This window comes from Phyllostomus hastatus, unplaced genomic scaffold, assembly GCF_019186645.2.
Source record: "Phyllostomus hastatus isolate PE091 unplaced genomic scaffold, TTU_PhHast_1.1 phas_scaffold_93, whole genome shotgun sequence".
Taxonomy (NCBI): Eukaryota; Metazoa; Chordata; class Mammalia; order Chiroptera; family Phyllostomidae; genus Phyllostomus; species Phyllostomus hastatus.
In genome coordinates, this window is record NW_025334042.1 from 22,738,365 (window position 1) to 23,021,070 (window position 282,706).

Here is a 282,706-nt window from a genome sequence, read left to right on the forward strand (position 1 = left end):
CAATAAGTGATCCTTTGTGACTGTGATCTTTCCCTTTACCTTAGGATAATGTTTTTAACTTGTTTTAAACACTTTTGGTCTTGATAGGAAGGAACCATCCTGTAAATTTATTAGTGTGTGTACAGATTCTAAAATAAAGACACTTGAAAGATGTTTAAACAGACTTGGGTGAGGAAGTCTAACTGCTAAAAAAAGAAAGGCTAAAAACCCCTTCTCTAGTCCAAATCCTCTGCATTACGTGTATGGAAATGGCTTCCAGAGAAGAGAGTGACTTACCAAACACACAGCCTTTTAAAGGCAGAGCTGGGTCAAGTTGAACATTTAGACCTGCTGACCTTTGGCTCCACCATTTTTTCTTCTTTCTTTCTTTCTTTCTTTCTTTCTTTCTTTCTTTCTTTCTTTCTTTCTTTCTTTCTTTCTTTCTTTCTTTCTTTCGTTTTATTTATTTTTTAGAGAGAGGGGAAGGGAGGGAGAAAGAGAGGGAGAGAAACATTGACTGGTTCCCTCTTGCACACGCCCCCATATGGGGACCTGGTCCGCAACCCAGGCATGTGCCCTGACTGGTAATCAAACTGGTGACCTTTCAGTTCATAAGCCAATACTCAATCTGTTCACTCACTGAGCCACACCAGCCAGGACTCCATCCCCTTTTCATGTTGCCACACTGCCTTCTGACCTAACACAAACCCATACCACTTTTCCCACACAACTCACAAACATGTGACCCACAAAATATCTTCAGAGACACAACTTGAGAATCAGTGGTGATGGGGGCTGCCTTATCCAGAAATGCAGCCACCCAGGGAAGAGCCAGTGCCAGCACCAGCTCCCAGAATTTCCATCTTAGAGGAGCTCAGGAACGGCAATCTTGTTAGAAGCCAGAAGAAGCTGCTTGCATAAAAAGAACAGTTTTTATTTACGCTGAATGGATTTTTAAAAAAATTTTTCGGGGTGGCTGGAGAAGGGCATGTGCGTAGGGGGATGCTGGTAGAGAACATGGGGGAGCCCACTGGGGGGAACCCAGTTCAAGGTTAACAGGATGTATGGGAACCCCAGTGGTGCCTTGAGAACTGAGTCCAGAGGAAACTGAGTCCAGAGGAATGGGAGGAAAGGTCATGCTGAGCGAAAGGACTCAGGATGATGCAGGCTAAGATCTTACAGCTGTTCCTGGAACTCTCCCAAACCATACTTATGGGCAGCTCAGAGAGGCTGTCAGCCTGCTGGAAAAGGGCAAGAAGAGGACAAATTCTATAGATGGAACATTATCTGAGACCTGGGGGGACATAGGGAGGAGAAACTTCCTGAGAGCCTGGGAGGGGACGGTAACCAGCTGATGGCAGCACCTAGATAACTCTCTTTCTACCCAAGAGGCTCTCTTAGCTCATGTCCTGGTCCCTGACAGGCGGGCCTATGGGTAGAGGACAGTGCAGGCCTTGGCTCCAGAGCTCTCAGGCAAACATGGACTGTGAACTTGGATGCCACGGGATTTGACAGGAGACACACTAACTAGGCTGCATTTTCAAAATACTGTCTATTCTCCTGTCTATAGTGGATATTGGAAATCTCACCCTTAGAGGTCTGTTCCTTGGGTCTGGGGAAGGCTTTTAAACATCCTCTATAATGGAAAATATTCCTGGGTGGGACAGCAAGGGTGGTGAGTTAAGACTAAGCTCAGATGGAACAAGACCCAGGGCATGTTCCAGAGGCGCTGGGCTTGCCAAGGTGAAGGGAACTAAGGATGAACTAGGGAATGCTTTCACTTTTGCTTATAGTCAGTCTTACTTTAAATTGTTTTTCTTTTATTGATTCTAACGAGAGAGGGAGGGAGGGAGAAAGAGAGAGAGAGAGTAACATTAATATGAGAGAGAAACATCGTTCAGTTTCCTTTTGCATGCACCAGGGATGGGGACTGAATCTGCTACCTAGACATGTGCCCTGACCAGGAATTGAACCCATAACTTTTCAGTTGGCAGGATGACACCCAACTAAATGAGTCAAATCAGCCAGGGCTGATGACTCTAATCCCCAATCCTTAGAATGCCCTATTTGGGGTGTCTTGGTTCCTGAATAAGCAGCGAGTTATTTTAGCCATGTGCAACCCATGGTTCTGTCTAGTGGCTGGTGCCTTAGGTTGCCAGTGCTGTGAGGGGCAAGTTACGTAGGAGGCAGTTATGTAGCTCACCCCAACCTTAGGTTGCCCGCTAGTTTTCTAATCCTAAGGTCCCAGGCCCTGTCTGAACTTTAATCAGGTGACACACGCAATGTGTCAGCATCAGTAAGTGTCACCTGGAACTGGACCCATGCCTGATTCATCCAGGAAGCTGAACCCAGGCCGCAGAACAAACACCCCTAAGCAGCTCCTGCCAGGCATGGGTGAGAGGTTGTCTGGCCAAACAAACAGACTCTGTGTGCTTTGTTCTCATCTTTTCTCCGGACTCTCTCATTCCTTTCTTTCCGGCCCATCTCTGGGTCAAGGGCTGTGGGAGGTTTTTCTAGATGATGTGAGATATCTATCTATCTATCTATCTATCTATCTATGGAGAAGGTGATTCCTGAGTAACAGACTCAGGAATTGAAAGGGGAACAGCAGGAGATGATAAAGGGGTAGAGCAGAAGCTTCTGGGAGGGGAAACCAAGAGTGGGAACTGGTTTGGATGGGGATTAGAGGGAACAAAGAGGTGAGAAATCTCTGTCCCCACCCTGCCTCCAGGGGTGCCACCTGTCTCTAGTTTAAGCAGGTCCTGCTCTTCTAGGACAACTCCAGCTTGACCTCACTTTCTGCGTGGCTAGTTTATTGTTTTTGACACTAATTGGTGGATATTCAAGATCATTAAATTTTGCCTCAAGTCTCCTCCTCCCTCCCTAATACAAATGCAAAACGTGGGAATCCCCCATTCAGAGGAAGCAAGGGTACCGCTTTAAGAGAAAGGGAAGGGAGGAAGAGGGCGCTGACTCAGATCCTCCTACCATTGGCTGGTGGAGGGGATCCCACCTCAGGCATTGGCCCTGACAGAGGCCGCCTCCTCTTGTGATTGGCTAATCCAGGCTGATATAAAGGGGCTGTGCCGGCCTCCTGATCAGTTGGAGCGAAGCAGGGAATTCGCCTGGGTTTGGGGTTTGAAACGCACCTGGCGCAACCCTCTCGTCTCTGAACTAGAGTCCGAGTCCCGCGGAGGCTGCAGCCATGAAGGAAAGACGGGCCCCCCAGCCAGTCGTGGCCAGATGTAAACTCGTTCTGGTGGGGGACGTGCAATGCGGGAAGACAGCGATGTTACAGGTGTTAGCGAAGGACTGCTATCCCGAGGTGAGCTGCCCGTCGGCCCCCTGGCCAGCGTTTCTCCTTCTACCGCCTGCGCCCGCTGCCCGCGCTGCCCCGCTGTAGATTCCCACCTGCCCAGGGGGGAACGGAGCTGTATCTCCGTTCCCCACCTCACCCCATCCTCAGCCTCTTTCTGGCTGGAGGACCGCCCTGCCTTAGCGTCCCCCTGAGACCTGTTCCACTTCTGCCGCCCCGCTGGCTCCTCCTCACCTCTTCACCCATAGGCCCCGATTAAATCCCCTCCTACCTCCCTTCATCCTGAAGTCAGCTATCTGGAGAGGGACCTGAAGGCATTTGAGAATCTGGGGTTTCTTGACGCAATACCTGCTCACCCCGTCACCCCAACCTCAAAGATTCTGTGAGCATGGCTCCAGGCAGTCTTCCACTGCCCGGCTCTGCTGTTCTGCTGGTCCAGGGGGCTTGCCGGGAGAAGATCAAAGAGCTGGAATTGGTTGTGGCTCTAACATTGGGAGACAGACAAATCAGGAGATGACAGCAATACGTGTGTGAACATCCCTGATCATCTGAAACATGGGGGGCTTGTCCCTTACTGGAAGTCATTCCCGTTTCTTAATTTGGTAGAGCAAAGGACCTGTGCCTCTGCATACCTCTGCCTCTTGCTCCGTATGGTCCTTCCTGCCCGAAGTATCCCCTCCTCGGGCTACTTTAGTATCTCACTAGGGTGTGTAGTTTCTTGTGTAGGCAGTACTAACCAGAGGCCAGGGGGAGCCAGGGTATGAATAGTTCCTTCCTGTTCACAGACCTATGTGCCCACCGTGTTTGAGAATTACACAGCCTGCTTGGAGACAGAGGAACAGAGAGTGGAGCTTAGTCTCTGGGACACCTCAGGTAAGACTGCTGTTCCCAAATGTCCCCTTCCCAGTGCCACTGAGCTGCTGTAGCTGCTATTTTTTTTAGAAATTGCTTTCCTGTTTGATGGGGAGAAACAGGATGCTTGCCAGAAACTGAAAGAAGGGTACCTGAAGATTCCTTGGTTGGGCGTAGGGTGAGGGGCCTGGTCAACGCAGTTGGCTGGCCCAGGGGTGCAGAATGGATGGACCCCAGAAGCCACTCATTTCTCTGGGTCTAGCTCCATCCTTCAGAGGGCTGGATGGTGAGGTGAATGAACCCCTGAATACTTATTGGGGGCAGACAAGGCCCCTCCATTTTCACTCCCTGCCACCACATACACAGCCTTTAGGGCCCCAGAACAAAGCCAAATAAAGCAGAAGGCAGTGCTGCTGGAGGCAGTTGTGTTTGAGGCAGGGAGACAAGCCTGCCTCAGGGGAAATATTGCTCCTGATTCTGTTTTCTCTCCTGCATTCCATCTCGGGGCACTGCTGTCCGCCTGCCGCAGCTCAGCTCAGCTCGGCTCCACTCGTCATATCGCTGCGGCTCAGGGCTGAAGTGATGCATCATCCGTGCTTTGGAGGGTGGGGAAGATGGCTTAATGTGGGGCAGAGGGACGTCGTCGTCTTCGTAGTGGCAGGAAGAGGGGGCGTTGGCTCTGACCATTCCCCCCTGCACGGGTCTGGCGTGGAAGTGCCCTGTCTTTCTGGAACGTAGGAAGCAATATTTTCCCAGCCTCTCAGCCCTAAACCCTCAGCGTTAGGCTGTCCCTTGCTTGCGTTGATTCTGACCTCTTACCATGATCTCTTTCCCCTAGTCCATTTTAAATAGACTGGGTTCAGAGTCGTAATTATTTTCTTTCTTAGGAGAAAGAAAATAAAATCTGCTCTGCTCTGAATATGCATGCATATTCAGGCTGAGTTTAAAGAGGAACTCTATAAATCACTGGAGGTTTCCTGTTACATGCAATGAATATGCTGTCCTACTCTTCCAAAGAGCTGTTGTTCCCATGATCCAATTTTGAAAAGATTTGGGGTAGGGGACAGGACGGATGAATAGAAAATGAGATTCCCCCTTGATCCCGCCTCCCCCAAACAAAACAAAGCAAAACAAAAATCCCTCAACCTGCTATGCTTTCTGGCTGCAGTTCCAAGGGTGGGGAGGCAGGGCTCTCGTTATCCCAGACTCGGCTGTGCTGGCCCGATGCGAATGAACGCAGTTGGCTGCACAATGTATGCTTTTGCGTCTGCTGTACCCTGCCCGCCTTTCAGTCTGCCCAGAATCTTACTGCAGCTCATCCCTTTTCACTACCACCGCCCCAAAGCGCCACTCCCCTACCACCACCACTTCCCGCCGTTTCCCCCTTCCTCCCACAGTCAGGATGGAGCCCTTGAATCCTAATCCAGATAATGGAAAATCAGCAAGGTGCTCTCTTTTTCCCATGTCGCAACCACAGCCCCGCCCCCCCCCAAGGATTTCCAAAAGGATGCAGGCTATCAGTCATCCTCAAACTCCCTCTTTCAAATTCAATGCCCATAAGGAAGGAGCAAGTGGCAGCCAAGTGTGGGATGGGGCTTCCCAACATTGGGGCCAGGATGGAACCTGTTCTCATTATTCACTTGTGAGTCTTAGGGGAGGGGGGTTGCTTGGAGCCAGAATGGTGGCCTCCTCCCCTCCCCCTTCCCAATGCTGCAGTGCCTCCTCTGCTCAGTGCTGCGGCAGCGATGGATGGTAGTGACGAGACCCCACCTGTGAGAGGGGAAGGGGACAGGTTGTTGAAGGAGCACACAGCTATCCCAACTCCCCTTTACTTTTTTTTTAACAACCAACCCCCTCCCCACTTGGATTCCCCCCAGTTTCCATGGCGATTGTGGTTCAGGGAGAGGGGCTGCTTGCTATTCTGAGCACAGATTGTCTGGGTTCCAAATCTGCTACTGTTCCTTCCCAGGGTGGAGGGGGCTAGGCTCAGCCCCTAGCATTCTCCCCTATTAGACCACCTGGGCCTGTGTGGCCTGCTGCCCCCCCAGTGAAGGACCCTTACTGGAGCCCCAAATCCCCCAGCTAGTGGTGCTGCTGCCTTGGAGATGGCCTTCCTGAGAGCTGGGGGCGCAGGGGCTGCAGCTTTCTTCTTGCCCTTTTCTGTATGAGCTGATCTGGGTGGAGGAGGAGCAGGGCGCTGAATCTCCACCAGCCTCTTAGAGTTCTGACCCCATGGCAAAGAAGCAGGGCGGCCAGTTACATAACAGGCAGATTTATTTCTCCATTGGGGAGAACCTTGGAGCAGAGGTTGGGCAGCAGGCAGACTCTAGCGAAGAGGAGACCTTCAACAAGCCTTGGTCTCTGCAGGGGTGTAAGCACGCTCCTCTGGGACTCCAAACTGGCAGATCTTAAATGAAACCCACAGTAGGAGACCAAGACAGGGTCAAATTATGCTCCACCCCTCTTTTATTTTGCCCCCTTTGCCTTTTTCAGGGCTAAGGAAGATGATATTCTGGCAGGTGGTCAGGTCTCATGCTTCCATGATGCAGCAGGTTCCCCTGGGAGATGGGTGGGGCCAACTAACCTAAGGTGCCAAGAATGGTATTCCCAGCGCTGTCTGGGCTCAGGCCTGCTGGACATGGAAAATGCCATGGCCTAGCATCAGCTCTTCCTCCCCTCTAACAGGGTCTCCCTACTATGACAACGTCCGCCCGCTCTGCTACAGCGACTCTGACGCAGTGTTACTCTGCTTCGACATCAGTCGTCCGGAGACAGTGGACAGTGCACTCAAGAAGGTAAGTCTGGGTACACTCTATGATCTCCAGCTCAGTTTGAGAACAGAAAGGAGTCTTGGGGACTTGATCATCTAACCCCCTCTTGTAACAGAAAGTAACAGAGTCCAGGGAAAGGAGACATTTGCCCACGGCCACACCATTAGCTACAGCACTGGGACTAGAACCCAGATCTTCTTCCCCTGTCCCATACTGTTCTTCCAGAGGCCCAGACAGGGAGGGTGGCATTGAAGACTCTGGAAGCAAAGGACTGAGGGTCAGAGAACTTTTTGGTTATCTGGTTTGAAGGTCAGGGATGCGGTCTTTTGGAGGCAGCTTCTACAGACCCCGATTCTAGGCCCACTGGGGCTGGGCAAGGCGGGCAAGCTGGAGCAGAGCCACTGGGAGGGAATGCCTAGGTCCGACTGGCAGGGTCTGACCAGACTGATGCGTCTGCGGATACACTGTGGAACTAGTCTAGTTTCCAAGAAGGCTCTGGGACTATCTCCCTCTCTCAGAAAGAGACTGGTTGGCTTCCTCCTGGCGTTCTAGGCCTGTGGAGCCCTTTGACCGGATGGAGGTGCAGGTCCAGGCCCCATATGTCTGGCAGAGGGTGGGAGGAGATTTACCCCAGTGCTTCCTCTGGTGCCTGGGCTGTTTGTTGAATGAGGGTATGGGCTCTTGGGTCAGCATTCCTGTGACCCCAAAGGCCTCACGGCAGGAAGATGATGTAATTAATGCAGTGGTGATGCTGTGACTCAGAGGGATGGCTGGGCTGGTGACAAGCTGGATGGTGCGTGTGATGTTGCCAGCTGGGCTTCTCTGGGTATCTGTTAGTCACTGACTGTCCTTTGTTCCTCCTTCCTCCAATCTTCTTGCATGGCTCTTCAGTGGAGGACGGAAATCCTAGATTATTGTCCCAGTACCCGTGTTTTGCTTATCGGCTGCAAGACAGACCTGCGAACAGACCTGAGCACCCTGATGGAGCTGTCCCACCAGAAGCAGGCACCCATCTCATACGAGCAGGTGTGTGCACGCCACTGTGTGTACGAGTGGGGTGGAGACGGCTATGGGCAAAAGACGTGGAAGATGGCCCTTATTCAAATTCTCTCACTGCAGCAAGAGACAACTGGTATTCTGCGGGGGCCATCTATAATCAGCAACCAGTTACCTGGATAGAAGTGGTCCCATTTACCCTGATTTATGCTATAGGTTGGCAGGGGCACTATTCCCGGGTGTGCCGGTGTTTCTCAGATAGTTTTTGTGCAGCACCTGCATGAGAATCACCAAAGGTGCTGATTGGGATTCCTCACTCCATGTCTGTAGAGCCACTCTTGGGAGGCAGGTATGGGAGGTGCATTTATAATGAAATTACTGGATAATTTCTTATGCACATGGGAGTAAAGGTTCATTTCTTTTAAACTAGTATTTCATAATAGATTCATTTGGGGAACTTTTAAAAATACTAATGCCCTACTGCCAGAAATTCTCACTGACTTACTCTGGTGTCAAATGTCCCAGGTGATTCTAAGGTGCTGTCAGGCTTCACCTTCAGAATATAATCAGTAGGGGGCAGTGGTGGGAGACTGGCAGGTGGGTCCCATGGAGTAGCCCCAGGAGTACCACCAACTGTAGGAGGTAGTGTTTCAGAGCCATTTCGGACCGTTGCATCAGTGACCTTGCTCCCCTCTCCCCCTGCAGGGCTGTGCAATAGCCAAGCAGCTGGGTGCAGAAATCTACCTGGAAGGTTCAGCTTTCACCTCAGAGAAGAGCATCCATAGCATCTTCCGGACGGCATCCACGGTGTGTCTGAACAAGCCCAGCCCTGTACCCCCGAAGAGCCCTGTCCGAAGCCTCTCCAAGCGACTGCTCCACCTCCCCAGTCGTTCTGAACTCATCTCTTCTACCTTCAAGAAGGAAAAGGCCAAAAGCTGTTCCATTATGTGAAGTGGGGGTTGTAGAGGGGAGATGACCTCCCACTTCCTCCCTTGGGTTGCAGAGGCACGGGGAGAGGGAGGATGAGACAATTTAGGACACTGGACAATGAGTTTTTCAGATGGCCATGGTGGGGGCTTGGAAGGAGACAAGAATGGGACAAGGAAAGAGCCAGGCCCAGCTTGAGGACCTGACACTGAGAAAGAACCATCACACCCTAAGCCAGGCCCTAGGTGGTGGAGGGGCGGCGGCCCCAGTGCCCCCCTCTCCAGAGGGAGGAAAGGTATGGGGGTGTGGGGGGCATGCTGGCCTCATGGGCTCAGGGGCCTATAGGAGCCTCACCTTCAACATCATGCCTCTTCTACCCAGCGTTTCCATGCAGGCCAGGGGGTGGGAGGGGTGTCTGAGCCCTTCCCTTCCCCTCTGAGGAGGCCACCGAGGAGTGGAGAGTGGGGAAGCCATGAGGCAGCTCCCTTGGGAGCTGAGCCCAGGTGCTTCACAACTGAAACCAGAAGGGCAGGAGCTGGTCAGAGCCAATGAGAAGGAAACCTCATCTTTGCATAGCCCATGCCTCACGGAGAGGTGACATCACACATTCACATGCTTCTCGCCTCAGTCCCCAGGGTCCAAGGGAGAAGCCCCAGACCCCCTTCTCTTGCAGTGTGGGGGTGGTGGTGCTGCAGGAGGCAGGGCTGGGTGGGGGTCACCAGACTTTTTCTGCCCTTAGGGCAGTACAGCTGGCATTTGTTTTATAGACTCTTGTCTTTGGAATGGGGGGAGGGGGGAGTGTTTCAATCTGTTACATGTTCTGTGTTTAAAGAAGAAAACCTATTTATTAATGAAAAATATAACATGTATAAAGAAGTTGGCTCTGTTTTCTTATTTTTTCCCCATTTCCTCTAGCCATTGGTAATGAGGAAAAAGCTGCCCCAGGGCCCATTCTGTCGGTTGCAAGATTGGTTGCCCCTACTGTTCCCTGGCCCCTCCAACAAGGGTCTGCTCCCTCTACTCCCAACCCCACCCAAGTCCTACTAAGCCAATGAAGATCTCCTTAGCCCAGGAGCAGGGTTTCTCAAACTTGCAACTAACAGCAAGTTAGACTAGACCATGTTTTGTTGTGGGAGCTGTCCTGTACATTGGAGGTTCACAACACTCCTTTCCTCTACCTCCTAAATGTCAGTAGCTCTACTCACCCCAGTTGTCACAATCAGCATGTTTATAAGTATTGTTAAATGTCCCCTGGGGCAAAACCACTTCTGGTTGAGAACCATTGCCCTAGAAAGTCTAGAGGAGAGAGACAGATTTGGTGAAATCAGAGGATCCAGGCTGCTGAGATCCCAACCCCTGCAGGTCGACAGGCTGAAGCCAAGTTTGGGAGGTTCCTGGAGTTCCAGTCTCTGAGCTCAGAGAGGGATGTCTTCTTTTCTTTTCTTTTCTTTTCATTTCTTTCTTTTTTCTTTTTTTCTTTCGATTTTATTGATTTATTTTTTTAGAGAGGGTAAGGGAAGGAGAAAGAGAGGGAGGAAAACATCAATGTGTGGTCACCTCTCACCCACCCACTACTAGGGACCTGGCCAGCATCCCAGGCGTGTGCCTTGCCTGGGAATTGAATCAATGACCCTTTGGTTTGCAGGCCAGCACTCAACCACTGAGCCACACCAGCCAGAGCTCTTCTGCTTTCTTTTTTTAAAGAAGATTTTTATTTATTCATTTTTAGAGAGGGAAAGAGAAGGAGAAAGAGAGGGAGAGATATATCAATGTGTGGTTGCCTCTCAGTGCCCTGTACTGGGGACCTGGCCAGCGACCCAGGCATATGCCCTGACTAGGAATCAACCTGTCAACCCTTTGGTTCGCAGCCTGTGCTCAGTCCATTGAGCTATATCAGTCAAGGCTCTTCTGCTTTCTTGACCTTCCAATTCCATTGCCTGTTGGTGGCAACTGAGGGGCCTTAAATTCCCTTCTCTTCAGTGACTTATAGCTCTTTTTTCAAAGTTTCATAGTGTGCTGGAAATAGCGACCTACTAGGTATTTAGTATTCACTGTGTGCTCAGCACCATTAGCTTTACCAACACTATTATATTTAACCTCATGAATGATAACAGCTAATGTTTGTTAAATGTTTACTCTGAGGCAGAGATGTTTATGAGTTCTTTATGTTATTTATTCCTATGGAGTAGGAATAATAACTATCTGCCTCATTTTACAGACAAGAAAACTGCGATTCAGAGAGATTAGTTAACGTGCCCAAGGTCACAACCAGAAAGTAGTAGAACCTGAATGGAAATCCAGGCAACCTGGTTCTAGAACATGCACTTTTCACTGCTCTGCTATCCTACCCTGTGAGGCAAGTCACATTATTATCCCTATTTTATAAATGAGGAGATAGAAAAACCAGAGATGCCACATAACTTTGCACTAGATCATACTGCTTGTATATAGTGGAATCAAGATTCAAACTTAGTCTCAAAAACAAATACAAATCTTTAATTAAAAAAAGAAATATTGTCCTGGCTGGTGTGTCTCAGTGGGTTGGGCATCATCCTGCAGACTGAGGTGTCCCTGATTTGATTTCCAGGTGGGGCACATGCCTGGGTTGCAGGCCAGGTCCCTGGTAGGGGGCGTGTGAGAGGCAACCACACTTTGATGTTTCTCTCCCTCTCTTTCTCTCTCCCTCCCCCTCTCTCTATAAGTAAAGATAAACAAATAGATAAAGAAACAAACAAATAAAATCTTTCACAAAATAGACATCAACATTAACTATAATTCCGTGGGTCCATTACTGCTAGTCATGTTGTACCTAAAAAGAAGACTTTACCTCTGGTTCTTACTAGAACATAGTCCCGCTGTCTCCATCTTCAAAGATGCATGTTTGCAAAAAAAAGCCCCCAAAGCCCCCACAAACAAACAAACAAACAAACAAACCCTAGCAGGCTAAGACACACAGTATCTTTTATGTTCAATGCTTTACATGTGTCATTCATGAGAGCGGTGTGTACAAGTACTAGGGGAACTCTGCCATTATGAACTTGAACAAGCTTCACTACTACTTTGGGTTCCAATTTACCCATTCTTAAAGATGATGACGGCGCTGACCCAATAGCTTAGTTGGTAAGAGTGTTGGCCCATGCCAAGGTTGTAGGTGGGATCCCTGGTCAGGCCACATGCAAGTTGTAACCAATGAATGCATACATGGGTGGAAGAAAGAATTGATGTTTCTCCTTCTCTCTCTTTAAAAAACAATCAATAAAAAATTAAAAGATTATGATGAATGGTAATCTGAAAATAGGGAAAGAGCATGGACTCTGAAGTTGAATCCTGGCTTCATTCTTTTAACTCCCGGTATGTGGCCTTTGAGGCATAATCAACTTTTCTGGGACACAATCTTATCAGTATAATGGAGATAATGCCCACCTCATACTGTTATTAGAACCCAGTAAAATAAGTAACGGAAGTTAAGTGTCCATCTCAGAGTTGGGCACTTTGAAGATATTCAGCTCTTAAAGGTTCCAGTCTACAGCTTTGATGTTAGTTGGGGTTCCATTCTGTGAGTGGAGAGCCCTCCAGTGTTCACTGGGTGAATTACACATAGTGGAGCTATGACTACTTTCCCTTCCGTTGTGTCTTTGGGTTAGAAGCGGAGTCAAAGGTTGCAGAATCAGAACAGAAGGGTGGGTACCTCTCCCGGGAGCGCTTTGGGCATAGTACGTGGTGTTCAGGGATTTACGATTATTTGGGTTTATCTGAAGCTCTGAGGGGAACTGAACATATATTCAGAAAAAAAGGCAGACTTACAGCCATATGGGATTGAAATTAAAAAGTTGATCATGGAAAAATGGGAAGGAAGGAGGCATTGCTACTTTCGGGTATCTATTGAAATTCATCCTAGAAGTTGCAACGTTTTTGTTTTGGCGCGGGGTTGAGGGGAGAACTATGAATGATAAGACCAAAGAAAAACAAAGTGAACATACAATTTGGGGTAAAAAAAGAAAAGGCTCAGTGGAGGACTGAAGAGGAGGAAAATATGAGGAAAAAAGAAGCTACTATATGAAGGTAGTCCAATACACACCAGATTCCAAAGGGTAAGAAAATGAGGACGCCAGAGTCCTAACTGGAGTGTTGAGAAAACGGGTGCAACTGCCCAGGAGACACCATCGTTCCTGGAAGCTTTTGGAATCCGTTGTATGGCCTCATTTTGAGTTGTCACAATAACTGGGGATTGTTATCGTGGGTTGCTAGAATGTCCTCCTAAACCTGGGATAGTCCTGCACAATGAATAGTCCCACCTTCATTGTGAAATACTCTGCTACACCTGTAACCACCAATAAAAAAAGGACTAATAATTCATCACCCCCCCAAAAAGTGTTTTTTTGTAAAAACGTTTTTCCAAAAAATGGATGTAAGCCACAAGCCATTACAGTCGTTAATTGCAATTTCTAGGAAGACCATCATATTCCGAGGTGATTGCACCGGGAGAGTACTTTTTGCAGGAAGTCTACCCACGGAAAACGCCTCCTCCGCCAGAGTCAAATGTTTTGCGAACTACATTGCCCAGCAGACCTACCGGCCTGGGGTTGGCGCTTGCACCATGAATTCTGGGATTGGTAGTTCTCAGGTTCTCCTTGTTGGCCAGGGCAGCCCGGCATCAGGAACTCGCTTTCCCAGCTCGCCGCGCGCTCCTGGGGGTTGCATCTCGGCGACCAGGAAAAGGGAAAGATGGCGACTGCTCGGCGACGTTGAGGCCGCGTTGGGCGGTTCAAACTCAGAGTGGTGAGTGATGGGCGACGGAGGCGGTTCCCACAAGTTTGTTCAGAGGGGGAGAGTGTAGGCAGGCGGTGGCCCCTGCCTCCGGGACCAGGCGGGGAAGAATGCCTCCGGGAAGGGGCACGAGCCCGGAAAGCTGTAGCCGTCAGGAGCCAAGGGGAGTGGGCCCCAGCGGGTGGTGTTGGCTCCTGGGAGCACAGGCCAGGTCTCTGGAAGATGTTACAGAGCAGACCTTTCCCTCTGGCACAGCACCTGTGATATCCCCAGTGTGACCTTATTCTTTCTTGTTTTCAGTAGCCCTTGCTCCAGCCAAACTAGAACTCAGGCTTGTCTTCCAGAACCAGTCCTGCTTTCCCGCCTCTGCCCCTCCTCCTCTATTATTTTGCTGGGAATGACTTATTTTCCGCACTCTCAGCTACACATCTTTAAATTCTACTATACTTAAGCGCGCAAGAGCCACTTCCTCTGCAGATCTCACAAATGAAAGGGAACTTCTTTGAACTGATGTAAGAAATACTTCATCTGAGTCTTCATCTTGGTATGCGTGTCATACCCTCTCCTGTTCTGTAAACGTCCTGTGGACAGAGTCTTCCTGACTTCCTTCTGTAACTCACGCAGTACCTAGCACGGTTCCTTGCAAATAGTGGATGTTTGACACAAACTTCAAAACATGAATGTGCCCCTGCCCAACAAGAACTGAGGAGCTCGAAGATCTGGAGTCTTTCAAGGAAGGCTACTGGGAAGCAATGTCTGGGGTGTGCCTGTGATGAGTAGAACTTAAAATAAAAGTTACCTCTGTTTACTATATTCTCATTTCTCATTCTCTTCTCAACTCACTCCACTCAGACTTTAAACAGCTCTTATCAAGGTTACCAACCATCTCCATTGTCCCAAAAGCAAGGATCACTACACCTCTGGCTCCTAGTCTTACTCCATGGACACAGTGAACCACTCCCTCCCTGAAATGCGTTTTGGCTTCTGTGATTTCCAGATCATGGAAATCACATTTTTCCTCCTTTCTTTTACTTTACTTTTTTTCCTTTTTCTTCTTCTTTCTCACTTGGCTTTAGCTTCTTTCCATCTTTCCCTGTGGCTCCTCCTGTGCTTGACCTCTAAATGTCACAACGTTCCAGAGCTCAGTCGTGCATGCTGTTCATTCTTTTCTTGATTGTTTTTCTTTTTTAACCATACTGCCTACCTAAGTAATATAATTTCGTGTCCTATGGCTTTAAAAGCTTTCTCTGTATTGATGACTCAAATTTTTGTCTCTAGGGTCTCTCTTCTGAATTCCAGAATTGCATTTTCAACTGTCTTCCTGCAGTCTCCACTAGGTTTTCTTATTGACATGGCCAAAATGAAACTTGATTTCCTCCCAAATCTCTTTTCCCCCAGTCTTCTTCAGTCACTAATGGCACCATGAACCACTAGGTTGCTCAAACCATAAATTTAGGAGCTGTCTTTGTGTCCCCTCTCCTTTTTTCCTTTTATAGTAAGTTTTGTCAGCCCTGCTTCCAAAGTGTACCCTGAAGCTGTCTACTTCTTTCCATCTCCATTGCTACTTTCTCAGAACAGGCCACTGTCACCTCTTGCCCAGACTACTATAATAGCATTCTCAGTGGCTCTGTTTCCATTCTTGACCTCCTTACTATGGAGTTTCTTGCAAGTCACCAAAGTGATTCTTTAAAAATGTAAAAGTAGATCACATCACTTCCTGTTTAACATTCTAATGTTCCCATGGTGGTTAGATTAAAATCCAAATTCCTTTACCCTGGCCTAAAACATATTTTCACGATTAACTCCTACCTACCTCTTTGAAATCTTGAATCAGTCTTCTCCCCTGGTCACTGCCCCTCAGCCACACAAGCCTGTTTTTAATTGGCAAACACAGTAAGCTAGTTCCTGCCCAGTGCCTTAGTACTTGCTTCTACCTAGTAAGTTCTTTTCCCTGATTTTTGCAGGCTCTCTTTCCCATTCTTCAAATCGCAGCTTATATGTTGTCTAAAAATTTCTTTCCTGAGCTTTCTTGTCTCTTGTTCATACTCCTCTCCATTATATTACTCTTTCTTTTTTATTTTTAAAAAGTTTTTTAAAAATTTTATTTTTAAAGAGAGGGGAAGGGAGAGAGAAAGAAGGGGAAACATCGATGTGCAAGAGAAATCTATTGGTCACCTCTTGCACACCCCCAGCTGGGGACCTGACCTGCACTCAGGCATTGGCCCTGACTGGGAATTAAACCAGAAACCTTTCTGTTTGCAGGCTGGTGCTCAGTCCACTGAGCCACACAGCTAGGGCTCACTCTGTTTTATTCATTAGTTCTAATTACTATTTGAAATTCTCGTCTTACTGCTTAGCTGTTGTCTGCTTCATTGGAATGTAAATGTTGGAGACCTGAGACTTTGTTTTGTTTACAGGTACATCTCCAGTACACAGAACAGTTTCTGGCACCTACCAGGTGCTCAATGAATATTTATTGAAAGAATTCATGATGTCTGGGATGCTTTACAGAGAAAATAGCCTTCCTTCTAGAGTGTTTTCTTTTTTTATATAAGTTTTTAATTTTTATTTTATTTATTTATTTCTAGAGAGAGGGGAAGGGAGGGAGGAAGAGAGAGAGAGAAACATCAATGTGTGAGAGATACCATACACTGATTGGTTTCCTCTCACACGCCCCGCAGCTGGGGACCTGGCCCGCAACCCAGGCATGTGCCCTGACTGGGAATTGAACCACAGACTTTCCGGTTCAAAGACTGGCACCAAATCCACTGAGCCACACCAGCCAGAGCTAGTGTGTTTTCTTAGGGCTGCACACGGAGGAGATATCAGTATAATCTCCATGTGGCAATGCATGATATACTGATACAGAACATTATTCAGTCATTTCTCAGGCAATTGTGAGATAAAATGTGTTGTTTCTCTACCTTTTGAAAGTGCTACTTGTTTCTTTTGATTACAAGTTCTCCTTTCTTAAAGATATATGGCAGGAAATGACATGGGAAAGGGGGATTGCAAAGTAAAGCTTAATGTACTGATATTCTAGCTGAACCACTTGGGGATAAAATAAGTTCTGAAAAATGTATGCCAGGTGATAGGGATGGTGATGACGATGATGATGATGCCAGAGAGGCAGACTCAGACTTGCTGCTGTTTCAGCAAATGAAGCTGAGTAGATTCTGTGGTCTGAAAGATAGCTGACAGTGTGTTCAGTGTTTCCCAGGCAAGAGGGAGCAGGACAAGTTTCTGCTCACACCTTTCATGGAACTGAGTGATGATCAAGACGGTGAAAATCTGAGTGGGGAGTGTTGGTCCGAATGTGTGCACACTGCAGTTGTTGGAATCTACCTTTCTTTTTCTGAAATGATTATAGATTCATAGGGAGTTGCAAAAAAAGAAAAATGTTCACGGAGGTCCTGTGTACCCTTCACCAGTTTTTTCCCGTTGCATGACCAGTGGTGCCTTTCTGCTTGTCCCTTTTAGTTTTTCTTGGAGTGCAGATTATAATACCAAGTCTCAAAGTACTCCCCGCCCCCACCCTTGAGCTTTCTTTATGAGTTTCAGAGACTTTATCTCGCCTCAGTGTGTGCGTGCACCGACTGACCCGGGGGCCGGCAGACCTGGCAGACTCCTCAGATGCGCGGTGCAGGCTGTTTCTAGAGATGGGTAGCGCGCTATTCACTCAGTAACATATCTTTTCATACTTTTGCAGGCTAATTAGAAAAATAAGGAATATTCATTGTATACATTGTAGAACTGAGAATATATAAAAAGTAATCACAGAAGGGCAGTGTTGTATAATGAGTAAGAGTGGGCCTCTGGAGCCAGGCCGCCTGGAGCTCTGCCACTTACCACCGCCATGTCCTTAGGAAGTTACTTTATATACCTGCGCTTCAGTTTCCACATCTATAAAGGAGCCATAGCAAAGTATCTACCTCATAGGGTCGTTTTGAGATTAAGTCCATTATATATGAACAGTTTAGAGTAGCATCTAGTACATAATAATTACTCCTCTTACCCATGGCAGATGGCAGGAGAGCTAGCTGATAAGAAGGACCGTGATGCGTCACCTTCCAAGGAGGAAAGGAAGCGGTCCCGGACACCTGAGAGAGAGCGGGACAGAGACCGGGACCGGAAACCTTCCCCATCCAAAGACAGGAAGCGGCATCGCTCAAGGGATCGGCGTCGAGGCGGCAGCCGATCTCGCTCCCGCTCCCGGTCCAAGTCCACGGAAAGGTGAAGTGACTGCGTGTCTGTTATGCAGGAAGGGGGTGCGTTTCAGACTTCCTCATTCTTGGTTCCTCTCATACCTTCAGGACTAAGACATCGGTGTTCCCCACATATCTCTACACCTAGTGATTTTTAGCTTAAACAGTTAAGAGTGAATTTACAAGATGAAGGTCCAGCAATGGTCGATTATTGCCGTTAATACTTAGCAGTACAACTCTGAGCTGTAAGATCTTAGGATCCCCTCATACTTCCCCCAAGAAACATATTCCACAACTTTAAAATTCATTTTGGGGAGAAAAGGTCAGACCCTGGCTGGGTGGCTCAGTTGGTTAGAGCATCATCCTGATAAGCAGTTCGCTCTCTGGTCAGGGCACATACACACATCAGCCAGTGAGTACATAAGTAAGTGGGACAACAAATTGATGTCTCTTTCTCTATAAAAACCAATAAGTTAAAAAAAAAAGATCATGAGAACCTCCTTAGGGCTGCAGTGAAGTGGGTTACTGTGGAATATCAAGAGATTTCTTAAATCCATTGCCTTCAGAGAACGACGGCACAGAGAACGAGATAAGGAGCGGGATCGGAATAAGAAGGACCGAGATCGGGACAAGGACGGGCACAGGCGGGACAAGGACCGGAAACGATCTAGGTACCTGAGGAAGTGAGGGGGGCTTTGGGGAAGTGCTCCTGTCTCCTCCTCTCTGCACCTGAGCTGGTTCAGCTTTGTAGAAAAGTAGAATTGTCTGGGTGGACCCAAGTGGTAGTTAGCTGTCTTTTTTAGGGGGCATGTGCCTTTAAAAAGTATATTCAGTTAGTGAGGTCATAACCCCTGAGGGCTGGCTTGTTCTTAGAATTTAGAAGTTAATGTGGAAAGGTTGCTAGCCTACACGCCAATCCTTTAGGTCCACTGAACCGTTTAGTTTTCTACCCAGAATACGAAGTGTTTATTTGTTGGGAGAGCTTAATGGCTCAGTATTGGAATGTTTTTCTTCTGGAAATTTTCTATTCAACTTTTTATTTGGCCCTGAGTGTATAGTTGAAATTCAGGACAAAGGGCACAATTCGTATAACAAACACAGGTGGAGTTGTTCAGATCCCTTGGAGGTTAGGCTTACAGCAGGTGTGAAGAGAGGATTGACGGGACTCGCAGGGTGGAGAACGAGGAGGGGACAGACAGCAGTATCTGGGGAGTGGGTGTGTGGGTGGCCGTGCAGGCTAAATTCATCGTGTGTTACAGAGCAGGATTTTTTTACTTCGATGTGCAATTGCTGTCTGGAGAAAATACTTCTGATGTCAATAGTGAAGACTCACTTGCTACGAGAAATTAGTTTTAGAAAAGGAGATTGCGTAGATTGGGACCAAGACAGGGCTGTCGTGAGGTTTCCGAGCAGGCAGAGCGACCCTGCCTGCAAAGGGAGCTCTGGCCCTGACGGGTAACTGTGGGCCAGTCTTGCTGAGTCATGGGGAATCGTCCCTCCTCTTTTTGGGGTCAGCCTGTACCTCATTTAGCGGTTGGGGTAAGACAGTAGCAATATGGACCCTTTCTGTTCCTTTGTCTTAAAGTTTATCTCCTGGACGAGGGAAAGATTTTAAATCCCGAAAAGACAGAGACTCTAAGAAGGATGAAGAGGATGAACATGGTGATAAAAAGCCTAAGGTAAGCAAGAGGAATTGTTTTCTCATCTTACTCTTGAATTCAAGCCCCAGTTTGTGATCTTCAAAGGGTGAGAGCCTTCATGGAATGAAGTCCTGTGTTTGATCTGCAGGCCCAGCCGTTATCCCTGGAGGAACTTCTGGCCAAGAAAAAGGCTGAGGAAGAAGCTGAGGCAAAAGTAAGCATTTGAGGTTCTGTACTAGCCGGCTTGGGCCGCCCTAAGAAAACAGCAGCCTGGGTGACTTAAACAACAGAGATGTAGTTTCTCACCATTCTGGAGGCCTGTTGTCTGAGATCAAGGTGACAGTAGGGTCGTCTCTCCTGAAGCCTCTCTCCTTGGTTTGTAGATGGACGTCTTCTCCATCTTCACATGGTCTTCTCCCTGTGCGTGCGCATCCCCAGTGTGTATCTGTGTCCAAGTTTTTTCTTACAAGGACACCAGTCAGGTTGGATTAGGGCCTGTTCTGAGAATCTCGTTTTACCTTAAATACCTCTTTAAAGGCCCTGTCTCCAAATTCAGTCACATTTTGAGGTACTGGGGGTTAGGGCTTTCATATATGCATTTTTAAGGGGACACAGTTCAGCGCATAACGGGATCCTAGGCCTGTTTGTGTTTTTCTTAGCAGGTTTAATCCCTGAGCAAGTATTTTTGGGCTCCCTGCTGTCTCGCATCAGTGATGTGATTATACCCTGCTTCCAGATCCTCTGTTTACAGTGTCCATCTATTTTGTAGCCCAAGTTCCTCTCTAAAGCAGAGCGAGAGGCTGAGGCCCTGAAGCGACGGCAGCAGGAGGTGGAAGAGCGGCAGAGGATGCTTGAAGAAGAGAGGAAGAAGAGGAAACAGTTTCAGGACTTGGGCAGGAAAATGTTGGGTTCGTTTTCCTACCTGCTATAGCCCTTAGGTGGGATGTGAAAGGGTGGGATGGCATTACAGTGTCACTCAGGAGAGCTAGAAACTGGTTTGTTCTGGAGTTTGGAAAAGGAAAGGATGGGGGAAGTTTATGAGAAAAGCATCTTTCCATTACAATTCCATTTCCCTTGTATCATAAATCTCCCTTTTTTTCTCATTTGGTGCTTATTGTCTGGATCACTCCATGCTCTCTTTTTTCTTCTGCTGAGCTCTTCTGCAGCTTTGTTTTCTTTGGTCTGCAGAAGACCCTCAGGAACGGGAACGTCGGGAACGCAGGGAGAGGATGGAGCGGGAGACCAATGGAAATGAGGATGAGGAAGGGCGGCAGAAGATCCGAGAGGAGAAGGACAAGAGCAAGGAACTGCATGCCATTAAGGTGCAGGCCTTGGCTCTGTCTTCACTTGCCCCACATGCAAAGATGAGGTTCATTACGCTGCCATTCTCATCTCTGCATGCGAGCTTTGGGCCTTGAGCTTGACGTGCCCTGTGTTCTGTCTGTGGACAGGAGCGTTACCTGGGTGGCATTAAGAAGCGTCGCCGAACGAGGCACCTTAATGACCGCAAGTTTGTCTTTGAATGGGATGCCTCTGAGGACACATCCATTGACTACAACCCACTGTGAGTGGCTTCAGGCCTAAACTAGATCTTTTTTTAATTACAGTTGACATTCAATATTATATAATTATCAGGTGTACAGCAAAGTGTTAGCCATTTATATAACTTACGAAGTGATCCCCCAATAAGTCTAGTACCCCGCTGACATCAAACATAGTCGTTACAATAATACTGACTGTGTTCCCGTGCTGTACTGTACGTCCCGTGACTCTCTGGTGACCACCGGTCTGTACTTCTCAGTCCCTTCACCTCCCATACCGTCCCTCCCAACCCCTTCCATCCGGCAGTCATCACCTTGTTCTCTGTGTCTGTGAGTCTGTGGCTGTTTTGTTTTGTTCATTTATTTTGTTTTTTAGATTCCACACGTAAATGAAATCATATGGTATTTGTCTTTCTCTGTCTGACTTACTTTGCTTAGCCTAACACCTCGGTCCATCCATGTTTTGCAAATGGTATGATTTCATTCTTTTTTACGGCTGAGTAATATCCCATTGCATAAATGTCCCCCGTCTTCTTTACACAGTCATCTGTTGGTGGATACTTAGGTTGCTTGCATATGTTGGCTGTTGTAAATAATGCTACAGTGAAGATAGGGTTGTGTGTATCTCTTCCAGTTAGTGTTTTGTATGTCTTTGGATGCATACTCAGAGGTGGGATTGCTGGGTCATATGGTAGTTTTATTTTTAATTTTTTGAGGAACCTTCAAACTGTTTTCCATAGTGGCTACATCAATTTGCAATACCACCAACAGTGCGTGAGGGTTTCCTTTTGTCTACATCTTCCCCGATACTTGTTTATTTTTTGATCATAGCCATCCTGACAGGTGTGAGGTGATAGCTCATTGTGGTTTTGATTTGCATCTCTCTGATGACTAGTGATGTTGAGCATCTTTCTGTATGTCTGTTGGCTGTCTCTATGTCCTCTTTGGAGAAGTCTAGTCAGGTCCTCTGCCCTTTTTTTTACTCACATTGATGGGGTTTTTTGGGTGTTAAGTTATATGAGTTTATTAATATATTTTGGATATTAACCCCTTATTGGATATCTTGTTGGTGAATATCTTCTTCCATTCAGTAGGTTGTCTAAACTAGGTCTTTTAAACTAGGCAGTTCCTAGAGAGAACCAAAGACTACCGAAATAGAAGTAAGATAAGCTGGGATGGGGAAATTGATAAACTGGTAGTCAGCCAGTCCTCTGGGTGGGGGAAACTGATACACATTGGTAGTCTACCCTTCCCTCCTGCTGTAATAGCTCCTTTTTTAAAAAAAGTTTATTTATTTTTAGAGAGAAGGGGAGGGAGGGAGAAACAGGGAAGGAAACATTGATCGGTTGCCTCTCACATGCCTCCAGTGGGGGACCTGGCCTGCAATCCAGGCATGTGCCCTGACCGGGAATTGAACTGGTGGCCTTCAGGTTTGTAGGCTGGCACTGAATCCACTGAGCCACACGAGCCAGGGCTACAGCTCCATTTTTTTTTCCTTCCTTTGTCTCAATTTCAGGTACAAAGAGCGGCACCAGGTACAGTTGCTGGGGCGAGGCTTCATTGCAGGCATTGACTTAAAGCAGCAGAAACGAGAGCAGTCACGTTTCTACGGAGATCTAATGGAGAAGAGGCGGACACTGGAAGAAAAGGAACAGGAGGAGTGAGTGGTCAGGGTCAGGTGGTCGGGCAGAGCCCAGAGTGTGTGGAAAGGAACTGGGGAATTCCTTATTTCTGCGATCCTGCTCCAGGGCAAGACTCCGCAAACTTCGTAAGAAGGAAGCCAAGCAGCGCTGGGATGATCGTCACTGGTCCCAGAAGAAGCTAGATGAGATGACAGATAGGGACTGGCGGATATTCCGGGAGGACTACAGCATCACCACCAAAGGCGGCAAGATCCCTAATCCCATCCGATCCTGGAAAGACTCTTCTCTGCCCCCACATATCTTGGAGGTCATCGATAAATGTGGCTACAAGGTAAGGGGGTTCAGGTTGGTTCACAAGACCAGACTTGGTTCCTTGACTGTTGGTACCTTCTCTGCCAGGGGCACCAAGGTGACATTGTCTATTTCTTTGTGGTGGCAGTATTGGCCTTTAGTGATTGTGTTTCTTCTTATTCCTGTGAACAGTGATTGGGGTCTTCCCATTGTGCTAGCACGTGTACCCACTCCGTCAGTGGTGGCCCGGGTGGTCTATAATTCTGCCTTTACCCATTGCTCTCTCTGGGCCACTGCAGGAGCCAACACCTATCCAGCGTCAGGCAATTCCCATTGGGCTGCAGAATCGTGACATCATTGGCGTGGCTGAGACTGGCAGTGGCAAGACAGCAGCCTTCCTCATCCCGTTGCTCGTCTGGATCACCACTCTTCCCAAAATTGACAGGTGGGGTCACCTGATACAGGTTGGAGTGGGTTTGACTAGGTAGGAGTATTGAAAGTGGCAAATGAGTGTTTGGTTTTCTTTTGAAGTCTGTAATCAGGAGCCCTTCTGTAGTCGGGGTCAGATATTAGAGAATAACTGGATCATAATATCAAAGAAGTGTATGATTTTGTTGCTTGCAGGGACCACTCCCTGGGGAACTTGGCTCTCCTGGAGTCTCTGATTTTTAAGGGAGATCGTTGCACCCTCTTCCCACCACCCTCTGCATTCCCATGGCCGTCCTTAAGTGTGACTTGGTCTTACTCCTGTTTGCGGTCGGATGGGAAGCAAAGCTCATGAAACTGTGGGATGCCCCATTTACCACAGGATCGAAGAGTCAGACCAGGGCCCGTATGCCATCATCCTGGCCCCCACCCGTGAGCTGGCTCAGCAGATTGAGGAAGAGACCATCAAGTTTGGGAAGCCACTAGGCATCCGCACTGTGGCTGTCATTGGCGGCATCTCCAGAGAGGACCAGGGTTTCAGGCTGCGCATGGGTTGTGAGGTTTGTTCACCTGGCCGGCAGCCAGCCCGCCGTTCGGGCTGTTCTGTTTTGGGGCTCTGTTTCTAGTTTCTGCCTCAGACATTCAGTCAGCTGAAGAAAAGGGCTGGTTTATGCAGATGAGCTATTGTTTTTGAGAACTTTTACACCAGGGATTGTACCGTGCACATCATTAGTCCTCACAGTTATATGAGAGTGGACAGGGGACTCTCCACTTTACAGGTGGAGCTGAGGACCAGGTTAATGACTTGTCCAGGGTCAGACACAGCTGGCAGTGGGCAGGACTGAGATCATATTCACACCCTGTGCTCTCCATCGCTCTGCCAGTCCGAATCGTTGACTTTGTGTGTCACTGCCTTTCCAGGGTGGGGGAGGAGAGCTTTGTATAAGAAGTCTGATACAGGGGTTGGGTTTTCTGCAGCCTTCTTAGTGTAATCATTTTACACAGCTCCCTCCACAATATTCCTTCGTCTGTCTTCTAAGAAAGTTCCTTTTGATTTGCCTCCTCCTTTAAGTCCTGTATCATATTCAGAGACCCCGTTTATTCCTGAAAAAAAAATCCAAGATAGCAACAAATGATTTTGTGTCAGTTCTCGAGACCCTTCACTGCCAAACGTAACTAGACGCTGGGATCCGAGCTCCTTAGCATCAGGGTTCTGTTGTCCAAGTGGGTGGATCGTCCACAGAAGAGAGAAGAAGGGGGTACCCGCTGGGGCTACATATGATTCCACTCTACCCCCAGATTGTGATCGCTACCCCAGGACGTCTGATTGATGTGCTGGAGAACCGCTACCTGGTGCTGAGCCGCTGTACCTACGTGGTTCTGGACGAGGCAGATAGAATGATTGACATGGGCTTTGAGCCAGACGTCCAGAAGATCCTGGAGCACATGCCTGTCAGTAACCAGAAGCCGGACACGGATGAGGCTGAGGACCCCGAGAAGATGTTGGCCAACTTTGAGTCAGGAAAACATAAGTACCGCCAAGTAAGGCTGCTTCCCTGGGCCGGGAAGAGTCGGGCAGGCTGGTAAACCTGCTTTAGGGTCCCCCTTGCAGTAGGTGGTCCCAAAGTACGTGTTTGCAGAATAGTGGGGCCTGCCTAGGTGCAATCTTCTGACATTCCTAACAGTGTAACCATTTAGCTTAGCCCTGGAAAAGTGGTCCCAGACAGTCACGGTACTGCCTATCACAGATGCTAATGAGTGCTCAGCCCTTCCTGTTGTCACGAGATGTCAGGTACAGGTACTGAGGAAAGTGGGACAGCAAAGGACACATTCCCAGGTGGTGGCTGTGAGAGTTCACACTGTGGCTCACTGTAGATTCTCAGTTTGGGCTGTGCTGCCTACGGTGGTGGGGGGACGTGTGAGTGTGTCTTCCTGGGCCCGAGGCTGAGCCTCCTGTTTTCACAGACGGTCATGTTCACGGCCACCATGCCCCCCGCCGTGGAGCGCCTGGCCCGGAGCTACCTGCGGCGGCCTGCTGTGGTGTACATTGGCTCTGCGGGCAAGCCCCATGAGCGCGTGGAGCAGAAGGTCTTCCTCATGTCGGAGTCAGAGAAGAGGTACGGGGGCAGCTGAGCTGGGGAGGCGGCGGAGAGGGGGCTTTTTCAGGGTGAGTGGCTGCTGGAGGGCGATTGTTCTGCCTTGTTGAAGAGCTGCTGTTTCCTTTCTCTCCTCTCCCCAGGAAAAAGCTGCTGGCGATCTTGGAGCAAGGCTTTGATCCACCCATCATCATTTTTGTCAACCAGAAGAAGGGTTGTGATGTTTTGGCCAAATCCCTGGAGAAGATGGGGGTGCGTCTGGCAGGGAAGGGCAGAGTCTGTTCTCTTTGGCACTGCTTTCTGAAATTAGAGGGGGCCCTTAGGTCCCTGCTTTAAATTTTCACCCGTTTTTGAACTCCAGTGTTGAACAAGTCAGGGCTAGAGGGAAAGGAGAGATTTGGTGGAGATAAGGAGGACTGGGTTGGTCCCTATGACTATCTGTCCCAGCAGTGGCAGCTGGAGTTCTGCCCTTGGGTCTTCCTCCGAGTGGCCTGGGGCCAGGGAGAGGTTTGAGACGCGCATCCTGGCAGGATCTGAGGATGAGGAATAGAACGGGTTGGAGTTTGTTGTGTTTGTGTATGTTTGGGAGAGGATGTTGTGGTCTGGAGGGAGGTGTGGATCAATATCCTTTACTCCTGACTGGTATTTGAGGGTCCTCTCTACCCAGTGCTTAAACTTCCTTGAACTTCCTGGTCCCTGCTTTCCACCCTCATCCTCTCTGATGACTTCTCATGTGTCTGGCTCCACATGTCACTCCTCATTTACCTTTGACCTTGCCCTGGCTCTCTCTGCCATGCCACATCTGGTCTCCCACCCTTTCTTCAGCTCACCTGTTCTCCCCATACCTTCATTGCACTCATTGTTTCTCCTGCCTCCTGCCCCTTCTTCCCTGTTGCTCTCTGAAACCTGCCCTCTCTGTCCCTGCTTCCTCTTAACTTCTGTGTCTTTCCGCAATCCCATTGCACTTTCTCTGTCTCACCATTCTCCCAACAGTACAACGCTTGTACGCTGCATGGTGGGAAAGGCCAGGAACAGCGAGAGTTCGCGCTGTCCAACCTCAAGGCTGGGGCCAAGGACATCTTGGTGGCTACAGATGTGGCGGGCCGTGGTATCGACATCCAAGATGTGTCTATGGTGGTCAACTATGATATGGCCAAAAACATTGAAGGTAAGTGGAAGGAAAGCTGCTGCAGTCTGGGTGAAGGGAGACTCCCTGTCTCTCTCCACGTGAAGTCAGGGTGCTGGGCCGAGGAGGCTGCCGCCGCCACGGCTCACAGCTCTGAGTCTAGGATCGCTTGTCCCAGTGAGAAGAGCTCCCACTCTGTCTCATAGGGTGTGTTGTCCTGAACCTGGGATAGCTCTCTAGTCTTCAGAGTGTGGGAAAGAATGGAAGTAGGCCCCTCTCGGTCTGTGTGGTAGGGGCACCCCGTTAGTAGTGGTCATGGGGAGAGCACTGTGGGCGCTGCAGGCTCAGGTAGCAGGGGTTCTACCTGCTGCTCATGGAGGGGTGAGGAAGAGGACACCTTCAAAGTAGAGGCTTCAGACACTGCTCACCAAGCCATCTGGCTGGGTGCCCTGAGTGACATCGCTCCCCTACCCTTTGCCCAGATTACATCCACCGCATTGGCCGCACGGGACGAGCTGGCAAGAGTGGTGTGGCTATCACCTTCCTCACCAAAGAGGATTCTGCTGTGTTCTATGAGCTGAAGCAAGCCATCCTGGAGAGCCCAGTGTCCTCCTGCCCCCCAGAGCTAGCCAACCATCCAGATGCCCAGCACAAGCCAGGCACTATCCTCACCAAGAAGCGCCGGGAAGAGACCATCTTTGCCTGACACAGGACTCATTCCACGGGTTTAAGGGCAGGCTCCGAAGCCTGTTCTTTAGGACCCTCACAGTCCTCTTTCCAGGTCCTCACTCTCATGGGGGCTTAGGAAACAGACTTCTTGACCTGGACCCTCCAGTTTGAAGGTGTGAGTGTGGGGCTGCGAGAGGAGGAAAGCCCTGCAGGAGGCAGGGAGAACAAATTACCACGGATTTTGGCCCATCTCTGCCCCTCTGGCAGGCACCGGGATTGCATTGGGTCATTGGCTCTTGCCAGTTACAGGGCAGCCAACTGGCATTGCCCCCTCGGCTGAAGAGAAGCCTGCCACCAGGCGGGCACCGCCGCAGCACAGGCTGGACTGCGTGAGCAGCAGCAGCGCTCTCACCCTGGGTGACCCAGGGGCTCTGGCACTGTGGGGGTCGTGGACCTTGGACCCTTACTGCCATTTTGATAGCATTTGCCTTTTGGGATTATAAGACAAATAGAGAGCCTTGTTTATAGAGCTGTGCACGGCCTCCGTGTCAAGGGGTGCTGTGCACTCCAAGCATCCCTCACCCAGGAGTATTTTTTAGATGTGGGACAGGGGTGAGCTGGCTGTGTCTGTCTTGAAGTCGCTGAGTGAAACTTGTTTTCTATTCTCTGAAAAGATGAGTTTGTATGTTCTGAGAATAAATACATGAATATTAAGGCTGTGTCTAGTTCTAGCTAAATTTATCTCTCGTGTGCTCCCTGGAACCACAGAAAACAGGTTTAGGAATGAAAAACAAAACAAAACAAAACAAACACCCATCCAGAGCAGAGCCTAGGGTCTCAGCTGATGGTCCTAGGAGGCCCTTGGCAGGAGGCAGAAAAACCATGGAGAATAGCACCCTAATGCTTTCTCCCTCCCCTTCTCCAGCCTCATGTAACTGTAGCTCTGACCTGCACACCCTCTGGGGAGCTTTGCATGGGTGAGGAAGGAAAGCAGTTGTGAAACTGGTGGGTGCAGCACCGTTGGGCCACTCTCATGCCCGGTGCTCTGTGCCTGACCCCAATCTCCAGTCCCTTCGCTTCTCGCTCCCCAGTGCAGAGGGTGGAGATGGGGTGCGAGTTGCATCAGGGAGTGGGGAGCTGGGCTGGCCGAGGTAGGTTGTGGGGAGAAGGCTGCAGGCCAGGTCTCCCACGAGCTCCCCTCTTTAGGTTCTTCCTTACCCCGTGATGTGGTGGGCAAGTAGCAATTTGTTGGGCAAGTATGTGGAGTTTAAATTGCAACTAGTAGGGCCTGATGCGGGGACAGTGGAAAGCCAAGGTTAAGCCTCTTCCCCACCTCTTAGAACAAATCTTTTCTGTGTAGCTGAATGTTGCCCTCCAGGCACCTGGGCGTGAGGGGTACTCCTGGGGGTGCCCGGGAGCATGGTTTCTTCCCCAGCTCTCCCGTTGCCCTTTCCACTCAGTGGGTCCTTTGTGAGAGAATGGAGGCCAGGAGACTTCTTGGCCTCCTCCAGACTCGGGCCACACAGTGAGGAACCAGCCACCTGAGCCAGCAGACAGAACAGAAGCCTGAGGGACTGTGCATGGTGTTTATTAGTGATGACAGTGAGTGGGGGCAGGGTCTCGTGGAGCATGCTCTGTAGGTCACACACTAGAGCCATAAGGCAAGGGTAGCTGGGTAGACAGGGCTTCTGAGGGCTGTCCACTGTGTCCTGTCTCTCCCCATCTAACCCTAATGTAACAAGCAGCAATGAATGAGGGAGTAAATCTGGGGCTCATATGCCCCAGGAGGCATGAGGGCCAAGAAATGACAAGATGCAAGAGCAAAAGGATGAGGGGGGCAAAGAGGCCCCAAAGCTGTTCCATACAGTCTTTGCTACACATGCCCTCCCCAAAACCCAACTCAGGTGGGCTGCTGTCCACCATTTGGCTTGACCATGCTCCTGGGGCCCGGTCCTCTGAGATGTTAGGAACATTCCTGGCAGGGTGAGGAGAGCCCTTCCTTTCCAGAGGTTCAGCTGCCAGGCCTTTGGCCCCAGCCCAGCCTGCCTGCTGCTCCAGCCTTGCACGCGGTGCCCCGCCCAGCTGAAGGACAGGTGTGACACGCAGTTGGGCTGTGATTGTCTCTTCTCTGGTGTGTGGCAGTGAGGTGAGCAGAGGCCCTCGGACCCCAAAGCATAACCCCTGAGTCCATTGACTGTTAGGATTTGTGTCTACCTCAGGGGCCTTGTTTCTTCCTCAGGCCCTGTTACCCACACCGCAGCCTCTTCTCACTTGGAGGGGACATCCCTTCCCTGAGTCTGGTGGGAAGGTCCCTGCTAAGGGGATCCTGGCCTGAGGGCACTGCCCAGTGGGGCAGCTTCTTGTGCAGGAGGAGAGGAAGGTGCCAGGGGAGCAGCACACACAGCTAGTACCTGGAATGGGAGCCTAGGGGAGTCACTGCCCAGGAGGTAAGGGGGCCCCCAGCTTTTCCCAGAACCTTGGAACCACAGGCAGCTCTGGGGCTGGGCAGGGGGCTGTGGGGGCTGAGCCTAGTGCCAGCCTAATGCCAGTCTAACGCCAGCCTGCCTGAAGTGGGTGCCCCAGCCAGCTGTGCCTGTGCCTGCCAGGGTAGGGCAGCAGGAGGCGGTCAGTAGCTATCCTTGGCCCAGGGCCGGTTGCGCTGCCAGTTCCGGTCATTGTGGTTGTGCTCCGAGTCCTGGGCGAGGAGCCGGTCTTGGGGGTCATGCCCATTAGCACTAGGCAGCCCAGAGGTGTGTTGGCGGTGAGGCTGGTACAGGTCCTGGTAGGCGTCTGCATAGTCCTCCTCCAGGTGGTGGGAGCTGCGCTGCGAGGATTCTGTCCAGGCTTGGCGGGAGCTCTCGCTGGCCTCGTCGGAGGGCATCAAGCTGTCCCGCTCGAGGGGGGAGTGCTCCTCACCACGCTCCCCCAACAGCTGCTGGTTCTGGGTTAACACAGCAGCTCTCAGTGAGGCAGTATGGACCCCACCTCGGCCTCCCTCCCACCTCTACTAGGATGGGGGATTCTTCTCCTCAACCCTCAGTTCCTGGGTAGAGGAAACAGTGCAAGAAAGGGAAGTATATTGGTATATTCTTCCTCTTAAAATAAAACTATTGCTTTCAACTCCTGCAAAATTCAGGCTCTGCCTTCAAGACCAGAGAAAAGTTTGAGAGTGTGTTTGTTTTCAGCTCTGGAAAAGTAGCCTCTGATAGCCCATCGTAAGGATCTACCCCCTCTCTCATCAGGAAGTTTCTTAGCCCATCTGCCCAGCTCTGTCAAGCAGAGCTGAGTTCTCCGGTCCTCTGGCCTTCAAACTGGAGGCCAAGTACAGCCTTTGGGCAGGGTTAGGGTTAAGCTGGCTTAGCCTAAGCAGCAGTGGCCAGTGGAAATGATTACCTGAAGTCCAGGGATGGCGCTGGGAGGGCCCAGACGCCCAGGGCTGGGGGCCGGGTGGTGTGTGGCCCGCCAGTAAACCTCCAAGTACTCAGCTAGGTGCTCACAGGCATCCTCCAGCTGGTTCTCATCCAGAATCACATCGAATGACTCCTGGGCAGGGAAGGAACGGGGGAATGTGGGCTTCCTCCAAGCAGCAGTAGCCCACACCGTCATTGCCCCAGCACTGGGAAAGCAAGAGCGGGCACAGGAGCACCCAACCCAGGCACTCACCGGCGGGCACTGAACCAGCTTATCATAAGCCATCATCTGCACAGTCAGGTGCTTCATCTGTGATTTTCCTCGGGAGCGGATGAGTCTCTGGAGTACCTGAGGGGGAAGGGCGGGGCGGGGCCTGGAGTCTTGGGGACTCCCGCAGAGCTGAACTTAACAAGAACTGGGCACCAGGAAAAGGGAACACAGGGGCTCTGGGGCAGGGGCCACACTGAGTGGGGCACATTCTGGGAGGGCAGCCCTGGGGACCTCGTCTGCCCACCTTTGGTGAGGATACTTTGACGAACACGATGATGGGGGCCAGCGAGGTCTTGGCCAGCTGTGCCGGGTGGTTGATGGTGTCGGCATCCAACACTACCAGCTGCAGAGATTTGGCCAGCTCGAATATGCGCTCAATCTCGCTCTGTACTTCGGCTAGGGAGGGAGCAAGCGGGCCACAGTGCTCACCAGCGGCTCCACCCACTTCCTCCTCCAATGGGGCTTGGGGGGCTCCCCAATGGTGGAAGGGAAGGAAATAAAAAGAGAGGGTGTTCATCAAGGCCTGGGGAGGCAGGAGAACAGGGAACTGAGGAGACGGGGTGTGTTCCTGCCAATCCTGGGGCGGCAGAGCAGGTCTCGGGGAAGGGGGAGGGAGGACGGAGGTGCTCACGAAGGCCTGGGTGAGCAGAGAAGCAGGAGCTGGGGGCTTCTCACCAATGCTGGAGCGGGCGGAGGAGCGCTCAATGATGGTCCTCTTGCCAGGATTGTTGAGCACAGACCGCTTGGCCAGTGAGAGGTCCGCTGTGACCCGGGTGATGGAGATCCTGGGGTAGTGGCAGAGAATCACAGCTCACTTTCAAATTTCAAGCTCTAGGCCCAGGACTTCCTAAATTCTAACTGTTCCTTTAGAAAAGACCTTGCTACAGGCATCTGGTAGGAGACAGCAATGTTCTCCTTGGTCCTCACACCACCCCGTGCCAATGCAGCTTACCTGCCATCAAACCTATGTTTGAGGAAGTCGAAGAGAGCCTTCTGCATCATGTCTGTGACCTGGGTGGGCGGAAGGGAATGGAACTGACTGAGGGCTCTCTTGGAGAGTGGCAGCATCCCCAGGTACAGCCCCGGAGCCCACCCCCTCCACACACGGGGGTAGTGTGGGGGAGAACAGCCCCTGTCCCTGGGGCCTTCCCATGGCAGGCTTGGTAGATGGGACTCTGAGGTCAAAAACTTCCTCTCACCTCATAACCTTTCAGAGAGGGCCCCACCAGCACCACAGGCCGCATGGAGGGCACCACATCATATGGGGGAATGTGTTCTGCCTGCAAAATGGACCTGAGGTCAGGCAAAGCCATGGCCCTGTGGCTTGCCCGATGCGTGACAGGTGTGGGGCAGGTTCAGAAGTTCTGCGCCCCCTCCCCCGTGCTGCTGCCCCTCCACAATGACTGCCGAGAAGCCTGTTCCCACAGCCATGAGCCGCGAGCCCCCAAGCCCCGGTCCCTTCCTTGACTCACCTGCTTTTGCTTCTGCTTGGCTTTTAGAAAAGGAAATAAAAGATTAAAGTTGGTGAAGGGGGAAGAGGCCCTGTGGGCATGTATTCCCTTCCCTGTGGGGGAGACACTGGGCTTCTCTCCGCTCTTCTGACCCTTCCCTTTCCACCGACCCCTTCCTGCACGGTTCACTTGGGGACACTCTTCCTGCCCCTGTGTCTTAGTGACCCACCTACCCAAGACAGGTGGGTTAGGGGGAGGCTACCTAGAGATGGAGGAGGGGAGCGTCGGTTGCCAATGTCGCTGAGGCTGGAGGGGTTCCCGGATCTCCTGAGAGCAGAAAGGGAGGTCAGTATGTGCCTTTGTGTGTCTGTGTTCTACATGTTACTTAACAGTTGTGTTTTCTTACATTTTAGCAAGTGAGGAAGGTGTGACAAGTGCATTTGTAAATGTGTGTGTGTGCAGTGTAAATGCGTGTACCTGGTATGAGGGTATTTGGGGGGTGGCACATGCGTGCATGCACAGTGAACTATGGGTAAAGTGCCCACGTTTGCGGGGGGGATGTTTATTGAGTCACAGCCCTGCTCTCACCTGGCCTTCTGCTCCTGCTTGACTCGGATGCTCTCCAGGCGCTGGGGGCTGGGGATGAAGGCGATGTCCCCACCCTCCTTCACTAGCCGACCGATCCACCAGTCATTGCTGTACTTCTGTGGGTGGGGAGGAGCAGGAAGGGGCGGTGAGCGGAGGTGGCCCAGGCCTCCGTCCTGGCTCTCCAGTGTGAAAAGGGCCGGGGAGGCAGGCCCAGAGCCGGTCTGACAAAGGCAGCACAAGGGGGCGGGGGGGGGGGAGGCAGGGGCAGGGACCAGAGGGGTGGGCAGCCAGATTTGAGCCACCCCCAAGATTTCCTGGGAGGCATCACAGCTGTCACGGGGGACCTGAGAGGCAGCTAATCTAACTGCTCACTTTACACATATGGAGACTGGGGCCCAAGCCAGGTCTCAGAGGGTGGAGATCCTGGGGACTGGGTTTTGGATATGAGGGGTGTACAGGTGTGTGCTGGGGACAAGAGCTGAGGAGTTCAGGGATTTGTTTATAGACTGAGTACCAAACTAAGAGGTGTGGGAACCAGGGAAAGAGAAGGGAAATTAAATGGCTTCTCTGTGGTGGGGAGGCAGGGAGGGTTGGTCACCTCTTTAATGTGCAGAAAATCTTTGGCCTCAAAGTTGACTCCAGAGCCCTGGACTGGGCACTCCTCATCCAGTACACCACAGTAGCTGACATTGGTCCTCACAGCAAATGCCACAGGTTTGTGCTGGAGAATTTGGCCATCAGCACCAATGAGGGGAGCCTCAAAGCACCCCTTCCAGTTTCACTGCCCCATCGCCCACCCATCACACACACAACCTTTTGCACTCACATATATCCTGCCCATCATCCTCCAGAGACTCAGGACAGAGCACAGGTTTCCGCCCAGCCTGGACTGCCTTGCCCCCAGCCCACAAACAAGAGGATACCTTGGCCCTCTCCAGCTGCTGCTGAGCCTGGCTCTCCACTTCTCGCCGGGCACTCTCCCGGTCCTCCTCCAGGGAGACGTCTGAGTCCAGAGATGGGCGGCTGGTGTAGGAGTCGGCCGAACCCTGGCGTTGGGGAGAGGCTACGATCAGGTAGGGCTCAGGTAGGAAGTAGAGCAGCACCGTCCAAACCCTACAGCAGTGCCTCCACAGACTCCAGCCTCTCCCTGTCCACAGGGGTGGCTGGACTCCAACAGTCCCTCCTCTTTCCCCAGAAGGGCCCTAGTGCCTCTGGGGCTGTAGGAATGCCACCCAACCCACAAGTGCTAAGATCTGGGCCCCTCCCCCCAAGCCTATTAATACTGCAGCTTTGAATAGAGCCTTGGCTTCCCTCCTCCCTTCTCTCCCCTCTACCATATTCTCCTCTGAGGCAGAGGGAAGGGAGATGTACTTGAAGATGATATATTGAAAATGATTGTGAATGCAGGTGACCTAGCCCTCTTGTTCACATCAGCCTGCAAAAGGGCCTAGACATTACCCCTTTAAAATGCCTGGCAGACGTGCAGCCGGCTGGGAATGGCAACAGCTGCCATTTGGCACGGCACTGGTCCTGAGGGTCAGAATACAGCCATGCACCCCTTAGACCTCATCTCCAGCCCCTACCCCTCCGGGATGAAGAGGACACAGACCTGCCAACTCCTGGAAGTTACGTCCTCTCTACTCCCCCACCCCACTTTCCTCTCATAGTGCTGGGGCAACTGGACAGGTGTGGGCAGAAAAAAGACACAGACTGAGGACAACACAAAGCTATTTCCATGGGCCTGTGAGGCCGGGCCATGCCCACCACCTCTCCTCACCCCTTCCCCAAGGGGGTATCAGCTCTGGAGGAAGGCGATAACGGGGCCAGGCAACCCAGCAGCGGAGGAGCAGAACTCTGGGTTTCTAAGGAGGGGGTCTTTGTAACCTGGGCTGGGAGAGTGTCTGTGTTCTGCCCAGAGTGGGGGTCTCTGGGCAACATGGGTGCATTTGGAGGGCTGTGGAGCTCACCTTTCCTGCCTTCAGGAAGATGCCCAGATGAGCAAGGGAAGTTGGGCCTTAGGACAGGACAGAAGTCAGGATGGCTGAGGTCCCCCTCAGTTGAGGGAAAAGGGAATCTTTTGGGGTTTTTTTTTTGCCTCAGTTTCCCGTTTATGATCAGAGGCCTGAACTTCTGCCAGTTCTGAGGTGCAGGTGGCAGAGGTAAGGTAGGAGCCTAGATAAGGAGCCCGTGTGGCAGTGAGTGTGTTGTGTGTCTGCGGAAGGGATTTTAGGATATTCTCGGACTGAGGAAGACTCCCACAAGCCCACAGTGCGCAACCACCTACAGAAGGCAGCAGAGGCCAGACTCTCCATGGGGGCGACAGATTCATACACCTGCTGTCCACCACGCCTTCTGCCCCAGCCCCACCAGGGGCAAGAGGGCTGGTCAGCATGATGTTGGCCCAGGCCCTAGAGCCTGGGCTAAAGTCCTATCTGTGGAAGACGGGAGGCATGAAGACACCACAGGGGGGAAGGTCTTTCATTTTACAGAGGAGTAGTGTCTCATGCTCTTTCTTGTCTCTCTGGAGAACACATGAGGCTGGCTTGGCAGTAGGAGAAAGAGCAGCTGAGCCCCAGGAAGAACCTTTGCACTGTCTGTAGAGTCGGGGGCTTCCTCCCAGGGGTCTCAGATACAGATTATACCTCTGTGGGAGGCGGCCGAGTGCAGGGAACGGAGGCCAGCAGGCTGGGAAGCAGCAGGCGAGGCGGGATAAGTGCCCATCAGATGCCTCCTAGATGCCCAGCCTTCACTTTCTGCTCTCCGGGGTCTCAGCCTAATTCAGTCATCTTAATAATATCCCTGGCTGGATTACCTGGCCTCCTGCCCTAGGATGGGAATGACAGGATCTCTCCCTAAACGGCTAATGAGTCAGGCTCAGAATGGAGCCCCCTCTCCATTACTCCCAAGTCCTTAGGGCTCACCTGTCTCTCATGCTCTGGTATCACTTGGGAGGCCAGGATGCCCTTGCCAAGCCTAACCTGGGGTCTTGCCTCTGCTACCCTGTTACGCCAAGACAGCCAGAGGCTCAATACTTTGGAGCTGCCAGGAGTTGGCACAGTGCCCTAGTGGTGCCCCCCTTGCTTGGTGAGTGTGTGGGCAGGATGCAGCTCCACTCTTGCCTGGCACGGGGGAAGGAGAGGAGGGAGACGAGCCGGTGGATTTATTTAGAGCCTGATCTCCCTCCTACTGCTTCAGAGGGGGCCTCAGAGAGAGCAAGGAGCCAGTCAAGAGAAAGAGAAGTGGGGGAGGGTGACCCAGGCACCAGAGAGGGCTGGGGAGCACGTGGTGGGTTAGCAGACTGCCCCCAAAGCCATCCCCATGTCAGCCTTCATCTTGCAGCAGCTCTTGCCTTCTCATCAGGGACAGGAAGAACCTCCTAAGGACCTCCAGCCCGGCAGGAAGGTTTGTGCTCAAGCTCACCTTGGCACCCTGGGCTATGCCAGCTGTCCCTTCAACTGTCAAAAAGAGGTGTCCACCAGAGCCTTGAAAATCATCTGCTCTTGCTGCCATGTAATTAGACCCAGAGGCCTAATGGGGAATTTGGCCCAGCAGGAGCCCAGTCCCAGAAAAGGACTGATAGCTGCCTGTTCTGAACCCTAGAACCCATCTATCCTGGGCTTGGCAGCAAGAGGTGGGAGAAGACTCCACCACTCCATTTTCGACCCTGGAGTGCTCTCCCTTTCCTACCTATGAAGGACCCCTTCCAACCACTTAGTGGTTCTCTCTTACGGAGGCCTTCTCGCAGGATGCATGAGAGAAGCTGCTCCCCATCCTTGCCCCCTCTTTCCAGGCACTCTCCCTGCTCTCTGAGCTCCGGGAATCACTGCCTAATGAGCTGATTTGTCTCAGTGGGTCAGCAGATAAAAGCAAAGAGGAGAATTAAATATTTATCCGTTGCCTGGTTGTCTGAGCAAAGAGCTTCCTCTCCATCCCCAGGCCCTCAGCTCCTCTGGCTTCACCTCCAGGTCCCCCATGCTGAGCAGGCGCTCAGGATGCCCGCTGCTCTGAGGGCACCTCAGCAGGAGGCATGGACTGGATGGGGTCAGACAGCTGGCCCACCCGTGTGCTGGGTGCCCAGCTTCTAGCCTTGGAGAGAAGCTGGGCCGGAGGGTGAGAAGATCAGGCGAGCTCAGGATGGATAGGGGAAGGGAATAATAGAGGTCTTCGAGTTTTGTGATCTTTCTGTTTAAAGAGGCTGGTATCTGACTCTCTGGTGTTCTCCCAGGCTCCCTAAATTTGTCCTTTACTTGAGGCTCGGGATGTCTGAATTGTCCCCCTGGGACCCAAGAGACCCAGCTTCTCTGGAGCTGTTGTGTTCAGACCCCATAAGTGCTCCTGTGGGAACTCCAGGCGTTGAGTGTGCCCTTTCCAAAGCCCCTGCGCCCTCAGCCTCCAGCCCTTCCTCCCTCTACCCTTCCGTCCTGGGCTTTGGAGACACCTGCTCAGCCATTCCCCGCACTCCCCGCTCCCTGCACACAGCCTATGTCTTTTGGTCTAGGACTGGGGAACTGAGTGGCCCCTGGCACGAAAATCCATCTTCCTACTTTCCTGGAGCGCCCCCCGCCCCGACACTCCCTGCCCCGACGCTGAGGCGCCCTTTCAAAGTATTGAACTGGCAGTAGGGTCCAAGGGAGAGGAGGTGTCACCCCAACTTCCCCACCCCCACCCTCGCAGCGGGCACTCACCGCCTCCGAGTCCTCAAACCCGGGCACGTAGGAGTCGTCATACATGGGGAGTCCGGGCGGGGGGGAAGCGAGCGGCGCCGGGGGGCGGGAGTGGCCCAGAGGCAGGGGCGAGGACTGCGGGCCGCGCCCGGGAGATGCCACTGAGCCCCGCGGCCCTGCGGACGGCGGCGCAGAGCGAGAGAGCGCGAAGGAGGGAGCGAGCCGCGAAGACCAGCTGCTCGGAGCTCAAATCACGGCTCCCCCCACCCCACCCCCCAAACCCTGCCGGTCCCACCCCGAGCGCGGCTGAAGAATCCGGCGCCGGCTCCTAAAACAATAGTGCCCGCCCACCTGACCCCCACCCCCCGCCGGCGGCTGGCGGGGGCGGCGGCGGCCACCAGGGGAGCCCGGGACTTGGCCGGGAGAGGGTGGCGGGCCGGGGCTGCGCGGAAGGTGGGTCTCCCGGCACCTCGGGGCCGGAGGTGCGGCGGGGAGGAAGGGGAGGAGAGACTGCGGGCGGGCGGGCGGACCCGGGCCGGGAGGAGGCGGGGCGAGGGGAGATGCGGAGACAGGGACGCTCGGCAACCCAGGAAATACTCCGCCGGGAAACAAAGGGCCGGGGCGGGGGAGGGGCGCGGGCCGGCAGCCGCGGCGGGGACGAGACCCGAGCCGCGAACGCGCGCGCAGGTTACGGGGAGGCTGGAAAGAGAGAAAGGAAGGGTAGGGGCGCAGGGAAGGAGACTGGAAAATAGGGAGACAGAAGGGGCGGGGCGGGCGGCGGAGGCGTCCCAGGTGAGCGGACGGCGCGGCTGCGCCCTGAGGGTCCCGAAAGCGAACCCCGCAATGGTACTAAGGAGGAACGGGTTTGGCTGCTACAGGCTAATGCAGTGGAAGTAGCCCCTGCTCCCACCAGGTGATCGGCCCCCTCTGTGCTGAGACCCCGCAACAAAGGGCGGGGCCGCCCAACCCGCGCGTAGGGGTAGGTTTTGGGTCCGCCAGCCCCACACCTGTTGCGCAGGCAGATTTCATCCTAGTCTGGCCAGGATGGGGCTTCCCCTCCTCATTTGCTTGCCAAGGGCTGTGCCAGGCAGGCATTGCCAAGGTATCCGTGGGAACCGGGACAGAAGGGGCTGTTTTAGGAGAGCCTAAAGCGATGGGAGAGAAGCCAGAGGATGGAGGTAGGGGGGTGTTGTGGCTGGGATAGATGGTGGCAATCTGGCCACACTGGGGTTAGTAGGGGGACGGGCAAGTCTCTCCAGAGCCGGTAGCTTAAGGCCACATTCCCTCCTTAGTAAAAGGATGAGGGGACGGGGGTGGGGGGCTGGTACCCTGTTTGGAACCGCGGGTACCACACTGCCCTAGTCTGTCTCCTTCAAAGGAGCACTGAGATTTAAGGTTAGAAACCAAACAGCAGCCTTTATTTTGAGCAAGCTTCCCCAAAGATCCACCCGTTTGAGTCCCCTCCTTTTTTCCCCATCTCCTGAGCAAAAACATTCCTTTGAATTTTGATTGCCTTCCTGCCCCTCCAACCCCACCCCTCATCCCCAGAGGGCGATGTGAGAGGGACAGAGGGTTATACCTGGAGGGTTAGGGTCTTTCTCCATACCCCGTTGCTCACCCCGGGGAGGGTAAATCAAGAATCAGCCTTCTGGGGCTACAGGGAAATTAGAAAACCAAAGCTCTGAAAGGGTCTGATGAGATCTAGGGGAGAAAGCGCTGTGTATGATAGGAAAGACCACCCAAACCAACTGGCTCCCACTTATATCAGCCACTTGCTCATGTTCCCTTGGCAAGAAAAAGGAAGAGCCTCATCCTAAGACCATCTTAAGCCTGCCTTTAGCCTGTCTAGCTCTGTGAGTGGTCCAGCCCTGCCCAACCTCTTCCTCTTGCTGGATTTGGGAATTTGGTTAGATCTCCCGCTATGGCTGAGGGGACTGATCACTACTAGGGGCGGCAGTCGGCTTTCACAGTTCCCTCTCCTGAGTCCAGCACCATTCAGGGGTGGTTTTTATATTGACTTCTTCTGTACAGGAAGTCCCCAGACACTCTTCTCACTTTTGTGCCCTCTCCTAGTTCCTCAGTGTTACCATATCCTCCTTTTATTCTGTGCCTTATCAGTCCCTTCTGTTCTTCCAGAGGGCAGAAAGGAGGCATGAGGCGTGAAAGAAAATGACCCTCCTGGTCCTGGGAGATAGCGCTAATAAGACAGCTGCTGCCCTGACCAGTGTGGGTCAGTTGGTTGGTCGTCAGCTCCCCAAGCGAAGAGTCACTGGTTGATTCCTGGTTGGAGTGCATGCCTGGGTTGTGGGTTTGGCCCCTGGTCAGGTGCATACAAGAGGGGCAACTAATCCATATTTATCTCCTCCCTCTTTTTCTCCCTCCTTCCCCTCTCTCTAAAAAGAAATAAATAAAATCTTAACAAAAAAATAAATAAAAAAAAGGAAGAAGACAGCTGCTGAGGCATCTGCTTCTCTCCTAATCCCTGAGTCTATTCCCCAGACCTCTCCTTTTGGAACCCTCCCCACTGCCAGGGGGTCCTGGATACTGTAGGTAACAGTGGGTCTACCGTCAACCTCATGCCTTCCTCACATACCTTGTTGTCTTCATCCTTGGCTGGGACAATGGTGTCTAAGTGTGCTTCTGAAGCCTGAGTTGCCATGACAACCAGCCTCAGGAGACAGGTTCAAGTTCTTCATACCTGGGCCCATCCCCTGGGTCTTTCAGGCGCTTCAGAGCCTCCTCTCTCTCTTTCCCTTATCTCTGAATTGCAACTCAATGTCTCCCCCACTGTTTCTCACCTCACCCATACCTGCCTAGTCCTCCTCATGCCAACCCAGTGACTGCCAGTTCTGTAAGACATGTGCCTGTCATTGCCCATGTTGCCCCAACCCCTTTGCTTTTCTGTGAGCATACGGGGAGAGAGTTGAGAGTATAAAAGGATTTGAGGAGAGGTTCCTCCTGCCCTCTTCTAAGGAGAGAGCTGTTAGTCTGGCAGCTGGCAGGCACCCAAGGCATGGAAGCAGGATATGAGGGGCCCAGCCCGAACCAGGTTTGGGAGTTGGAGTTCTTGGGAGCCTCCAGGATACCTACCTGCTCCTGTAAATGTACCAGGAAGCTGGGCAGATCCCGATCCCTGAGCACTGAGTGGGGAAACTGAGGCAGGAGCTAGGACCTCAGGGAATTCCTCCTCCTCAGCAGCCTTTAAGAGCTGGACTAAGCCCAAACCCTTAGCATTTTAGCTGCCCCCAGGGAACACAGGGAGAGGACCTGGGGAGTCTGGCTGAGCCCTCCTTTTTTCCTAGGCCCTTTTCTGGCTCCCCGGCAGTTGTCGCTTCCCATCCCATTCCAAAAGCTTGGAAACTGCCAGCTCCAGCTGCTCCCTCTTTCTTACTGCCTCTTCCACCCTTAGCTCCACCTCTGGTCTCCCTCTCCATCACTGCAGTCTCTCCCAAATTCGAGCCCACTTCCAGCTTGGAATGGGGCTCTCCTCCCACCCACTGCAGAGAGACCCCCGCCTTTACCTCATTCAGCAGGAAGGTTGCACTGGAGTCAGAAAAAGACATAGACCAACCTAGTGGTCTCGCCTCCTCCCCCGAGCCCAGGGGCTCCGAGGCGGGAGCAGGACCCGGCCGTGGCTGTGCATATACGGGCTCCCGCCCGCACGTCTGGCCTCGCCCCACGCCCTCCAGGCTCCACCGCCTGCTCCCTTCCTCTCTCTGGGTTCCCTCCCCCTTTCCTTCTTCCCTCCCTGCCTCCCTCCCTCTCCCTTTCACGCCTTCCCTTGTCACTCTCGCCCTCTCCCGTCGCCTTTCAGTCCTGCTCTCTCCATTTCCGTCTCTTCTTCCTCCTCTTTACGGTCCCTGGTCTGTTTATCAGGGTTCCTCCCACAGTCCTTCCATTCCCAGAGCTCGTCTCCCGTCTCTGCCGCCTCCCCCTCCGTTTCTCCCTGTGCCCCCTCCCCAGAAAAGGGGCTCCGGAGCTCCCACCACCACAGGCAGAAGGGCAGGAGTAGCTCAAGGGCCGCCTAACTCCGGCGCTTCGGGCAGAAGGTTCTGCTCTCCGCGGCTCCAGCTCCGTGCGCCACCGCCCAGCCTTCAGCGTCTGAGGAAGGAGAGCGCGGCAGTCCCAGCGGCGGCTCCAGCCGACCTCAGCGGGGGAACGGACCGAAACAGAGCGCTCGTGTACAGCTTGCTAGCCTCTGCGTCAAGGCTCTCCCTCTGGGAGCCGGGGAAGCCACGTCCATCCCCCGTCCCACGTCCACGCCCTGAGGCTTTTGCGGGATCCAATTGGAGATAGCCCGGCGGAATGAGCCCGGCGGCCCGGGAGTCTCTGTCACTCCTCTCTCCTGGGTGCTGGCGTCCCGGGACTCAGCCCGCGAAGGCGAAAAGTGGAGGCGAGGTGTCTCCTCTGGACCGGCTGCAGCGTCCCCTGGACTCACTCGCCCTCCAGGTGGCGGCGCCCTCCCCGGGGTCCCGTCTGTTGGTCCGCAGGGGCGGGCCCTGCCAGCAGGCGGCGCTGCCCAGGCTCGCGCAGAGGGGCCAGAAGCGCTGAGCCAGACCCCCACTAAACCCCGGACGGACGCCCCCTCTCTTTCCAGGAACTGCAGTCTCATCTCCAGACCCCTCGTTTGGGACTCCAGGGTGTACTCTATACCCACCCCAAGTATCCTTTTAGATACTTGGCCCCTCTGGAGCCCGAGAGCGCTCCTACCTCCATCCTGGTCTCCTGGGGCGACGCCGCTGAGCCCGACAGCGACCTGGCAAGGCCCGGGCAGTAGGGAGTTCAGAGTCGCGGACCGAACCTCGGGTCAGTACCCCTCCCGCCCCTTTCCGCGGGCACGTCAAAGAGGACAAGCCCAAGTTCTGGCGGGGGAAAGGGGGAGCAGGGGTGTAGCCCCAGCCAGCGCTCTCCCTGCACCCCCTGAGCGGATCTGCCTCTCATTGGTCCCTCCACTCCCCCAGCACCCACCAGGCTGGACTCTTCTCCATACCAAAGACGGCGGCCGGGGGTGGGGTGGGGTGGGCAGGAGGGGGCAGCAGACCCTTGTGGAGACCCGGACACGCGCTGAGGCTGAATGACTGGGGTCCCCAGCTTCTCCGTACTAGCTAGAACTCTTTCCCTCAGGGCGCTCGACTGCCCTCGTGCTTCTTTTTCACTCCCTCCGCCCCCACCTCCGGGGGCTCCCTTAATCCTCCCATCCCCTGGGGATCTCGGAAGATTTCTCTCCCTCTCTGTTTAGCTGACCCTCCACTTGCCCTCATTCCAGAGGGAGCTAAATTGGGAGAGAATTAATTCTCTCCACTCTCAGCTCCTCCTCAGGCTGGACTTAACCTGGAAAGCACATGGGGAGGGCATCTCCCCCCTCTCTGTGTGGTCTAGTCCAGCAGGCCCAAGGGTTCCCTCGCCACCCACCTACCCCCAAGTTACTCAACTTGAACTATTCAGAGGCTATAAAGGGGTTGTGTGTGTTTTTAAAATGTGCACAGAGATTTTTTTGTTTTGTTTTGATTTTGTTTTTGGCTCTAATGGAGCAGAAGCTTTGGAGCAGAAAGGTCTTTGCCTTTCATTTGGCAGTAAGACCTGGAGGAAGAGAACCACCCCCCACTCCACACACCCCTGCTGACCACGGCTAATGGACTAGCTCCTCTGGGCCTTGGGGCAGCTTTCATTTCCATAGGAGAAGGGGGGTGGAGGGTGCTGGCCAAGGCAAGCAATTGTCCCTGGTTTTCCCCTCTCTCCCTTCTCCCCTCCCTCCAACCTCCCAGAACCTACAGTCTAGAACACCATCTCTCGCCAGTCCTTACTTTAGAATGGAAATATCAATGACTTCTCTCTTAGCCTATCAGAGGGAATCTGAGGTGCATAGGGCAGTTCTGCAGCCTTCACTTTTTCTCATGTCCACTCCAGCTGCCGAACCACGCACCCCTCTCCCTTTCCCCACGAAGAGAAGTTAGGAACCTCAGAGCTAGAGTGGGGAGCCCAACCCCCAGGTCCCTAGAACTGTCCTCTCCCAGTCCCCTCAATGTGAGATGACCGGCAGGATTAACCCTCTTTGGACCCTGTCTGGGACCCACACCCTCTCCCCCACTGCTCACCCTCCCCTGGGTCCCTGTCTCTGGCTCTAACCTCACAGGACCTTTCACTCCGCTGACAGGGGCCTGTAGCCTGGACACACTCCTGGGAGCCATGCCTTAGCTTGGCTCCTTCAGGTCAGCGCCAGTGTGCAGCCCTCAGGGATCCCCAGACAGCCTTCATCCCTTCTCCCTGGGGCCAGCTCACCCTGTTCTCTAATGGGCCAGGTCCCCAGGCTGTCAGGACCTGGGGACAAAGGGCAGGGCCTCTGCTCACCCTTTCGTCCAGTCTTTGTGCAGCTGCAGCCCTGCGCTAGGGGATTGCACTGCCGACCTAGAGCTGGGTTCCTGTCCCCTCTTACCTCCTCAGCCAGGCATAACCTGCACAATGGCACTTAGTGGCCTTATTTGAAAACTTGTGAACCATAAGGACAGAGAACAGAGACCACCATGTTCATCATTTTGTATTTATCCCACCGAGACCAAAAAGGGCTACCTGTCTCTTCTGAGAAATCTCAGAAGTAACTTCCACAGGGAATCCCCATTGCCAACTTCAGATATTAATCTGAGGAAGTTCTTCCTACATCAAACCTCAGTCACTCCTGCTGTGATCTCTGTCTTCTTTTGCTGGGCTGGGCTCTGGGCTCATGGTGATATTTGATGCTTCGAGGCACTTTCAGGCTCCATCCCCTGACACAGCATTTGCTATAAATATGCTGAAGAGTTTCTTGCTGACAGTGCCCAGTAAGGTTGCACCTTCCTCCTCACACCAGGACTCTCTGGAGGCGCTGGGCTCTCAGCTGTGGCTTGAAGACACGACTCGCCCACTCTGGGGCAGGCAGAGCGACTGCTCTGTGGATTGGGAGGTCTCTGGTACCTGACAAGGAGAGAAGGTGAGCGAGCTGAGATGCTTGGCTCTCATTCTCTTGCTTCAGAGTCTGGCTCAGTCTGGCACATAGTAGGGGCTTGATATATGTTTACTTCAGTCTTATATCTCAGTTTCCCCTCCCGGTCAATGTGATGGATGATTCCAATTGCACAGAAGGGGTTAGAGTGAGGAATGAGGCTGGGGTAGGAGCAGAACTTTAGGGCTGGCCCAGGTTGGGGCAAGAGTATTAGCAGCAAGATCCTGGGAAGGTCTGGGGAAGGGAGTTGGCCTAGACTTGACTGCCTGCTCGCTCTCCTTCATCTTGCCAAAGTCCGAAGGCTTGAAGACTCTGGATCACAGGAAGGGGTCAGTTTCAGTCTCTCCTCTCTCACATGTTTACCAGCCAGGGAAGCTGGGGTTGAAAGGAGGCGGGGTGGGGTGGTGCAGGAGTGAGAGTGCAGGTGAGGTTGAGGGTTTCTGAAATGTTTGACTCAGGTGATAGACCTAAGGGGTACAGCTTTTGGGGGAAATTGTTCCCCTAGTAGGGCTTTCCAGAGCTCCCAAAAGTCTGGGACAGAAGGGACTTGGGCCTCCTTTAGGTTGGGGGTTGAGGGGCTGCTGACAAGAGGCTGAGGTTGGCCCCAGGAGGCTCACCTGACCCTGGATGCACAGCCCGAGTGAGTCCGGGTTTTCTGTATTTGGGTCCTTCCTCCCTACCCCTCCGGTTCACTGTAGTTCCTGGGCTCCTTTATCTGTCACCGAATCCCTGATCTCAGCCCAGATCAGAGGCCCTCTCTAATAAAGAGTGGAGGGTAAGGTGCTGATGCTGACAGGGTGCTGGAGGCTACCCCTCTGCTCGCTCCTACTCAATCCCTGGCCCGCCCCCGACTCCCACCACTTTCAGTTTAAGGGTCTGAGCTGTGGTAGCCACCTCCAGTTCAGCACGAGGACATGGTGCCTTCAACCTCCCTGGCAATGAATTATTGAAGAGAGCATAGTGCTAGCTGCTCACAGCTGCTGCCCCTTGGGCCTACTGTCACCTCTTCTTGCTCTGCTTCTCACTGCTCCTTTACTAGCTGTGAGGAGAGGGAGGAAGAGGTTGGTGAGCCCCAGGGGCCTGGGAGGAGGAGGTGTTAGGGAGAGGCAGGGCCTGGATGGGGAAGTACAGGCCTTGGTGAGAAGCCTCCTTTGGCAGGAGGGAAGTGGGCTGGTGAAGAGTCCTCGCTCCTTGTCATGGGTCAGGAGGGCAGGGGGAGCTGGCGGCTGCCCTGAAGCCAGGTTGGGAATTGAGACTGAAAGGCCCTTGATCCCAGTGACTCCCCAGCATTGGAGGTCTAGACTCCCAAATGCCCCTGGGGTTACACAGAGCCAGAAGAGGCCTGGGGCCTCTTCTGACCTGGAGTCAGTACCAGTGAGCCATTCGGTCATTCAGGCATGCTGTGTGCAGAGGCCTCTGTCCCTCCGGGAACCAGTGTCTTGTTGACAGTGGAGAGCTACAGACCTTCTGGGAGCAAGTGCAGTCGAGGAGAGTGTGGGTCAGTGTCAGGACAGGCCTGGAGAAAGAACCAAGGATTGGGAGTCTGATACCAGAAGGCAAGTCCTAATTCTGTCACTGGTTGTGGGCAAATCACTTATCTCAGCAAATGAGTTTCTTACCTTTAATAAGGGGAAAGAGCAGTGATTGCTTAACAGAGCATCTGTGAGAATTCAACAGGAACATTTGTTTCAGAAAATGGAATGGTCACGTTAAGGTTAATTGTCACTACTGAGGGTGAGAGTCTCGTAAACAGGAGAGCAACATGTGGCAGAAACTGTAGGGTCATGGCCCAGGTGTCAGCAGGTGCCCTGTGACTGACCCTTAGTCCTTCCTCTTCTGAGGTTCAAAGGCCACAGTCAGTCCACGGTGCATCTGGATTCAGACCCAAATCTTCAGATTCTACCTTCTGGGTTCTTTCCATTATACCACGTGGGCCAGAAACTCAGGTGTGCTCTGCCCTTCCGCGTGCTCAGCACTGGGGACTTGCCCTGGGAAGTCCCCTCACCGGGAGGCCACAGGGATCAGCACTTCATTCCTTCTTGTTATCCGTGGCCACGGCCCACCTCCTTCAGGAGGAGCTCAGCAAGTACGCTTCTTGACTCTCTCCCAGGCAGCAGGAATAATATTATCAAGTATTTGGAATGCAGTTTAAAAAATAACCTTTTACTGCAGAAGCCGTACTTACGGACTGTAGGAAATTAGAAAATACAGACAAACAACAAGACAAAACAAATGAAAATATAGTATTCCCATCATCCAGGTATGATCACTATTAACACTTTAAGTGTAATCCTTATGAATGTTTTGTTCTTAAAATTTTGTTTAAAATTTTTATTTATTTAAGAGAGGGGAAGGGAGGGAGAAAGAGAGGGAGAGAAACATCTATGTGTGGTTGCCTCTCATGCTCCCCCTACTGGGGACCTGGCCTGCAACCCAGGCATGTGCCCTGACAGGGAATCAAACTGGCGACCTTTGGTTCACAGGCCAGTGCTCAATCCACTAAGCCACACCAGCCTGGGCTGTTCTTAAAATTTTTTAAAACTTGAGGTACAACTCAATGATATAAAGTATACAAATATTAAAAGTACAATTTTGGGACATAGATATCTACGTCTGTGTAACCACATCCAAATCAAGGTCTATGCCAGTGATTTTCAATCTGGCTGTTTCGTCAGGGGCACTGACCTCTGTCCCCTTAGATGGTCAAATAAAACAGTGACAATGGCCAACACAACAACAGCTGTCCAGTGTGAATGCCCTGTCTTGAACTTTAAGTATATAGGTCATGTGACAGAGCTGCAATTTATTTGTCATGTCACATAATAAAGCTGTGTCTGATTGGTTAATTCTTGGTACCGGAAATCCTTGTCTATAAGTATAGTCACCTGATTTTTTTTTAAAAAGTCACTTTGGAGCAAAAAGGGTAGGTTATTATGATTATTATTACTTTTTTGTAAATCAATCAGAATTATACCTATGTTTTTGTCAGATAGGCAAAAAATATATAACTTTTTGGTGTGCCACCAAATTTTAGTAATTGGTTCACGCATGCCATGAGATAATAAAGGTTGAACATCACTGGCCTGCAATGTCCTCCCTCAGAAATTTCCCTCAGGCCCCTTCACCCTCAGGATCCAGCCTGCAGTGGTCACAGCTCTTATCACCACGGGTCAGAGCTGCCCACTCTCGAACTTCACCTGAAAGGGTTGTGCACAGTGTGCCCTGTTGCATCTGGCTGCTGGCCCACAGGGGTCTGTTTTTGAGAGTCGTCCTCGTTGCATTTATCAGCAGTCTGCTCTTTCTTATTGCTGTGTAATATTCCACTGTTGGAATACACCGTAATTTATTTATCTGTTCTTCTGTTGATGAACATTCAGGATGATTCCAATTTTGTCTATAATGAATAAAATTGCTATGAACATTCTTAAACATGAGCCTTTTGGCAGACATAGGAATTCATTTCTCTTGGACACATATGACTAGAAATGGAATTACTGGGCAATAGGGTAGGTTGTATCCTTTAAAATGCACATGCACACACAAATGATTTCCTTTAGCAAAATGATAGCATAATGAGCATGCTACTTTGAACCTACTTTTTCTCTGTCAACAACCTTCAGCTTTCTGTTTCATTAATTTTCATCTTCTCTAATCCCAGTCAATATTCGGATCTCCTCCATCGACCCAACTATATCTTTTGCTGCTGCTTTGTCCAATTGGTACCCCGTCCAGGAGCGGCACTGCACCCGGCAGTTGCATCTGTAAGCCCTCACCGTGCAGATCCTTGCCGGGGTGCCTGGACACATTGCTTCCTCTACGTAGGGTCACACACAGCAGGCAGCCTACTTCTGAGAGAGAGGGGATAGACACTGCAGTCTTTCTGACACTTTGGAAGTAGCTTTTCATCACTCTTGCTACATTTTATTCCTTAGAGGCAAGTCACCAGACCCAGCCCTGAGTCAGCAGGTGCATATTAAACAAGCACTTGCACACCAGAAGGCAGGGGGCACGGGGAGCCTTGTCAGAGCACTGGCAGGTGTCGTTGCAGACTTTGCCACAGGGGAAGAGTCGTGGCCATTTAGAGAGCACTTTCATGTGCATATGAAGGCGAATACTCCTACTTCCATTTTGTAGCTGAGGAAACAGCCTCAGAGAGGCTTTCTTTTCACCCTGTCTAAAGCAGGGCCCTCCCGTTTCCTTTGATCACATGTTAATTTTCCACAAAAGGGTGTCCCACAGACAACTTGTTAAAAAACAGACTTTATTTTGTAGAGCAGTTTTAGGTTTCCAGCAGAACTGAGCATGAAGTACCGAGTTCCCACATGCCCCCTGGCCCCTCCCATGCACAGCCTCCCCCACTATCCACTCCCCCCACCAGAGGGCACTTCTGTGCCAGTTGGCAAACCTGGGTCCACACAGCACAGTCACCCCAAGTCCAGAGTTACGTCAGGGCTCACTCTGGGTGTTGTGCATTCCGTGGGTCCTGACAAATGTGTAATGACATACCCCATCGTCACGGCAGCACACAGAACAGGTTCGCTGCCCTAAAACCCTGTGTGCTCTCCTATTCACCCCTCCCCACCACGGCCCTGGGAACCACCACGCCGACTCCCCAGTTTCACCTCTTCCAGAATGGTGTAGAGCTGAATGCATACAGTGTGCAGCGAGATTCTACAACACACTTTTCATGGCATTTACTTTTCTTATTCATTTGTCTTCATGTTCATCATCTGCCTCCCTGGACCAGAACGCAAGTTGCACGAGGGCAGGAACCTTGTCTGCCCTCTTGACTTACCACGTTGTCCCCTGGACCCAGAGTGGTGCCTGCTACCTCTGTGGCATTAGTGGATATTTGCTGAAAGGAAGCATAGGTTTTGAGGTCTGTCCCTGTCACAACTGGTTTGAATCCGGGTGTCCTGGACTTCACAGCTCAACCGCTTCCACTCATCCTTCCATGCTGGGAAGGAAAACAGGCGGCGCAGGTGGGGCGGAGAAGGGGCTGGCAGGAGGAGAGCAGGGGAGAGAGAAGGAGGGCAGGAGGCCAACAGCTTTTCTCCGAAACACATGGGGCCAAGCGGGCAGCGCTGGAAGTCTCTGCCTTCCCCTCAGAGCTCTGCCCCGGGCTGGGGGAGGGCATTTGCCTAGTCCCCTCGTCTGGGTTCTTCTCAGCGTGGCTGAGAGAGGCTCCTGTTTGTTTCAAGCAAACAAAAATCTTTACCTAATATTAAGGAAGAACAAAAAGAAAATAAACAAACAGCCCAGCCTCTAAAACAGCCCAAGATAGACTAAAGTATAAAGTTTCCATTCTCACTACAGCTAGCTTTCTCACTGGGTTCCCAGACTCTGGCCACCCAATTCCAAAGGGCTTTTAATAACTGCGCTGTCCCTGCACGCCTTCCGCTCCCCAGCTGCCAGCTCCCAGCCCATTCGCCTCGGCAGGTGGCTGGAGGCACACGAAGACTTTAAACGTCTTAAGCATGAAAACGATTGTGACAGTCCCTTCGCAGTGAAAAACAAGTCAACTGCAAAAAAATTTTAAGAAGTCTAACAAAATTCTAAAAAATTTCCATGACAAATTGGATGTTTTTGGAACAATACCAAATATCACATTATTTCTAAATAAATATTTTCCCAGTGTTCCCGCTTTGCTGGCAGCTAGCACTCTGTGTGCCTACTGGGCCAGTGCCCACGGGGGCGCCTCGCCCCCACCTCTGCGGGACATTTAGGGGAACTGCCTGCCCTGTCGCTTTCCTCATTTGGAGTATTTTTCAGCTGACATTAAAACTCTGAAGGTCTGGCATTTCCCCAAATATTTTTATCTTGAAAAATGTTAAACCTTTTTGTGGGCTTAAAGTTACAGGAACCATACAAAATATGCATGGCCCTTTCCCCCAGACTCCCCGGTTGGCGGCGTTTGCCCGTGTTTGCTCTGACCCCGGGCAGATGTGTGTTTTTTTCCTGAACCACTTCCTGACATCAACTTCATTCCTAAATATTTCCTCATGTATTTACCCAGAACAGAGGCATTTCTACATAATCACAAAACATCATCACACTCAGGGACTTGAACATTTATGCAACGTTTCTGACATATTTCAAATTTCGAATTTCCCCAATTGTCCCAACAGTGTGTTTATGGCTTAAAGACAAATCTGGGAACCAGTTGAGCATATCACATTTAGTCGTCTCTCCAGTTTCCTTAACACTGTTGTCAGTTCCCTAGCTGGGTTTTTTTTTTTCTTCCATAATATTGATGTTTTTGAAGAGTGCAGACCAATTGTTTTAGAAATGTACCTCAATTTGTTTCCCTGTGATTAGATTCAGTTTAAAGATTTTTTGGTAAGATTAGTACAGTCCTTCCCAGCACATGTGAGTGGGGGTATATGATTGTCAATTTGTCCCATTTTTTGTGTGGTTAAATTTGATAATTTGGTTAAGGTGGCATCCATGACAATTTTCTTTTTTAATAAAGATTTTATCAATTTTATTTTTAGAGAAAGGGAAAGGGAGAGAGAAAGAGAGGAACAGAAACATCAATGCACTAGAGATATATTGATGAGTTGCCTCTTGCATACCCCCAACCAAGCACCCAGCCCACAACCCAGTCATGTGTCCTGACTGGGAATTGAACTGGCGATCTTTTGGTCTGCCAGCCAGCACTCAGTGCACAGAACTATACCAGCCAGAACACTCTAAGATATTTTAAAGGCAAGCGTGAGCATCATGATATTCTACCACCAGTATTTCTTGAAAAGAACATCTTATAGTGCCAAAATAACATCATTCCTCCCAACACAAAAACAATCCCATCTAATAACTAGTATATCTTCAAGTTTCCCCTTTTGTAAGAGGTGTTAATTTTGATAGGTTTGGGTTGAAGAGGGACTAGAAAAGCCCTCAAGAAGGAAGTGAGATTTTGAGCGAGGACTTGAATGATCATTAACAGCTACATCACGTGGCAGGCTGACTCCAAGACAGCCCCAGATGATCCCTATCTCTGGGTATTCGTGGCCTTGGGTGATCCCCTCCTCTTACTTAATTGCTGGCCTTGTGACTTGCTTTTAGTTTATAGAACACAGCATTAAGTGACGGGATGACACTTCTGTGATTAGACTACCAGAGACTGTGACTTTCATCTTGCTGGCCAACTCTCCCTTGCTGGCTTTGATGAAGCAAACAGCTGTGTTGGAGAGACCCAGGTGGGAGGGAGCGGAGATCCTCAGTCCAATGAGCTGCAGGAACTGAGTCCTGTCAACAACCACCTGGGATTGACTCTTCCTCACGTGAGCCTCAGATGAGACTTCGTCCTGTGCCAACACCTTGATGGCAGCTTTGTAAGATCCTGAAGCAGAGCACCTAGCCAAGCCAGGCCCAGACTCCTGACCCACAGAAACTTGAGATGGTAAATGTGTGCTGCTTTAAGCTGGTAACTTGCTATGCAGCAATAGATTATGAATACACTCTTCTAATCAAACAGCCTCGCACATGGAAGTCACTGTTGTCATCCTTTTTAGCGAGAGGGAAACTAAGATTCAGAGAAGCTTGACTAACTGTACGATATACAAGTCATTATCTTGTTCACAAAAACAAAAACAGACTCCAACTGTGAGCAGGAAACACATTTATTGGAAGGATAGTGAGTAACTTGCTCACAGAATTGATGGGAAGGACAGACTACTAGGCTTAAACGAAGGGGCAGGGACAAATGGAAATTAGGCAGCAGGAGCCGTGGCAAAGTCTGGCTTGGGGCCATGATCACTGGACGCACTGTCCCTGACTGCAGGATGGGTTCAAAACCGCTCTAGCTTCCTTACATGACCAGCTCCAGACTCAAAGCCCTGGTGGGAATGTCTGGTCATCTGACCTGGAGTCGGCTTTGCACATGGTGCCTGGGGTCAGCTCACAGGAGGCACTTGGATACCGTATTTTGTGTGTATAATGTGCACTTTTTTGCCCAGAATTTTGAGGGGGAAAAATGAGGATGTGCATTATACATGGGTAGTACCTGAAATACCTTGTATCTGTTCTTGTGTTTTGTAATTATTTGTTACATAAAGTTTCTTTTACCATAATATGTTCACAAATAAATGCTAACATTCCTTTATACTACAAAAAGCACAAGTATCTAAATATAAATGTATACAAAATTGAATTAAAAATTAAAGTGAAAGATTTTATTTCTGAAAGTTTGGGCCGAAAACATGGGTGCGCATTATACATGGCAAAATACAGTGGTTTGTTTAACCAGTAAACAACAGGTGAGCCTGGCAATAGATGGAGGGCTGGCTCGTGCTTCTAAAGCTCAGAAACTGGTGTGAACCTTTGCCTTAATACAATAGCATTCTCAACCCTTCCGGGAATTTCTAGAATTTCCCATGTGGCTCTCTGGTGCAGGTAGCCAGAGAAGTTTGTAGATTGAGTAGTGAAAAGCTGAGATTAACTATGGGCTGCAGTGTCACAAAGGTGCCACCAGAGAGCACACGAGACTCAGAAATCTACTAAGGGAGCTTGCGGGTAATCGAAGGGGGTAGGGAATAGTTGAGAAAGCGGAGGAAGTCTGCCTTGACCAGCTCTCTGGCAGGCGGAGCTCTGGGGACCCAGAGAAGGATGAGCAGTAAGTAGTGTGACCGTCAACAGGTTTCTCTTGTCCTTGTGGCCCTGGCTCTCCCCAGCATAGGAGCCCTTGGGCTCCCCTGGTTTTTGCTCTGAGATCTTGGGAGAACTTTGGACTCTTATTTTTATGGCATCAATTCTCCAGCTATAAACACTCCTCAGACACCGATCAACCCCAGCTCAGCATTGGAGTAGAGTGCAGGGGTGGGGTGAAGGGTGTGCCTCTAGCCCTGAAAATGGGGTGGGATGGGGTGGGCAGGAGCTCCTCCAACTTAGAGCTTCCTATGGCAGTAGGGTGGGAGGAGGTGGGGTTTGTCTTCTCTGGACCATAACTTCCAGTGCCTTGCACAGTGCCTGGCATATAGTAAGTGCTCGATAAATACTAGGTTTTGATGATTATTTGATACAGATAAACCATGCAGAGTGAACAAAGGCCAGTCATTAGACTACTCCAACTCCAAAATATTTCCCAAGTCCTTCCACTTCTCAGTTCGCTATTACCATCCTTGTCAAACCTCTTTCCACTTGCACCATTATAGCAGCTTCTTGAGTGGTTTCCCTTGCATCTCTTGATCCCTAGATCTATTCTCCACCTAGTAGACGTGATCTTTTAAAACCATACATCAGATCACGTGACTTCCAAGCTTAACATCCTCCGAAGCCTTGTTATTACACTTTGAATGAAATCCAAACCCCTTACCCCGGCCTGTGAGTGGTGCTCTAGCGAGGGCATGCCTTCCTGTCTGACCTCACCTTGTACTTTCTTCCTGGAGCAGCCGGTTTCAACCTCCCGGACTCTCTCTTTCTTGGAACACAGTGAGCTTGCTGTTGCTTTAGGACTTTTGCATGAGCTGTCCTCGCTGCCTGGGATGCGCTTTACTCATATTCTTTGCATGACTGATCCCTTTTCATTTAGGTCTCTATGTAAATGTCACTTCCTCAGAGAGGCCTTTGGACAAGCCAGCCTGAGTTTCTCTCCCAGTCACTTTTTATCCATCCTCATTTCTAATTGTCATCATTGCACTCGTCACCATCAACTATCACCCCATCAGACTAGGGAGCCAGTCTTCTGCGTTCAATTTCTGTATCCCAAGCACCTATTAATAGAACAGTACCTGGAGTGTAGTAGGAACATTCATAAATATTCAACTATTTATGAATATTTGTGGAAAGAATGGATGTGGAACCAAAGGATGAGGAGGGATGTTTGTATCCCCCTGGAGTTCACAGTCAATGATTCCATTGCTGTGGGTGTTGGTGGCTGTGAGGCTGGTGGTGGCCAAGGCTTCCTCCACCCCTGGGGCCCAGGGGAAGCCAAGAGCCTCTGGGCGGCGGCCGGAGCAGTGGTTATGTTAGGGATGGTGAAGTGGACAGGGTGTATTTGCTGGATTGAATAAATGTGGGCTGTCTTTACACATCGTTCTTACTTTCAGAAAATGTAATCGGCAGAAATCTGATCTTTAAGAAAGAAAAGTTAGGGAATGGTTATGTGCACTGTGAAAGGAATCCTTGCTTTGTAAAAGGGAGTTGGCAGAGGCTTGCTTAGCTGTTTCCCAAACAACCCAGAGAAGGCTCAGGAGACGCAAGCCTGGCCATTTGCTACATTACAAGCTGTTTCCAACACTAGATATTCACAGAGTGCGATCCAGATACACTTACGGCTATATGGAACTTGCATTTACATATAATACTGTCCTTGTAGGAATTTCCTCTTCCGGAAAATGAGAGGTTGAGAGTGTGCCACTCTGTGACTGTGCTCTGTATTAGAAAAATAACCTGGTCATTTGAGACCAAGTCAGACTTGGAGAAATAGAAACAGCTCATGCCAGCTGCCTCTCCCTCTCTTCTTTTCTTCTTTTTGGTCAGAGTGAAAACCTTCCCATTGATCCCTGCCTTGCTGTTTATTTTCCATCCTGGGATAAGGAGGTTCTTTCTGAACATTTTACTTATTCTAGTGGTTCTCAAACTTGGCTTTGCAGGGCTGGTGGTACACTGGCTGGACCAAGGCAGGCACTCTGCCATGGAAACTGAGTGATGGCCACCATGTCCTAATTCAAAGAAAAAAGTGATAGACAGAAATTTCCCAATTGTGAGGCTTTACACTATTTTTCCCCTAAGACTTCGGTGCCTGCGATTCTGGACTGTGCTGGATCTGGCACAGCACTGCGTTGTGCAGTTGTTTTAAAGTGTTCATGTGTCACTGTGTTCTGCCGAGTGTTGCACTCCTTTCAGGGGCACAGAGGAGGTCTAAGAACCCCTGTGTGAGAGACTCCATGTTTCCCTCCAAACTATTCCCCTGCAAGCTTGTAAAGCGGCCTTGGTGCGTTTCAGAGGTAGATGACCCGGCTGAAGCATGTCCTGCACACCCAATCCTCTGTTATGGAGCGGTTGGTGGAAGGCCCAGACTCTCACCTGCTGGTCTGATGGGGGGTGGCTGGCCCTTGGCAGTTGGTCTGTAGCAGTAGTTCTCACACTTTTTGGGTCATGAAGCTAAAGATCTGGGGCCCATGGCCCCCACCCTCCAAAGCATACACTGACCACAGTGGAATGCGGGGAAAGCCCACCCACCAGTAGAAGAAGGTCTGTGCTCCGGGAGCAGTCACAGGGAAGGCCGGGCACTCTCTGTGTCTGTGATACGCACAGACGTGTCAGTGACGCAGAGTGGAAAGAGCAATGAGTCGGGGTCAGTGGCTGTGAGTCTTGCTCCTACTTCTGTTATTACCAGCCAGCTGTGTGGCCTGGGCACGTCACTTCCCATCGCAGGGGCTTGGTTTTCTGTACTCGGTGCATCATCGTGGTTATGAACACAGACTCTGAAGGGAGACTGCAGGCGTTCAAAATCTGGATCTACCACTTCCTCTCTGACCTAGGAGAAGCTATTGAACCTCTCTGTGCCTCACTTTTCCTGTCTCTAAGGTGAGGATGATGATAATCGGATTGTGAAGTTGTTATGAGAATTAGAAGGGCTTAGAAGAGTAGCCGGTGCACTCGATATGCTATATAAGTGCTTCCTGTTATAATGATTAAAAGTATAGCAGCTAAATTAGATCATTTTTATGATCCCTTCTGCCCTAATATCCTCTACATTTAAAGATTCAGTGATTGAGTATGTCCAGTGTGCCTAGCACTATCTACGACGTACGAGACTAGAGTCATTTCTAAGGCCTGCACAGTCTGTGGTGGCAGAAACAGATCTTCTGTGCAAGGTGCAGAAGGTGGCCGTGCCCTCCCGTAGCCGGAAATGGCCTTCAGGAGGGAGGCAGGACTCACACACCAGTGTAACTTAAAGCCCAGAGGTGGGCCCCCAACATATTTCTCCAGCTTACCTGGTTGGTGTCCAAACTTGTTTTTCATTCTGAAATACAATAAAGGACAAAGCCTTCCATCCCAAAATATAAAACTTCACAATGCACACCTTTGTTTTTCCGAATTGTCTTTTGCATTTCCCCCATTTACCCTGTAAGCATATTATTCTGAGAGGTAACTGGCTGATACTGGATTCAGGGTGGAGAGGAAATTTTAATAGCGATGAGAGCACTGGCTACTCCAAGGACAAAGTCAGGCCAAAACACCCCAAAGGTTAAATTACAAGCCAGCCCTGCATATCATACATGGTAAGATAAACTATCCCTATCTCATTTTTTAGCATTTTAACCAACACTTTTCTAGTTGATCGTCAAAATCCTGTAAGAAACCCAAGGCAGATAGGTTCACCCCCATTTTATAGATGAGTCTCCAAGAGAGTGATGGTTTTACCCAAGGTATATATCAGGCAATTGTATATGCCTGATAAATCATGGAAGTTCATTTTCCCAATTCTTTCCCTCTGTTCCTTGCCTCAAGCTCTGTCCTGGGGCTTAGGAATCCCAGTGGGGATGGGGCATGAGCAAGAGTTGGGCCTTGAAGGACAAGAATGCAGGCGGTGTCTGAGGGGGGAGCAGCTTGAGATGAGTACGTTGCAAGAGCTTAGGTAGGGAAGGGGCTGCCCGGGGGGAGGAGGTGCGGGCCTGGCTGAGAGGACAGGGGTGGTCCTCAAGGGGTGCCGGGCAGGCTGCCCGCTTCCCAGCTCTGGAGACAGGGCACCCCCTCCGACGAGTCCGACTCACCTACTTCCTGGGAATTAGCCCTCTTCCGCTTTCTGGTGTAACCCTCAGAGGGTTAAATCAGCTTCCACGAGATTGTCCCATCACCCAGGTAGCTTGGATTGCCCCTCCGTGCTCGGAAACGTGGGATATCAAACAACTCTCAGTTCGTGCGCCAGCAATGCATCCCCCTTTACCCCCACCCTCCGCAGGGAAGCACTACCCTTTGCTTAAAAGGTGCCGGGGGAGGGGCTGTGCTGGGTGGCAGGTGCCGGGGAGAAGTCCCCAGAGACTGTGGGGCCCGCGGGTAGCGTGGAGAGTGCCCCTTCCCTCAGTCCCCCTTCTGGGCTCTGGGTGCGGTGGGTTCGCGTCGCGGCTGGCGCCCCAGAGAGCTGGGGGAGGAGGAAAAAAAGTGGTGCGCTGGGAAGCAGGCCGCACACACCTGGCGCCTTGTGGAATGAAATCTTAATTAATTATTAAACAGAGTTCCCGCGGGAGGGAGCAGGGCTGTAGCAGGCAGGGCGGGGGGGGGTGTCTGAGGGAGGGGTGAGGGGTGAGGGGTGGGGGGTAGGCACCAGGCACAGGTTCAGCCCCAGGGGTCCCAGCTGGGAAGGAAGACGACCCTCCGCGTGCAGCGCCCGGGTAATCGCGGCGCGCGGGTGGGACCGGGCGCGCTGGGAGACCCCGGGGTGAAGGTGGGAGGGGAAGGCTGGAGAATGCAGCCCGGGGCGGAGCGGGAGGAGGGAGGGACCCGGGAGCGGGCTGGACGGCCCCCTCCCCCCCCACCCCCGGGGTCTCGATCCCAGAACAGTGGCCGCTTGTTTTCCCCAGGACGAGGGGGAGGGAGCGCCCGGAGGAGAGGAGGGGGCGTACGGAGGGAGGGGTCGCCTTCTATAGTCTCCCCAGCCCTTGGCCTGTTCCTGGGGAGGCGTCGGGACGCCGCGCCGCGCATCTGGGGAGGGGGAGGGGTGCCCAGACAAAAGGAGCTTGTGCCTTTAAGGCGGGCAGTCCGCGAGCCGGCGGGGAGGGGACTTCTGGATCCGGGGTAGAGGGCGGCTGCGCTGGACAGCGGGGAGGGGGCGCGGGCCGTGCGGGCGGCCGGCGGCGGGAGGGGCGGCTGGGACGCGCGGGCCCGGAGGAGCAGGACCGCGGGACGGCCGCACGGCCGGCCGGAGCCCGCGGGGGCGGCGGGGCGGGGGCCCCGGGGAGGCGCCGACCCTGGCCGGCAGGTGAGACGCGCCCCAGGAGTGGGCAGCGGGCGTTCGGCGCGGCGGCGGCAGCGCTCCCGCCCGGCTCCCGGAGTTTCTCCGTGGGGCGCGGAAGCGGGGATGGGGATTCTCGGGAGCGTTTGGGGGGGAAGCCCGAGGCCACCGGGGCTGGCCGAGGGCGGTCTGGGCGGAGGTGCGGGCTCAGGGCTCCTGGCCCTCAGTCGCGGCCGCACGCGTCCCTCCTCCACCCCGAGCAGATTCTCGGCTGGCACGGACCCCTGCCCCAGGGAAAGGCGTGCACTGCGGGTTGCGCTGTCCCGAGGTTTTTGCAGTGGGGCGAGCCTCCAAATTTGGGGTGGAGTGTGATTTTGTTTCGGGGAAGGAAAGGCAGCCTCGGCAGAGGGAGGGGTGCATCTGCCTGCAGGAGTCCCCTTCCTCTCCCCGCAGACCTTGGGAATGAAAGAGAGGGGTGGTGTCCGGGCCCCAGCAGGGTGAGCAAGGGGGCAGGCTGAATAGCCGGCTCTGGGGCCTTAACTGCAAAGCTAGAGTGGATGAGGCTGTGGGACTCTTTCCTCATACCCTCCCTTTCCAGAGTGTCCCTTCGGAGGTGAAGCAGCCTGATGGAGCTTCTGTGGTGGGGGTGGACCAAGGGCTGGGGTGACAAGGAGAAGGTAATGTTGAACCTCCAGATACAGGCCCTGGGGAGGCTCCTGTACATCTGGAAAGGGCCTGGAATTGAGGCCCATGTCCCAGCATGGTGGGTGGTGCTGGCACGGGAGGGCCCTGCCTGGGCAGTGCCTTCTGCCATGAACTTTTCTGAAGTTGTATTAAGCCCCCTGAAGCCTCCTTTTTGCCACGGAGGGCAGGGACAGAGGAGCTCTGGAGAGGGATTGGGCAAAGCAGTGGACGGAGCCATCCTTGGGGCTGGGCCTGGACCTGCTTCTGACTTTGGGTCTCAAGGCTGGACGATCAGGGTTTGGAAGGGACTCGAGGTTTGGGAGGCCCTGGGCCTCAGTCCGCCAGGCCGAATGGACTGGCTCTGGCTGTGGGAGCCCATGGTGCCTGGGGCAGCAGATCTGTTCAGAGCGAAGGTACAGGAAGCCAGGGGAGGAGGAGACCATTGGCACAAGCTCAGCAGCCTGTCTTGGGAAGAGGGAGGTGGTCTGTGGTTCACAGTGATGGGTTCCTGGACAAGGAAGGTTGGAGGACCGTCTAGGGAGGTTTTGTGGCATTGAACAGTGCCCTCCCCTGTCCCCTGCCATATCAGCAAGTTACGGGTGAGTTCTCCAAGATGGACCGTGCCTGGAGTAGTTGGTCGGACAGTTACAGAGCTTTGAAGCCGCCCCTATGTGGGAGTCTGAGTGTTCTTGGGAGGGTCATGTGTTCCCCTGGACCGCATCTGCCCTTTCCTCTGTGGGTACGAGCCAGATGCTAGGATGTGCTTCCAGGGAACTGGGAACACGGCCAGAAGCAGGTCCTTCGGGAGCAGAGGTCTGGGCCAGTGGTGCTGGCTGGGCAGTAACAGGTCAGGGGCCTGGTAAGTGGGAGGAGGCCGAGGCAAAATGTCATGGGGTGGGGTGGGAAACCTGCTCATGCTGGGCTCTGTCTCCAGCGGCTCCGGGGACTGACAGCCGGGACACAGGGACTGATAGGATCAGGCGTCTGACTGGCTGGGGAGGCGGGTGTTCTTGCTCGTGACTTTTCTGTCTTTCCATCTCTTGGACACCAGCAGAGTTTTGGGGTCAAAGTGGAGCAGGTGGGAGAACTGTTGGATGTGTAGCATGTGACAGGTCCTGTTAGTCTTTCCTCACGACGTTTGCTCTGCCCATGTCACAGATGAGGTGGTGGGCACCGGGAGGTTAAGTAACTTGTCCGAGGCTGTGAAGATAACATAATCACAGGTTTGAAATCTGGTCTCTCCCCAAAGACCATGCTTCTAATCAAGTATTTTGAAGAGCCAAGCTTTCTTTGGTGACATTTTTGTGAATGACAGCCTGACCAAAGTCTTGGGTTTCTGACCTTCCCCCCCAGGATGGTGTCATTCATATGAAGGAGTCTGAAGGGCCAGCTGCTCCGTGGGGCATAGGAGGAGGGATGCTGGGAAAACCAGCTGAGGGTGGACCAGGCTCGGGGGCTTCCTCTGTGCAGAGAGATCCCAGTTTGCATTCTGCTCCATGAGCCCCCGGCCAGACGGTCTTGTGACCACCTAGGGCGAGCGCTGGGTAGTCTCCCCTTGTCCCCCAGTGAGTACAAACGTCAGCGCTGCCACCTGCAGGAGCCCCTCAGGGTGCCCTGTGGGCATGGAGGAGGGTGGCCTTGGTGGGGACACAGGCATCCAGGATGCTCTCATCCTTGCCTCTGGAGCTGGGCTTAGCTAGGAGGCACAGTGAGGTTGGTGTCATGGAGCCTCGAACCCGGTTAAGGCACTTTACTCCCGGGGACCTGAGCTCTGGGACAGATGTGGTCACTCACGACCTCTGTAACTCGGGCCAGCCGTGTAAGACTGCAGTGGACCTCCGTTTTGGTTCATTTTCCTGTCCAATCTGTCCTGTGCCCCCGGTGCTTCACAGGGTTTGGGTGAAGATCAGATGGAACTGGGCGTGTGAAAGGACCTCCAAAGCTTACCGCACAGAGAAAGTGCATGGCAGTATTATCCATCCATCCGCCCATCCATCTGCTCGATGAGCATTTATTTAGACCCTGGGAAGGTTGCAGATGTAGCAGTGAGCAACACAGGCCAAAATCCTTGCCTTCAGGAAGTTGACATTCCAGTTAGGAGAGGCAGACCATGAACAAATAAGAATACTATATAGAATGGCTGTTGTTGATGAGAGCTGTGGAGAAAAATAAAGCAAAAAGCTCGGAAGAGAGATAGGAGCTCCGGGATAGGGGTGGCTATTTTAGTAGAGTGGTCAGGGAAAACTCCCGATAAGGCACGTTTGAGCTGTGACCTGGAGGAACTCGTGTTCCAGGCGGAGGGGACAGCAGGCAGCAAGGTCTGAGGCTGCGCATGGTGTGTGGGGGCCAGCACAGAGGCTGGGAGGACTGGAGTGCAGTGAGAAAGATGAGGAGTCATAGGGTTACCATTATTATTATTTCATGTTTGGTGCTCTATTCCAAAGCCCTTGAGCTTTCTATCTTCTCAACATAAATTCATCGATTCCCTACTAGGAGCCAAGTTTAGTACTTGGTGCTGAGGATAAAGCACTGAGCCAAATAGATACAATCTATGTATAGTCAGGAGGGCAGAGGCACATTAAACAAAGGGTGATTTAATTATAATTGTGATAAGTACCGTGGAGGAAATGTACAGAGGGTAAACAGGGGACCAAACTTAGCTGGGACATCTTTCCTGAGGAAGTTCCATGTAAGCTGTGACCTGGGGGAGAAGTTGAAGTTAGCGTAGTGGAGTGTGCAACATGTGAGTGTGTGTGTGAGCGTGATGGGGAAGGATGTGGAAAGATTCCCTTTTGTACAGAGGTCACTGACTGGCAGCTCACAGGCCGAATCCATTCCATAGACTCAATTTATTTGGCTTGCAGCGTTGAAATTTGTGAATGACTTGCCAACATTTAAAAGTCAGGAGCTGTCTCATTAAAATCTGCATATTTGTTTTCAGCTTCTGTTGAAAAATCAGATCAGGCCCCACGGGGATGCCAGGGGCAACAGTCTCCTCACCGGGGCTGGTGTTTGCCTCTGTGCCAGGGTGTGCACTCCCTTGACCCACTGGCTTTGCTCACTGGCACAGGCACTTGGGTTTGTAAGCACCAAGAAAACATCAGTGCTTTTTAGGGGAGAGGTGAGTGTTTGAGTATGCTGCTCAGGAGTCAGATGGACCTGGTTTAGAATCTGGGCTCTCACACCCACGGGGCTGCTTGATGGTGGGCAGGTTACCTCACCTCCCTCTGTCTCAATTTCCTTAACTGTTCCGTGGGGACACCGTTGTCTTCCGCAGAGTCATTTTATGAGGGTGATGTGTCTGAAGTGCTAAACTTGGCAATGGGAAGTGCTCAGTTAATAATAGCTGCTGGTGGTGGCAAGCCGTGGTATTAATACCATCTCATTCCTTTCCTCCCTGCAGCATGTCATGGTTCAGTGGCCTCCTGGTCCCCAAAGTGGATGAGCGCAAAACAGCCTGGGGTGAACGCAATGGGCAGAAGCGCCCTCCTCACAGGACCCAGACCGGCGGCTTTTGTGCGCCCCGCTACATGAGCTGCCTCCAGGACGCTCAGCCGCCCAGCCCCACTCCTGCCGCTCCATCTCGGTGCCCCTGGCAGGATGAGGCCTTCATCCGGAGGGGTGGCCCCGGCAAGGGCGCTGAGCTGGGGCTGCGGGCCGTGGCCCTGGGCTTTGAGGACGCTGAGACGGCAGCAGCGGGCGGGGTGGCCGAGGTGTCGCCCGACGCAGCGCCCAGAAGCAGGCGGTCCTGCTGGCGCCGTCTGGTGCGGGTGTTCCAGTCGAAGCAGTTCCGCTCCGCCAAGCTGGAGCGGCTGTACCAGCGGTACTTCTTCCAGATGAACCAGAGCAGCCTCACGCTGCTGATGGCGGTGCTCGTGCTGCTCACGGCTGTGCTGCTGGCCTTCCATGCCGCGCCCGCCCGCCCCCAGTCTGCCTACGTGGCCCTGCTGGCCTGCGCCGCCATCCTCTTCGTGGTGCTCATGGTGGTGTGTAACCGGCACAGCTTCCACCAGGACTCCATGTGGGTGGTGAGCTACGTGGTGCTGGGCATCCTGGCAGCTGTTCAGGTCGGGGGCGCCCTGGCCGCCAACCCCCACAGTCCGTCCACAGGCCTCTGGTGCCCTGTGTTCTTTGTCTACATCACCTACACGCTCCTCCCCATCCGCATGCGGGCAGCTGTCTTCAGCGGCCTGGGCCTCTCCACCCTGCACTTGATCTTGGCCTGGCAACTCAACCGTGGTGATGCCTTCCTCTGGAAGCAGGTGGGTGCTTGGGGAGGGCTGTGTGGGGGCACCAGGCTGGGAATGAGGCGGGTCTGGTAGTTGATAGTGGGTGGGTCTTGCATGGATACTGAGCACTATGCCTGGGAGGAGGGGCAAGTGATGGGAGGCCAAGCTTTGGAGGTTGGCCTCCATCTGGGGTCTGGGCCAGAGGGCACTGTTGAAGGGAGGGAGAGCTCCAGGACCCAAGTCTGTATCCTCACTGTGAGCCACAGTCTTCAGCTCTTTGGCCTGAGGTCCTTGAAATAGTGTAGTGTCGCCTATATTTGACATAATGTAGGGCTGGAGGTGGCACTGTAGTGTTCAGGCCCGGAGGGCAGTGTAGGCTACCATCCAGGCCTGGACAAGTCTGGCCCCAAGGCGATACCTGAGACTCAGGCCCTGGTGCCTGCAGAGTAGCTCTAGGTGGTGATCTGGAGGGATGGAGCAGGTTTTAGATGGAGTTAGCAAGGGAGAAGTGGCCCCTCTCCTGGACCACAGTTATCTCTGAGGGCAGGGAGGGTGAGGAGTGGGGTCTGTTCTCTCCTGCACTGGGAGTGCTTTGAGTGGGGTTGGACCATAGAAGAGGGGTGTTAGGTAGGGTCTGATCTCATCCCGCCCTTGCCCACTGGGCACCAGAGGTCTGGCTCTGCCTTAAGTTCCTGTGCCGGCTGCTGCCCTGCGGTCTGCGTGGTGTGTGAGGAGGGCCGTGGTGGCAGCGTGGTGTTGAGTGAGAAATAAAGGCTCGGCTGCAGGAGCACCTGGTTGTCCCGTGAGCTGTTCTCCCCTGTGAGACTAGCCTTGCCTCTCCCAGCCTTAGTTTCCTAGTCTATAAAACTGGGATAAAAATAGTATCTACCTCAAGATGTTGCTGTGAGGGCCCCACCATCTCCCATAGCGAATCTAACCGACAGCGCAGGGCGGCCGTCTCACCTGGGCAGGGAGGTGTGCGGGATGTGTAGGGGTTGATGGCCAGTGAGAGTTCCTTTCCGAGAGACATCAGCTTGTGGAGTCTGCCATCACACGCTGTCCCCTGCTCAGGGAGCTGAGCCAGGCTGCCTTGCCCAGGCGGCCCTTCAGGGGCTGCTGTAGGCACTGACCCTGACCAGCACACCTCATGATCCTGCCATCAGCGCCCTGATTTAGAGGGCGCCATCCCCTGTCTTGCTCAAGGTTTCAGGGAACCAGCCTCTGCCTTTCCCAGGGCTCTTGGCCTGTAGTTCACCCTAGCCCCACCCACAAAGAAGAAGTTACCTGGGGCTCCCAGAGTGAGAAGCTGGGTGCTCTGGCCTGATGCCCTTCCCTGCCTAGCCTGTGCTCCCGGAACAGAATGTACTTTTTTAGAAGTAACTTTATAGCCCTTTTGTTTGTGAAGCATGTGCCTGCAGGGCACTGTCAGACCTCTTAAAGGGCTAGGTTCTTCTGCCCGGGCTAGCCCCCAACTCCACTCCAGGGTAGCTGTCAAACTGGCTTTGAACTTGGACTGCCCTTCTGGGGAAGGAGGAGCTTGGAGGTGGTGCGTCCCCCTGCACCCCAGTCCTCTCTGGCTGGCCAGGGGTGGGTGGGTGTCTCTTCCCTGCCCTCACCTGGCATGGTGCCTAGAGCCAGGCCCAGCGCCTGACTGGGGAGGTACAATCCCATGGAGGCCCAGACTCTGCCAGCCTCCTGCCTCCCCAGGGACGACTGGCTGCAGCCATACCCAGTGGGTCCCAGCAGGCTCATTCCTGGGATGAGTGGAGAAAGTTGGACCTGCCCTGTGCTAGTCTCCTGGGCCAGGGCACCCCTACCGCCTCTCTGAGCACACCGCCCCTGCCCCTGGGCCCAGTTGGCCCGTGGGTTCTGGGCGGGGTGGGGATGTGGCCTCCTCTCCAGGCTCCTGGGGCAGCCCCTTCCTAGATCCAGCCTCCTTCACATGCACAGGAAGGAGCCTTCAGTCTGCACTCACTCAGACACACTGAGAGTTTCACTCGGTTCACTCTGCCCAGCCTGGAGGCTCCTGCGGTGCCCTGGCGTCCATTTTTTTCTCACAGTCCGATAGGGGTCTGTGTACAGATCTATTTCAGTCTCTCGTCCCCCTTCCCCTTCCCTCTACCATGACTCACATTTTCCTCTTGGGCTCCTGGGGCCAGGAAGGGAAGTTGCTTGGTTTGCCCCCCCTTTCCTTCTCCCCCACTGGGGGCTATTCTTAGAAACCCCTGAGGGAGATAGTGTACCCCCCTCTTCACCCCTGCTGCTGGGAGGAGGGCCTTGTAAGCTGGACTCGGAAGGGAGACTGGGAGGCCAGCGCTGGAGGGTCAGAGCTGGATATGGCTCAGGGGTCAGCCAGACCCTCCGTCTCACCCAGGAAAAGTGAAGCTGAGGTCCCCGAGGTGAAGTGACCTGCCCAGTTTGCAGGACTAGTTATGGTTGCGGGCAGAGGCCAGAGCTCCTGGCTTCCAGTTGGTGCTCTTTCCCTCCCTTCTCCCCAAACCAGTGCCCTGCCCCAGCCAACTCGGGTGGAGCCACAAATGCCAGGTTAACCCCTGGGTTTCCATAAGCACTGAGGCCGGTTCCCTTTAAGCTTGCTCTCCAGTTAGTGCTGCTGATGCTGAGGGCTGAACATCCTGGGATCAGGGTCTCAGGTTGTGGGGCCTGGCTGGGTCAAGTGTTGGGGGTGGCTAGGTGTGGTGGCACCCTAGCCCAGTTAGGAAGGGTTCTTTGAGTCTATAGAATCGATGACTCCCCAGTCTGGGCTCCAAGGCAGGGCCTCAAGAGCTTGGGTAAGTGGAGTGAGTAGGAACCTTGGACACCTGGAATGTACTGTACAGTGGGGTTAGGACTGACACTTTGGAGTCTAACTGTCCTGGACTCAAGTCCCACACCAATCACTGCTAGCCGTGTGATCTTGGGCAAGTTACTTAGCTTCTCTGGGCCTGAGTCCCTCACCTTTAAAATGAGATACAGTGTTACTTATTTCATAGAGTTGTAAGAAATATATTTTTTAATTTGTAGGAGATGTGTATATGGAATCTAGATACATCGTAGGCAGCAAACAAATTAGCTCCAGTAATGATAATTATTATTATTATTATTATTATTATCAGGGTAGGGAGGGGCCTTGGAGATCTTCCTGTGCTTCCTCTCCAGTTCTCTGTGAGCAGACAGAGGCCCAGAGATGAGATGGCTTGTCCCGGGCACTCACTGGAGGATGGAGAGCCCAGGCCTCCAGGGCACTGCCCTGTGAGGAGAGCCACACACGAAAGCAGCAGCATTTGCTTTTGTTTCTGTGGGGCAGTAGTCCATCGTGTGCTGGGCACAGGCACGCGACCCACCTGGCCCTGGTTGGTGCTTCTGCTCCCAAGAGCTGTGAGAAGATCTCTACTAGCCATGGAGTGATCCAGGAAGGGAGCCCGAGTCTTGTGGGGGTTAGGGCAGGTGTACTGCAGGGGTGGGGACAGTTGGGGACCAATGGCACAGGATCCTGGCTTCCTCTGCAGAGGAGTTCATCTACAGAAATCTCGCTAGTCGCGCCTGTGCATGGGCAGGGTGGTCACCGCCTGCCTCTGCCACCTCCTGCAGCTCGGTGCCAACGTGCTGCTGTTTCTCTGCACCAATGTCATCGGCATCTGCACGCACTACCCGGCAGAGGTGTCTCAGCGCCAGGCCTTTCAGGAGACTCGTGGTTACATCCAAGCCCGGCTGCACCTGCAGCATGAGAATCGGCAGCAGGTGGGTTGCTCTCCCCAAGGGGGCCTTCCCCCATCTCACTCCAGATAACACGCAGGTTGGGTGTGCTGCCTCCTACAGTCTGTAGAATAAGGGAGAGTGGTTCCCTGACTGAGTGTCTTGGAGGCCCTGTGACAGTGGGTTTCTGTCCTGTCTGAGGTGGGAGCACCTCTGAGGGGCGGTTGAGTAGGAGTCGGTCAGAGACGACTGGGATGTCCACGTGCTGAGTGCTGTAGTGGAGGAGGGTCAGGCCATGGTCCAGGAGGGAGGCTCAGATCTCCAGGAAGGTCTGGGAGGGCTCTGGGGATGTGGAGACTCCAGGAAGGACTAAAATGTGAGGCCAAGAGAACAGCGATGCCCTGTCAAAACCACTGGTCTAGGAGAGGCTGCTGCTGTCCGTGTTGCCCCAGCACGTTGCCATGGAGATGAAAGAAGACATCAACACAAAGAAAGAAGACATGATGTTCCACAAGATCTACATCCAGAAGCATGACAACGTCAGGTGGGGTGGGGTGGGGTGGGAGGGTGCCAGGGAAAGCGTGGGATCTGGGTGTCTTTGAGGGCCATGTGACACCTTCCATGTCCTGCCATCCTCCACAGCATCCTGTTTGCAGACATCGAAGGTTTCACCAGCCTGGCATCCCAGTGCACCGCACAGGAACTGGTCATGACCCTGAATGAGCTCTTTGCCCGGTTCGACAAGCTGGCCGCGGTGAGGGTGCTGCGGCTTGGGGGCACAGCCTCCGTGTGGCAGCCTGAGGGTTTGGGGGCAGATGGAGTCAGCAGTGAAGGTGGTGGGCCAGGTGGGGTGGGCAAGAGAGTGAGGCGACTCTCCCCCAACTCTCTCCCCCTCAGGAAAACCACTGCCTGCGGATCAAGATCTTAGGGGACTGTTACTACTGTGTGTCAGGGCTGCCAGAGGCCCGGGCAGACCATGCCCACTGCTGTGTGGAGATGGGGGTGGACATGATTGAGGCCATCTCGTGAGCAGCGCCCCCTCTCGGGCTTCCTAGAACTGAGGGTGCCCCCCACTGCTCCAGCTCTTCGATATGTCCTCATATCGAATGTCGTTTTTTCTTAACCTTGGCCAGTTTTTTGTTTTTGAGATCTGTCTGTCACTGGGGAGGAGGGTGGATCTTTCCTCAGCCCCTGTAAAGCCCCCGAGTACCTGAGACTGAAGCCACTGGGGGTCGGGTGGGGGCAGCCAGGGTGAGGGGGTCAAGGGCTGGAGAGAAGGCCCACTGAACAGGCCCATGGGGAGGAGAGTGACGCCTCCGCTCCTAGCTCAGTCCCGCAGATGCCGTGGGACCCTGCAGGTGGACACGGTCCTCAAACGTTTGTCCTCGAGCACCGTGCGGCCTTCTGCCCACATCCAGCCAAGGCTGTGCTCCTGTTCCCGCCTCCGGGTCTGTCCTTGCCCACCTGGCTCCGGGGGGTGCAGCGGGCCTGGGCTCTGGGGTGGAAATCGGGGAGACCATGCCAGGAGCTGAGCCGGAGCTGCCTCCTCCCAGGCTGGTGCGCGAGGTGACAGGTGTGAACGTGAACATGCGCGTGGGCATCCACAGCGGGCGCGTGCACTGCGGTGTCCTTGGCCTGCGGAAATGGCAGTTCGACGTGTGGTCCAATGACGTGACTCTGGCCAACCACATGGAGGCGGGGGGCCGAGCCGGGTGAGTGTGTGGTCCGGGTGGTGAGGGTGGGAGCCCAGTGGGAGAGCCCAGGTCTCACCCTGTGGTGCCCGCGCAGCCGCATCCACATCACTCGGGCCACGCTGCAGTACCTGAACGGGGACTACGAGGTGGAGCCGGGCCATGGAGGTGAACGCAATGCGTACCTCAAGGAGCAGCACATTGAGACCTTCCTCATCCTGGGCACCAGCCAGAAACGGGTCAGGCCAGGGCGGTCAGGGGAGGGACAGGCTGGGAGAAGGACAAGAGTGTTGCAGGAAGAGGCCTTCTCCGGGCCCCTTTTCTGAGCCCACACCCGTGCTGCCCACGCAGAAGGAGGAGAAGGCCATGCTGGCTAAGCTGCAGAGGACCCGGGCCAACTCCATGGAGGGGCTGGTGCCGCGCTGGGTGCCCGACCGCGCCTTCTCCCGGACCAAGGACTCCAAGGCTTTCCGCCAGATGGTGAGAGCCCGCCGCACCGGGACCATGTCTCACGTTCTTGTCTTCCTTACCTCTCTGTGTCCCCCATTCCCTTTCCTGCCTTCCTTGTTGTGGCTGCATCTCTGTGAACGCCTTCTGGTGCTGGGGGCGGGAGGGCTGATTTTGTCCCCCGAGCACAGGGTTGGGGCGGGGAAGCAGGGCGGACCGTTTTCACCTCACTCTCACACTCTGTCCCTTTCTCCAGGGCATTGATGATTCCAGCAAAGACAAGTGAGTCGGGTTCCTGAGGGGGGAAAGGAGGGTGGGGGCAGGCATCTGCAATTGGGGTAGGGTTGTGGGGAGCAGAGTTGCCCCACTTCTCCTGGACCTGAGATGTGTCATGTGGGAGCAGGTCTTGCTCTGCCTCTCTCTCTTGGGGCGCTGCCCACTCCCTTCCCTTCTCATTGCCTCTCACTTGGCCACGCTCACACGCATGGTGAAACTGTGTCCTTTGCCCTCAGCCGGGGCGCACAAGATGCCCTGAACCCCGAGGATGAGGTAGACGAGTTCCTGGGCCGTGCCATCGATGCCCGTAGCATTGATCAGCTGCGCAAGGACCACGTGCGCCGGTTCCTGCTCACCTTCCAGAGGGAGGATCTTGAAAAGAAGGTTTGGAGGATACTGGGGCAGAAGGAGCGGGGCTTGGGGAGGAGGTGGGTCCAGGCAGGGTTGTCTGAGCACAGGCAAGGGAACAGGAGAGGGTTTTGGGTGATGGGGCAGTGACCACAGGGCACGGTGGGGATTCCTATCCATCAGGCCAACTGCTTCTCCCCCTGAGGCCCCGGTAGCTCGTTGCCTCCCCAGGGCACAGCCCAGTGCAGCTCAGCCTCCTCTCCCTCAGTACTCACGGAAGGTGGATCCCCGTTTCGGAGCTTACGTGGCCTGTGCCCTGTTGGTCTTCTGCTTCATCTGCTTCATCCAGCTCCTCGTCTTCCCACAGTGAGAGCCTTGCCCCTCCTTGCTCAGCCTCTCTTCCCTCCAGCACTTCCAAGGACCTCTCTAGACACCCACATGAGCCCACAGTCCCTGGAGCCTGAGCCCTGCCCTTCTGGGGAGTGGGGAGCGGGACAAGGACACCCAATTTTTCCAGAGTAACATTTCCTCGGGCCCTCTTCTGCCCCAGCTCAACGCTGATGCTTGGGATCTATGCCGGGATCTTCCTGCTGCTGCTGATCACTGTGCTGACCTGCGCCCTGTACTCTTGTGGCTCTGTGAGTAGGGGCCTTCCAGGGCCCCTGCAGGAGGGCAGGCTGGGCCAGGCGTGGGCATGTGGGGTGAGGGAGGAGAAGGTCGTGTCTCTTCCTTGGGGCCCCACCCCTGGGTGGCCTTAGCCCCTGGCTGATGCGGTCTCCAACTCATCTCTCGCCTACCTCCAGCTCTTCCCTAGGGCCCTGCAACGTCTGTCACGCAGCATTGTCCGCTCGCGGGCCCACAGCACGGCGGTTGGCATCTTTTCAGTCCTGCTTGTGTTCACCTCTGCCATTGCCGGCATGGTAAAGGTCCATCCCTCCCGTGCGATAGCACTGCTCTGGTGCCGGGACACAGGGCCCAGTGAGGCACATTTCCTGCCTTCAGGGAGCCTGTTCTCCCTGAAAAGGGGGTGAGGTCAACTCCAGTCTTCCCTCCCCCATGACCTCCCACCCCTTGTCATCCCTCAGTGAGAACTTGGGCTCCTGGGGTGTAAGGCACCTGGGCATGGCCTTTGTAACCCCTCCCTTCCTTGGTTACTCTGATAGACCTCTCCCCACTTCTGCAGTTCACCTGTAACCACACCCCCATTCGGACCTGTGCAGCCCGGATGCTGAATTTAACACCTGCCGATATCACCATCTGCCACCTACAGCAGCTCAATTACTCTCTGGGCCTCGATGCTCCCCTCTGTGAAGGCACCTCACCCACCTGCAGCTTCCCCGAGGTGTCCAAGCGGTGTTCAGGCAGGGTGGGGGGCGGGGTTCCTGATTGGCACCAGTTATTGACCCCTCTGTGCCAGGCCTGGTGATGGGCACTGGGGACCCAGGGCCTCACCAGAGTTGCCAACTTGAGGAGCAGCCAGAGCAGCCGGGGCCCTTGTGTGCCGTAGCGGCTGACTGTGGAGGGTGGGGGGGTTCAGGTTTGGGCTTGTACAGGGGAACCTGGGTCAGGCAGGGGAGTGTAGGGCTCTCTGCACATGGGGCACTTCAGCTTTTTCCTTCACCCAACACTGCCTCTGCTGTCGCCCCCAGTACTTCGTCGGGAACGTGTTGCTGAGTCTGTTGGCCAGCTCTGTCTTCTTGCACATCAGTAGCATCGGGAAGTTGGCCATGATCTTTGTCCTGGGGTTCATCTATTTGGTGCTGCTTCTGATGGGCCCCCCAGCCACCATCTTTGACAACTATGATCTGCTGCTTGGCGTCCATGGCTTGTGAGTTCACCTTTGGGCCCTTTCATCTCCCAGAAGCCTCTCTGTACCCAGGCCCCTTGTGACCTTGGTATGGCACCACTCACCCCTCACCTGTGGGGGGAATGGAGGTAGTGGAGGAGCTCCCTGCATAAGGCCCCAAATTATCATCCCAAGGAAACACCAGTCCTGGGAAATCCCTGTGTCTTTAGTCTAGACATTAAAAAAAATTCCCTTTTGAATTTGCATGATGCTTTCATATCCACTCTTGTAGGTCACACAGCTGCTGGGTGGCAGAGCCCTGGCTAGGAACCAAAACTCCTGACTCCTCCTTGAGGGCTTTGCCTGGGACGCCACACCGGCCTCTCCTCTGTAAAACCCTGCCCCTTGTCGTATGTGGCCATAGCTTGGCGTAGTTGAAAAAGCCTCTGGAGTCCACCGGGTTTGAGTCCCCGCTCTGCCCCTCACTAGCTGTGTGACTTGGACAGGTGAATTGTCTTTTCTGAGCCTGAACTTCCTCCTCTGTAATATGACAGTGCCACCTGTATCCCAGGGTGGTCGAGAAGGTGATAGTAGCTACTGCTGCAGGAGGCAGACTGCGTGTCAGGCGCTGTGCTAAGCCTTGTGTGCATTACTGAGATCTGATTCTTCCTATATTGATGAGGAAACAGGCTTGGACAGTTAAGCAACTTGTTCCAAGTCACACAGCTGGTAAGTAGAGGAGCCAGGAGTGGAACCTCTGCTCTTAGTGAGTGAATATGAGCAAAGCCCTGGCCCAGTGTCTGTTTATAGTGTGTGCTCAGCAAGCGCAGTTTCTGTCTCCCCTTCCACGCCCTCACTCGGTATCAGAACTGATGACTTTGTCTCTCGTGTCTTCCTGTCAGGGCTTCTTCCAATGAAACCTTCGATGGGCCGGACTGGTGAGTGAGGCTCTGAGGCAGTGAAGGGCAGGGCTGCCAGTGCCTCCTTCAGACACTGAGCATGCCTCTCTGCCTACCTGTAGCCCAGCTTCAGGGAGGGTGGCACTCAAATACATGACGCCTGTGATTCTGCTGGTGTTTGCGCTGGCGCTGTATCTGCATGCTCAGCAGGTGGAATCGACCGCCCGCCTCGACTTCCTCTGGAAGCTCCAGGTGACTGGGTGGGCAGGGAAGGGAGGCAGGATTTTAGAAGCAGGGCCTGGGCTAGCTGGAAGTGCATCTTCCTAGCTGGCCAAGGCTCTGGCTGCCCCAAGCCCACCCTGGCTCTGTGCCTTCTCTCTGTCCCTGTCCAAGCCCCCTTCACTGCTTTGCCTGTTCTTGAGGCCTCCTCTGTCCATGCCTTTCTTCTTCCACATGGTGCCCTCTGTTGCCCATCTCCAGGCATTTGCTGCTGCACCCACCCCTTGTGAGGGTTGGGCAGTGGGTGATGGGTGTGGTGTCCACAGGCAACAGGGGAGAAGGAGGAGATGGAGGAGCTCCAGGCATACAACCGGCGGCTGCTGCACAACATTCTGCCCAAGGACGTGGCTGCCCACTTTCTGGCCCGGGAGCGGCGGAATGATGAGCTCTACTATCAGTCGTGTGAGTGCGTGGCTGTCATGTTCGCCTCCATTGCCAACTTCTCTGAGTTCTATGTGGAGCTGGAGGCAAACAATGAGGGCGTCGAGTGCCTGCGGCTGCTCAACGAGATCATCGCTGACTTTGACGAGGTGCTTGTCCAGTTGGCTGGTGCTGGCAGAGGGGGGAGAACTTCGGCTGAGAAGGCCAGGAGGAGGGGGTCAGTCGGGGAGGGAGGGAGGCAGCAAGGAGGTGAGCCCCCCGGCAGGGAGGGTCATCATGGTTGGGAAGCAGAGAAGAACAAGAGGATCTGAAGGGGACAGGGTAGGTACCAGGTGAATGTTACTGAAGAAGAAGGTGAGAGTCTATGGACAGAGCACCATGAGGCCAAGTAAGCAAGATGGTCCCCTTGAGTAGAGGAAATAGAAGCAACATGTAAGGAAGTGTCCTGAACACCCAGGCGAGGAATGGGCCTTCCACTGTTCTGGAGGGGAGGCACTTCCTCCCACTGGCCTCAGTTTCCTGAAAGGTGAGGGTTGGACTCACTGATGCCTGATATCCCTTCTGTGGCCCTGGATTCTGTGAGTGAGCTATTGAGTTGACCTGATGCTGTTTGCTTGAGCCCTGGCCTGGCTTCTGGTGGTGGCCTGGCGAAGGAGGCCTGTTTCCTGGCTCCTCAGTCATGCACCGAGAACAGCAGCTGGAGGGAGGCTCTCTCCCTGAAAGGAGTTGAACTGTTGAGACAGGAAAGTGGGGAGTGGGTGGGCCAGGGCATGGCAAGGACTGAGCCTGGACTGAGCCTGGGGCAGGGCCGGGTTTGGGCTCTTGCCTTGACGGCCGGTCCCCCTGTGCTGTGCAGATCATCAGTGAGGAGCGATTCCGGCAGCTGGAGAAGATCAAGACGATTGGCAGCACCTACATGGCTGCCTCCGGGCTGAACGCCAGCACCTACGATCAGGTGGGCCGCTCCCACATCACTGCCCTCGCTGACTACGCCATGCGGCTCATGGAGCAGATGAAGTACATCAATGAGCACTCCTTCAACAACTTCCAGATGAAGATTGGTGAGGAGCCTCGCGGCCTAGAGGGTTTCCCAAGGGAGCAGGAGGATCGCACCACACGTTCCCCACCAGGACCCCTGTGGGTTTCCTTTCTCTCGCTGTGTTGTCTGATATGAAGGACAGAGGTCATTCACTGAGGGCTCTGCTCTAGACATTTGTGAGCACACTTTAGTCCTCACATCGTCACCCCCTTTTACAGATACACTGACTCTCAGAGGCTGAGTAGCTGGGAAGTGGTTCACCTGGAAGTCACAACCAGGTTTCTGTCAACTGCAGGACCTGTCTGCCCGTCTGATAAGAGGCACTTCCTCTCAGGGGAACTGAGGATGGGAGTGGTTAATGCCACAGCTTGTGGAGTCAGACTGTCTGGTTTGAATTCTGGATGTTCCACTTACTGGCTTATTTAATAAGTCTTCAAATGTCTCTTAGCTACACTTGCCTTATCTGCAAAATGGGGATGATAATACCTATCTTTTAGAGCTGTTGAAAGGATGAAATACTAATGGAAATGCTTATCAGAGTGGTTGGCACAGAGCGTGCACTCAGTAGGTTTGCTACTGTAGCAGCAGAGCTGTCTTAACTCAGGAGCTCCTCAAGTGACGGGACCATTGTTGACAACCAGCACACTTGTCCCTTTGCCACTCCCTGGGTTCTTCTAAAGGGGCCGGAGCGGGGTGACTCCCTGGGCTGACCCTGGGACAGCCCCCTGTCTCAATGTCTCACTGCTCTTGCCACCCCAGGACTGAACATGGGCCCGGTGGTGGCAGGTGTCATTGGGGCCCGGAAGCCACAGTACGACATCTGGGGGAACACGGTGAACGTCTCCAGCAGGATGGACAGCACGGGGGTTCCCGACCGGATCCAGGTGAGGGGACTGTGGGCAGAGGTTGGGATGGGTGTGGGTCCAGAGGGCTTCTCTAGGTCCCTTTCTGCAGTCGTTAGGACAGGGATAGGGTGGCAGTGTGCTGTGGTTGGTGGGGTGGGGACTGGGGGAGGGCAGCCAGTGTGATGAGAGGACCCTTGGGCCCCTGCATATAGAGCAGGAAGAATCCCAGGCTAAGTAGTCTCCCTTCTCACCCCCTAGGTGACCACGGACCTCTACCAGGTTCTAGCTGCCAAGGGCTACCAGCTGGAGTGTCGAGGGGTGGTTAAGGTGAAGGGCAAGGGGGAGATGACCACCTACTTCCTCAATGGGGGCCCCAGTAGTTAACAGGGCCCAGCCACAAATTTAGCTGAAGGGACCAAGGTGGACGTTCGAACGGACTCTGTGCTCGCTGGGTGGAGCTGTGGCAGGGGCACCGAGCCTCAAGACCCTGCTAACCACAAAAGGGAACACCCCAGCTGGCTGTGCTCGGACCATGCTTGTCTGCCCTCAGGCTGGAGAACGAGGGGTTACCGCAAGGGTTTTGCAAGTGAGTTTCTTTTTAAATTGGAACAGGGCTGTTCCCTCTCCTCTCTTCCAGCTTTTGGGAACAGGGGAGGGGGCAGCAGCAGAGGCAGTGGGAGCCCCTCCTGCCTGAAAGATGAAAATGGCAGCTTGCTGGGCCTGCCCTTTTCCTGTCTGGGCGACAGGCTCCGGGCTGGGCCCTCACTTTCCCTCTTTCCTGGGAATATTTTGTACAAAGACTGGGGTAGGTGTGAAGAGTGCCTATTCCATGCTTGCCTTTGCTATGCCTAAATCTCCAGCATGGTCCTGGGGGCCCCCCACCCCAGCCAAGTCTCCCTCCTAGGCACAGGGCAGAGGAGAGAGATGCACCTGGGACCCAGCTCTGCCCATATTTCAGGGGAATGTTTCCATTTGCCAAATCCTAGTCCCAGGATCTGTCCCCAAAGGGGAACAAAGGGACTTCTAACAGCTCAGATTCAGCCCCAGTTCCTGAAAAGCACCAGGGAAAAAGGGGCATCTGGCTTCACTGGTACTGTGAAAATGCCCAGCCAGACAGCAGGCATTTGTGTGCGGATGTCAGACCAGGAGCTGGAAGTTCACCCGCAGGTGCCAAAGAGAGCAGGCTGGCCAGGGAGGGGGGGGATGAGACTGGCCTGAGGCCCAGGATGGTCAGGATCCAGTCACTCTGCCCCAGTGCTCTCTTGTGGTCTGCTGGCAAGGGGCATGGAGCATCCCTACCCCTTCTGTTGCCAAATTAGCAAAGGGCCAGGGCATGGAGGAAGATGACCCTGACCCCAAACCTGTCCTCCCAAACCTTTGGTACTGGGGAGGGCCTGTGTGTCTGTGCAGTGCGTGTGCATGTCTGTCTTTATGTGTGTCTGTTTTGTGGGGCTGCGTGTCCTTGTGCTCCTCGTCTTCAGCTCTCCACCCCAGGCTGCCTCTCTCCTATGGGCCTCTGTCTTCTAGGAATAAGGCAGGGTTTCCAGTTTCAAGGGATGGAGAGAGATGCCCAGGTTGCACAGCAGTGGGATTCCGTGTCATAGCAAGAGGAGGGGTTTCTGGGGAGAGGAGTCCTTTTTGTGCCAAATCCCTAAGTGCCATTTGGGGGCCATGTGTGCAGCATGACTGTCCCTGCTTGGGGTGGGGACCAAGGCTGAACTGTCTGGGGTCTGGTGGGCAGAGGCTCAGGAATTTCCTGGGTTCTCCAGCTTGTGTCCTGGGATGTGGTATGCTTTGGGACAGGGGTAGCATGGGATCCCTCTGAGGACCCAGATATTGGTACTAGGGGATGGGGGAGGAGAACCTGAAAGTTGGCCTTCCCCAATCTTCAGCCTGAGTCTAGCATGTTCCTGGCTCCCCAATCCTGGTGAAGCCTGAAAGGGCTGGCAGGAGGGTTAGGAGGCTGGACTCTAGATTCTCTTCCTGCCTTTGCCTTCTTTTTATCCTTTTCCTGGCAACCTCCTTGCCTCTGGCCTGAATTAGCCAGTGCCTTGGTTTCTCTGTCTATACCTATTTAAGCCAGAGTCATTAGCTTGAATTTTGCTTGAAGATTGCTTTGTCTTGCAGGTGATTAGAGGCAGAGGAAAGAGGGTCCCAGAGTTGCTGGGTTGGGAGAAGGTGGCACTCTGGTCCTTCCTCATGCCCTTTCTGACTGTAGCTCCTGTAGAGGCCTGGTTTCTGATTGGAAGTCTCCATGCACCAACCAACTAGACAAGGCAGGAAGAGGGGAAAAGGCTAGTTGGTCCAGACAGAAAGTCAGCTTCCCTCCTCCCAGCCATATCCCTGGATAGGAAGGGACTGCTTGGAGCCACGGGGTGGGGTGAAGGTATAAGGAGACCAGGGTGGGAGGACCCCAATCTGGGTGACTTGTCTGTGCCTCTTGCTAGGTGGGTAGGGCCTGTCCACACCCGGCTCCCCATACCACAGTGCCAGCCATGCTCTTCACCCGGGCTCCACTGTCCCCTTCCTCATCAGCTGGTGGGGAAGTCAGTGGATGGGAGGCCCAGGGACTTGGTTTTATACTGTAACCACTGAGGGAATGGGGAGGGTAATGTACCATGTATTTCAGTGAAATATTTAATATATTTAAATATCAATAAAATCAAACTCTTTGTAAAATTCCCTGTTCTCTGCAGCTGTTCTGGGCCCTGGGTTGGGTCAGAGTTGGCAGAGCCTGGTGTAGGGGCAGCCACCTGCCTGAGGACTCGGTGGACCCCTCTCACCCATGGCCAGAGGGCTTCCTTTGGTTTTCTCCCTGCCATGGGGAAGCCGAATGTCTCCAGAGAGCATAGCTGCTCTAGGCCCTTCAGCATCACGCGGATCAATGTCTTCCCAGATTTGTTACTCTGACCTCTTCCCAGATTTGGCCCCTTCCAGTGCTCTGGCTCCTCCCCAAGCAAACACCAAGTTCTGGCTGCTTCAGCAGTCTCTCCCATACCTGATCGCACAGGAATCTGGGCATTGGGATAATTTCTGTCCCCCTCACTGTCAGTGCACACAAGTGACTTCTAGTCTGGTCTAATTTTATTCTGCTTTTTCAATCCCCTCTCCCCATCGGTCAGCCGTCAGAACCAGGCCACTTTCTTCCTCTTTCCCCTTCCTTGTCCTCCTGCTACAGTCCATTGAGTCCTTCTGCAAACACATCCTGCTCAGTACAGACTGAAGAGTCTGTCACTGAGGACACAGTGCTCCATAAACCTGAAAAAGAGAAGGCCTCAGATTCAGCCAGGCCAGGCCGGGATGTGTGTGCGTGGTGGGGTCCTTACACACAGCTCCCAAGACTGCCTCAGCGCCGACCGGGCAGGGGTGGTCTTGAGGAAGTAGGGCTACTGCCAATGGATGATGGCTGGAGGGAGGGCAGGCAGCAAGGAAGGGACCAGACACTGCCCGGACCCCACGGGAATGCTATAGACACTTGTCTCGTGTCTGCCCAGAAGTCCTGCCCACAAGGCGAAGCACAAAGACACAGACAAATCTTTAACTCAGTTGAACGCCACTGCTGCCCAAATACTGGGGCCAGCTTTCCCTGCCAAGACCCAAACCACCTCTTCTATTCCCTAACTCTGAATACAGATAAAACGGTCTGTGAGGATTTAAGTGAGAGGAGGGAGTACTTCCCTTGGTCTCCCCACCTCACCCCTCCCAGCCTAACCTGGTCATTGGGCTTTTAATGAGGCAGTGGTGAGGGCCCTGGATCCAGGGCATGGTATCCTCTGGGCGCACTCCTGGATCATGGGACCTCCAGAAGCTGAAGTTCTGAGCATCAGTCAAGGGCACTCTGAAGACTTGATTTGGGACTGAAAGTTTTGGGGAAGAACAGGTTATCTAGTTTCTTTTAGTTCTCTCCTCCCTTCTGTGCCCCAGGGCAGCATGAGCCCAGCCTAGCAACTGGGCCAGACCAGGTGCTGAGAAGTCCTAGGAATTCGGTCACCACACCCAGCTTCACTTCCGGATTCCAGCATTTCACACCCTTCTCGGTCAGTTGAATCTGTTTTGGTTCTTCCTGCTGCTACTAGGGCCATCTCCAAGTGAGCTTTCCCCAAGGGCTATGATTGTGGAAAAGAAGTGGTCAGCTCAGGTTGGCAAATATGCAAGATGGGTTCCCAGGTTCTTTTATTTTTTAATGCTTAATTATCCTCATTCCTGGCCCTTCTCTGTTAAATAGTTCCCTCCTTTGTTCAGTCAAATCTCTGAAACATAGCAAACATACTACCTCACGTTTTCTTACCCTCATAGATACCATTTACCAAGTATCTATCATGTTCTAAATGTTGTATTAGAGGTGTTTTTAAATTTTTGAAAGAATATCAGACTTACTTAGATTTTTTTGTATTTTCACTATTTATTTGGATAAATCTAATTATACCACTGTATAAAATTTCTATATTTAAAAAATTTAGAATTAAAGCCTAATAATCTGGGCATTTGGCATTTAAAATCAACATTTTAAAAATCCATAATATACCATTTTTGACTTAGTGGTTTTCCTATTAATCAATAATAAGCTTTTAAAAAGTTTTGCTATTAGAAATAACTCTTAGTACTCCTTCATGTATGTCTTCTTTAAGTTCTGAAAGCATTGTAGTTTTTTAAATTAAACTAACTTTGTGATAATTATAGATGCACATGTAGTCGTAAGAAATGATACACAGAGATCCTGTGTACCCTTCACCCATTTCCTCCCAGTGGTTACATCTTGGGAAACCACTGCACAATATTATAACCATGTATTAGCATATTGATAGAGAACAGCTCCATCACTACACGATCCTGGAGTTGCCCTTTTATAGCTACTCCCTCCATCCCCTACACCTGCGCTTGGTAATCTATAATCATTTCTTCATTTCTATAATCTTGTTTTTCTTGAGAATATTATAGTGCTTGTTTTGGCAGCACATATGCTGAAATTGGAACACTACAGAGATAATTAGCATGGATGACACACAAATCTATGAAGCATTCCATATTTTACAAAAAGAAAGAAAAAATGCTATATAATCAGCACCATGCAGTATGTGATCTTTTAGAGACTGGTTTTCTTTATATAGCATAATTCCTGGAGATTCCTACAAGTTATCACATCTGTCAGTAGTTTGTCCTAGATGCTTTTTAAAATGTACATTTTCTCTAACTTTTATGCAATGCTAGAGCATTATTCCCTTTTCCAGATGGTCCATAGCAGGTAAGTGTTTAAAGGAACTTTTTTAAGGTCACATGGCTTGTTTGGAACTTAAACTCAGTTTAAACTCCAAAGCTAGTACTTGCTCTGCCACTCCTCACAGGCATAGCACATAATAATATACAAGTGTTTTCCTAAGTTGTCTCATTTTTAGTTTGATCCACATAGCAATTCTGTAAGATTGGTAGAGCAGGCATTTTCTGTTTTTTTTTTGCATTTAAAAATTTTATTTTAGAGTCAGAGAGAGAAAGGGAGGAAAGGGGGGTAGGAAAAAAACATTAATTTGTTGTTCCACTTATTTATGCATTCATTGGTTGCTTCTTGTATGTGCTCTGACCAGCCATTGAACCAGCAACCTTGGCATATCAGGACAGTGCTCTGACCAATGGAGCTACCAGGCCAGGGCTTGTTTTAAATGGATGAGGAAGCAGGTTAATTAAGGATAAGTGACATTTAAAAGAGGCAGAACTAGGACTCAAACCTGGATCTTGTGCTTCCAAGTCTGATTCAACTTTTATCTTGCTCACTCTGCCACTCAGATCTACTTTCTCCCTCAGTTTCTCAGTCTCTTTTCTTGGCTCTTTTTTTCCTGTTCCAGAACCATGCCCCACCTCATCCCAGCCATTACTTAGGAACTCAGACGTGACCCACTTGAAGATACTTACATGTCTTTAACAACACCTTCCGTACTGCTTTGTGGTACCTTGTGTGGCTATTCTTGTGCACAGAATAATTCCCATCTTCTGAGTTAATTGGGGGAAGCTTCATGCGCACCCATTCCTTCTGGTCTGAAATGACAGCAAACTAGAACTGAGTACTTGTCAAATGGGTCTACGTGATCCTCTGAGTCTCTAGTGTTCCTGACGACCCGGCATATGGCAGGGATCTCTCCTAGCCACTCAAGTCTGATTCTCGATTCTTGGGATATCAGGAGTCAAATCACAATGCCTGTGACAGAGGGGAGGGAGGGAGAACCCAGTGATCAAGAGACCTCTCTTCACCACTCTTTTATTCATCAGCCTCAGCGACTCCTGAGTTTTGAGTGGCCTCCCACTGGTATCAAGATATAGACAGATACTTAGGATCAGTGCAGGCAAAAAAAAAAAAAAGACAGAAAGAAAAAGGCACTTTATCTGGATAGACATTCCCTTTCTGGGATTGGCATATTTGCAGAGCTTTAATTGGTCCAATAGGGGAAGTTATGTATGAGCTGAGTCTTGGACCTTAAGAAAAAATACGTGGGACATGATAGTATCAGGAAAAGTAATTCAGGCAGCAAGATAGCAAGTGTTAGAAGCATTAGGGAAGACTCAGTTTGCTATTGACTTGGAGCCTGACTAGTGCTGGGTCAAGTGGAGAGGGACAGGGGATGGGAGTAGTGCAAAGCAGGGCAGGGCAGTGTGTGGTAGGGCAGAGTAGTACAGTGTAGATCTAGTGTTCTTATGAGGGTTTGGGAATCCTTCTGAGGCAAAACCAGTTCTAAGCCAAAAAGACCAAATCTTACTTACCCAGTGCTATGGTCTGATGTCTATCTTCTCCCCCAAATTCATATGTTGAAAACTTAATGCCCAAGGTGATGGTACTTGGAGGTGGGGGCTTTGGGTGGTGATTAAGTCATGATGACAGAGCCCTCAGCATTGGGACTAGTGCCCTTACAAAAGGGGCCTGAGCCCTAGCGCTGTGTGGCTCAGCTGGTTGGAGTGACATCCTGTAAACTGAAAGGTTGTGGGTTTGATTCCAGGTCAGGGCACATACCTAGTTTGCAGGTCAGTCCTTGGTCCCCTGTTGGGATGCATTATAAGAGGCAACCAATTGATGTTTCTCTCCCTCCTCCCTGCTCTAAAATCAATAAGCATGCCCTTGGGTGAGGATTAAAATAATGACGACAATAATAAAAAATAGAAGAGGCCTAAGACCATAAAAATAGAAGGAAATCTTACTCTTTGTGACAGTATGGTTGGACCTAGAGAGCAATATACTAAGTGAAATAAGCCAGTGAGAGAAAGATAAGTACTATATGATTTCACTCACATGTGGAATCTAATGAACAAAATGAACTAACAAAATAGAAACAGACTCAGAGATAAAGAACAGACTGACAGCTATCGGGGAGGGGGATTTGTGGGGTTAGGTGAAAAAAGTGGGGGTTAAACAAACAAACAAAAAAGGCAAACTCATAGACACAGACAACAGCATGGTGATCGCCAGAGGGGAAGAGTGGTGAGGGAAAGTAGAAGAGGCTAAGGGGGGATAAGTGGTGAGGGGAGGAGACTTGGACTTGAGGAGGTGAACACACAATGCAATATACAGATGATGTGTTACAGGACTACACCTGAAACCTATATAATTTTATTAATCAGTGTCATCCAATAAATTCAATTAAAAATAAAATAAAAGATGCCTGGGACAGTGCCCTCACCCCTTCCTCAATGTGAGGGCACAAAGAGGAGTCTGTGACCTAGAAGAGGGCCCTCACCCAACCATGCTGCTACCCTGATTGTGGACTTCAGCTGCTTGAACTGTGAGAGACTTTGCTTGTTTGTAAGCCACCCAATCTATGTTAGCAGACTAAGACAGCGATTTTCAACCAGTGTGCTGCAAGAATTTTTAAAACATAGGGGCACTGACCTCTTTTCCCTTAGATTATCAAATAAAAAACGACAACAACCAACATAACACCAGCTGTCTAGTGTGAATGAATCAAAATTATACTTTTTTTTCAGATTGGCAAATTATGTTTTTTGTTGTGCTACAGAATTTTAGTAATTTATGTGTGTCATGTGATGAAAAATGTTGAAAATTGTGGGACTAATATACTTAGCCTCTCTTGCAGCTAGGGCATGGGTAAAGAGTTTGGCCAGGGCAATTAAATACACCTATTTCAGCTTTTGAATCAAAGATGAGATTGCAAAGAAGCAGGGACATGTAAAGTTGTTTTTCTGTTGATGGGAAGTTGCAGCAGCAAGGCTGCACTTGTGTCTAGGAGCAGTATGCAGGGCCCAGTGTCCTTGGTGCCGGCAGTGCCCACCCCAGTGTTGAGCGCAGTAGTGTCCGTGCCAAACCAGGTCTGCAACATAATTCTCAACGATGTTTTTGGTTATCATCCATGAAGCTTGGTTTGTGGTTCCTTCTACAGCTAACCTACTTTACTGTATAATTGACATAATAAGTTGTACACATTTAGTAAATACAGCTTAATGAGTTTGGAGATAAGTACACAACTGTGAAACCATCACTACAATGTATACCATAAACATATCCATCCCTTCGAGAGATTGCCTCCCACCCTCTTTATTGTTGTTACTGTTTTGTGATAAGAGCATTTAACAATATTTACCCTCTTAGCAAATTTTTAAGTATGTAATACAGTGTTAAGTGTAAGTATAGGCCCTGTGCTGCACAGTAGATCTCCAGACCTACCTTGTATAACTGAAACTTGTACTCTTTCACTACTCTCTCCACCCTTGTCCTTTCCGCTTGCCACTGGCAACCACCATTCTATTCTCTGCTCCTGTGGGTTTATTTTAGATTCCTTCTATAAGTGGTATCATATAGTATTTATCCTTCTGTGTCTGGCTTATTTCACTCAACATAATGTCTTCCAAGTTCTTCCATGTTATTGCAAATGGCAGGATTTCCACTGTATACATATACCACATTTTCTTTATCTACCCATGCATTATGGACATTTATGTTGCTTCCATGTCTGGGGTATTATGAATAATACTGCAATGAACATGGAAGTGAGATATCAGTTTGGGATCCTGATTTCAATTCCTTTGGATATATATCCAGAAATGGAACTGCTGGATCATATGGTAGTTCTATTTTTAATTTTGGGGAGAACTTCTATACTGTTTTCCATACTTTCTGTACCAATTCACATTTCCACCAACAGTGCATGAGGGTTTCCTTTTCTCCACTTCACCAACACTTATCTTTTTCTTTTTCTTTTTTTATAATAATAACCCCTTTAACACGAGTGAGGTGTTATCTTACTGTGTTTTCAATTTGCACTTTCCTGATGATTAATCATGTTGAATATCATTTAATATGCCTGTTGGCCATTTGTGTGTCTTCTTTGGAGAAGTGTCTTTTCAGTTCTTTTGCCCATTTTTTGACCAGATTTTTTTTTGCTATTGAATTATAAGTTTCTTATATATTTCAGTTATCAACCTTTTACCAAATGTAGGTTTGCACATATTCTCTCTCATCTGCAGGTTGTATTTTCATTGTTGTTTCATTTGCTGTGCAGAAACTTTTTAGTTTGATAAAATCCCACTAATATTCTTTTCATAAATTCATGTTCTGCTTAAATAGGATTTGGCTTATATCTCTGGATCCTGAGCTGTCTGTAACTGGATGAAAGTTAGCCACTCTCTCTGGAAATTGTTGAACTGCTGCCTCACCTCTGTTGGAGTGTGGGGATGCCTCATCCTTTCTGGAGTTTTTCCCCAGCTCCAGCTTTTCGCCTTCTTCCTAGCTTGGCCCCACTCCCTCTGTCCCACTTCCCTCCCTTTTGCATGCCTGTGGAAGTTTCCTTTAGTATTCTCTGAGATAATGACACTGCCAGAGTGGCACACAGTTTGAATAACTTTCCCCTACAGACAGTTGAGGACTTGGAGAGGCAGCAGAGTATAGAGTTCTGGAAGCCTGGGCTGAACCAAGGGGCTGATCTGTCCTTCATCACAGGTTACAGCAATGGGAGCAGCTAGTTCCTGGAACTAGTGTCATTTGAGTTTGGTGGTTTGACTTTGGGCAAATAACAGGTGGTAGAATGTTCACGGCTCAGTAGATGTGGACTGAGGGCAATGGGATCTGGACTGAGATCCCATTGGTCTGAGTGCATGTGACGGTGGGGGCTCTTCATCTGGCCTCAGACTGACTGTCCTTAATGGTACAGTCAGATAATCTTCTCTATTATCTCATCAATTTCCAAATAATAGATTCCCAGCTTTCCACGTGGGTCATTACTGTGTGCTTGGAGGCGTGCTGGACAATGTTATCCACTTGATGCCTTCCTTTTGAATCAAGCACTGGTTGACATACTCTTCACATCAGTTTTTGGCAGACTGGAAGATAATTTTTGGTAATCATAGCTTTCCCAAACTTCCAGGATTGGAAGCTACCTAGGGTGCAGTGTGGGGAGGGGGAGGTAAAAGAATCATGTCACAGACTCTGTGAAAGGGCATGTTTTGGGTAGAGGGATGCACTGAGCTCTTTATAAGCAAACTCCACAGTGATGAGGTAGTAGAACCCATAATTTTGTTGGTAGATGATATTCATCCACCTAGTTGATACAATGCCATGCTTCATATGGTTTTGGGGGCTAAATAGATATGGAGTACTGTAAACAGTTTCTTCTAGAATTGGGATGTGAAATGGAGTTGCCATAAGACCACACTTACTGCTTTGGATGGACCATAAAGGACATCTGGAATGGTGCAAAAGAACTTGGCTGGATCTCACACTCATCCTAATTAATGTTGCAGATTTTTCAATATTATAGGCTTCCCAGGGCCACTGGAGTCATCACAAAATCTTAGTTATCTACTACTTTGCCCATTGCCTCTGTTGGTTGGAACTGAGGCTGACTGGCCACAATATTTTCAGGTTGAAGAATTTTTTAAATGTGTGTGCCTAAGTGGCTCCTGGAATTCTGACTTCCAGGTTAGGGTGCTTGCCTGCCTATTCAGATGCTTAGTACATAGTGGTTATAATATCTAACACTCATTACTAGTAATTGTCTTACACTTGGTGTTACTGCTAACAGAATAGTACCACCCTGACTATAAAATCATGTAAGATCAATTTGAGAGAAATGTTGTCATGTTGTACATAAGAAATGACTCCTGTCTCAGAGGTTATATCCAATGCTGGGCATAAACCGCTCAAAGTTGGCTGGGACATTAAAATGGGTTGAAATTGGCTGATGTATATTTGGAAGGCTGTCTTGCACTTACTGTCTTTCCTGATACAAGGAAATTGCCAGTGCTTTGGGAGGAAGTGGACAGGAGTGCAAGATCAGGGAACTGGACCAATCCTCAGGGTACATTTCACCTTTGGGGGAATTCCTTTGCTTCCATGTCCAAAAAGTCTTCCTCAAAGTGATGCACTTGCTCAGGGTCCTGAACACAGCGGGGAGGAGATGGGGTGTGAGATAACACAGAGGCATAGTGCTGCTTGCAGATTGCTTACCTAAAATGGGTTATGTGGGTCTTCTAGACTCACAGGGGTGTCTAAACCTTTTGGTGTCTTTGGGCCACATTGGAAGAAGGATTGTCTTGGGCCACACATTAAATATAAAAACCCTAATGAAAACTGATGAGCAAAAAAAAAGTTTTAAGTAAATTTATGATGTTTGTTGGGCTGCCTTCATAGCCATCTCGGGCCACCTGTAGCCCCTTGGGCCACAGGTTAGATACCCCTGAATCTAGAGGTCACAATAAAAAAGCTAATATTTAGTAAATGTGCTTGCCACAACTATAGAAGGTAGGTACTATTATTATCTTATTTTACAAATAGGGGAATAGAGGCCCAGAGAAATTTAGTAATTTCCCCAAGGTCACATAACTAGCATGTGGCAGAGACATGAGTTTAACTGAAGCAGTTTGGTGCCAGAGCCCATACTCTTAACCACTGCTCCAAACTGACTCTTGGAATAACCTAATCAGAGCATCCAGTAAAGATCAAGGACTATGGAAAAACATGGACTAAAAGAACTAGCTTCCCGATGGGCTCTCTTTTACACAGCTCAGTGTGGGTGCTGTCAAGGGTATCTTGCTCACCCCAGAGCAGTCTTGAATTAGGTGGGGGACATGATATCGTTACTTTGATCCAGAGACAGAACCCTGACTTCCTGAGCTCCACTGAAATGTGTGATATCACTTCCTATGGCCAGCATCAGGGACCAGAGATGACAGGAACCTGGTGGCCACTCTGCAGTGGACTGGATCAGTCCCAGTGGGGAAGATCAGTGGGGCAAGGCTGAGCCAATGTGGGAAAAGTGGCGTGTCTGCAGCAGTGCAGACAATCACCTACCCCAGAGGTGCGCATTCTCTAGGCTTTGGGTGATTGTAGTTATGAGAAGCTTGAGTACCTTCTCCCCTCCAGTTTCGGGCAGATAGAGGATGGTGGTCTATAGCAGCTACGAGACATATGGGTTGTTTCAAAGATACATTTCTATAACTATAGTAGGTCTATCGGTTTGGAAAGGCAGAGGGGCTCAGAGGCTTTGGCCAATTCATTTTTGGCTGATTTCCTGCTTGTGTTTGAAAAGCCAGAAGTGCAGTGCCCTCTGCTGGAATCTAAGAATGGTATCCCATTCCCACCCCCCGCCCCCCCCCCCCCCCCCACCCCCGGGTTTGGCTCCTAACTAGTGAGTCACTGAACCTGCAGCTGGAGAGGCTAGGAGACCTAGGAAATTGAGCAGAGGACACTCCAGCCAAGGTGGGGAAATCACCAATTACATCCTCTGACAGGATCCAGGAAATGATAATGCAAGTTAGATGTGCTCAGTTTTTACCAGAGACTTGAGACTTGTCATTCTTTGAAGAGATTCATTTGGAATTGGAAGTAAGAGCAACTGTGAGGACTAGTTAGTGAATTCCTCTGGGAAGAGGAATAATAAAGGCAGCAGTGGAAGAAGATGGAGTGAGGCCCGTTGGATGTGCATAGCTCGGATGTCACTGTGTCTGTGGCTAGAGAGCTGTTGCTGGCTAGTCTGGCAGGGAGAGGTCATTTGTCTCTAGACAATAACAAGCATAATCTCTTCTACCACCTACTCCTATCAATTTGCCTCTGAAACTTCTGTCAGTGAGCAGTGAGTATATATTTGTGTTTTGATAAGGTCTAGCTTGGCCAATGGTTTTCATATAATAAGGCAAGGGAGTTGTCTCAGCAAAGGGCCAGATAAGAGTTAATTTGTCTAAAATCAAGACAGAGACCCTCTTGGACCAAGAGAAGTGTCCAGGTGAGATGATAAAAAGTGTATAGGAGAGCAGGGTTCAAAGTAGGTAGAGTCATTCAGCAAAGGAAAGGACAGATATAGGGCCATGGTCCCCTGGGCAAGACAGGAAAGGGATAGCTTTGGTACTTAAGAGACTTGGGCATTGGGTGAGTGAACTCTGGAAGCTAGGCTGAACTTGCAGGGGCAACCAGTATCAGGATCAGGAAGGGTGGGTCTGGGAGGGGCAGGAATCCATTAATTGGTAGACATGAGAATTCTACTGAGAGAACCAGAGTTCATGGTCAGGTGTGCTCTTCTGTGGGCAGCAGGCTCTTTAAGGGCCTGTGTGAAATATCCTTTGAAGCCAGCCAGAATATTGTTCTTCTCAAGGAATCTTACAGTTAAAAATGTTCCTTCCCAGGCTTATCCTGGGAAGTATGTCTTGAAAAGTAGACAAAGATATTCCAGTCATAGGAAAGGTATATATATTCTACATGTACAATAAATAGTAACTTGCATACTATGGTTTAGAACTTTTCTTCCAGTCATCTATTGTATAGTTCTATGTGCTAGGTCTTAGATATATTATACATTATTTTATTTACTCTCCATAGAAAACCTATGAGAAAGGCATTATTATCTCTACTTACAAGTGAGGAAACTGAAGCACTCTGAATTTGCTTAGTGTGATTTAGCCTCTGAATCTGAAAAATTTTGGGAACCTAATAATACTGAGTTTCTGAAGTTGGGGATAGACCAAAGTATGCTTCCTATACCCTGTTTTCTTCTCTGGTTTTTCTATTTTGGTTCTTTATTGGCAGGAGGAGAGAAAAGGAGGCAGACACTGGCAGAATATTTAGTTACATGTGGTGACTCACCTCTGAGTTTCCATCATGATTATAATAAGGAAAGCTTGAGGGGGCTTTTTGAATTAAATGTTAATACACTCACATCTACTAGAAGAAAAAAAAAACACCTGTCTTCAAAGAAAAATGTGAATGACTTCAAAGTATCATTCTAGTAACAGTGTTAAGAATGAAAAGTGTCAATATGAACAGGTTCATTTTATGGTTGCTATTAAAGCCCTAGTTGAGAGGCCAGGTAAGAGTGTGCTTGATTTGAGCACAGAGAACAGGTTGAAGAGCAAGAATCAAACCACTTGACTGAATGTATTAACAAGGTGAAATCAGCTACAAAGAGAGTGGGCCCAGAGAATCATTCTGAAGATAAGTGTGGATTAAAAATTAGACTCCTGCAAGATCATTAGGATTGTGGAGCTAAGGGTGAGTGTAGAGTTAGGAACTGTGGGTTCCTTGAATTAATGTAGAAGTTGGAATTAGAAAGATGAGTAAGGTGGTGTGGCCTTGCTAGGAGCCAAATAGAATGCTGTCTTTTACTCATAATCTCCCTTCCCTCCTTGTGAATTTCCCAAGCCAGTTCTGAAGTCACAGAAAGATATGAGACAAGTCTCCCATTACAGTGTTATTCATTCCTACTGAATGGAATTTTCAGGCAGAAGTCTGAACCACATGGTTGAAGCCAAAGTTGGCAGAGGGTAGCCAGGTTGCCTGAATTTCTTTGTGGATAGGATAGTATGATCAGAAATATTGTTCTAAAGTTCTTTTTGTAATGAGGTCTGGATGATGGGGAGAGCATATATGCACTGCAGGTGTGTACAATAAAATGGCGTGTCAGAAGTGGGAGATGAGTAACAGGCATCTATCTGGGATGCAGCGAAAGCAATGCCTCAAAGTGGGAGGTGGAAGTGCTTTGCTATAGTTTTGGCCTTGAACTGCTCTAGGTTTCGAAATTTGTTCTCCTAAAGATGAAATTCTAGTCTAAGCTCTATACATGGCTGACTTGTCCTCATTCTTGAGGGTGTTGCTCAAATATTACTTCTTTGATCACTATTATAAAGTGGGTCTTCCCAAGGCCCACTCTCCATCATGGTTATCTGCAAATACAGTTGCCTGTAAGAGCCAGGAAGATAATGTGTATGAGTAAAGCAAGCTGAGTAAGAAACCTGTCCCACCTAAAGGAGCAGCTGCTACTTTGCTCTGGCTGTTTGTGGTCATGTGGGAATTTAGGGCCAGTGTGGCTAGTTCTACTTTTTTAAAGAGAAGTTAGAAATGGAGCCTTTACATAAAATCTCCTGATTTTTAAATGTTGCTCCAATTTTTTTAAAAAAGCACTCTGCAGGCTGTGTCTGGTCATCTGGCCAGCAATTTATAACTTTGGATTTATTGCTTTGCCCCCCTTATTTCCTTCCCAGCACTTGTTATGATCTGTACCTTATTTATTCATTTTCTGTATTAGTCACTTTTGTATTGGCAATGCCTAACATGTGTCTGTCACAATCTGTTCTCAATAAATAAATATCTGATGTTGGAGGAGAATAATAATCTGGATTGGTGCTTTACTTACAAGCTTTTGGTATATTCTGAATATTATATATATGAATTATACATATGATTATATATGCATTTATATACATGTGTTTATGTATACACACATCTATATATAACAAATATTTTATCTTAGTCTCTTGCCTTTTAACTTTATGATATCTTCTGATACATCATTTATAATTTTTTTACTTAGTAAAAATTATCAATCTTTTCTATTAGGCTTCTGGGCTTTATGTTCTAATGGAAAGATTTTTCAAAACCACCTTAAGGTTGTAAAAATATTCTATGTTGTCTTGTAATATTTCTATAGTTTTGTTTTATATGTTTGTCTTTAATTTTTCTGGAATTTGTTTCTGTGTATAAGGTTGGGAGGTCTTTATCATGCTAAGGAATGTAATTTTATTTTTAGTTTACAAAGTATTTTTAAAAATATCAAATGACTTTAATATTTAGTGAGATAGTTGTATATATCTTTTTAATTTGACATATAGATGTGATGTATTATATTAATCATTTTCTAATAGTAAGCCACCGTTGTATTTTTGGAATAAATCTACTTGATGGTAGATGATTGTCTTTAATATATTCTTTAATTTTTTTAACTTTTTTTAAAGATTTTATTTATTTTATTTTTAGAGAGGGAAGGGAGGGAGATAGAGAGAAAGAAACATCAATGTACGGTTGCTGGGGGTTATGGCCTGCAACCCAGGCATGTACCCTGGCTGGGAATCGAACCTGCGACACTTTGGTTTGCAGCCCGTGCTCAATCCACTGAGCTACGCCAGCCAGGGAGTCTTTCAATTTTTTTTAACTTTTTTATTTCAGAGACAGAAGAAGAGAGGGAGGAAGCGAGGGACAGAAACATCAATGTGAGAAATAAACATCAGTTGGCTGCCTCTCACATGCCCCTAACCAGAGACCTGGCCTGCAACCCAGGCATGTGTCCTGACTGGGAATTGAACCAGTGATGGTTCAGTTTACAGGCCAGTGCTAAGCCACACTAAGCCACACCAGCCAGGGCTTTTTTTTTTACTTTTTAATTACAGTTGACAGTCAGTATTATATGTTTCAGTAGTACAACATAGTGGTTAGACATTTATATAACTTAAGAAGTGATTTCCCTTTATAAGTATACTACCTCCTTGACACCATACATAGTCATTACAGTTATACAAGGGAGGACCCCCCCCAAAACCCTGGATAACCTTCTGGGAGGCTGGCACCTTGCAGTACAGGCTTCCCTCGCTAGGTGAGTGTTCTAGGAACCCACCTGTATCAGTGTACCAGCTGGCACTGCTGTACAAGTCTGTGTTTGGCTTCAGTGAATTTTTTTGGAAGACTCAATGTATTTGCCCATTTCATGATGGGTGATTTAGAAGCACACCTGCCCACACTGTGCTGAGTGTTCAGCAGTTTTGGATCAAAAATGGCATGACCCCCATCCCACCACCCCCCTCCCCCGTCCCTATTCTCCTGATCTCACCCTGAGCAACTTTTTTTGTTTCCCCGGATATAAAAGTCCTGAAAAGGAAACATTTTGCTGGCGTGGAAGAGGTGAAACAAAAAATGGCAGAAGCTCTAAAAGGCATCAAAATTGACAAGTTCAAAAACTGTTTAGCGGAGTGGAAAAAACATCTTGATAGGTGTATTGCATCAAATGTTGAGTACTTTGAAGGTGACTGAAGTTTAAATGTAAGAATACACAATTTTTTGTAAATTGTGTATTTTGTAAATAAGTTCCATTTTGGGGAGTTTCCCCTCGTATTCCCTATGCTCTGTTTTACCTCCCTGTGACTATTCTATACCTATCAATTTATAGTTCTTAATTCCTATATCCTTTTCACCCAGTCCCCCAAACACCTTCCCACCTGACAACCATCAGTTTGTTCTCTGCATCTACGAGTTTGTTTTGTTTTATTTTTTAGATTTCACAGATAAGTGAAACTATATGGTGTTTATCTTTGACTTATTTCAGTTAGCATAATATCCTCTAGGTCCATCTATGTTGTTGCAAATGGCCAGATTTCATACTTTTCCACAGCCAAGTAATATTCCAACATTCTATTGCATATATGCACATCTTCTTTATCCAAACATCTATCTATCAGTGAACACTTGGGTCTTGCTTTTTGTCCATTCAGCCACTCTATGTCTTTTGATTGGAGCATTTAGTCCATTCACATTTAAAGTAATTTTTGATAGTTAGGTAGTTACTGACATTTTTTATTCGTATTTTTTCTACCTAGTCCACTTCCTCCTCCTACTCCTGTCCCTTCAATATTTCTGGCAATACTTTCCCTGGCTGGTGTGGCTTAGAGGACTGAGCACTGGCCTGTGAACCAAAAGGTTGCTGGTTTGGTTCCTGGTCAGGGCACATAACTGGATTGCAGTCCAGGTCCCCATTTGAGGCCACGGAACAGGCAACCAATCAATGTTTCTCTCCCTCTCTTTCTCCCTCCTGTACTCTTTCTCTAAAAATAAATAAATAAAATCTTCAAAAAAATATTTCTGGTAATACTGGTTTGATAGCGATGAACTGCATTAGCTTTATCTTGGCTAGATTTTAAATGCATTCTTGAATCTGACCTGTTAGTAGGATTTGTCCATTTATATTTACATTGGTCTATAGGTTCTCTTATACTATGTTCTGTATCATGTTTTATTATTGACTCAGTTTCATGTTCATTATTTTCATTTTTTTCTGTGCCTTTTTAAATTCTCAGCCAAGGACATTTTTTCATTGCTTTTAGATAGAGAGGAAAGGAGGGAGGGAGGGAAAAGGGGGGAGAGAGAAAGAAAAAGATAAAGATTGATACAAGAGAGAAACATCAATTGGCTGCCTCAGACAAACCTGTGATCTAAGTATGTGCCCTGACCTTGAATTGAACCTGTGACTTACGGTATGTGGTATTACACTCCAACCAAGTGAGCCACAACAGCCAGGGCTGTTTTCTGTGCTTTTAAGAATGGAATTATCTGTTCTAAAATTTTGAAAAAAGTTTTATCAAAATCATCTGGGCCCACAGCCTTTCTATCTTTTTCTTTCTTTTTAAAATTTATACATTTCTTTTATTATTTTGTTTTGTTTTATATTGACCTCATTTGGGTGACATTTGTTAATAAAATTATATAGGTTTCAGGGATACAGTTCTGTAATACATCATTTGCATACTGTATTGTGTTGCTCACCATTCCAAGTCAAGTCTCCTTCTGTCACCCTTTGTCCCCCCTTTACCCTCTCCTTCCTTCCCCTACTCCCCTTTCTGGTAGTCACCATACTGTTGTCCTTCTATGAGGTTTTTTTGTTTTTATTTTTTTAGCTTAATTCCCCTCACCTTTTTCACCCAGCCCCCTACCCCTTCCCCTCTGAGAGGTGTCAGTCTGTTCTCTGTATCTATGAGTCTGCCCACAGCCTTTATTCATACAGCTGTTTAATGACTTTAATTTTCTTTCATGATTACTAATTTAATAAGGGTTTATACTTAATTATGTAAAATCTGTCTTGTAATCCAAACATTTAAAAAACTTAAAATTTTGATGAAATTCAATTTATCTTTCATTCTATTGCTTATGCTTTTGGGGTCATATCTTAGACATCATTGCTTAATCCAAGGTCATAAAGATTTTTCTTCTAACAGCTTTAAAGTTCTAGCTCTTAAATTTATGTCTATGATTTTGAGTTAATTTTTGTGTGTGGTGTGAGGTGTGGTCAAATTTCATTATTTAAATGTCAATATACAGTTTTTGCAGCACCATTTGTTGGTAAGACTATTCTTTCCCTATTGAATTGTCTTGGTACTCCTGTTGAAAATTAATTGACCACATACATACATATACCATGTAGTATTACTCGGCCATAAAAGAATGAAAATCTATTTGTGACAACATGAAAGGACCTAGAGGGTATTATGCCAAGTGAAATAAGTTGGCCAGAGAAGACAAATATCATATGTTTTCACTTACATGTGGAATTTAAAGAGGACTTGTCTGCTGTAAGCCTGGCTCCTCTCAGTTCCTAAATGCCACCCATATTCCTTGGCATGTGGCCCCTTCCATCTTCAAAGCCAGCAACGATGTGTCAAATCCCACTTAGGCTTCCAATCTCTGAATTCCACTTTTGCTGCTAGTTGGGAAAAACACTCTGCTTTTAAAGGGCTTGTGTGATAAATTAGGCCTACTCAGATAATCTCCCTTTCTCCATATGAAGTAACAATCACCAGAGTGTCATCCATCATATTCAGAGATTCCACCCACACTCAAAGAGATGGAGATTATACAAGGGGAAGTTTCACTGGGGGCCATTCTTAAAATTTTGCTTAATATAACTATACTGGAAAAACTAGGGTGGGAGAGAGAAGAACAGGGTATGGATTAAGAAAGCTAAATTTTCAACTGTCATATCAGGAAGGCAATATATAATAACCACAAATAAATAAATCAATACATGCATGTAAACTTTTTCTTTAGAAGTATAAAGGTAAATACCAAAAGAAAGTAAAATAGTTGAAAATTATTGTCTCTGAAGAGTGGAGCTGAGAAACCTGGGGCAGGAAACTCTTATTTGTTCATTATAAGCCATTTTTAGCACTGTTCTTCATATTTAATACTTTGAAAATGAAGTAAAAAGATAACTTTTGCCCTAGCTGGGTGGCTCGGTTGGAGTGTTGTTCCATACACCCGAAGGTTATAGGTTCAGTTCTCCAATCTGGATGTGTGCTGGAGGAAACCTATCAATGTTCCCCTCTTACATTTCCTTGCTAAAATTAATGAAAAGCATATCCTTGGGTGAGGATTGAAAAAAATAAAAATAAAAGATAACTTTTAAATATTTCTGTTGATTAGACATGAGAGGGACAACTAAAAGATTTGAGGAAAATCATTAAAACATAAATTTGCTTTGCAGATCCCTGAATCCACTTTAAATAAGCCCAAATGGAAATTGTGGATGATACCTTGAGGGGAAAAAAAGTCATCAGTAGACACATTTTGAAAGAAAAGAGATTGACACTGTATTAAAAAATGGTTCAACTACAGTTACACGTATTAAGTGAAACTAAAAAATGTAAGAAATGTATCTTTCCTTGATTCTCCAATATACATTGTAATCTTCCTTTAGCTAACCAACTATTTGATAAGATTATACTGTAATTTCATTCAACTTGTATTATATAGGACTTATTAACTGATCCAAGCTTGATGACTTGATGTCTATTGGCTGGTTTATATCAGGGGTTCCTACTTGGTGGTTAGAAATTTATGGGTATTGATTAGGTGAGCCACACTCTCCGGTCTGATGGGCCACATTTACTTCAAGATGCCTCCTGGAAAGATTGGAGTAGTGGTAACCAGCTGCCTTGTCAAATAGTGATTTCACTAAATTCTTGTCCTAGACATGAAAGTTCGTAGTTTTATATGGAGAAATAAGATATGGTTGAACTCTTAGCATTGAGTTTTTACTAATAAGTCCAGCAAGGTTTGAGTTTTAAGCACAGAAAACAAATCAAACCATTGTTTTGGTACCTGCATATAATAGGTGGACCCCATAATGATGATTCTGTAGAGTGTGTGCGTGTTTAAAAAACAAAGACCAGAAGGAACCCACCCAGTTACTCTTTTCTGTTCTTGCAGAACACTACTTGGGAAGTTGCTCAGGGGCTCTGGGAGAAGGTTCCAAGGTGTTAACTCTAATAAGGAAGTTCCCAAGTCAATAATTCTGGCCATTAGCTGAGCAAAAAGTTACCATTCAGCTCCAGTGAATGGTGGGCTCCTGACAATCTTGAGAAACATCTGTAGGTGAACAGTGAATTAAATAACTCTAGGTAAAGCCCAACTGACATTCAAACTTCAGGGTTTAGAGGTTGATAGATTTTTCTATAAAGGCTGATCATCAATTATTTGTACAGTGATCTATTCACAGCAAAAACCCTGTATCATTCATCTCTTTAAATAAGTAAGTGTTTAAAAATGAACAGACATAGGTGTTTGATAACTTGGAATAAAATTCTGGCTCTGTCACTGAGACCTTGGGTAAATAAATGAACCTCTTTGAGCCTGTTTCCTTATTGGTAAATGGGAATGGTAGTATTTACCTCACAGGAATGTTGAGAGGATTAAATGAAATCATGCATGTAGAGTTTGAAGCACAATGCCTGGAACACAGTACATGCTAAATAGGTAGTTATTATTAAATGCCTGAATCAACAAAATTAGGGATTAATTAGAATTTAGCAAGTGGATCTCCTCTATTCACATCTTGAGAGGTAACCAGAGTGTGTAAAATAGAAGGGGGTGGGGGAAGCAAGCAGGGGATTAGTGGAGGCAAATTTGATGTCCAGTCTTCCCTCTAACCTGATGTTTTAGGCTAGCAGTTTAGTCTAGACTCTAGCCTCTGATATTTGAATGAAAAAACTTGGGTAAGCAGATGATATCAGGATACGTTCCTATCATCCCACAGAGGACCCCAGTTTTTATGAAGTGAAGTCTTTCTGCTTACCCTAAAAGAAATTAATCAGAAATGAGACCCAGTCCTTTTGGGGGTGGTACCAAGTCTTATCCACTAGTATTTAACTATCTGGGTAGGAAAAATCCCAGACTTGATTCTTAGTTCTCTCATGGTGAGAAGCCCCATCTAGTAGGTGGCAAGTAGGGTTGGAGCAGCCAGGAGAGGCCTACTCTTGGCCTGAAACAAGGAAAATTTGTGGGTTAGGCCAAGTGTGTTTCTCTGAGGATGAAGAGCTCCTTATTTGGAGACAATAGTAGCCTTGTGGCATAATGCTGGGACCCAGATAAGTGAGGGCAAGTGAGCAGGGCTGGTGTAGGGCTATTAAGGGATTCCTAGGGCCTACCAGCGGGACCCTTTTTACAAATCTTACCTGGAAGCTGAGCATGTAAAACACAACTTCTATAATGGACTTAGAAGAGGACAGAGAATGCCCAGTGGAGGCCTATACAAGATCAGTCCTTCACAATCTTAACTTTGTCCTTTATACTTTCCCAGTAACCCCCATCCCTCACCCCAATATAACTTTTGCCTTAGTACCTGCCTATACTTAATTTCCTTCACATGCTCTCTATTATACACAGAAAACCATTTTTTTCCATTTCTGTGCTTTCAAAGTCATCTTCTGAGACCTTAATCAATTGTCACATCTCCTGCAAATCCTTCCCTAACTTGTTTTGGTTAGTCATTCTATATTATTTACTCAATCCTTCACTGTATGGAGTGGGCAAAAGTTTATTTATAGTTGTGAGTATGTGCAACACAGTTTATTCTTGTATTATACTTTTTTCCATACTAACAACTGTAAACCTACTTTTGCCCAACCCTGAATTTTTTAAACCTCTATTATGTATGAGGCACTGCTAGTTGTTGTGGATATAATACAAATCTGATACTTACTCACTGCCAACTAAAAATCCTTCAATGGCTGCCTATAAAGTTAAAATGCTTAGCATGACTAACAGCATCTTCACTTATCTGGCCCTGCCTAGTTTTTTAAAAAAGATTTTATTTATTTTATTTTTAGAGAGGGGGAGGGATGCAGAGAAACATGATTGGTTGCCTCTTGTATTCACTCTGACCCAGGGACTGAACTGGCAACCCAGGCATGTGCCTTGAACGGGAATCAAACTGGTGAACTTTTGCTTTGTGGGATGATGCCCAACACAGCCACACCTATTGGGGCTGGCCCTGCCTAGTTTTCAAGGCTTGTCTGCAGCATCTGTTTATTTCACCATTTATATGTACCCAAGGAGTTGAATGTTCACGTAATATAACTCTCAAGTTTCTGTTCCTTTGTCTGTGCTATCTTCCTTTCTTGTCTACTTGGTGAACTCCAGTCATCGTTTAACACTCAGTTCTAGAAGCATTTGTGTATGAAGTCTGCTCTAAAGGACCCCCCCATTCTCACTTCAAATTCAACAGTATCAGGTATTTCCTCTTTTGTGTCTCCATAGCATTTCATATTTAATCTCATGCAATAATGCAAATTTTCTCATTGCATACTTATCTTCATTTGATAGTCAGCCAATTTATGACAAACGCATTATCCTATCCATCTTTGTAACCCTAGTCACCAACATAAAGCCTGGCACAAACTTGGTGCTTAGTAAATGTTAGCTAAATGAGCAAAGGAATACATTCATTTGGTTGAACAAATTGGGTGTCTTAACAAGGAAATTAAGTGATAGGAGGAGGAGCCTGAATGGATACTCTGCCTACTCCATAATTTTAACTAGTGTAGCTGTTAATCTTGGGAGGTAGATAAATCTCTAACTCAAGGTAGGAAAAGAAATGGCTAAGAAGCGGGCCTTCTAACACTTTACTCTATATGCCCCTTACTTGTTTTTTCAGTTGTGTCCCTTTTCTTGTGCTGAAAGGAATTTTGATATCCCAATAGATGTAAGTTGAAGAAGGCCATCTCAGCTTCTCCCTGTCCTCTTCTGGAATGTCCAAGTTGGAGCACTGTGTTTGGTAACCATGGTAGTGTTCTGAAGAATTATAATAATTGACACTCCCTTTGTCTAAAGAGGCTCATGATTTATGGGTTCATGATGGAGCTGGAGTGGGAGTGTGCTAAATTACTTCAGGAAAATGGAGTGATCAAGTGTTAGTTATCTTTTTTCTTGTCCCCAGTTTTATTATACTGTAAGCTCCAGAAGGCAGTGAGTAGAAAGAGGACTGACCTGGGCTCAAATCTTAGTTTTGCCATATTCTAGTTGCCTGACTTTCAATAGAGTAATCCTCATTTTTTTAAATAAGCAAATGGAGATAGTATCTATTTCATGGAGATATGAGAATTAAATGAGCTAATGTATGAAATTTCTTCAGCATAGTGCTTAGCATATAATGGAACCTGAGCAAATAGTATTTAAATCTGAATATGGTACTTCCAGTGAGTCTCTAAGTTATCTCAAGTGCTGAACCAGTTCGTATTTACTTTTCAGAGCCACTTGCTAAACTTGCAGGAATTTTCTGAGCTGGCTTTTAAACTGCCATTATTGTAAAAATTAGAACTGAATAAATTACATTAAAAATAACAGTGGCAAATACTAAAACTCTATTTTGTTTTATTATTATCTATGCTCATGAGGTTATTTATGGCTATTGTATGTGGATATTCTAGGTTTTTTAAATTCCTTTTTTCTCTTTGCTTTTCACTTTGGGAAGTTTCTACAGGCATATCTTCAAACTCACTCATTCTTTCCTTGGTTGTGTCTACTAATCCCATCAAAGGCATTCTTCAAAGCCCTGGCTGGTGTAGCTCAGTAGATTGAGCTCAGGCTGCGCACCAAAGCATCGCAGGTTCAATTCCCAGTCAGGGCACATGCCTGGGTTGCAGGCCACAGCCCCCAGCAACTGCAGATTGATGTTTCTCTCTCTCTCTCCCCCTCCCTTCCCTCTCTAAAAATAAATAAATAAAATCTTAAAAAAAGGCATTCTTCATTTGTTACAGTTTTTGATTTGTAGCTTTAATTTTTAGAATTTTCATTTCTTTGCTTACGTTACTCCTGTGTTCTTGCATTTTGTGCACTTTTCTCATTGGAGCCCTTAGCATATTAATCTTAGTATTTTAAATTCCTCATTTGATAATTCAGAAATTTCTGCCATATATGAATCTGGGTCTGATGCTTGCCTTGTCTCTTTAGATTGTATTTTTTTGTCTTTTAGCATGCCTTGTAATTTTTTGGTAGAAAGTCAGGTATTATATACTGGTTATCTGGCTGGGAGTTAGGCTGTTTCCTGTTTGTTATAGCTGTAGGTGTCAGAAGCTAAAATTTCCTTATCTTTGGGTTTCCCTAGAGACTCCTTAAATAGTCTGAGCTTATACTTCTTCCAGCTGGGATGCTCTGTTACCACATAGGAACTGTACTGATATGCCAGTAAAATGTGGGGAGAAATGTTCTCTAATCTCATTAGGCCTCAGTCTTTCAGTAAGCTTGTGTTCTGGACTGTGACCTTCACATATGTTTCTTGTCTTTTTTCTCCCTCTAAGTGAAACAAGAAAGCTACAGGAGGCTGGAGTTGGTTGTTTTCCTTTTCCCACATTGGTTAAGCTCTGTTAAATAGTTTTCCTTGAGGGTAGGCATTTGTTAAGAACTGAATGCTCTGGGTGTACTTCAAAATGGTTACTTTCCCTCTTTTCTTGTGGGAAGGATGAAAATGTTTTTACAAAATTCTTTTCCAAAAATATTTTAACTATAATGATAGTAATACCTGTGGGGCTTCTGGAGGTAAAACAAAAATGTGGGGGACTCTTTAACGCTGAGCCCCCAGGAGTTTTTTTTAATCTTTCAGTGTAGTCCAATTTCAAGTTATCAGCAATTAGTCAATTGCCCTTTAAATATTCCTACCAGTTGCTGGTTTCAGTAATTTTTTTTGCTTCCAGTGGCCATGATTTTCTGTTGTGATTCTTCTTGTCTCTCTGCTTTTTGTGGTAGAGGTTGAACTGTCACCTAAATTCTCTGATGCATTTAAGAAGGCCTGTTGATATCAGTTTGTTCAGCCTTTTTATGATTGTGGGAACATAGGTGATGACTTCATGCTCTTTACATGGCACACTGGAAACCAAAAGTCCCTGTCTGTTTGGGTATACTATATAATTGTGTGTTCATTTCTTCCCAATTTTATGGTCAGTGATGTCACATTGTTAGCTTACAATTGGTCATGGTGGGAGATAACACTACAGAAATTGGCAAATGCTACAAACAAAGGCTTGATTTGTTTTGTTGATCATCTAGAGTTAAGAAATAGAGAAAATTTTAATTATGTAGATTAAGTTTAAAAGTGTATCATGTCTGTATCCATTATATTACGAATAGCACAAAAAATTGAAATATTCTTCCAGGATTCAAAAACTATTATCTAGTTTAGCAAACATATTGCTCAAATCACTGATGAATAAGTTCCAACATAAGTCTCATTGTTTCACTTTCATCTTATTGAATAATGCAAATGAAAATGTCAACCAACAGTCAAAGCTATACTTACCTGTCAAATGCAATCATAAGTTTTGTTCTTGATTCAAGAGTTTGGTAAAATGCAATGAAAATATTCTGTGAGAATCAGTTGCCTATAAAAAGTTTCGATAAATAAAATTGTGTATTTCATTTTTTATAAATTGTGTGCTGCACATCCTTTATATCTGTAAATTTTAAAATAAACTTTATGTACATATGCATGCACATATAATTATTTCTCTAGATAGCTGGTTGTTAATAATTTACCAACACACATGTGCCATGGCCAATCTCACAAACTATCATGTCATATCACTGAATGTGGAATTAGGGATAGTTTGGAAGAGCACACCATTTCACATTTTAATTTGGAGACTATTGGATGTTGGGAAACATTGTTTTAACAGTAGTAAATGGTAATGTCTGACAAGACTGAAATGATGTTCATAAGCACAATGCAAAATAAGATTAAACCATGAAATATGGTATAATCCTGTACTAGATTAGTCTAGTAAATAAGAAGAGTAGCCTTATAGGTGTAATTTACAGAAAATGAAATCCTATTTAAATTAACAACAAAATTCCTTTGGTTTAAGATTTTGTCAGTTGTTTTTAAGGGCAGAAGGTTAACATTATTATTGGGAGGGAGGAGAGGGAGACATTGACATGAGAAACAGCAACTGGCTGCTTTCTGCATGCTCCCCAACTAGGGACTGAACCTGTAACCCAGGTATGTGCCCTGACCAGGGAATCCTCCTTTCAGTTTGCAGGAGGACACCCAACCAACTGAGCTGCACTGGCTGGGGTTTTACATTATTTTGACAATAAACATGTATTGAACGATTATGTGCCAGATGGTGTTCTGTCAGGATGCAGAGATGACATTTATAACTACAGTTAGTCAAAAGAATAGAATTTTTGGAATTTTGAGAAGAGTATACTAAATGAAATAAACTAGTCACAGAAAGATAAATACTATATGATTCCACTTATATGAGGTATCTAATCAAACTCATAGGAACAGCAAGTAGAATGGGGGTTGTCAGGGCTGGGGGAAGGAGGAAATGGGGACTTGTTTATTGGGTACAGAATTTCAGTTTTGCAAAATGAAAAAGTTGTAGAGACCTGTTCCATGATAATGTGAATGTAGTTAATGCTATTGATGCGCACACCTAAAAATGGTTAAGATGGTTTAAAATAAATAGCTGGGATTTGAAGTCTGGCCTGACTCAAAAACTCTTTAATTATGTTCTCATTACTGCCTACTTCAGAGTAATTTAATTTTCAGTCAAAGAATATTTCCTTTCTCTGATTTACACAGGTCTTCCTCTTCTGTATTCAGGGTAGTAAGCCACTGGTTAGCAGGTGCAGTGCCTGAAGCCATTCTAGTATTTGAAACCAAATACCAGAACTTTTTCTTGGAAGACTGACATACTCAGCCAGAATAGTAAATTCAAAATGGAGTCATCAATCCAAGACAGGGATTGCCAACCTTTTTCATCTCATGGCATACATAAACTAACTAAAATTCTGCAGTATGCCAAAAAAAATTTTTTTTGCTGATCTGACAATAACAGGTATAATTTTGATTCTACCTGGATGAACATTGTTGTGTTGGTTGCTGTAATTTTTTGACAATCTAAGGGGAAAAAGGTCAGTGCCCATGACTAAACAGTCAGGTATTTCAGGTTTTAAAAATTCTAGGGCACATCAGTTGAAAATCACTGATCTAAGAGATTAAGTGGAGAAACAAACACAGGCCAGAGAAATAGGCAAAGGGGACTTGGGAGAAATAAATTTGACTTTTAAAAGACAATATACATGATTGAAAAGTGCTTAGTCTATTAAAAAGTCTATGATGAAAAAAAGTGTGAAGGCATTGATTTTTTCAACATTATAACCTGATGTAATTTAAATCTTCCTGAATCTCAATTTTTTTCCAGAGTAAAATAGAGCTAAGGCTAACTGTAGGCAGTATATGGCAAAACAGGGCCTGAAATGGAAAGAAATACTATAGAGAATGAGTTAAAATTAAACTTACTGTGTTGGAACAGCCATCTAGAAAGAACACAACTCAAAACATTATTGTAATTGACTGAAAGCTCATTCTGCTTGCTGCACAACAGCTACTAAGTGACAGGTGTTGAGGCAAGGCAAGTGACTATTTGGAAAGGCAATAAGCGAAGATAGTGGACTAGTGTTCTAAAGAACCATCCTGAGAAAGTAGAGAACATATGCTTCTTTTATGTCAGGGGAAGGGAAGATATGCTTCTTTTATGTCAACCCATGAGAAGGGTTTCAAACTCAGTCACATGGTTCCTATAAATTATTTTTGTACATATCTCCTTGGGAAGGTATTTTCAAGCAGGGAGGTTGCTTCAGTAATTTCTTGGTTATAGGTAAGGTTCCTTTACTGGTAAGCATTATCTATCTGCAGGACTAAACAGAAGTAGCTAAATGACCTATCTGGCGGGAGAAAGATGGAGTCAAAAAGCCCTGGCCAGGTGGCTCAGCTGGTTGGAGGTACAGAAGGTTGCAGGTTCTATCCCTGGTCAGGGAACATACCTAGGTTATGAGTTTGACCCCCAGTCTAGGAACGTGGAAGGTAACTAACCAATCATTGTTTTTCTCTCTCCCTTCCAAAAAAAAAAAAATTCTCTGGTTGAGGATTAAAAAAAGATGGAGTCAGAAAGTCTTATTATTTAGCCCTGGCTAGCGTAGCTCTGTGGATTGAGCACGGGCTGTGAACCAAAGTGTTGCAGGTTCGATTCCCAGCCAGGGTACATGCCTGGGTTGCAGGCCATAACCCCCAGCAACTGCACATTGATGTTTCTCTCTCTCTCTTAATCTCCCTCCCTTCCCCCTCTAAAAATAAAATAAATTAAAAAAATCTTAAAAAAAGATATGTGATTTGCAAACATTAAAAAAAGACTTATGATTTTTATATTTTAAGTATATTTTATTGGTCACGCTATTAGAGTTGTCCCATGTTTCTCCTTTATTCCCCTCTGCCCTGTACCCCACCTCCCATCATTACCCCCTTAGTTCATGTCCATGGGTTGTACACATAAGTTCTTTGGCTTCTCCATTTCCTATGCTAGTCTTAACCTCCCCATCTATTTTGTACCTACTATTTATGCTTCTTATTCCTTGTACCCTTCCCCCGATTCTCTCCCCTTCCCTTCCCCACTGATAACCCTCCATGTGATCTCCTCCATTTCTGTGATTCAGTTCCTGTTTTAGTTATCTGCTTCGGTTTTTTTTTTTCTAGGTTTGGTTGTTGATAGTTGTAAGTTTGTTGTTATTTTATTCTACTACATTATAAAAGACAAATGATTCTACTTTTGCTCTGATTTAATCAAGATAAACTGAATGTTCCAAAAATGCAAGGATACAGTTTGCTAGAATTGAAAGAAAAAAGAAAAATTAGACTGCGTTTAAAATCTACACATAGACCTAGTTGGTGTGGCTCAGTGGACTGAGTGCTGGCCTGTGAACCAAAAGGTTGCTGGTTCGATTCCCAGTCACAGCACATGCCTGAGTTGCCAGCTAGGTCCCCAGCTGTGGGCTCCTAAGAGGCAACCACACATTGATTTCCCCCCTCTTCCCTTCTCTCTAAAAATAAATAAAATCTTAAGATCTACACATATAAGTGATATAGTGTAGGGCAAACCACTTAATCTCCCTGAGCCTCAGATTCTTTATTATAGGGTATTGTGAACATTTATTTCACAATTATTTACTACTAGGGCTAGGACTGTATTAGGTAGGTGCTAGGGATCAAAGAATGAAGGCACTGGCCTTGCCTTCAATATCAATACATGATAACTACTATAATACCTACTGCATGTCTTCTATGTGTCAGCTACTTACAAACGCTTTTGACTCATTACGTCTTCATTTGAAAGTCTTCTTACAACCTAAAAGGGAGGCATTATTACTATCATTTACATTTGTACAAGAAGTACAGAGAGGTAAAGTATCCTGCCCAGGATCAAAGAGCCATTAAACGTTGGAGCTGGGCTAACTCCTGACAGGGGACAGGCACTGCAAATTCGCACGTGTGCAGGGTGTTCCGGGGCGGTGGTAAAGCTTTCCACAGCAGTTTTAGTTCACCCGTTCGCAAAACAGAATTAAATTACTACTACCTATTGAGGTTGTGCCCATTAAGGAGTATATTTAAGAGTCTGTTTTGTGTCTGGAACATGTTAAGCACTAAATTAATGCTATTAATTTCATTTTATTCCTTTAAGTTGAACCACTGTATTAAAGCTAGGAATGCTTGAAAGACTTTTGCTACATACCGTGCACCCGCTTTTTAAATGCGTCATTACATTGTTGTCAACAACGCGAAACCCCTGTAGTTGCTTTACGATATGATATACGATAGGGCCACTCAGATTGTTTTTTTAAGTTTTTGACAGCCTTATCTATTTTTGGGCCAAATCTTCATCTGCCCCATTTTATACGGCCACCTCAGCCCCAAAAGAAATTCTCCGAGGAGCCGCACAGCGGCGCGTGGGCGGGCGTTTCATCCCGCCACAAACATTGCCTCACCCTCTTGCGCAAGGCGCGAACGCTCAAACCAGTTCTCGCGAGAGGAGACGTGCTCTTTTTTTTTTTTTTTTTTTTTTAATTTTTTAAAATGTAAGTTTATAACTTCGCCCCACCTCCGGAGTCACACGACTGGCGCTTCCGTTCTCGACCTCAGGTCTTTCCTGCTCGCCTACTGGCTGCTTACTCGGCTACAGGCTTTCCCGAGGCCCATTCCGGAACTAGACATTTCAACTATACTTCTCGTCGGAAGCGTATCACAACCTAGCCGTCTACTCTTACCGGAAGTTCGTCACGGTGCTGTTGCCCCCGCACAGCGGATGTGTGTCGCCGCTCAAGTGACGCTAGGAAGCGCTTGCAGCCTTCGCTGCTGCCTTCTGGTTGAAGCACTATGGAGGAAGAGAGGAGGAACAACAAACGGTGGTATTTTACTCGAGAACAGCTGGAAAATAGCCCATCCCGTCGTTTTGGTCTGGACCCAGATAAAGAACTTTCTTATCGTCAGCAGGCGGCCAATCTGCTCCAGGACATGGGGCAACGTCTTAACGTGTATCCTTGCGGCCTAGGCCTTCGGCCTTGGAGTCATTTCCATCTTGTTCTCGCGTCCAGGCCTCAGGCTCTGTCAGGGACGGAAGGGGGAAGAAGATGGGCAGGGGCTGGATGTTTAGGAGGGAGAGACTATGATGGGGCAGACTGAAGTTAAGTGTTCACGCGAGGGTGGCGAGGCGGAGTTAATTTCCCGCTCGCTCACCGGTGCCACCAACCTTGCCGGGAATTCGTGTGCTTCCCGGCTTTGTGTTTTAACCCGCTCTTCCTATACCCTTTTCGGTGTATTCTGATCTACTGTTGTGGTGACTTTGAGATTCTGCTTTTCTGCTATGTCCTAGAAGGTTTGGTAAAGGTTTCACAGTTGATGGCTGCCTTTTGAATTTAGAAATTAAGTACCTGAAGGTCTTATAAAGGGTGGCCTGGAATTAATGCCCAGCTTTGGTTCAAAGTCCGTTTTTCCCACTTACTAGTTGTTTAAGAAACCTGTCAAGTTCTTGGTTTTCTCGTCTGTAAAATGAGGTGGTACCTCTTGCACTTAATTAGTGTGGCCAACACAGTGCGTGGCACTCAAGTTCAAATAGCTACTGTTAAGAGTTTCATAGAAGTTCAGAGGAAAGGGGAATGTCAGTTAAGATTTGTAGGGTTGTAGACCTACGGATCTAACGGCTTAAAAAAACTATTGAAAAGTGATGAAGTTTTTGGAAGCATTTTACTGAGTCTGTTAACATCTTGCTTTCTGGCATATCCTCTGTTAGGGTTAAATAAATTTTTCATAAAAATTCTCCACAGATAAAAAAAGAATAATATTGGATTTTTAACATACTCAGTGCGAATGTATATTCGTTCGTCTCATACTTCAAAGATGAGGTAATTTATTGATTTTTTTCCTCCAAGCATTTTTTTGGCTTTTTATGTTTATCATCATTATTTCAACCTGTGTATACCAGCAGTTTTTGAAACACCAAGTGCCAATATTTTCTGGTAAATATCAGTTTTTCCGAAACAAATTAATCAACATAACACAATTTCAGTGGATGGTGATACCATCAGCATAATTGATACATACTACACAAATGGCAGTACTTAAAATCATACACATTACTTCACCATTTCACAAAACTTCTTTCTAAACTTCTACAAACTTTCTCATTGTAAAAAGACCAAAAACATCATAACATTAACTACAAAGTACACTCTGAAAATGGAGTTGTTTTTCAAATTTTAAGATTTTAAAAATTTAATAAAGTTTTATTTTTAAAAATATACAGCTCGTGGGTCCTGTTCATGTATCTGTACCAGCAGCTGGGACATCCCCACCCTTGATGTTTCTGGTATAAGTTACTTGAGTTCTGTGCGTTGAAACTAGTAAGTTCTTTGCTCAGGAGCTCCTGAAGGGCTGCCTTGGCTAAGGAACTGTGGATCTTCCGTCTCTGAGGCAACAGCTGCGGTCATAAGCATATAGTTGGGTACTTCTTATGGAGTTTGTGATACGTTGCATTGTCAAGCAGTTCTGGGTTATTGAGCTTGTCCTGAGTTTTGCCTTTGGACCACTTCTTTTGGCCTTGTCCCCAGATTTGTTTACTGGGTCTTTGTATTTCATTACCAACTTTCCAGCATCTATTCTTGTTGTCTTTGCGTGGCATATCGAAACTTGGAGAGCACCTGCTATCACTGCAGCCTTGCTAAGATGTCAGACAAAAAGGAAGATTTTTCTATTTTAATGTTAAAAGATATGGGGAGGAGTCTGTTGAGAGAGGTGGAAAAAAAAGGAGTTTCTATTTGATGGATTCAACATGTCTGAAAATACTGGGTTGGCCAAAAAGTTCATTTGCTTTTTTTCCTTAAGATGGCTCTAGTAGCACTTAGTTGTCTTTAACTTCATTCAAAACAATTTTGATAGATTGTGTTGTGATAGCTGTCATATCAGTTTGCATTAAAAAAAACTTATTGGTGAATTCTTGTGTAGCCATTTTAATATTGAAGATGGAAGAAGATAAGCAACATTTTTGGCATATTATGCTTTATTATTTCAAGAAAGGTGAAAATGTAACCAAAATGCAAAACAAGATTTGTACAGTGTATGGAGAAGGTGCTATGACTGATTAGACGTGTCAAACGTGGTTTGGGAAGTTTCGTGCTGGAGATTTCTTGCTGGACAATGCTCCATGGTCCAGTAGACACATTGAAAAAATTAATAGTGATCAAATTGAGACATTCACTGAGAACAGTCAACATTATACCACATGGGAGATAGCCGACATACTCAAAATATTCAAATCAATAAAGTTATTGGTGAAAATGGAAAATGTGTCTTTTATTTTTTGGGAAAAAACCATACAGACTTTTTGGCCAACTCGATACTTCAGTAATGTAAAGAAAAATTTGCAGAGCAAGAATATGAATCTTGCAGCAAGGTGAACAAGTTAGTAGTTCTTGCATCAGTTTCACCCATAGGAGAGAGGTCTTCTGAAGATTGCTTGTTTACAAAATATTCTGTAAGTTAGAATTGGCTACCCTCAATGATTTGTTTTTTACTGGAACAATATCATAAGGGTCGATATACTTTTCTAAAAGCTCATCCATTCTGTCATTTAGATATCCAATTTTCAGGATGTGTTCAACATTGTCTACTCCATCTGCCTTAAGTCTCCTTGGGAGTCTCAAGTGGAATTATGTTGTCTTTTAGTTGATTGAAATATTCTGGTCTTCAGGGCATCATCATGTTTATTAAATACAGGAATTAGTTCTCTGTTAATTCCTTTGAATACCCCACTGTCATCAAAATCCATGAAGTTGGACACTACTTTCACATTTGGATAATAAACACCAGCTTAATGAATAATCTTTAGTATATCACTAATAACCAATGAAAATATGAACACAGGGATGCTATATGGGAGCTTATCAGAGAAATTCTTGTTCTTAGACATAATGACAGATTCTGTCACAATTTCTTGAGGTTTTGGTAAAAACCTGTTCAACAAGCAAACCATGTGATTTACCATTCTATTATATAAGGGTACTACTCTTCTATGGCAAGAATAGGATCAGTTTAAATAGCATAATATTTTTCCTTCAGTTATAGTAACTTTTTTCGATATTTCATCTGAAACCAGCTTACAGTTAGTTGTCAATGACAAGACATATGGACATCTTTTCCTTTGTAAGAAAATCTACTCCGTCAAATCAAAGTCTGTTATCTGAAGTTTGCCACTCCTCCTTTGATAAGACCACAGATAATTTCTCTCATAAGGATCTTCATGTGAGTTGAACTTTTCTGGAATTCTGGCATTTTCACATGTATAGCAGAATCTTAGTCATTTCTTATTTGTCTGGTCTTCCATAAGGTACCCTTGAGTTCTTTCCTTGAATTAGTCCTAGAACAGCAGTATTGGTGGTAAACAATATCTAGAGATGCTGGGCCTGCATGTAGGCATCTCAGTGATCTTGGTCTTCTGCCCTGTCTTCTTCTTCAAGGTGAGTATGTACTGGGTCAGCACCACCGCAGCCACCAGGGTGCCTATGCTGGCACTAGTCACCATTGCCCACCCTTGCCACGGCCATCTGGTCTATGGATGGGGCCGAAAAGAATTTAAGCATTCAATCCTTTTTGTCAGAAAATATACTCATTTTGTAGCAGAAAAGGCTAAAATAGCTTTAAAGTTCTTTTCACTATGGAAGTGAAAAATTACCCTTGGGTGTAGCTTCCATTTAAATGTGTTGCTGACTGTATAAAGTTTGTGTTTTAAGTACTCACCTCAAGAGATGTTCTCTTTATTGCTATTATCCAATTTGTTTCCTAAGCATCCAGTCAGTGTAGAGTTATGCCTTTTGTCTGAAATTGTTTCAGTGCATCCTAGCCCTTCCTTTTTTGTGTTTGTTGTTATTAAGGTTGTTGCCATTATGGGACTGCCTCATCTCTGCATACCCAGCATTGTCTTCTGAGGTCTTTAGAAATAAAGCATTTAAAAATTTTTCTTAGTGAATGAATATCAAATAATTCCAAAGTGTTTCTTGTCCCACGGATTGTCATGTGAGAAGGCTTGGTTGCCAGAGAGAAGTGGAACTGGAAGGTTAATTGCTGGAGATTAGAAGGTGAGGTGACAGTGAAACATATCTCTGGGACCAGGTCAGGGAGGACATTGTCAACCATGTGAAGAGATATCTTGAGCTAATGAATCACTGTTGCAGGATTTTTAGTAGGCATTTGACAAGTTTAGGCCTTCGATAGTTTTGTTTGTATTCCTTCTTGATTCACACGTGCTGATAAGCTTGCTTGTTTATTCAGCAGATTTATATTGAATATCTGTTATGTTTAAGGTATGCTCAGTGTCAACTGGTAGTTAATAATTTTGTGGAGAGGTAAGTATGATTTTTATTTGGGAGCATCTACTGTGCTCAGCTTGCATGGTCATTATGGGAGGGTACAGAGGTTGTATTTTTGGGAATTGTACTGCCTGTCTGTTTTGGGGCCTTAACTTGAACATTTTAGCTCACAGTTGACGATCAACACTGCTATAGTGTACATGCATCGATTCTACATGATTCAGTCCTTTACACAGTTCCATCGAAATGTAAGTACACATTTTTTATATGGTGTACTCGTTTTGTGATTGATTCAAACTTTATATTTCTTTTGTTGTTGACCTTTGCTGCTGAACTGAGATTTAAGGTTTAGAATTTAGGATTGGTCACTTTCATTATGTTCACATTGCCGTTCTGAATCCAGCCTTCCAGTTTTCCTATGAAGTGTCTACTTTGGTAGATTGAGTGCATCCTTAGAATAGGTGGAGTCATTGATAAAGAATAGATTATCAAACACTTAAACTTAACATTTGGGTTGGGAGAGTAGCATTTGAGGGGAAACTGTGCTTAATTTTAAGTGTAATTTTTGAAGTGGTAAATAATATGGCCACAGGAAAACAAATGAATATAAGTTATTTAGATTTAAGAGCCTTTGATAAAATTCCAATCAATGACAGATTAGAGGGGGAAGGTAGAGGTACATTATGTGATGACTGGAGATGACTTTTTTTTAAAGATTTTATTTACTTTTAGAGAGAGGGGAAGGGAGGGAGAGAAACGTAGATTGGTTGCCTCTCATATGCACCTCAACCAGGGATTGAAACTGCAACCTGGGCATGTCCCTGGACAGGGAATCGAACTGGTGACCTTTCGCTTTGCAGGACAATGCCCAACCAGCCAACTGAGCCATTCTGGTCAGAACTGGAGATGACTTTTCTTCTTCTTCTTTTTAAGATTTTATTAATTTATTTTTAGAGGGGGGCGGAGGGGGAGAGAGGGCGAGAGAAACATCAATGTGTGGTTACCTCTCATGTACCTTACTGGGGACCTGGCCTGCAGTCCAGGCATGTGCCCTGACTGGGAATCGAACTGGTGACCCATTGGTTTGCAAGCTGGCACTCAGTCTGCTGAGCCATATCAGCCAGGGCTGGAGGTAACTGCTGATAAATGTTTTGGCATGTGGTGTCCTAGACCATGTTTTTGTACATACACTGGCATTTATGTATTTTCATAAAAATCACTTCTTACTATATTACTTTTACCAACTTACCTTTATCAGTTAATAGTATATATTGGGCATCTTTTCATATTGATTTTTCATTATTTTCAGTGATTGCATAGCATTTCTTTGTTTTTGCTATCATTTATTTTACCAGATCTCTAATGGTGGATATTTGGGATATATTTTTTTAAAATTTTATTATTATTATTTTTTTTAGAGAGAAAGGGGAAGGAGGGAGAAAGAGAAACATCCAGGTATAAGAAACATCTGTCTGTTACCTCTCGTGTGCCCCCAGCTGGGGACTGGGCTCACAACCCGGACATGTGCCCTGACCGGGAATTGAACCAGCGACCCTTCAGTTCACAGACCAGTGCTCAATCCATTGAGCCACACCAGCTAGGGCTCTAGTTTACTTTAATATAAATTCGTATTGGTGGAATTGCTATGTCAAAGGGCATGCTTTTAAAAACTTTTTGTTGTGTCAAATTGCCCTCCTGAAGGATTACATCAATATACGTTGTTTCCAGCACTATAGGAGAGGGTCCTTTCCTCAACATCCTCACTAACAAGTATTTGTTACTTTGGGAAATACTAAGTTATAACTGCTTGTCAACAAGCACTAGGGTTACAGAGGTGAATAAGATAGAGGGAGTCCTAACTTACTTTCTTAATTACATTTCTTAATTAGTTAAGTTGAGCTGCTTATGCCTGTTGGTTATTGTTCTTCTCATGAAATTGAAGAATTAACTTAAAAATTGTTTGTCAGTTCATTTTGCCCTTATTCTAATTTTTTTATTTATATGACCACTTTATATTTTAGATCTGTATGCCATGTGTTGTGAATACTTTTCTCATTTTGTTGGGTTCCTTCGTTGATAGTGTTTTGGAGCTTAGAGTGTCTTGCTTTTTAAAACAAAATTTTTTTTAAAGCAATGTTTTTCTTTTTTTTTTAAGATTTTATTTGTTTATTTTTAGAGAGGGAAGGGAGGGAGAAAGAGAGAGAGAGAAACATCAATGTGCGGTTGCTGGGGGCTGTGGCCTGCAACCCAGGGATGTTCCCTGACTGGGAATTGAACCTGCAATGCTTTGGTTCGAAGCTTGTGCTCAATCCACTGAGCTGTACTAGCTAGGGCTAAAACAAGTTTTTTTTTATTAAGGTGTAACGTACAGTAAAGCCCAAAGATATAGTGTCCAACTAAATTACTTTTTGCATTATTTTATATATCAAGTATATATACATATTCCGATCAAGGTACAGTATGTTTCCAGTGAAGGTAGAAAACTTGCCTTTTGATTGAAATACATTTTATTTCTTTAGTGGGTGTGATTAAATTACTGTTTTTTCCTCCACTTAAATTCTGGCCTAACATTTCCACTGTCCTTGAGAAGAAATTGAACCTCATTACCTGATTTTCTATATGTACCCTTTTAAATGTTTTCAAGTGGGGAAGTGTAAAAATAGTGGTGAGCAACTTAGTATGTGTACTGTATTTTATATATTTTAAAGTACAGGTGTTATACTTTAATGGCTATCAAATTTGGGTGTATTTTACTCTTACTAGTTAACTCTTAGGAGGTCAGACTTAATGGTTAAAAGAATGGGCTCAGGAGTCAGACTTGTCTAGATTTGAATCCTTGATGCCTTGCTTTCTAGCTATATGGCTTTGGGTAAGTTACCATAGGCCTCAGTTTTCTCATCTTTTTGGAGTCAGTAGTGCCTACTGCAAACTGTAAGTGGTTAATAGGATTTGACTTAATTATTTTACAAAGTGCACATAGCAAACAAATACTAGCTGGCATTATAGTTCTTTTAAAATGGAGAAAAATCTTATACTCCTATCTGGTGTAAGAATTCCTCTGAGAAACTGCCTTTGATGGGTAAATGGCTTTGGTAAGCCAGCTTGATAAGTGATTCCATGAGGAGAAATGAGTATTTGTGTTCCTGATTTGCACAAAAATTAGATTAAAATTTATCTTTTTCAGGCTTACTCTGACTGAGATACTGTTTTGCCTTGTCAGCCATTTTTTTGTGTATCATGTTTAGTTCCTTTCAAATATATTTTTAGCCCCTGAAGGCAAATTTGGAGGCTTAAAATCTTAGTGTTGTCTTTGAGTTGTCCTTTTCCTTTTCCCCTCTGTTCAGTTTTAAAGTCCTTTTATTTTAATTTTTATAGTGTTACTGATTTTTCTCTGCCTATAAATGTATATTCACACTTATCGTCATCATAAAATTAAAAGAAAACAGAATAAAGGGGGAAATGACGGTTTTCCTATAATCTCCTGTTCAGAGATAATCCTGTTAACATCTTGGAACATATCCCATTAGAATGTTTTTCTCTGCATTCAAATATACATGTATTTAATGAAACCCTATTAGTTTTCCAAGTAATACCAGGAAACTTTTTTTCTTTATTTCTACTGCTTGCGCCTACTCTAAATTTTATTTCCATTGTCTGGATTATTACATTGTTTTCTTTGTAAAAAATTAAGTGTATCCAGCCCTGGCTGGCGTAGCTCAGTGGATTGAGCGCGAGCTGCGAACCAAAGTGTCACAGGTTCAATTCCCAGCCAGGGTACATGCCTGGGTTGCCGGCCATAACCCCCAGCAACTGCACATTGATGTTTCTCTCTCTCTCTCTCTCTCTCTCTCTCTCTCTCTCTCTCTTAATCTCCCTCCCTTCCCTCTATAAAAATAAAATAAATTAAAAAAATCTTTAAAAAATAAAAAAAAACAAAACAAAAAATACCCTGATTTAAAAAAAAATTTAAGTGTATTCCATCCCTTCTTTCAGTGCTACTTACCACCAGATTAATCTTCCTAAATATTTCTTAAATTCTACATATTTTTCTAAAATCTTTAGTGTCTTGTTAAAAATCGTTTGTGTCTCACATCTATATCACTGAGTTATAACAACTCAGCTTAGTGTCGAAAATGTGCTTCCTGCCTTGATTCCCATACATTTGTTCATGCTCCTTTTCCTCTGGTTCTTTCCTTAATCCTAAACTCTAGGAATGTATATGCAGCAAGCTCCATGTGCAACTGCAACAAACACAAAGGAAGAGAATTGTTACTATGAATTGTGAAGAAAACTTGGTTCTATCCAAGTATAACAGAACAGCAAAGATAGAACTGTAGTCCCCCCTTATCTGTGCTTTTGCTTTCAGCAGTTTCAGTTGCTTATGGTCAGCCACATGTGGTTAACCATGCTTGAAAGTATTAAATGAAAAATTCCTGAAATAAACAATTTATAAGTTTTAAATTGATTGCTGTTTTGAGTAATGTGATGAGGTCTTTTGCAGCCCCCCTCCTTAGTAGCCATCTTAATTGGGGGGAGTTGGGAGTTGAGCCATATTTATGTAGCTTTTATTATAGTACATTGTTTTAATTGTTCTGTTTTATTATGTTATTCATCTCTCACTGTGCCTAATTTAGAAATTAAACTTTATTATAGGTATGTATTTATAGGAAAAAAACTTTGTCTATGTGGGGTTTGGTAGTATTTGAAGTTTCAGACATCCATTGGGGGCCTTGGAATGTATCCCTGGAGTATAATTGGAGACTTCTGCATTAGAATGCATATCAATTCTGTTCACTAAAATGAACTAGGTATTTCAATTCTATAAAATTTCTTTTATTCCTGGTGAAATCTTTTGTTGTTGCCATCTTTGATTCATTGAAATACTAAGATTCAAGGGAACTTCTACTTCCTGAGTTTCTCTAGATTACCAGGCTACATATATAAGGCCTGTCCAGAAAGTATCCAGTCATGTAAAATGAAAAATAGGGACATTTATTGAAGAAAATACAAGATACAAGAAACACTGTACACAGGACAATGACTCCTCAGTCCCCTTCAAAGTAGGCAGATTGGGGCCTCACACTGTCCTCCTAATTGCCATTACTGCCCCATCATATTTCCCTGAATCTTATCGAAGTTCTGAAATCTCTTCCCTTTGAAAGGCAGTTTTAGTTTTGGGAAAAGCCAGAAGTCACAGGGTGCCAACTCTGGGCTGTAGGGGGGCTTAGTCACCTGGGTGATTTGATGTTTCACAAAAAAACTGCACGAAACGTGATGCATGAGTGGGCCCATTGTTGTGATGAACCTGCCAATCACCAGTTTCCCATATCTGGGGCCCATCCAAATAGAGTCTGTGGGGGAATGTTCAAGCTTAATGCAAAATTTGGTGCAGATTTGCTGCTGTACTTGCTCAGTCGCTTTGAATGCTATGGTCATACAGTGCACATGCTCACTCTGTGGCAGGGGTGCCAAACTCATTTTCACCTGGGGCCACATCAGCCTTGCGGTTGCCTTCAAAGGGCTGAAATAATTTTAGGACTGTATAAATGTAACTACTCCTTAACTGTTAAGAAGTTGAAATTACATTCAGCCCTTTGAAGGCAACCGTGAGGCTGCTCTAGCACCTGGTGAAAATGAGTTTGACAGCCCTGCTCTATGGCATCTACTGCCCCTACTGACTCGTATAGTGAAGCTGTAATTATTCACACATGCACATTCCAGTCCACTTTCCCTGGCTGCCAAGTTACATCAATGTTGCACAGACCCTTCTCGTTATATTAACAGTGGTTGGACCTTTTCCAGAGACCTCATATTTTATATTGCTCTACTTTCTTATATTGTTTAGTGTCTGAGTTTGATATGTACTTGTGTATTGGCTTGAATTTTTTCAACTCTGTCTTTTATGTATAACCTCTTGAATATACTACTATACTTTGAATTCATTTTTTAAGATTTATGCCCCCATATGTAAGCATAATTGTGATAATTCTCATATAGTAAAATTCTTTTAAATTGTGCAATTCACTGGTTTTTGGTATATTCGCAGAGTTGTGCCACCCACCACAATCTAATTCTAGAACATTTATGTCATTGCAGAAAAAGAAACTCCTCACACTTAAGCAGTCACTCCCATTCCCCTCTCCTCTTAGCCTCTAGCAGCCACTAATCAACTTGTCTGTATGGATTTGCCTTTTCTGGACATTTCAATGTACTCCTTTTAAAAAAGTATGTAGCCTTGACTGGTGTGGCTGAGTTGGTTGGGCATCATCCTGCAAAGCATAGGGTCACTGGTTGGATTCCTGGTCCGGGTACATGTCTGGGTTACAGATTTGGTTCCTGGGGAGCACACAAGAGGCAACTGATTGATGTTTCTTTCTTGCATCAATGTTTCTCTTCCTTTCTTCCTTCCTTCCCTTCCCTCTAAAAATAAATGAAATCTTTAAAAAAATAAAAGAAACTATGTAAAGTTTTGAAACAAACTTAGTAAAGAATCTCATTTATAGAAAGCTGTTTATTTATTTATATCTAGTGGCTTCTTGAATAGCTAGCCTTTTTTTTTTTTAAATCCTCACTGGAGGATATGTTTATTGATTTTAGAGAGAAAGGAAGGGGCCAGAGAGAGAAAGGAACATTGGTTGTTTCCCACATGTGCCCTGACCAGGAATCAAACCCAGAATCTAGGTATGTGTCCTGACTGGGAATTGAACTGTCAGTCTTTTGGTGTACAGGACAATGCTCCAACCAACTGAGTCACCTGGCCAGGGCTTGAATAGGTAGCTTTTAATGAGAGTTTGTTTAAGAAAGTGGATATAGTTAATAGGTAGGAGGGGGGAACATTTTAAGTACAGGAAAAACCATAAACAAGGTGATGAAATGAAGCAAAGAACCTGGTTTGAGACTTAGTTCTCTTTTAGATCTAGCAATAAACAAATAATAAATATTATTTATTTTCTCTCCATCCAGTGTGTGGCTCCAGCGGCCTTATTTCTAGCAGCTAAAGTAGAGGAGCAGCCTAAGAAATTGGAACATGTCATCAAGGTAGCACATGCTTGTCTCCATCCGCAGGAATCACTTCCCGATACTAGGAGTGAGGTAGGGGATTAATTATACATCTGTTTTTCTTAATTTATTTTGATTGTAACTTAGTTTTGCAACTTAGATTTATTGAAGTCTAGATGGTAACTGTTCAAGGAACCTTTTAGTTTTGTTTTTCCCTTAACGAAAACATCATGAAAATTTTATGGCAGAGGTTAATTGTATTCTTTGTAGTTAAATTGGAAAATGCAGAAAAACAAAGAATATATAACCTAGATATAATGTGGACCATAGATATAGTATAAGTGAAGCATTATTGTTTCCAGCTTTTCTGTGACTAACTATACATGTATATATTGTGTTTTTTCACTTACTATATCCCAAATATTTTCCCAGTATATTAATTTTCCACTTGCTTTAAATATGGAGATAGTGTTTCATCTAATGTAAAATATACATACATTTTATATTTAATATATATTTTAACCATTCGCTGTTTCTAAGAGAACTTTCTAAGAAATTACAAGTCATACATGTTCATTATAAAAGAATCCAAACACTTTAGAATCACTTAAAGTAAAAGTTAAAGCATTTCCCCTCTTCTTTCTAGGAGAATACTGCTGACTACAGTTCTAGTATACTATATTCTTCCAGACCTTTATCTGTGTGCATATACATACAACTTTTTTTTCTTCCATCTTGACTTTCTTAAAGAAGGGAAGATCTTTCCTGACTTTGTAAGTCAGTGACTGGGGAGTGGTGAGTTGTGAGAAATCAAGAAGTCTGACATTCAGAAGTGCTTGGAGAAAAATTATAGATTAAGTCTCTTACAGTGGATGCATGAGTCACTCTTTATCAAATAGATAAATAAAATTGTGCGTTCTGATCAAATGGAGAAAATGGGTTTTTTGGGGGGAGTATTTATTTTGTGTGTGTGTTGATAATAAGCCCTAATTATGTGGATTAAGTGTTTTCTATGGCATTTGTCTTGACTTCCTTCATTTTCTCTCTGGGCTATACCAATAGCTCTTGAAAATAATTATTGCTCTGGATTTTCATTTAGGTTTGAGACTAATTATAAAAATCACTGGTCTATAGAATTGGCCAAATAAAGCAATTTTATTTTAATAAAATGAAACAAAACTTCCTGCGTTTTTTTCCTTCTCTGAAGAATATTTATATAATTTCTCACCTGAGTCTCAATTCCTTGTGAGGTGATTAGGGGAAGATATTTTCTTCACTATATGGAGCAGAGAACTAGCATAGTTGAAGTTCTCACTTACTAAAGATCATAAAGTTAAGTGGAATGTTAACTAACAAAGTCTCTTAACTCCTGACCTAAGTCTCGTTCTCCTAGAGTTCTAGGCCAGTGCTGTCCAATGGAAATATAAGGGGAGTCATGTGGAATTTAAAAAACAAATTTCTTTTTAAGATTTTATTTCTATTTAGAGAATGGGGAGGGGAGGGAGACAGAGAGAGAGGGGAAACATCGATGTTTGAGAGAAACATTGATAGGTTGCCTCTTGCACACCTTCAACTGGGGACCTGGCTTGCATCCTAAGCATGTGCCCTGACAGGGAATCAAACCAGTGATCTTGAGGTTCATGGGACGGTGCGTAACACACTGACCCACACTTGTCAGGACATAATTTAAAAAAATTTCACTTCACTAAAAATCTTTAACTTAAAAAAGTGAAATTAATTTTAATGTATTTTTTATATTTTATTTAATCATAAATATCACTTCAGTATATAATCAATATTAAAACATCATTAATGAAGTAGTTTACATTATTAATATTTGTTCCTTTTTCTTTGAACTCTCCTATAAATTTTTGGAAATATAGCATTATCCCAAAGGGGAAGGGTTTTTTTTGTTTTTTTTTTTTTAAGATTTTATTTATAGAGAGAGGGGAAGGGAAAGAGAAAGAGAGAAACATAGTATGTGGCTGCCTCTTGCACGCCCCACACCGGGGACCTGGCTTGCAACCCAGGCATGTGCCCTGACTGGGAATCGAACCAGTGACCTTTGGTTCACAGTCTGGCACTCAATTCACTGAGCCACACCAGCCAGGGCCCAAAGGGGAAGTTTTAACGGGAGTCAAATGTTTCAGACTGCCTACACTGCCTATAGGAAGACTGCAGATGTCCTTTCATTATGTTTAAGAAGAGATGTTTTTTAATTTTCTTGTATCTATAGCAAATGAACTTTAAAACTTAAACCGTCTGTCTGAAACTGAACCAAATCTCAGGTGCTTTTTCTGTATCTATTTATGAATAAAGTGTTTTATCTTAGTATACCAACCTTTTTCCCCCCTCATTTAAAAGGAGAATCTGTACTGGATTAGGGATAAAGCTTAATTTCAGTTCCTACTCTACTTCATAACTCCATCCCTGCTTTTTGTGGCATTTGTTTCTTTGGAAAGAGTTGTTAGAGTTGCTTATACTTTATATATTGTACCTTCTGTGTCTTCTTACCTGCAGGCTTACCTGCAACAAGTTCAAGATCTGGTGATATTAGAAAGCATAATTCTGCAGACTTTAGGTAAGTTTCTTTCCCTTTAAAATATTAAAGAAATTTACATGTAATATGATTCAGTTTTTAAAATTTGCAAAATAGGAAGCAGGAGAAAAATCTCTTGGAAAGGTTTGCAAATTTTGAGGTTACAGAGCTCAGTTTTACTGTGGCCTATACTGAAGAAAAAAATGAAGGCACATCTGACCTTAGAAATAGCACAGTCTCCCCACCCGCCCATCCTGGGATTTATGATTTGCTTTTTAAGGTTTGGCAGTATTTAATTTTAATATAACTAATGGCAGAAACTATTTAAAGAACTCGTTTCCTTCCATGGATTTTTATAGTCTGTCATCATATTTAGATAATAGCATTTATTTTTAAATTGGTAATCAGTTTAGAACAACAATGTCGGTGGGAGAATTCATGTACACTGTTTTGTGTTTAGAGGTTATTGGTTTTCAGGGATCTTGAGACTGCATTAGCTTTATTATCTTCATGGTACCTTCTAGCTCAAAACACAAGCAGCTTTGGAGATAATGTTTCTTGGAGAAGAAAATGCTGCATACTTTGTGTGACTTAGCCTCTGAACAACAATTTTGGGATATGAAAATGAGGGAGACCTTTAATGACGACTCAGATAAAAGATGTATAAAATACCTGGAGTACTTTAGCTTGTTAACCAGTTACTTTTTTTTAGGCTTTGAACTAACAATTGATCACCCACATACACATGTGGTAAAGTGCACTCAACTTGTTCGAGGTAAGGAATCCCAGCTTGAAACGGTATTCTTGAATTGTTTTACCATTTAGAGGCTATGATTGCTGTGTATAAATTCATAACACAGCTGCTAATTAATATGTTTAGGTGATCTCTATTTAAAGAGAATGACCTTCTTGAGAATATTTGGCAAAGCTGGAGGCAAACTTTGAATAATCACTAGATTATAACTAACAACAATTTTAAGGATGTCTTGGGGGTCAGTGATCTTAATTTGATACTAGGGTTGATTGTTCTAGACATTCTTAAAGACCACCCAGAGGATCATTTAGAAATTATTTGAACTTATTCCCATGATTGGCAATCCTTTGGCAGAACTTTCTTTTTATTTTATTTTAATTTAATTTAATAGCTATAATTTCATGAAACCTGGTTTCTATTACTCAGTTTAAATAGTAGTATCAAGACTGTCAATACACCATCATGCATTTCAGTGCCTTTTGTAGAACAAACTGATAATTGGTCTTATTTTGAATTTAGCTTATGTGTATTTTATCTGAAAATTCCAAAAGTTTTCTGAGTTCTTTATATTTTGAAAGCATTAAATGGTTGACATTGAGCAAAGATAGGCTTAAACAGAGATGGATTTATACTAATGTTTAATCTAGGGGAGATTAAAAATTGCTCTGTCAGCCAGAGCATTTGTTTTGTTTTAGAAGAAGGAACTTTCTTTTGGTAATATATTAAGTATTTTGTTACTTGGTTATGTTAGGATTAAGTCAGAGGTTGCTCAATTTAAAACTTAAAAAAACAAACAAATCACAAATCACTTTTTCCAAACATACCAAAGTCTTTTGGATTCTGATCTTGCCTCCAAATTAGTTTGTTCCCTAGTTTAGTATTTCTCAGTGAACCCATGCATCAGAATGTTTGGGTTACTTGTTAAAAATGCTTACGTCCTTCTCCCAACAGAATCTGAGTCAAACTCTAAGGAGGATGCCCATGATGCATTTTAAAACAAGTGTCAGATACTCGGTACACAGGATAAAGCTTGAGTCCCTAGGTCTGTAAGCAATCCATTTATTAAAAATTAAAAATTGCTGATCTTTCTTCGGTGGAATGTAAACTTTAGATGGTCAGGGACCATGCCAGACTCATTTATCACTATATTCTCTACCTTGCACATATTAAATGCTTACTAATTTATTGTTGAGAGTAAATGGAACTAATCATTTTTCCTTCCCCTTCACCTTTTTTTTTTTCTTCCAGCAAGCAAGGACTTAGCACAGACTTCTTACTTCATGGCAACCAACAGGTTTATATTTTAATATTTTTGGGATAGGATTTTACTTGGGTTGGGATTGTCACTTTTTGAGGGGCATATGGAAAGATGTCTGGCATTTAGTAAACTAGAACTCAAAAACCCAGGCATGGATCTTTGATACAGTATCTTACCGATAATTCTATGATAAATGTTGACTTTTATGCAGTTTTCATGTTCTGCCTTAAATTTCCATAGTGCTTTTTTGTTAAGGTGATGTGATCTTTTACTGCTTATTGATAACCTACTTAATTCTGCATGTTACTTAGCTTTAAAATATCCAAAAACATGGTCCTGAAAGTTGGTAAACTTAGAATTTATTGACAGAAATAAATTCCTGATTCTTTTTCTGAATCAGGAATTCTGAAATGAAAACCTGATTTGGAGAATTCTGTAATATTTAGGGTATTTTAAGATACTTTATTTATTTATTTTTAGAAAGAGGGAAAGGGAGGGAGAAGGAAAGGGAGGGAAACATCAATGTGCAATGGTCAGTTGTCTCTCACATGCCCCCAACTGGGGACATAGCCTGCAACCCAGGTATGTGTCCTGACTGGGAATCAAACCAGCAACCTTTCAGTTCACAGACTGGCACTCAATCCACTGAGCCATACCAGTGAGGGCAATATTTACGATATTTTAAAAGACTCTTTGTTCTTCCCATACTCCCAGATAAATGGACATGTATATGTGTAAAGAGTTGTAATACTTTTTCTTCTTCCCTTTTTAAAGAAAAAATTAATACATAGCTTGTATTACCAGATGACTTGCTCATTCTCATTTACAATCAATTGTTTGTTCTTGGAAACCAAAGACATTTTTAATGACTGTCAGGGCTAAAAAGTTTCTTTTAATAGACTGATAAGAGAAATTTTTTTTAAAGATTTTATTTACTTATTTTTAGAGAGAGGGGAAAGGGGAAGTGAGAGAGAAAGGGAGGGAGAGAAACATCAGTATGTGGTTGCCTCTTGTGCAACACCCCCTCACTGGGAACCTGGCCTGCAACCCAGGCATGTGCTCTGACTGGGAATCGAACCAGTGACTGGTTCACAGGCTGGCACTCAATCCAGTGAGCCGCACCAGCCAGGGCTGATAGGAGAAATTTTAAAATAAACCATCAGTCAGGCGTATTCACACTTGAGAGAGATTGTCTATTATTTCAGTAGCCCAGACCTATGATTGACAAGACACAAGATAATTTTTAGGGTATTTCCCTTAAGTATTTGATTTAGGGATTATACATATTAAAACATTTATCATTTTCCTTAAGTTTTGAGCTTAGTCTCAGAGTAATTGATCCTTGTTTTAAAAAACTGAGTACTCAGTTTGTTTTAATTTTAATTTTTTTGTCTGTCAGTTATGTGGATTGAATGATGTGTAGTCAGAAAATTTATCAATGTTAACTGAGCAGGTGGGTTAATAGAAAGTAATAGTTTAGTGCTGGATCAGAGCACTGGATCTTTCTTACCCTTCTCTCTTGCCAGTGCTTTTTTTCCTTTTTTTTTTCTTTTTTAAATAATGGAGAGTTTTAACTTTGGGTTCAGAATTGAGAGCTCATGATACTCTCTTGTTTCCTTTCCTCTGATGTCAGCCTGCATTTGACCACATTTAGCCTGCAGTACACACCTCCTGTAGTGGCCTGTGTCTGCATTCATCTGGCTTGCAAGTGGTCCAACTGGGAGATCCCAGTCTCAACTGATGGGAAGCACTGGTGGGAGTATGTTGACGCCACTGTGACCTTGGAACTTTTAGATGGTAAGTTTTAGAGTAAGGGTCCTTGAAAAGCACTTGCTCTGTCACTGTCTGGTCGAAGGTGACTTGATTCAGATGAAAATAGTTGAGGTTATTCTTGTTTCATTATTTCTGCCTCTTTGTTTTTCTTAAATGTCCTATTTCATTTGTAGAACTGACACATGAATTTCTACAGATTCTGGAGAAAACCCCCAACAGGCTCAAACGAATTCGGAATTGGAGGGTAAGAATTATTGTTGTCAGCTTATGAACAAACCATTTTCTTTTTTGACTGCATCAGTGAATAAACTGGAACTGGATATGTACCTAGTTTTGGAATTTCCCTTTTTGTAGTCATGCAGTAGTCATGATTTCAACTTCATGTCTTGAGTACTGGCCGAGCGTCAGTGGCTGTAGGTGATAGCAGAGTTTGTTTTGTGTTTTGCGACTCTTGTGATAGTCATTTGGTCAGCAATGTTGGTTGAGTATGTTCTGTGGAGGCTCTTGGGGAAAAAATGTGGCTTCTTTGAGTCATAGAGTGTTGGCTTCTGGTAGAGGAAAGATACAGAGTTACAAGGTTAGAGCTGATGCCATAATTTTGTCTTTGACATTACCTACTTTTGAAATGGATTTTAGAATTTTTTTATATAGATTGATGTCTAAATTGTTTTTTAAATATTTTTCAAAGTCTTTTATGAATAATGGAATCATTCCTCTTTTTTCTCCCATGTCAAGAAAGTTTGTTTAGAAATATTTCCTATATTTCTCAGAAATCCAGACTGATAAACTTAATTTTTTTCTGAGTTGAATGAGTTGCAGAAAATGAGCTTGCCTAAGGTTGAGTGGAAACTTGAGCAAATAGGTCATCTTTTAATTTTGTATAAAACCTCACTAAAATTTCTAGAATTTGCTTTTGGACTAAATGCAGTCACAAGCAGTCATAAGGCATAGATGTTCAGGAATGAATTTTAGATAATGTATCTCATTTTTTAAATTGCCTTGTAGCATTGGTATAGATTGCTGTGACCTCTTTTTGGTGATAGAACACTTAAGTAAATTTTAAGTGTTCAGTACTACACAATCTTACCCAAAAGGCTGAGAAGCGATTAAGTATACATTACTGTATTGTTAACTGTAAGCACTATACTGTGTAGTAGATGTCTAGGATTTACTCATCTTATATAACTGAAACTATACCCTTTGACTAATACATCCTTGTTTCCCTCTCTCCCCAGACCCTAGCAACCACTATTCTACTTTGCCTCTCTGAGTTTGACTATTCTAGATTGCTCAATAAGTAAGATCATGCAGTATTTGTCTTTCTGTGTCTGGCTTATTTCACTTAGCCAAAGGCTGCAGGTTCATCTATGTTGTTGCAAATGGCAGTATTTCCTTCCTTTTTTTTTTTATTGTGGAAAAATACAAGTAAGATAAAATTTACCATCTTAACCATTTTTAAATACACAGTTCATTGATATTAAATACATTCATATTGTTATGCATCCATCTAAATTACCATCTATCCTCATAACTCTTTTCATTGTGTAAAGCTGAAACTCTGTTTCCATTAACAAATAACTCTTCATTTCCTCAGATCCCAGGCCCTGGTAATGACTATTGTATTTTCTGTGTTTATGATTTTGACTGCTGTTAAGTACTCACCTAAGTAAAATCATACAGTATTTGTGTTTTAGTGACTGGCTTATATCAGTTAGCACAGTGTCCTTAAGTTTCATATACATTGTAACATATTATATAATTTTGTTCCTTTTAAAAGCCAAATAATATAATATTCCATTATGCAACAGGTGTGTGTGTGTGTGTGTGTGTGTGTGTGTGTGTATATATATATATATATATATATACACCACATTTTGTTTATCAGTTTTTCCATCAAAGGACACCTGGGTTTCTTCCAAGTTTTAGTTTTTGTGAATAAATGCTGCTATGAACATGGTTGTACAAATATCTCTCTAAGACCCTGCTTTTGATTCTTTTGGGTATATACCCAGAAGTGATGGATCATATGGTAGTTCTATTTTAAAATTTTTGAGGAACCCCTATACTGTTTTTCATAGTGGTTGCACCAGTTTACACTCCCACCAACAGTGCAGGAGGATTCCCTTTTCTCACATCCTTACCAGTACTTGTTTTTTGTTGACGTTTTGATTATAGCCATTCTGACAGGTGTGAGGTGATAACCTTATGGTATTGACTTGCATTTCCCTGGTACTTTGTGACATGGAGCATCTTTTCATATGTCTTTTGGCCATGTGTATACCTTTATAGAAATGTCTGTTCAGATCCTCTGCACATTTTTTAAATTGGATTGTTTGGGAGGGGGGTTTGATGTTCAGTTGTATGAGTTACTATGATTTTGATATTAAACACTTATTGAATATATGATTTTTAAGTATCTTTTCCCACTTAGGTTGTCTTTTCGTTTTGTTAATGGTTTTCTCCCTGGGCAAAAGCTTCTCAGTTTGATGTAGTTACATTTGTTCATTTTTGCTTTTGTTGCCCTTACCCGAGGAGACATACCAAAAAAAATATTGCTGAGACTGATCCCAAAGCATCTAATGCCTATATTTTCTTCTAGGAATTTTATGTTTTCAGGTCTTACATTTAAATATTTTTGTATATGCTGTAAGAAAGTGATCTAGTTAACCATATGAGTGTGGGTTAATTTCTGGACTTCCTATGCTATTTCATTGAACTGTGTGTCTGTTTTTGTGCCAGTAGCATACTGCTTTGATTATATAACTTTGTAGTATATGTTGAAATCAGGGATCATAATACCTCTAACTTTATTCTTAAGATTGCTTTGACTAATTCTGGGTCTTTGTGAGTTTATGTAAATTTTAGGATTATTTGTTCTAATTCTGTGAAGAATGCCATTGGTATTTTGATAGGGATTACACTGAATCTGTAGATTGCTTTGGGCAGTATGAGGGCAGTATGAACATCTAAAAAACATTAATGCTTCCAGTTCATGAGCATGGTATATCCTGTTATTTATTTGTGTCATCTTCAGTTTTCTTTTATTAATGTCTTTGAGTTTTCAGAGTACAGCAGGTCTTTGTAAATGGGATTGTATTCTTAATCTTTTTTCCTGATAATTTGTTATTAGTGTGTAGACATGCCACTGGTTTTTGTGTATTAACTTTTTATCCTGTAACTTTCATTTATTAATCTAATAGTTTTTTTGTTTGTTTTTGGTAGACTCTTTAGGGTGTTTTTATAAATAGTATCATGTCATCTGTAACAGTGACAATTTTGCTTCTTTTTAGTTTGGTTGCATTCTCTTTTTTTTGTCTGATTACTGTAACAAAGACTTCCAATACTATGTTGAATAAGAGTCTTGTCTTGTTCCTGATCTTACGGGAAGAGCTTTTCACCATTGAGTATTAGGTTAGCTGTGGATTTGTCATATATACTCTTTATTATATTGAAATATGTTCTCTCTAGTCCCAGTTTGTTGAAAGTTTTTACCATAAACGGATGTTGTATTTTGTCAGATGCTTTCTGTTTCTATTGAGATGATCATATAATTTAAAAAAATATATTTTTATTTATTTTTAGAGAGAGGGAAACATCAATATGCGGTTTCCTTTCACGTGCCTCATGGTGGGGACCTGGCCCACAACCCAGGCATGTGCCCTGACTGGGAATTGAACTGGTGATCCTTTTGTTTGCAGGCCGGCACTCAATCCACTGACCCAAACCAGCCAGGGCTCTTGAAACCTTTTTTAATTTAAAGTCTATTTTGTCTGATAGCAGTATAGCCACCCTGCTCTATTTGGTTATTGTTTTGCATGGTATATCTTGTTTTTTTTTGTTGTTATTGTTGTTTTTAATTATATTTTATTGCTTTGCTATTGCAGTTGTCCGAATATTTCCTCCTTTGACCCCTTCACCAAGCACCCTCCCACTCCCTCAGGCAATCCCCACACCATTGTTCATGTCTGTGGCTACTCTGTTTCCTGTACCATGCTTATCATCCTGATGGCTATTCTTTAACTACCTATTTGTATGTCTTAATTCCCTGACCTCTTCATACATTCCCCCACATGCCCCTCCCGGCAACCATAAAAATACTCTCCGTATCCATGGTTCTGTCTCTGTTCTTGTTTGCTTAGTTTTTTAGACTCCATTGTTGACAGATACATATTTTTAGCATTTTATTGTTCATAGGTTTTTTTTTAAGCTTTTTTTTTAAAGATTTTATTTATTTATTTTTAGAGAGGGAAGGGAGAAAGAGAGAGAGAGAGACAGGGAGAAAGAGAGAGAGAGAGAGAGAGAGAGAGAGAGACACACACACACAGAAACATCAATGTGCGGTTGCTGGGGGCTGTGGCCTGCAACCCATGCATGTACCCTGACTGGGAATCGAACCTGTGACACTTTGGTTTGCAGCCCGCGCTCAATCCACTGAGCTATGCCAGCCAGGGCTTTTGTTCATAGTTTTTAAAAAATATATTTTACTAATTATGCTATTACAGTTGTCCCGTTTTTTTTCTCCTCTTTATTCCCCTCTGTGCTGTACGCCTCTCCCACCATCATTCCCCCACCTTAGTTCATGTTCATGGGTCATACATATAGGTTCATTGGCTTCTCCATTTCCCATACTATTCTTAACCTTCCCCTATCTATTTTGTACCTACCATTTATGCTTCGTGTTCCCTGTACCTTGTCACCCATTGTCCCCCCTCCTTCTCCCTGCTGATAACCCTCCATGTGATCTCCATTTCTGTGATTCTGTTCCTATTCTAGTTGTTCTCTTGGTTTGTTTTTGTTTTTTTAGGTTCAATTGTGGATAGTTGTGAGTTTGTTGTCATTTTACTGTTCACAGTTTTGATCTTCTTTTTCTTAGATAAGTCCCTTTAACATTTCTTATAATAAGGCCTTGGTCGTGATGAATTCCTTTAATTTGATCTTATCTGGGAAGCACTTTATCTGCCTTTCCATTCTAAATAGCTTTGCTGGACAGAGTAATCTTGGATGTAGGCCTTGCCTTTCATGATTTCAAATACTTCTTTCCAGTAGGGACTGGAAAGGAGTAAAACCTGCCTGTAAGGTTTTAGAGAGAGGGAAAGGGAGGGAGACAGAAGAGGGGAAGAGACATTGATTGGTTGCCTCTTTCATGCCTCCAATCAGAGATTAGGCTTGCAACCCAGGCATGTGCCCTGACTTGGAATTGAACTGGTGACTTTTTGGTTCACAGGCTGCACTCAATCCACTGAGCCTCACCAGCCAGGGCTATTCTCATTTTTTTTTTTTAATTCTTTTTTTTTTCATGTTGTTCTGATTGGTTATTTTTTTGCTTCCTTATGTCCCAAATTATTGATTTGATTCTCAGTTTCATCCACTCTACTGTTGTTTTCCTATAAATTGCTCTTTAGTTCAATTAGTGTATCCTTCATTGCTGATTTTTTTAATACTGTTGAGGTCCTCACTAAGTTCCTTGAGCATCCTTATAACCAGTGTTTTTAACTCTGCATCCGACAGATTGCTTATCTCCCTTTGGTTTAGTTCTTTTTTCTGGAGTTTTGATTTCTTCCATTTGAGCCGTGTTTCTTTGTCTCCTCATTTTGGCAGCCTCCGTGTGTTTGTTGCTGTGTACTAAATAGAATTGCTATGACTCCCTCTCTCAGTAGCGTGGCCTATGGTGGTAGGTATTTTCTAGGGTCTACTGGTACAGCCTCCCCTATCACCCAAGCTGGGTACTTGAGGGATTTACCCAGGCCAGTCATCTGCAAGTACTGGCTATGACTACTGACCACCAACCTCCACTGTCTGTAGATGATCAGCTATGCAGGAGTATGGTGGTGGTGCTCCAATGTGGTCTGTAGCTATCCACTGAGTATGCAGGCTCTGGGGTTTCTGGGGTAGTGTAGACCAAGTTCAGCTCTTGTGTTCTGCCTGCCTGTCTTCTGTCCAGAGCCACCCTGCCTGTGCTAGAAAGCAATGTAAGATGTCTGCTGCTTGTGTTGGGCTTAGAGATTCGCAGGCAAAGTCAAGCTGTGAATCTAGGCTGGCAGTTCCTAGTACCAGGCCTGGGACCACTTAGCAAGAGGTACTGAGGCTGGGGGCTCACTGAGGTCAGCTCTTGCTTGTTTGAGAGTATTTATGAGATTGTGAAGCATGAGCCAAGACCAGCCATTCAATGGAAAAGTCTCTGTTAACAGCTTGGGTGGGTCCATAAGTTGGGTGGGGCAGAGTCTCAAGGGACCTCCAGGATGGAGCAAACAGTGTTAGCCAGGTTGATAGAGTCTTAGATATGGCACCCACTTGCTCGCTCTGTGGCTCTGTTCAGAGAGGGTTCAGAAAAGGTACAATGGCCTGTGCCTGCCTTTCTGTGTGGGAGAAAGCTGTCCCCCTGCTCTTACCTTGATGCCATACACTTCAGTTCCTCCTTGTATGCCACTGGTGTCTTTCAAGCTGCTACCCTGGTGCTGGAGCTCAGAGGGAGTGAATCTGAGTATGTATGTATGTGGGTTCTTGAAGAGAAACTGCTTGGGATTCTAGAAGTTTCTTCTACCATTTCAGTCCCCACTGGTTTTTGCAGCCAGAAGTTATGGCACTGGAAGCTTTCTCTGGGGGGCCTGGTGTGGGACTGGGATTCCTCGCTCCTGAGATATCCCTCCCGAATTTTTATTCACCACATGTGAATGTGGAGCCAGCCAGTTGTACATCTCCACCTCTCATACCAGTCTGGAAGGATATAGTTTCTTTAATTCTGTAGTTGTCAGACCTCCATTCAACTCGATTTCTGGTGGTTCTGAGTGATGGTTGTTCTATGATTTAGTTGTAATTTTGATGTGGTTGTATGGGCAGGTGAGCTGTGTTTACATATGTTGCCATCTTGACCGGAAGGCCAGGTATATCTGTTTTATCCTTTTATTTTCATCCTGTTTGGGTCTTTGGATGGATCTCAGTGCTTTTGGATATTATACAGGTGGATCATATGTTTTTATTCATTCTACTAATCTCTGTCTTTTCATTAAGAATTTAATCCAGTTGCACTTAAAGTAATTACAGATAGGGAGGGACTTCTGTTGTTATGATGCTGTTTGGTTTTTATGTGCCTTCTAGCTTTTTTGTTCCTCATTGTCTGCAGTACTGTCCTGTGTTTAGTTGATTTTTTTATAGTGAAATTTAAAATTGTCTGATTTCCTTTTTTGTGTATTCTGCAGCTCTTTTTTTGTGGTTATTATGGGCACTACATTTAACACCCTAAAGTTACAACTCTCTAATTTGAATTCATACCAGTTTAACTTCAATAAAATACAAACTCCTTTACACCCGCCTTCCTACCCCTTTCAGTTCTTGATGTGACAAAATTACCGTATATAATTCGCATTATACAGGGGAATTACTACTACCCATGTATAATGTACGCTTTTATATTTCCCTCAAAAATTTGGGCAAAAAATGTGCATTGTACATGGCAAAATATGGTTTATCTTTATACAATGTGTACCCAAAAACATAAACTGATAATTCTTTAAAATTCATTAGGCTTTTATAGTATATAGAAAATAAGATTTGAAGTTATAATAAACCAGATTTACAGTAATACTAGGCTTTACATTAATAATTGTTTTTTTAAAAGATCTTATTTATTTTTAGAGAGGGAAGGGAGGGAGAAAGAGAGAGAAAGAGAAACATCAATGTGCGGTTGCTGGGGGCTGTGGCCTGCAACCCAGGCATGTGCTCTGACTGGGAATCAAACCAGCCACCCTTTGGTTCACAGGCCCACACTCAGTCCACTGATCTATACCAGCCAGGGCAAAATTTGTTAATCTCTTAAAGCATGTAGAAAACAAATGGTGCAGTTATAAACCATTATTAAAATAATACTAGCTTTTATATTTGCCCATGTTTTTCATCTTTATTTAGATCCTTTTTCCCCTATGTGGCTTCAAGTTACTGTCTAGTCTCCTTTTTTTCACCTTGGAGGACTCCCATGAGCATTTCATATATGGCCAGTTTAGTCTTCACAAACTCCCTCAGCTTTGTTTATCTGGAAATGTCTTAATTTCTCCCTCACTTTTTTGAAGGATATTTTTGGTAGATTCTTGTTTGACAGTTTTTTTCTTTTTAGCACTTGGATTGTTTTACCTGTCTCTCTCTCTCTCTGGCATCCAGAGTATCTGATGAGAAAAACACGTGCTCTGAGCTTGTGATTCTGTATGGGATGGTATGCTTTGCTTGCTGCTTTCAGGATTCATTGTCTTTGGCTTTTGAAAGTTTGATTTTAATGTGTTAGTCTCTAATTTTTTAGTTGGAGTCTGTTAAGTTTCTTGAATATTTATGTTCATATCTTTCATCAAATTTGGGAAATTTTCAACCATTTTTTCTTTAAATATTTTCTGTGCTCCTTTCTCTTCTTTCAAAACTCCTACAATGCATATGTCAGTCCTCTTGATGGTGTTATCACGGCTCCTTTAGGCTCTGTTTACTTGCTTCAATTTTTTTCTTTGTCTCTCAGATTCAATAGTTTGCATTGCTGTATTTTCATGTTTGCTGATTCCTTCTTCTGCCTACTCACACCTGCCTTTGAATACCTGTAGTGTATTTTTCATTTTAGTTATTGTACTTTTCAGCTCCAGCATTTCTTTTTGTTTTCTGTCTCTTTATTGATAAGTGATACTTACATTTTGTTCACAAGCTATTTTCTTGACTTTCTTCTCATCTTTTTTTATAGATCCTTGAGTATCTTTAAGCGAGTTATTTTAAAATCTTTGTCTAGTAGATTTGCTATCAGGTGTTTTTCAGAGACAGTTTCTGTTGATTAATTTTTCCTTTGAATGAGCCATACTTTCCTATTTTTTAATAATCTTTGTGATTTTTGTTTTTGTTTTTGTTCAGTGTTTTTGAACACTGGACATTTGAATTTAATGATGTGGTAACTCTGGAAGACAGATTTTTCTCCCCCATGGTTTGCTGTCTTCCTTACTGTTTTGTTCATTCTTTGGGGTGGGGGGCTTGATTTTGTAGGGTGTTTTTCTGCTGAGGATCAGCTTGGAGTATAACTTAAGGTCTTTTCTGAGCCTTTCCTAGGACATGTACAGTTGTTTCCTAATTTTTCCTATATATGGAGTTGTTTTTGAATGTGCTTCTCTTTAATGTGTGGCTCCCCAAAGGGGAAAAAACAAAAAAACTGATGAGGAGGAAGGGTGTTGGTTTTTTAAATCCCCTGGCAATTGCTTCAGCCAGAGAGGGAGGGCCTTGCAACAACAATGGCTGCCTGCCTTTGGTGTGTACCTCTGTGATCAGAAGAATCAATCAGTGATCATAGCACAAATTTCCAATATTTGGAGGAAAGAGTAATTTTTGCTCACCCTGGCTTCACAAGGTTGTGTGCAAGCTATTCCAGAAATAGGTGCACAGCTGCTTGCTGTATAGCTGGCAGTGGGTGATGGATAGTTTCTACTGTGCTGAGGAATGAAATTAACCCCATTTTTCTGTTCAAGGCTTACCCTGGAGGTTGCAAGCCTTCAACAGACTCTAGAGTTTCAAAATAAAATAATAGTTAGCATCAGACAGATTCTGCCAATGCAGTTGTTTAGGTGGGGAGACAGATTCCTAGAGCTTCCTACTCTGCCATCTTCCTAGAATCTTTCTCCTCTTTTTTAATGCTAAATAATAGTTTATTGTGTGTATGCACAGTTACACACACACCACATTTTCTTTATCCATTCATCCATAGATGGACACTTGGGTTGCTTTTATATCCTGGTTATTGTGATACTGCTGCAATGAACATGGGGATGCAGGTAGCTCTTTGAGAGCCTGTTTGTCCGACCCTTGATTGAAGTTTTTTAAAATCTTATGCCTCCTGATGGTAATAATTATCAATGTTATGTTAGAGTAGCCTCCTGCTTAGTCACTGTGAAAAACTGCAATGTCATGGCAAGCAAAGTCTACTCATTTCAGTGTTTTTTCCATATAATAAGTTGCCTGAAGTAAAGATATATCATTTGCTTCATTCTAGGCATGCCAAGCTGCCAGGAAAACAAAAGCAGATGACCGAGGAGCAGATGCAAACACATCGGAGCAGACAATCCTCAATATGATTTCCCAAAGCTCTTCAGACAAAACTATTGCAGGTTTAATGAGCATGTCAACAACTTCCACCACAAGTGCAGTGCCTTCTGTTCCAGTCACTGAAGAGTCATCCAGCAACATAAGCAGTGCGGAGATGTTGCAGGGCGAGCGTTGGCTGTCCTCCCAACCTCCTTTTAAACTAGAATCTGCCCAGGGTCATCGGACTAGTGAGAATGTAGCACTTATAGGAGTTGATCATTCCTTGCAGCAGGATAGTTCAAATGCATTTATTTCCCAGAAGCAGAATAGTAAGAGTGCACCATCAGCTAAAGTATCACTGAAAGAATACCGTGCAAAGCATGCAGAAGAGTTGGCTGCCCAGAAGAGGCAACTGGAGAACATGGAGGCCAATGTGAAGTCACAGTATGCATATGCTGCCCAGAATCTCCTGTCTCAACATGATAGCCATTCTTCAGTCATTCTGAAAATGCCCATAGAGGGCTCGGAAAATTCTGAGCGTCCTTTTCTGGAAAAATCTGACAAAACAGCTCTCAAAATGAGAATTCCAGTGGCAAGTGGGGATAAAGCTGCCTCTTCAAAACCAGAGGAGATAAAAATGCGCATTAAAGTCCATGCTGCAACTGACAAGCACAATTCTGTGGATGACAGTATCATAAAGAGCCGAGAGCACAAAGAAAAGCACAAAACTCACCCATCTAATCATCATCATCATCATAATCACCACTCACACAAGCACTCTCACTCACAGCTTCCAGCTGGTACTGGGAACAAACGGCCAGGTGATCCAAAACATAGTAGCCAGACAAGCTCCTTAGCACACAAAACCTATAGCTTGTCCAGTTCTTTCTCCTCTTCCAGTTCTGCTCGTAAAAGGGGTCCCCCTGAAGAGACTGGAGGGGCCGTGTTTGATCATCCCGCCAAGATTGCCAAAAGTACTAAATCCTCTTCCATAAATTTCTCTTTCCCTTCTCTTCCTACAATGGCCCAGTTGCCAGGGCATAGCTCAGACACAAGTGGCCTTCATTATTCACAGCCTAGCTGTAAAACTCGAGTTCCTCATATGAAACTGGATAAAGGCCCCACTGGGGCCAATGGTCACAACACAACCCAGACAATAGACCATCAAGATACTGTGAATATGCTTCACTCCCTCCTCATTGCCCAGGGTGTTCAGCCCACTCCACCCCCTCCATTTGAATTTGTTCATTCTTACGGTGAATACCTGAATCCACGGGCTAGTGGAGGAATGTCCTCCAGATCTGGCAATACAGACAAACCCCGACCACCACCTCTACCTTCAGAACCTCCTCCACCACTTCCACCCCTTCCTAAGTAAAAACGAAAAAGAAGAGGAAAAAAGAAACTTCTTTTAAAAACACACTTTTTTAAACTACTGATTCTGGACTAAAAAAATTACTTCCCTAATGAAATATGTCTCCCTTCTTGGACTAGGGAATAAATTAATATTGAGACATAGGTGGGAGGATGGTAGAGGGCCTTGGTTATTGTACCTGCTGCCTCTGAAATTTAACTATTTTATAGTTTTTACTGGTATTAGAGAGCTGAGAATGTGTTGAAGCTGTGAAAGATTAAGAATACTTTCTCTATTCTTGGCCTCTCCACCTCCTACTTAGGTTGTTTAGAGTTGATATCCTCCCTCTTCTTGCCAGGACTAAAACATGGAGGGTTTGTTATGTCAAACAGTTGTGGATCCTTTTGGTATTTGGTATGTCAGAAGAGAGGAAGTATTTAAACATCAACATCTTTTAAGAGACTTTAAAAAAATAATTTAAAGAAAGTAAGTTATCTGTTTAGTTTTTTATATAATGGGGAAGGGATAGGGATTCTGCTGTGTGTATGGGATACACAGCAGTGAGTCCTGAGGGTGGGATTGGAGGGCGGAGGGTGTGTAGGGGGGATGGGAGGGTCGGCTTTTGGCCATGAGTTCTGAGATAGTCCCTGGCCACTTGAAGTGTTGAGACCTTTTAAGTGTATGGGTATGTGTGTTTTTGAGTGTGTGTGTTTAAATATCATGTTTTTTCTTTCCCTCCCTGTCCCTCGTCATTTCTACTTCCCCAACAGTCTACTAGTGAGAATACAGTGTGGCCTTTAGAACATGAAGGAAGAGGCATGTATTCATCTTGATATTTTCCCCTTTCTTTATGTTGCAATTGAGTGGTAGCCTTCTAAATTCTCGTTTGGGCAAATGCAGCCAATGGCCTGATTTTGGACTCCACTAGAAAACTTTCTTTTTATCCTGTTTCTTTTGATTCAGAATAAAGGTAGGGTTGAGGAAGGTTTGTAGAGCAAGGCTGGTTTGGTGTGTCTTTTTTCAAGTTGGGCCTTGGGGAAGTGTTCAAGTGAGAGCAGTCTCAGGGTCTCTGATGGGAAGAGGTATGTGCTATACATCATAATTGTGAAAGCCCAGACCATGTGTAGGAATAGTTCTGGGAGAAGCCATGGAGCTAGAGGATCCTGAAAACAATGAAATTGTGACTTGGAATTTTTGGGACAATGTATTTTATATTATAAATGTGAGACTTGTTTTTTTATCTGTATAGCTAAAGAGAAACAGCTGCATCCTCAGTTTTTGCAGCCTACATGTCTTCAGAGATTAGAGCTTGTGAATTTAATAGTACTGATGCCATGAGAATTAGCAGTCCTAGCCCACATACACTATTATGTGGGATTGTCCATTTTTGGTGGCTTTAGATGATAGGCAGAGGTTCTTCAGATTTATAAGAATCCTTTTAAAAAATGGATCAGGTGTCTTCTCTTATGGGTGCTTGATTATCCCAGATTATAGGTGTGAACATTTTTGTTGAGAATAGAAATCTTTTAAGGGGCTAGAAGAATTCTAACAAACCAAGTTACCTAACTGAGAATGCCACCTAGCCACAGATCATTTGATATGATATTCTTTGGTCTTCATGGCAATTTTTGCTGTGGAAATATGATGCAGTTTGAATGTATCTTTTTAATGCCATTCACTTCACACCAAATATTCTTTCTGGACAAATTAAAATTTTTATTGGAAATCATAGGGAGATGGGAGTTGTACATGCGCTGCTGCTTGTCAGGAACTGTTTGGGGAGAACACTGAAGCAGTTGGAATTAATGATGCACTGGCCTAATACAGGAAGGAATTTGTATAGTAAACCTAATCAAAGATGAATTAGTGTCCAGCATCTTTGCATATTTGAACTGTCTCGAGTGCCTGCCATTGCTGTATAAAATGAGCTCTCTGCCAACCTATAAACTAGTATAATTTTTACTTGGAATGTCACTTTCACTTTTATAGATGACATCATCTTTCTCCTTGATAGTTTGTCTTGTGCTGATCAGTAGATGTGTGATATTTTTACTAAATATAGGCTTTCTGTTTGTTTAGGTTTTGTTTGGTGGTGTCTGCCTGCCTTCCTGACCTTCCCAGAAGGTTATTTAGTTTGCTTCTGTATTTTTGTGGGGTTGATCACTGATTTGATTATGAAAATGTCTTTTCAGCTTTTGATTTTTCTCATCAAGCGTCACATATTTTCTAGTTACATGCACTCCCTCACCACAGAGACATACATGTCTGCTTGGCTTCATTAGTAGTGCTCCACAGCAGTGTAGTTAGTTCCTTAGAACTTTGTCAGGAGTGAATTAGAAAAATGTGCTTACTAGAGCCTAGAGCCTAAGAGCTGCTTTATGCTGTGTAGTCTGGCCTATGCACACTACTAGATCACTGCTGGTATAGATCAGTTTAGAGACTTTTCTATATTATTGCCTCCTGATAATGTTTTAAGATACCTACCATGTCTGCTTTTAGATCTGTGTATATGTTCTGAACCACCTTATGGGCTCTGCATGAAGCTGTTGCATTGTCACTGGGGAGCAGTGTGCCTGTCAGCTAGCATGTATATTGTCCAAATTCGCACAAACTTAGTCGAAGGGCTGTGCAGTTTCTAAACTGTGTCTTCTCTATCCTCATACCTTCAAAGGGTGAGAAATGGGGTTTATAAATCCAAAGTTAGTCTAGTAAACTTGTTTTTTTCCCTCCTCCTTTTAACTTAAACTATTGAGGGTAGGTAGTGATAAGTGGGCCTGAAGCCTCAAGTTCTGGATCTGATTGTAAACTGTTTGAATCTCATGTTGGCAAAAACAAATACCTGTGGACTGTCCTTAGGGCTTTTAATCAATACCTGTGTTGTTCTTAGCCGAACTGTAATGAAGCATTAATCTAAAGCTGAATTGGTCTTCTGAAGTATCAGTTTTGCGTTTTGGGTTTAGAAAATACATAGGAATTAGTTTAGTCTTTTAATTTATGAATCAATGTGTTTCCATATCTGAGGCCCTCAGCTTCTTTTTTTCTTTTTAATGATTTTAGTGTTTTTGATTTAATGTATTCTTTTTTTAGTTCTGTAGTATTGGCTTCACCTGTGCTGATAGAAAATTTTAAATTCTCCAGTTGGAAACAGCAATGGATTAGGTAGGATACAGGAATAAAATCATGCTAACATTAGTGCTGGATTTCTTTAAGCCTCTGCTACCTAAATTCCCCTCATACCTTGCTTCTTGGACAAAGGCAGTTAGGGGTGGTTTTATCCCAGTACGGTGGAATTTTAAACATATCTGTGTTTTCCACAGAAACATGGGAACTGTGGGAACTTGGGAAATTATTACTTTTTTTAGAACAGTTCTTTTGTTGATGAGTTATTTTGATAACTAATACTAGGAAAATACTAGGAAAATTTCCTAGTACTAATACTAGGAAAAGGGAGATTTGAGAATATCTTGAAGTTGGAGTACAATTTCAAGATATTCTTGGGTTTGGGAGAATTGAAGCAGTCTATGCAACCCTTTACAGGGTGAGAAATAAGCCCTCTGCAATCCCATTAGGCCTTCAGTGACTTCGATACCTCCCCAAATTTCTCGTCTTGCTGCTTGTTAACACCTATCTTTTAACGGAATATTTGCTCCTGATGGGTTAAATGTTCATGTGGTATCATTCTGTCAAGTTTTATTTTATCGTATCCCTCTGGATGTGAGTTTGAAACAAACATGGTACTGTAATCCTACCTGATAGAATGGTCTAGAATGAGAATTATTTTTTAGTGGGACACCCTTCCATTTTAATGTTTCTAAAGATTTTAATATGAACTTGGCATTGGAAAAGGGAGGAAAAGAAAGAGAATGTTTACTAAAAAGCAGTGTCTACTCGTCCCCTTTATGAGTGTGTATTCCTGGGTGAATGAAAAGAGAAAGACTCTTGGGTTTTCTGTTGTCGTGTTAAGTGTGGAGAGGGATGCTTGACAGCATGCTAATTGAAGCCAGAGCAAGTGCATATCCATCAGATTATCAGGAAGTCTTCACAGGAAAGCTGAGGATCTGATTAGTGGTTGATCACATTGGAATTGATTACAAGATGGAGGTGCTGGCTAGGTTAAGCACCCAAAGAAAAGAATGCAGCAGCCTAACTTAATGTTAATCTAGGTTTCTGGATTTGAAACTGACCTTTTCCCCACCTTACTCCACACACCTAAAATTGTCCGTTTCTTGTCAGACCAAAGAGCAAAAGAAGGAAAAGGAAAAAAAGCAAAACACTTTACCAATCTGTCACTCAGGTACAATTTTGTGGTGATATTTTTGTCTGTTTTCTTTATATTGCTCTTGAGTCTTTTCTCAGCACATTACTCTGCTGTGGCCTCTGTCCTCCTTGGGGCATCTCAGTTCTGAATGCTACCCCTGGTATCTCTACTGCTGTTATGTGAATGGTAGGATGTAAGTGACCATTACAGTAAGGGCTCTTTGTAAAAAATTAAAAAAATTTTTTTTAAATTTAAAAAAGAATGTTGTATACATTTTATAGTCTGGCTATCAGTTTGATATATTGCTGTCAAGTATGTTTCTCAATCTGTATTTATCCACCCCATCAATAAATGTTCATTACAAAACTTATCTGATTATTATTGTTTTTGCATACTGAGTCTTCAGATTAGTCTTTAACTGTCATTTTATTGATATGATTATAACTTTGTTTTAGTTTTGATAATATGTACCTTCTTACAGCACTAGATCCTGTGGGGATTGAGTCTACTGGAAAGACCTACTAAGATTTAGTTATTACAGTGAACCTGAAAGTATAAAGTATGATGTGGTCAGAGTGCGGGAAAACCCTCATTTAATATTGTGTGACTACATGGAAGAGTAACTGCTGCATGCACACAAAAAATACATAGCTCAAACAAATGCTCGCAATATGTACTGTTTATCTAGCGAGCACTATCAACATGATTCATAATTTTGCTCTGGCTGGCGTGGCTCAGTAGATTGAGTGCCAGCCTGTGAATCAAAGGGTCGCTGGTTTGATTCCCAGTCAGGGCACATACCTGGGTTGCAGGCCGGGTCCCCAGTGGGAGGCATATGTTCTCCCTTTCTTTCTCCCTCCCTTCTCCTCTTTAAAAATAAATCAAATTTTAAAAAACTATTTATTGATTTTTAGGGAGAGAGAAACATTGATCTGTTGTTCCACTTATGCATTCATTGGTTGATTCTTGTATATGCTCTGATGGGGAATGAACCCACAACAGTGGTGTACTGGAATGATGCTCTAACCAACTGAGCTACCCAGCCAGTGCCAGGATGGGACAATTTAGACAAGACTGGCGACATCTTTGGGACATTGGAAGAAACTGAGTACCTGGAGAAAACCCACGAGACTGGGAGAACATGCAAACTCCACACACAGTGGTCCCTATGGGGAAGTGATCTTTTTTTCTCTCAACATTACAGTGAAACGATGTTGAACACAAAGAAGTCAATTGAGGACCTGCTATAGTAGATACATCTTTTCTGAAAAGTAGTTTCAGGCACTTTGTTGCCTTTCATTTATTCCTTCACAAGAAAATAGTAACTACCAAGTACTATGCACTGATTACTGATGGGAATATGGCAGTAAACAAAACAAGCATCCTATAGAACCTACATTCTGGTTATAGGGAGACAGGTAAAACTGTTAGCTAATAAGTACTTTGGAGAATGTAAAGCATGGAAGATGGGACGGGATTTTGTGTGTGTGTATGTGTGTGAGTGCGTGCGTGCACGTGTAAGTAGAGTTGTTGAAATTGGAAATAAGATGTCTAGGAAGGAAGGCCTCATGAAATTTCAGCAAAGACCCTGAGAGATGAGAAAGCAGGCTATGGGAATAGTTGGGTTGAGGTCATTCCAGGAGACAGGCAAGTTTTCCAGGAATGTGCAAAGGTTTTGAGGTAACCATAGCAAGAAGGCCAGTGTAGCTAGTATGGAAATAGGAGAGAGGAGTAGGATATGCGGTCATCAGAGAAAGAACAGGCTTGAGATACTGTAGGGCCTTGTAAGCCATTATGAAGACTGAAATAGGGCACCATTTTAAAGTTTTGTGCAGAGAAGTGACATGCTTGCTCTAGCTTAGGTTTTAAAATGTCCATTTGGGCTTCTGTGTTGAAAATGGATTGTAGGAGTCAAGGTTAAAGAGGCTCCTAATAATTAAGGTGAGAGGTTAAGAGTGGCTTGGACCAGGTTGGGAGTGCTGAAGAGAAGTTACATACATGTACCTTGAAGTTGGAGGCAGTGGGATCTGTTACAAGGTTGGAAGAAAAAATCAAGGATGACTCCCAGTGTTTGGCCTGACCAGCTGGAAGGATGGAGTTGTCATACTGAGATGAGGATGACTACAGAAAGAGCCAAGAGTTTGGCATTCATTTATTCTCTCTCTCTCTCTCTCTCTTAAACACACACACACACACAATTTCTAGAATTAGTCCCCAAAGCTCTAAATTTTATTTCTTCCAGAATTTATATTTACCAACCTCTATTTACAAACACCCTCACTCAGGTCCACTTTAACCTATTTAATTAACAGCTAACAAATTGTTCAGTGGGTTAAAAATGTTATCTACTTTGCTACACAACACAAAATTTGCTAACATCTTGACCCTTCAATAATACTTTGTCCCTCCCAACTTAGAATGAAGTGGTTCTAAATAGCAATGTTTTGTTTGTTTTAGGCTTAGCAAGAGGATCTTTTTTTTTTTTTAAACTAAGACCTTAAGAAGAACCTGTAACAAAATCTTTGTTGCATCCTTATCTCATTCTTAATGGCTCTTTACATTGCTCCCTATAGTAGTTTTAATATTCTTTTTTGATATTACCATATTTGATTGCAGATTCTGATTCCAGGATTTTCTGTAATGTAACTACCTCAGGCTAGTTTTGAGGTGTCCAACCTTTTGGCGTCTCTGAGCCACAATGGAAGAAGAGTAGTCTTGGGCCATACATTAAATACACAAACACGAAAACTGATGAGCAAAAAAAAAAAGTTTTAAGTAAATTTACGATTTTCTCTTGGGCTGCATTCATAGCCATCCTGGGCTGCATGCAGCCCGTGGGTGGGACACCCCTGTCAGGGTATTTATAACAAATATATTATTTGTACCCCTCTGAGGATTGGAGTGTTTGCTTATATGTATAAATCATAGTTGCTATTATGTTTGTACTGTGTCTACAACTCCAAACTGCTGTAGAATGTTTACTCCAAAAAAGCAGGGTTATCTTTCTTGCTCTTTCTGTATCTCCAGTGTCTGGCACTTAGGTGCTCAGTAAATAATTTGTTAAATGAGTAAATTTCAGGAAAAGGCCTAAGGCTACTCTAATCTTTGGAAACAGCACTTCACCTGCCCCACCACTTGCCTACTGTAATAATCATTTCTTGTGGCTAAATTGACTGCTGTTCCTGAGTGTTGTGAATTCTTTATGCTCACCTCCTCATCGATAATGGAGAAGTCTCTTACTTAAATGAAACCACAGATAACAGTGCTTGAGAAGGTTGCAGTGCAAAAAAAGAGCCAGAAAGTTTATGGGGAAAAAGTGTTGGTTCATTTCTACAAGAGATGAAAAAGAGACATTCTTTTAACAACAAAAAAACCTCTCAAAGGATAACATTGGGATCGTGCCTGCCGTTTACATTATTTAGCATGGAACTGTAGAGAATTTTAGAGAATCAGGGCCTAAACCGCAACTCGTATTCCATTATTGTTAGAGGCAAATAAATGCTCTTTACGATGAGGCAAAAAGGGATAAAGAATGAGGACTGGGTTCAAATTTGCCTCTTTCCCCCATTTACTACATGTGAGCCCATTCTTTTCCTCAGTTATCTGTAAAATGGATAATAGCCTTTACCTCTTAAAATTATTTGGAAAATTAAATGTTTACGTATGTAATTTCCACACTCAGAACTCAGAAAAATGTTTCAGTAACTGAACTCACAAAACAAAACTAAGGCCTTTTCCTGTATAGACCGTGTCAAACATCTGATTTTTTTTTTTTTTACCTGTGGTGTAGGTGTGCTGAGGAAACTACAGGCAAAGCCACAGAGCGCCCAAAGACAGTGCAAACCACCCACGCTCTGGGGAGGAAATACCGCGCACCCTGCGCTCGGGCCACCTCCTTCTGCCCGGGGCGGAGTCGCTGGCAGACGGATAGGTCCTTTCATCTATCCCTGCGGCACATTTTCTCAGGGCCCCGCCCCCAGGCATGATAGGTAGTTGACCTTAGCCAATGGTGACGCAGCCCCGCAGGCTCTGTAGCCAATCGGCGGCTGGGAGCCCGGAAAGGAGCGTGGCCTAGTTAGAAGCGGCTGACGGCGCCAGAAAGGGTGAGCAGCGTGGCGCGGGGAGGCGGCACGGGTAAGAAGGCAGCTGTACTTGGTTTTCGTCTCTGCTGTGAGGCTGCTGCGTACCACTTTTGCCCCCTTCGGGCTGCTACGCTGTCTCGGTCAGCATCGGGGTCTTTCTCCTATAGGCTCGTAGGATCCAGATTCTCTGGTGCCCAGAGCCTAAGTACAAAATGGCGCTTGCACGGGCAGCTAAGGAATGGCTAGGCTAAGCAGTGAGCTCTGAGGCGGGCCGGGACAAAGGCGGCTTGCAGGGAGGCGGAGACGAATCGCGGCTTTGCGGCGTTGCTGTTGCCGCGTGGGGCCGGCGCTGACGCTTCCTGCTCGTGCTGCTTCATTGCAAGTTCTTACGATATTACTTTTAGCGTGGTGGTTGGTGTTCCGGGTGGGCAGATGGCCTGGAGGGAGAAGTGGAGGTGAGGCAAAATCACTAATGCCTGGGAGACCTGGACCGAGGCGGGATGCGGGGAGTGACTTCTCTCTGTCCTTCAAAAACTACCCGCAGTCTGCCTGGGTATTGTGGAGGAGGCATTTTTGGCACGGGTGAGGGCTTTTTGATCTTTTGTGTTATCCTGCAGGTTTTGATATGAACAGGATTCGGATCCACGTCTTGCCGACCAATAGGGGGAGGATCACCCCAGTACCTAGGTCTCAGGAGCCCCTCTCTTGTTCATTCACTCATCGTCCCTGCTCACTACCTCGTCTGGAGGGGCAGGAGTTTTGCATTAAGCATATCCTTGAAGACAAGAATGCACCCTTCAAGCAGTGTAGTTATATTTCGACGAAGAATGGGAAGAGATGCCCTTGTGCTGCCCCAAAGCCTGAGAAGAAAGATGGGTATATATGTGTAGATATTTTTGTCGTTTGTACTTGTAATTTTAAAGAGAGAGTGGAATGGGGTATGATGTGTGCTTGGGTGTAGCTGCCGAGTTTTTAGTTTACCTGCATGTAAAATTGGGATTATGAATATATCCTTGGAAAGTAAAAAAAATTGAAACGGTGAAAATCGGAAGGACAGGATCATCTCTTTGGATCGTTTCTTTATCTTTAAAGTAAAGGGATATTCTAAATTTTTCTTAACCCTGACGTCCCTTGCTCTTTTGGCCATTTCTGAACCTTGTTAAATAATATGCAAAGTGTTTATTTTTCTGGGAAAGACTTAATGGCTTTCATTATGTACAAATATCCATGCGGAAACATAACTTGGCTAGGTAATTTTGTGTATGCCCTTTTGATTTTAAAATTGTGTGCAACATCATATTACCTGTTTTGTATTGATACTGAAATGAAATGTAGAGTTTCCTTCCAGAATCAATTTTGAAAGATGAAAGTGGATCTCTTCGATTTGTTGTGAGGTGTCATCGTTTTTATAGTTGGAATTTTTGTTCGATGGGTAGAACATTAGATTATGCTACCAGCATTTCCCTTTAGTAAAACCATAGTTGAGCTGACCTTGGGCCAGTACATTACTCTGCCTCACTGGACTTTTAAGTATTTATAAATGAAGATAATGGTCATTTTAATTTCCTAAAAATGATCTAAAGATCACTGAATGTGAAAATCATTGAACTTTATCAAGAAAGAAACTCAGTATAAAATGTTAATATTTTGTCTCCATAGGGTGTCCTTCTGTGCTGAACATGCCCGTAGAAATGCCCTGGCACTTCATGCTCAAATGAAGAAGAACAATCCAGGGCCTATGGGTGAAACTCTCTTGTGCCAGCTGAGCTCATATGCTAAGACAGAGCTGGGGTCTCAGACTCCAGAAAGTAGTCGCAGTGAAGCCAGCCGAATTCTGGGTAAGGATCTTCTCCTAGAATGAAAAAGGAGGAAGAAAGGTAACAAAAAACTTATTTTGGTTTAGCACAGTACCTTGAACGTATATGGTACTTGATAACAATAATTCATTATCGATTTGGTGAGATTCCAGGATTGCTGTGTTGTTCACCAATTCTGAAGTAGTGTGTGCTTAGGTTTATGTTCCTGAGTTTATTATGACTATTTTCTCCATTGCTGTTTTTATACTTATCTTTGCTAGGTAAGGTAATTTCAGGAAACAGTTTTGAGTTGGACTTCCTGTCCTTTTGAGGGCATGGTTAACTCACTTACTTTTAAGATTTGGGTTGATGTGTTGAGTAATCTAGTTTTGTGTGGTGGAGTTACAGAGGTGGGAAGTCTTAATGGCTGCTCTCCCTTCCTTGCCTCAGATGAAGACAGCTGGAGTGATGGGGAGCAGGAACCCATTACTGTGGATCAGACATGGAGAGGTGACCCTGACAGTGAAGCTGATAGCATAGACAGTGATCAAGAAGATCCCTTAAAGTAAGTTGTAATTCCACATAAGGCTTTTAAGTATTTTATGTAGTTAGTATGTGGAATGTAGTGTTGCATACTACTAAAAGATTAATAACCTAAGAGGTTTGAAGATAGCTTAGCTATTTGTGAGCAGAAACAGCTTCTCTAAATTAAAATGTCATGAATTATTGCCGTCTTGCTTCAAGGCAGGAGTTGATTCTTTTTTAGAAATCTTGTAATTTGGGAAAATTTTGGATGTCAAATTTTATACTTGAGAAAGTATAGGGGAGAAAATAGGAAATTTCTTGGACATAGGAGTGGGAGGTGGGTTGAGAAATGCTTACATCAGTTAGATAAGAGGATTTTTTTTATCAGAGAAACATCAATCAATTGCCTCCCCTATGCACCCCCTTTGGGACTGAACCCTCAGCCTAGGTATGTGCCCTGACTGGAAATCGAACCCGCATTCTTTTAGTGAATGGGGTGATGCTCCAACCAGCTGAGCCATCCAGCCAGGGCGGGAAGAAAAAGTTGATGAGAATGCATTCTTGGTTAAAACCCCAGGAATAATAAGGTGATTTTATTTGAATAGCTATATTTTTGCAGTTACATTTTATGTTTGTGTTTTTTGTTTGTTTGTTTTGAAGAAAAATAAAAAGATGTGCCAGGAGTTTCCTTTGGTTTCATGCCTAAGAAAGACAAACTGAGTTAGAAACCAGGAAGTGAGTAATCAGCCTAATTATATCTTACTAAAAGGTTCCTCTCTTCACCTAACCCATGATCATCTTAGGAGTTGCGGAAACGTTAAAGCACTGCTACTCCAAAGTCTCCTGTTTCTCTGTCTCATGGTTTGGGTTTAGTTTAGGGGTTTTTTTTCCCTTTCTGACTGCTGTCTCTAAACACTTTTCACCAAAAGTTTAGGTAGAAGTATGTAAGTAGTGGGAGAGGTAATGAATTTCTAGATTAGATTGTATTGAACTTCAGTTTTTTTAGAGTTTTGTTCATTACCTTGGACTCTGAGGTTTATAAGAAGTCATTTAGGGTTACATTTTCTGAGTAATTTCATCTGTGTCTTTTGAGTAATCTCCGTAGTCAGCAGTTCGGGGAGTACTTTTGTGGACAGTCAGCTAAGTAGTTCAAGAAGGAATGTTTGATTTGTAGCAAGATTCTCTCACAGTAGTAACTTTATACCAAGTGTATTTTAAAAAGTTTTTTCATTATGCTTCTAGAAATGCCAAACTTGCTGCTTTGAGGGGTCACAAAGTGACTGCTGGCGCAGTACACACTTAGCTTGGAAAGTCCGGAAACTTAATTTTGTCAGTAACCTAGAGAAAATTCGTCTTTAGGGGACACATTCACACTAACCTAACTTACAGTAGACTGCTATATAAACCAAATACGAGTTAAGTTATTATGAGATATATAAATATTAAAATTACTAGGTACTTGATGTCAGTTCCTCCTAAAGGGAACATCCAAAGGGGGAAATAAAACCTTAAATACGTGCAGCTACTTAGGCAATGAAATACAAGGCTTTCTTTAATTTTTAGTGAGATTATTTTTTAAAAAGTTTGCATCTTTAGGAATGTGTATAGAGTTAAATGTCTGTTCGTACTTATGTGGTTACATATTACTGTCTTCTTACATTTAATACAAGTGTTTAATGAAATTCTTCTAACTAAAAATGTTCATCTTTGGTGCCAGTGTTGGTCATAACTGAGGCCACTTTTTGAATGATTGATGATTTACAGTATATATAGTCACTTGCTTATTTCAGAAAGGGTATTATTTGTATTAATGATCATGTCACTAGAGATGTATTCTAACTGGAGTTACTGTTGGCATAGCCCCCCTCTCCTGTCGGTATATATCTTTATGTGAGTTCCCTCAGAGTGACCATTTACTTAATTGGTTTGTAAAAAGTGATCTTTAAAAGCTCATTTACAGCAACATCCAATACTGGTGACGTTTTAGCTTAAAAGTAATTGTTAAAATATTTTTCACTTTTTTAAAAGATTTTGTTTATTCTAGAGAGAAGGGAAGGGAGGGAGAAAGAAAGGGAGAGAAACAGCAGTGTGTGGTTGCCTCTCACTAGTCCCAGGGACCCGTCCTGCATCCAGGCATGTGCCCTGATTGTGAATTGAACTGGTGACCCTTTGGTTCGCAGGCTGTCACTCAATCCACTGAGCCACACGCCAGGTGCCAGGGCTTCTTTCACTTTTTGGGAGGGAAAAAAAAAGTTTTATCATATGACTTTGCAAGCAACCAGAACTTGTTTTGGTAAAGGTCATTTCAGGTTATTGTGTCTACATTGTTACCAAAATAAAGAAATTTGGGAGAATGCCTTTCAGTAAGGACACTATTTAATGGAATATAAGGGGACTCCTTTTAAAAAAATTATTTTAGTTTTTGATTACAGTTGATGTACACTATTGTATTAGTTTTAGGAGTACAATCCAGTGATTAGACATTTATATGTACTTGTAACTTACAAAGTGATCACACAGATAAATCCTAGTACCCATCTGACACCATACATAGTCATTACAGTATTATAACTCTATTCCTAATGCTGTACTTTACATTCTCATGACTATTTGTACTTCTTTTTTTTTCCTTTTAAGATTTTATTTATTTATTTTTAGAGAATGGGGAAGGGAGGGAGAAAGGGAGAGAAACACCATGGAGAGAAACACCAATGTGTGGTTGCCTCTTGCATGCCCCCTACTGGGGACCTGGCCTGCAACCCAGGCATGTGCCCTGTCTGGGAATCCAAACCAGGACCCTTTGGTTCACAGGCCGGCACTCAATCCACTGAGCTACACCAGCCAGGGCTGTACTACTTCTTTTTTTTTTTTTTTAATTTAAATTATTTTATTGTTGTTCAGTTACAGTTGTCTGTACTTTCTCCCCACCCCCCTACCCCCTCCAAATCCACCTCCCTCTCTTGCTTCCACCCTACCCCTTGGTTTTGTTCATGTGTCAGTTTGTACTTCTTAATCTCTTCACCTTTTTCGCCCATCCCCTTTCTCATCTGACAGTTGTCAGAATGTTCTATGCATCTGTCTGTTTCTGTTCTGCTTTGTTAATTTTGATTTTTAGATGCACATACAAGTGAAATCATACAGCATTTTCCTTTCTCTGTATGACTTAACTTTACTCAGCACAATACCCTCTTAAGTCAATCCATGTTGCAAATGGCAAGATTTGTTTTTCATAGCTGAGTCATATTTCATTGTTATGTGCTATTACTGTACCCATTCATCTGTTGATGGATACTTTGGTTGCTTCATATCTTGGCTATTGTAAAACAATGCTGCAGTGAATATGTGGAGATGTGTGTGTGTGTATAAAATCTTTCATATATATGATTTAGTGTTTTGGGTTTCTTCAGATAAATACCCGGAAGTGGAATTGCTCTGTCCTTCTTTATTTCTTGTTATAGCCTTTTTAAGTCTGTTTTGTCTGGTATAAGTATTTCTACCTCGGAAGGTCTGGGGACTTCTCTTCCTGGCTGTGGATCACCCAGAGCTGGGGGATGTGGTGTGAGGCTGGTGCCTTCACTCCTCAGGGAGACCTCCGAGGCCGAGATATCCCTCCTGATTTTTAACTGCTGCATGTGGGTTGGGGACTAGCCCGTTCAGTGTCTCCACCCCTTCTAGTCTCTATGTGATGTCTTCTTTAAAATTTTTTTATTGATTGATTTTTTTTACTTTTTATTTTTTAAAAGTTTATTTATTTTTAGAGAGAGGGGAAGGGAGGGAGAAAGAGAGGGAGAGAAACATCAATGTGTGGTTGTCTCTCACGTGGTCCCCACTGGGGACCTGGCCTGAAACCCAGGCATGTGCCCTGAGTGGGAATAAAACTGGTGACCCTTTGATTTGCAGCCCTCACTCAATCCACTGAGTTGTACCAGCCAGGGCTATTGATTAATTTTTTATAATGTATTTATTTTTAGAGAGGGGTGAAGGGAAGGAGAGAGGGAAACATCAATATGTGGTTGCCTATCGTGCGCCCCCTACTGGGGACCTAGCCTGCAACCCAGGCATGTGCCCTAGACTGGGAATGGAACCCGAGACTCAGTCCACTGAGCCATACCAGCCAGGCCTGATTTTTAAAGAGTGAGAAACATTAATTTGTTGTTCTACTTATTTAGGCATTTATTGGTTGAATCCTGCATGTGCCTTGACCCAGGATTGAAACAAGAAACAAGAATCCAAAAAAAATGAGGAGAGGCTTAGGAACCTCTCGGTCAATTTTGACCCAGGTTCCAACCCTCAACTTGGTCTGTTGGGATGATACTTTGACCAACTTGAGCTACCTGGTGAGGGCCTCTGTGTGACTTCTTTATATCTTTAGTTGCAAGGCTTCTGATTTTAGGTGGTTCTGAATGATGGTTGTTCTGTAGTTTAGTTGTAATTTTGATGTGCTTGTGGGAGGTTCTGAGTACCACATTTACCAGCTCCATCTTGACTGGAAGCTTATTTCTTGAGGATGAATTCTAACATTAAAACCTTAACTTACATTGCCCTGGCTGGGTGGCTTAGTTGGAGTGATGTCCCGTACACTAAAATGTTACGGGTTCGATTGCTGGTTGGGGCACACACCTAGATTTGCAGGTTCAGTCCCTTGTTGGGGCATGTACAGGAGGCAGTCGATTGATGTTTCTCTCTCACACTGATGTTTCTCTCTCTCTCTCTCTCTCAAATCAATAAATATATCCTCAGGTGAGGATTAAAAAAAATAGAAAACCTTGACTTATATTTGTGCATGTTGGAGTAAGGGGATTTAGTATTGTACTACTAGCTGTGACTGTCTAAAACATCCATATTTAAATATATGACACATTTGTCACATGCACCAGGAATTCATATTAGTCAGGGTGCTCACCCCTCATCTCCCTATTTGATTTGTAGTAAATTCTAATTGTAGTGTCTTTCCATTTATAAATTCTAGTTCTCAAACCATTAGCTGAATTCTCTTCAGATAGGGTACAGTGAAATTGATTTTATTTTAATAAACTGGACACTTAGGTTAAGTCCTGTCTATTTTAGGGTGGCAGACAAATTAATGCAAGCATATCTCATTTTCCTGAAGACCTAACATAGACACCTGATTTAGACATTAGTTTTAAGACCTTTTCATATTTTCTGATAACCTTGGGTCTTATCACTTCTGTAATTTGCTGGTTTTATTCATATTTCTGTTCTTAATTTCTCTTGGCTTATTTTTACTTCAGAGTACTTTATAGTTATACAATATTTATGCACAGGTATTATTGGTTCCTATTAAGAAAAAATTGTGGCAGAGCTTATGCATTCAGTTCTAAAGTTAATAATTTTATTTATCTGTGTGTTTCAGTGATTTAACAGCTAATTTTTAAAGAAAGCATAATTTTCAGACTTAAAATTTAAGTGTGTAATTTGTGTGTATTATTTTTTAAGTAACAGAAACAATTTTTCTGAGTTAAAATATGAAAACACCAGGTTAGGGTATATAGTAGGCTTGCTTTTCCTGTTATATAATGATCACAAAGGACAGATAGAACCGAAAATCTTTTGAATTTGTAGTTACTATTGGTTTTGAGTTTCTTTATAACCTCATTAGCCACTGGAATAGCCTTTTAAAAAAAGATCTATTAACTTATAATTGGCAGCAAAATTTAATAAAGTTTATGTGGATCATCTAAGAGTTTTGATAATTAGGTTTAACCCAGGGTACTATATTTTGAGAATGTTATCCAGAAAATGAGCTGAGGACAGTGATTAGCCAAACCATTGTGGCCAGTGTTTGAGGGTCCACATAGGGAAGCTCCAATATAGGAATGTATTTTTTTTAAATAGGGGCGTATTTTTTAAATTAGATGGTGTAATTTTTTAATCTTTTGTACTTTAATTAAAATACATTAAGTTACATGCTACAATAAATTGAACACTTTTAGGTTGTTCAATTTATTGTAGCATGTAACTTAATGTATTTTAATACATTATGTCTTTTTAAACATAATGCAAAGGGTCACCAGTTTTATTCCCACTCAGGGCACATGCCTGGGTTTCAGGCCAGGTCCCCAGTGGGGACCACGTGAGAGACAACCACACATTGATGTTTCTCTCCCTCTCTTTCTCCCTCCCTTCCCCTCTCTCTAAAAATAAATAAACTTTTAAAAAATAAAAAGTAAAAAAAATCAATCAATAAAAAAATTTTAAAGAAGACATCACATAGAGACTAGAAGGGGTGGAGACACTGAACGGGCTAGTCCCCAACCCACATGCAGATAAGTGATTTCTGTGATTTCTGTCCTTACAGATAAGTGATTTTTCTGTGTTGGATGAAATAAGATGTAGATGAGTAAAAATTTTGAGTGTACTATATCTATATTTCTTTTTAAACATAATGCAAATAACTGGGGAGAATAATGAAACCTCTTTCCTTCCTCATATTGTGATATCATACATTAATTAATAATGTTCATTCTTGGAGATTTTTTTTATAACAATTTGGTAAAATGTGTGAAAAAATTGCTTTTAATAAGGTGATTGCCTCAACAGTTGATTGCTTTTTAAATAATGTCTAATATTTACCCTTTTCTCTTTTTAAGCTTCGGTCTTATTACTGTTTTCTCTTATGCTTTGCTGAATTTTCTATTTATTCCAGGCATGCTGGTGTCTACACAGCTGAAGAAGTGGCCCTGATCATGCGTGAGAAACTAATTCGCTTACAGTCGTTATACATTGATCAGTTTAAACGACTTCAGCATCTGCTCAAAGAAAAGAAGCGACGTTACTTACATAATCGCAAAGTGGAACACGAAGCTCTAGGTAAGTTTTATGCTAGTTCCAACAACCTATTGTAGGTCCAACGTGTACCTGCATGTGGGTAGTAGTTAGAGTTATAGCTCTGTGTTGGTATCTGTAGTGGAGGAGAGTTTGCTTTTGATGAAACTGCCTATCTTATGGCCCAAGATTTTTCTGTTTACTTCTTGTTATTTTGGAGATGAGCCTTTAATTGGTTGCTTGGCAGATAACATCTTGACCCTTGTGTCTCTCTAGGTAATAGTCTCTTGACTGGCCCAGAGGGACTTTTAGCCAAAGAACGAGAGAACTTAAAGCGTCTAAAATGTCTTAGGAGGTATCGTCAGCGCTATGGAGTGGAAGCCTTACTACATAGGCAGCTGAAGGAACGTAGAATGCTGGCCACGGATGGTGCTGCCCAACAGGTAATTTGTGTATATACATCTAAGGTGTATACATTTGCTTTAAAAGTTGGGTAATCATCCAAGCACTGTTGGACAGTCTCGGCTCTGACTTACTGGACGGGGGTATATATTGAAAAGAACCCTATTTGGAAGTCTGGAGACCTGGGTTCTAATCTCAGTTCCTTCTGACCAGTTCTGTGCCTGCACTGATAATCTCTCTGGGCCTCTGTTCTCATCTGCAAATTGAGGGGCTGCCATAGAGTTCTCAGTTCTTTGGTTCAGAAAATCAGTTCATAGATAGGCACAGGTTAAGCCCAAGTTCCTTGGGAACCTTGTTTTAGAGGGCAGGAAGATAGGCAGAATAATAGGAGCAATGAATGTGGCAGAGTAAGGCTTGATAGGAAGAGGAATTCATGATCACTGTTCAATTTGTTTCTTACGCCCTTAAGAGTCATTTCATTTTTATGTTTTTGAGATTCCACATAAGATTAAAATTTGGAAAGGGTTCTGCTAATAGATAAGCAAACTAGTTTAAAACCATTAGTCTATATCACATTTTCATAATAAGGAGAAGTAAAAATCAAATTAGGGTTGATTTTGTTTGTCAATTTTAAATTTTTGATTAAAAATTTTTTCCTTTTATATAGTGTTGGTGAATGAATTTAAATGCTGAATTTTCTAGCTTTTAAAGATGTTCCTTTCTTATATATTACAGCTAAATATTCTCAGATAATTGGTTGTATGTTCTTATGTGGGTTGGTTGGGTTTGTTTTATTTTTTTTTTATTGTTTATTTGCTTGTTTTTGTTTTTTTTTTACTTACCTGTTTTTTTCCATTTTAGGCCCATACCACTCGTTCCAGTCAGAGGTGCTTGGCCTTTGTGGATGATGTTCGTTGTTCTAATCAGTCTCTTCCAATGACCAGACACTGCCTTACCCGTATCTTTTTACTCTGTTCAGTTTGCTGGCTAGACTGAAGGCTGGTGGGAAACTGATAGTTTGCGAAATGTAAGGATTTTGTTTTCCTTTGGCCCTGAATCAAGGCCAGCAGTTGGCTGAAGCTGCTGGCTTCAAGCAGGAGCCTAAAGCATTGTCTTTCTATGGTCTGTTGGCCATTTCAGAACTTAGGAAATGTAATGGTCAATTCATTGGAAAGAAACATCTGGGTCATTGGTGATAGACGTGGGCTAGCATTTATTTGTAGGCAGTTAATACTGGGATTCCAAAATACAGAGGTCCCTGATTTAACCTGTTTTGTTAGAATTATAATACTGTTAAGTTCAGTTATTACAAAAAAAAGTTACTGTGAGTTTTCTACCAATAACAACAGGACAATTCTGAACTGTGAGCTTCCTTTGAGTATTACCCTTTTATATGGTCAGAACCCTAACTTGTATTTTTAGACTTCATTTAAATTGGAAACTTCCTATTTACAAAAATGGGATGATTACCCTCTAGTTAATTTGCCTTTGAACCATCATAGCGTCTTTTGATTGTGTTTTGGGATTGCACCTGCTATCAGGCCACAAAACTTTTTGAACTGTTTATTGTAGGGTGAAAGTACATTTTTTTTTAAGATTTTATTTATTTATATTTACTTTTAGAGAGGGAAGGGAGGGAGATAGAGAGAGAAACATCAATTTGTGGTTGCTGGGGGTTATGGCCTGCAACCCAGGAGTGTACCCTGGCTGGGAATTGAACCTGGGACACTTTGGTTCCCAGCCCGCGCTCAATCCACTGAGCTACGCCAGCCAGGGCTTGAAAGTACATCTTTATTTGGACATTGTTTAAGGAAGTTACTTTTCACTCTAAAAGCCTTTGTTCAGTATGATCTTTATTATATGAAAGGCATAAGTGTTGCTGGATTTCATTTACCTGGCAAGGGATAAAACATTTGGAAAGTAAAAAGTATTTTTTTTTTTTTTCAATAGAAAGAGGAGAACCTTCCCTTGGTTTTTTGAAAGGGAAACTTATTTTTTCTATTTTGATCAAATATATTACCAATTTATTTGTTATTACAACAAATGTCGGCTTAAGAGATTATTGTCCTTATATAAAATGCTTGTGCAAAGTAATTAAAAACTCAAATTGCCCAAAATGTAATTGGGCAAAGGCTATCTTTGGACAGATTGAAAAATAGAAATGGCTGATAGTTGAATAGTGCTTATCATTATTTTAAGTCAGTGAAATAGGAAATAAAACAAGTGTTTTAATCTATAAATTTGATACTTATATATGATATTTAATAAGAGTCAATTTCAGAAGTTGGTGACAGCATGGTGAAATGGGCCCTCTAAATGCTGCCAGTAGGAATATAAACTATAGGCTTTTTATAAAACAATTTGATAATACTCAGATTCTTTAATATGATAACATCCGAGAATTTATTTGAAGGAGATAATTAAATGCAGATCAGTATTACATAAAATTTCTCTAATTGGAGGCTGTCTTAAAATTTTTAGAGATGGAGAAGAGGAAAATTATGATACAGCATATTATTAAACATTTAACAATTTATGAATGACATGGGAAACATTTGATAATAACAAAAATAGGGTATGGGATTCTGTAAAGTATGTTTTAACTACATGGAACTAAATTAGCGGGAGGGAGTATAATAGAAATGTGACTGTTTTTGGAAGGTGGGTTTATGAATGCCCTTTTCCCCTCTGCTTTGTACTCGGGTTTTCTTCAGTGGGTTTGGATTACTTTATAAGACAAAAGAAAAAACCCAATTTACAGGTATTAAGGAGTATTTTAGACTTCTTACAGTACTATACTCAACAGTTTATTAGAATATTAATATTTTAAAAAGCAAAGTTGAAAATGAGATGTTTGAAAAGAGGAAGGAAATATTTTTTCTTTTATGCTCTTTTCTTTTCCACTCCATAGTTGCTTAAGTCACTTACCCTTCCTTAAGTCCTTATCCCAGAGGAAGATGCAACTGCCATTGGTGACCTGTTAACTCTTTGCTGTGGTCTAACGGAGACAGCACTGGACTGACAGTGAAGGCCACAGACTAGGTGTAGGTCAGCCATTCCCTTCTCTCCTCTGTTGTCCCCATCTAAAAGGAAAGGGGGTGGAGAGGATGAGGGGAAGGTTTTCCAGGATATGTGGTATTAAATAAGAGGCTTGTGAAAGTCTTTTAAGTTCCATGAAAAAAATTTTGATTAAAACATTTAATTTTAATGGATTAACATTTTTAAATACTAGTAATTTAAGATTGGGCTTTTTTAGCACATAGAAACTGTGTTCTCATTGGATTCATATGTTCATTCCATCATTTCCATTCAACAAGTATTTCTTTATTTTGTACTATTTATTCTTCCTTTAGAGTAGATTCTCATCTGGGCTCATTTGTCCCATTTAGCAATGTGCAGACATTTTTGCTTGTGATAACTTGAATAGGGATGCTACTGACATCTAGTGGGTAGATGCCAGAATGCTGCTGAACACTCTGCAGTGCATAGGGCAGCCAATGTCATTAGTTGTGCCAAGTTTGTGAAGCCCTGTCTTAGAATAATGGATTGAAAGAAATGGCTTTATTCAAGAATTTTTATGTGGTTTAAAAATTAAAATGTGTTAATTAGATTTTTAAAAATTACCTTATAATTTTATTTTGTTTTATTTTTAAGTATATTTTATTGATTGTGCTATTACATTTGTCCCAATTTCTCTCCCTTTATTCCCCCTCTGCACTGCAGCCCCCAGCCCTCCAGCATCCCCCCTTAGTTCATGTCCATGGGTTGTACCTGTAAGTTCTTTGAATTCTGTTTCCTATACCATTCTTAACCTCTCCCCATCTATTTTATGCCCACTAATTATGCTTCTTATTCCCTGTACCTTCACCCCATTCTTCCCCTCATCTTTCCCACTGAAAACCCTCCCTGTGATGTCCATTTCTCTGATTCAGTTCCTGTTCTAGTTGTTTGCTTAGTTTTGTTTTCATTGTTTCTTTTTTTTTTCAGTTGTTGATAGTTGTGTTTGTTGTCATTTTGCTATTCATAATGTTTGATCTTCAATTTCTTAGATAAGTCCCTTTAACATTTCATATAATAAGGGCTTGGTGATGATGAACTCCTTTAACTTGACCTTATCTGGGAAGCACTTTATCTGTCCTTCCATTCTAATGACAGCTTTGCTGAATAGAGTAATCTAGGTCCTTGCCTTTCATGACTTCAAAAACTCCTTTCCAGCCCCTTCTTGCCTGTAAGATTTCTTTTGAGAAATCAGCTGATAGCCTTATGGGAACTCCTTTGTAAGTAACACTCAGCTTTCCTGATTGCTGCTTTTAAGATTCTCTCCTTCTCTTTAATCTTGGGTAACTTAGTGATGATGTGTCTTGGTGTATTCCTCTTTGGGTCTAGTTTCTTTGGGCCTCTCTGGGCTTCCTGGACTTCCTGGAAGTCTATTTCCTTTGCCAGATTGGGGAAGTTTTCCTTCATTATTCTTTCAAGTAAGTTTTCAACTTCTTTTTCCTTACCTTCTGGCACCTCTATGATTTGGGTATTGGAATGTTTAAAGTTGTTCCACAGGTTCCTAAGCCTCTCCTCATTTTTTTTGAATTCTTCTTCATTCTCTTCCAGTTGGAAGTTTATTTCTTCCTTTTGTTCCAAATTTTTGATTTGACTCTGGTTTCTTTCCCATCGGTGTTGGTTCCCTGGATATTTGGCTTTATTTCACTTTGGGTAGCCTTCATTTGTTCCTCAATTTTTCAACCAAGCTCAGTCAGTTCTGTGAGCATCTTGATTACCAGTGTTTTAAATTTGAATCTTTTTGCATCAGATAGATTGGCTATCCTCTTGTCGCTTAGCTCTTTCTCTGGAGTTTTGATCTGTTGTTTCATTTGGGTCCCATTTCTTTGTCTTGATAGCCTGTTATGTTGTAAGGGGGTGGGGCAGCCCTGCTAGCTGCCCTGTGGCACTGCCTGTGGGGGACGGGACAGAGAGGGAACAGTGCTACTCCCTTGCTCAGCTCTAGCCCCACTTTCCACCGAACTCCCTGTGAGAATGGGAGTTTCTCCCACCATGGCAGCCCCTACTGTAGTTTATATTTAGTTTTGAGTCTTAGTTTCCCATTCCATCCGCTGCCTTGCCGCAGGGCCTCTTAGCCAGCCCGGCCCGCAGGCCCTCATGGTCCTCATGGTCCTCATGGTCCTCCACCTTTCCGCGGGTCTTCTCTGCTTACTGGGCTGACTGTCTCCTTACTACCTTCTTCCTCTATTGGTCTGGGTGAATGTTTCTTTAATTCCTTTGTTGTCAGAGTTCCATGCAGTTTGATTTTCTGGCACTTCTGGTTGTTTATTGTTTTTAGATTGGTCATTATCCTCCTTTTGGTTGTGTGAGGAAGCAAAGGGTTTCTACCTATGCCTCCATCCTAACTGGATAATTTTATTTTTTAAAATTTATTTTTCAATTACAGGTGACAATCAATAATCCTGGATACAATCAGTTTATAGACAGTTGTGCTTTCTTATTTCAAAATAAGCCTAAATTTGAAATAATAGGAAAATAACCTTGCAGTCAGGAGTTTTAGAAATGGTAACACTTCAGTAAAATGTGCTTTGTAGAGTAACTTGGAGTTTTATTATTTTATCTAATCATGATTTCAATTTTGATTTATCTTACAGAGCTTCTTGTCAACTTGGAAATAATAGCCCTTTTCCGCTTCTAGCCTTAGCATTGGCTGTCGTGTTAGCGCTGGAACATTCCTGGAGTACTTTCGTTCCATGGGCTTTCATAAGCAAAATTATCTTCTTCCCTTCCTCTTTGGGATAATAACAGGAGACTCCCCTGTACTAACATCCCTCCCCAAAAAAGGGTGGAGAAATATATTTTTACTTCCTTTCAGGATATGATAGCCAGTCACTATTACTAGAGCTTTCATTTTCCCTAGTCCTCTGCTGCTTTAAGCAAATTTATCATGTAAATAAACATTTTGGAAACAAGGTTCAAAGAGATTTTGCAAACTTTTTGCCAGTCTGCCTAATGGAGCACAGACAACTTTGTATCTCTTGACTCTTAGAAGGCGTTGGTAAAGGACTCTGTAAGCTATTTGTATTTTTCTTGACATGTTTCTTCTGAATAAGTGTAGGTTCCTAGGATTGTTACTCTTTGCTTAGCACTGTATTTTCAGATGTTTTGTGTTTGACCTTATAAAGAGAACAAGATTAATGTCTCTAGTTTAAATGACTAGGGTTTTGAAATGGAGGTTTGGGGCTAGTTTTAAATTACTGGTAGATTTAGAATTAGAAAAATTGCTAACTGCATTTGGTTCTGTATCAAATGTAACCAGTTATCTTGTGTAGTCCAGACTTTGAGTTTTCATGGCAGACACCTCCTCTGTTTTGTACCTCCCGTAGATCCATTTTATTTCCCTTGACCATTTTTCTACAGATATTTGTCAGGACATGAATCAGGTTCTCTTCAAATGCTGCCAGGGGTCTGAAGAGGTACCCTGCAACAAACCAGTTCCTGTAAGCCTCTCTGAGGATCCCTGCTGCCCACTGCATTTCCAGTTGCCTCCCCAGATGTATAAGCCCGAGCAGGTACTGTCTGTGCCAGACGATCTGGAAGCCGGCCCCATGGATCTGTACTTGAGTGCTGCTGAGCTTCAGCCCACTGAGAGTTTACCTCTGGAGTTCAGTGATGTAAGTTAGAGAAGCTCTGCTCTGGTTGGCCCTTGAGGCAAGGCCCTATTTATTAATGGTAAGAATAGGTTAGTCTTTTGTGGTCAGGAGAGTTGATAAGGTTTTTGAAATGATATATACATGGTTGTATGTGTATGTTAGCATATTCATTTAGAGACAGCTTAAATTGGCAGAAGTTTTTCTGAGAAAATGATAAGCGAAACTCTAAACTAAGGGAAGTTGGAAAGTCAAGATTATGGTTGGATTTGGTGTAGCCAGAAAATTCGGTACTCATCCACAAGGTGAGTGATTCACCAGAATCTTACTAATAACCAACAAGTTCTGATATCTCTCTCTACTCTTGACAGTGTAAATTTGTGTTTTGGCTCTATAGTAAGTGGTTTCATATTCAGATTAATGTGTGTCCCAGATAAATTACTCTAAACTTACCTCTGGTTACTGTTTTTGTTTTTGTTTTAAGATTTTATTTATTTTAGAGGAGAGGAAAGGAGGGAAAGAGGGAGAGAAACATTAAGGTGTGGTTGCCTCTTGCACACCCCCTTCTTGGGACCTCACCCACAACCCAGGCATGTACCCTGACGGGGAATTGAACTGGCGACCCTTTGGTTTGCAGGCCAGCACTCAATCCACTGAGCCACACCAGCCCTGGTTACCGATTTTCAGTTTTGATATGTTATTACATAATCTGTTGTGAAGGACTAGAACAACATTGATCTCCCTGAGTATTTACTTTTATAGCCTTCTAAGTATGTACACTACTCTGCCTTTCTCAGAAGTTTGTTCTTCCCATTGGTACCAGCCCATAAACCAGCTCAGATTTTGTTTCCCTAATTGGCACTACCCTACTACTTGCCTAGGGATCAGTTGACATTGCATCTCTGTCTTGGCACTTTGCTTAATCTTCTGGATAAAGGTCTTCATTATTCTGAAAATAAGTCTTTTGCATTTCATAGTAAAGGTATCATATATTACTATGATATGTTTAAGGGGACAAATCTAAATGGAAAATTCCATGTAGGTTGCAAGATTGTTTGCCAAGGATAGAAGCAAGGTTCGGGTGGCCTCATGATGTGCTGAAAAAGATGCACTAGGCTAGGGTAATATCTGAAAACAAGGCATTAAGAATAAACTGATGGTCATTTTTTTCATGATTTCCGCTCCCTTTTGGGGGTGATATACAGTGTACAAGTATAATAAACTTGTGATTTTTATTCATTCATAATAAAATTTTTGTTATCCTGATTATAGTCACTGTTTTAAAAGTTTCTTTCACACAGATTCATAGACTGTGAGAACTAGAAAAAGACTTTAGAGGTTATATACTCCAGCGTTTCCCAAACATCCACTGAGATTACATTGAAGAGAGGGAATGAACAGGTCACCCCCGATTGAGGACAGGTTTTTGTCCACTTTCTTCATTTTCCACGTGAAGAAAACCCAGAGGGGCGCCTTTATTTTTAAAACTTAGTAACACAGCCCTGGCTGGTGTAGCTCAGTGGATTGAGCGCGAGCTGCGAACCAAAGTGTCGCAGGTTCGATTCCCAGTCAGGGTGCATGCCTGGGTTGCAGGCTATAACCCCCAGCAACCGCACATTGATGTTTCTCTCTCTCTCTCTTTCTCCCTCCCTTCCCTCTCTAAAAATAAATAAATAAAGTCTAAAATTTAAAAAAAAACAAAACAAAAAAAAACTTAGTAACACAAGAAGCTTTATAGGGTGTAAAAAATAGCCACCACATCACCAAATTCTCTTCAAATATTAATGTACATATGTAAAAATTAGCATGTGTTTTACATAGAGGTACTAGATTATTAATGTTATGTCACCTGGTCAGGTCCAGAACCATTTCTGTTTGGACCATTTGCTTTTCCCCTTTCACCTGTTTTCCCCATGTTTTAAATGATGTTTTCTTTCTCAAACCTTTGATAATCTAGAGGTAAGAAAATGTGACTGTTCCAATATGTTTGAAGACTGTATTTGCTCTTTGGAGAATATTTACACAAAATATTAGTGATTGTAAGTTGTGACCATAGGCAAAACCTGACATTTTAGGGCTCCTAATTAAAAAAAAATATTTAAATATCTATGTTATCAAATTTTTTAATCTTTATTTTGGGCATGGATTTCTAAAAGAATGTATGAGGAAAAAACCTTACTTTGAGAATCTAGTGGGTTTTTAAGGTGAACCTTTGTTAGAGGTAAAAATGATAAACAATGAGCTATCTGTAATTGGCAATCTATATTGTTCATGTTAATGTACTTTTGATAAACTACATAGCTTATTAAAAAGTAGTTTTATTCTTAATCTTTGGAGGTAAAAGTTCTCCAGAAAATGATGAGACAAAATTCAGTTTTAGAAAAGGATTTTTGTCTTTCTACAAATTCATTATATATTAGTATAAAATTTTGCTGGGGAAGAAACGATTTCTTAATTATATGAATTTCACTAAGCAATTTTGTTATGTGTATTTTAGTATCATTTCTATAACTTGTTAGTAACTTTACTCATGGGAGGGACAGTTATGAGCTATTAATATGTGTAAAAATTCAGCTTCTCATTCTAGATATTACATTTGTCTGTTTTCTGTGCTTTGATTCAAGGGTGTTTGGCAAGTAACAACCTACTAACTTAATTGTATTACTGTGAGCTTGCTTTATTTGTGTGTGAGTGAGGTTTTGAGAGCAGAAGAAAAATGGATTTTCTTAAAATGTTTTGATCCTTGTGTCTCTAAACATTCCAGTTGTGGTAAGCATTTCTGCTGATTGTTTTTTCCTCTCTTATTTTAGGATCCTTTTCCCAATTTTTTAATGTTTTTTTTTAAGATTTTGTTCATATATTTTTAGAGAGGGAAGGGAGGGAGATAGAGAGAGAGAGAGAAACATCAATGTGCGGTTGCTGGGGGTCATGGCCTGCAGCCCAGGCATGTACCCTGACTGGGAATCAAACCTGCGACACTTTGGTTCGCAGCCCGCTCTCAGTCCACTTAGCTATGCCAGCTGGAGCCCTTTCCCCAATTTTAATTCTTGTAACAGACAACACTGAATGTGTAAGAAAAGGCTTTTCAGTGTCTGTCTTTGAAAACATTTCCAAGCCATTATCATCTTGAGATTTCAAAACCTTTTGCCTCACCACTTAAATGGGTTCTTTTAAATTCCAAGTTACTTATATCATAATTGTGCATAGTAAAAACATTGAGGAAAATAGTTAACTGTCTTAACCATGTGAGAACATTGGTTTCTGTGGATATTACAGAAGTTTCTGAACAGTACACACCTGAGATGAACATTAGGTAGTTATATAGCTGACTGTATCCCTTTCCCTGTGTTTCTGCTTAAATTGAGCAGCTTTAAGTCCAATATTCTCTACTTAAATTTTTTTTTTTTTAAACCTTAATTCTTTTGAAGATGTGATTCCTGTTTCTGGTGATTTGCACACCAAAGAAAGGGTTTGAAACTCTAAGACTTATTTAAAAGCATAAACTAAGTGAGCTAGGGGAGCTTCTTATGAAATTAGATTACTGGAAACATGGAGCCTCTATAAAGCAGATTGTACCTAGGGAAGTACAAGCCCTTGGGTAGTTTTCACTCTTAGGCAGGAGAGTTTAAGAGAAGCCTCTTAGAAAGTGGTGACATGAAAGTCTCCTACACATCTTCAGAGCCTTTGCAGTGCTTCAGGCCCTGAATCAAGACCAGTGGTTTATCGTAGTTGTTGGTTTCAAACAGGAGCCAAGAGCAATGTCTTCCTGCTGTCTGTTGGCCATTCAGGACCCCAGTGGGAATGCCCAATTCAGTTAGAGGAAACAGCCTATAGAATATCACGGCTTTTTTTTTTTTTTTTTTTAAACAGCAATTGAACTATGTTCAAAGTTTAAGAATCAGGAACTTGCTCTGTGGGTATAGGGACTTAACCAAAACAGTATTTTGTAGCCATTAAGAGGGACTGAGTTTTTTGTCCTTCATTTCTTTTTTCTCTCCTTTTCCCACTTTTGCTTACTGGCTTGCTTTGTGGCTCGTAAGACATTAATCAAGCAATCTCATATTGTCTAGTATTTTAAGGCAGTCGTTTACTTTGCAATTTTGCTGATTGAAAAAATATGCTTTTTAAAGCTACTATGGTTGTCTGTGCTTTGTATGTGGCAGCAAGAGAAAAGTCTTAGTGCTTTTGGATCTTATCCCATTTTCTGGACATTAAGGGAAAGTTTTATTCAGGGTAGGCAAGGGGTAAGGGAAGTATGGGAAAATTGCTTTGTAGTTTGCTGAAACATATGCCAACTTTAGCTGATTGGTGCCTTTGGTATTGCTGATAGGCTTTTCTCTTTCTTTTCCTAGGACTTGGATGTTGTGGGTGACAGTATGCAGTGTCCTCCTTCACCCTTGCTTTTTGATCCTTCACTCACCCTTGAAGATCATTCAGTCAAAGACACTGTTGAAGTTCCCGTGGATATTTTGGCAAGTGAAGAACAACCCCAGCCAGGCTTCCCTCATGTAGTCACGCAGCCAGCAGTGTGCACTCCAGGGAGTGAGTGTGGTTGTCACACACAGAGGCTGTAAAGGTGCCCTGGATGGCAGGTCACCAGAGAGAACCCCTGCTTCTCGTATCTCGGAGAGCAGGACCCAAATTTATTTAGTTAACTAGACAAAGAATATAGGTAAATTGTTCCTTTTAAGGGAAAGGTTAGCTCTGGGATTATTTTCATCATAGGGTAAGGATAGGTAATGTGATTTGGTTTCTTTCTCTGAGCCTTGGGAGGGATTTGAATGGCCCTGACTGAAGACCAGCAGTTACACTATAGCTGTCGGTTTCAAGCAGAGGCCCAAAGGACTATCTTCCTGTGATCCGTTGGTTCTGGAAAATGAGCACAGAATGGCTGTTTTCATTGGGAAGAGACAACCCACAGCTCTCCCTCCCACTGGGAGAGCCTCAGGAATGCTTCAAGTAATGACTTCTGACTTTAAGAGTCAGGGACAGTTAGTATGGGGAAGAACAGCTGCCCACAGTTATTTTATTTCTACTGTCTTGTCCTTGTTGCTCCGATACATGGACATTATTAAGTCAGATTCATGCTTCAGATCACAATAAATGCATTTATAACCAAAGTGACTTTCTTTTAACAGGGCCAGATGCAGATGGCTGGAGATGGGTGCAGGTCACAAGGATCTCGAAATTCTGAGAAAGCCTCTGCACCATTGCCTCAAAGTGGAGTGGCTACTGCAAATGGGAAGCCAGAGCACACTTCTATCAGCTGATAGTTGGTTTTGGGAACCATTTGACTTTGGAGGATTTGAATATCTCATTTTTTAAATAAGTATTTCCGACCATCTCTCTCTCTAAAGGACAACCCAGACTAGTTTGTTTTTCTTATGGGTTATTTCCTACTATAGTCAAATAGCCACTACATTTTTGCAGAAGGGACCAGTAGTGTCTAAAAGTTGTGGGTGTCTTCCCACTCTGGGCAAGGAAGAGAGAGACAGGAGAACGCTGTCCGAGTTGCTGGGATGAGTGAATATTTGGAACTCTGCTTACGGGATAAAGCTATCTTTGTAAGGGGATTTCCTGAGTCTTGGAATAAACCCAGATGGGTGTTCAGGTGGGAGCTGTGTACTCTTCGGATGTTGATGGGCACAATATCTGGTTACTGCTATCTGACAGCTTGTGTTTTAGCTTTTTCTCACCTCTCACCTAATTGGGTGATCTGATCCCCTTCCCCCCACAGAAAATAGCCCATAGGACTGGGCCCTCCTTAACCATCCATCTTGCTTCTGACCTATGTAAATTTCTGTGGTGACTATCTTATGTAAAATACCATAAAAAGTTATTGTATATAGTTTCTATTAAATGTTAAAATGTTATGAAAATATAAAACAATCACTTGATTGAATGTTTGGCTTGTATTTGGGGGGTCCTAAGCTGTTTCTGATGGGAAAGAGAAAATAGGGCAAGACAGGTTTCGATCCCAAGAAGTAAATACATTTTTAGTAACTTAGTTGGGGTTTGGTTTGCAGGATAAGATAAAGACGTGTTAGGAGTAAAGGGAAAGGGGTGGGGCCTTATTAAAGCCTGCCTGTCCTTGGTGCTCCCTGCTCTTACTCCCACTCCCGTGTCCATCTTGCCATGTCTGATTGTCATTTAAAAATTCTCCAGGTCTGGGAATATATATACATAAACATAAGAATAAAACTCCCAGCCCTGGCTGGTGTGGCTCAGTGAATTGAGCGCCATCCTGTGAACCAAAGGGTTGCCAGTTCAATTCCCAGTCGGGGAACATGCATGGGTTGTGGGCCAGATTCCTGGTAAGGGGGCACATGAGAAGCAACCATACATGGGTATTTCCCTCTCTATCCCTCCCCCTCTTTTTAAAAATAAATAAAATCTTAAAAAAAAAAAAGCCTCCCAGAGATGTTGGGTCTGATGCTGGATCACAGAGATAGGTATAGATTTTCAAGATCTTTTTGATGAATCTAAGGGTGGGGTTAAGTTACCTATGCTAGAAGTTGCCTATCGTGATGCATTATAACAAGAACACCAAAAGATTACCCCCAGTAAGAGCCAAACTGAGGAACAGAGAAGTTTATATATAGTTAAACCAATGATTTTCAACCTTTTTCATCTCATAACACAATGACAAATTCTGCAGCACACCAGGAAATACATTCTTGCTGGTCTGATTAAAAAAAAGTATAATTTGGAGTCATTGACACTGGTTGGCTACTATGCTGGCTGTTGCCTTTTTTTTTTTTTTTTTTTTGACAACCTAAGGGTAAAGGTCAGTGCCCCTGACTAAATAGGTATTGGACATTTTGAAAATTTTTGCAGCATACTGGTTGAAAATGGCTAATTTACACCATCACTTTGGCTTTAGTTTAAATATATACATTCACAGAATGGTTGAAAGTAACTTAGAAGACCCATGGGGTGAATTCCTGGGACCTTGTATAGGTCCTGCAATATGCTCTTTCAGTTTGTGGTTTCTACTGCTTTCTTGTCTAGTACTTAGTATACTTTATGCACTGGAGAAACATGACTTGTGCAGCTGTGTGTGATCTACAAACCACTAGCAGCAACCCATTACTCAAGATTGTTCTGTGAACAGGCCCATGAACACTTCTGGGATAGGGGAGGGGAAGTGGAAGGCCAGGGAATTAGCACCCCAGAAGTTAAAAAAAAAAATCTTCACCTGAGGGTATGTTTATTAATTTTTAGAGGAAGGGAAAAGAAATACTCTAAGAGGAACATTGATCTGTTGCCTCCCAAATGTGGCCCAACTGGGGACCAAACCCACAACCTTTTGGTATACAGGACAATTCTTCAACCAACTAAGCCACTTGGCTGTGGCAGCAGCCCAGATATTTTGATGGTTACTCTTGCAAACCCAGTAGTGGTGTTTTGACAAGGCCGCGTATAGCTGCCACTCTTCCAAGGTCTTGGCTTCTATTAGGCACAAGGAAAACATGATCTGGTAGAGAACCTCAGACTGCATCATATCTGAGGAAGTCTGCTTACTGGATTCCATAGAAGTGTCCCTCTTAGAAGAAGTGGCCTAGTACTTCTATTTTCATTCACATTGCAACCTGAGGGAAGTGTGGCCTCAGGCTGCTACCATGACCGAAACCCTTGTACATATAAAGGGAAGGGAGCTGGAAGCTGTTAACTACTTGCTGTATGTACCCTTGAGATTTGGATGGCATATTCCAATGCCCACTTCATTCTACCTTGTGCCAGACAGGTTAATTTCCATGCACGTTCACAACTCCTGAGAGGCCTCTTAGAAGGTAGATAGCAAGATAGCTTAGGGGAATGAATTAAAACTTCCATTGCTGCCAGTTTATCTTGGGGCCACAACTTGTAGTCACCTCCCTTCACTAAGTTCTAAATTCCCTTCATCCTTGGTTATTGTGTTGGTAGGTCTTGGGAGCTTGGTGGTGTGATCCTGACTCATTCCTGAAGAGTCCTGCACCTTTGGTAATCATACCGTGGCTGCACGCACCCAGTTACAGTTGGGCAATGTACAGTTGGGCAGTCCACAGATGCACCTGTGGGAAACAGAATGGTTGTCTCCCAAGATGTGCATATCCTAATCCCTGGGTCCTGTGAATGTTACCTTGGCAAAAGGAACTGTATAGACATGATTGCAGTTAAAGGCTTTGGAAGGGAAAAGTATCCTGGATTATTCCAGTGGGTCCAATCTAATCTCAAGTCCTTTTAAGTGGAGAAGCCGCCTCAGCTGTGATCAGAGAAAAACAGTGTGAGAAGGATTTGATGGTGGTCCTGAGATGGGGGTGGGGGGACTATGTATGGGGTCCAGGGAGAGGTTTCTAGTTGCTAAATATGGCTCCCTGCAAAGAATCAGGCCTTGGTCCTATACTGCGGGAGACTGAATTTTGCCAACACCTGAATGGGTAGGAAACAGACTGCCTTAGAGCCTAGAAGAGGAATATAACCTGCTCCCAAGTGATGCTGATGCTGCTGGCCCATGGACCACACTTTGAGTAGCACTGCTGTAGAGGATGGTGGAGGTGCAAGATGAAAAGAATCTGGGTTTCTGAATATGTGGGGCAGGGAGTCTTTCTATGCGTCTTGGACTACTTTGTGAGAGCACCATATTTTGGAAGCTCTGTTAAGCAGCTTAGTCATTTATCCTAGCCAACACAATCATCCTGATATTCTGGCAATTCTTCTCCATGTGTAAACAATCTCTCCTGCATTTTTCTTCTGTTTTATCTTCAATTTTCCTTTATGGTGATGGAGAATAATATTAGGCACCAGTACTAAATGAATTTCATAAGAGTTGGCATCTAGACTGCTATATTTAGCTGTCAATTCTGGCTTAGACTGGGTAACCCATAAGTTCTCAAGCAAAGATTCTCCTTAAAGTATCTTTCTAGGGGAGATTTGGGAAACTTCGGTGGTAGCCTTAGAGACAACAGGACTTCTGGTTGTCTGTATCATGCGGCAAGTCTCTATCATGACCCCAGCCCTTAAACATGCTACTTGAGACAGCTGCATTTGAGTAATTTTTATTGGAGGCAGAGATGGGGGAACATTCAGAGCTTCTAAAGACCTTAAAGAATTGCCCTGCCTTCTGGGCCACCTTCTTCAGGAGCCATTTTCAAGGATGGTCTCACAGGTCACAGCTGGCCAGGTATTTGGACAGATCATTGTTTTTGCAGTGATTTACCCAGGCCACCCTGAGGACAGAGAAATAAAACATAGATCAGAGGCATGGTCAGAAGTCTGTAAGGGCTGGGTTGAGAGGGAATGCAGGGCCTGTGGGTTGGAGTCCATTTATGCTGTTGGGAGAATCCCAGATAGGGATTCTCACCCAAGACACATGGGTGGGTGCTGCAGTCATGCCTGGGGTGAAAATGTCACAATATTATTCTGCTTCATTTCACACCAGGAGAACAGTCTCCTTACAAAGTCCTGGCAAAATCCTACAGCACAGATGCTGCTTACATGAGCATCCCAGATACAGTCTGGGTGTGTCTCCGGCAGAGTGGCTGGTCTCTGCCCTCCATGTTGCCCTTACCAAGCAGACATCCCTTTATGATCTCGCACAACCCTCTTGGCACAGGCAATGTCATCACTGATGTCATTATCCAGAAATTCTGAAAGGAGAAGTGGATGAGTGGGGAGGGAAAAATCCCTTTTGCTGTTTTAACAATCTTTTTGAGAGGAATTCCCAGAGGAAACAGCCTTGAGATTCAGAAACTCTTTATCTCTGGAGCCCTGCAGTGGGTTTGCCTTTCATTTGCTGGGTTATTGTGCTTTTGCCAAGAATCTGTCTTTGAGCCCTCTTCCCTTCAGAAGGCACCCCGCACTTGAAGGGCTAGGGAGAGCCTTTTGTTTCAGGTGACTGCTTAGCGTGTCTTGAGTAGCATGTGTGGGTTTGTGGAATGGTGATGCAGTGGTGTCCGTGTGAGGAACAGGATAACACATCTGGATAGATGGGGACCCATGACAGTGAGGCTTAGTCAAGGGTCAGTGTATCTCTCTCCCTTCATTTTGGCGGGAGGATCTCTGGAATCTTCTTTTAGTGTGACAACTGCTTAGGGCCCTTTTCTTCTGTAGAGTCAGCCCTCGCAGCACAGGCCAACGGGCAGGTGTTAGGGAGCAGTGTGTTCAGCATGGCACCTGTTTTACCTGCCCCCACACCACCTGGGCCCCAGAGGGCATAGAGTCCTTACTGCTGCACATTTTGTTGCAGGCATTTGCTGAGGGAATCTTGTCTTTGCACCACCACTTGTTGTTCAGCTGGAAGAGCCCATAGTCACTACTGCCATTGGCATTTTTTCCATTAAAGGCCCCGGTGTTGAAGTTGCTCTCATGCTCAGCCATGCAGACCCCTGTGTCCAAGACAGCAAAAAGTGTGGATAAAAAAAGAGAGCATGCTCCATAATGAGATTCAATTTGTGCTGTATTAGAACTACCAGAAGTGAAAGCCCGTTAAGACTGAAATGCAAAGACCTTGAGATCCTCAATGTTAGAGGTCATTTATAATCCAGGCGTATTCCCAGGCTTAAGCAATAATTAGCCTATGTTAAATGTGTGCATTTGGAATGCCCAGTCATCAGTCAGTCACAGTCTAACCTTTCCAGTCTCACCTTCCAGCCAAATATCCAGTTCTTGCCATGGTTTATGCAAGGGAAGAGGTGGAGTGGTGGGAGAATCCCAGGAAGGAATTTCAGAAAAACTAACTATCCTTGGGGGTAATACAAAAGAGAAGGTTTGGCATGGAGAACAATTAAGATATTCAAGAGAAGCTAAAATAGTTTCAGTTGTGCCTACCAATGAGATGGATGACTCTCAGTTCTTGCACCCTTGTCACTGCCTCACCCTCTGTTCTCACGATGCCCACCTAACTCCCTTGCGACACTAGTAGAACAACCTTAGACAAACTTAGCAGATGTGGGTTATTCTTTGGCAGACAAAAGAGCAGGGGGAGGGTAGGAGGCAGCATCTGTTGTGCTCCAGAGGCCTGGACTAAAAAGAACGCAGAGGAAAGCAAAGGCCATGGCAGTAAAACTAGAAGTGCGTCCATTAGTCCCTGGGTAAGTCCAAGGAAGTATTCCAGGTGATTTGGGGAAGAAGCAGGAGAAAATCTATTATAAGTAAGATAATAGGTGGAAAGAGAGAGAAGGAAAACGAGATAGGAATTATAAGGCAGAGGGGAAGGAGGAAAGAAAAACAGGCAGGGGAGTGAGAGAAAGCTGAGTTGGGGAGAGCTTGCTGGGTTGTAGAAGAGAGCCTTTTTGGGCAGGGACAGAGAAAGGACAGAGGAGTAGTTCATACTCACAGTTTGCCAGGCTGTAGCCATGGAAGCCATCCATTCCATGGGCCTTCAGCTTGCGGGCCAGCTCACACTTGGAGAAGATTTTGGCATTGCAAGCTGCAAAGAAGCAGCTGAGGAGGAAGATGATCAGAACTGACCTCATTTTTTGCAGCTAGTGGAACCCGCGGACTGGTATGTCCAGGATGCTGTTGTCTCTTATACTCTTTGGGCACAAAGTGTCTCTGCGTGGGCAGTCGTGCTGGCATCTGTGCCAGGAAGAAGGACTTGGCCGCCCAAGGCTAATTCCCCAAACTGCCAGTGTGATTTTCAGGGAAGGGGATGTAACCAAGAATGGTACCAGGAATAATGTTTGGTGGGGAGAGCAATCCTAGATTTGGACAAATGCATGGAAAGCGGGGGATGGCAAGAGAAGGGAGTTGGTAGGAGAAAGAAGTGTGATTTTCAAGGCTTGTTCTTTGTTGGAATGTCCCCAGAGGGGGTTGTTCTTATATGCTCTGCTGAACTTAGGCTCATTATCTGTGTTTGGCTAAAGGTATTTTCCCACTTGGTCTGGTGGGAGACCCATGATGACCATCACTGAGTTTGGAGGGATTGAGGCTCTTGGCATCTGCAATCAGTAAACCATTGGTTGAACAGAAGACCACTACAGATTAAGTTCATAATATCTCTACACCTGAAAGAAGTCATTAGATCTAAACACCCAACTATACTTGAATTCTCTTTAACATCTGTATTCACTGATATATGTGTGTATATTATAAATAAATAAATAAATAAATAAATAAATGTATATTTGTGTGTGTATTCACTTATTATCAGTAATTTGTTCATAAGATTATGGAGGCTGAGAAGTCCAGATCCAGAAAAGCCAACATTATAAGTTCTAGTACAAGTCTGAGTCTGAGAACAAGGAGAGCTGATGGTGTAATTTCCAGCCTGAGATGGAGTCTGAAAACAGGGAAAGATCAATATCTCAGCCTTTTATTCTATTTAGGCCTTCAACAGATTGGCTGGCTGAGCCTAGAGATCACTCTTTTAGTCACTGCCCAGAGTACTTCCAACGTCCTTCTCCATGTCCCTAAAGATTACCACCATGTTCCCACCGCAACTATTGATTTCTAGCCACCATTGCTTGTTTGATAAGAGTTTCTTCTTCATCTCTTGCTCATTTCCTGTTTAGGTTACCAATATTCTTAAATATAGGGTCTGGAGCTAAATGAAAAATACATCAAAATCTCTATGATTCCTGATAATTTGGAGCTTTTGGGGAGAAAGTGAAATAAATTCATCCAATGCAAAAGAAATTTTAAGAAGATCTGAAATGACTCTGGGAGGGTGCAGATAAATGGCCAAAAAGAGAAATCACATAATTTGTGTTTATAAGTAGATGGCTTTTAGTTGCTTGAACCATCCTTTTATCCCAGGGATAATTTCCACTTGATCATGGTGTATGATCTTTTTAATGTACTGTTTGTTTTACTAGTACTTTGTTGAACATTTTTACATCTATATTTATTAAGTGTATTGGCCTGTAGTTTTCTTCTCTTGTAGTATTCTTATCTGGCTCTACTCTCAGGTAATACTGGCCTTATAAAAAGAGATTGGGAGGGTTCCTTCCTCTTCAGTTTAGGAAAAGTTTGCAAAGAATTGGCATTCACTCTTTGAATGACTGGTAGAATTTCCCTTGAATACACCTGGTCCTGGGCTTTTCTTTCTTGGGAGGTTTTTGGTTAATGATGCAATCTTTTTGCTTGTTATTGGTGTGTTCAGATTTTCTTTTTTCACCACTCATATTTGGTAGTTATGTGTTTCTAGGAATTTACCTGTTTCTTCTAGGTTGTCCAATTTGTTCTGTATAATTATTCATAGTAGTTTCTCATGACCCTTTATTTTTGTGACATCAGTTTAATGTCTCATTTATAATTTATTTATTTCAGTTTTCTCCCTTTTTTCTAGCTAAAGGTTTGTCAATTTTATCTTTAACCCCCAGCTCTTAGTTTAATTGTTCTCTTCTATTGTCTTTTAAAAATATATTTTATTGATTATGCTATTACAGTTATCCCATCCCCCCCCCCCCCTTGATTCCCTCTGCCCTCCACACACCCTCCCACCTGCATTCCTCCACCCCTAAGTTCATGTCCATAGGTCGTATGTATAAGTTCTTTGGCTTCTACATTTCCTATACTATTTTTAACCTCCTCCTGTCTATTTTGTACCTACCAATTGTGCTTCTTGTTCTCTGTACCTTTCCCCTGATTCTCACTCCTTCCTCTCCCTGCTGATAACCCTCCATGTGATCTATATTTCTGTGATTCTGTTCCTGTTCCAGTTGTTTGCCTAGTTTGTTTTTGTTATATATATTTAGGTTCAGTTGTGATATTTGTGAGTTTGTTGTCATTTTACTGTTCATATTTTTTATCTTCTTTTTCTTAGATAAGCCCATTTAACATTTCATATAAGGGCTTGGTGATGATGAACTCCTTTAATTTTATCTCATTTGGGAAGTACTTTATCTGCCTTTCCATTCTAAATAATAGCTTTGCTGGATAGAGTAATCTTGGATGTAGGTTCTTGCCTTTTATGACTTCAAATACAGTACTTCTTTCCAGCCCCTTCTTGCCTGCAAGATTTCTTTTGAGAAATCAACTGATAGTCTGATGGGAACTCCTTTGTAGGTAACTATCTCCTTTTCTCTTGCTGCTTTTAAAATCCTCTCCTCTTTAATCTTGAGTAATGTAATTATGATGAGCCTTGGTGTGTGCTTCCTTGGGTCCAATTTTTTTGGGACTCTCTGAGTTTCCTGGAAGTCTATTTCCTTTGCCAGATTGGGGAAATTCTCTTTCATTATTCTTTTAAATAAGTTTTCAATTTCTTGCTCTTGCTTTTCTCCTTTTGGCACCCCTATGATTTGGATGTTGGAATGTTTAAAGTTGTCCTGGAGCTTCCTAAGCCTCTCCTCATTTTTTTGAATTCTAGTTTCTTCATTTTGTTCCAGTTGAATGTTTATTCCTTCCTTCTGGTCCAAATCATTGATTTGAGTCCTGGTTTCCTTCCCTTCACTGTTGGTTTTCTGTACATTTCCTTTATTTCACTTTTCATAGCTTTTGCCTTTTCCTCTATTTTATGACCATACTCAACCATTTCTGTGAGCATCCTAATTACCAGTGTTTTGAACTGTGAATCTGACAGGTTGGCTATCTCTTCACTGCTTAGTTCTATTTTTGGAGTTTTGATCTGTTCTTTCATTTGGGTCACATTTTTTCATCTCCATGTACCTGCTGTTTAGTAAGGGGCTAAATATAGTGGTGCTATATGTGGGGGAGGGGTTGAAGAGAGAACAGTGCTGCTTGCCAGCTCTCAGCTGGCTTTCAGTCACTTCCCCTTCTACCCACAAGCAAATTGGATCCTTTTAGTGCTGATTCCTGGGTGGGTGGGTTTCTGTGTGTATGTTCTAGGACCCTGTGGGTCTCTCCAATGAGCTCTCCCTGTGAGGTTGGGAGCTTCTCCTGCTGCCACAATCCCTATAGGTTTTTATAGCAGAGGTTTCAAGGCTTTAGTTTACCATGCTGGAACCCTGGGTTGAGTGGTCTGTCTCACTCCCCAGTTGTTCCTCTCAGTTTATCTGAACACAAATGTGAGACTGCCTGGTCTGCCAGCAGCCGCCTTTCCCACTTGGTCCTCCAGTCACCATCTTGCCGTATGTCCTCTCCAGCCCACCTGCCCATTTCTGCTCCTCCTACTGGCCAGAATGAATGTTTCTTCTTTAACTCCTCGCTTGTCAGACTTCCATACAGTTTGGTTTTCTTGCAGTTCTGGTTATTTTTTGCTTTTAAATTTGTTGTTGTCCTTCTTTTGGTTGTGTAAGGAGGCAAATTATATCTACTTACCTCAATCTTGGCCGGAAGTCCTGTTATGTGTGGTTTTAAGTTTCAAATAAATGGCCTAGTAGTATGCATATCATTCTGCATCTTGAAACATTTTTCATTCAAAGTGTTTACTGTTTTGTTTTGTTTTTTTCTGCAAAAATGCTCTATTGATTCTTTTGGGTCCCAAGCATGGGAGAGGACTCCGGAGTGGTTAAAAGGATGCCTAATGGTTTCAGGGAGAGGCTCAGGCAGAAGCCAAACACCACAGGGATGCAGAGGGGCCCCTCAAAGTTCTTTGGGCTCCAAAGGCTCGTAGTTGTGCTTGAGGGTGAGCCTTTCAAAGAGACACTCTCCTAACCCAGCCTGGGGGCCTGCCAGTCTGCAGAAGTTAGCCAGATGGTTACTCATCTTCTTGATGAGTTTTACCTCTTCATCCAGGAAGTGGTTCTCCAGGAAGTCACTGAGATAATTTTAAATAATTTGCTTCCTTGAATGCAAAAATCCTGCCTGGGGAAATATTCACCTTCATAGAACTGCTTCTTATATCCTCATATCAACTCACTGCTATAAGCATCAAGAGTGACTGGAGAGGCCCTGGCTGCTGTGGCTCAGTTGGTTGGAGCTCCATCCTATAACCAAAGGGTTGTGGGTTTTATTTCCAGTCTGAGCACATACCTAGGCTGTGGGTTTTATCCCTGATTAGGGTCTGTATGATCCACAGTCTGGGCACCTATAAGTGGAACCAATCAGTTCTCTTGCACTGATGTTTCTTGCTCTTCCTCTCTCTCTCTCTAAAAAAAAAAAAAAAGAATAAGGAGGAGGAGAAGGAAAGGAAGAAGGAGAGGGAGAAGGAGAAGGGTAAAGATTTAAGAAATAAAAATAGATATTTTATAAATTGAGAATGAAAAATCTATTAAGATTTGCATATAAATTTTATTGCCTTTTAATTTCATGCATATCAATTTATTTTCACTAATATTAAAATGTAAAGTTTATTTTAGTATATTTTAAAATAATCTGTGTGTTTTTTAAAAGGTTTTATTTATTTATTTTTAGAGAGAGGAGAAGGGAGGGAGAAAGGGAGAGAAACATCAATGTGTGAGAGATAAATTGATGGGTTGCTTCTCCATGCTCCCCAAATGGGGACTGAACCTGCAACCCAGGCACATGCCCTGATGAGGAATTGAACCTGTGACCTTTCACTTTGTGGAGCAATGCCCAAGCAACTGAACCACAGCTATCAGGGCAAAATAATTTGTGTGTTTTCATTTACATTTATTTATTTGCATTTTTATTGATACTATTCTCAATTTAAAAGTAAACCTATGATTAATATGAACATAAAAGCAGTTTTAGAAGTAGTAATGCAATGCAACAATTTAAAATAATTCTATACAAATTGACAGCAGTCCTTTGGTGTGGTTATAGAATCTGAATCAATTGTACTAAGTTACTTTGCAAGGATGTTTGTATAAGCAACCAAAATGGAAAGTGCCAATAGAGAGCACCCCCTCTCCAAATTTTATTTCCTTTAAATCGCTCTATAACTTAATTAAGAATTTGTCTAACATTTGGGTTTCAAGTTCAAGATCTAGCTTTATTCATCTAGTGATAATTTACCTGAATTATGGGAGGAAGTAGAACAGGGGGAGGATATTAACTATTAGAAGTAATGATCAGTATTATTGTGGCCTTTAGGGTGTTCTTCCAACTGGTTGCCCTTGACTGTATGTATAAACAGTATGTACAAACTATAGTTTTGGTTGGCTCCTGCCAAATGTATTTTGAAGCAGATGCTTCTGATTTCTTAATCTCTAGCAGTCCTCCAAAACAGATAGTGGTTTGAGAAACTTTGATTTTTACCATAGCATCTGAGACAATGAACATAGCTTCCTAGTATATTTCTGAAAAATCCAGTGTGTTGTAAATGTCTCTTCACTACCTAGATTCACATCTCAGCCTGCAAGCAGAGCACCCTAACTAAACCTCTCTGGAAAGGGAGATTTTGGCAGGAGCTTTTTTCCATTAGCTGTGTGCATGTCTTTCCACACAGTCCCTCTTCCCATGCTGTGATCATTGCTGTTCTTGTTTGGTCTTTTTCCAAGAACCTGCATCTTTCTCTGAATGTTTGTAACTGTTCCCATTAGACATCTATCTTCTTTTTCTGATGATCCCAGTTACACTATTTTACAAACATTTCTAGGAAACTAATGGTTCTTATTGTCTGAGGCACATTTATTTTCTTTTCTCCATTTAGCTGTGATTTCTGACCTGAATACAGCTTTTTATTGCTTACAGGGAAGGGAAGAGATACAACCAAGTTATAGGCAAGCAGTCTGTTGCCATAACATCCTCCTTCCTAGAACCTGTCTTATAAGAAACAAAGGTATGAATAAAGCCAAATAGGAAACAGGACCATGCTTGGAACTCTCTGTGGATGGAGAACAAATAATACCTGTATGGACTAGAGATTAGGAAAGGGGAAGGAAAAGTGGGGCGAAATTACGGAAGGAAGTTGGCAGGCTCTGTGTTTCTGTGTAGCACGGCCAGTTTCTCTTCATCCTTTTCCCAGAACTAGGGCTTGGTGCCAGGGCTCCTGAGGCGTTCTTCACAAATAAAAGGAGGTGAAGTTGTGTGGTGTCCCCATTTCAGATTCTTGGGTAAAATCAACATGATGTCCTTGGTCTCTCTGTTCCTGGTGAGCACTCTATTCCCTGCCCTCCAGGCCAAGCAATTTACAAAATGTGAGCTGTCCCAGGTGCTGAAAGACATGGATGGCTATGGAGGCATCACTTTACCTGAATGTGAGTTTTCTGCTGCCTTGCTTCATCCCATTCTTCATCTGATTCCCTCCTCCACCCTCCTTTTCCTCCCACTTTTGTCTCCACTTTCATTGGATTATCCAATAATCTTCTTACCCTTTCTGTTTATCTGTTTACTCTTTTTCTATATATTTTATTAATTATGCTATTGCAGTTGTCCCAATTATTTTCCCTTTGCCCCCTTTACCTGGTACCCCCATTCTTTCCAGTAATCCCCCTATAATTCATGTCCATGGGTCATACATATAAAGTTCTTTGGCTACTCCATTATCTATACTGTTCTTATCACCCCCCTGTCTATTTTGTACCTACCAATTTGTGCTTCTTAATCCCTGCAAATATACCCCCATTTTTCCTGTTACCTCTCCCAACTGATAACTCTCCTAATGATCTCCCTATCTATGATTCTGTTCCTGTTCTGCTTGTTTGCTTAGTTTGTTATTTGGATTCAATTATTGAGAGTTGTGAATTTATTGCCATTTTAATGTTCTTTGTTTTGATCTTCTCCTTTTCTTATATATTTCCCTTTAGCATTTCCTATAATAATGGCTTGGTGATGATGAACTCCTTTAGTTTTACCTTGTCTGGGAAGCACTTTATTTTCCCTTCAATTCTCAATGCTAGCTTTGTTGGATAGAATAATCTAGATCATAGGTCCTTGCTTTCATCGCTTTGAGCACTTTTTGCCAGTCTCTTCTAGCCTGCAGAGTTTCTTTTGAGAAATCAGCTGACAGTCTCATGGGAATCCCTCTGTAGGTAACTCTCTGCTTTTCTCTTGATGCTTTTAAGATTTTCTCTTTTGTCTTTAACCTTTGGCATTTTAATTATGATGTGTCTTGGTGTGTTCCTCTTTGGGTCCATCTTGTTTGGGACCTTCTGTGCTTCCTGAACTTGTACATCTATTTCTTTCATCAAATTAGGGAAATTTTCTTTCATTATTTTTTTACAAGATTTTATTTATTTATTTTTTTTAGAGAGGGAAGGGAGGGAGAAAGAGAAAAAGAGAGAAACATCAATGTGCAGTTGCTGGGGGCCATGGCCTGCAACCCAGGCATGTGCCCTGACTGTTTTTTCAAATAAGTTTTCAATTTCTTGCTCCTCCTCTTCTCCTTCTGACACCTCTATGAGTTGGATTTAGGTACATTTAAATTTTCCCCAGATATTCCTAACTCTATCCTCATTTTTAAATTTTTTTTTCTCCCTGCTGTTCTGATTGAATGATTTTTCTTTCCTTGTGTTCCAAATTGTTGGTTTGATTCTCTGGTTTATCCTCTCCACTGCTGGTTCCCTGTAGATTGTTCTTTTTTTTTTTTAATTTTAATTTTATTTTTTAAAATATTTTAAAAAAGATTTTATTTATTTATTTTTAGAGAGGGAAGGGAGGGAGAAAGAGAGAGAGAGAGAAACATCAATGTGTGTTTGCTGGGGGCCGTGGCCTGCAATCCAGGCATGTGCCCTGACTGGGAATCGAACCTGTGGTGCTTTGGTTCCCAGCCTGAGCTCAATCCACTGAGCTACTCCAGCCAGGGAAGATTTTTCTTTATTTCACTCAATATAACCTTTATTTCTGCCTGGGATTTTTTTGTGTCAATGAAGTACCCAAAGAGTTCCTGGAGCATCCTGATGACCAGTGTTTTGAACTATGCATCTGACAGGTTGCTTATCTCCATTTAATTTAGTTTTTTTGGGTTTTGTTCTGTTCTTTCATTTGGGCCATATTTCTTTGTCTCCTCATTTTGGCAACTTCCTTGTGTTTGTTTCTTTATATTAGGTAGAGCTGCTTTGACTCCCTTAGTGTATCTGTTAAGTTTTATGGTAAAGCCTTGGGTAATCACCAGGGCAGGGTAACCTGTGTCACCACTCTGTTGCTGTGTCAGGGGAAGGGCTCACAGAGGGGATAATGTTGCTGTCTGGCCTCTGGAGTTTTGCCTAGGAGGAAGCTGTCTTCCCACTCACACTTCACTTTCTCCCTATATGCCACTGGCACCCCTGCAGCTGTTGCTCTAGTGCTGAATACCACCAGGGAGTGGGTCTGCATGAGTCCTAAGTGCATTGTGGGTCCTTTAAGAAGAATCTTTCTTCTGCCACCCCAATCTCCACTGTTTTTTACAGCCAGAAGTTATGCGGACTTATCTGTATGGCACCTGGATCCTGGGCTGAGTGGTCTGGACTGGGGCTGGGATCCCTCACTTCCGAGGTATCCCTCCCATTTTTTATCTACCACATGTGGATGTGGGACTGCCCATTCCATCTCCATGCCTTTCCATGTCTCCATCCCTCCTACCCATCTGGATGAATGTGGCTTCTTTAAATCCTTGATTGTCAGACTTCCACATAGCTGGATTTTCTGACAATTCTGGGTGAAATTTGTTTTGTAGCCTGGTTGTATTTTTTCCTGTAGCTGTGTGTGAGGCAAGGTGTGTTTACCTATGCCTCCATCTTGATGGGAAATCTGTTTACTCTTCTAATACATTTATTCTCCTATCTTTTCTTTTTTCCCCAATGTCATCTTTTTGGAATCTTTTTTTTAATCTCATCAAAATACTCTGTGCTTTGCCATATTTGGGAATTTGCCGGAGAGCCTTTTTCTCTCTAGGAACATAGGTGCTCATTTATGCTGCACCAGGCCATCTCTGTGACACCTTTCTCCTCTTTCCCCAGGGATCTGCACCATATTTCATATGACTGCTTATGACACACAAACCATAGTCCATAACAATGGCAGAACAGAATATGGACTCTTCCAGATCAATAATAAACTTTGGTGCAGGGACAAACATATACATCAGTCAAGGAACATCTGTAACATCTCTTGTGAGAGTAAGTAGCCTTTTGTACCCTATTTCTCTGTTTTTCTGGAACCCACCCCTGGGATAATCTCTGGATTCATTGCCTTGGACTCCACATCAACTGTGGGACTTGAATTGAGAGCACTGAGTATGATGCTACTAGAGTTAATTATGAGCACCATATCCCCAAACAGTCCCCTGAAGTTCACGGGTAGATAATCTGAGCTGTCTGGGAGTCTTGAAGTCCAATACCCTCCATTTTCAGAATTAAGTCCATTGATGAAGTTGATAATTACTCCATAGATGCTTTTCACCTAGGGGGAGGCATTACTGTGTTGGCTTTCTTATGGAGGAAGGCAACAGTTCAGAGAAGGACCAGACCTACTAGATCCTGGGAAGAGGAAAACTCATTACCTTTCTGGGTAATACTTAGCTCTCTATTTTGTTTCCTGCCAGAGTTTTTGGATGATGACCTTACTGATGACATGATGTGTGCCAAGAAGATCCTGAATAGTGAAGGAATTGACTACTGGTGAATTCTTATCCCATTTTCTATGTTTCCTTTCCCTTCATTTTTCTCATCCCTTTAGCTCCAGCATCCTTCCTCTCCTCTCTATCTCCTGGTAATTTAATCTAGAATATAGTCTCCAAATCAACATTCATCAAGCAGACTCAGTTTTCCAAGTTTTAAGCCTCCCTCACTTCACTCCTGTTTGGCAATTGTTCTCATAAGGCTGAGACTCAGCCTCTTTTCACCTAGACTTGGACATCTAATTGTACTTTTATAGTCCTAGACCCTAAAGTGAACCCTTAGTACCACTGTATGCCTTTTCTAGCCCTACAATTATTTTTTTCTTTTTTTTTTGAGTTTTAAAAATGAACCCTACTCCACTAGTGGCTCATCAGTTTAGGAATGTCTTTCTGTAATTTTCATCCATATTGTTCCACCTCAGCCCCCTGGGGATAAAGCTAAATGAGAGTTTGAGCTAAGGTCCAGTCAACCAACTTGCCCTGTCTCCTTTCCATTATCAGGTTGGCTCATAAACCACTCTGCTCTGAGAAGCTGGAACAATGGCTCTGTGAGAAGCTGTGAGTGCCTGCTGGATGTCCTTGTTGCTTTGGCCCTTTATATGCTCCTGGAACTTCTCTTCCCCAAAGACACCTCAGTCTGCATCTTTCTACTCTCTTGAAGCTATTTTGCCTTTGAGGCCTGGGCCCTGTAGTAACAACATTGGACACTTGAGGACTATTCTCCAGGGATGCCTGACTGGTGCACTGAACTTTTGTCCCATGCTCAGTGCCCCTGATGGCACTTTCACTACAACAATGGATTCCACCTCTGTCCTAAATAAAGGGCCTGATTTTGAGTAACTGGCTGTATTTTCTTCCTGGAGGGAGAGGGAGGAAATAGGGTGAGTGGGTAAACACTGAAGCCATAGGTCATAGCCACCTTCCATCTCTACTGAAGAGGAAATAGGTTGAACTTATAACAGAAAGATGGATTTATTTTCTGTAGCAATTTATTCAACAAACTTTTATGGATCACCCAGCATATTCAAGGAACTATAGAGGGGATCCAAAATTGGCTAAAAGGACTAATAAGAGATGGGAGATAAACATTAGTAAATAATTACATATAAGGAATAGTATAATAAATATCATGGGAGAGGTTAGAAATATACCCTGAGCATCCACAAGAGGAAAGGCAATTTGTATTTGGGTATGTGTGGGACAAGGGATCAAAGAAGGATTCATGAAAGGAGTGGCATTTGAGTTGGCTTTGAGTGGTGGGTGGGATTTTGACGGGTGGAGATGTAGGATGGGAAAAGACAGCAAGGATAGAGCCTCCAAGAATCTCAAATGGCTGACTTGAGGGTTTGAGGAGTTTCTTTACCTGTGAGATAAGGAAATATTCTTCACAAAGAGCTGTAAGAGGAACTCTCTCTGGAGACTGGAGATAAGAACAGAAGACCCTTATAGTCAGCTTAGTAATCAAAGAATCTGGGCAGCTGGGGCCTTTTAAGGAGGATTTTCACAGAACCTTATTCCAATGATTATGAGGGGCGTGAAAGAAGGAAAATCTAGAGATTTGAGTCTGTTACCGAACAGCAGTCAGGGTCCTGTTGCCCGCTACCACCCACTAGGCAAAATTCCAGAGGCAAAGTTTTGGTTATAAAGGAAAGAAATCTTTATTCAAAAGCTTCACAATTTTGGAACAACAGCTTTCCACATGCATTTGTCACTTATACCTATCAATTAAGGCTAAACTCTAACACCTGAGGTCTCCTCTCATTTCCCCCTGTTAGTTTTAATTATCTTATTTCTATAAAGTTAGTTTACAAACTAAAACAAGATACAAAAGCTACACAATTTTGGAATAATGGCAGGCTTCTACCTCAGAGGTTGTCCCCTATAGAACACTCAAAGAATAACCCTGCCACCCTCTCTCAGACCAGCCCAACCCTAGGCTGTGCACAGATTTTATTCCCATCCAAAATCCATCCAAAATGCCATCTGTTGGGAAATGCAGGCAGCTGCCCCATGATCATACAGGCCTCCTTGAGAAAGGTAGCCTGAGAGAGAGCCCCAGAGCCAGCCCATCCAGGAGACCGAGAGCCCTTCTTTTATTTCAAATCTTCTAGCCCACAATTCTATGCACTCTGGAGGCATTCAGCTTCTCAAACAATCCCATTCTAGGCAGTTTACCATTGCCTCCACCTATGGCCCCCCCCACCTACTTCTCCCCAGTGATCTGATCAGATCTCTCTGTGTCAAGTCTTAACATGGGTTTATGGTACTCATTGATGGGTCAAATCTGGGCAGGTGATCTCCATTCTCTGTACCTCAATTTCCTCTTCTTCAAATGAGTGTTTTAATCTAGATGGTTTTTCAGAGATCTCTTCCTACTTTGATAATCCAGTATTCAAAAACTCCAATTTAATTTACCACATTTCTGAATTAGCTGAGTTATCTTCTAATTTATATCTTCGTCCTGCTTTCCTAAAATACCTAATATAGCTAATACTATATACTGCTGTATACTGCTCCCACCTGATACACCTACTGGGGCTTTAGGCAATCTGACCTTACTCCTCTGGTTTCAGAGACTAGCAGCTCCCAAATGAGGCCCCTGGCCTGTTTAGGGACCTATAGGGTCAGTCAAAGTGTAGAGGGACCATCTCTCAGGAAATAACTTGTATTCATCATATGATTTTAGTGTGAATTAAAACATAATGTGATGAATCTCCCAGGGGTATTGCATGCTATTCTCCTCTTAATTATGGGACAAAAAGCTTTTCCCCAAGTCTCCAGTATCTTAGGAGTAACCCCTGTGTATGGGTATATGGTCAGGATTGGATGTTCATTCCCCACATTGAGCTCACACATCTACTTTTTAACTTATTATCCTGCCTTGGTTATACTCCCAGGGAGCCATATTCTCTGGAAAATGTAAGGGATCAGCTCCATTAAGTGGCCACAGAAGAAATGCAAATAAAGTTGAGGCTGTTTGGGGCTCAGCCTGATAGCCTTGGCCTTCATCGTACAGAGAGGATCAGGAAATTTCACCTGTGGGTATACCTTTACGAGGCCATAATCTTCAGATGCCTTTGCTGAAATAAACTGACAAGAAATTTGTGCAGAGGATTATAGCCTGAGGGTCAAAGGATCAAGGACAGAGATAAGCCAGGGAGCTGGCGAGGAGGGAGTTTTGACTGATGTGGTGGTCTTGGCCTTTGGGTAGAAACAGAAAGAAGCTGCTATTGTTTATTTTATTTTTATTTTTTTATTGTCTTTTTTTCCATTACTATTACCTGGTTCCCCTGACAATCATCACACTGTTGTCCATGTCCATGAGTCCTTTTTCCTTTTTGCTCCATCCTTCTACCCCTTAACTGCCCCCCCACCCCCGCGCCCCCAGCTGTCATCCTGCTCACTATCTATGAGTCTAGCTGCTCTTGTTTTCTTCCTAAGTTTCTTGGGAGCTGAATGGGAGGTGCGATGGTGGCTAAGCACTTGTTCTCTCCAACTCCTCTCTCCGCTCTCTCCAACTCCTTCTCATTCCTATAGGCCTGCAACGTCTTGAACCAGGCAGGGAGCTGCAGAGGTCCAGGCTGAGGTGGGCTGTGGGGAGGCTCAGGGGAGGGACCATCACAGTGTGCACTGTCCACAGAGCTCTATGTGAGGACTCTGGACAGTGTCCCAAAACATGGATTCTATTTCTCTCTTTCTATCCCAGCTTTTCTTCCCTGCCTCTTTCCTCTGACATCTATATTGTTGTAAATGCAGGAATTTAACTGGATTAATTTAAAAATGTTCATTTTAATAAGTTTTTTTCCTCACTCCCCCTTCTCTCTCATTCATTCATTCTTTTCACTTATCTAACACTAATTAAAAACCTATTAAGTGACAGGACTACTCTAGACACTGGGGATACAAAAAAGTTAGTTGATAGGGACTTTGCTCTCAAGAGTTATATGTTAGGAAAGGATATTTCTAAACGTGTCCCATTTTCTAGGATTATCTAAGAGAAAGGACTCTTCAGACAGACTCAGTTATGCTGTTACAGTTGTCCCCTTTTCCCTCTCCTTTATTCCCCTCTGACCTGAACCCTCCTCCCCCCCATATTTCCCCACTGTAGTTCATGTCCATGGGTCATACATGTAAGTTTTTTTGCTTCTCCATTTTCCGTACTGTTCTTAACCATCCCCCACCTATTTTGTATCTACCATTTGTCTTCTTATTCCCTGTACCTTTTCACCCATTCTCCCCACTCACCTTCCCCACTGATAACCCTCCATGTGATCTCTATTTCTGTGAATATGCTCCTTTTCTAGTTGTTTGCTTAGTTTATTTTTGTTTATGTTTTTCTTTTTGTAGGTTTGGTTGTTGATAGTTGTGAATTTGTCATTTTACTGTTCATAGTTTTTATCTTCTTTTTCTTAGATAAGTCCCTTTAACATTTCATGTAAGGGGCTGGTGATGATGAACTCCTTTAACTTGACCTTATCTGGGAAGCACTTTATCTGCCCTTCCATTCTAAATGGTAGCTTTGCTGGATAGAGTAATCTTGGATATAGGTCCTTGTTTTTCATGACTTCAAATACAGTACTTCTTTCCAGCCCCTGCTTGCCTGCAAGGTTTCTTTTGAGAAATCAGCTGATTGTCTGATGGGAACTCCTTTGTAGGTAACTGCCTCCTGTTCTCTTGCTGCTTTTAAGATTTACTCCCTCTCTTTAATCTTGGATAATGTAATTATAATGTGCCTTGATGTGTTCCTCTTTGGGTCCAGTTTTTTTGGGACTCTCTGAGCTTCCTGGACTTCGTGGAAATCTATTTCCTTTGCCAGATTGGGGAAGTTCTCTTTCATTATTCTTTCAAATAAGTTTCAATTTCTTGCTCTTCCTTTTCTCCTTCTGGCACCCTTATGATTTGGATTTTGGAATATTTAGAGTTGTCCTGGGGTTCCTCAGCCTCTCCTCATTTTTTTGAATTCTAGTTTCTTCATTCTGTTCCAGTTGAATGTTTATTTCTTCCTTCTGGTCCAAACCATTGATTTGAGTCTGGTTTCCTTCCCTTTACTGTTGGTTTTCTGTACATTTTCCTTTATTTCACTTTTTATAGACTTCACTTTTTCCTCTATTTTGAGACCATACTCAACCATTTCTGTGAGCATCCTAATTACCAGTGTTTTGAACTGTGCATCTGAAAAGTTGGCTATCTCGTCATTGCTTAGTTGTATTTTTTCTGGGGCTTCGATCTATTCTTTTCTTTTGGGATATATATATATATATATATATATATATATATATATATTTATTTATTTATTTATTTTTTGTCTTGGCATGCCTGTTACATAGTAAGGGACAGAGCTTTAAGTATTCGCCAGGGCGGGACACCCAGGTTGCTTGGCTCTGCCGTTGTATGTGGGGGAGGGGTCCGAGAGGCAACAATGCCACTTGCTCAGCTCCCCACCGGCTTTCAATCACTTCCTCCACTACCCACAAACACACTGGGCTCTTCCAGTGCTCATTCCAGGGTGGGTGGTTTTGTGTATATTATAGGATCCTGTGGTTCTCTGCAACAAACTTTCCTGTGAGGCTGGGAGTTTCTCCTGCCACCTCAACCCCCCAAAGATATTTTAGTCAGAGGTTTTGAGACTTTATTTCCCATGCTGCAATCCTGGGTGGTGTGGTTTGTCCCGCTCCCCACTTGTACCTCCCAGTTTATCTGCATGGAAATGTGGAACCACCCACTCCATTAGCCACTGCCTTGCCTAGTCTGCCAGCTGCTGCCTTGCCACCAGTCCTCTCCACCCTGGATGCCCATCTCCACCCCTCCTATAGGTCTGGATGAATATTTCTTCTTTAACTCCTCAGTTGTCAGACTTCCATACAGTTTGATATTTTCTGGCAGTTCTGGTTATCTATTGTTTTTAAATTTGTTGTTGTCCTTCTTTTGGTTGTGTGAGGAGGCAAACTGTAAGTACCTATGCCTCCATTGGCCAGAACTCCCAACTTCTACTTCTTAATCCCTTTACATTTTTTCCCATCACACTGACGCCCCTCCCATCTGGCAACTATCAGAACATTCTCTGTATCTGTGATTCTGTCTCTGTTCTGCTTGTTCATTTATTTTGTTTTTAATTCAATTGTTGATACATATGTATGTATTGCCATTTTATTGCTCATATTTTTATTTTCTTAGAGGAGACCCTTTAACATTTCATATAATTCTGGTTTGGTGATGATAATATCCTTTAGTTTTTTCTTGTCTGGGAAGATTTTTTATCTGTCCTTTGACTCTAAATGACAGCTTGCTGGGTAGATTAGTCTTGGCTGTAGATCCTTGCCTTTCAACACCTTGAATATTTCTTGCCAGTCCCTTCAAGACTGCAAAGTTTCTTTTGAGAAATCAGCTGACAATCTTATGGGTGCTCCCTTGAAGATAACTAATGGTGTTTTCTCTTGCTGCTTTTAAGATTCTCCCTTTGGTGTTTTCATTATGATGTGATTTGGTGAGGACCTCTTTGGGTTCATCTTGTTGCAGTCTCTCTGTGAGTCATGGACTTGTATGTCTATTTCCTTCAGCAAGTTAGGGAAGTTTTCTGTCATTTTCTTTTCAAATAGGTTTCTAGTTTCTTGCTCTCTTTCTTCTCCTTTGGGAACTCTCATGATGTAAATGTTGGTATGCTTGAAGTTGTCCCAGAGGCTCCTTTCACTATCCTCATTCTTTTTTTTTTTTTTGGATTTTTTTCTTCATGTTGTTCTAATTGAGTATTTTTTGCCTCCTTACATTCTAAATCACTGATTTGGTTCTCAACTTTATGTACTCTACTCTTGATACCCTATAAATTGTTCTTTCAGTTAGTGTATCCTTCATTTCTGCCTGGTGCTTTTTTTATGGTTTCCATGCCCTGTTTTATGCTGTTGAAGTACTAATTTCACCTACTGTTCCCCTATGTTCATTGAGCATCCTTATGATCAGTGTTTTGAACCTTGCCTCTAGTAGATTAGTTTTCTCCATTTTGTTTAGTTCTTTTTCTGGAGTTTTGATGTGTTCTTTCATTTGGGCCAGGTTTCTGTGCCTCCTGCTTTTGGCTACCTCCCTGTGTAGTTTCACTCCCTGTGTGGAAACCACCCTCCCTGTGTTTGTTTCTATGTATTATGTAGAGCTGCGATAACTCCTTGGCTTGGTAGAATAGCCTAATGTAGTAAATGTCCTATAGGGTCCAGTGGTACAGCCTACCATATTACCGCATAGGGTCCAGTGAGTCAAGGAATACCCACTGTGTACCCTGAGTATACCTTCCTCTTGTAGTTAATACTTAATTGATATTGGCAGATCAATGGGAGGGATTTACCCAGGCCAGTCAGCTGCAAAGATTAGTTATGACCACTGACACCAACCTCTGACCACCTTGGAGAATCAGCTGTGCAGGGATCCACTCCACAGAGCAGGACTTACTTTAGCAGGGAGCTGAGTCTTCCCCTTCTGTGCCCACTGAGTTTGTTCCTTGAGTGTGTTGCTTATGGAGGTGGTTCTGTGGTGGTGCTCCACTGTGGTCTGTAGCTGTCCACTGGCTATGCAGGCTCTGGGGTCTCCTGAGAGGCGCAGGCAAAGGTCAGCCACCACCTGTGTTCTGACTGGGACTACCTGGCATAAGCTACAAAGTGATCTGCAGTTGGCTGCTACTTGTGCTGGGTTTGGAGATGTCCAAGTGAGTCCAAGATGTGAGCCAAGGCAGGCTGCTGTTAATCCTGGGCCTCTGGCCACTTAGCAATAAGCATAGGGCATGCTGAGGCCAGATACTGTTTACTTGAGAGAATTTAGGAAAATCTGAAGCATGAGCCAAACAAAGCCAGGCTTGTATGGAAACAGCTTGGGTGACCCTGAAAGTTGGGTTGGGCAGAGTCTCAGGAATACACCAGGGTAAGTGAAACAGTGTGAACCAGGCTGATGGAATCTCAGATAGGGCACCTGCCTGCCTGCTTTGTGGCTCTGTGGGTAAGAGAAGGGCAGCATGGGAGTTTTCAGAAAAGGAAGAGTGGCCTCTGCCAGCATGTCTGCTGGGAGAAAGCTGCTCCACAGCTCTTGCCATGATGCTGGACACTTCAGTTTCTCCCTGTATGCCTTTGGTGCCTTCTAATATCCTGCTCCTGTGCTGGAGCTCAGAGGGAGTGAATCCAGGTTAGTCCATGCAAGCTCCTTTAAGAGGAACTTGCTAGGCTTTACTTTATGTTACTCGTCAAGAACAAAGACATGAGAAGACACACTTATTTTATTTCTCTCTAAGTTATCAAGGAGCTGTAAATCTTCCCAGGAATATTTTGGGAAGGGAAAAAAGAAGAAATTGGGTCTCACAGTACCAAGATGGGGCTCTCCCAGAATGCAGTGGAATATTTGCTAGTGGTCAGATAGGTTGGATTACACTTTGTACATACACCAAAGTAAAAGAGTGAGGGAGAGGCAGACAGAGGAAAGGCAGAAAGGACAAGAAATGAGCAATTGTTGTAGAAATGGCTAGTGAGGCTGTAATGAATTTCCTGTGTGGTGACTGGGCCCCTGGTAGATGGATGTCATCTGGTCTATGGAAGCTTCCCCATCTCACTTGACTGGGGTCAGAAGAACTAAGGCTTCTGTTTTGGAAAGTGTGAGTGCTGAGATAGCTGTATGGTGATAGCTCTTCTCACCTCTTCTTTCCTGTTACATTTTCTCCTGGTGAGACAGTGGAGGCTGGGTTAGAAGGTCAGCCTGGACTTCCTGGTCAGCACCCTTTTCAGAGCTGCCTTCACCTCTTGATTCTTCAGACTGTAGATGAGGGGGTTTAACAGAGGTGTCACCACACTGTACTGCAGGGAGAGCACTTGCTCCAGGACTGAGCCAGATGGTGGAGTCATATACCTGGAAGGCAATTGCACAAAAGGATAAGCTGAGCTCAATACTGTTGGTAGCTGCTGCCCATCCTATCCTAGAGAATCTTCAGAGACGGTCCTCAGGGCTGAGCTGACTATCACTGGTAGCAGCATGTATAAATGACTGTATGGTCAGTGAGAAGTCAGGCATTTCTGTCTTGGAATGCCTCCAAACCTGAATGATATTATGCAGAACATTACAGGAGCTGCCCTGGGGGAAAGTTAGTTCTGTGGCATATTAAGTGCTACAGATTCGAGCAGAACTAATAATAATTCCATGCATTTCCCTAATACTTCATACTCTTCAAAACATCTTTCTGTAGTAGCTATGAATAATATAAGGAATTTTTATCTTCTTTTCCTTATGTATACAACTACGTTTTCTCAACCTGCGATCATTGTTCCTTGCAAAACTGCATGCTTACTCCAATAAAACAGGCATTGTTCCCAACATTCCCAACTCTGGGACCTACACTCAGAATCATAGCACATTACTTTTATAATGCTTAGTGGAACAAACATTTATTTTTCGGTGCATATTTCTCAGGCTTAGAAAAGAAGCCATGCATGGTAAATAATGTGAAGTATAAAAATGTGTTAAGCACAATCTATGAGTCCAAAATAATAAGATTGTGGGAAAATGCAGACAACTGTACTTGAACAACAATAAAAACAATAAAAAATAATAAGGCAAAAATTTTGGATGCATCATGTTAAATACCACTGACAGTATTTCCCAAAGAAACATTACATTTTTTTTTTTTAACAATGGTACCATCATAATTGAAATGTTCTTTGTGGGTTCTGGTGTGCTTGGTTGAAAAAGACGTATGTTTTATTGTCCTTTTTCATCACCTAATTTATTTCTCCCAATATTTCTGTGAGGTAGGTAGGAGAAAGCTTAGTGTCCCCAAGGGCATATGAGGAAATTGAGACACAGAGATGAGGACATTTGTTCACAGGCTCAGATGAGCTCTCCTAGACCATTCTTTACCATCCTTTTCCACCCCTGGTTTTGCTCCAAGTCACAAGCATGTGACAAAAATATGGAACAATTTGTGCAACTCCACCTCCATTTTACTTCAGAGAGCACAGACCATAATCATTGTGTCTCCTAGTAAGCAAGGACTCATCAGCTGTAGCTGTTTATGTTTGAGAGAGGCATGGTAGAGAAGAGCATGAGGTTTGAAGTCAATGACACTTGTTTTAAATTATGGCTCCATTACTATCTTGTTCTGGGACCTTCAAGAAATTACCTGTTTTTCCTCAAACTCAGGGTCCTTACCTGAAAGTGGCATTAATATTTCTCTTGTAGCATGATACATGCTAATTACAACTAAGATACATACTAAGATTGACCAGGTAAAGCAGCTGGTGTCTTGCAGGTGCCTAATAGATAGTTATAGCATAAATAGGCTTTGGAGACATAATCTTCCCACAGGAAAGATGGCATCTATTTCAAGGATATGTTTAATTTTTTTTGTCTCGCACTGAATAAAAATCTACTAAACTTTAAGCAAGGTTTCTTGATTTCTTTTATGAGAACTCCCAAATCAAAGGTTAATGAAAGTAGGAACATTTTTACTTCTTGTATAAACTCATTTTTTAGAGTAGCCCACTGAGGTCTGAAAAAGAAAATAGACTTTTTATAATTCACAGTTTGCCTACAGCAGAGCCAATACTAGAACCTAGCCTTCTGAATTTCATCCTAAGTGTTATCCTGCTATTTTGCAACATTGTGTTCTACAGATCAAGGCCACTTAGGGTAAGGAATATCCTATGTTAGTTTTAGGAGGTATAGTATAACATACCTGAACATTCCTGAACCATAAAAAATGATGACCACAAGAACATGAGAAGAGCAAGTGGAGAAGATCTTGCTTCGACCCGAGGTAGAGTTGATGCTCAGAGCTGTCATGATGATGTGGGTGTAGGAACCCAACAATAGGACAAGGGTGCTAAAGCCCAGGACGACTGTGGTTGTCAGGATGGCAACATTGCTAATGTAGGAGTCAGAGCAGGTCAACTGGAGCACTGGAGGAAGCTCACAGACAAAACTGTTGATGAGGTTGGAACCACAGAAGTACTGTTGAGCTAGGAGAAGGGTGTTTACTAGCCCAGTCCCCATTCCCATGGCCCAGGATGCTCCCACCAGGCCAATACACACTTTCCTGTTCATAGACACCATGTACAACAGTGAGTGGCACACAGCCTGGAACCGGTCATAGGCCATGACTGAAAGGAGACAAGCTTCAGTGGCTCCAGAAAATATGACCAAAGAAATCTGGGTGAAACACTCAAGAAGGGCTATAGTCTTCGACTTGGAAAGAAGGTTCTCTAGCAGTTTAGGCACAATGACTGAGGAATAGAAAGCATCCAGAAAGGACAGGTGGCTCAGGAAGAAGTACATGGGGGTGTGGAGATGGGAATCAGCTCTGATTACCAGCAGCATCAGCAGGTTCTCTGTGAGGATCAGGAGGTAGATCACCAGGAAGAGTACAAAGAGTATTGCCTGGATCTGAGGGTTGTTGGATAGTCCTAGGAGAACAAATGCAGTGACTGTGGTTATGTTGCCAATTTCCATGGAGCAGTCAAGTTTTCCTTTAGAGGGACACAAATGGTAAAGAATGCTCAAAAGGGTCCAGTGTCAGAACATGCCTGGTGATGAGGCATTGTGAGTAAAGCTTCATGGCCAACCCAGGACAGATCATGCAGCAAAAGCAATCTTGCCATGTGAGACCTCATCAGCCCTTCCCAGCTTAAGGCAGGAACTTATTGGCCAAGGTGGAGAGGTGGAAGGAAGAGTGCAGATAATCAGACCTAGGAAGGAAAGAGAAGAGAGCAGAGATTATCCAGACAGGAGAAGGAAAGGACAGGGGTTGGTAACAGATGGCAGAGCACTGAGAAGTGCTGTTCTCCAGCTTCTCTGCTCCCAGAAGGAAGTGAGATCAAACCACAGGGGGGCTGACTGGCATGGTGAGTGAGTAGTAGTAAATGTTCAGGCTGACCATCTGGCTGCCAGACCATGATGATTATTTGAATGATTGACAGGGGTATTGTGACACCTGGTGATGGCACAAGACCTTTCTCTGCTGCTGTAAGTTTGTGAGTTAAAACAACAACAACAACAACAACAGCAGCAACAGAACAAATTCATCAAGAGAAAATGGTCTGGGAAAACTATACAATTTCTAAAGTCCATTTCAACTTAGAAATCCTAAAGATTGCGGAATGATCTTCCTTGGCCATTTGTTGTACTAAGTAGAAAAGTTCTCCTCTTCTGTGCCAACCCAAGCAGAGTGGCACACAAGGGTGCTCGCTGGTTTCATGAAGGTGGGCAGGAAGAAGTCCTCAAAGTAGAAGTAAGGGCTGTGCCCACCCAGCCACTGCAGGGCCTTCCCATCCCAGGGTTGCTGTGAATCTGTAATGTCCAGTATTTGCCCTGTAATCTGAAGCCTTGACATGACAGTCCTCAAAGACTGCTTATTCCCTGAGCTGGTACCAGGAGATTCATATAAAACCAAGTCAAACTTGGACCATCTTCTCCACATTGCAGGGAGGGTAAAAGCCAAAAAATAAAAAAATAAAAGATTAAAGAATACCTGGTAAAACGGACAGTTATAGGGTTTAGTGTAGGTCAGAGGAAGGCAGAGTGGTCAGCCCTCCCTTCTGGATGGTAAATGAGGACCTAGTTTCTATTCATGGCCGTATATTCACAGGTTCCCAGAGCGGACAGTTTTTGGCAAAGATCGGTTTTAATAAGAAGGCGATTTCTCTTCACCTGGGCTCCCTAGGCCAACAAGAGATGCTGTCAGTGGAATGGTATCCTGAATGGTATCTGTTCCAGCACTGGAGCAAAAGCCACAGATGTGGCTATGGCTGTGGCTTCCCTGACCTTGTCCTTTCTTTAGGAGACACAGAGATGGAATTGTGAGCAGGGAAATATCCCTGTAGTCTTTCTGTCCAAAGGGAAGCCTTTTTGACTCTGCTGCCCAAGTAACAATGACTGGAGGGACTTGATCCCAGCTAGACCTAGAGAGTGAGAGAGTTCCCTGGAGAAGCCCTTAGGCAGAGGGCCTGCTCTGAATCTGAGTGGGTTCTCCAGGGCCACCTCTTCCCTGCTGTATCAGTCTTATTTCAGTGGGTTGCATCATATAAGAAGAGCCCCAGGGTGGCCAATAATTTCTAAAGGTAAAAGTACAGAGTTCCAAGGTTTCCTAGGCGTGAAGGTTAGAATTCCCTCCCTGTCTCAGAGCCTGCCTCCCACCCCTTTTCTCTTCCTCCCTACCTGTGTTCTTCTCTTCCTTCCCATTTTCTTATGTTTAAATTTATATTTGTGGTTATAAAGATATGATAATGATAAACAACAAAAATAAAAAATATATTGAAGATATTTTTAAAATGAAAAAGTTATTAAAGATATTTCAATGATAAAAGAAAAAATAAAAATATATCATGTCATCCATAATTAATTCTTTCCTTTATTGACATTCAAATAAAATCCAAACAGATTAAAAACTTTAAAACAAAATTTTAATTGTTGTGAGAACTTTTCATTGTAGACGAAGTTTAAACGTATACAGAAGTAGAAAGTGTGTGTAAGTGATATGTGTTTTCTGGATATCACATTGTCATTCAATTATCCATGTAAGTCCCCAAAGAATCTACCTGCAACATCAAGAGGCAGGGAGTCATACCATTAAACACAACTGGAGTACCACTTTGAGCATTCCAAAGGTTTTGCTGTTGATTTGTTCTCTTTCATAGACTACAACTGTGCAGATCCAAGATTTATATATTGCAATATGATTGCCATTGTAGCGATAATCAGTACCTGCAACACGTTACATAATTGGCATTTTGTAGTGGTTATGTCCATGTAAGAAACATAAAAAACAATAGAGAATTTTTTGAGTTTATTGAGCCAAACTGATGACAATTGCCAGGAAGCAAAATGGCAGTGAATTGAGAGAGATGCTCCAGGGAATGGGAGTTTTGCAGCTTATTTTATACATTAGAATGAAGAGAGGTGATGTAAAGAGGTAGGTTCAGGAGGCAGGAGAAAGCAAGGCAGAGTGAATAAGAAGCAAAATGGAGAGCCACACACTTTCACATTGGTGGGGAAAGAATGGTTAATAATTCACATTCACAGCACTAGAGCTGGTTTGTGGGAACAAGATAACAATGAGGGGCTCTGTGGTCTCCTGCTCTGGTGCCTGTGCTGGTGCCCTGAGGGGTCTAGAGAAGAGAATACTCTCTGACAGTCCAGAAGTGTGTTGTTTTAGATGCAAAAAGACAATAGACAGGCTCACTAGAGGCAAAGACTGACCTTTGGTAAGGAAGCTGTAGGCCTGGAATGTGACTACCTGCTGTGACCTGCTTTTAGTTAGAAAGTTTTGTGTTCAGACTATGCAATGTGATTACTTTTGTTCTCTGAGTTGCTAAGGACCACCATGCAGGCCTTCTCTGAGCTTGTCAGGTTTATTTGTGGGCCCCTTTTCAATCCACAGTTAGAATAGTGAAGTTCTAGTCTCTTAGTAAGTTTTATAACTTTAATAGAATTTGTAGTGTGTGTTCAGTGAACTGTGCATTAGAGCTCTTGGACTTATTTACTCCTCGTTGCAAGATTTCACCCTTAAACAACACCTGTCCTGTTTCCCCACACCCCATCTGCTGGTAACCACCAATTACTCTCTGTTTTCATGCATTTGCCTTTTTTAGATTCTACATATAAATAGTGATACCATAAATTACTTGTCTTTTGCTGACTTATCTCACTTAGCATAACATAGTCATTTTTCATCATGTTGTGAGTGGCAGGATGCCCTTCTTTCTCCTGGATAAATAATATTCCATTGCATACCCTATTATTAATTGTGTAGCACATCTGCTTTACCCATTCTTCTGTTGATGGGCAGTTCGGTTATTTCCATATCTTGGTGGTTGTGCATAATGCTGCAATAAACATGGGAGTCCATATATCTTTCCCATACCCTGTATCTATTTCCTTCGGGTATAAACCCAGAAGTGGGATAGTTGGGTCATAGGATACTTTTATTTTTAAGTTTTTGAGGAACCTCCATATTGCTTTCCATAGTGGCTGAACCAATTTATATTCCCACAACATAAGTACTCTACACTTGATAATACCTACCAATAATGGCATCACACACCCTTTTGAAAGACAGTAGAATCTGTTATGTTTCCTATAGTTATCACCAATTCCCTCTTTCTTTGAATACATAAAAAGTTTGAGATTGTAACAAAGGGCAAAGGGTGTTACTTTCACTGGTTTAGTTGGGACTTTGTGTACAGTGGTGAGAACTCATTTAGTTCTCTTTTGATGGAGAAGGAAATATTGCTTTCCTTTTGTAGAATCCAAATGAATGGGATGCCACGAAAAAACCCCCACAAAAACAGGGGGTGCATGCAAGCAAAAACAACAGCTCTCATTTCCCTGTTGGGCTTCTACTTCAGTAGTAGACTTGCTGACTTTTCCTCTGTGCCTGTCTGAGCCAGGGCGAGAAGAACTGGAAGAGCTGACAGGGCAGAGAAGGCAGGTGGGAATTCAGCAACCTGCTAATCCACTGCTTTTCATGAGAAGAATACATGAATTTTCCAGGGGAGAGACATTGTTTATGTTGGTAGAGAGGTGGCTTTAGACTCTCACAGTTGTCACATCCAATGTGGCTGTTGGGGAAGGATTCCTCTGTAGCAAGAGCCTATGCAGTGCTGCTGGTACTGCAGAAGGGGTAGGATAGAGGAGAGTCAACAGGAGCCAAGTGTTCTAGGTCAGGGAACTGTGCAGTGAGAAGGATCAGCAGGATCTTCCAAAGAACTCCCACATCCTTGCATTAGAGCCAATGCTTGTAGAACTGCTAACTAGAAGTCATTATTTTCAGCCATGGGTATTACAGAGAACATAAGCAAACAATGAACAGTGAGAGGAGTTCTGGCTGAGGTGGAGGTGGAGGTAGAAATGCTTTGTTTCCTCACACAACCAAAAGAAACATAACAACCAATTTAAAAACAAAAAAACAACCAGAACTGCCAGAAAATCAAACTGCATGGATTCTGACAACCAAGGGGTTAAAGAAACATTCATCCAGACTGGTAGGAGGGGCAGAGACTGGCAGCCAGGTGCAGAGGATGCCCAGCAATGCAGCCCACCATGGGGGAGTGATGGGGGTTGGAAGTGCAGTGGTTCCTCATTTGTGCACAGATAAGCTGGGAGGAACAACTGGGGAGTGAGACAGACCAGAAAACCCAGGGTTCAGCATGGGAAACTAAACTGAAAACCTGTGGCTGTAAATCCTGTGGCATTTGTGAGGGCAGGAGAAACTCCCAGTCTCACAGTAGAGTCTCTTAGAGAGGCCCACAGGGTCCTAGAACGAACACAAACCTACACACTTGGGAATCAGCACCTGAAAGTGTACAATTTGTGGGAAGCTAGGGAAGTGACAGAAAGTAAGGTGAGATCCGAGCAAGTGTCATTGTTCCCTTTGGACACCTCTCCCATAGACAGTGTCATAATGCAGCAAAGAGGGTTACCCCACCCTCGCCAATACCTAAGCCTCTGCCCCTTACTCTGTAACAGGCATGCCAAGACAAAAAATATGAGTCAAATGAAAGAACACATCAAAAGTCCAGGAAAAATACAACTAAGCAATGAAGAGATAGCCAATCTATCAGATGCACATTTCAAAACACAGGTAATCAAGATGCTCACAGAAGTGGGTGAGTATGGTTGCAAAATAGAGGAAAAGTGAAAGCTATGAAAAGTGAACTAACGGAAAATATACAAGGAACCAACAGTGAAGGGAAGGAAACTGGGACTCATCAAGGGTTTGGAGCAGAAGAAAGAAGTAAACATTCAACTGGGACAGAATGAAGAAATAAGAATTCAAAAAAATGAGGAGAGGCTGAGGAATCTCCAGGACAATCTTAAACTTTCCAACATGTGAATCACGCGGTTCCAGAAGGAGAGAAGAAGAGCAAGAAATGGAAACTTATTTGAAAGAATAATGAAGGAGAACTTCCCCAATCTGGCAAAGAAAATAGACTTGTAGGAAGTTCAGAAGACTCAGAGAGTCCCAAAGAAGTTGGACCCAAGGAAGCACACACCAGGGCACATTATAATTACATTACCCAAGATTAAAGAGAAGGAGAGAATCTTAAAAGCAGCAAGAGAGAAGGAGACAGAAACATACAAAGGAGTTCCCATCAGACTGTCAGCTGATTTCTCTAAAGACACCTTACAGGCAAGCAGGGGCTGGAAAGAAGTATTTAATGTCATGAAAAAGAATGTCCTACATGCAAGAGTACTCTATCCAGCAAATCTATTTAGAATGGAAGGGCAGATTAAGTGCTTCTCAGATAAGGTCAAGTTAAAGGAGTTCATTATCACCAAGCCCATAGTATATGAAATGTTAAAGAGTCTTACCTAAGAAAAAGAGGAAGATCAAAACTGTGAACAGTAAAATGACAACAGACTCACAACTATCAACAACTGAACCTAAAGCAACAAAAACAAAAACAAAAGCAAAAATAAACTAAGCAAACAACTAGAACAGGAACAGAATCACAGAAATAGAGATCACATGCAGGGTTATCAGAGGTGAGGAGTGGGTAGTCATGTTCCCCAGGGGGAGCTGACACCACCTTTGCCCACCAGTCAATATGTAACTCCCTCACCCCATTTCTGCCAACTACATGAGTCCCCAAGACAAAGGACTGATACTGTGGCCACCCTTGCTCTTGCTGCCCTTTCTTTTTGTCACCCAAGCCTATGCTTTTCAGCCTTCCCTCAGCAAGGTTGGTTCTGTTCCGTGAGAACTTACCACAAAAAGAAAAAAAGAAAGAAAAGAGACAGAAAGAGGGAGGGAAGAAGAGGGGAGAACTCTTTAAAATAACTGCTAGGTAACTGATTGAGTGACATGGGGAAACACTGCAAATATTTATAGAGGAATTGTTATATAAACTATGGCTTTTTGTTCTTGAGAAAATGTGACACAGACTACAATATTATTGAAAATTCAGAAGTTTTATGATGAGAAAAATGACAGACAAAATTCTTACAAATTATAGTCCCAGGTATGTATAAGAATGCACCCTAAAGACATTGGGCATAGAAAAATTAGGCAGAGGTATACCTAAATATTAATAGTGGTTTTTACTGTGTAGTACAACCATATTTCTGTATTTTGATAAATTCCAATTAAAAAATTTAAAGAAAAATATTAATATTTTACACAAATCAATAATACTTATGATTTCAACATACTGAAAAGTAAAATAAAAAAATAATTAAAACTGCTTAGCAGAATCCATAAAATATTTTCAGTCTTTTGGTTTGTAATGTGGAAAATAACAAGTAACTGATTACTTGCTTCATAAATCTATCTATTGCAAAAATTGCAAATATGAGAAAATATCTAAAAGCAATTATGTAACTTTAATGAATTAGATACTAAGAGTTAAATATTTGGTAAATACTCCTTTTAAAATACCATTACATGGAAAAGGCATGTTGGCTGAAAACTTTTGAACTTTCCCAAGTAGGAAAGAGACCCAAAGGAGGGCACAATATTGGAAGGAGCTGAAAGAGGTCTATCTTGTATGAAATTCTGATATTAGATAACAATAGATATTTTGTAAATGTTTTGTTAGTAGAGGTGATTATAAGACAAAATTGCTTTAGCCAAATTTCCTTACAAAAAGAAAAGAAAAGGTAAAAAATGAAGACCAAAACCTTAGGTGAATGTGCTGGATCACTGAGAGAGCCAGGGCAGGGCCTGCAGAGGGCAGTGCCCTGGTGGGAACATGAACACCCCAAGTGAGAGGGTACAGAAAAGGAACAGGGGACCTTAGCAGTCTCTTTCTGAAGGCTGCCTGGTAATTTCCAAAGTTTCCAGAGTTTGGAGAACAAATCCACAGGCCTCTTAGAGCCCCAAATTGCACTAGTTTGCCTTTGAGTAGAGGTACAGAAAGTACACATTCCCTTTGCCTGCATTCATGTGCTTTCATTGGGACAGTGAATACCTCAGCTGTAGCTCTGTGGGGTAGGTGCAGACTCAGGTTCTCAATTCCTGTCCTCTCAAGGTGTCTCCTTGCTAATGTTCTTTTCTTGTCCAGGAGTGTCACATTTACCAGCTTTATATTCATCCTTGTATTCCTGACTTTACAATGTTTTGGCTGGAGGCTTGAGCAAGACATTACCCTGAGTCTCTTGCTAATTGTCTTCAGGTTACAGTTAACCATTTGGAGACAGTGGCCTGTTTAAGAAAATACTCATAATAAAGAAAAAGAAGAAGGAGTAGAAGAAGATGAGTAGGAAGGAGAAGGAGGAGGAGGAAAAGGAGGAGGAAAAGAGGAAGAAGAACAGAGGATTGAGGAAGAGGAAGATGAGGATGGGCAGACACCACTGCAGGCATATTCTGATTCTGGCAGGAGCAGCACAGCCCTTCTTCAGCAGTCTGGCATCATCTGCAGTTCCTCTCCTAAATGGTCCTGGCTCTGATGCCCCCAGCAGCCCAGCAGCCCCTGTAGAATCATCAGCTTCAGACTAGGGTTGGTCTAGCTTCATTCTTTTTTGCTTCCCTGGGACCCCCTGATTACAATAACCCGATACTTTTTTTAAAGATTTCTATTTATTCATTTTTAGAGAGAGGGGAAGAGAAGGAGAAAGAGAGGGAGAGAAATATCAGTGTGTGGTTGTCTCTCAAGTGCCCAGTACTGGGGACCTGGCCCACAACCTAGGCATATGCCCTGACTGGGAATCAAACTGGCAACCCTTTGGTTCTCAGCCCCTGCTCAATCCATTGAGCTACACCAGCCAGGTCTAACAACTTAGAATTAAATGCACCTTCACTTAAGACATTCAGAATAAATAACAGTGTGTTTATGGCTTTACATTTGGGTTTCTAAGATGATTTAGCAGCAGATTCATGTAGATGTACATGATGCTTTGGTAGGTGGCTTTATACAGTTCTTCTGATTGGTCTTCTTCTCTATGACCATACTTTTGTCAGTCAGGAAACCCCTACCTAGGATCCTCTTCACTCCATGCATTTCTGTTCTAAACTTCATCACTTTCCCCAGAACAAGTTTTACCAGACTTCTTCCTTGCCACCAGTAAAACCTAGAAGGGGGAAAGAAGCAGGACTTGTATACCACCCTAGAAGGAGTGGCATTGGCTCCACTTGTCACATAGCAGATTATGCTTCACAGGGCTTGTGGAAGCTGTCTGTCAGCCTGGACCAGTTCTGGACCAGAGGAAGCTGACTTCCTCTCTCAGACACTTAAGCTGCATCTGCCTTGCCCCTAAGACCCTTTTCAGTCAGAGCTCATCTTAAACCCACCTTCCACTCACTCCTCCATGATTCTTAAGCCTATGTCTTTCTTCCTTCAGAGACCTTGGTTTTTGACTTTGAAGCAAGGCTTTAATTCTAAGTTCATACCCACAGGAATCCAGGTGAGCATTCAGGACATGAACAGTTTTCCCAATGCTGGGGATTTTGGTAACATTTCACAAACAAAAGGAAAAATAAACCTCTATGTCTGCAGCCTAATCATTTGGATTGAAATAGTTGTCTGATATATATTTTTCTGCCACTGAGAAAGATGAAACACAAACCAAAGCAAGCAACTGATTTTCTGCATTTCTGTGTGCATTTCCAAGAAAGGAGGCTTTACAAGATAGCTTGTTATGTTTGACATTATGAGGGAACAAAGTGTTTCCTTTGTGTCTATTACTTAGGTATCTTGCTGTAATTATGCTGTTTCTCAGTCACCCCCTACCTGTTCTCTGCTACCTAGCAGAGAACTTTGTAAACTCTAAAAAAGATTTAAACTTTTTTGCAACATGGTTTTCAGACCTGCTTTCACTTCTTTGTTCTTGAAGGTATAGACAAGGGGATTCAGTAGGGGAGTGAGCACACTGTACTGCATGGAGAAAACCAACTCCCATGGGGAACCTGAGGTGGGCATAAGATGGCGAAGGATGCCTGAACCATAAAGTATGGTCACTGCAGTGATGTGGGAGGAGCAGGTGGAGAAGGCCTTGCTTCTGCCTGAGGTGGAGCTGATGCTCAGGATGGTGGAGACAATGCGGGCATAAGAGTAGAAAACCAGGAGGAAGGTCCCAAAGGCATACAGGAAGACACAGCAGAGAAGGACAGCAAAGTTATTGGAGCTGTTGGAACAGGAGAGGGGGAACAGAGAAGGTATCTCACAAAGGAAGTTGGAGATGACTCGAGTCTGACAGAAGTCTAACTTCCAAGCTAGGATGGTATTGATGAGAGCATCCAGAAAGGCCAGGCCCCAGGATCCCACCACCAGCCCCACACACAGCTCATCACTCATCATCTGACCATAGTGTAGAGGGTGGCAGATGGCAGCATAGCGGTCATAGGCCATCACTGCAAGGAGGCAGATCTCTGTTCCCCCAGAGTCAAACACGAAGAAGGCCTTTGTCAAACAGTCCTCTATGGAGATGGTTTTCTTCTCAGACAGGAGGTTCTCTAACATCTTGGGCACTATGACTGAAGAGTAACAGACATCCAGGAAGGAGAGCTGACTCAAGAAGAAGTACATGGGGGTGTGAGGGTGAGAGCTGGCCCTGATCACCAGGATCAGCAATAGGTTCCCTGACAGAGTCAGGAGGTAAATTACCAGGAAAAGCATAAAGAGTAGGGCCTGGCTGGGATGATCAGTAGGCAGCCCAAGGAGGAGGAACCCAGTTATGGTGCTGTGGTTCCTCAAGAACACTGAAGGATGATAACCCTTTGGAAGAAAACAGAAAGAAGTAGCATTAACTGTCTCCTCTAGCAACCCAGAGTTTCCACCCATTCTGTGCATGCACACTTTTCGCCTTCAACCTCTCAGTATTGCCACAGTTGTTTAATAGCTCTCATGGTGTCCCCTGAAGTATGGCTTTCCCTTTGTCTATATCCTGGCCCACAAGTCTCAACTCACTGTGCTCTTTCCATTTGTTGCTCTTCTTTTACAAACAGCTCTATGGAAATTAAAATTTTTTTTTCAGATTTAACCCTTGAATAACTTTGTATCTCCTTAAACTGAGCCTTTGATTTTGTTCTGCAACATTGTGGTCAAGAGCTAACTTTCTGCAGAATACGTTCTAATGCTTCTTATTCTTCTTAGTTTCAGTCTTTCATTTTCAAGTCAAAACTCTGTAATAGTTTCTTACTACTAAACTACGAACTATGTGTGCTATTTTTGTCATTATTATCTTTCATACATTTGAAATGCTCATCTTAAAATCAACTTTGAAACTTTGTGTGTGTGTGTGCTGGAACGTTGATATAGGAAGAAAAATGCTAAACCTATTTTTTAAAATAAAAAATTAAATTAAAAGATAACACAGGCAAAACAAAACTGAATTGTCCATCAAAAGAAACCATTAAGAGAGAATAGGCAAGCTGGAGCTGGGAAAAATATCAAAAATAGTACACATCTATGTAACATATACCTATGATAAATAATAAATATGCCAATTATGCTAAATATTCCAATAATTAAAAAGTCAAATATCCAATACAAACAATGGGCCCAAGATGAGAAAAGACTCTCAGAAAGGAAAACATCTGAATGAGCAGGAGGCCTGTAAAAAGTTGCCCAACATAGTCATCAGGGAAATGCAGACTCAGATCATGATAAGGAGCCACTATACACTCACCAGAATGGCTGACATTGCCAAATGCTGGCAGAAAGTGTGGAGCACCTGGAACATTTCTTGTAGAATGTAAGGTAACATAATTACTTGGGAAAGTTGGGTGGTTTCTCACAAAGCTACACATAAACCTACTCTGTGACCCAGCAATTTTGCTCTTTGAATGAGTGAATATGTTGACAAAAAGACTTGTACAAAAATATTCTCAGCACCATTTTACCCTAACGGACATAAACTGGGTGGGAAAAAAACTCCACATGAGTATCAAGGACATTAGATTAAACAATGGATAAAAGAAGTGGTGGTTTATTTTCAGGAAAGAATTCTTTTTAGCAAGGAATAGATAAACTATTTATACATGCAACAATGTGGATATATACTAATAAAAATTTAATGCATGCACATTCATTTAAATGAAAAAATTGTACATGTAAACATTTTTGAAAATTAAAAATTTGAAAAATGTACGCATGACTGTAACTATTATCCTGATGAAGACACAGAGCATTTTCTTTCTTTTTACCTTTTTAAAGTTTTATCTATTTATTTTTGGAGACATGGGAAGGGAGGGAGAAAGAGAGGGAGAGATACATCGACCAGTTGCCTCTCGCCCGTAATCGGGCACCTGGCCCACAACCCAGGGATGTGCCCTGACTAGGAATCAAACTGGCGACCTTCAGGTTTACAGGCTGATGCTAATACACTCACCCACACCAGCAAGGGCACACAGCATTTTCCTCATGCCAGAAAGATCCCTGTGTGTTCCTTTTCAGTCATCTCCCCATCAGATCAAACCACTATTCTGATTTTTTTTCATACCTTTGTTTTTCTGGAAATCCATAAACATGGAATCATGCATTTCTTTGGTGCCATTTATGTTCTAGGTATTGTTGCTTATCACAACAAAAACAAGAGGGCTGCATTATCTTAATTTTTACAGTGAGGAAACTGAAGCAAACAATGTTGGCAGTACCGATGGGTTAATGAGTAGAGGTGCCTCACATCCATACATAACCACAATATCTGTGATTTTTTTTTATCACCTTGGATACCTGCCTTCCATTTCTTAAGCACATCAGCTTCTCTTCACTGTGTGTCCACTCCAACAATGCATGATCCCAGTTTCTGTGTGTGTGTGTGTGTGTGTGTGTGTGTGTGTTTGTGTGTGCCTTCCATTGAATATCCCTTTTGTTTTGGTCTTTAGTAATAGGTGTTTCTCTTTTCTTTTTCAGTGAAACAGCATGTTCCTTGAAGATAGAAATTATGCTCTACATTATTTTGAAGACTGAACACACATTGCAGTATGAGGCATGTGATGAGTCCTTAATCCAAATTTGCTAAATCTAGAAGGAATGGGCAGGATAAGTTGGGCCTCTTCTTGAGAAATTTCCCCAGCTTGAATTCCAGCTTCAAAATCAAACTAAGCAAGGAGACTGGAAGGAAAAATAAATGCAAATGATTGTGGAGCCCATCTTCGAGTTGTAAAGGATTACAAAAAGACTTACATGATAAACAACAGTGCCTACAGACCCTGATTCACAGGGAGCATATCACATATACTAGCTCATTTCTGTCTGTACAGGGAGGTTACTAAAAACCACAACATTCAATCCTCTATCTATTCATACTTTCATCCTTATGTCCTTTAATTATCCATCTGATTGTTCATTTATTTACTTCAGCAGTTCTTATCTATTCACCATCCATCTATTCACCTATACCTACCTCCTTTCTTCTTTCCTTTATTCCTCCCCTCAATCAATCATTCATTCATTCAATAATTAATAGATATTTTTAGATTGGACAGTGTAAGGTGTTGTGCTTAAACTAGATGGACAGCCTGGCATAGTCCTGTCATGAACTACTTTATGAATGTACATATTTGACTTATATTCCAAATAAAATGTTCCCAATATTCAAAGCTGAATTCCCTTTTTAGCCTTTCTTTATACCAAGGTTGAAATCTGACCCATTGTCATACACTCAAACTCCGCCCCTTCAAGAACCTGCCTGCCTGCAGTGGTAACTTCTTACAATAACCCCAACTTGCACACCAACACTCTGACTTATTTGGGAATCCTTTGGCTTTCACCTGGCATGAAGTGGTCTGGTGTTGGTGTTGTGCATAGGACTCAAGTTCTCTTTCTGCTGGGGCAGCCCATGAATTAGTCCTTGCTCTTCCTGGCTTTCCTCACTCATGCTATACAGCATTTAGGCATCTTCCCATATTTCAGGCCCTTCTCAGGTATCAGATCCAAGTTACCTCTCAGTTGTGAACAGTGGGTACTGTGTGGTCTAGGGTGGTGGTCCAAGTTAATTAAGACTCTGTGGTAAAGAAGACAATCAAATGGAAAAGTGGATATTTGTGTTTTTCTCATCTGTGTGTTTATAGAATCCTGTTGAAATAAACATTCTCTCTGTCTTCACCATTAGCATATTAAATCCATTCAATCCAATAGAAAAATTTCTAAGCATTTTCAATTTCCTGCCTATCTTTGAGCTGATAATGGCTTTGATTCTTCCACATATACATACAGTGTATATCCAGCCATGCCGCCCATCAGCAAGGTAGGTAGAAGCACATGTTGTAGGGTTCCAGACTTTCTTACCCTAGTCCCCAACACAGATCCTTTGGTCACAAAATAGGGACAGGCTTATTTTAATGGCATAGTGAAAGATAAACACAAATTCCAACTTCTGCTCAGTAGCCTTTCAAGAGAGAACAGTGGACCCTGTTGACACCATGTCTTCATGACTGTTTTTGAAATTCAGGAAAGGGGGAGAGGGACAGGCTTCTTTGTTGACAGAGAGAAGAGTGGTAGGTCCAAAACTGGAACCCAGCACTTTCCTGTTAATATGATGCTTACTTTGCCTGTTTTCCAGGGAGAGTTCTGCTTGAGCACTTCTCAGGTGGCCACTAATTATGTTGTCTACATTCTTTTTTCAGATTCTATCTTAAAGAGAAGTGGAACAGAATGTTGATTTTTGGAGACACTTTAAGAAGAATATTTAATTTATTTTAAGAAAAAAAATCAGATTATTTATGGCTGGAATTTCACTATTGTGAATTCACATTAAAAATAATTTGTGTCTCAGTTTAAAATTCAATCAGGTCTGGGGGACATAATATATTGTTTTATGTATAAATTAAAAAATCTTTTATGTCCAATGATCTTATCCTATTATTTTCAAAGATATAGGTAGCTGAGGACTGTTCTATGTGTAACATTTTACCTGCTCACTATATTGACACAGAAAGTGTTTAATTTGAAGACATGTCTGGAGGATGAATAATGAGGTAGGAGGAATGACAGGACTAATGCTGGAAGGCAGAAGTCCTTTGCCCCTGTTACCTTGGAGGGGAGGGCACTCCTGGAATGGGGAGAAATAGTCAGTGTGCATGAAAGTTACACTTCATATACCTTAGTACCTCCCCCGGAAACTCTTCTGTCCTTCCCTTTTTCTTCTTTCACCACCTACAATATTGGTCTCTAGAACTGATAGGGAGGTAAATAAGAACAAAAAATTGAACTGTCTTTAGCAGATGTGATTAGACTTTTGGAAGAGGTGGGGGATTCTAGGCCCCCAGGAGCTGCAGGTCTACTCTGATATGTTTTCCCATAGGTAGGAACCTGCTTGGTTCAGCTTCTCTTAAACCTGAAATTTCTGATTAATGCAATTTGTAGCAACAATGCAAGAACTCAACAAAACCAAGTTTTAACAATACTTTGGAAGCATAGAGAGACATGATTGAGTAGCTAGTAAGAGTAACTGATGACAAAACCCTTGGAGAAAAACCTCTTAAAGCACTGATACATCTGGTGCTCAGAGTCCAGAGCTGAGCTCCAGCAGAAGGGAAGAATGATGCAAAGGCCCCTGTGAGAAGGGTGTCATCAACACAGCCTTTAAGTCTCTGGGTATGGTGGCAGTGGCCTGGATGAAGACCGTTACAGAAATCATGAAGTACGTTACCCAGCTCCTGACATTTCAGGCACAGAAGACATCTTTTTGCTCTGGTCTTTCCATGCAGCAAGGACTCATCCATAGTCCAGTGCTCTTTTTGTACACAAGAACCAATACTTCTACAGCTCATGTATTGAACCAGCAGACAATTTTCATTTTCCTTAGTTGGAAGTTTCAATGATGGCAGGAAAACAGACGGTCTCTAATGAAGGAGCCTTAAATAACTTACCCCATTAGTTATGTCTATCTAACTAACTAAGCACGGAGGGAGAACACTCATTCTTACAAGAGGCATCAGTGAAACTTCTCATATGATCCAGATGAAATCACATGGGCCTCTGTACTTTTAGTTGCCTGTGTGGGTCTAAATACCAGGCTAAAGTATCAGTGGAGCAGGCAGTTTCCACATATAATCCAGCAGGAAGGCAGTCAGTAAATTGGCCAACTGAATATGGTGGCTCAGGAGACAGATGAGTCCATTTTTCAAATTCCCTGAAGTCACCACGAAATGCCAAACTCTAATTAACTAGAAGAGTTGGGATGTGTGAGAACCATCAGGCAGTCTCCTCAGGAAAAGTGTTCAAAAGTGTTGGAGCAAAGCAAGGGCCTTGACACTTAGGTGGATGTGTAGGGACTTTGAAAGGTGGCAGGCTGGGTAGCAGTTTCCTGTGGGCCTGTAAGGAGCTGGATGCTTCATTTAGGAAATCACAGGGAAGCTATCCAGGATCCCACAGTTTGCTTCTAAATTCTTTTCCTCCATCCACATGAGCTGGGGAATATGAGCACCAGTGTTGCAAATTGTGAGGATCAAAGGAGCCAGTCAGCAGAGAAGATACTTTTATGTGACCAAGTAGTTTTGCCCATGCCAGATTGATAAAGCTGTGATGACTCGACCCACTTGTGGGGTGGCAGTCTCAGGCCCATGTAGTTGCATCAGTGAACATCCCCAGCACTAGAGGCATAGGATTCTTACTGTTTCATACTCTCAACAACACTTAGGAGTTTCAGTGTTTTAAATGTCTCACAATATGTGAGTACGTACATGTTTTTCACCTTGTTCCTCCTCTCTGTTTGTATCTGATCCCAAGTGGCCAAGCCTGGCAAATTCCCCCAGTTATCCCTGTGAGGTGAGACCTGAGTGGGCCTCCCAGGATGGGTGCCTCACCCTGGGTGAGCTAGATGTCCCCTGTGGGCCTCCTTTTCCCACAGGAGAAACTGTAGTCCCAGGGGGCACCCTCTTGGTGTGGTGCTGTGTTGGCTTGGTGGAGGGGTGCTGTGGTCAAAGGGTGGTAGCTCCTCTTACCTTTCTAATGTGGTCCTTTCTGTCTCTGAGGTCCTGGGCTGCAGTCAGCCTCACCCCTGGTTCTGGGATTTTCATGATGCTGTCTTGTCTATTCTCGGTGACAGGACTATTCTAGACACCGAGGATGCAAAAGCTATTAGACAGGTGCTTTACTCTGAAGCGTTACAGGTTAGAAAAGGGGCTTTCTAAACTTCTCCCATTTTCCAAGGTCATCTAAGAGAAAAGACTCTGCAGACAGACCCATCATTCATTCCTTAGGTTGTCAACCCTTATTGAGGACTTTATGATTTACATGGCTTTACTTTATTATTCTTTAACTTACTTTTTTACAGGTATTATTATTATTTAACTTAAATTATATTTATTGTTTATTCTATTGCAGTTGTCCCAGTTTTTCCCCTTGCCCCCCTCTAAGCAGATCCCCTCACTACTTCAGGGAATTCCCACACAGCTGTCCATATCCATGGACCATGCATATATATTCTTTCACTACTATATCCCTTATGCTGGACTTTGCATCCCCATGATTATTCTGTAACAACCAACTTGTACTTCTTTTTAAGAAATATATTTTATTGAGTTATGCTATTACAGTTGTCCCATTTTTCTCCTCCCTTTTATTCCCCTCCACCCTGCAGCCCTCTCCCACCATCATTTCCCCACCTTAGTTCATGTCCACAGGTCATACATAGAAGTTGTTTGGCTTTTTCATTTCCCATACTATTCTTAACCTCCCCCTGTCTATTTTGTACCTATACTTTATGTTTTTTATTCCCTGTAGCTTTTCCTCCATTCTCCTCCTCCCCCTTCCCATGATAACCTTCCATGTGATCTCCATTTCTGTGATTCTGTTCCTGTTCTAGTTGTTCACTTAGTTCATTTTTGTTTTTATTTTTTTAGGTTCAATTGTTGATGGTTGTGAGTTTGTTGTCATTTTACTGTTCACAGTTGTGATCTTGTTTTCCTAAATAACTCCCTTTAACAGTTCCTATAATAAAGGCTTGTTTGGGATGAACTCGTTTAACTTGATCTTATCTGGGAAGCACTTTATCTGCCCTTCCATTCTAAATAGCTTTGCTGGACAGAGTAATCTTGGATGTAGGTGGTTGCCTTTCATTACTTTAAATACTTCTTTCTAGCTCCTGCTTCCTGCAAGGTTTCTTTAGAGAAATCAGCTGATAGTTTTATGGAAACTCCTTTCTTTCTGTCTCCTTTTCTCTTCCTGCTTTTATGATTCTCTCCTTCTCTTTAATCCTCGGTAATGTAATTATAATGTGCCTTGGTGTATGCTTCCTTGTGTCTAACTTCTTTGGGAGTCTCTGAGTTTTCTGAACTTCTTGTAAGTCTATTTCTTTTGCCAGATTGAGGAAATTTTCTTTCATAATTCTTTCAAATAAGATTTCAATTTCTTGCTCTTCCTTTTCTCCTGAGAGGTGAATTTGATTTGGATGTTGGAACATTTAAATTTGTACTGGAGATTCCTCAGCCTCTCCTCATTTTTTTTTTTTTTTGGCATTCTTATTTCTTCATTCAGTTCCAGTTGAACGTTTATTTTTTTCCTTCTGGTCTAGAAAATTGATGAGTCCCACTTTCCTTCCCTTTACGGTTGATTCCCTGTACATTTTCCTTTATTTCACTTTTCATAGCCTCCACTTTTTCCTCTGTCTTGTAACCATACTCTACTGTTTCTGTGAGCATCCTGATTACCAGTGTTTTGAACTATGCATCTGATGGGTTGGCTATCTCTTCATTGCTTAGTAGTATTTTTTCTGGAGCTTTGATCTGTTCTTTCTTTTGGGCCATATTTTTTTGTGTGTCAGTGAGCCTTTTCCCTAGTAAGTGGCAGAGTCTTAGGTATTCCCCAGAATGGGATAACCCAGGATGCTTGGCTGTGATGCTATATGTAGGGAAGGGGTCCACGAGGGAACAATGTCATTTGCTTAACTCTCCAGCCACTTTTCAATCACTTCCTCTGTTTCCCACACACAAATTGGGCCATTCTAGTGCTGATTCCTGTGTGGGTGGTTTTGTGTATGTTCTAGGACCCTGTGGGTCTCTGCAACAAACTGTCCTGTGAGGCTGGGAGTTTCTCCCACCACCTCAACAACCCCCCCTCAGTTTCTTTTTCAGTCAGAGGTTTTGAGACTATTTCCCATGCTAGAATTCTGGATTGGGCAGTTTATCTACCTTTCCAGCTGTTCCTCCCAGTTTATCTGCACACAAATGTGGGACTGCCCACTCCACCAGCCTCTGCCTCTCCCATTCTGCCAGCTACTGCTTTGCCCATTCCCCCAGCCATCAGTTGGCTTGACCCCGGATGCCCATCTCTACTCCTTCTATAAGTCTGGTTGAATGTTTCTTCTTTAACTCCTTGGTTGTCAGACGTCCATACAGTTCAATTTTCTGGCAGTTCTGGTTATCTATTGTTTTTAAATTTGTTGTTGTCCTTCTTTTGGTTGTGTGAGGAGGCAAACTGTAACTACCTATGCCTCCATTGGCCAGAACTCCCAATTTCTACTTCTTAATCCCTTTACCTTTTTCTCCCATCACCCTGACACCCCTCCCATCTGGCAACTGTCAAAACATTCTCTGTATCTGTGATTCTGTCTCTGTTCTGCTTGTTCATTTATTTTGTTTTTAATTCAATTGTTGATACATATGTGTGTATTGCCATTTTATTGCTCATATTTTCATCGTCTTAAAGGATACCCTTTAACATTTCATATAACACTAGTTTGGTGATGATAATCTCCTTTAGTTTTTCATTGTCTGAGAGGCTTTTTTTTATCTGTCTTTTGACTCTAAATGACAGCTTACTGGGTAGATTAATCTGGACTGTAGGTCCCTTCCTTTCATCACCTTGAATATTTCTTGCCAGTCTCTTCTAGCCTGCAAAGTTTCTTTTGAGAAATCAGCTGACAGTCTTATGGGAGCTCCCTTGTAGGTAACTAATGGTGTTTTCTCTTGCTGCTTTTAAGATTCTCTCTTTGTCTTTTACCTTTGGCGTTTTCATTTTGATGTGTCTTGGTGTGGGCCTCTTTGGGTTCATCTTGTTTGAGACTCTCTGTGAGTCCTGGACTTGTATGTCTATTTCCTTCACCAAGTTAGGGAAGTTTTCTGTCATTATTTTTTTCAAATAGGTTTCTAGTTTCTTGTTCTCTCTCCTCTCCTTTGGGCACTCCCATGATGTAAATGTTGGTATGCTGGAAGTTGTCCCAGAGACTCCTCACACTATCCTCATTTGTTTTTGGATTTTTTTCTTCATGTTGTTTAAATTGGGTATTTTTTGCCTCCTTATATTCTAAATCACTGATTTGGTTCTCAACTTTATGCACTCTACTCTTGATACCCTATAAATTGTTCTTTCCTTCAGTTAGTGTATCCCTCATTTCTGCCTGGGGCTTTTTTTATGGTTCCCATGCCCTGTTTTATACTGTTGAAGTTCTAATTTCACGTACCCTTCTGTGTTCATTGAGCATTCTTATAACCAGTGTTTTGAACCTGGCTGCTAGTAGACTACTTGTCTCCATTTTGTTTAGTTCTTTTTCTGGAGTTTTGATGTGTTCTTTCATTTGGGCCAGGTTTCTGTGTGTCCTGACTTTGACCACCTCCCTATGTTTGTTTTTATGTATTATGTAGAGCTGTTATGACTCCCTGGCTGGGTAGAATAGCCTAATATAGTAAATGTCCTATAAAGTCCAGTGGTACAGCTAATCCTATTAACCCATCGGGTCCAGTGGGTGAAGGAGTACCCACTCTGTGGACTGTGTATACTCTCCTTTTGTAGTTAAGCCTTAATTGATATTGGCAGATCAATGGGAGGGATTTACCCAGGCCAGTCATCTGCAAAGATTGGCTGTGACCACTGACCCCAACCTCTGCTCACCTTGGTAAATCAGCTGTGCAGGGGCCCACTCCACAAAGCAGGATTGAAGTATCAGCAGGGAGCAGAGTCTGCCCCTTGACTGTGCCCACTGAGTTTGTCCCTTGAGTGTGTTGCTTATGGAGGTGGTTCTGTGGTGGTGCTCCACTATGGTCTGTAGCTGTTCACTGGGTGTACAGGCTCTGGGGCCTCCTGAGAGGTGCAGGCAAAGGTCAGCCACCACCTGTGTTCTGACTGGGACTACCTGGCATAAGCTACAAAGTGATCTGCAGTTGGCTGCTACTTGTGCTGGGTGTGGAGATGTCCAAGTGAGTCCAAGATGTGAGCCAAGGCTGGCTGCTGTTAATGCTGGGCCTGGGCCACTTAGCAAGAGGCATAGGGCATGCTGAGGGCAGATACTGTTTATTTGAGAGAATTTAGGAAAATCTGAAACGTGAGTCAAGCAAAGCCACTTGTATGGAAACAACTTGGGTGGGACTGAAAGTTGTGCTTGGCAGAGCCTCGTGAATACACCAGGGCAAGGCAAACAGTGTAAGCATCCTGATGGAGTCTCAGACATAGCACCTGTCTTACTGTTCTGTAGTCCTGTGCAGAAGAGGGGTAGGACCATTCAGAAAAGGAACAGTGGCCTCTTCTAGCATTTCTGTCTGGGAGAAAGCTGCTCCACAGCTCTTGCCAAGATGCTGGACACTTCAGTTTCTCCCTGTATGCCTTTGGTGCCTTCCAATATCCTGCTCCTGTGCTGGAGCTCAGAGGGAGTGAGTCCAGGTTAGTCTGTGCACAGGCCCTTTAAGAAGAACTTGCTAGGCTTTACTTTATGTTATTAGTCAAGAACAAAGACATGAGAAGACATACTTATATTATTTCTTTTTAAGTTATCATGGAGCTGAAAATCTTCCCAGGAATATTTTGGGAAGGGAACAAAGGAGAAGTTGGGTCTCACAGTACCAAATGGGGCTCTCCCAGAATGCAGAGGAATATTTGCCAGTGGTCAGATAGGTTGGATTATACTTTGTACATGGAGTGAAGTAAAAGAGTGAAGGAAAGGCAGACAGAGGAAAGGTAAAAAGGACAACAAATGAGCAATTGTTGTAGAAATGGCTAGTGAGGCTGTAATGACTTTCCTGTGTGGTGACTGGGCCCCTGGTGGATGGATATCATCTGGTCTATGGAATCTTCCCCATCTCACTTGACTGGGGTCAGAAGAACTAAAGCTTCTGTTTTGGGAAAGTGTGAGTGCTGAGATAGCTGCATGGTGATAGCTCTTCTCACCTCTTCCTTCCTGTTACGTTTTCTCCTGGTGAGACAGTGGAGGCTGGGTTAGAAGGTCAGCCTGGACTTCCTGGCCAGCACCCTTTTCAGAGCTGCCTTCACCTCTTGGTTCTTCAGACTGTAGATGAGGGGGTTTAACAGAGGTGTCACCACACTGTACTGCACGGAGAGCACTTGCTCCAGGACTGAGCCAGATGGTGGAGTCATATACCTGGAAGGTAATTGCACAAAGGGATAAACTAGATTCAGGACAATGGCCACAGCCCTGTTGGCAGCTGCTGCCCACCCTATCCTGGAGAATCTGCAAAAGAGTCCTCAGGGGTGAGTCAATTATCACTGGTAGCAGCACACAGAAATTACTGTATGATCAGTGAGAAGTCAAGCATTTCTGCCTTCAAATGCCACCAAACATGAATGATCCTATGCAGAACATTACAGGTGCTGCTCTGGGGAAAAGTTAGTTCTGTGGCATATTAAGTGCTACAGATTCGAGCAGAACTAAGAATAGTTCCATGCAGTTCCCTAGTACTTCATACTCTTCAAAACATTTTTCTGTATTAGCTATGAAAAATATAAGGAATTTTTATCTTCTTTTCCTTACGTATACAACTACGTTTTCTCAACCTGCGATCATTGTTCCTTGCAAAACTGCATGCTTACTCCAATAAAGTTGTCATTGTTCCCAACATTCCCAACTCTTGGAGCTACTCTCAGAATCATAGCACATTACTTTTATAATGCTTAGTGCAACAAACATTTATTTTTAGGTGCACTTTTCTCAGGCTTAGAAAAGAAGCCATGTTTGGTTAATAATGTGAAGGATAAAAATGTGTTAAGTACAATCTATCAATCCAAAATAATAAGCCTGAAATTTTGGATGCATCACGTTAAATGCCACTGACAGTATTTCCCAAAGAAGCATTACTTTTTTTGTTTAAGCAATGGTATAATCATCATTGAAATGTTCTTTGTGGGTTCTGGTGTTCTTGGTTGAAAAAGATATTTGCTTTATTATGCTTTTTCATCATCTAATTTCTTTCTCCCAATATTTCTGTGAGGTAGGTAGGAGAAATCTCATTGTCCCACAATGGCATATGAGGAAACCAAGACAGAGAGATGAGGACATTTGTTCACAGGCTCAGATGAGCTCTCCTAGACCATTCTTTACCATCCTTTTCCACCCCTGGTTTTGCTCCAAGTCACAAGCATGTGACAAAAATATGGAACAATTTGTGCAACTCCACCTCCATTTTACTTCAGAGAGCACAGACCATAATCATTGTGTCTCCTAGTAAGCGAGGACTCATCAGCTGTAGCTGTTTATGTTTGAGAGAGGCATGGTAGAGAAGAGCATGAGGTTTGAAGTCAATGACACTTGTTTTAAATTATGGCTCCATTACTATCTTGTTCTGGGACCTTCAAGAAATTACCTGTTTTTCCTCAAACTCAGGGTCCTTACCTGAAAGTGGCATTAATATTTCTCTTGTAGCATGATACATGCTAATTACAACTAAGATACAAGTAATATTGATCATGTAAAGTAGCTGGTGTCTTGCAGGTGCCTAATAGGTAGTTATAGCATAAATAGTCTCTGGAGACATCATCTTCCCACTGAAAGATGGCATCTATTTCAAGGACATGTTTTATTTTTTTGCCTTACACTGAATAAAAATTTACTAAACTTTAAGCAATGTTTCTTGATTTCCTTTATGAGAATGCCCAAATCATAGATTAATGAAAGTAGGAACATTCTTAGTTGTTGTATAAAATCATTCTTTTAGAGTAGCCCATTGAGGTCTGAAAGAGAAAATGGACTTTTTGTAATTCATGGTTAGTCTGCAGTACAGCCAATACTGGAATGTGGCCTTCTGAATTCCATCTTAAGTATTATCCTGCTACTTTGCAACATTCTGTTTTACAGACCAAGGCCACTTAGGGTAAGGAATATCCTATACTGAAGGATACTTTCAGGATGTATAGTATGACATACCTGAAAATTCCTGAACCGTAAAAGATGACAACCACAAGAACATGAGAAGAGCAAGTGGAGAAGATCTTACTTCGACCCGAGGTAGAATTGATGCTCAGAGCTGTCATGATGATGCGAGTGTAGGAACCCAGCAATAGGACAAGGGTGCCAAAGCCGAGGACCACCATGGTTGTCAGGATGGCAACATTGCTAATATAGGTGTCACAGCAGGCCAACAGGAGCACTGGAGGAAGCTCACAGACAAAACTGCTGATGAGGTTGGGACCACAGAAGTGCTGTTGAGCCAGGAGAAGGGTGTTTACTAGGCCAGTCCCCATTCCTATGACCCAGGATGCTCCCACCAGGCCAATACATACTTTCCTGTTCATAGCCACCATGTACAACAGTGGGTGGCACACAGCCTGGAACCGGTCATAGGCCATGACTGAAAGGAGACAAGCTTCAGTGGCTCCAGAAAATATGACCAAGGAAATCTGGGTGAAACACTCAAGAAGGGCTATAGTCTTCAACTTGGAAAGCAGGTTCTCTAGCAGTTTAGGCACAATGACTGAGGAATAGAAAGCATCCAGGAAGGACAGGTGGCTCAGGAAGAAGTACATGGGGGTGTGGAGATGGGAATCAGCTCTGATCACCAGCAGCATCAGCAGGTTCTCTGTGAGGGTCAGGACGTAGATCACCAGGAAGAGTACAAAGAGTATTGCCTGGATCTGAGGGTTGTTGGATAGTCCTAGGAGAACAAATGCAGTGACTGTGGTTATGTTGCCAATTTCCATGGAGCAGTCAAGTTTTCCTTTAGAGGGACACAAATGGTAAAGAATGCTCAAAAGGGTCCAGTGTCAGAACATGCCTGGTGATGAGGCATTGTGAGTAAAGCTTCATGGCCGACCCAGGACAGATCATGCAGCAAAAGCAATCTTGCCATGTGAGACCTCATCAGCCCTTCCCAGCTTAAGGCAGGAACTTATTGGCCAAGGTGGAGAGGTGGAAGGAAGAGTGCAGATAATCAGACCTAGGAAGGAAAGAGAAGAGAGCAGAGATTATCCAGACAGGAGAAGGAAAGGACAGGGGGTTGGTAACAGATGGCAGAGCACTGAGAAGTGCTGTTCTCCAGCTTCTCTGCTCCCAGAAGGAAGTGAGATCAAACCACAGGGGGGCTGACTGGCATGGTGAGTGAGTAGTAGTAAATGTTCAGGCTGACCATCTGGCTGCCAGACCATGATGATTATTTGAATGATTGACAGGGGTATTGTGACACCTGGTGATGGCACAAGACCTTTCTCTGCTGCTGTAAGTTTGTGAGTTAAAACAACAACAACAACAACAACAGCAGCAACAGAACAAATTCATCAAGAGAAAATGGTCTGGGAAAACTATACAATTTCTAAAGTCCATTTCAACTTAGAAATCCTAAAGATTGCGGAATGATCTTCCTTGGCCATTTGTGTTACTAAGTAGAAAAGTTCTCCTCTTCTGTGCCAATCCATGCAGAAGTGGCACACAAGGGTGCTTGCTGGTTTCATGAAGGTGGGCAGGAAGAAGTCCTCAAAGTAAAAATAAGGGCTGTGCCCACCCAGCCACTGCAGGGCCTTCCCACCCCAGGGTTGCTGTGAATCTATAATGTCCAGTATTTGCCCTGCAATCTCAGGCCTTGACATGACAGTTCTCAAAGACTGCTTATTCCCTGAGCTGGTACCAGGAGATTCATATAAAACCAAGTCAAACTTGGACCATCTTCTCCACATTGCAGGGATGGAAAAGCCAAAAAAAGGACAAAAGATTAAAAAACACCTGGTAAAATGGACAGTGATACGGTTTAGTCTAGGTCAGAGGAAGGCAGAGTGGTCAGCCCTCCCTTCTGGAGGGTAATTGAGGACCTAATTTCTATTCATGGCCGTATATTCACAGGTTCCCAGAGTGGAGTTTTTGGCAAAGATCGGTTTTAATAAGAAGGCGATTTCTCTTCACCTGGGCTCCCTAGGCCAACAAGAGATGCTGTCAGTGGAATGGTATCCTGAATGGTATCTGTTCCAGCACTGGAGCAAAAGCCACAGATGTGGCTATGGCTGTGGCTTCCCTGACCTTGTCCTTCCTTTAGGAGACACAGGGATGGAACTTGTGAGCAGGGAAATATCCCTGTAGTCTTTCTGTCCAAAGGGAAGCCTTTTTGACTCTGCTGCCCAAGTAACAATGACTGGAGGGACTTGATCCCAGCTAGACCTAGAGAGTGAGAGAGGTCCCTGGAGAGGCCCTTAGGCAGAGGGCCTGCTCTGAATCTGAGTGGGTTCTCCAGGGCCACCTCTTCCCTGCTGTATCAGTCTTATTTCAGTGGGTTGCATCATATAAGAAGAGCCCCAGGGTGGCCAATAATTTCTAAAGGTAAAAGTACAGAGTTCCAAGGTTTCCTAGGCGTGAAGGTTAGAATTCCCTCCCTGTCTCACAGCCTGCCTCCCACCCCTTCTCTCTTCCTCATTGCCTGTGTTCTTCTCTACCTTCCCATTTTCTTATGTTCAAATTTATATTTGTGATTATAAAGATATGATAATGATAAACAAAAATAAAAAAGATATTGAAGATATTTTAAAATGAAAAAGTTATTAAAGATATTTCCATGATAAAAGAAAAAATAAAAATATATCATGTCATCCCAAATTAATTCTTTCACTTATTACAATTTAAATAAAATCCAAATAGGTTAAAAGCTTTAAAACAAAACTTTAACTGCTGTGAAAACTTATTGTAGAAAAGTTTAAACATATACAGAAGTAGAACGTATATGTAAGTGATGTGTGTTTTCTGGATATTGTTACAGAATAACAAGGGGGGCCTGGGGCGATATACTATTACTGAAAGGACCCCCCCCCCCAGGTTCGTTATGTCTGCCACCAGAGGAAAGACATCTCTCAATGCCAGAGATTCATGAAAAGGAAAGGAAATGTTTATTTAATGCTATACAAACTTAAAGTAGTGACCTAATGTCTTCATGAAAATCCCAAAGTCCCTTAAAATACCCACAAACACACACAGTCCTTCCTTCCCCACTTTGCCCAGTCTGGGTTACCATATCTCAGGAAAAGAAATAGAAGTCCGTGCTCAGGCAGCCCCCAGTTCTTCTCAGTAATCTGTCTCAGCTGGTAGGCTTCCCTCAGTCCCCGGCACCATCAGCTGTGTTGCCAGGATCTCTGCTAAAGCTGGGTGGTGGTTCCCCCTTCTAAAGCTGCAGGTGTCCCCACTCTGCCAAAGCCACATGGTTCTCCCTCCACTGCCCCTGCCACATGGTCCTCCCTGCACAATGGTTGCGGGAGTTTCCACTCTGGCAAAGCCTCGTAGTTCTCCTCCTCAATGGCTGTGGGGGTGTGGGGGGGTTGCCACTCTGCCAAAGCCAGGTGGCGGTTCTCTGCTAAAGCCGCATGGTGATTCTTTCTCACAGGGCTGCGGGAGTCTCCACTCTGCCAAAGCTGTGTGGTCCTCCCTGCAATGGCTGCTGCATCTGGGTTTAAATCCCCACGCCAATCTTCCTCTGCAGTCCCATTTCTGACTCCTCTCACACTCAGTTACACCTGCCAGTACTCTCAAAGCCTTCCAGCTTTACTGGGCTGCCATCGTGAGTCTGGGCAGGCGTGGCCCCATGTCCTGGAGCCAATCTTCTCCAAGCTCCCACACGGGTGCTGTAACTCGGGGGACCTACCCCCGAGTTACCTCTTGGTGGGGATGTGACTTCCATTCCCCTGGCTCATTGCAGGGGTACAGCTATTTAACATATCTAAGCAACCAGTTAAAGGTTAGAGATATGTTAAATGACCACAACAGAGGTTAGCTGCAAAGCTGTTGCTATGCAAAACAGCTCTCAAAGGCCCTGCTCCATTTGTCCCTTCCCCCAACCCACTCCTGGCAGGGAGTGAGGACATCCTAATATTTCCTGAACACCTTGAGTTCTGGACTCCATTCCAAATCCCTATTTGGGGTCCCCTCTTGGCTACACCCTGTTACAGTATCATATTGTCATTCAGTTGTCCATGTAAGTCCCCAAAGAATCTACCTGCAACATGAACAGGCAGGGAGTCATACCATTAAACACAACTGGAGTACCGCTTTGAGCATTCCAAAGGTTTTGCTGTTGATTTGTTCTCTTTTCATAGACTACAACTGTGTAGATCCAAGATTTATACTTTGCCATTGTACTGATAATCAATAACTGCAACATGTTAAATAACTAGCATTTTGTAGTGGTTATATCCATGTAAGAAAAATCAAAAGCAATAGAAAATTTTTTGTTTATTGAGCCAAACTGATGACAATTGCCAGGAAGCAAAATCTCAATGAATTGAGAGAGATGTTCCAGAAAATGGCAGTTTTGCAGCTTATTTTATACATTAGAATGAAGAGAGGTGATGTAAAGAGGGTAGGTTCAGGGGGCAGGAGAAAGCAAGGCAGAGATTGAATAAGAAGCAAAATGGAGAGCCACACACTTTCACATTGGTGGGGAAAGAATGGTTAATAATTCACATTCACAGCACTAGAGCTGGTTTGTGGGAACAAGATAACAATGAGAGGCTCTGTGGTCTCCTGCTCTGGTGCCTGTGCTGGTGCCCTGAGGGGTCTAGAGAAGAGAATACTCTGACAGTCCAGAAGTGTGTTGTTTTAGATGCAAAAAGTCAATAGACAGGCTCACTAGAGGCAAAGACTGACCTTTGGTAAGGAAGCTGTAGGCCTGGGATGTGACTACCTGCTATGACCTGCTTTTAGTTAGAAAGTTTTGTGTTCAGACTATGCAATGTGATTACTTTTGTTCTCTGAGTTGCTAAGGCCCACCATGCAGGCCTTCTCTGAGCTTGTCAGGTTTAGTATGTGGGTCTCTTTTTCCATCCACAGTTAGAATAGTGAAGTTCTAGTCTCTTGGTAAGTTTTATAACTTTAATAGAATTTTGTTGTCTATATTCACTGAACTGTGCATTAGAGCTCTTGGATGTATTTACTTCTCATTGCAAGTTTTCACCCTTAAACAACATCTGTCCTGTTTCCCCTCACTCCATCTGCTGGTAACCACCAATTACTCTCTGTTTTCATGCATTTGCCTTTTTTAGATTCTACATATAAGTGATACCATACATTACTTGTCTTTTGCTGACTTATCTCACTTAGCATAACATGGTCAAGTTCCATCATGTCATGAGTGCCAGAACACCCTTCTTTCTCCTGGATAAATAATATTCTATTATATTCCACATTATTAATTGTGTGCCACATCTGCTTTACCCATTCTTCTGTTGATGGGCACTTAGGTTATTTCCATGTCTTGGCTGTTGTGCATAATGCTGCAATAACCAAGGGAGTCCATGTATATCTTCCATACCCTGTATTTATTTCCTTTGGGTATAAACCCAGAAGTGGGATAGCTGGGTCATAGGTAGTTCTATTTTTAAGTTTTTGAGGAACCTCCATATTGCTTTCCATAGTGGCTGAACCAATTTATATTCCCACAACATAAATACTCTACACTTGATAATACCTACCAATAATGGCATCACACACCCTTTTGAAGGATGGTAGAGTCTGTTATGCTACCTGTAGTTATTACCAATTCCCTCCTTCCCTGACTATATAAAAAGTCTGAGATTGTAACAAAGGGTGAAGGGTGTTAATTTCACTGGTTTAATTGGGACTTTGTGTACAGTGGTGAGAACTCATTTAGTTCTCTTTTGATGGTTAAGGAAATATCACTTTCCTTTTGTAGAATCCAAATGAATGGGATGCCACGAAAAAACCCCCACAAAAACAGGGGGTGCCTGAAGGCAGAAACAACAGCTCTCATTGCCCTGTTGGGCTTCTGCTTCAGCAGTAGACTTGCTGACCTTTCCTCTGTGCCTGTCTGAGCCAGGGCGAGAAGAACTGGAAGAGCTGACAGGGCAGAGAAGGCAGGTGGGAATTCAGCAACCTGCTAATCCACTGCTTTTCATGAGAAGAATACATGAATTTTCCAGGGGAGAGACATTGTTTATGTTGGTAGAGAGGTGGCTTTAGACTCTCAAAGTTGTCACATCCAATGTGGCTGTTGGGGGAGGATTCCTCTGTAGCAAGAGCCTATGCAGTGCTGCTGGTACTGCAGAAGGGGTAGGATAGAGGAGAGTCAACAGGAGTCAAGTGTTCTAGGTCAGGGAACTGTGCAGTGAGAAGGATCAGCAGGATCTTCCAAAGAACTCCCACATCCTTGCATTAGAGCCAATGCTTGTAGAACTGCTAACTAGAAGTCATTATTTTCAGCCATGGGTACAGAGAACATAAGCAAACAATAAACAGTGAGAGGAGTTCTGGCCGAGGTGGAGGTGGAGGTAGAAATGCTTTGTTTCCTCACACAACCAAAAGAAACATAACAACCAATTTAAAAACAAAAAAACAACCAGAACTGCCAGAAAATCAAACTGCATGGATTCTGACAACCAAGGGGTTAAAGAAACATTCATCCAGACTGGTAGGAAGGGCAGAGACTGGCAGGGACTCCCCAGGTGCAGAGGGTTCCCAGCAAAGCAGCCCACCATGGAGGAGTGGTGGGGGCTAGAGGAGCAGTGGTTCCTCATTTGTGCACAGATAAGCTGAGAGGAACAACTGGGGAGTGAGACAGACCAGAAAACCCAGGGTTCAGCATGGGAAACTAAACTGAAAACCTGTGGCTGTAAATCCTGTGGTGTTTGTGAAGGCAGGAGAAAGTCCCAGTCTCACAGTAGAGTCTCTTGGAGAGGCCCACAGGGTCCTAGAATGAACACAAACCTACACACCTGGGAATGAGCACCTGAAAGTGTACAATTTGTGGGAAGCTAGGGAAGTGACAGAAAGTGGGGTGAGATCTGAGCAAGTGTCATTGTTTCCTGTTGGACATCTCTCCCATAGACAGTGTCACAATGCAGCAAAGAGGGTTACCCCACCCTCGCCAATGCCTAAGCCTCTGCCCCTTACTCTGTAACAGGAATGCCAAGACAAAAAATATGATTCAAATAAAAGAACAGGTCAAAACTGCAGAAAAAATACAACTAAATGATGTAGAGATAGCCAATCTATCAGAAGCACATTTCAAAACACTGTAATCAAGATGCTCACAGAAGTGGTTGAGTATGATTGCAAAATAGAGGAAAAAGTGAAAGCTATGAAAAGTGAACTAACGAAAAATATACAAGGAACCAACAGTGAAGGGAAGGAAACTGGGACTCATCAATGGTTTGGAGCAGAAGAAAGAAATAAACATTCAACTGGAACAGAATGAAGAAATAAGAATTCAAAAAAATGAGGAGAGACTGAGGAATCTCCAGTACAACTTTAAACTTTCCAACATGTGAATCATAGCAGTGCCAGAAGGAGGGAGGAAGAGCAAGAAATTGAAACTTATTTGAAAGAATAATGAAGGATAACTTCCCCAATCTGGCAAAGGAAAAAGACCTATAAGAAGTCCAGGCAGCTCAAAGAGTCCCAAAGAAGTTTGACCTAAGGAAGCACACACACACCAAGGCACATTATAATTACTTTACCCAAGATTAAAGAGAAGGAGAGAATCTTAAAAGCAGCAAGAGAGAAGGAGACAGGTACCTACAAAGGAGTTCCCATCAGACTGTCAGCTGATTTCTCTAAAGAATCCTTGCAAGCAAGCAGGGGCTGGAAAGAAGTATTTAATGTCATGAAAGGCAAGGGCCTACATACAAGAGTACTTTATCCAGCAAAACTATTTAGAATGGAAGGGCAGATTAAGTGCTTCCCAGATTAGGTCAAGTTAAAGGAGTTCATCATCACCAAGCCCATAGTCTATGAAATGTTAGAGAGACTTAACTAAGAGAAAAAAGATCAAAACTATGAACAGTAAGATGACAACAAACTCACAACTATCAACAACCAAATCTAAAGCAACAAAAACAAAAACATAAAAATAAACTAAGCAAACAACTAGAACAGGAACAGAATCACAGAAATAGAGATCACATGCAGGGTTATCAGAGGTGAGGAGTGGGTAGTCATGTTCCCCAGGGGGAGCTGACACCACCTTTGCCCACCAGTCAATATGTAACTCCCTCACCCCATTTCTGCCAACTACATGAGTCCCCAAGACAAAGGACTGATACTGTGGCCACCCTTGCTCTTGCTGCCCTTTCTTTTTGTCACCCAAGCCTATGCTTTTCAGCCTTCCCTCAGCAAGGTTGGTTCTGTTCCGTGAGAACTTACCACAAAAAGAAAAAAAGAAAGAAAAGAGACAGAAAGAGGGAGGGAAGAAGAGGGGAGAACTCTTTAAAATAACTGCTAGGTAACTGATTGAGTGACATGGGGAAACACTGCAAATATTTAATAGGGGAATTGTTATATAAACTATGGCTTTTTGTTCTTGAGAAAATATAATACAGACTACAATATTATTGAAAATGCAGAAGTTTTATTTTATAAGTAAAATGACAGAGACAAAATTCTAACAAATTATAGTCCCAGGTATGTATAAGAATGCACCCTAAAGACATTGGGCATAGAAAAATTAGGCAGAGGTATACCTAAATATTAATAGTGGTTTTTACTGTGTAGTACAACCATATTTCTATATTTTGATAATTTCTAATTAAAATATTTAAAGAAAAATATTAATATTTTACACAAATCAATAATACTTATGATTTCAACATAGTGAAACGTAAAAGAAAAAATAATTTAAACTGTTTAGCAGAATCCATGAAATATTTTCAGTCTTTGTGGTTTGTAATGTGGAAAATAACAAAGTAACTGATTTACTTGCTTCATAAATCTATCTATTGCAAAAATTGCAAATATGAGAAAATATCTAAAAGCAATTATGTAACTTTAATGAATTAGATACTAAGAGTTAAATATTTGGTAAATACTCCTTTTTAAAAATACCATTACATGGAAAAGGCATGTTGGCTGAAAACTTTTGAACTTTCCCAAGTAGGAAAGAGACCCAAAGGAGGGCACAATATTGGAAGGAGCTGAAAGAGGTCTATCTTGTATGAAATTCTGATATTAGATAACAATAGATATTTTGTAAATGTTTTGTTAGTAGAGGTGATTATAAGACAAAATTGCTTTAGCCAAATTTCCTTAAAAAAGAAAAGCAATGAATAAAAAATGAAGAACAAAACCTTAGGTGAATGTGCTGGATCACTGAGAGCCAGGGCAGGGCCTGCAGAGGGCAGTGCCCTGGTGGGAACATGAACACCCCAAGTGAGAGGGTACAGAAAAGGAACAGGGGGCCTTAGCAGTCTCTTTCTGAAGGCTGCCTGGTAATTTCCAAAGTTTCCAGAGTTTGGAGAACAAATCCACAGGCCTCTTAGAGCCCCAAATTGCACTAGTTTGCCTTTGAATAGAGTTACAGAAATCACACGTGTCCTTTGCCTGCATTCCTGTGCTTTCACTGGGGCAGTGAATACCCCAGCTGTAGCTCTGTGGGGTAGGTGCAGACTCAGGTTCTCAATTCCTGTCCTCTCAAGGTGTCTCCTTGCTAATGTTCTTTTCTTGTCCAGGAGTGTCACATTTACCAGCTTTATAGTCATCCTTGTATTCCTGACTTTACAATGTTTTGGCTGGAGGCTTGAGCAGGACATTGCCCTGAGCCTCTTGCTAATTGTCTTCAGGTTACAGTTAACCATTTGGAGACAGTGGCCTGTTTAAGAAAATACTAATAATGAAGAAAAAGAAGAAGGGGGAGCAGAAGAAGGAGAAGAAGGAGATGAAAAGGGAGAAGGAGGAGGAGGAAGAAAAGGAGGAGGAAAAGAGGAAGAAGAACAGAGGATTGAGGAAGAGGAAGATGAGGATGGGCAGACACCACTGCAGGCATATTCTGATTCTGGCAGGAGCAGCACAGCCCTTCTTCAGCAGTCTGGCATCATCTGCAGTTCCTCTCCTAAATGGTCCTGGCTCTGATGCCCCCAGCAGCCCAGCAGTCAATGTAGAATCATCAGCTTCAGACTAGGGTTGGTCTAGCTTCATTCTTTTTTGCTTCCCTGGGAACCCCTCATTACAATAACCTAGTTTTTTTTTTAAAGATTTTTATTTATTCATTTTTAGAGAGAGGGGAAGAGAAGGAGAAAGAGAGGGAGAGAAATATCAGTGTGTGGTTGTCTCTCAACTGCCCAGTACTGGGGACCTCGCCCACAACCTAGGCATGTGCCCTGACTGGGAATGAAACTGGCGACCCTTTGGTTCTCAGCCCCTGCTCAATCCATTGAGCCACACTAGCCAGGTCTAACCACTTAGTATTAAATGCATCTTCACTTAAGATATTCAGAATAAATAACAGTGTTTTTATGGCTTTACATTTGGGTTTCTTTATGGGCTAAGATTGTCCATTTTATGGGCTATCAGCAGTTTTATGTAGATGTCTATGATGCTTTGGTAGGTGGCTTTATACAGTTCTTCTGATTGGTCTTCTTCTCTATGACCATTTTTTTTTTGTCTCTCAGGAAACCCCTACCTAGGATCCTCTTCACTCCATGCATTTCTGTTCTAAACCTCATCACTTTCCCCAGAACAAGCTTTACCAGACTTCTTCCTTGCCACCAGAAAAACCTAGAAGGGGAAAGAAGCAGGACTTGTATACCACCCTAGAAGGAGTGGCATTGGCTCCACTTGTCACATAGCAGATTATGCTTCACAGGGCTTGTGGAAGCTGTCTGTCAGCCTGGACCAGTTCTGGACCAGAGGAAGCTGACTTCCTCTCTCAGACACTTAAGCTGCATCTGCCTTGCCCCAAGACCCTTTTCAGTCAGAGCTCATCTTAAACCTACCTTCCACTCACTCCTCCATGATTCTCAAGCCTATGTCTTTCTTCCTTCAGAGACCTTGGTTTTTCACTTTGAAGCAAGGCTTTAATTCTAAGTTCATACCCACAGGAGTCAAGGTGAGCATGCAGGACATGAACAGTTTTCCCAATGCTGGGGATTTTGGTAACATTTCACAAACAAAAGGAAAAAATATACCTCTATGTCTGCAGCCTAATCATTTGGATTGAAATAGTTGTCTGATATATATTTTTCTGCCACTGAGAAAGATGAAACACAAACCAAAGCAAGCAACTGATTTTCTGCATTTCTGTGTGCATTTCCAAGGAAGGAGGCATTACAAGATAGCTTGTTATGTCTGACATTATGAGGGAACAAAGTTTTCCTTTGTGTCTATTACTTAGGTATCTTGCTGTAATTATGCTGTTTGTCAGTCATCCTTTACCTGATCTCTGCTACCTAGCAGAGAACTGTGTAAACTCTAAAAAAGATTTAAACTTTTTTGCAACATGGTTTTCAGACCTGCTTTCACTTCTTTGTTCTTGAAGGTATAGACAAGGGGATTCAGTAGGGGAGTGAGCACACTGTACTGCATGGAGAAAACCAACTCCCATGGGGAACCTGAGGTGGGCATAAGATGGCGAAGGATGCCTGAACCATAAAGTACGGTCACTGCAGTGATGTGGGAGGAACAGGTGGAGAAGGCCTGCTTCTGCCTGAGGTGGAGCTGATGCTCAGGATTGTGGAGACAATGCGGGCATAAGAGTATAAAACCAGGAGGAAGGTCCCAAAGGCATGCAGAAAGACACAGCAGAGAAGGACAGCAAAGTTATTGGAGCTGTTGGAACAGGAGAGGGGGAACAGAGAAGGTATCTCACAAAGGAAGTTGGAGATGACTCGAGTCTGACAGAAGTCTAACTTCCAAGCTAGGATGGTATTGATGAGAGCATCCAGAAAGGCCAGGCCCCAGGATCCCACCACCCGCCCCACACACAGCTCATCACTCATCATCTGACCATAGTGTAGAGGGTGGCAGATGGCAGCATAGCGGGCATAGGTCATCACTGCAAGGAGGCAGATCTCTGTTCCCCCAGAGTCAAACACGAAGAAGGCCTGGGTCAAACAGTCCTCTATGGAGATGGTTTTCTTCTCAGACAGGAGGTTCTCTAACATCTTGGGCACCATGACTGAAGAGTAGCAGACATCCAGGAAGGAGAGCTGACTCAAGAAGAAGTACATGGGGGTGTGAGGGTGAGAGCTGGTCCTGATCACCAGGATCAGCAGTAGGTTCTCTGACAGAGTCAGGAGGTAAATTACCAGGAAAAGCATAAAGAGTAGGGCCTGGCTGGGATGATCAGCAGGCAGCCCAAGGAGGAGGAACTCAGTCATGGTGCTGTGGTTCCTCAAGGCCATTGAAGGATGATAACCCTTTGGAAGAAAACAGAAAGAAAGTAGCATTAACTGTCTCCTCTAGCAACCCAGAGTTTCCACCCATTCTGTGCATGCACACTTTTCGCCTTCAACCTCTCAGTATTGCTACAGTTGTCCAATAGCTCTCATGGTGTCCCCTGAATTATGGCTTTCCCTTTGTCTATATCCTGGCCCACAAGTCTCAACTCACTGTGCTCTTTCCATTTGTTGCTCTTCTTTTACAAACAGCTCTATGGAAATTTAAATGTTTTTTTCAGATTTAACCCTTGAATAACTTTGTATCTCCTTAAACTGAGCCTTTGATTTTGTTCTGTAACATTGTGGTCAAGAGCTAACTTTCTGCAGAATATGTTCTAATATTTCTTATTCTTCTTATTTTCCATCTTTCACTTCCAAGTCAAAACTCTGTAATAGTTTCTTACTACTAAATTATGAACTATGTGTGCTATTTTTCTCATTATTATCTTTCATACATTAAAATGTTTCATCTTAAAATCAATTTTGAAACTGTGTGTGTGTGTGTGTGCTGGAAAGTTGATCTAGGAAGGAAATTGCTAAACTTATTTTTTTAAATAAAAAATTTAAATTAAAAGATAACACAGGTAAAGCAATACTGAATTGCCCATCAAAAGAAACCATTAAGAGAGAATAGGCAAGCTAGAGCTGGGGAAAAATATCAAAAATAGTACACAGATATGTAACATATACCTATGATCAATAATAAATATACCAATTACACTAAATATTAAAATAATTAAAAAGTCAAATATCCAATACAAACAATGGGCCCAAGATGAGAAAAGACTCTCAGAAAGGAAAACATCTGAATGAGCAGGAGGCCTGTAAAAAGTTGCCCAACATAGTCATTGGGGAAATGCAGACTCAGACCATGATGAGGAGCCACTATACACTCACCAGAATGGCTGACATTGCCAAATGCTGGCAGAAAGTGTGGAGCACCTGGAACTTTTCTTGTAGAATGTAAGGTAATACAATCACTTGGGAAAGTTGGGTTGTTTCTCACAAAGTTACACATATACCTACTCTGTGACCCAGCAATTTTGCTCTTTGAATAAATGAATATGTTGACAAAAAGACTTGTACAAAAATATTCACAGCACCATGTTTACCCTAACTGACATAAACTGGTGGGAAAAAACTCCACATGAGCATCAAAGACAGTAGATTAAGCAATGGATAAAAAAAGTGGTGGTTTATTTACAGAAAGGAATTGTGTTTAGCAGGGAATAGATAAACTAGTGATACATGCAACAATGTGGATAAATACTAATAAAAATTTAATGCATGCACATTCATTTAAATGAAAAAATTGTACATGTAAACATTTTTGAAAAATTAAAAATTTGTAAAATCTATACATGACTGAAATTATTATAGTGATGAAGACATAGAGCATTTTCTCTCTTTTTTCTTTTTTAAAGATTTTATCTATGTATTTTTGGAGACAGGGGAAGGAAGGGAGAAAGAGGAGAGATACATCGACCAGTTGCCTCTCGCCCGTAATCGGGCACCTGGCCCACAACCCAGGGATGTGCCCTGACTAGGAATCAAACTGGCGACCTTCAGGTTTACAGGCTGATATTAATATACTGAGCCACACCAGCAAGGGCACAGAGCATTTTCATCATGCCAGAAAGATCTCTGGTGTGTTCCTTCTCAGTCATCTCCCCATCAGATCAAACCACTATTCTGATTTTTTTTCATACCTTTGTTTTTCTGGAAACCCATAAACATGGAATCATACATTTCTTTGGTGCCATTTATGTTCTAGATATTGTTGCTTATCACAACAAAAACAAGAGGGCTGTATTATCTTAATTTTTACAGTGAGGAAACTGAAGCTAACAATGTTGCCAGTACCGATGGTGTGAATGAGTAAGGTGCCTCACATCCATCCATAACCACAATATCTGTGATTTTTTTATCACCTTGGCTATCTGATTGCCATTTTCTTAAGCATATCAGCTTCTCTTCACTGTGTGTCCATTTCAACAATCCATGCTACCAGTTTGTGTGTATTTATGTGTGTGTGTGCGTGCCTTCATTTGGATATCTGTTTTGTTTTGGCTTTTAGTAATAGGTGTTTTTCTTTTCTTTTTTCAGTGAAATAACATGTCCCTTGAAGAAATAAATTACGCTCTATATTATTTTGAAGACTGAATGACTGAATACACATTGCAGTATGAGACATGTGATGAGTCCTTAATCCAAATTTGTTAAATGTAGAAGGAATGGAAAGGCTAGGTTGGACCTCTTCTTCAGAAAGTTCCCCAGCTTGAATTCCAGCTTCAAAAGCAAACTAAGCAAGGAGACTGGAAGGAAAAATAAATGCAGAGGAGTGTAGAGCCCATCTTCTAGTTGTAAAGGATTGCAAGAAGACTTACCTGATAAATAACAGTGCCTACAGACCCTGATCCACAGGGAGCATATCACATATACTGGCTCATTTCTGTCCATACAGGGAGGTTGCTAAAACCCACAACATTCAATTCTCTATCTATTCACACTTTCATCCTTATGGACTCTAATTATCCATCTGATTGTTCATTCATCCACTTCAGCATTCAGCCATCTATTCATCCATCCATCTATTCACCTATACCTACCTCCTTCCTTCTTTCCTTTATTCCTCCCCTCAATCATTCACTCATTCATTCATTCATGCATTTAATAATCAACAGATATTTATAGGTTGCAAAGTGTAGGGTGTTGTGCTTAATATAGATGAACAGCCTGGCATAATCCTCTAGTGAACGACTTTATGAATGCACTTATTTGATTTACATGTCAAATAAAATGTTCCCAATATCCAAAGCTGAATTCCCTTTTTAGACTTTCTTTATATCAAGCTTGAAATCTGACCCATTGTCATACACTCAAACTCTGCCCCTTCAAGAACCTGCTTGCCTGGAGTGGTAACTTCTTACAATAATCCCACTTGCCCACTGACACTCTGAATTACCTGTGAATCCTTTGGCTTTCACTTGGCATGAAGTGGTCTGGTGTTGGTGTTGTGCATAGGACTCAAGTTCTCTTTCTGCTGGGGTAGCCCATGAATTAGTCCTTGCTCTTCCTGGCTTTCCTCACTCATGCTATGCAGCATTTAGGCATCTTCCCATATTTCAGGCCCTTCTCAGGTGTCAGATCCAAGTAACCTCTCAGTTGTGTCCAGTGGGTACTGTGTGGTCTAGGGGGGAGCCCAAGTTAATTCAGACTCTATGGTAAAGAAGAAAATCAAATGGAAAAGTCAATTTTTGTGTTTTTCTCATTTATGTGCTTATAGAATCCTGTTGAAATAAACATTCTCTCTGTCTTCTTCATTAGTATATTAAATCCATTCAATCCAACAGAAAAATTTCTAAGCATTTTCAGTTTCCTGCCTATCTTTGAGCTGATAATGGCTTGATTCTACCACATATATGTACAGTGTATATCCAGCCATGCCACCCATCAGCAAGGTAGGTAGAAGCCCATGTTATAAGGTTCCAGACTTTCTTACCCTAGTCATCACACAGATCCTTTGGTGACAAAATAGGGACAGGCTTATTTTAATGGCATAGTGAAAGGTAAACACAAATTCCAATTTCTGCTCACTAGCCTTTCAAGAGGGCGCAGTAGACTTTGTTGACGCCATGTCTTCATGACTATTTTTGAAATTCAGGAAAGGGGGGAGAGGGACAGGCTTCTTTGTTGACAGAGAGAAAAGTGGTAGGCCCAAAATTGGAACCCGGCACTTTCCTGTTAATATGATGCTTATTTTGCCAGTTTTCCAGGGACAGTTCTGCTTGAACACTTCTCAGGTGGCCACTGATTATCTTGCCTACATTCTTGTTTCAGATTCTATCTTAAAGAGAAGTGAAACAGAAGGTTTAATTTTTTGAGACACTTTAAGAAGAATAATTCATTTTAAGAAAAAATATGAGATGACTTATGGCTGGAATTTCACAATTGTGAATTCACATTAAAAATAATTTGTGTCTCCATTTAAAATTCAATCAGGTCTGGGAGACATAACACATGGTTTTATTTATAAATTAATAAATCCTTTATGTCCATTGATCTTATGCTACTATTTTCAAAGATATAGGTAGCTGAGGACTGTTCTATGTATAACATTTTACCTGCTCACTATAATGACACAGAAAGTGTTTAATTTGAAGACATGTCTGGAGGATGAGTAATGAGGTAGGAGGAATGACAGGACTAATGCTGGAAGGCAGAAGTCCTTTGCCCCTGTTACCTTGGAGGGGAGGGCACTGTTGGAATGGGGAGAAATAGTCAGTGTGCATGAAAGTTACACTTCATATACCTTAGTACTTCCCCCCGAAACTCTTCTGTCCTTCCCTTTTTCTCCTTTCACCACCTACAATATTGGTCTCTAGAACTGATAGGGAGGTAAATAAGAACAAAAAATTGAACTCGCTTTAGCAGATATGATTAGACTTTTGGAATGGGAGGGGGATTCTAGACCTCCAGGAGCTGCAGGTCTACTCTGATATGTTTTCCCATAGGTAGGAACCTGCTTGGTTCAGCTTCTCTTAAACCTGAAATTTATGAATAATGCAGTTTGTGGCAACAATGCAAGAACTCAACAAAGCCAATTTTTAACAATACTTTGGAAGCATAGAGAGACATGATTGAGTAGCTAGTAAGAGTAACTGATGACAAAATGCTTGGAGAAAAAAACTCTTGAAACCCTGACACAGCTGGTGCTCAGAGTCCAGAGCTGAGCTCCAGCAGAAGGAAAGAATGATGCAAAGGCCCCTGTGAGAAGGGTGTCATCAACACAGCCTTTAAGTCTCTGGGTATGGTGGCAGTGGCCTGGATGAAGACCATTACAGAAATCATGAAGTACGTTACCCAGCTCCTGACATTTCTGGCATAGAAGACATCTTTTTGCTCTGGTCTTTCCATGCAGCAAGGACTCATCCATAGTCCAGTGCTCTTTTGGTATACAAGAACCAATACTTCTACAGCTCATGTATTGAACCAGCAGACAATTTTCATTTTCCTTAGTTGGAAGTTTCAATGATGGCAGGAAAACAGACGGTCTCTAATGAAGGAGCCTTAAATAACTTACCCCATTAGTTATGTCTATCTAACTAACTAAGCACGGAGGGAGAACACTCATTCTTACAAGAGGCATCAGTGAAACTTCTCATATGATCCAGATGAAATCACATGGGCCTCTGTACTTTTAGTTGCCTGTGTGGGTCTAAATACCAGGCTAAAGTATCAGTGAAGCAGGCAGTTTCCACATATAATCCAGCAGGAAGGCAGTCAGTAAATTGGCCAACTGAATATGGTGGCTCAGGAGACAGATGAGTCCATTTTTCAAATTCCCTGAAGTCACCACCAAATGCCAAACTCTAATTAACTAAAAGAGTTGGGATGTGTGAGAACCATCAGGCAGTCTCCTCAGGAAAAGTGTTCAAAAGTGTTGGAGCAAAGCAAGGGCCTTGACACTTAGGTGGATGTGTAGGGACTTTGAAAGGTGGCAGGCTGGGTAGCAGTTTCCTGTGGGCCTGTAAGGAGGTGGATGCTTCATTTAGGAAATCACAGGGAAGCTATCCAGGGTCCCACAGTTTGCTTCTAAATTCTTTTCCTCCATCCACATGAGCTGGGGAATATGAGCACCAGTGTTGCAAATTGTGAGGATCAAAGGAGCCAGTCAGCAGAGAAGATACTTTTATGTGACCAAGTAGTTTTGCCCATGCCAGATTGATAAAGCTGTGATGACTCGACCCACTTGTGGGGTGGCAGTCTCAGGCCCATGTAGTTGCATCAGTGAACATCCCCAGCACTAGAGGCATAGGATTCTTACTGTTTCATACTCTCAACAACACTTAGGAGTTTCAGTGTTTTAAATGTCTAACAATATGTGAGTACATATATGGTTTTCTCCCTGTTCCTCCTCTCTGTTTGTATCTGATCCCAAGTGGCCAAGCCTGGCAAATTCCCCCAGTTATCCCTGTGAGGTGAGACCTGAGTGGGCTTCCCCGGAAGGGTGGCTCATCCTGGGTGAGCTAGATGTCCACTGTGGGCCTCCTTTTCCCACTGGAGAAACTATAGTGTCGGGGGCACCCTCTTGATGTGGCGCTGTGTTGGCTTGGTGGACAGGTGCTGCGGTGAAAGGGTAGTAGCTCCTTTCACCTTCCTAATGTGGTCCTTTCTGTCTCTGAGGTCCTGGGATGCAGTCAGCCTCTCCCCTGGTTCCGGGATTTTCACTGTGCTGTCTTGTCTATGGACAGTTGCTAGGGGGTCTTCCTGTGAGTGGGACTAAAGTCAGAACAACCTATGTTGCCATTGTGATGGCATCAGTCCTGCTTTCATTTTTATTATTTCTAATTGTTTACTTACTTTGGATTTAATTTGCTCTTCTTTTCCTGGTTTCTTAAGATTGATGCTTAGATGTTCTCTGTATTCTAGTACAAATATTTAATGTTATATATTTCTCTGTATGTACTGCTTTAACTTCTGTTTATGTTTTTATATGCTACATTTCAACTTTGTTCAATTGAAAACATTTTCTAATTTTTCTTTTGTTGTTCATTCTTTTATTTATAAGAGGGTGATTCAATATGCAAATATTGGAGGATTTCTCTGGATATCTTTCTGTTGTTGATGTTCAGTTTGTCTCTAGAATAAACCATAATTTCTGGGTGTGGTCAGAAAACATACTTTATATGACTTCAATTCTTCTACATTTGTTGAATTTGTTTTTCCCCTTGAATAAAACATCTTGGTGAGTGTTCCATGTGTGGTACAAGAGAGTGTGCATTATGCTGTTTTGGGTGTACTGTTCTCTAAATGTCAAAGAGAATCAATTTATTTTATAGTGTTCTTCAGATCCTTTCCATAGTTATAACCTGTAGTCAAGTTATGAATTATTTTTCTACTTTTACTATGGATTATTGAGAGAAGAGTGTTGTAATCTCCAATTACAATTGGAAATTTGTCTTTATATTTCAGCTCTCAGTTTTTATTATTTTGCAGTTTTGCTATTATGCACATACATTTAAAAATACCACACCAAGTGCAGCAATGTTGCAGAGTAACTGAGTCCATCATACATTTCTGGTAGGAATGTAAACTTATACAGCCATTTGGGAAAGCAGCTTGGAAATTTGTTTTTATTAAGTTAAACTGACACTTACCATATACCACAGCAATCCTCGCCAGCCAGAACTATTCATATCAGTTTTCATTGCAATAGACAGAAACTGTAAACTACCTAAATGTTCTTAACCTGGTAATAGATAAACAAACCATGAAATGGCCATACAATGGAATATTACCTAGCATAAAAAGAAATATTCCCTTCTTTCATTCTTGATGTTGGTCTCTGGATCATTTGGCTAGCCCTATGAACTTCTAAGAATCTTCCCTGCCCCCAATATCTGAAACAATCAGGAAGTTCTCTTATTGTCAGCTAATTCTCCATTGTCCTCTGACTGTGGTCAGCTACTTGAAATACTGGAAATATTTTCTAAGGTCCTTCTCACAGCTGCTTTTACCTCATTGTTCTTCAAGCTGTAGAGGGGATTTGCTAAGGGAGCGACCACACTGTACTGTGCAGAGGTGATCAACTGCAGTGGTGAACCTGAGTTTGGTACGCAATAGCAAAAGAAAGTCAAACCAACTTCCAGCCAAGATGGAGGCATAGGTGGATGCACCGTACCTCCACACACAACCAAGATTGGAACAACAACAATTTAGAGGCAGTATAACACCCAGAACTGACAGAGAATTTATCTGAATGGAAGTCGGACAGCCAAGAAGTTTAAGTAGACCTGGTCATCCAGACCAGTAGGAGGGGCAGAGATGAGCAGCCAGGCGTGGGTCACGGCACGGAGAGCAGAGAGAGTTGGGCACAAAAGGCAACCAGGGGCACATAAGGCATCTGGGGCGCACAAGATCGCAGTAGGTGGACCCTGAGTATGCGAGCGGCAGCTGGCAGACCCAGTGAGGTGGCAATTGTGGACCAGGGCAGAGCGCACAACCCAGGATCCCAGAGAAGGGACTGATGTCTCAGGGAGAACGGAGCTACCACCATTGTCCCCTCCCGCCCCCCACCCCCCACATACAACGTCACAATCTACCGACTGGGGTGCCCAGCCCTGGTGAACACCTAAGGCTCCGCCCCTCACCATAACAGGAGCAACCAGACCAAAAGATAGAGAGAGAGAGAAAGAGAGAGAGGGAGAGAGAGATGTCTCAAACAGAAGAACAAATCAGTGCCCCAGGACTCATCCTCTTAAGCGACCAAGAGATAGCTAACCTATCAGATGCACAGTTCAAAACACTGGTGATCAGGAAGCTCACAGAATTGGTTGATTTTGGGCACAAATTAGATGAACAAATGCAGGTTACCATAAAAGAAATGAAGGAAAATGCACAGGGAACCAACAGTGATGGGAAGGAATCCGGGACTCAGAACAATAGAGTGGACCAGAAGGAAGAAAGAAACAACCAAACAGGAAAGAATGGAGAAATTAAAATTCAAAAAAATGAGGAGAAGCTTAGGAACCTCCAGGACATCTTTAAACGTTCCAACATCTGAATTATAGGGATACCAGAAGGGGAAGAGGAAGAGCAACAGATTGAAAACGTATTTGAACAAATAATAAAGGAGAACTTCCCCATTCTGGCAAAGGAAATAAACTTCCAGGAAGTCCAGGAAGCTCAGAGAGTCTCAAAGAAGTTGGACCCAAGAAGAAACACATCAAGGCACATCATAATTATATTAGCCAAGGTAAAAATGAAGAAGAGAATCCTAGAAGCAGCAAGAGATAAGGGGATAGTAACCTACAAAGGAGTTCCTATCAGACTGTCAGCTGATTTCTCAAAAGAGATCTTGCAGGCAAGAAGGGGCTGGAAAGAAGTATTCCAAGTCATGAAAGACAAGGACATAGATCCCAGATTACTCTATCCAGCAAAGCTTTCATTTAGAATGGAAGGGCAGATAAAGTGCTTCTCAGGCAAGGTCAAGTTAAAGGAGTTCATCATCACCAAGCCCTTATTTTATAAAATGTTAAGGGGACTTATCTAAGAAAAGAAGATAAAGAAAAAACATGTATAGTAAAAGGACAGCAAACTCACAATTATTAACAACCACACCTAAAGCAAAACCAAAAGAAACTAAGTAAACAACTAGAACAGGAACAGAACCACAGAAATGGAGGGCACATGGAGGGTTAGCAACAGGGGAATGGGAGGAGGAGAGAGGGGGAAAAAGTACAGAGAATAAGTAGCATGGATTGTAGGTAGAAAATAGACAGGGGGAGGGTAAGAATAGTATGGGAAATGTAGAAGGTAAAGAACTTATAAGTATGACACATGGACATGAACTAAAGGGGGGATGTGGGTGGGAGAGGGTGTACGGGGTGGAGTGGAATGAAGGGGGAAAATGGGACAACTGTAATAGCATAATCAATAAAATATATTTTTAAAAAAGAAAAAAAAAGAAAGTCAAACCATAAAACAGGAGCACTGCAGTGAGGCAGGAGGAGCAAATGGAGAAGGTCTTTCTTCTACCTGAGAAGAAGCTGGTGCTTGGGTTGATGGAGACAATGAGAGTGCAGGAATAAACAGTTAGGACGCAGGTTCCAAACCCATTCAGGAGGTGGAACAGAGAAGAACAGTGAAATTGGTGGAGGTATCAGAGCAGGACAGAGGGAAGAGAGAGGGCAGCTCACAGCTGTAGTGAGGGATGAGCTGATCCCCACAGAAGTCCAAGCTTATAGGTGGTAGTAGGTTGATGAACCCACCCAGAAACACTCCATGAGGCTCTATGAGTCTCACCCTAGCCTCCAACAGAGCTTGAGGTAGCACGAGATATTTAGTAGCTGAACCCTGCACGGTGAGCACACCGGGAGTTGTGCTGTGTATTAGTCTTCTTTTCTGTGTTATCTTTCAGTGTTCACATGAGCTGCATTTCTGAACATAAACAATTTGATGATAAAATGAACAAAGTAACTGGAAAAACAAAATTTTAATATGGATATCTTTTGGGAGGAGTGTGTGACCCCTCAGCCTTCCCTTTGGCTAACATTCCTTTTCAGGGCAAGCTTGACCTCTGGGAATGAATTGTCCTAAAAATTGCACTTACATGGAAGCATAAGATACATTTAAAGAATTTTGTCTACACAACCATTTTTGTGGCAGAAGTGTCAAGATTTGTTTTATATGATCCATACACAGATCTGTACACAATTAATGCACACAAGACTAGGTGGCTGAAATTACTTAAGAGAGCTAACAGAAGGTTAATTTGTAAAATATTAACTAAAGAAACACTTGTGTCCTTTCTGATGAATTTAAAGTACTAAGAAATAACTTGGAGACTCTCAGTGAAGTAAGATACGATTCTTCTTGCTCCTGAAAAATTTATAATCTAGGCACGGAACCTAACTGCATCTCTAAAATGCTTTTCCTCAGGAGAATAAAGTCAGTCCAAATCAGCTGTCTTAATATCTGACTTTGCTCATAGTACTGACTGAATAAATTAGCTAAAAAATTTTTCTGTAACTGATCTTTTAAAAAATTCTACCTTGCTGTGAGTTTTATATTATTTGATGTACATTAAGCTTTGGAGATAGAACTACCTTTGTAAAATGTGCCATGCGAATGTTTTATCTTCTCAAACGATTTTGGAAACTTTCAAATGATTGAAATTGGTGATGAAATTGGCCTCATCCAGCTGAGCCTATTCAGTGAAGAACTGGCTCATTAGAACCTGTGAGGCATAGTTGGAATATTTTTTTATATATTTTATTGATTATGCTATTACAGTTGTCCCATTCCCCCCTTCTCTCCCCTCCACCCTGTACCCCCTCTCCCACCCACGTTGCCCCCCTTTAGTTCATGTCCATGTGTCATACTTGTGAGTTCTTTAGCTTCTACATTTCCCACACTATTCTTGCCCTCCCCCTATCTATTTTCAACCTACATTATATGCTACTTATTCTCTATACCTTTTCCCCCTCTCCTCCTCCCACCCCCCCCTGCTGCTAGCCCTCCATGTGCCCTCCATTTCTGTGGTTCTGTTCCTGTTCTAGTTGTTTACTTAGTTTCTTTTGGTTTTGCTTTAGGTGTGGTTGTTAATAATTGTGAGTTTGCTGTCCTTTTACTATACGTCTTTTCTTTATCTTATTTTCTTAGATAAGTCCCTTTAGCATTTCATAAAATAAGGGCTTGGTATCAGTTTAGTTGGAATATTGATGTAATCGTCTTCAGAGATAACCCAGTCCAACATCCTGTTCAAGCCATGCAAGGTCTGTTCAGAAGGTATCCAGCTATGTAATATGAAAAATAGAGATATTTATTGAAGAAGATAAAAGATACAAGCAACATTGTACACAGACAATGATGCCTCATTCCCCTTCAAAGCAGGTACCTTGAGACCTCACACAGTTCTCCCAGTCATCATCAGCTGCCCCACCATATTTTCCTGAAACTCATCGATGGTCTGAAATGTCTTCCCTTTCAAAGGCGATTTTAGTTTGGGGAAAAGTCAGAAGTCACAGGGAGACAAATCAGGGCTGTATTGGGGCTGAATCACCTGGGTGATTTGATGTTTCACCAAAAAACTCTGCATGAGAAGTGATGCATCAGTGGGTGTGTTGTCATGATTAAGCTGCCAATCACCAGCTCCCCGTAGCTGTGGGCTTCTGAATAATCCGAGTAGTTTCTGTGGAGGAATGTTCAAGCTTAACACAAAATTTAATGCTGATTCATTATTCTACTTGCTCAGTTATTTTGAATATGACAGCCACACAGTACACATGCTCACTCAATGGCATCTACCTCCCCCACTGACTAGTACAGTGAAGTTCTCATTGTTCACATATGCGCATTCCAGTCCACTCTCCTTGGCTGCCAGGTTACATGGATGTCCTGCAAACTGTTCTCATTACATCAATAATGGCTGGACTTTTTCTGGATAGGACTCGTATAAATATCTTGGATCTAGAGAAAAAAAATGACTGGACCTAAGTTATACAGTAATTTATAAGAGAGCTAGGACAATTTTTTCTTACATGCTTTTATAATTTCATTATGCTCATTTTATGCAAACATCCAGGTACAATATCTAGCTGCCTCCATTTATGTGGATATATAAAGTCTGATACATTTGGATATATAAAACTAGTTGTCAAGAATTTGTGACAAGTTTTATTGTTATTAGTAACTATCACACCAATAAACACCAGAGGAAGGAGGGAAATACTACTTGTGTATACATGTATATGCACATACATATGCATACACATTCAAAATACACGACAATAGGAGCACAAAACGGAGGGGCAAAAGACATTAAAATTATGCTACAACCCTTATATTACCCAGGAAGTGGTAAAAGCACTAATTTATAGGATGCATGTGGTAATACCTGGTGTAACACCTAAAACAGGAGTAAAAGACTATCTCCTAATAGAAAGCAAAGAATGGAGTGATTTATAAACAGTTAATCCAAAATAAGACAAGGAAGAAAAAAAAGGAATATATAGCAGGTGTGACAAATAGAGAACAAATGGTGAGATGGGAAGGTAAATCCAACTCCATCAGTAATTACATTGAATATGAACGACCTAAGTACTCTGACTTCCCAATGCTTTCAAACAAATGCTTTTTGCATTTTATTTATCTTTTTCTAGTTCTTTAGAGGAATGTTAATGAGATACAAGATGGCCCTTTACGATCAGAAGTAAGGCATATACATTCCTTATAACTTTCGCAAATGATGGCCTAACTTTGGAGGTAAAGCTTAGACTTCCCAAAAAGTCTTCATTTGGTCTGTCTCAAAACATTTCTCTATCATTTGGCCCTGATTGCCTTTCTTTTGATGCACCACTTTCATCTCTATGATAATTAGGCAGCATGTGGTGACTCAAAGAGAGTGTAAATTCTTTCATTTTTCAAATGTGTGGGGGGAGGGAGAAAGAAAAGGGGGAATCTGGCTTGATAAGAGCTGTCAAACTCCTCCGTGCACCCCCCTGCACCTTTCTGTAACACCCAGAAAAACTGCATGCATCACTAGTGCCCCCAATATCCCTCTCCTAAGTTTCTAAACCTTTTGATAAAATCCTTCAGCAAGATCAAGATCTGTACCATTCCCTGCTCAGAGACGGCATTTGAGTGATTGCTTCTATTAGTTTCTCTCATAAATAATCAACTCTCTGAGTATATGTAGTAGTTAAGGCTTGTTCAGCGAAAGACAGACAGTGTCCTGGGCATTTGTCTAGGTGCCACACAATTGCTGCCAAAATACAGTGGCTGGACAGTGGCTATTTGGATCCTGTATTTTTTGTTGTTGTTGTTGTTGCTGCAAATTTAGGATGTTTTAAATATTTTCTATTAATACTGACAACACATTCCCAACTTTTCTAATTTCTGGCTTGAAAAACTGGCCTGAGGATTGCCGTGATTTTTATGTCAGATGCATCCTATGGAACACCACTGTATAAAATCCATGTTCTTGGATATACTGGACTTCCATTTATAGGTTTCAAAACATTTTTTAAACATCATATATTTAGAAACTTGCTACAGATCACAAATATAAAAAAATTTTCTACAGTTCAACAATGCAAAAAAATAGTGGGGGAAGGGAAAAGAAATCACTTAAGCTTTCCTTTTTCTTTTACTAATGAAAACAATAGTATTTTCCCTTTTTCTGTACTGAATGTCTATGTGTACAGTGATGGCTTAGCCGAAGAGTGCTGAATTCAATTGAATTCCATTTTTAAATACTGGCTAGAAAAAAAAAATTATTTTCCCATCCAACCCCAGCTCTGCAACCATGAACTGCTATTTAAATGTCCTTGGATGTAAGTTTACACAACACAGTCATTTTATACTAATGCATTATTCTAATAATATTTAAAAATCTCTAAATACAATCTATTAAAAACATTGAATTTTTAAAAAAGATTTTATTTATTAATTTTCAGAGAGAGGAAGAGAGGGAAAAAAAACATTGATGTGCAAGAGAAACATCAGTTGGTTGCCTCTCACATGCCCCCAACCAGGGACCTGGCCTGCAATCCAGGCATGTGCCCTGACTGGGAATCGAACCAGTGACCTTTTGGTTCATAAGTCAGTGCTCAATCCACTGAGCCACACCAGCCAGGGGCATTAAAAACATTGAATTTGAAGAAGCCATAGGTGGTGCTGAATGCTTTGAAATGACTAAACTGTTTTATTATAGCAGTCTCAGGATCCCAGAAGGTATTTATGTCTACTTTTATGGACATTAAAGTAGGATAGCATTACTTTATGAAAAAACATTGATCATATGTTACATTTACATATATTATTGCATTCAATTCTCTCAAAAACTATGAGGAGTATAATAATTATTCCTATTTGCCAAATAAGCAAGCTTCAGCCCCAAAATGCCAAGCTAACTTGCACAAAATTACAATGCTATTAAATAACAGCTAAATTTCAAATCAAGGCAGCCTAATCTAGAGCCCAAGGGTTAATCATACAAAACATGACTTCATAAGAAACATGCCAATGTATGGTATGTTTTGGGAATTGTATTCTAACTTGGAAGATAAGAAATGTTTTCCTGGAAGAGTGAGATATGAGATAGAAGGATCTTTTATCTTTTATATTCCCTGCCCAAGCACCAGAATCAGCCATTTCTTCAAGTATCCCTGGTTCCTTTTATTGGAAAATGGTGTTAGAAACCAAAATCTGGGTGATAAATGTGACTGCTTCTTTCTTTATTTTTTTTTAGAATTTCATTTATTTATTTTGAGAGAGAGGGGAAGGGAGAAAGATAGAGAGGGAGAGAAACATCGATGTATGGCTGCCGTGCCCCAACTGGGAACCTGGCCCGCAACCCAGGCATGTGCCCTGACTGGGAATCGAACCAGTGACCCTTTGGTTCACAGGCTGGTGCTCAATCCACTGAGCCACATCAGCCAAGGCTGACTGTTGTGTCTTGACATGTTGTTGCTTCAGGCCCTCTCGATTGATAGCAAGAAAATATGTGTGCATACTAACTGCATGCACACATATCTATACATAATCTATATGTAACCATCTGTAGCTATATTAAGCTGAACATGAGTTTATATTGATGTTTCCAACTCTAGTTTGTTATCATGTAGATCATTTGCCCTTGCTTATCTGCAGAATCAACAATGAGAATCATGGCTCCTATCATCTGACATTTATTTACTTATTTAAGTATATATGAATAGCAGTATCTGAATTGTTAACCCATTCTCCCTGTGGGAATCAAGTTTATCAACTAGAGTACAGTGCTAATATAAAATGCTTTTGTCTTTAGTTTTACAGATTCCACTAATTTCCAAAGTTTTTTAATTTTCTTTTTTAAATGATATATTACTGATTATGCTATTATAGTTTTCCTGAGTTTTGACCTGTCCTTTCATTTGGGCCATGTTTCTTTGTCTCCTCATTGGGCAGCCTCTCTATGTTTGTTTCTATGTATTAGGTAGAGCTTGTTTGACTCTATGTCTTGGTAGCATGGCCTAATGAAGTAGGTGTCCTGCAAGGTCCAGTGGCACAGCCTCCCCTATCACCCAAGCTGGGTACTACAGGTGCACCCTCCATGTGGGCTGAGTACACCTTCCTCTTGTAGTTGAGCTTTGGTTGCTGTTGGCAGACCAATGAGAGGGATTTATCCAGGCCAGTCAGCTGCAAGGATTGGCTGTGACCACTTAGCACCAACCTCCTCCCTCTGTGGAGGATCAGCTATGCAGGGTGATGGTTCTCCAATGTGGTGTATAGCTGTCCACTGGGTGTCCTGGCTCTGGAGTTTCCCAGACGATGCAGGCCAAGGTGAGCCCCACCTTTGTTTGGCCCAGGGCCACCCTTCCTGAGCTGTAAAGCAGTCTGAGATGGCTGCGACTTGTGCTAGGTTTGGAGATTCCCAGGCAGAGCCAAGCTGTGAATCTAATCTGGCTGCTGCTAGGGCTCACTGAAGACAGCTGTTGCTTGTTGGATAGGATTTAGGAGCCCAGACCAGGCCTTCTCATGGAAAAGCAGCTTGGGTGGGCCTATAAATTGGGTGGGGCAGAGCCCCTGTGGATATCCAGGGTGGGGCAAACATTGTTAGCCCTGTTGATGGAGTCTCAGATATAGCACCAGTTTACCACCAGCTCTGTGGGGGGAGGGTTTAGCAAAGGGACAATGGCCTCAGCTCACCCTGATGCCAGACACCTCATTTTCTCCCAGTATACCGCTGGTAGCTTTTAAGCTGCTACACCAGTGTTGGAGCTCAGAGGGAGCAAGTATGAGCAGATGAGTCTGTGTGTGGGTTCCCCAGGAGGAACTGGTTAGGGTTCCAGCAGCCTCCTCTACTGACTCCATCCACACTGGTTTTTGCAGCCAGAAGTTGTTGGGACTTACCTTCCTGGCACTGGAATCCTGGGCTGGGGGGCCTGGTGTGGGGCTGGGACTACTTGCTCCTGAGATATCCCTCCTGGATTTTTATCCACATGGGTGTGGGGCCAGCCTCGTTCTGCATCCTTGCCCCTCCTACCAGTCTGGATGGATATGATTTCTTCTATTCCATAGTTGCTAGACTTCCATTTGACTCAATTTCTGACATTCCTGACTGGTGGTTGCTTTACATTTTAGTTGTAACTTTGATGCGGTTGGGTGAAGAGGTAAGCCATGTCTGCCTACATCATCATCTTGACTAGAAGTCCAAGTTATTTAGATAATCACTTTTCCCACTAAGCACTGCAATGAGGTTGTTTGATACATTTGTAATAAAGTTAGATAGCCTTATCACATTCTGCATTCCAACCTGGGCTTCCCCTAAACTCCTAATGATATGTTTTTAATCTGTGTTTATTAAGGTTCACTCTTTTTTCTGTAAAGTTCAATGAGCATTGATAGATGCATAGCACCTTATATCTACAATTATAATAGCATGCAAGACAGTTTCACTGCCCTAAAAATCTTGTGTTTCACCTATTCATCCCTCCTCCCTTCCCCCTGAACTGGCAGCTAATAATGTTTTACTCTCTATATCGTTCTGCCTTTTTCAGAAGATCACCTAAGTAGAATACTATAGTTTGTAGCCTCTTTTGTATGGGCTTCTTTTACTTACCAATATGCATTTAAAAGTTATCCCTGTTTTTTCATGGCTGGATAGCTCATTTCTCTTTATCACAGAACATTCCATGTGTGAATGTACCTCAGTTTGTTTATCCATCCCTACTGAAGAACGTGGTTGCTTCTAATTTTGGACAAGTAAAAGTTCAGTCAATTCTAATTATCCATGGTACTTATGCTCTATGAGTGAATTTGCTCCTAGGGAACATACAGGATCAGGTGCCTCTGGGCCTCTGGTCACATTTTCATCAATATGGAACCTTGTTTTATGTGTGTTTATGTTTAAAGACCTCTCTCTCTCTCTTGCTCTCTCATATATGTATGCATATAATCTACTTTTGCCCATCTCTGTGTGTGTGTATTTTTTTAACAAATAATTGCATAGTCATTCAATAATTTAAAACCAGGAACTTTGGAGACCATTTGCATTATATAGGTTCATTTGCCAATGTCCCATAGACAAGCCAGTGTCATCAGTGCTCTTCCATAAAACTCCTTTCCTGTGTAACACTTAGTAGGGATTTAAAAAGTTCTTTCATAGCCTCCTCATCTTAAGAATCTGTATCACCTGCAAATTTAACATTTTTGATGTTGTATTGCTTTTTGAAACATGTGAGCCAGCCAGCACTAGCCAAGAGGGTTTAGCATTTTTCTCACCCTGAGTAACACGAGCATGTATTTCTTTGGTCCTCAGCCTCACAATGATGTACTTTACTATGTTTTTTAAAAAAATATTTCTTAGACCAGTTTTAGGTTTAAAGCAAAACCGAGTGGGAAGTACAGGCCCCCGTATGCCTGCTTCCACACACACATAGCTTCCCCTACTGTCAACACCTCATGCCACAGAGATCTTTTACTCTCAGTAGTTTTGCCTTTTCTGGAGTGTCTTATTCATGGAGTCATACAGTCATACAGTATACAACATTTTTAGACTGGCTTCTTTCACTTAGCAATATGCATTTAGGTTTCCTCCAGGCCTTTTCATGAGTTGATACCACATTAGTGCTGAATAATATTTCATTGTATGGATGTAGCACAGTTTATTTTTCATTAACTTAATTAAGGATATCTTGTTTCCAAGTTTGGGGAATTCCGAATAAAGCTGCTGTAAACATCTGTGTGCACATTTTTGTGTGGATATGTTTTCAACTCCTTTGGAGAAATACCAAGAAGCATGATTGCTGGATTGTGTGATAAGAGTATGTTTAGTTTTGTAAAAAAAGAAAAAACCCACCAAATTGTCTCCCGAAGTGGCCATACCATTTTGCACTCTCACCAGTGATGAATAAGAGCTCCAATGAGGACTTCCAGCCAAGATGGAGGCGTAGGTAGACACACTGTGCCTCCTCACACAACCAAGATAGGGACAACAACGATTTAGAAACAGAATAACAACCAGAACTGACAGAAAATTGAACTGTATGGAAGTCGGACAACCAAGTAGTTAAAATAGACACATTCATCCAGACTGATAGGAGGGGCGGAGTCAGGCAGCCAGGAAGAGGGGGGTCCTGGCACAAAGAGTGATAGGACAGGTCAAGTAAGGCATCCAGGGCACGCAAGACCACAGCGGGCGGACCCTGGGTGTGCAGGTGGAAGCTGGCAGACCCTGGGCTTGGGGTGGCAACCTGCAGACCGAGCAAGGAGGTGATTGTGAAGCAAGGCACTGCATGCAATCCAGGGTCCCAGTGCAGGAAATAGAGCCTCGGGGCACTGATTGAAAACACCTGTGGGGGCTGAGGCGCAGGGAGAGACTCCCAGCCTCACAGGAGAGATCACTGGAGAGACCCACGGGGTCCCAGAACGTGCACAAGCCCACCCACATGTGAATCAGCACCAGAAGGACCCAGTTTGTTTGGGGGAAGCAGCAGAGGGGACTGGGATCTGACAGAGAGTGGAGCAAGCACCATTGTTCCCTCTCCGCCCCCACCCCCCACATACAGCATCACAACCCAGTGACTGGGTTGCCCCACCCTGGTGAACACCTAAGGCTCTGCCCCTCATATGTAACAGGTATGACAAGACAAAAAAAAAGTGGCCCAAACAGAAGAACAGATCAAAGCTCCAGAGCAATACAACTAAGGGACAAAGAGATAGCCAACCTATTAGGTGCACAGTTCAAAGCATGGGTGATCAGGATGCTCAAGGAATTGGATGAATTTGGTAGCAAATTAGATGAAAAAAATGAAGACTATGCCAAGTGAAATGAAGGAAAATGCACAAGGAACCAATAGTGATGGGAAGAAAACTGGGACTCAAAACAATAGAGTGGACCCAAAGGAAGAAAGAAACAACCAAACAAAAGAATGAAGAAATAAGCATTCAAAAAAATGAGGAGAGGCTTAGGAACCTCCAGGACATCTTTAAACATTCCAACATCCAAATTATAGAGGTACCAGAAGGAGAAGAGGAAGAGCAGCAAGTCGAAAAGTTATTTAAACAAATAATAAAGGAGAACTTCCCCATTCTGGCAAAGGAAATAGACTTTCAGGAAACCCAGGAAGCTCAGAGAGTCCCAAAGAAGTTGGACCCAAGGAAGCACACACCAAGGAACATCATAATTACACTACCCAATATTATAGAGAAGGAGAGAATCTTAAAAGCAGCAAGAGAGGAGGAGACAGTCACCTACAAAAGAGTTTCCATCAGACTGTCAGCTGATTTCTCAAAAGAGACCTTGCAGGCAAGAAGGGGCTGGAAAGAAGTATTCCAAGCCATGAAAGACAAGGACCTACATTTCAGATTGCTCTATCCAACAAAGCTTTCATTTATAATGGAAGGGCAGATAAAGTGCTTCTCAGATAAGGTCAAGTTAAAGGAGTTCATCATCACCAAGCCCTTATTATATAAAATGTTAAATGGACTTATCTAAGAAAAAGAAGATAAAAAACATGTACAGTAAAATGACAGCAAACTCACAATTATTAACAAACACACCTCAAACAAAAACAAAAGCACACTAAACGAACAGCTAGAACAGGGAAAGAATCACAGAAATGGAGATCACATGGAGATTTAGCAACAGGGAAGTGGGAGGAGGAGAGAGGGGGAAAAGGTACAGAAAATAACTAGCATAGTTGGTAGGTAGAAAATAGACAGGGGGTGGGCAAGAATAGTATGGGAAAAGTAGAAGCTAAAGAACTTATGACACATGGACATGAAGTAAAGGGAGGAATGTGGGTGGGAGAGGGTATGCAGGGTGGAGGGGAATGAAGGGGGGTAATGGGACAACTGTAATAGCATAATAAATAAAATATATTTTTTAAAAAAAGAGCTCCAATGAATGAGACCTCCACATCCTCATCTGCAGTTGGCGGTGTCAGTGTTTTGGATTTTGGCCATTCTCATAGGTGTGCACTGGTATCTCATTTACTTTGCAGTTCCCTAGTGACATTAATGTGAAGTGTCTTTACATGGTTATTTGCTGTGTGTATATCTTCTTTAGTGATAGATATGTTCTTTTTTTTAAAATATATTTTATTGATTATGCTATTACAGTTGTCCCATTTCCCTCTTCACTTCCCTCCACCCCCTACACCCTCTCCCATCCATATCCCCCCCTTTAGTCATGTCCATGTGTCATTATAAGTTCTTTACCTTCTACATTTCCCATACTATTCTTACCCTCCCCCTGTCTATTTTCTACCTACATTCTATGCTACTTATTCTCTGTACTTCCCCCCCCCCCACTCCCCTGTTGCTAACCCTCCATGTGATCTCCATTTCTGTGGTTCTCTTCCTGTTCTAGTTGTTTGCTTAGTTTCTTTTGGTTTTGCTTTAGGTGTGGTTGTTAATAATTGTGAGTTTGCTGTCCTTTTACTATACATGTTTTTTTCTTTATCTTCTTTTTTTTAGATAAGTTCCTTTAACATTTCATAAAATAAGGGCTTGGTGATGATGAACTCCTTTAACTTGACCTTATCTGAGAAGCACTTTATCTGCCCTTCCATTCTAAATGAAAGCTTTGCTGGATAGAGTAATCTGGGATCTAGGTCCTTGTCTTTCATGGCTTGGAATACTTCTTTCCAGCCCCTTCTTGCCTGCAAGATCTCTTTTGAGAAATCAGCTGACAGTCTGATGGGAACTCCTTTGTAGGTTACTATCCCCTTATCTCTTGCTGCTTCTAGGATTCTCTCCTTCATTTTTACTTTGGCTAATGTAATTATGATGTGCCTTGGTGTGTTTCTTCTTGGATCCAACTTCTTTGGGGCTCTCTGAGCAGGAAATCCTCCTGGATTTCCTGGAAGTTTATTTCCTTTGCCAGAATGGGGAAGCTCTCCTTTATTATTTGTTCAAATACGTTTTCAATCTGTTGCTCTTCCCCTTCCCCTTCTGGTATCCCTATAATTCGGATGTTGGAACGTTTAAAGATGTCCTGGAGGTTCCTAAGCTTCTCCTCGTTTTTTTGAATTCTAATTTCTCCATTCTTTCCTGTTTGGTTGTTTCTTTCTTCCCTCTGGTCCACTCTATTGTTTTGAGTCCCGGATTCCTTCCCATCACTATTGGTTCCCTGTGCATTTTCCTTCATTTCTTTTACGGTAACCTGCATTTGTTCATCTAATTTGTGCCCAAAATCAACCAATTCTGTGAGCTTCCTGATCACCAGTGTTTTGAACTGTGCATCTGATAGATTGGCTATCTCTTAGTCGCTCAAAAGGATGAGCCCTGGGGCATTGATCTGTTTTTCTGTTTGAGACAAGTCTCTCTCTCTCTCTCTCTTTTTTTTTTTTTTTGGTCTGGTTGCTCCTGTTATGGTGAGGGGCGGAGCCTTAGGTGTTCACCAGGGTTGGGCACCCCAGTTGCTCGATTGTGACGTTGTATGTGGGCGCAGGGGCAGGGGGGAACAATGGTGGCTGCTCCATTCTCCTGGGACCTCAGTTCCTTCCCCGGGATCCTGGGCTGCACCCTCTGCCCTGGTCCACAATTGCCACCCCACTGGGTCTGCCAGCTGTCGCCTGCGTACTCAGGGTCCACCCGCTGCAATCTTGCGCACCCCGGATGCCTTACGCGCTCCCGGTTGCCTTATGCGCCCATTTCTCCTGGTTTTCTGCGCACCGGGACCCACGCCCAGCTGCTCCTCTCCACCCCTCCTACTGGTCTGGATGACCAGGTCTACTTCAACTTCTTGGCTGTCCGACTTCCATTCAGATAAATTCTCTATCAGTTCTGGGTGTTATTCTACCTCTAAATTGTTGTTGTTCTAATCTTGGTTGTGCGTGGAGGTACGGTGCATCCACCTATGCCTCCATCTTGCTGGAAGTCCAGGAAGAGATCTGTTCTTTTGCTCACTTTTAAATTGTGTTGTTCACTTTTTCTGTGTTGAGTTTTAAGAGTTCTTTGTATATTTTTGGTTTATCTTATGTGTCTTATGTCATTTTCTCCCAATTTTTGACTTGTCTTCTCACTCACTTGACTTTGAGAGGTAAAATATTAAAGTTCTTCAATACTTTTTTGGGGGAAGAGAGAGGCAGTGTTGCCTGTTTTTCTGGGTGAATTTTGTTATATATTTGTCAACTTATATAAAATGTCTTACTGGAATTTTATGTTGCATTAAACTTTTTGGAACTGTAAAACCAATGAAAACATTTTTAATACTGTTGCATCAGCATAAAAATATCAATAGAAGGCATCCTGTGTAGTTTCTGCTTTCAATAAATCCCAAAATTACAGGGTCTCTATCATATGGGAAAAAAATCTCCATTAGTTTTGTAAAGTCTTAATTTAAAAAATAAACATTTGTATTTTTAACAAATGACAAGTCAACATCTAATGAGGTGATGATTTTTAAAAATGTATTTGTTGCTATAATGCATTTTGTTTATTATTTTACTGGTGTTGTGACAAATTTTTACTCCTGGGATTAAATTCTATGTTGTATAATTTTTAATATGTTCATTTAGAAAGGAATTAAAACTACCTTCCCTGTCATGTAATATGTACATTTATATGTGTAAGAGTCACCATCTTTGACAAATAACCCTAAATAGTCCTTTCTTGTAGGAAATATTTTTGTTCTAGGTGGCTTTTTCAGTCTGGGGGATAGCCATGTTGGTTTTGTAGACTGTGAGACCATCTAGATCACAGGATATTAGAAATAAAAGGAGCCTTCAGCATTTTCCAGTTATGCCTCCTCATTTACAGGGGAGGAAACAGGCCCACAAAGCAGAATAACTTGCTTCAAGTCAATATGGGCTTGTGATCTTATAATCATGAGGGAGGAACAAACTTCCTTCTACCTTTAAGTTTCTTCTGGCTGACCTAATAATCAAATAGACATGAGACAGATTAGCAAGAGAAAATAACCAAATTAAATCCATATATATATGCATGGGAAACTCACATGAGTGTCAGAGACCCCACATTCAGGAGAGGTTCATAGACAGAGCATAGGTATGTAAGACATCCTGAGCTAGGGATGAGGTAAAAGAGCCTGGGGGGCTTCAAAATTTCAAAAGGTCATTGCAGGATGACAGGAAGAGCAGACTTTGAGTAAACAGAAGTTTGTGCTACCCTATAAACAGGTCAGAAGGAGTTATCTCTGATAACGTTATGGGCAAGGCCTCTAATTCACATTCTTCTAGGTAGTTAAGGGGAGCCAGGCAGAAGTTTCTCCTGAGACTGTGGCCAAAAGTGCCTTTAACTCAAAACAATCTGCAAATGACAGAGGGACATCTTAGGGTGACTCATTCTGGACCCCCACATTATCCAGATCCCCTCTTAGTATATAGTGCTGTTCACTGCACCAAATGCAATACCATACTGGGACATTCTCTCACTGCATTCTATCGCCCAGTAAGAGCCAATAGGGTAAGTGTCTTTCACATCACATTTTATTTGATCAGTTGTTTGCTTGCTGGCTTCTTTGCTTGGCAATTGTGATGTACTTGTGACTCACTCCATTTCCAAGTTCCCAGTTGCAGCCATAGGCCCTGGCATTTCTACCCATGAGTATCACTACCTCTTCTGTGTCAGTGATGATGTCTGCGTAACAACTTCTCTTTTTCGGGCACCAACGCTGTGTCCTAGATGTCACATGGGTGGGAATAAAAGAAATTCAGTTTACTAAGCAGGTGACACTGAAAGGATAAGCTGTCCTCGTGGTGATGCTTCTACCCTCATGTCCCTATCCCGAGATATTCAAAACAAACTGAGGGAGGAGGTTATCTGATTGTATACCATCTTCTAGTTTTTCTATGTAGTGTTCAGTCTGCGGTATCCTACACTTGCTATTTATGTTGTACTGAAGAGGAAGGAAGCTTTCTGTCTTAATTTCCGAACCAAAACAGTTTTGACTGATTATGAGGTTTTGTGAGTATACATGTTCTTTCCGAAAGATGTAAACTTATCGCAAACATATTGGAACATTTTGTGTATTTTGCTGATATATAGGTAAAATGGGATAAAATATTTGAAAAGGGGCTATTCAAGAAAATATATGCTCACTATACTTAGACATGTGCAGATGAGCCCAGTTTTCTCCATCACCCATCACTCAGATTCTGTCTTAAGAAGAATTCCCACTAAGCCCTGCATAGGATAGACTGTAGTCTATGCCACAGTTGGGAATATGAGTGTCTTCCTCTCCATATGGGATTGGGTGTCAGATGAAAGGAGGGGGTAGGAGAGTTGAAAAGATTGAAGAAATGGCTTGTCACTTGAGCAGTTCCTTTGAGGGCAGCACATTCAAGTATTTTATTAATGAAAATTCTGGCAATGGAGTTTATTACGGACACACTATGATTGAATTGTGATTCTGAATTAAACCCCAAAGGTAATGTAAGTTTCCAGAGCACTTTCCAGAAGGGAATAATGGGCTTCACATTTCTTAGTGTGCTTTTAAAATTTCTACCTTGTCATCTTTCTATCCCATAATTGTCTCTGATTCCTGAACCCTTCTTCCTATACAGAACTATTCACACCTGACTCACTCTCATTTGGCTCTTTGTCTTGATCACAGAGACAATCACAGAGACCAAAAGATCCTGGCTTGGCCCTGCCCTCAGCCTGCCTTCTCGCTCCTTGTGTTGACCCTACCTGCTTGGTGGGGTGCTGCTCTGCCATGTTGGAGTGAAGACCCATGGAGCCGGGGATCCTGACTACAGTAGGATGGGCAGGGTAGAGCTCAGGATCCAGGTCATCTGGGTGAAACACCTGGCAGAAGTCAGGGAGGCCTTCTTCTTTGATTGTATGGTTAGGGTCCAGAGTAGCAAGCTGATCAATCAGAATGCTGGCTTCTCAGGCTGTGGGCCTGGGTCTGTGAATGCTGCTCTCCAGTGCTTGACAGCGAATCTCCCAAATTTTGAGTTGTCCAGGAATCCGGAGACTTGATGCTTCTGTACCAAATAAGAGGAGGTTGTGGATGTATGAGAAAGAAAGATCCTATCCCTGGGCTCTGCTCCCTTCCACTGTCCTTAGGGATCTTGTTGTCACTCTCCACCAGGAATGGGCATCACTGGTTCTGGGAGCTGCAATTTCCTGGTGATCACGTGGCCCAAAGGACAGAGCCTTTGCTGGGTGTTAGGAGATGTAGTGTCATAACTTGTCAGAGCCTGTGTGTTCATTAGGAGAGTCAGGAAAACTTATGCTTGCCTCAGAGAAATATTAAAATTAAGTCAAGCCCTGGCTGGCATAGCTCAGTGGATTGAGCGCGGGCTGCAAACCAAAGTGTTGCAAGTTTGATTCCCAGTCAGGGCACATGCCTGGGTTGCAGGCCATGACCCCCAGCAACCGCACATTGATGTTTCTCTCTCTCTCTCTTTCTCCCTCCCTTACCTCTCTAAAAATAAACAAATAAACAAAACCTTTAAAAAAATAAAAAAAATTAAGTCAAAGCATAAACCCACCATGGTTTTGACCAATCAAAAGCGCTCCTCATATGTAAAAGTTTACAATTGCATTTGAAATTTATGTAAATGTGACATCACCTGGCAGATATTCTTTTTCATACTTTCAGCACTGATCAATTTTAAAGTATAAAGATCTATCTTTTTAAGAGGAATGGGCCAGCTAGGCTCAGCTGTCACTAGGCCAGCTCTCTTTTATTTCACTAGGGCCAGCTCTCTAAGATAGGATCAAATTTGTTTCCAACGGGGATCTAGGGAGTTCACCTTCTCCATTTCATGGCTGGGGCAGGACCATATCTGAAACACATCAAACTGATTTTTTAAAAGATGTTTTGGAAGTCCTCTGCAGAACACGCTGTTGCTTTCCTGACTACCCAGACTTCTGTTTCTCAATTGCCACTAGTTGAAAAGTCATTTCTAATGTCTAAGTTAAATCTTTGGTGTTGCAGCTTGATTTTTTTTTCTTTTAGTCTTTTTCTTAGGGTAAAGAAATTGACACCTCCCAATGTTAGGGCACTGGACTCTCAAACTTTATTTTCTTCTTCTAAGCCCTTTTACTTCTAAGTCTCTAATTTTTAAAAAAGATTTTATTTATTTTTTAGATAGAGGGGAAGGGAAGGAGAAAGAGGGAGAGAAGCAAGAGATACATCAATTGCTTGCCTCTTGTACACCTGCAACTGCGGACCTGGCCCACAACCCAGGCATGTACCATGATTGGGAATCAAACTGGCAACTTTTGGTTCACAGGCCAGCACTCAGTCCACTGAGTCATACCAGCCAGGGCTAAGTCCCTGATTTTTAACTCCATTTTTCATGGCTTTCCTTTCTTATCTGTCATGCTGTGTTCCCTTATTCTCTCAGCTGAATGAAGAGAATCTCCCAGTATTTACTATGGTGAGGTCCAGGACTGATCTTGAGATTCCATGGATTTCTTATGGGAATGAGGATGAGAAGGAAGCCCTGGCTCCATAGTTCACCATTAGTTAAGAGCGATGGGTGGCCAGCTCCTCCCCATTTAGAAGAGACATATATTGGAAGTATAGATTTCTGAAGGCTTAAGGCCATCTCCCTTGGGGACTATCAAAAAAAGGCCACTTACCCAGTCCTGAATGCAGATGGGATGGGTGTCATTAAGCAGCTACTCATCCCTGAGGTGGACATAGGAAGGAGTCATTCTGTTACAGAGGTCTGGAAATGTCTCCCTAAGAGCCCTGAGCCCTGCTCACATCCTTAGTTTGGAGTGTAGCCAGTCAGAGTGGGAGAGGCTAGAACTATGGGGAAGCTAAAGGCCTGCAGGCCTGTCAGAGAGACAGTTGCAGAATGTGGCACCAGCCATCTGGTCACTTGCAAAACAGAGTGGGCATTAGGAGGATGACAAATGCCCCAGGGCATTGCCACAGGAGCACATCCTTGCTTCTCACTTGTCTCCTTTTCTTTTTCATGGAAAATTGATATGTGAGTTGAATTTTATTCTGACTCTCTCCTCCACCCATCCCTTTAGGAAGCAGAAAAGCAACAACAGCAGTTAGGATCCTAAATCTACATCCTTGGTCATTAAGTAGGTGTTCCTAGGGCCCCGCAGTGACCTCTTGGGAAATCAGCCTTCCTTGAATAAAGGAGAGCATCCTTCAAGCTGAGGTTTGGCTCTTTTGACTTGTTGATCCTTAAGGATCAGCAGCCAAGAAAATTTTTCTCTGTAATTCATGATGGAGTCCGCCTGGTCATATTTCCTTTATCATTCTGGAGGGGAGTAGAGGTGACTGACTAGGCTTGAAAAAAGACCAGAGGGGTTTCTCTCTGGACTGGCTATATTTAAAGATCCTCAAGAAAGTTTGGACTCATAAGCTCTGTATTGTGAAGGGGATAGGAAAGCATAGAGCAGTTCCACTTCTCACAGAGACCCCAACTAGTCAGACTCTCATTTGGTTTTCTCCTTCCTCCAATTCCTGCAATCACATGTGAAGTCTCCTCAGTCTTCCTGTGGGATTTGGAAGTCCCTGAGTTAAATCTTATTTTATTGACATTGGAGGATATTTCACTGGGCTCCATCTTTTATATCCTTGACACTCAAAGTCTCATCCAGCAGCCTTGGCATCACATTAGGAGCCTGTTAGAAATGTAGAATGGCAGCCTCAGGCTCACACTACTAAATCAGTGTCTGCTTTTTAGCAAGGTACCCAAGTGATTTGTACACATACAAACATTTGAAAAGCTCTGATTTTTTTTTAAGTCCCTTTTTGGATGTGTGAAGGAAGATGTTACAAATATGGCTTTTATAGTCTAATTCTAGACTCCTGGGTATCTTGAGATTATTCCTGAAACACTAGAATTTGCATTTGGACATTTGAGAGCTTTAGCTCGATCATCTTGAATAATCATTCCATTCTGACCTCCCTGCTCTTCAATCTCTATGCAGCTGGGAAGCTGCTCAGCTCTTTGTGTTGTCTCTCCTCTAAGGGCCATGTGTGACTGAGGGCTGAGAGTGTCCTCAGGCCCTCAGCAGCCATCCCAAGGGAGAAAGGGATCTTGCTGTCCCTGTCCAGATCCTGGGCTGGACAGAGGAGAGACTGGCAGTGCTCATGGAAGCCAATGCCAAGCTTGGCTGAAGGGGGAAAGAAAAAGTGGACCTGGAATCTAGCTCTCACCCAAATGGAAGACCCAATGATGAGACTTTGGGATGAACTCCTCCTTATCCCCACACCCCACCACCACTCTTGGTGTACCCAAACCTTAGAGTACTGCTTTTTTACCTCGACTCCGAGCATCTTCCTGCAGCTGAAAAATAAGGAGAATTCAGAGGGCGTCAGAGACTCAGGGACAATTTTCCTCTGGACCTTTGGTATACTGGCTATAGACTTGGACAAATGTAGGGATGTCTGTGTGGGAAATATAGGGTTTCTAGGAACAGAATTTAAAGCCAAGTTTCCAGAAGTCAGAATTTGTGTTGTTTTGTATCTCCCACACCAAACCACTTGACATAATACCCTGCATATAGCATATGCACAATAAATGTTTGTTGAATGATGGCTAAATAAATGGGACAGGCCTTGGCCTCTTTAAGGGTAGGAGACACACAATTCATTACTTACAATCATAATTACTCATGCAGTGACCTCTCCTCTTTGACTTTTTCTGGTAATTTTCTGGCCCTTTTTACCATCCCCTTTGAGTCTCCAGTGGTTCTCTGAGGTGAACCTTTAGGTATCTGTGAAGGATCTTTAAATAAATCCTTCTTCTCATCCAAAAGTAAATAGCTGCTTGCTCTTTATACTCTTTGGGCCCCCTGAGCTCACAGGAGCCTGACTACATAAGAGTGCTGTGGGGCTGGGCCTTCATGTTTGCATAATCAGAAAGAAAGTACATTCTAATTCATCTTTGCTTGCTGTCTTTTGATTTACTTTCTTCTCTTACTATTTAAGTACAAACATTCCCTTGTAAGTCTGGGCAAGGGTATCTATTTTGTCTGCACCGGCCAGAAGACCTATGCAGGCAGGGATTGTGTCTGATGGACTCTGTGAAGAAGCACCAGAAGACAGCTTTAGGACAGAGGAGGTCAGGTGGGACTTTTCATTTCTACATAGACCCTAAGAGGATATAAATCAACACACACAAGTCCCACTGAGAGGCACAAACCCCCTCCTCTCACTAGTTCAAGTCCATCCTGGAGGACACTCATGTCTCTGGGTACGGTGGAGGCATTGTAACCCCAAGGCAAAACTTGTATAAAAGTATGAAGCTTCTAATGTCTACCCACTGCCCTTTTTTACCTGCAGCCAGATGGAGGAAAAGGCTACTGTCATTTTCCCTAAAATAAGTCCCAGATACAGCAGTCAGACGCAATGACATGGCTTCTTGAACTAGAAAGGGGCTCAGTTGTAAGGCCAAGAGTGGTCTGGGTAATGAAATAAAGGAACTTTATTTTCAATGGCTTTTCAATTTCTTTACCCATCACTACCTCCCAAATAGGAAGAGAGAGCTAGTGTTTTTAAGACCATGGAAGCTCATATTATATTTACATTTCAATTTAAGTGAAGCTACATCTTTAGTCAGAGGAACAAAAGTTAAGAAATCTCTGTGGATGTTTCCCATTTGCCCTGGTTTTATAATATTAGTACTTGTTCTAAGTTTTTTTGTGTCTTTGCCTGTGTGAAATACAGGCACATTGTATAGATAGTGCCTGTTGCTGTCCATTGTAACAGACAGGAAAACAAACATAAACAAACAATCAAGGTGGAACAGCAGGCTTGGTAGGACCAAGACAGCAACACCATGAGCAACCAACACCGTGAGCAAACTAATGTATTAACTCAGTGTCTGGGGCAGATTAATAATCTAGTGCATATTTGGCTGTATTTTAAAATATTTTATCAGGATTTGTGTAGAAGAAAGCCTGAAATCTGCATAGAGAAAGAGCAGAGGAGGAGGGTTGTTTCTGTTTAGCAAAGAAGTTTAGCTCTGGCCTCTGATAGGTCCTTTCCTGCAGTTAATAGACATACTCTTCTAATAAGGCAATTTACGATGCCACTTGGGGACTCCTCCCAACTCAATCACTTATCAGCATTCCATGTAACTGTTGAGAGTATTCTTGCTGAGAGAATTTCTGGTAGACAACAAAGTTCTCTCTAGTGATTGTATTTCCACAACGGAATTGTTAGGCATCTTCTTGCTTCAGCTTTCTAGACTGACAAGTCAGTGTTGCTCTTTCAAGGGAGAAATCACAAGAAAAAGAAATGAAACTGAAACCATGACCAGAGTCAACATCACAGCAGGTCATGGGAAAACAAAACAAAACAAAGAAACAAAGAAACAAACAAACCAGAGCAAAGGAAAGTGATGTGGCCAGGGAATTTAGAACATTGGAATTTAACCTCACCTCATTTTGTATGTCCTTAAAAGCCATTACCACCTAATGGAAAACAAAAAAATTATGGAGAAATTAATATTATAGACTTTGTTATAAAGAGATTTTATATATAGAATCTCCCAGTCACTAGGCCATAGAGTGTGAATGCCGAGAGACTATGGCTTCCCAGCTATAAATCCCATTGACTTCCACTCTACATATATTTCTGGGCCACCATTTATTTATATGGGAAATGGGTGAAATATAGGAAGTTATTTAAAGAGGACTGAGTTGTGAAAGGAATAAGGAATATAAATGCAGCCCACTATTATATTTTATTTGTTTAATTGGTCCTTATTCCAAAGCTGAACATACGTATTATAATTTAGATTATAACATACAGGAGGGCACCAGGTGTTGGTGAGGGTATAGAGCAGCTGAACCTCTCATACATTGTTGGAAGGAGTATAGAACTGCATGCTCAGTTTGGAAAAAGCTCTGGCAGTTTCTGGTAAAACTAGGTATGTGACTGTGTTCTCACCCAGCCATAGATGAATACAATGGCTGTTGAAAACCTCAGTGACCTCACTGGAGAAAGAATGAGGGCTTTAAGACAGATCATTTTATCTTGTTTTGTGGAAATAGGTTGTTTCTGTTGTTATTCAGGAGTTTCCACATGTGTGTAAGGGTGCCTATAGAAGCTGAATAGTCAATGGGATAGACTGTGCCAGTCATTAGTTTATTGCTACCCTTTGTTATATCATATTCACCCTTTATCATGTTATAAATATCCAATTATGTGCTGATTGCCAAAAGAATGTAAGGGTTTTCTGACCCTTACATAAGCAACTCTTCGGCTAATGTAATAATTCTAAGAACATTGAACAGTTATTCTAATACCACATTTTAATTAAGAAGATTATTTCCTTCTGTAAAACTTGTAGGATGAGTCATTGAAATCAAGAATATAAAAAAAATCGACTTCTGGCCAAGATGGAGGCATAGGTGGACACACTGTGTCTCCTTGTACAATCAAAATTAAGGACAACAAAAATTTAGAAACAATAAAACAACCAGAACAGACAGAAAATTGAACTGTACAGAAGTCCCAACAACTATTCATCCAGACTGATAAGAGGGGTGGAGTCAGCAGCCAGCAGAGAGGGGTTGTGGCAGGAAAAAGTGCTGGCTGGCAGACCCAGGTGCACAGGGTGCAGGTGGCGGGTGGCAGACCCTGGGCACAGGCACTGGGAGACAACAAGCAGACCCAGTGAGGCACTCAAGGCAGCTGGCTGTCCGCAGTCACACATTCAAGAGCAGATAAATCAGGTGAAAATGGGCAGGAAGACAGACCTCTCAACCCAGGGCCCCAGTGCCAGGAAATAAAGCTTAAAAGCACTGATTGAAAACACCTGTGGAAGTTGAGGTGCCAGGAGGGACTCCCAGCCTTACAAAAGAGTTTGTTGGAGAGACCCACAGGGTCCTAGAATGTACACAAGCCCACCCACCTGGGAACCAGCACCAGAAGGGCCCAATTTGCTTGTGGGAAGCAGCAGAGGGGACTGAAATCTGACAGAGAGTGGAGCAAGAGTCATTGTTCCCTCTTGGACCCTGCCCCCATGTACAGCATCACAACCCAGTGACTGGGTTACCCCTCCCTGGTGAACGCCTAAGGCTCTGCCCCTCACTACGGTAACAGGTGTGACCAGACCAAACAACAACAAATAAAAGGCTCAAGCAGAAGAACAAATCAAAGCTCCAGAGTCAATACTTTGAAGTGACCTAGAGATAGCCAACCTATCAGATGCATAGTTCAAAGCACTGGTGATCAGGATGCTCACAGAATTGGTTGATTTTGGTAACAAATTAGATTTAAAAATGAAGGCTACACCAAATGAAATGAAGAAAAATGCACAGGGAACCAATAGTGATGGGAAGAAAACTGGGTCCTGAATCAATGGAGTGGACCAGAAGGAAGAAAAAACCATACAATCAGAAAAGAATGAAGAAACAAGAATTCAAAAAAATGAGGAGAGGCTTAGGAACTTCCAGGACATCTTGAAACGTTCCAACGTCTGAATTATAGGGATACCAGAAGGGGAAGAGGAAGAGCAACAAGTGGAAAACTTATTTGAACAAACAATAAAGGAGAACTTCCCCAATATGGCAAAGGAAATAGACTTCCAGGAAGTCCAGGAAGCTCAGAGAGTCCCAAAGAAGTTGGACCCCAGGAAGTACACACCAAGGCACATTATAATTACATTACCCAAGATTAAAGAGGAGAGAATCTTAAAAGCAGCAAGAAATAAGGAGACAGTCACCTACAAAGGAGTTCCCATCAGACTGTCAGCTGATTTCTCAAAAGAGACCTTGCAGGCAAGAAGGGGCTGGAAAGAAGTATTCCAAGTCATGAAAAGCAAGGACCTACATTTCAGATTGCTCTATCCAGCAAAGCTTTCATTTAGAATGGAAGGGCAGATAAAGTGCTTCTCAGGCAAGGTCAAGTTAAAGGAGTTCATCATCACCAAGCCCTTATTATATAAAATGTTAAAGGGACTTATCTAAGAAAAAGAAGATAAAAAACATGTACAGTAAAATGACAGCAAACTCACAATTATTAACAAACACACCTCAAACAAAAACAAAGCACACTAAACGAACAACTAGAACAGGGACAGAACCACAGAAATGGAGATCACATGTAGGGATAGCAACAGGGGAGTGGGAGGAGGAGAGTGGGGGAAAAGTACAGAGAATAAGTAGCATAGATGGTAGAGAGAAAATAGACAGGGAGAGGGCAAGAATAGTATGGGAAATGTAGAAGCTAAAGAATTTATGACACATGGACATGAACTAAAGGGGGGAAATGTGGTTAGGAGGGGGTGTTCAGGGGGGAGGGAAGTGAAGGGGGAAATGGGACAACTATAATAGCATAATCAATAAGATATATTTTTAAAAATTTTTTAAAGAATATAAAGGAAGTGATTACTAATTTCAAAAAATGTTGTTCAATGTAGGCTTGCTATGGACACTTTCCCTCATTTTTAATAAAGAAATTACAGTTATTGATTATATGAACAGTCTTTTCTTACTTGACTTCATAGGGGAAGTTGACATTATAGTTTCAAAGGTGATCAATTGTACTCTAATTCTTGTCTCTAAGAGTTTAAATGTACATGCAACTAGAATGTCAAGATTTGGAAGTTGAAGCAGTTAATATTTTGGGGAAGGCCTCAGGGCAAGGAACATAACAGAAAGAATAAACAAATGGGACCTCATCCAAATAAAAAGCTTCTGCGTGGCTAAAGAAAACAGCATTAAAATTAAAAGAGAACCAACCGTATGGGAAAATATATTTGCCAATGATACCCCAGACAAGGATTTGATCTCCAATTTAAATGGTTTAATCTAATTTCCTTGAAATAAAATTAAAATATTATCTTTTTATTTTTTTGATATCCATTATTTATTGCCTAACATCTTAGGAACATTTTTTATGTTATTAAATATTCTAGCTTTGAATATATATATATTTTTAGTTATTGTTCAGAATATAATCACATGAAGGACAATTCTTCACATCCAAAGTATAGACTCTTATTATTCTTTTACCTTCTTCTCAAAACTTAGGACTCTCCAACAAATAGCAGGCCTGAGTCTCTCAATTCTAATAAATTAAAGAACTGGAGAGCTCCAGCCATACTTTTCTAGTGTTAGCCATTATTCTTATTTAAACTATTGTCAATAAATTCAGGAGTGTGTAGGACATTTTGAAGCATTTAAAATTTTTTGTTGGCAACCTCAGATACCACAGAGCAAATCTGGCATTTGTGCTCATGCAGAATCTTCATTCAAATCCTCTGAAGAAATTCAGGATAGGCAGAAATGCCTTGGTAACAAAGCAATTTCCCATTATAAGTAATGCAAAGCAGAATTGTCTTCTGACTATTGAAATTATGCTGGAATTATATTTGAATGACTTAATCCAATTTTTATGCTTTTTAATGTCTTGATACAGACCTTCCAGCCATAGCCAATGAAAGAAAACACTTCGACTTTTTAACTTGATTCTATTTTTTAAACAATTTTTAATTTTTTAATTTTTATTGTTTTTATTCTCTTTTGATTTCTTTTTCCTCTCTTTCCTGATTTCTTGTTTTACTCCTTCCTCCTTCCTTTCCTCCAATTTTATCTCTTCTTCCTTCCTTCGTCTGCCTTTTCTATTTTCACTTTTTAAAATTTTTTTCTAAATACCTACAAGTGAGACAAAATCCTGGATCTGTGAAAAGACCAAAGTTGAACTCAAAGAAGGGGCATCACAACAGCTGGGACAGTGAGACACATTTCACTCTGCTACTACAGAGAACCTGCAAGTTATTGCATATTTGTATTATTATTTTTCCAGTATTCCTATATCTTTTTAAAATAGTATTTTTGTATCCCTCTTCTTTTTGTATAGTCTGCTTTGCTAGGCTGGATATATTTTCATTATCTGACAGCTTGATATCTCCTGATATCCCCTGATATCTCTTTCCATACTGTATTGCTGATCTACTGTCTTTTAACTCACCTGTGTCCCATTAGCACACTACTCGAAGTTCTGTACTCCCTATTCTTGTTACCTAAATCTCACAGATTCTGTCATATGATTGTATGATCACACACTACTACACCTATTTACTATCCTTTACTCTCACCTTACCCCAGAATCTGACCTCCCACAACCTCCCTGCTTTATAGATCCAACTCACAATCCTTCCTTCCACAACAAGAGTCTTATCTTCTTTCCATCCTTTCTGAAAATCAGCTAGCTGGGTGGAAGATCACGGTTAACACTATACATAGTCAAAGGATCTCCTATCTCTTCCCTACTTGCTACTACTGTAAATATCATAGAATTCTCTGTTGCTGTCTTAAACCATTTTTCCTTCCCCCTCCAACTGATGACAAAAAAGAATAGGTGGAGGTGGTGAACACCAGGATACCCACTGAAAAAGAAAACCAACAACAAAGGAACCACTAACAGATAACAACAGAAGAAGGTGAAGAAGGGAGTAGTAACCACACAAACCTCAATCCAGGACCTATCTGGAAATACAACTAAACAGTAGAGACAGTACCCAATACAAACAACTGAACAAGAGCAAGAGAGAATTCTTTAAACCTTATACACACAGAAGAACCAGCTTCAACACAATCTGCCCTCACCAGCGCAACAAAATACAGGAGGTGGTGGACAGAGTGACCTGCATTTAACCAGCTGGTGGGAAGGAACTACCAAAGAAAGACCCAACAACAATAAAAACCCAAAGGCAAACACAAAGCCAACTTAAATGACAGCCCAAGACCAGTGAGCTTGGGAGATCAAGGAAACTGCACCACTGAAACTCACTGCTATTCTACTAAAGAAGTTCACATCACAAACCCAGGGAGCCAGAACTGATCAATTTAAGAACCTGAGGCTAACAAGAAGAGTCTCACAAACAATGGGAAGACAAAGAAACAATCCCCAAATGAAAGGAAAGGAGGAAGCCTCAGAAAGAATGCTAAATGAAACAGAGGCAATTCAACTATCAGATAAAGAGTTCAAAGCACTGATCATCAGGAAACTCAATGAGTTCACAATGAGCTTCCAGAAACTACAGGGAAGCTACAATGAACTCACTGAAAACTACATCAGCATAAAAAAGGAAATAGAAGTTGTCAACAAGGGCCAAGAGGAAATGAAGAATACAATTTCTGAACTGAAGAACACAGTAGAAGGAATGAAAAGCAGGATCAATAAAGCAGAAGATCAGATCGGCGAGCTAGAGGACAAAGTAGAAGAAAACACCCAGAAAGAGCAAGAAAAGGAAAAGAGGCTCAGAAAGAATGAAGAGGGATTAAGAGAAATGCAAGACAATATGAAACGTAATAATATCTGTATAATAGGGATACCAGAAGGAGAAGAAGAAGAACAAGGGATAGAAAACCTATTTGAAAAAGTAATGAAGGAAAACTTCCCTAATTTGATGAGAGAAAAAGTCACACAAATCCAGGAAACACAGAGAGTCCCAATCAAGAGGAACCCAAAGAGACCCACCTCAAGACACATCATAATTAAAATGGCAAAATTTCAAGACAAAGAGAGAATCTTAAAGGCAGCAAGGGAGAAACAGGAAGTAACATACAAGGGAGCCCCAATAAGGCTAACAGCTGACTTCTCAATGGAGACACTCCAAGCCAGAAGAGAATGGCAAGAAATATTCCAAGTAATGAGAACCAGAGGTCTGCAACCAAGGCTACTTTACCTAGCAAGGCTCTCAATCAAGATAGAAGGCCAAATAAGAAGCTTCTCAGACAAAAGAAGTCTAAAAGAATACACCTCCACTAAACCAGCTCTGCAAGAGATGCTAAAGGGACTACTTTAAGGAAAGAAAGGAAAAGAGAGAGTGAGAGAGGAACACATGTACATAAAAGGCAATGAATAAGTACCTATCAATAATAACCTTAAATGTAAATGGATTAAATGCTCCAATCAAAAGACATAGAATAGCTGATTGGATAAGAAAACATGACCCACACATATGCTGCCTACAAGAGACCCACCTCAGGATAAAAGACCTGCACAGGCTGAAAGTGAAGGGCTGGAAACAAATTTTCCAAGCAAATGGACAGGGAAAAAAAGCCGGGGTAGCAATACTCATATCTGACAAAATAGACTTCCAAAAAAGGACCATAAAGAGAGACCAAGAAGGTCATTTCATAATACTCAAGAGAAGAATCCACCAAGAAGACATAAATATTGTAAATATATATGCACCCAACATAGGAGCACCCAAATACATAAAGAAAATCTTAGAGGACTTCAAGAAAGATACTGACAGCAGCACAATTATTGTGGGGGATTTTAACACCCCACTATCAAAAATGGACAGATCTTCCGAACAAAATATCAACAAAGATATTGTGGCATTGAACAATACCCTAGATGAAATGGGCTTTACTGATATATACAGAACCCTCCACCGCAAAGAAGCTAAATACACATTCTTTTCAAATGTACACAGAACATTTTCAAAAATTGACCACATGATAGGTCACAAAACAAGCCTCAACAATTTCAAAAAAATTGAAATCATACCAAGCATTTTCTCGGATCACAAGGGACTGAAGCTAGAAACCAACCCCAAGGAAAAAAAACAAAAACACTAAAAATCATGGAGATTAAATAGCATGCTATTAAACAATGAGTGGGTCAAGAATGATATTAGGGAAGAAATCAAAAGGTTTCTGGAAACAAATGAAAACGAACTGACAACAACCCAAAACTTATGGGACACAGCCAAGGCAGTCCTGAGAGGGAAGTTCATAGTTTAGGCCCACCTAAAAAAGTTAGAAACATTCCAAACAAACAACCTAACCCTATGTCTACAAGAACTCGAGGAACAACAACAAAGACAGCCCAGAGCAAGCAGAAGGAAGGAAATAACCAAGATCAGAGCAGAATTAAATGACATAGAGACTAAAAGCACAATTCTAAGGATCAATGAATCCAAGAGCTGGTTCTTTGAAAAGATAAACAAAATCAACAAGCCTTTAAGCAGACTCATCAAGAAAAAAAGAGAGAAGACCCAAATAAACACAATCAGAAATGAAAGAGGAGAGATTACAACAGATACGACAGAAATACAAAGGATTGTAAGAAATTACTACGAAGAACTGTATGCCAAAAAATTTGAAAACCTAGATGAAATGGACAAATTTCTAGAAAAATATAATCTTCCAAAACTCAATGGAAAAGAAGCAGAAAGCCTGAACAAACCAATAAGAGCAAAAGAAATTGAAGCAGTAATCAAAAAACTCCAAACACACAAAAGCCCTCGACCAGATGGTTTCACAGGAGAATTTTACAAAGCATTTAAGGAAGAACTAACCCCTATCTTTCACAGACTATTCCAAAAAATCCAAAAAGATGGAAGACTCCCAAACTCTTTTTATGAGGCCAACATCATCCTAATTCCAAAACCAGATAAAGACACAACAAAGAAAGAAAACTTCAGGCCAATATCGCTGATGAACATTGACGCTAAAATCCTCAACAAAATATTGGCAAACCGCATCCAACAGTACATTAAAAAGATCATACATCATGACCAAGTGGGATTCATTCCAGGGATGCAAGGATGGTACAATATTCACAAATCAGTAAATGTAATACATCACGTAAACAAAAGCAAAGACAAAACCCACATGATCATATCAATAGATGTGGAAAAAGCATTTGATAAGGTACAGCACCCATTTATGATAAAAACACTCAGCAAAGTGGGGATAGAAGGAGCATTCCTCAACATAATAAAGGCCATATATGAGAGACCTATAGCCAACATCATTCTCAATGGACAAAAATTAAAATCTTTTCCACTAAGATCAGGAACAAGACAATATAGTACTGGAAGTTTTAGCCACAGTGATCAGACAAGAAAAAGAAATAAAAGGCATCCAAATAGGAAAGGAGGAAACAAAACTGTCACTGTTTGCAGATGACATGATAGTGTACATAGAAAATCCTACAGACTCCACCAAAAGACTGCTTGACCTAATAAGTGAATTTGGCAAAACAGCAGGATACAAAGTCAATATCCAGAAATCAAAGGCATTTCTGTACACCAACAATGAAACAGCAGAAGGAGAAATCAAGAAAAAAATCCCATTTGAAATAGCAAAAAGAAAAATAAAATACCTAGGAATAAACCTAACCAAAGAGGTAAAAGACCTGTATTCAGAAAACTACATAACACTGAGGAAAGAAATCAAGGAAGACACAAACAAATGGAAACGTATACCGTGTTCATGGATTGGAAGAATTAATATCATCAAAATGTCCATACTACCAAAAGCAATTTACACATTCAATGCAATACCTATTAAAGTACCAATGGCTTACTTCACAGACATAGAACAAACACTTCAAAAATTTATATGGAACCATAAATGACCCCGAATAGCTGCTGCAATTTTGAGAAAGAAGAGTAAAGTAGGAGGGATCACAATACCTGACACTAAACGATACAAGGCCACTGTAATCAAAACAGCCTGGTACTGGCATAAAAACAGGCACATGGACCAATGGAACAGAACAGAGAGCCCAGAAATAAACCCAAGTCTCTATGGTCAATTAATATTTGACAAAGGAAGCAGCAACATAAAATGGAATGAAAATAGCCTCTTCAACAAATGGTGTTGGGAGAACTGGACAGCTACATGCAAAAAAATGAAACTCGAGCACCAACTTACACCTTATACAAAAATAAATCCAAGGTGGATAAAAGACTTAAATATAAACTGTGACACCATTAAAGTCCTAGAAGAGAACGTAGGTAGGAAAATCTCAGATATTTCACACAGAAACTTTTTTACTGACATGTCTCCTAGAGCAAGGGACATAAAGGAAAGAATAAACAAATGGGACCTCATCAAAATAAAAAGCTTTTGCACAGCTAAAGAAAACAGTATCAAAATAAAAAGAGAACCAACTGTATGGGAAAACATATTTGCCAATGACACCTCAGACAAGGGTTTAATCTCCAAAATATATAAAGAACTTACACGACTCCATTCTAAGAAGACAAGTAACCCAATTAAAAAATGGGCAAAGGACTTGAACAGGCACTTTTCCAAGGAGGACATACAGAAGATCCAAAGACACATGAAACAATGTTCAATATCGCTAGCTATCAGAGAGATGCAAATTAAAACCACAATGAGATACCACTTCACACCAGTCAGAATGGCCATCCTAAACAAAGCAACAAACAACAAGTGTTGGAGAGGTTGTGGAGAAAAGGGGACCCTAGTGCACTGTTGGTGGGACTGCAGACTGGTACAACCACTATGGAAAGCAGTATGGAACTTCCTCAGGAAACTAAAAATGGATCTGCCTTTTGACCCTGCAATTCCACTGCTGGGACTATATCCTAAGAACATTAAAACACCAGTATAAAAGAACCTTTGCACTCCGATGTTCATAGCAGCACAGTTTACAATAGCTAGGTGCTGGAAGCAACCTAGATGCCCATCAGTAAATGAATGGATCAAAAACTATGGTACATTTACACAATGGAATTCTATGCAGCAGAAAGAAAGAAGGAGCTCCAACCCTTTGCAACAGCATGGATGGAGCTGGAAAGCATTATGCTAAGCTAAACAAGCCAGGCAGTGAAAGACAAATACCATATGATCTCACCTTTAACAGGAACCTAAACAATAAAACAAAGAAACAAGCAAAATATAACCAAAGACACTGAAATAGGGGACAGAATGACAGTGACCAGAGGGGAGAGAAGAGGGAATTTCAGGGGAGAATGGGAAGGGTTTACAGGAACAAATTTAAAGGACACATGGTCAAAAGCTAGGGGGAGGGTGGCAATGGGAGGGAAGTGGGGAGAGTTGGGTGGGTGGGCTGGAATGGGAGTAAAGGGGAGAAAACTGTAATTGAACAATGATTAAAATAAAAATAAATGAATAAATAAATAAAAATAAAAATAAATAAATAAAATCTTTAAAAATTTTAACTTAAAAAAAAAGAAAGAAAACACTTCTTCTCTGTGCTTATGACAAGATCCTAATCATGTTCCAGGCAAGACCTTCAGAAGCAAGGGGACCACTTAGCATCTTACTCTCAGAAACAACAGCTCACTAGCAATTATACAAAAATTAATCATTTTTATAAACTTAATTTGGCATTGAAATGGATAAAACTAAACACCTCTACTCCAGTTTGATTCATTTTTTATTTTTATTTTTTAGCTTTGTAATTTATCGATCATAAATGCACACATGTACATATTACACACACATGCATCTATGCACCCACATATTTGTTCCTTCTTTTGTTTTTCTGGCATGTCCAAGTTTTCAGATATCACCTTAGGGAGAGCCCATTCAAATTTCAGGAAAACCACTTATTCTAAGTACACACAAAAAATTGCTGATACTCTCACTGGAAGTGTTTTTAAGTTAAAAAGTTTACAAGGTAGCAATAGAGTTCCTGGAGTTGTATTCAGAAGACTTTTCAGAAAGGCAGTGTTAGTAGGCTTCACCCTATGGGGGTGCTCAACAGCGGGTGAGTAGAGCAGGACTGGGGCCACATTTTCTTCTGAAGGAAGGAGAACCTTATGCAGGTGGAGTGAAACTTATCAGAAACTCTTTCCACATCAAGAGTTTTTTTCAGGATCCAGTTTTATACATAAGTTTGTTGCCTCTGAGTACAGGGATTTCTCATCAACACTCCGAACATCACAGGAAATAAACCGTTTCCTTCCTTCAATCTTATCAAGTTGGCTATTGATCACAACAACAGGACAAAGGGGAACAGGTCTTTTAAAATTGATGTTGAGATTGGCAGTCATGACAAGTCCTTCAGCTCTCATTGCAGACATACATACCAACAGTAGCATCAATCATGGTGCTTGATGAGGGCCTCCTTGAAACAAGCAAACTATCCTTTTCTCAACATCATTATAGAACATCATATATTCAAAGCCCAGGCCATCCTTAAAGCTTTCGGTGAAGATCTGGGCCTGTGACAGTTGTTCTTTGCCTACAAGTTTTGCGGTTGTAGGGAAACAACCCGTGCAGGTCCTGGGCTTCTCACCGGCTGGTGCACACCATCCTAATTCATTTATTTTTTGAGAGGTTTATTTTGAAGCTAACTCATTCCGAAAAGGCCAAATCTTTCAGAACATTATGTTTTATGATGCAGGAATCAGGAGCCACAGTCAAGCATTTGTCAGACAGTTTGAAGGGTTCCAGAGGTAAAATAACTTTTCTGATCAGAAATGGAATTATGGTGACTTTGCCTCCTCATCTGAGAGTTAAAGTAGATGGTTTTCTTAGTACTTGCTCTAAGGTACTTGCTAGCAGATCGTAAAAGGCTGGCAAAGAAAACATATTTGAGAGGGCTTATCTAATGGACTGGTGGATGTTGAGAAGGGGCGCTGAGGTGCATGGACACCAGGAGTCTCTGAGGATTTGGGACTGGATGAGTAATAGAATGTATCAGAGAGAGTATGATAGTTCTTTACCACCAATCAGTGAATTACTCAAGGGGATAGAAAAAAATTTGCTCTTTTCTTAAGCCCTCTTGCCCTCCTCCTATCTCTCGCCTTGCTGTCAAGCTGGTGATGGCTGTACTCACCTGGTCCCACAGGGCTTCAGAGAGTGTTACCTGTATTTCCTAGTGAAATAAGAGACAAATCATAGGAATATTACTAACTCTCATGCTATCTGAATTGACACAGGTGAAACTGATAGAATACAAGGTATTTTTGGAATTGAGATGGACACTTGAAGTTATCCCATTTGTCAGGTATCCCCAAGTCTCCTTCAAGCCCTACTGGGTCATTTTCAGCCCATATCTCCTGTCATCTCTTGATCTATATGGTGTATAATAGGTATTAAAAGACTCATATATTTGCCTGCCTTATCAATACCCACATAGCCTGCCTTCCCCTGGACTCAACTAAGTGGTGGGGTCATTGAAGGTATTACTAGTCTTGGTAGCCAGGGCCCCAACCAGCTGATCAAAAGCACCTTCAACCATGGAGCCCAAGTCCTTTAAGATATTGTCCTTATTAGGCAGCTTTCCTGCCCTCTTCTAGCCACAGCTCTTCCCCACCACTTTCCCTAGGAACCAGAGCCACAAAGGAACCAGTGTCTTCAGAAGTCTTACTGACCTTTGGCTTCACTGTTTCTTCAGTGGATTTTCTGGAAACAAAGGATGATATAATTCTGATTAGGCACTGGGGGTGCAGGATGAGGGGGGTGCGGGTAGCATCAGCCACATGGCAGAATAGGAGATTCCAGCCCTTATATTCCCCAAGGAAACATCACTTTTGACAACTATTCATGGATGGGAATACCCAGTAAAGAGATCCAAGCACTTCATTTGAACAAAACAAAACAAAACAAAACAAAAATAATAGATCCATTGAAGAGGGTAAGAAAAAACAGTTTCACTTTACCCATGTCACCCTGCCTCAGAGGCAGCATAGTTCAGTGCTGAGAGAGTGCCTCTCAGCCTGGAATTCTCCCAAGATGGAAAGTGAGAGTGGAAAGAGCACCCCGCTTCCCAAGCCTATTGAGACATCACCCAAGAGGCCCATTTTTGCCTCACCCTTCCCAGATCCCAGAGGTGATCAGCACTGCTGATCACCTAGGGGTTGAGGGAGCTGGGAGCAGAGGAAAGGAGTAGGCACTCACAGCAACTACCACACGGATCTCAAAAAGCAGCTGCAATCCTATTAGCTGGTTTGCAGACTCCACCAAGAAGCTCACCCATGAACTCCGTGGGATATACAAGAGATTTACAAGAAATTAAGAGAAAGGAATCCAAACACAACACTACAGGAAGTCAATACTACAAGAGAAGAGAGCAAGGGAATAAGAAAGGGACAGAGAGACGTTACAAAAACAATCAGAAATTGCTCATATGGAAAAAGTATCATATTAGGAAGAGAGAGAGGGGGGAGGAAAAAAGGAGAGGGGAGGAGGTGGAGTGAGAGGAAAGGGGAGAAGAGAGAAGAGATGCACTCAGTAGAATTCTAGTGATTTATTTTTGGAAATTGGGCCAAAGAAGATTGAACCTCCATGAACCAGGCATTGAGGTGGGGCTTTGATCCACATGTCTTATCCTTACACAGTCTTGTGAAGGAAGTGTGGGTGGACTATTTTGGACTCTGATATGCTGAGTAATAATAGTGAAAAAGCTGAGGTTCCAACTCAGGTCAGGTCTGTTTGATTCCACTCTGTTATGACTTCTCTAAAAGGGCCTAAGTTATTGTGTCCTCGTTTTACAGCTGACTTAGTGGAAGCCTAATTCCACTACAGTGGGAACAGATTGAAATTTAGAGAGAGAAGAATTTGGATTCCAGCATCACCAAGTTCCAGTTTCAGGACTCTTGGCCAGTCTCTTTGTCTGTGATGAATTTGTTTCCTCACTTAAAAAATAGAAGGAATGAGTTTTATCTCATGGGGTGTTTTTTTTTGGGGGGGGGGATTATATAAAAGCCCCTGTAACTGTAAAGTTCCCTTCAAATATCACTGTTAGTACTATTTTTACAGTCTCTTGCCTGCCCACTTCTGCTGCCAAGACATCTGTCCATCAGCAGATAAGTCAGGTGTCTGGTATGGTTTACATGCTTTTCCCTGTAGAACTCTGAGACTCCAGTGTGTACTCACAATTGTCCTCACAGTCCTGCCACTGTCTGGAAGAGAATCCACACCCTAAGAACAGGTTTCTGCTTCCTTCCAAGTTCAGGCCTCTCAATTCCTCCTTGGCTTTCAGACTCTCTGCCCAGGTAACCATTCTGAGTGCTTTAATAAGATAGGCAACCTAAAAGCCTAGAAGATAACTGTTAACCCTCTTTCTTCCTAAATTCTTATAATCTCAAAACATACTGCATACTTCAAAGCTCAAGCCAAGTCCCAATTCCTTTCTGAAACTTTCCATTCCTATAAACCCACAGTAAGCCCCATTTTGTCTGACTTTAAGGATGACATAGCCTGGGTCTCATATTCAGTCTCTAGCAACAGATTCTGGTCATGTCTCCACCTGGTCCAAGGGAAGCATGGTTTTGGATAGCTGGCCTTGATTCACACTATAGAAGACATAAGGACTTCTTAGAGGAGGTCAAACCTGGGATAAACAAATGTCTCTAGGCTGTGTACCCAAACAACACTTAGAGGAATGTCAGATGGATGCCCACCCTCTAAATTAGAATGGTAAATATTTTCTCTTGTCCTTTCCATTGAGGAGGTAGAAAAGAGAGAGGATACATGGAAGTCTCCACCTTCCCCAGCCAGGAAATGGGTGCAGCCAGAAGAAGGGTGGAAGATAGGTGACCCTAGTTTTTCTCCCATAGAGCATATCCAAGTCTAAGGACTTTTGAAGATCATATCAGCCCCACTTACCTAATATACTGCCTGGATGTCCTGCCTGCCTTTTGTTCTCGATTTTGAAAGGCATGCTGTGCCATTGGTCATTGAACAGAAACCAGAGATTCTGGAGCTGAAGATGGAGGTCATTCTAGGCCCTGGGAAGCATAAATGAAGAGGGAGAGAGGGCAGGTGAATAGTGAAAAGAGAAGCACTTACCCAATGGAGAACTACTAGGAGAGATATCTCAGTGGTTTAGGAAGCATCTGTGTTTTGAATGTGTGTGTGTGTGTATTAATAATGATACATATGTGTAAAAAAAGATAAAGGTGAGAGAAATGTTTGCCCTAGATGAAGTACTTGCCCTCTTTTCCAGTAAGAACAGGAATTCTAGTGAGAAAGTTAAGTGGGGAAAAGAAGAGAGAGAAGCAATCTTAAGTAAAAAATAATAGCTGGCTGAAAGTGGGGCTAGGAAGTCAGCCAGATGCTCCTTGAAGTGAAGGTAGGCTGTGAGGCAAGGATAGGAAGCAGTGTCTAATGAATTCAAGACTGGCAAATGCCCCATCCTGTCTCATCCGACAGAACCTTCGTGGTGAGCTAAGTGTAGCACTACAGGCTGTTGGGCTATCCCTTCCAGGTTTCCAGTGCTTTGTGGGGAGAAGAGGAAACCTCATAGTTGACCTCCCAAAACACATGGGGCTGAGAGGCCAAAGCAATGACTTTTGAGAGGTTGCCTCCCAGTTTCGCCCTCCCATCCTTCCCCACCTTCGAGCCCCAGACATGAACTAGGGTGATTATGCCCAGAAACTTACCCAGCAGGGTCCCCCAAACCCCACTGCACCCCACCCTGCCCCCTAGAATTTCTCCTCTTTGAGTCCTATCTCACAACAACCCCTTCTCATTTGCTATCTTAACCACCTTGCCCTTATCAACTCTTCTGTGACCTCAGCTGTGACCTCATAGATCTGAACAACTGACTCTCCCCTCAGGCTCAGCCCAGGGGAGAGCCACCCTCTGCCCAGGCTCAATTTGATCTGAATGATAATGATAAAATAATGACATAATGTGAAATGTTAATTTCTGGCAATGTTTGCTGCCTCACTGACCCCCAGTGCTTCTGAGACACAGTAGAAATGAACCCAGAAAAAGAGTCAATTTTTTTACTTTGAATTTAAAAAAAGGGTACCAAAAATTTGGCTTTATGTCTCAAAAAGTCTTATTTCTTAAGTTTTATTTTATTAAACATTAATATTTAAATTAGTCTACCTTTCTCTTCAGGTTTGTTTGGACATTTCCTTATTTTTTTGCACAGCAGGGGCCTCAAAACTGGAAATGACTTGGGTATACCAATTAGGCAAGGCTGTATGACCCTCAAAATCATCTCCCTGGGCAGGAAAGAATTAATCAGCAGGCCTGGGTCCCTACACATTCCACAGAAAAGCCTGTCTTCAGGGTTGGTTCTTGGCTGACTCCTGGGAGACAATCTCTGAAGCCCTGGAATGTTCTGCCTGAAAAGAGTGATTTTATAGCTGAGGGTTTGAACCAAGCCTACCAGTTTGAGCAGATAAGTTTGTATGTGTGGTGAATGCCTGCTTTGTGGTCTGCAGGGACTTGAGTCTGAGTACCTGAGGTCAGTTATATGGGCACTGCATGTGACTGACCCCCCTAAAAATCATGGACCTCATGGCTCAGATGAGGTGCTGTGGTTGACAACACTTTACACATGTGGCCATATTGTTACCGGACAGGGACCAGCCCGGAGTGGGTCTGCCATAGGCTGGCCTATAGCATGTAGATTCTTGACTTTGTGTAGGAAAGATTTCATGAATCCTGGTGATTTTGAGAGGACGTTTATTAAAGCTGGGGACAGTGCTATAAAGAAAGGACTTAGCGTAGAAGTAACAGGAGAGGGCCTAGGTGGTGCTCTGCTTTAGTTTAGCTCCATAGAAAAGTAATAGGAAAGAAGTGAGCCGTGGTGGGAGCTGCTTTTAGCTCACTGGGAAGTCAAAGAAAGAGGGGGCCTTGGGGACAGGGTCAGGGGGGAAGCCCGGGACTAGCTGCCACTGCTCTCTACTCCCCTGGTTGCAAGTCTCATGGGGACACTTAGAATTTAGGAGGAATTAAAAAGTTCATCCTAGAGGAGGGACATGGGCATGTTCTAGAGTAAGCCCTTGCTGGATCTTTGTCTTGAGGGTTTTATCTCTTTTCTGTGGGTGAGAATCTTAGAGGAATGTTTTAGCAGAGTATCAATCAGCTTTCCAGGTGCATTTTTAATATGCTGATACAGCAAAATGAGCATATAGGAGAGGGTTTGGGGTTATTTTTTGGTCTGTTTTGACCAAAACAGCTTTGCTATTTTACTTTTATCTTGGGTCTGTCTGGCTCTAATGGGGTTTTTGTTATTTGTTCTCCTGACTTCATCTCTCCTTGAGTTTAGCTGGCACGAATGGCATTAATTGGGTCTCTATTATCTATTTCCGCCCCCCACCTGGGCGACTTAAGCTATTTATTCTGTAGTCAGGGAGGAGGGGTATAAACCATTTGCTCTCAAATATCCTTGGTCAGGGGAGATAAGGTCTTATGATTTACCAGCTAGCTCTAAGTTGTTCAAATTGTTTGGCCTTGTTTAACTTTCTTGCCTCAGTTTCCCCATTCTATTTCCCCAGGAATTTTTCTAGCTTCTTATTATTCTGTCATATTGCATCCGCTGGGAGGGACCCCCAGAAACTTGTAGCTGATTTCTCCTGGACTTTGCCACATGTGTCTTTTTCCTTTGATGATTTTGATCTTTATCCTAAGTGGCACAAGTCTCTGTGATAGACTGTAACCACACTTAGGATGGCTTCTGGGTCCTGTGAGTCTGTCTGGTGAATCATTCATTGAGCCCGATGGTAATCTTGGAGACACCCTAACATAACCCCCCAAATTTCAGTGACTTAAAACTGGAAAGGTTTGTGTTTTATTCATATTGCATGCCCTTTCTGGATGGGCTTAGGACAAGGGCTCTGCTGTATGTCCTCCTCACGCAGGTAATCAGGCTGAGGGAGTTTCTTCTTCATGCTTCAGCAGTTTCTGAAGTAGGGAAACAGAAACATGAGGAATCATGCCTGTTTTAAAAAACGTCTTCCTTAGACTGACACATAATTTCCACTCATACTTCACTGGCCCAAACAAGAGGTAGGCACTCTTTTTTTTTTTTAATGTAGTCACCCTTGTTTATTTATATTTTATTTTTTAATTGTATTTTGTCCATTACCATTTATCCCCCCATACCCTCTTCCACCTCCACCTATCCCCTCCCCCCACAATCACCATGCTGTTGTCCATTTTTTGCTCCATCCCTCCACCCCCTAAACTTTTCCCCCAGAGCTGTCAGCCTGCTCACTATCTATGAGTCTGTCTCTATTTTTCTTGTTAGTTCAATTTGTTCATTGGATTCCACATACAACTGAGATCATATGGTATTTGTTTTTCTCTGACTGCTTATTTCATTTAGCATAATATTCTCCAGGTCCATCCATGCTGTCATGAAGGGTAAACTTTTCTTCTTTTTTTTATGGTCAATAGTATTCTATTGTGTAAATGTACCATAGTTTTATCCACTCCTCTACTGATGGACACTTTGGCTGCTTCCAAATCTTGGCATTGTAAATTGTGCTGCTATGAACATTGGGATGCATAGGTTCTTTTGAATTGGTGTCTCAGGATTCTTAGGGTATAATCCCAAGAGTGGCATTGCTGAGTTAAAAGGCAGTTCCATTTTTAGTTTTAAGAGGAAATTCTATGTTGTCTTCCACGGTGGCTGCACCAGTGGGCATTCCCACCAATAGTGCACTAGGGTTCCTTTATCTCTACAACCTCTCCAACACTTGTTGTTTGTTGATTTGTTTATGATGTCCATTCTAACCAGTGTGAAGTGATATCTCATTGTGGTTTTAATTTGTACCTCTCTGATGGCTAGTGATGCTGAGCATCTTTTCATATGTCTCTGGGATCTCTGTATCTCCTCGGAGAAGTGTCTGTTCAAGTGCTTTGCTCATTTTTTAACTGGATTGTCTGTTTTTTGAGTGTTGAATTTTATGTTATTTTTTAAAATATATTTTATTGATTATGCTATTACAGTTGTCCCATTTCCCCCCTCATTCCCCTCCACCCTGTATACCCTCTCCCACCCACTTCCCACCCTTTAGTTCAGGTCCATGTGTCATACTTATAAGTTCTTCAGCTTCTACATTTCCCATACTATTCTTACCCTCCCCCTATCTATTTTCAATCTACAATCTATGCTACTTATTCTCTGTACCTTTTCCCCCTCTCTCCTCCTCCCATTCCCCTGTTGCTAACCCTCCATGTGATCTCCATTTCTGTGGTTCTCTTCCTGTTCTAGTTGTTTGCTTAGTTTCTTTTGGTTTTGCTTTAGGTGTGGTTGTTAATAATTGTGAGTTTGCTGTCCTTTTACTATACATGTTTTTTTCTTTATCTTCTTTTTATAGATAAGTCCCTTTAACATTTCATAAAATAAGGGCTTAGTGATGATGAACTCCTTTAACTTGACCTTATCTGAGAAGCACTTTATCTGCCCTTCCATTCTAAATGAAAGCTTTGCTGGATAGAGTAATCTGGGATCTATGTCCTTGTCTTTCATGACTTGGAATATTTCTTTCCAGCCCCTTCTTGCCTGTAAGGTCTATTTTGAAAAATCAGCTGACAGTCTGATGGGAACTCCTTTCTAGGTTACTGTCTGCTTATCTCTTGCTGCTTCTAGGATTCTCTCCTTCATTTTTACCTTGGCTAATGTAATTATGATGTGCCTTGGTGTGTTTCTTCTTGGGTCCAATTTCTTTGGGACTCTCTGAGCATCCTGGATTTCCTGGAAGTTTATTTCTTTTGCCAGAATGGGGAAGTTCTCCTTTATTATTTGTTCAAATACATGTTCAATCTGTTGCTTTTCCTCTTCCCTTTCTGGTGCCCCTATAATTCGGATGTTGGAACGTTTAAAGATGTCCTGGAGGTTCCTAAGCTTCTCCTCGTTTTTTTGAATTCTTATTTCTTCATTCTTTCCTGTTTGTTTGTTTTTTTTTTCTTCCTTCTGGTCCACTCCATTGATTTGTGTCCCAGTTTCCTTCCCATCACTATTGGTTCTCCGTGCATCTTCCTTCATCTCTTTTATGGTAACCTGCATTTCTTCATCTAATTTGCGCCCAATATCAACCAATTCTGTGAGCTTCCTGATCACCAGTGTTTTGAACTGTGCATCTGATAGATTGGCTATCTCTTAGTCGCTCAAAAGGATGAGCCCTGGGGCATTGATCTGTTTTTCTGTTTGAGACATCTCTCCCTCTCTCTCTCTCTCTCTCTTTTTTTTTTTTTTTTTTGGTCTGGTCGCTCCTGTTATGGTGAGGGGCAGAGCCTTAGGTGTTCACTGGGGCTGGGCACCCCAGTTGCTAGATTGTGACATTTTATGTGGGGGCGGAGGCGGGGGCGGGAGGGAACAATGGCAGTAGATCTGCTCTCCTGGGACCTCAGTCACCCCCCTGGGATCCTGGGTTGCTCACTCTGCCCTGATCCACAATCGCCGCCTCACTGGGTCTGCCAGCTGCCACTTGCATACTCTGGGTCCACCTGCTGCGATCCTGCATGCCCCGGATGGCTAACGTGCTCCCTGTTGCCTTATGCACCCAGTTCTCCATGTTCTCTGTGCACCGCGACCCACGCCCGGCTGCTCCTCTCCGCCCCTCCTACCGGTCTGGATGAATGGGTCTACTTCAACTTCTTGGCTGTCTGACTTCCATTCGGAAAATTCTCTATCAGTTCTGGGTGTTATTCTGCCTCTAAATTGTTGTTGTTCTAATCTTGGTTGTGAGTGGAGGTATGGTGTGTCCACCTATGCCTCCATCTTGCCGGAAGTCGGAAATTTTATGAGTTCTTTATAAACTTTGGATATTAACCCTTATCAGATGTATCTGCAAATATGTTCTCACATTTTGTTAGTTGTCTTTTTATTTTGTGGATGGTTTCCTTTGCTGCACAAAAACTCTTTAATTTGATGTAGTCCCATTTGTTTATTTTTCTTTTGTTTCCCTTGCCTGATGATATATAGCAGAAAAAATATTGCTATGAGCAACAGTTGAGATTTTACTGCTTATGTTTTCTTCCAGAATTTCTATGGTTTCAGGTCTAACACATAAGTCTTTAATCCATTTTTAATTTATTCTTGTGTGTGGTATAAGAAGGTGGTCTAGTTTCATTTTTCTGCACATATCTGTCCAATTTTCTCAACACGATTTATTGAGGAGACTATTTTTACTCCATTATATGCTCATGGCTCCTTTGTCAAATAATAATTGACCATAGATATGTGGGTTTATTTCTAGGCTATCTATTCTATCCCATTGATCTATGTGTCTGTTCTCATGCCAGGACCATGCTGTTTTCATTACTATGGCCTTGCAGTATAGTTTGATATTAGGTAGCACAATTCTTCCAACTGAGTTCTCCTTTCTTGGGATTTCTGTTGCTCTTTGGGGCCTCTTGTGGTTCCATTTCAATTTTTGAAATATTTGTTTTAGTTCTGTGAAACATGTCATTGCTATCTTGATAGGAATTGTGTTGAATCTATAGATTGGTTTGGGTATTATGGACATTTTAATGATGTTAATTCTTCCTACCAATGAATGTGGTATGTGCTTCCACTTATTTGTATCTTCTTCAATTTCTTTCTTCAGCGTCTTACAATTTTCCAAGTACAGATCTTTTACATCCTTCATTAGATTTATTCCTTATATCTTTTACATCCTTACCTAGATTTATTCCTAGGTATTTTATTTTTTTTGAAGCAATTGAGAATGAGACTGTTTTCTTAGTTTCCCTTTATAATATTCATTATTGGCACATAAAGATGTAATTGATTTCTGGATATCAATTTTGTATCTTGCTACTTTACTGAATTTATTTATCAGTTCTAATAGTTTCTTGGTGGAGTCTTTAGGGTTCTCTGTTTATTGAATCAAGTCATTTGCAAATAATAACAGTTTTATTTCTTCCTTTCCAATTTGGATGCCTTTTCTTTTTTCTTCCCTGATTGCTGTGGTTAGGACTTCCAGTACTATGTTGAATAAGAGGTGAAAGCAGACACCTCTGTCTTGTACCTAATCTAAAGGGGAACACTTGTAGTTTTTGTCTGTAGAGTATGATGCTGGCAGTGGGTTTGTCACATATGGCCTTTATTATGTTTAGGTATGCTCCCTCTATTCCCACTTTGCTGAGAGTTTCTGTTATAAATGCATGCTGGATTTTATCAAATGATTTTTTCTGCATCTATTGATATGATCATGTAGTTTTTATCCTTCATTTTTTTAGTGTGGTATATCACATTTATTGATTCATGAATGTTGCACCAACCTTGCTTCCCTGGAATAAATCCCATTGGATCATGATGTATGATATATTATTTTTTTTGCAAAATGAGAGTTTTATTTTTATTTTTTAAACATTTATGAAATGTCTATATCTTTTCTTAATCATTTGTAATTATTGTTTGAATACAGTTGTCTCCATTTTCCCACCACCACTATACCTTGCCCCACCCATGCCCACCTCCCACCCTCATTCCTGCCTCCTGATGTATGATATTTTTGATGTATTGCTGTACTCAGTTTGCTAATTTTTTTTTAGGATTTTAGCATCTATGTTCATCAGGGATATTGGCCTATAATTTTCTTTCTTTGTTGTTTCTCTATCTGGTTTTGAAATTAGGATAATGCTGGCCTTGTAAAATGAGCTTGGGAGTCTTCCTTTCTCATGAATTTTTTGGAATAGTTTGAGAAGAGGTGTTAGTTCCTCTCAGAATGTTTGCTAAAATTCACCTGTTAAGCCATCTGGTCCAGGGCTTTTGTTTGTTGGGAGATTTTTAATTACTGCTTCAATTTCACTAGGTGTAACCTGTCTCTTCAGATTCTCTGATTCTTCCTTATTTAGTTTTGGAAGATTGTATGTTTCTAGGAAATTATCAATTTCATCCAGGTTGTCCAATTTGTTGGTATATAATTGTTTGTAATATTTTCTTACAATCCTTTGTATTTTTGGTCTCAAATACCATTTCTCTTCTTTAATTTCTGATTTTATTTATTTGGGTGTCTTTTTTCCTTGATGGGTCTGGTTAAAGGTTTGTCAATCTTGTTTATCTTTTCATAAA

General features: G+C 43.7%; 13 protein-coding genes, 1 long non-coding RNA gene, 3 other non-coding genes and 2 pseudogenes across 23 annotated transcripts; 10 read left to right on the plus strand and 9 right to left on the minus strand.

Annotated features, from left to right (window-relative positions):
• The first annotated feature begins 3,090 nt into the window (after positions 1-3,090).
• Positions 3,091-9,717, plus strand: RND1 (Rho family GTPase 1). The gene is made up of 5 exons (XM_045829565.1): positions 3,091-3,304; positions 4,081-4,168; positions 6,833-6,942; positions 7,810-7,944; positions 8,620-9,717. The coding sequence occupies exons 1-5, from the start codon at positions 3,185-3,187 to the stop codon at positions 8,863-8,865; spliced, it is 699 nt and encodes a 232-aa protein (XP_045685521.1). The 5' UTR covers positions 3,091-3,184; the 3' UTR covers positions 8,866-9,717.
• Positions 9,718-13,491: 3,774 nt separating this feature from the next.
• Positions 13,492-27,959, plus strand: DDX23 (DEAD-box helicase 23). Its single transcript, XM_045829919.1, has 17 exons — positions 13,492-13,620; positions 17,633-17,841; positions 18,380-18,484; positions 19,399-19,492; positions 19,602-19,667; positions 20,223-20,361; positions 20,642-20,775; positions 20,905-21,017; positions 22,511-22,654; positions 22,743-22,968; positions 23,228-23,373; positions 23,737-23,914; positions 24,654-24,896; positions 25,320-25,471; positions 25,594-25,702; positions 26,444-26,618; positions 27,059-27,959. The coding sequence occupies exons 2-17, from the start codon at positions 17,633-17,635 to the stop codon at positions 27,280-27,282; spliced, it is 2,457 nt and encodes an 818-aa protein (XP_045685875.1). The 5' UTR covers positions 13,492-13,620; the 3' UTR covers positions 27,283-27,959.
• Positions 27,960-28,817: 858 nt separating this feature from the next.
• CACNB3 (calcium voltage-gated channel auxiliary subunit beta 3) lies at positions 28,818-41,309 on the minus strand. 2 transcript variants are annotated; one of them, XM_045829860.1, is made up of 13 exons: positions 41,151-41,309; positions 33,889-34,011; positions 33,564-33,686; positions 32,966-33,081; positions 32,640-32,704; positions 32,399-32,418; positions 32,126-32,206; positions 31,879-31,937; positions 31,602-31,711; positions 31,171-31,322; positions 30,909-31,004; positions 30,639-30,788; positions 28,818-30,186 (listed from the first exon to the last, which is right to left on the minus strand). In XM_045829860.1, exons 1-13 carry the CDS (start codon positions 41,190-41,192, stop codon positions 29,872-29,874), a joined length of 1,452 nt encoding a protein of 483 aa, XP_045685816.1. In that variant the 5' UTR covers positions 41,193-41,309; the 3' UTR covers positions 28,818-29,871. The 2 variants fall into 2 exon arrangements, with proteins under 2 accessions (XP_045685816.1, XP_045685815.1); XM_045829859.1 differs by lacking the exon at positions 41,151-41,309 and adding an exon at positions 37,651-37,932.
• A 4,802-nt stretch (positions 41,310-46,111) lies between these two features.
• LOC123812948 lies at positions 46,112-57,741 on the minus strand. Its single transcript, XR_006784638.1, has 3 exons — positions 57,325-57,741; positions 47,803-47,999; positions 46,112-46,793 (listed from the first exon to the last, which is right to left on the minus strand). It is a non-coding gene; the product is annotated as an uncharacterized LOC123812948 (long non-coding RNA).
• Positions 57,742-57,851: 110 nt separating this feature from the next.
• Positions 57,852-77,778, plus strand: ADCY6 (adenylate cyclase 6). Of its 2 annotated transcripts, none has more exons than XM_045829892.1 (22): positions 57,852-57,942; positions 62,590-63,448; positions 67,004-67,153; positions 67,531-67,652; positions 67,751-67,862; positions 68,006-68,133; positions 68,662-68,820; positions 68,897-69,038; positions 69,151-69,279; positions 69,503-69,528; positions 69,759-69,906; positions 70,139-70,236; positions 70,421-70,508; positions 70,674-70,790; positions 71,054-71,212; positions 71,520-71,698; positions 72,559-72,594; positions 72,678-72,807; positions 73,101-73,364; positions 74,072-74,276; positions 75,014-75,138; positions 75,358-77,778. In XM_045829892.1, the coding sequence occupies exons 2-22, from the start codon at positions 62,591-62,593 to the stop codon at positions 75,481-75,483; spliced, it is 3,501 nt and encodes a 1,166-aa protein (XP_045685848.1). In that variant the 5' UTR covers positions 57,852-57,942; position 62,590; the 3' UTR covers positions 75,484-77,778. The 2 variants fall into 2 exon arrangements, with proteins under 2 accessions (XP_045685848.1, XP_045685847.1); XM_045829891.1 differs by lacking the exon at positions 57,852-57,942 and adding an exon at positions 58,388-58,529.
• A 474-nt stretch (positions 77,779-78,252) lies between these two features.
• Positions 78,253-99,114, minus strand: TEX49 (testis expressed 49). Its single transcript, XM_045828979.1, has 4 exons — positions 99,036-99,114; positions 81,004-81,126; positions 78,812-78,956; positions 78,253-78,357 (listed from the first exon to the last, which is right to left on the minus strand). The coding sequence occupies exons 1-4, from the start codon at positions 99,112-99,114 to the stop codon at positions 78,309-78,311; spliced, it is 396 nt and encodes a 131-aa protein (XP_045684935.1). The 3' UTR covers positions 78,253-78,308.
• LOC123813199 lies at positions 80,037-80,130 on the plus strand (annotated as a pseudogene).
• A 7,399-nt stretch (positions 99,115-106,513) lies between the features above and the next one.
• Positions 106,514-143,907, plus strand: CCNT1 (cyclin T1). 2 transcript variants are annotated; one of them, XR_006784608.1, is made up of 10 exons: positions 106,514-106,756; positions 111,249-111,330; positions 118,046-118,174; positions 120,602-120,662; positions 121,333-121,395; positions 122,623-122,668; positions 124,266-124,429; positions 124,579-124,649; positions 134,406-136,277; positions 143,840-143,907. XR_006784608.1 is itself a non-coding variant. In XM_045829242.1 (9 exons), the coding sequence occupies exons 1-9, from the start codon at positions 106,599-106,601 to the stop codon at positions 135,813-135,815; spliced, it is 2,184 nt and encodes a 727-aa protein (XP_045685198.1). In that variant the 5' UTR covers positions 106,514-106,598; the 3' UTR covers positions 135,816-140,416. The 2 variants fall into 2 exon arrangements, 1 of the variants encoding a protein (XP_045685198.1); XM_045829242.1 differs by lacking the exon at positions 143,840-143,907 and having other exon boundaries at positions 134,406-140,416.
• LOC123812478 lies at positions 109,238-110,332 on the minus strand (annotated as a pseudogene).
• A 190-nt stretch (positions 143,908-144,097) lies between the features above and the next one.
• KANSL2 (KAT8 regulatory NSL complex subunit 2) lies at positions 144,098-166,173 on the plus strand. 4 transcript variants are annotated; one of them, XM_045829927.1, is made up of 10 exons: positions 144,098-144,152; positions 144,749-145,007; positions 145,791-145,969; positions 146,378-146,492; positions 153,120-153,283; positions 153,515-153,681; positions 154,502-154,598; positions 160,055-160,308; positions 164,637-164,756; positions 165,423-166,173. In XM_045829927.1, the coding sequence occupies exons 2-10, from the start codon at positions 144,757-144,759 to the stop codon at positions 165,552-165,554; spliced, it is 1,479 nt and encodes a 492-aa protein (XP_045685883.1). In that variant the 5' UTR covers positions 144,098-144,152; positions 144,749-144,756; the 3' UTR covers positions 165,555-166,173. The 4 variants fall into 4 exon arrangements, with proteins under 4 accessions (XP_045685883.1, XP_045685882.1, XP_045685884.1 ...); XM_045829926.1 differs by having other exon boundaries at positions 144,117-144,183; XM_045829928.1 differs by lacking the exon at positions 144,098-144,152 and adding an exon at positions 144,215-144,586 and having other exon boundaries at positions 160,055-160,206.
• Positions 154,687-154,823, plus strand: LOC123813143. The gene has a single exon (XR_006784658.1). It is a non-coding gene; the product is annotated as a small nucleolar RNA SNORA2/SNORA34 family (small nucleolar RNA).
• Positions 163,980-164,113, plus strand: LOC123813144. Its single transcript, XR_006784659.1, has one exon. It is a non-coding gene; the product is annotated as a small nucleolar RNA SNORA2/SNORA34 family (small nucleolar RNA).
• On the plus strand, positions 165,066-165,200 carry LOC123813145. Its single transcript, XR_006784660.1, has one exon. It is a non-coding gene; the product is annotated as a small nucleolar RNA SNORA2/SNORA34 family (small nucleolar RNA).
• Positions 166,174-169,426: 3,253 nt separating the features above from the next.
• LOC123812618 (lysozyme C, milk isozyme-like) lies at positions 169,427-171,740 on the minus strand. The gene is made up of 4 exons (XM_045829394.1): positions 171,602-171,740; positions 170,493-170,651; positions 169,835-169,913; positions 169,427-169,493 (listed from the first exon to the last, which is right to left on the minus strand). Exons 1-4 carry the CDS (start codon positions 171,738-171,740, stop codon positions 169,427-169,429), a joined length of 444 nt encoding a protein of 147 aa, XP_045685350.1.
• Positions 171,741-178,135: 6,395 nt separating this feature from the next.
• On the plus strand, positions 178,136-182,168 carry LALBA (lactalbumin alpha). The gene is made up of 4 exons (XM_045830152.1): positions 178,136-178,268; positions 180,948-181,106; positions 181,532-181,607; positions 182,108-182,168. The coding sequence occupies exons 1-4, from the start codon at positions 178,136-178,138 to the stop codon at positions 182,166-182,168; spliced, it is 429 nt and encodes a 142-aa protein (XP_045686108.1).
• Positions 182,169-190,314: 8,146 nt separating this feature from the next.
• LOC123812619 (olfactory receptor 8S1-like) lies at positions 190,315-193,072 on the minus strand. The gene is made up of 2 exons (XM_045829395.1): positions 192,300-193,072; positions 190,315-190,477 (listed from the first exon to the last, which is right to left on the minus strand). Exons 1-2 carry the CDS (start codon positions 193,070-193,072, stop codon positions 190,315-190,317), a joined length of 936 nt encoding a protein of 311 aa, XP_045685351.1.
• A 9,251-nt stretch (positions 193,073-202,323) lies between these two features.
• Positions 202,324-203,337, minus strand: LOC123812620 (olfactory receptor 8S1-like). The gene has a single exon (XM_045829396.1). It carries the CDS (start codon positions 203,335-203,337, stop codon positions 202,324-202,326), a length of 1,014 nt encoding a protein of 337 aa, XP_045685352.1.
• Positions 203,338-214,647: 11,310 nt separating this feature from the next.
• On the minus strand, positions 214,648-217,362 carry LOC123812623 (olfactory receptor 8S1-like). Its single transcript, XM_045829399.1, has 2 exons — positions 216,590-217,362; positions 214,648-214,810 (listed from the first exon to the last, which is right to left on the minus strand). Exons 1-2 carry the CDS (start codon positions 217,360-217,362, stop codon positions 214,648-214,650), a joined length of 936 nt encoding a protein of 311 aa, XP_045685355.1.
• A 10,465-nt stretch (positions 217,363-227,827) lies between these two features.
• LOC123812625 (olfactory receptor 8S1-like) lies at positions 227,828-228,759 on the minus strand. The gene is given in 2 exon segments (XM_045829403.1): positions 227,828-228,054; positions 228,057-228,759. Coding segments are annotated over 2 exon segments (930 nt in total).
• Between the last annotated feature and the right edge of the window lie 53,947 nt (positions 228,760-282,706).

What these genes read in the sequence shown, in the direction of transcription:
- LOC123812620 (XM_045829396.1), bottom strand. Translation starts at nt 203,337, where the DNA reads ATGGGTGGAAACTCTGGGTTGCTAGAGGAGACAGTTAATGCTACTTCT.
- DDX23 (XM_045829919.1), top strand. Translation starts at nt 17,633, where the DNA reads ATGGCAGGAGAGCTAGCTGATAAGAAGGACCGTGATGCGTCACCTTCC. An exon ending in CGGTCCAAGTCCACGGAAAG is followed by an intron (nt 17,842 to 18,379) that starts GTGAAGTGACTG and finishes CATTGCCTTCAG; the next exon opens with AGAACGACGGCACAGAGAAC. An exon ending in ATGTCGGAGTCAGAGAAGAG is followed by an intron (nt 25,472 to 25,593) that starts GTACGGGGGCAG and finishes TCCTCTCCCCAG; the next exon opens with GAAAAAGCTGCTGGCGATCT.
- KANSL2 (XM_045829927.1), top strand. Translation starts at nt 144,757, where the DNA reads ATGAACAGGATTCGGATCCACGTCTTGCCGACCAATAGGGGGAGGATC. An exon ending in AAGCCTGAGAAGAAAGATGG is followed by an intron (nt 145,008 to 145,790) that starts GTATATATGTGT and finishes TTGTCTCCATAG; the next exon opens with GGTGTCCTTCTGTGCTGAAC. An exon ending in AGTGGAACACGAAGCTCTAG is followed by an intron (nt 153,284 to 153,514) that starts GTAAGTTTTATG and finishes GTGTCTCTCTAG; the next exon opens with GTAATAGTCTCTTGACTGGC.
- RND1 (XM_045829565.1), top strand. Translation starts at nt 3,185, where the DNA reads ATGAAGGAAAGACGGGCCCCCCAGCCAGTCGTGGCCAGATGTAAACTC. An exon ending in CGAAGGACTGCTATCCCGAG is followed by an intron (nt 3,305 to 4,080) that starts GTGAGCTGCCCG and finishes TCCTGTTCACAG; the next exon opens with ACCTATGTGCCCACCGTGTT. An exon ending in TGGACAGTGCACTCAAGAAG is followed by an intron (nt 6,943 to 7,809) that starts GTAAGTCTGGGT and finishes ATGGCTCTTCAG; the next exon opens with TGGAGGACGGAAATCCTAGA.
- LOC123812623 (XM_045829399.1), bottom strand. Translation starts at nt 217,362, where the DNA reads ATGGAAATTGGCAACATAACCACAGTCACTGCATTTGTTCTCCTAGGA. An exon ending in TACGGTTCAGGAATTTTCAG is followed by an intron (nt 214,811 to 216,589) that starts GTATGTCATACT and finishes ATTACCTTCCAG; the next exon opens with GTATATGACTCCACCATCTG.
- LALBA (XM_045830152.1), top strand. Translation starts at nt 178,136, where the DNA reads ATGATGTCCTTGGTCTCTCTGTTCCTGGTGAGCACTCTATTCCCTGCC. An exon ending in AGGCATCACTTTACCTGAAT is followed by an intron (nt 178,269 to 180,947) that starts GTGAGTTTTCTG and finishes CTCTTTCCCCAG; the next exon opens with GGATCTGCACCATATTTCAT. An exon ending in AGTGAAGGAATTGACTACTG is followed by an intron (nt 181,608 to 182,107) that starts GTGAATTCTTAT and finishes TTCCATTATCAG; the next exon opens with GTTGGCTCATAAACCACTCT.
- CCNT1 (XM_045829242.1), top strand. Translation starts at nt 106,599, where the DNA reads ATGGAGGAAGAGAGGAGGAACAACAAACGGTGGTATTTTACTCGAGAA. An exon ending in ATGGGGCAACGTCTTAACGT is followed by an intron (nt 106,757 to 111,248) that starts GTATCCTTGCGG and finishes TGAACATTTTAG; the next exon opens with CTCACAGTTGACGATCAACA. An exon ending in CATAATTCTGCAGACTTTAG is followed by an intron (nt 120,663 to 121,332) that starts GTAAGTTTCTTT and finishes ACTTTTTTTTAG; the next exon opens with GCTTTGAACTAACAATTGAT.
- ADCY6 (XM_045829892.1), top strand. Translation starts at nt 62,591, where the DNA reads ATGTCATGGTTCAGTGGCCTCCTGGTCCCCAAAGTGGATGAGCGCAAA. An exon ending in AGCATGAGAATCGGCAGCAG is followed by an intron (nt 67,154 to 67,530) that starts GTGGGTTGCTCT and finishes CCACTGGTCTAG; the next exon opens with GAGAGGCTGCTGCTGTCCGT. An exon ending in GACATGATTGAGGCCATCTC is followed by an intron (nt 68,134 to 68,661) that starts GTGAGCAGCGCC and finishes GCCTCCTCCCAG; the next exon opens with GCTGGTGCGCGAGGTGACAG.
- LOC123812619 (XM_045829395.1), bottom strand. Translation starts at nt 193,072, where the DNA reads ATGGAAATTGGCAACATAACCACAGTCACTGCATTTGTTCTCCTAGGA. An exon ending in TATGGTTCAGGAATGTTCAG is followed by an intron (nt 190,478 to 192,299) that starts GTATGTTATACT and finishes ATTGCCTTCCAG; the next exon opens with GTATATGACTCCACCATCTG.
- TEX49 (XM_045828979.1), bottom strand. Translation starts at nt 99,114, where the DNA reads ATGGCCTTCTTCAACTTACATCTATTGGGATATCAAAATTCCTTTCAG. An exon ending in GAAGGTGTTGTTAAAGACAT is followed by an intron (nt 78,957 to 81,003) that starts GTAAGTATCTTC and finishes CAAAACTTTCAG; the next exon opens with TCCCAAATCAAGTCTTCAGA. An exon ending in ATTAAAAGCCCAATGACCAG is followed by an intron (nt 78,358 to 78,811) that starts GTTAGGCTGGGA and finishes TCTCTTTTTCAG; the next exon opens with GTTTATGGAGCACTGTGTCC.
- LOC123812618 (XM_045829394.1), bottom strand. Translation starts at nt 171,740, where the DNA reads ATGAGGTCAGTTCTGATCATCTTCCTCCTCAGCTGCTTCTTTGCAGCT. An exon ending in TGGCTACAGCCTGGCAAACT is followed by an intron (nt 170,652 to 171,601) that starts GTGAGTATGAAC and finishes TCTTGGACACAG; the next exon opens with GGGTCTGCATGGCTGAGCAT. An exon ending in CATAAAGGGATGTCTGCTTG is followed by an intron (nt 169,494 to 169,834) that starts GTAAGGGCAACA and finishes CTCTGTCCTCAG; the next exon opens with GGTGGCCTGGGTAAATCACT.
- CACNB3 (XM_045829859.1), bottom strand. Translation starts at nt 37,695, where the DNA reads ATGTATGACGACTCCTACGTGCCCGGGTTTGAGGACTCGGAGGCG. An exon ending in AAGCAGGAGCAGAAGGCCAG is followed by an intron (nt 32,705 to 32,965) that starts GTGAGAGCAGGG and finishes TTCTGCTCTCAG; the next exon opens with GAGATCCGGGAACCCCTCCA. An exon ending in GCGCCATCCCTGGACTTCAG is followed by an intron (nt 30,187 to 30,638) that starts GTAATCATTTCC and finishes GTGTTAACCCAG; the next exon opens with AACCAGCAGCTGTTGGGGGA.